This window comes from Artibeus jamaicensis, unplaced genomic scaffold, assembly GCF_021234435.1.
Source record: "Artibeus jamaicensis isolate MK-2021 breed Jamaican fruit bat unplaced genomic scaffold, CSHL_Jam_final scaffold_378, whole genome shotgun sequence".
In the NCBI taxonomy this organism is placed as follows: domain Eukaryota; kingdom Metazoa; phylum Chordata; class Mammalia; order Chiroptera; family Phyllostomidae; genus Artibeus; species Artibeus jamaicensis.
This window is the reverse complement of record NW_026522044.1, coordinates 613,182-901,539: the sequence shown is the minus strand read 5'-3', so window position 1 is coordinate 901,539 and position 288,358 is coordinate 613,182. Positions and strand designations below refer to the sequence as shown.

Sequence of the window (288,358 nt, the reverse complement as noted above, 5' to 3'; positions counted from 1 at the left end):
TGTTTTTTGTTTGTTTTTTTTTCTGCTTGTTTGTTTGTTTTGTTGTTTAGCTTCCTGTTAAAGGTGAGATCATGTGGTATTTGTCTTTCAACCCCTGGCTTATTTCACTCAGCATAATGCTTTCCAGTTCCATCCATGTTGTTGCAAAGGGTAGTAGCTCCTTCTTTCTCTCTGCTGCATAGAATTCCATTGTGTATATGTACCACAATTTTTGGATCCATTCATTTACTGATGGGCACCTAGGTTGCTTCCAACTCTTGGCTATTGTAAATTGTGCTGCTATGAACATTGTGGTGCATAGGTTCTTTGAGATTGATGTTTTAGGATTCTTAGGATATAATACATTCTTTTTTTTTATTTTAAATTTTATTTAGTTATTTTTCAAGTACAGTTTTTTGTCTATCTACATTCCTTTGATGAGGAACAGTAAATTCATCCCAGAATTCTGCTGCAAGCTACTTAGCAAGTGTTCCCACTCTCTCTCTCCAAGCCTTGTGTCCTTCCCATGTCTTCTATCTGTCACTGCTGTGCCCTCCCAGCCATCATTTCCTCCTCCAGTCCATTCTACCCATGCCGTGGTAGAAATGCTTTTTCTTCTCCCTTCCTTTAAAATCCTCAGTAACCATGTGAGTCTCCCAAAAGCTTCTTAGTGCTTAGTCTCTGTATGTATGTCCTTCTTCTATTTGTTATGCTTTTGTAAAACAGATAAGGAAAACCACACAGATGTAACAGATGTATGGCTTAATGAATTCATATAAAGCAAAACTTTTTGACCATTATCAGGTCAAGAAATAGATCTTTCTCAGTCATCCCAGAAGCCCCTTCCATGATTACTCCTCATATCACAAGCCCCTCCCTTGGCCCATATGTAATGTAACTATTGTCTAGACTTTTATAATAAATACTTCTTTGTCTTTAAAAAAGTAGTTCTATCACCTAAATGGGCATTCCTAGGCACTATATTTTAGTCTTGCCCATTTTAAAAATTAGATGTGTGTTTTAATCTTTTTTTTTCTAATTTCCCTCTATTCTTCTCTTTTCCTTATAATTTACCCATTGAAACACCCAAGCTATTTGATTAATAGACTTTCTCAGTCCAGATGTTGCTGATAGGTATGCCAATCAATTGGTACTTTAATGAACTTAACTTTGCCTTCCTCACTACACTCCCATCATGCTAGAGCAGGCTTGCAGCCACAGGAGCTCTGTGGGAGCTTTCCTCACTCCACTCTCCAGCATGACTGATTGAAAGAAGCCAGTTCTCCTGCTCCCAGCTGCTCCCAGATAGGGCACCATCTGGGTGTTTGGGAGGCTAACTGATGTGTAGAGCTCATCTACTTGCTTCCAATGTCCACCTCATTTTTCCCCTCCCTCTTCATAACAGGAGCATTTTGACTCCTCAGACCTGGAAAAATAAAAACTGAAGCATCCAGAGTATCATTTCATCTTGGGGTTCAGGGAATCTCATTCCCTCCCACTGATGGCTAATTTCTAGTGATGCATTGGAGGGATTAAGTAACATACAAAACTCCAGCTTAGTTCCTAAATATGAGCCATGATTTTTAGGATCCTGGGTGTTTGATATTCTTTAAAGGTATTTTGAATGTTTAAATATGCTTTATGAAACTTTTTAAAAGGGGTTAAGTCATAAATGTAACAATATTTTAGTCACACTCTAGGTAAAATTGGGGTTTCTTGGTCCCACTTCAAACCCTAATCAAATATAGCATTGTTTCTATGAGAAACCAATTCCAAATTCCAAATATACCACTTAGAAAATGTGGCAATGAATTCCCTTTATACATTTTAGGGTTGCTCACATAGTCAGCTATAACATTTTCACTCTGCTTTATGCAAGCTGGAACCTTAAAATTATCTCCTCGAAGACTTTTCCTTAAAAGGGTTTACATATTATTACCCCTAAGCATCTCCTAATATAACTTAAAATATAATTTCTTTGTCTACATTATCCAGATAACAGAGAATCATGATTCTTTTCCTGTTATGTAAAAAGAAGGTCAAAAGGATTATTGCTTCAGGAAGCTAATCCAAAACCTGACCATCATAGAGAAAGTCACAATACTTACCAACCCCTAAAAGCTACAGAAGACAACACTGTTATTATACAAACTAAGCATCTCTCCAGAGGAAACAACCACTCCCCCAAACCTTCTAAATTTCCAAGCAAGATATGGAATTACTTAGGACTTAAGTGTGAATCAGTGGCAGCTGGGAAATTTTTAGATTTTGAAATGTGATAGTCTCCATTTCTTTGCATCCAGTTAATAATCTCTGTTCTACTTTAAAAGCATCACATCAAAGATAGAAGGAAATGTAATAATAATTTTAAAAAGATTGATTTCATTCGGGAGCCCCATGGTAATGATTCTTTAGTTTCGTTGACTCGTTACAAATTAAATTTAGTCCAAGAACACCAACTCATTTTTTAAAGCCTTTCTTTCAAGTAAGCCAAATATGGGTATTCAGCCAAGACTCATTCATATTCAGATTTCTGAATCACTGATCAAATCAGAACACTGATTTGATAATATATGTTCCTTACAATGCAGGCGTCTACTGAGGCTTAAGCCTCAGGTAACAGAGCTGCAACTGGTATAGCCCTGGATTGAGCATGTGCCTGCAAACCAAAGGGTCACAGGTTTGATTCCCAGTCAGTGCACATGCCTGGGTTGCAGCCCAGATTCCCTTGTGGGGGCCACATGAAAGGCAAAAACACACTGATGTTTCTCTCCCTCTCTTTCTCCCTCCCTGCTCCTCTCTCTAAAAATAAATAAATAAAAATATTTTTTTTAGATTTTATTTATTTATTTTTAGAGGGGAAGGGAAGGAGAGAGGGAGAGAAACATCAATGTATGGTTGCCTTTCATGCATCCCCTGCTGGGAACTGGCCTGCAGGGAACTGGCCTGCAACCCGGGTATGTGCCCTGACTGGGAATCGAACTGCAATTGTCTGGTTCACAGGCCCGTGCTCAATCCACTGAGCTACACCAGCCAGGGCTTAATAAAAATATTTTAAAGTAGCATGAGCTTTGAGTGATATAGCAACACCATCCACTATCTTGTTTTAATAAAACACAGGAGATATTCTACAGGTTTCTATTTTACTAAATTTTCACTTCAATTTCTAGCTCTGTTTAATATTCTTGTAATGTTAGCAGGGAGCAAAAGACTTTACCAAATTTAGGAAGACTCAAAATTTACTATGGGAATACCATACAGTTCACAAGACAATATTACAATGGAAATATAAATGTATTATGTACTCTATATCTTAGTGTGTTATTATAACAGATAATAAAAAATGTAGATATTAAAAAGACTATTTGGCATATGTATTTAACACTCTCATCCACACATTAAAAGATAAATGTTTAGTAATTTAAGTGAATTACCTATTTGATGATCTATGGAAGTGATATGATATTCATATCAAAATATAAAGAAAGCTTCGAAGCTAGGATTTTAGAATATAGGGATTATACTGAAGAGTTAATAAAAATTGTATTTTTTCAAGTAAATATTTATATAATTTTTCAATGATTAAAATATACATTTACTTCAAGCAGATATAGAATATTTGTTAAAAATCAGTCCTGTAATAGGCAATAAAGAAGTCTCAGAACCCACCAAAGAATCCAAATCCTACTCACCTCATTAAAAAAATAGCAAAAATAACTTTAAAACATACATTGGAAATGAAAAACATTTCTAAATGACACATTGGCCAAAACCAAAAATCATAGTGGAAATTAGTGCACAAAACTATGAAAATACTATGCATCACAACCCAGAGGGATATAGCTAAAGCAGTAGTTATAAGTAAAATTATTCCTCAGATACTTATCTGAGAAGCAAAGATTTTTTAAATTACTGAACATGTTGTATCACTTAAGAAATCAAAAAAACAAGGAAGTAATAAAGATTACAGATGTTCATTTTTTTTTTAAAAATACACCTCAGACAAATAATAAAACCAAAAGCTTATTCTCTAGAAAGACTAATCAACTTTAGAAAGAGACTTGGCAAAAATTTTGGCTCCTCAAGCACACAACTGATTTTACCTTCAGAACATTTTATGATATCTGTCAAGCTTGTGAAATGTACTATAAAGTACACTATATAAAGATTAAAGGTTAGACCTACCCAGTAGAGGGTCACAAAAGTATCTATGAGGAATACATTCATAAAATAGAGGAAAAGATAGAGAAAACAGACGGAAACAAAATAGATGGAAAATATATCAGAAAAGATGTAAGGGAAAAAAATCATTCAAATTATATGATTGAATTATCTGCTTATAAGGAACTAATGAGAGATACCAGCAATGTTATTATATATAAGGTTAATATAAAAATCTGTTGCATTCCTATATACAAGCAGCAAGTAGAATATGTGAATTTAAAACAAGATAAAACTTTCAACATAGCAACAAAATTATAAGATATATGTATTGGTTACTTTTATGAGCCAACCTCACTGGGCTAGGGATGACCAGATAACTGGGAAAACATTATTTCTGGGTGTCCGTGTGGGTATTTCTGGTACAGATTAGCACTTGACTTAGTAGACTGAGTAAAGAGACATGACTTCACCTATGTGGGTAGGCATCATCCAATTGATTTAGGATCCAGAAGGAACAAAAAGGCAGAAGGGCAAATTCTCTCTCTTCTTAAGCTGGGATGTCCATGTTTTCCTTACCCTCATATATTGGAGTTTCTGGTTCTTGGCCTTTGGACTCTGGGACTTACACCAAGTGACCACCAAAGACCAGTTCTAAGGCTTTTGACCTTGGACTGCAATTAATACTATCAGCTGCCCAGGTTCTCAGGCCTTGGGCTTCAGACTGAATTTTATGACTGGCTTCCCTGGCTCTCCAGTTTGACATGGCAGACTGTGGGACTTCTTGGCCTCCATTATCATAAAAGCCAATTCCTATGATAAACATCCATTTACATCTATATCTATATCTGTCCTATTAATTCTATTTCTCTGGAGAATCCTGACTAATACAGTATCTAGGAATAAAGCAAACAGTATTTGCACAAGACCTTAGGGGAGGGCTTCTGGCCAAGATGGAGGCATAGGTAGACACACTGTGCCTCCTTGAACAACCAAAATAAGGACAACAACAATTCATAAACAAAGTAACAACCAAAACTGAAAGAAAATTGAACTATATGGAAGTCTGACAACCAAGAAGTTAAAATAGACACATTCATCCAGACCCGTAGATGAGGCGGAGTCAGGCTGCTGAGCAAAGAGGAGTTGCAGCACAGGAAGCGGTGACACTGGGCATGCAAGGTATCACCGGGCAGACCCTGAGCACCTAGGCAGTGACTGGCAGACCTTAGGCATGGGGTGGCAACAGGCAGACCCAGCAAGACAGCGATTGAGAAGCGAGGCACTGTGTGCAAGGCGGCTGGCTGACCAGGCAGCGGTCCCACATTTCCGTGCAGATAACTGGGGAGCAAGACAGATTGAGCAACCCAGGGTCCTAGTGCCAGAAAATAAAGCTTTGAAACACCAATTGAAAACACTTGTAGGGGTTGAGGCGCAGGGAGACACTCCAACCCTCACAAGAAAGTTCGTTGGAGAGACCCACAGGGTCCTAGCATGCACACAAGCCCACCCACATGGGAATCAGTACCAGAAAAGCCCAGTTTGCTTGGGGGAAGCAGCAGAAGGGACTGAGGTGCAACAGGGAGCAGAGCAAAGTGCTATTTTGCCGCTCTCATACCCCACCCCCACATACAGCATCACAGTCCAGCTATGTGAGTTGCCTCACCCTGGTGAACACCTAAGGCTCTGCCCCTCATATATAATAGGTGCAAACAGACCAAAACATTATGTCTCAGGCAGAAAAACAGCTCAAAGCCCCAGAGCCAATACTTCTAAGCTATCAAGAGATAGCCGACCTATCAGATGCACAGTTCAAAACACTGGTGATCAGGATCCTCACAGAACTGGTTGATTTTAGTCACAAATTAGAGGAACAAATGAAGGCTAAACAAAGTGAAATGAAGGGAAATGCACAGGGAACCAATAATGATGGGAAGGAAACTGGAATGGACCAGAAGGAACAAAGAAACATTCAACCAGAACAGAATGAAGAAACAAGAATTCAAAAAAATGAGAAGAGGCTTAGAAACCTCCAGCACATCTTTAAATGCTCCAACATCCGAAGTATAGGGGTACCAAAAGGGGAAGAGAAAGAGCAACAAGTGAAAAACTTATTTGAACAAATAATAAAGGAGAACTTCCCCAATCTGGCAAAGGAAATAGACTTCCAGGAAGTCCAAGAAGCTCAGAGAGTCCCAAAGAAGGTGGATCCAAGGAGGAACACACCAAGGCACAACATAATTACATTACCCAAGATTAAAATGAAGGAGAGAATCCTAGAAGCAGCAAGAGACAAGGGGATAGTCACCTACAAAGGAGTTCCCATCAGACTGTCAGCTGATTTCTCAAAAGAGACCTTACAGGCAAGAAGGGGCTGGAAAGAGGTATTCCAAGTCATGAAATCCAAAGACCTACAACCAAGATTACTCTATCCAGCAAAGCTTTCATTTAGAATTAAAGGACAGATAAAGTGCTTCTCAGATAAGATCATATTCAAGGAGTTCATCATCACCAAGCCCTTATTGTATGAAATGTTAAAGGGACTTATCTAAGAAAAAGAAGATAAAAAAGATGAACAGTGGAAGGACAGCAAACTCACAGTTACTAACAACACACCTAAAACAAAAGCAAACTAAGAGGACAGCTAGATCAGGAGCAGAACCATAGAAATGAAGATCACATGGAGGATTAGCAACAGGGAAGTGGGAGGAGGAGAAGGGGGGAGAAGGTACAGAGAATAAGTAGCACAAATGGTAGGTATAAAATAGACAGGTGGGAGGGCAAGAATAGTATGGCAAATATAGAATCTAAAGAACTTGTGACACATGGACATAAATTAAAGAAGGGGAATGGTGGGGGAGGGGTGTGCAGGGTAGAGAGGAATGAAGGGGGAAATGGGACAACTGTAATAACATAATCACTAAAAAATATATATATATATATATATATATATATATATATATATATATATTTTAATTACCCCAAAAGAAAAAAAAAGACCTTAGGGGAGAGAGTAATAAAACTACTGAAAAGCAAGTGAAGACGTTTAAAAAGACAGTGCTGTATCATGTCCATGAAAGGGAAAGTTCAATATCATAAAGATATCAATTCTCCCAAATTAATCCTTAAAGTCACAATTCTCCCAAATTAATCCTTAAAGTCAATGCAATTCTAACAAAAATTCCATCAAAATTTTTGTAAGATTTTATAAATTGATTCTAAAATTCATATGGAGGAGCAAAGGGCCAAGAAACGTCGAGAATTTTCATGAAGAAAAGCAAAAAAGAAGGAAGTTACTTTACGGATTATACTATAGAAATGGAGTAGTCAGGACAATTTGGTAATGGTGCAGGGACAGACAAATATGTACAACCCAGCCTAATGCAAGAGAAAACTACAAAACAAACCCATAAAAACTTGATATACAACAGAAGTAACATTACATATCACTGGAGAAAGGATGAACCATTTGCTAAATGGGGCCAGTTTTGTTTTGGAAGAAAAATCAATTCCTACATCCTGCCACCAACACAAAAATAAAGTCCACGCAGATCTAAACACCTAAATGTGAAAATTAAACCTAAAAATTTTATAAGAAAACAGATAAGACTGTCTTTATGACATCAGGTTAGAAGTTTCTTTAAAAGGACTCAAAATATACAAAAACATAGGAAAAGAACACATTTTTTTAATTTTAAAAAATTATTTTATTGTTGTTCAATTATAGTTGTCTGCATTCACCCTCCACCACTCCCCCCAACCCCAGCCAAACCCACCTCCCTCCCTTCCTTCCACCACCCCACCCCTCTTGGTTTTGTCCATGTGTGCAGAAAAGAATAAGTTTGACTCACTGAAATCTAAAATGTATGCATACTATAAAAAATAAAAATAGAAATTACAGAATGGGAGAAAATATTTGCAACTCATAACAAAGAATTTATATAAAATATTTATCAGAACTACAAATCAGTAGCAACCCAATAGGAAAATGGGCAAATAATAACAGCATATATGTATCCTATACTTTGTATCAGGCACTGTTCTAATTGCTTTACACATATAAATTCATTTAATCCTTCAAGAATACGAATAGGTAATTCAGAGAAAAGGAAACCCAAATAGTCAATAACTTTATGAAAATATACTCAACCTCACCAATAACTATTAAAATAACAAGATTAAAATAACAGAATAACTGCCTTGGCCAGGTGGCTCAGTTAGTTGGAGCATCAGTCCATGCATGAAAAGGTCATGGTTCAAGCCTTGGTCAAGGAACATACCTAGGTTGTGATTTGATCCCCAGTCAGGGCATGTGCAGGAGGCAGCCGATTGATGCTTCTCTTCCTCTCCTTTTCCCTCCCTTCCCCTTTCTCTAAAAATAAATGAATAAATAAGGTCTTTTTAAGCTGTTTTTTAAGAGTGTTCACTGCAACAATACCAAAGAAAAATCTAAATTCCCATCAACATTAGAAAAGATAAATTGTGACATAATCGTAGAACGGAGTATCATTTTACACTAGTGAAATGAATAATAGAGCTCCATGTATCTGCATGGATGAATTCAATAATTGAGTGATAATAAAAAAAGCAAGTTGTAGAATGTTAAATACAGGGAGGCACCATTAGTAAGGTTTAAAACCTGTAAAAGAATTTTGTTTACAGATACAGTCATTGGTTTTAAAAGATCTAAAAAATACATAAGAATGAAAAAGATCTCATTAGAATCCTGGACTGCTGCTGCTTGACTCCACAGAACATCATTCACCTTGCAGTCCAAAGAACTGTATTCTTGGGAGAGGCATTCACAGACTACAAGAGAGGAAGAAGTGTCCAGAGGTTTTCAATTGTATCTATAACATTTTATTTCTAAAAATAAGTGAATAAAAAGGAGCAAAGCAAAGCAAAACATTCAGATTTGATAGAACTGGATACTGGGCACATAGGTGTGCATGATGTTTTTCTCTATGCTTTTCTCCATTCTTGCAATATATCATAACAAAATATAAATGAGTATGGGGGAGGCACTCAGTAGCAGCACAATGGCTAGAAACAGAACCAAATTGTGAGAGACAGAAAGAGTAACAATGAGATGGGGAGTAGTCATCACTGACTGAATTAGTTAAAAGATAGTTTCCCTTGATTTTCTTCCAGAAACTTTTGTTAATTTCATTCTCCCTATGCATACTACACTCCTACAAATCTATCCTTACTCCCCAGAGCAACCCAGATGTTTCCAGGCTGGGTGTTCCCAAGACCTCCCTCCTTGTGGCCTGGTATTTCCTTTCAATAGTTGTGGGGGGAGTATATTTTGAGTCCTCCTTCCAAGTACTGCTGGAAGTCTCTTGGTCTTTCCCACAGCTAATATTTATCATGCACTTAATTATGTGTGTGGCATTGTTCCAAATGTCTAACCACCATTATCTTATTTAATCCTCACACAAAGCAACCATATAGGATAGTTCCATTTTTGTCCCCTACTTCCAAGAAGAGGAAATTGAGGCTTAGAAAGGTAATTGACTTCTTCAAGGCCACGCTGCTAATAAGTAGTGGTCTCCAACTAACTTAATTCCAGAACTCTGAGACTTCAAATTCTTGTTTGCACTAACCTCTTATCCCAGGAACATCTTGCCTTCTGTAGTCATTCTTTCTTTGTGCCATTTAAACCTAACCACAGAATTCAGATCTTTTTCTATTAATTTGTCTAAACACTATTGTCAAAAGAATATTACATGTGGAAGCCATTTGAAAGGAAGAGAGCACATTACTCACAATATAACAAAGAGCCAAAAACTGAATATTGTACATCCCTGTCCACTCCCATCATACCAGATTTACTACCTATTTCCTATGTCATGTTTTAGGTCTCCTCTCTCTTCTCTCCCATTCTCTTCCTCCTCTCTCATTACTGTCACCTTCCTTCCTCCTTACATCATTTCCACCCAACTCCATTTTTCAAAGTCAACCTTTAGTAAAATGAGAAATTTAATGATTTGTTTTATTCTGCCCTTTCAAGCAATGCCCAGAGCTGGGGTGAGAGATGTGGGGTTCAGCATCCAAACTTAAATATGTCATCAAGACATTTTCCCAAACAAAAAGACATCTCCTTGGACATGATAATGCCTCTGTTCTTGATGCAAAAATGTCTGTAGTTGGCTCCTGTTTTAAATAGAAAGGTTTTCTTCTCACCGCACTGATGCCTCGAAGATTTATTACTCTTTATTTCATATGATTTGCATCACTTGATTTTATGTACCTGATTTGAGAGCCTGAAGTTAAACAACAGTTTTCTCAAATAAAGCAGTCTATTAAACCACTGAACCATCTACCTAATTAGTGGTATAGTTTGAATTGTGTGCTGCCTCCCCAAATTCATGGGAAAGCCCTAACCCCTAGTACCTCAAGACATGACCTTATTTGGAGATAGGGTCTTTACAGAGGTAATCAAGTTAAAATGAGGTCATCAGGGTAGGTCCTAATTCAATCCAATATACTTCTAAAAAAGGAAATTTGGACACAGGCATAGAAGGAAGACAATGTGAAAATATAGGGAGAAAAAAATCATCTACAAGCCACAGAAAAGTCCAGTACAGATTCTTCTCTCATCATCCTAAGAAGGAAACAATCCTGCCAACCTCTTGATCTTGAACTCCTGGCCTCCAAAACTATGAAACAATAAATTTCTGTTCCTTAAGCCACCCAATTTGTGGTACTTTGTTTTGGCAGCCCTAGCAAACTAATAAAACTATATAGCATAAATTCTTCAGCTTAGAATTCAGAGAACTCCAAAATGTGGTCTCAATTGCTCTCTTCCATCTTCTCTGCCCCTATAGATCTTCAACCAGTGGAGCTCCAGGCAAACTATTCCACTTGCTCTTTCTGCACTTGGCTTCCATGTGCACTTGGCACCCTGCTACCATGTGCATGCCTTTGCTCAGGTACTTCCCTCTTGCTTAGATCTCTGCCTGTGGCCATCTACGTATCCTTTTGGGTCTACCTCAGTTGCCACCTGCTTCATAAATACTGTCCAGAGTCACCTGCCTAGAAACTCTGAGGTCAATGACACAGATCTGAGTTTGAATCTAGTCACTGCTTCCTAGCTTTGTAGCCTTAGACAAGATGCACAACTCAGAGTTATCCATGGGTATGAAAAAACTTACTTCATAAGATAAGCATTGTGAGGACTGACTGAGATGATGCATGGAAGGCACTTAGCACAGATCTTGGCAGAGAAAGCATTCTGAAAATGCAAGCTGGGGTTATTATTTTTTATTATCTGAAGCCCAATGACACTTTTTAAAAGATTTTATTTATTTATTTTTAGAGAGAAGGAAGGGAGGGAGATAAAGAGGGAGAGAAACATTGATGTGTGGTTGCCTCTCATATGTCCCCCACTGGGGACCTGGCCTGCAACCCAGCCTTGAGCTGGGAATCGAACCAGCAACCCTTTAATTCACAGCCTGTGCTCAATCCACTGAACTACACCAGCCAGGGCCCAATGACATTTTATATAAAGCTCTCTTATGCTACTTACTGCATTCTGTCTTGTCTTGGTAGTTGGATTAATCAGTTAAATCACTACAGACTTAAAACAATCATTCACTATCTCCTGCAGAATCAAAAGAGAGATATCAATCTGTCAGCCCTTGCAGTGTATGACACAAGTGAGATTTCCACCCATAAGTAAAATTCAGCCTCAGGCTCCACACCTGGTGATGCCCTTCTATCAGTTCCTCTGAATGTCAACTCTGCAACCCCACTCTCTATTCCTCCACCCCAAAGGACCCACAGGCTTTGGTTCCTTAGACTATGCCCAGCAGCTTATCATAGCAGAGTTACCTCTAACAATCTTTGTATGAAGAGTCCTTTATCAGTTTAGAACTCCAGTATCAGACAGATCTGGGCTTTATTCCCAGTGTCACTGTTGTAAGCTGTATAACTGACCTTGGGGACAAATTATTTGACCTCTGTAAGACTCACTTTCCTTATCTGTAAAATTAAAATAATAATATTATTACTCAATAGGTCCCTAGGAGGATTAAAGGAGGTCCTCTGGGGAAAGGGTGTTTGACGCTACTGGGCACTCAGTAAAAGATTTCATTATCATCACATTTCTTATAATTCTTAGTACATTATAAACTCCTTGAGGAGAGAAAATATGTTCACATAATAGACTCCATAAAAGTTTGTTGAATTAAGTTCTGGATTTTGATGTCAACAAACTTGAAATGCTTATATCCACAATATTCATCATGACCAAAAAGCATGTTTCTGTTTGTATGAAGTTAGAACAGAGAAATACAACTGTCTAGATGAGAACATGTTTCAGCTACAATACTAGGAAGCTAACACATAAAATGGGCTGAGCCCAGGCCATATGGCTCAGTTGGCTAGAACACTGTTTTGTGTAGTAAAAGGTTGCTGGTTCAATACCTGGTCCAGGCACATACCTAGGTTGCAGATTTGATCTCTGGTTGAAGCACATATGGGAGGCAACTGATCAATGTTTCTCTCTCTCTCCCTTCCTCTCTAAAAATCAGTGGAAACATGTCTTCAGGTGAGGGTTTTTAAAAAAAACTAGGTTGAAATTATTCCTGTCATCTTTGCTCTTTATGAAGAGCACCAATGGAAAGTGTTGAATAAACAATTCACTGGGTTGTTTTATATGAGCTTCATTTTCACAGTTAGGAGAAAATGGGACCACTTAAAATTTTAATAGTCTTTTCTCAGGTGATAAAGGCTAGATGTGTTAACGTGAATTAACCTCCATTTTTAAATCCCCCTTTAAATATCTGGCATTGTTAATGCACCTTTCCTATCACAGGGTTTTGAGAGCAAACATTTTTTTCTCCATTCTGCATTCTTTTAATGTGACCTAGGAAAAAGAAAAGAGTAAGGAAGTTCCACAAAACAAGCAAAAAGAAATGTTTCCCTGGTTCTCAATAATATCCTCAAAGTCAACACACACAAAAAAATTATAACTTTAACCCTAAATATTTTATTTTCTATGTTTTTTATTTTTTAATTTTTCAATTATCTTTTATACTTAATATTATTTTGTATTGGTTTCAGGTGTATAGCATAGTGGTTAGACAATCATATACTTTACAAAGTGTTTACCTGATATTCCCAGAACCCAACTGGCACCATACAAAGTTATTATAGTATTATTGATTAGATTCCCTATTCTGTACTTTACATCCCCATGACTATTTTGTAACTACCTATCTGTACTCCTCAATCCCTTCATCTTTTTCACCCAGTCCCCATTCTCCTCCCCTCCAGCAACCATCAGTCTACTCCATGTATCTGAGTCTGTTTCTGGTGTTTTTTTTTTAAGATTTTATTTATTTATCTTTAGAGGGGGAGGGAAGGAGAGAGGGAGAGAAATATCAATGTATGATTGCCTCTCGTGCACCTCCTGCTGGGGAACTGGCCTGCAACCCAGGCATGTGTCCTTACTGGGAATCAAACTGCGATGCTTTGGTTCACAGGCCCGCGCTCAGTACACTGAGCTACACTAGCCAGGGCTGCTTCTGTTTTGTTTATTCATTTATATTGTTCTTTAGATTCCACACATAAGTGAAATAATATGCTATTTGTCTTTCTGTGACTTATTTCACTCAGTGTAATACCCTCTAGATCCATCTATGCTATCACAATTCATAAGATTTCATTCTTTTCTATGGCTGGGTAATAGTCTACTATATATATGTACCAGCACTTTTTTTATCTACTCATCTATTGTTGGGCACTATATCTTGGTTATTGTAAATAATGCTGCAATAGCTTTTTAATTTGATGTAGTCCCATTTGTTTATTCTTTCCTTTATATCCTTTGTTCAAGGGGACATATTGGTAAAAATACCACTGTGTGGGATATCTGAAATTTTCCCATGTTCTCCTCTAGGACTTTTATGTTGTCATAACTTATATTTTGGTCTTTATCCATCTTGAGTTTATTTTGGTGTATGGTTTAAGTTGGTGGCATAGTTTCATGCTGTTGTATGTACTTGTCCAGATCTTCCAACACCACCTGTTGAAGAGGCTATTTTTAAACCATTTTATGTTCCTGCCACCTTTGTCAGATATTAACTGACCATATTGCCATGGGCTTATTTCTGGGCTCTCTATTCTATTCTATTGGTCTATGTGTCTGTTCTTATGCCAGTACCAGATTGTTTTTATTACAATAGCCTTGTAGATAGTTTGATATCAGGTATTGTAGTCCCTCCTACTTTGTTCTTCTTTCTCAAGATTGCTGCAGCTATTCAAGGTTGTTTTTGATTCCATGTAAATTTTTGGCACTTAAATATTTATTAAATAAAAAATTACTATACAATAGGCCTTCAACAATCACAAGTTCTCTTCCCACTTAGTTTCTATTAATATTATCTATATACTTGCCCGTTCTCCCCAAATAAATTTTTTTCAATTTAAATTTTTTGCCTTTCCTTTTTAAAGTATTTTATTGATTATGTTATTACAGTTTTCCCAATTTTCCCCTTTATCCCCCCTCCACCCTGCTCCCCCAACCCCCAGCTTAGTTCATGTCCATTGGTTGTACATATAAATTCTTTGAGTCCTCTGTTTCCTATACCATTTTTTATCTCTCCCCATGTATTTTATGCCTACTAATTATGCTTCTTCTTCCCTGTACTTTCTCCCCATTCCTCCCATACCCTCCCCACTGAACTCCCTCCTTGTGACGTCTATTTCTCTGGTTCTGTTCCTGTTCTGGTTGTTTGCTTAGTTTTTGTTTTCATTGTTTTTCTTTTAGGTTCATTTGTTGATAGTTGTGAGTTTGTTGTCATTTTATTGTTCATATGTTTTATCTTCTTTTTCTTAGATAAGTCCCTTTAATATTTCATATAATAAGGGCTTGGTGATGATGAACTTCTTTAACTTGACCTTATCTGGGAAGCACTTTATCTGACCTTCCATTCTAAATGAAAGCTTTGCTGGATAGAGTAATCTTGGATGTATTTCCTTGCCTTTCATGTCTTGGAATACTTCTATCTAGCCCCTTCTTGCTTGTAAGTTTTCTTTTGAGAAATCAGCTGATAGCCTTATGAGAACTCCTTTGTAGATAACTGTCTCCTTATCTCTTGCTGCTTTTAGGATTTTCTCTTTGTCTTTAATCTTGGGTAACTTAATGATGTGCCTTGGTGTGTCCCTCTTTGGGTCCAACTTTTCTGGGACTCTGGCCTTCCTAGAAGTCTATTACCTTCACCAGATTGGGGAAGTTTTCCTTCATTATTTGTTCAAATATTTTTTTTCAATTTCTTGCTGCTGTTCTTCTCCTTCTGGCACCCCTATAATTCAGATATTGGAATGTTTCAGATTGTCCCAGAGAATCCTCAGCCTCTCTTCATTTGGCGGGGGGCGGGGGGTGATTCTTGTTTCTTCATTCTGATCCAGTTGGATGTTTATTTCTTCCTTATGTTCCAAATTGTTGCTTTGAGTCCTGGTTTCCTTGTCACTGTTGGTTCCCTGAATATTTTGCTTTATTTCATTTTGGGTATCTTTCATTTGTTCTTTCGTTTTTCAACGAAGCTCAATCGGTTCTGTGAGCATTTTGATTACCATCACTTTAAATTCATCAGATAGGTTGTCAATCTCCTTATCACTTAGTTCTCTTTCTTAGGTTTTGCTGTGTTCTTTCATTTGGGCCATATTTCTTTGTCTTGGCACAGCTGATAGGTTGTAAGGGGGTGGGCCTTAGGTATTCACTCAGGCTGGGCAACCCTCTTTGCTGTGCTGCCTGTGTGGGAGGGGCTAGAGAGGGAACAATGCAGCTTGTGGGCTTGTTTCTAGCGTACTTTCCAACAGACCTCATGTCAGACTGGAAGTATCTCTCACTCAGGCAACCCCAGCCTTAGCCCATAGTCAGCTCTGAGTCTCAGTTTTCCCCTTAAGTCAGTCACTCTTGCCCAGGTCTGCTGAGCTCGGCAGTCAGCCCTGCCCCCCAGCTGCCTCACTAAGGTTTTACTGAGTAGGCCTGCGTGGTTTTACCGGTCTGGTTGTTCTGGTTAATTTTTTCTTTAATTCCTTGGTTGTCAGAGTTCCATGCAGTTTGATTTTCTGACAATTTTTGTTGTTTATTTATTTTAGATTGGTTGTTATCTTCCTTTTGGTTGTGTGAGGAAGTGAAGAGTTTCTACCTATGCCTCCATCTTGGCCAGAACTCTGATTCCATATAAATTTTTAAAATATTTGTTCTACTTCTTTGAAATATGCCATTGACATTTTGATCAGAACTGCATTGAATCTATAGATTTCTTTGGATAATGTGGACATTTTAATGATGTTAATTCTTTCCATCCATGAGCATGGTATATGTTCCATTTATTTGTATCTTCTTTTTTAAAAAAATATTTTATTTATTTTTAGACAGAGGGGAAAGGAGGAAGAAAAAGAGGGAGAAGAAGATCAATGTGTGGTTGCCTCTTATGTGCTCCCTACTGGGGACCTGGCCCACAACCCAGGCATGTACCCTGACTAGGAATGGAACTGGCAATCCTTTGGTTTGCAGGTCCGCACTCAATCCACTGAGCCATACCAGCCATGGCTAATTTTATCTTCTTTAATTTCTTTCTTCAGTGTCTCATGATTTTCCAAGTGCAGGTCTTTTACTACTTGGTTAAATTTATTCCTAGGTATTTTATTCTTTTTGAAGCAACTGTAAATGTGATTGTTTTCTTGTTTCCCTAATAGTTCATTATTAGTGTATAAAAATTCCACCAACTTTCTGGATATTCATTTTGTATCCTGCTACTCTACTGAATTCATTTATCAGTTGTACTAGTTTTTTTTGTGTGTGGAATCTTTAGTGTTCTCTATATACAGTATCATGTCATCTACAAACAATGACAAGTTTACTTCTTCCTTTCCCATTTGTATGCCTTTTTATTTTTTTACTTTAAACAAATTTTATTGTTGTTCAATTACTGTCATCTCTATTTCTCCCCCATTACTCTCCCCTGTCCTACCCACATCCCACATTCAATCCCTACCCTCTGTTGACTTTGTCCATGGGCCCATTATACATGTTCCTTGACCCTTACTCTTCTTTCCCTTATTATCCCCCTACTCTCTTCCCTCTGGTCACTGTCGGTTTGTCCTTTGTTTCCATATCTCTGGTTCTATTTTTCTCACCTGTTTGTTTAATTGATTAGTTCCATTTATAGGTGAGATCACATGGTATTTTTCCCTCACTGCCTGGCTTATTTTGCTTATCATAACACTCTCCAGTTCTATCCATACTGTCTCAAAGGGTAGGAGCTCCTTCTTTCTTTCTGCTGCATAGCATTCCATTGTATAAATTTACCATAGTTTTCTGATCAGCTCATTTACTGATGGGCTTTTAGGCTGTTGCCAGCACATGGCTATTGTAAATTGTGCTGCTATGGACATTGGGGTGCACAAGTTCTTCTGAATTGGTGTGTGTGTGTATAATGTATATATAATATATATAATATATACACACACATATATGCATCTTTACTAATATGGGCTCATTTGCTCTTGATAGTGTAGTTGTGGATGCTGGCTATTTTTGCAGGTGTGGGTTTGTTTCCTGGGCTGTTTGGTTTTGTTCTGGCAGCATGTGTACAACAGTACACAAGACATGGTGGGTGTAGTGACTTTTAGTCAGCCAGCTGGAGGGAAGGAACCACCAAAGAATGATGAAATAACAACCAAAAGTCAAAACAACCAGAGAGCCCACATACATAGCATAAAGAGCAGCCCAAGAGCATCAAATGCAGGAGACCAAGGAGACTGCACCAGTAGGTCTCACAGGTATCCTACCATAGAACGTCACACCAAGAAGACAGAAGGTAAAAGCAGATTAAATTAATATGCAGAAACAAACAAGAAGAGTCTCCTAAAATGGTAAGACAAGGAAACAGCTCCTAATTGAAAGGAAAGGAGGAATCCCCAGAAAGATTGCTAAACTAAATTGAGACAAGCAAACTATCTGACACTGAGTTCAAAATAATGGTCATAAAGATGTTCAAGGAGCTCAGTGAGAACTACAAAGAACTCCAGGGAAGCTACCAGGAACTTACTGTGAACTACACCAGTATGAAAAGAGACATAGAAACCATTCATAAGAGACAGGAGGAAATGAAAAATACGATACCTGAAATGAGGAACACAGTAGAAGGAATTAAAAGCAGGTTATATGAAGCTTTATCCCCTCATCTCTTCACCCATTCCCCAATACCCCCCTCCCATCTGGCAACCATGAAAACACTCTCCGTCTCCATGATTCTGTCTCTGTTATTCTTGTTTGCTTAGTTTTCTATGTTTGTTATGCTTTTTCTATCATCTTATCTGCCTGTATACCTATTTATTTATTTAAACCATTGCTTCTTCAAGAAAGGCTTTAAGTGGTTATTAAATATATACCCTCAAGACAGCTGCTTTTTTGTTTCCTTTTAATTGAGTTGACACTGACCAACAAAATTATACAGGTTTCAGGTACACAGCTCTACAACACATCATCTGTATACTGTATTATGTGTTCAGAACCCTAAGTCAAGTCTCCATCTATTACCATTTATCCCCCGACACCCTCCTCCACCTCCTCCTATTCCCTTACCCTGGCAATCACCACAATGTTGTCCATGTCCATGGGTCTTTCTCTGTTTTTTACTCAATCCCTCCACCCCCACCTAGCCACCCAACACACCCCCAAGAGCTGTCAGCTGCTCTCTGTCTATGGGTCTGTCTGTAGTTTGCTTGTTAGTTCATTTTGTTCATTAGATTCCATGTATGAGTGAAATCCTATGCCACTTTTCTTTTTCTGACTGGCTTATTTCACTTAGCACAATGCTCTACTTCATGAAAAAGAGGTTATTTCTGTCTTTACTTTCAAGCTGTGTCTCTCTGTCTGTTAAGAAACAGGAAATGGCAGCATCAATCTGGAGACTTGGTTGAACTGAAGAGCTAAAATGAATCTTCTCAGAATCTTTCCAATCTCTCACTGTAGAAACTATTGTGAAGATGGTCAAACAGCCCAAATGCCTTGTGCTGCAGCCAATTTATTCAATACATGCTGGCTGAAATGAATGGTATAGTTAATGTAAGCAGACACTGAACAACTCCCATTTCTAAAGTACATCTAAAAGGAGATAATCATCCCTAAAGTCATTCAAAGTCAGGTAGTCACAGTCATAGCTAAAGTAAGACACTGCTGACTCAAATCTTGTCAGTCTCCAGCAAAATTTTTCCTTCTGCCTAGAATGCCTTTCCACATCCCCACTGGCCACTGTTTCTTCCTCATGAAGGTAGCCTGATACATGGGACCCAGAGAGACATGAGTTCAAAGCCTAACTCTGACATTAATTAGACATTGATTAGATGTGTGGCCTTAGATGAGTTACTTAGTCTCTCTGAGCCTCAGTTTCCTCATCTGCAAAGTGAAAATAGCAACATCTGGATCACAAGTTTCACCAAGGGTTAAGTGCAAAGCTCTGGTTAATGTTAATTTACTCACTTTTATACCTCAAGAAATCCTACTTATTTTTCAAGGCCCACTAAAAATGTCACAACCTCTGTGACACCTTCCCTCACCCTATTTTGCAGATTTAATCACTCCCTCCTTGGCACATTCATAGTACTCTGATTAACCCCCTTTTAGACTACTTCCCACATTAGTTTTCAACAGAATAGAGGCTCTTTGAGGGTACAGTCCATATTGTATTCATTTTAATATGCCCTAATATCTTTTAACAATGCAAGTGCCTAGCATACAATAAATAGTTACTCAATAAATATTTGCTGAATGAGTGTTCAGCTATCAGCAAAGAAGTTATATCAGTTCAATAGTTCAAATAAGCCTGGTGTCATGACCTAATTCAGTGTCATTATTTTAGGGTTTTAGTTTGTTTTTGCACCATTCATCTACAAAGTTCTCCAAGAGGGTAAATAGACCTCTTGGCAAAAGAGGAACCAGTGTGTCTACTTCATTTAGACTTTCAAAAGGCCTTAGACAACTAGGCACAATTCCAAGGGAAACATTCCCTGCAGGCAGGGAACTGTCTCTGCAACCTCTCCAGGTCCACATACTGAAATCCTATCCTTTTCATACTTTTGGTATCAACTCCTTCAGGAAGCCTTTTCTGATTCATCCAACTTCATGGAGTTCCTCTCTCCTTTGAATGGCAGGGGCATTTTACCTGTCCTGTCATGGAACAGAACAGTTTATATATATGAAGCTCCTCGATTATGTGTCCAATCCCCCTACCAAGCAAAGAGGAAGGAACTGGATCTTACCCCTGGTACCCTGCAGTGCCTAGTACAGGGCTGTACAAATAATAGGCTTGTAATAGACAATCAACAAATTGAATATATAGAAGTTCCCTGCTGAGTAGGAGCGACTACATGTAAAAGTCCCACTCTCATAGTCTAAGGTGAATCACCAAGAACACAAATATCTAAGAAGGGGAAGAGGGAAGGAAGGAAATCAGTTTTGGATGAGTGTCTGCTCTTTAAGGAGTTTAATATGCAAAAGGAAAAAAATGATTTGTGTGTCTACTATGTGCTTAGCTCTATGTATTCTGACATGCATTGTCTCATCTGGTTCCCCCAACAACAAAGAGGAGCAGACTTATCAACCCCATTTTTTCTGTTTTATATATAGATGTGTGTATCAGTACCTTTTATTATTTGAGACCTACAGCCAAGAAAAACGCACAGAACCACAAAAAGTTCACAGGATGAAAGGGGTAGAGACCCATGGAAACAGACCATCACAATACAGAGAAATAAGAAAATATTTTTTATTAAAAGGCATTTGAGAAGGTTCTACACTTACAGATTTTTTTAAAGTCTAGTAAGTTTGTTATCGAGGCAGAATTTTAAGGTCCTGTCACTCTTACTGAAATCCATACCCTTTATTCTCAGCTGATGACCTAGTCTCTTTACCATCATGATAAGGGCCATCCTGTATGAGCAATCTAGCTACCTTAAGTCTCCTTTAAAGCCAGGTCTGAGATAACTAGAGGAGCACAAACTTAAGGCCTACACAGGCAAAGCTGGCCACATAAAAATGTGAGGAGTGGGTTTGTGGTAGAAAGCAAGCATGGCATCTAAACAGAGGAGTAGCTACTCAGCTCCTGCTGACTGACCATGAACAAATGCAGGCCCAATGTAGCCAAAGCATCTGGATTCTCAACAGAAACCATAAATTTGGATTTTTTAATATAAAGTCTCCTGGTCATAAATCATTGACACAAAATGCTTAGAATGTTCTATAGGCCAAATATAACACACATATCAATTTGTGCTCTTAATACAAGAAAAGCAAAACAGAAAATTAACTGTTCTGGACTTGACCTCAATATGATGAGCATGTGGTGAAGCTCTCTTGGACTCAGCACTGAAAAGTACTGCCATCATTTCCTGCTATCCTAACCCTTACCCCCGGCACTAGTGACTTCATTTGAGACAAGTGGAGGGCCTTTCCCCAGTCCTTCTATGTCTTGACCCCTATAGTACTTAGGCAATACTGCTCCCCTATATCCCAGTTACTACTGCCTCAACAGGACCAAGTTTGAATTTCCATCTCCTCTGCCTTACATCCAACCACCTTGCTATCGCCAGGAAAGTAACTGGATTTCTGCCATATATCCTACCTTGTCTCTCAGCATTGTGCTTGACTATTTTGAATCCTCTTGAAATACTGTATTCTCGAAAACACAAACGTGAGCATGTTGATTCCCTAATTAAACCCTTCACTCTTATGTTCTCTTCCAGCATGATGTCTAAGCCCCTTCATGACCCAGCCACTGCTGGGAATCTCTCCATCTTCATTTCCCATTAATCTACCATTAACCCCTATTCTTGAGTCAATCAAGCTCTCTATAATGATCTCTGATGCTCCAATGTATTGATATATATTGCTTCCTCTGCCTGGAAAATCTTTTTTTCTTTTTTTAAATTATATTTTTCAATTACAGTATATGTTCAATATTATTTTCTTTTAGTTTCAGGTATACAGCGTAGGGGTTAGTCAATCTGAAAAATCTTTTTACCAGCCCTCATCTCCAAGAAATCTCTACTCCTGTGACCCTCAGCTCAGAGGGCAGTCTTCCAGAACCAGCCACACCAACATGCCCAACTACTGGATGCTCTCCTGATACTCTTCATGAAACTTTCAGAGCACTTATCTCACTACAGTAATTGTCTGGCTCCTCTGATAAACTGTAAATTACTAAAAGATAGAAACTTTTTTTAATTGCTGTTCAAGTATAGTTTTGTCTTTTATCTTTTACTCCCATCCCAGTCCACCCACCCAGCCCTCCCCCCTCCCTCTCATTTCCTCCCAGCCTAGATTTTGTCCATGTGTCTTTTATGCTTGTTCCTGTAAACCCTTCCCCTTGAAATTCCCCTTTCCTTTCCCTTGAAATTCCCCAGAAATTCTCTCCCCTCTTCCCTCTGCACACTGTCAGCCTGTTCTCTATTTTAGTGTCTTTGGTTATATTTTGCTTGCTTGTTTTGTTGTTTAGATTCCTGTTAAAGGTGAGATCATATGGTATTTGTCTTTTACCACCTGGCTTATTTCACTTAGCATAAGGCTTTCCAGTTCCATCCATGCTGTTGCAAAGGGTAGGAGCTCCTTCATTCTTTCTGCTGCATAGAATTCCACTGTGTATATGTACCATAGTTTTTGGATCCATTCATTTACTGATGGGTACCTAGGTTGCTTCCAGCACTTGGCTATCGTAAATTGTGCTGCTATGAACATTGGGGTGCATAAGTTCTCTTGGATTGATGTTTCAGAGTTATTAGGGTATAATCCTAGCAGTAGAATTGCTGGGTCAAAAGGCAAATCCATTTTTAGTTTTCTAAGGAAATTCCATACTGTTTTCCATAGTGGTTGTACCAGTCTGAAACGCCACCAACAGTGCACTAGGGTTCCCTTTTCTCTACAACCTCTCCAACACTTGTTGTTTGTTGCTTTGTTTATGATGGCCATTCTGACAGGCGTAAAGTGGTATCTCATTGTGGTTTTAATTTGCATCTCTCTGATAGCTAGCAATATTGAGCATCTTTTCATGTGTCTCTGGATCCTCTGTATGTCCTCCTTGGAGATGTGTCTGTTCAAGTCCTTTGCCCATTTATTAATTGGGTTGCTTGTCTTCTTAGAGTGGAGTTGTGTAATTTCATTATATATTTTGGAGATTAAACCCTTGTCTGAGGTGAAACTTATTTTTTAAATCTCTATATCCTTACTCTCCAGCTTAGGGCATGGCATGATACAGAACCAACACTTAAAATATTTGTCAAATGACTGTGAATTTCCTATATTGATTAATGAGGGTCCTAATACCAAAAAAGTACCCTTCCCAGAGCAGCTTGGTATTAGACAAAAACAGCATGGGACACACAGAAAAGGATCTGCAGGACTTAAGCAAGGAGAAAAATATAGAAATCTGGAATGGACCAGTACAGCAACAATTTCTAAATCACACGGAACTATGTTTCCCCCCATTCCTTAGGAAAGAGGAAACTGGAAATCAACATTAGAACCCAACAATATATAATCTATAGTTTGACATTGATAATTTAATTCACATTAAATTCTCTATAACCCTTCCCTACATTGAACCATTTCAGCTAAGTCATTTTCTTGTCTTCACACACTATTAGCTGGATTACCTGGACTTTACCTGGCAAATAGAGTGAAGATTTTGGCGACCACACTGCTGGTGGGAATGTAAATTGATATAGCTACTATGGAAAACACTATGGAGGTTCCTCAAAAAATTAATAATAGAACCATCATATGAACCCAGCAATCCCTCCTGTGCATATCTACACCAGAAATTTGAAAGCACTCGCAAAGATATATGTACCCCTATGTTCACTGTAGCATTATTCATAGTGGTCAAGGCATGAAAACAACTTAAGTGTCCTTCAATGAATGATTGGATAAAGAAAATGTGGTAGATATATACAATGGAATACTGCCCGGCCATAAAAAAGATGAAACATTGTCATTTGCAACAGCATACTAAGAGAAATAAGCCAGGTGGAAAAAGAACAGTATGACTTAATTCACGTTTGGGATATTAAACAGAAAGCAAAAAACAAACAAACTCATAGGTACAGACAACAGTATTATGGTTATCAGAGGGGAAGGGGATGGGGGGAAGACTAAGAGGATAAAGGGAGTCAAATATAGCCTTTGCATTGTGTGTATACAATAATGTATACAGACATTGTATTACCAAATTTTAAATCTGAAATTTATATGTTAAGTTTATATTAACCAGTATTACTCCGATTAATTTAATTTTGTTTTAATTTTTAAAAATTTAAGTGATTTCGATGCCTACAGCAGGAAGGCCAGGAAAGGAACAGACTTTGCCAAGGGGGCTTCAACGAGGCTTATCTCCACTTGGGAGTGCTACCAGGACCACATTCACAGTCCTTGCCACATTTGTTACTCACAGCTACCCTGAACACTAAGCAAAGGAGGTATCATTATCCCTGGTTCAGAAATGAGGAAACAAAAACTGCAAGGTTACATGACTAGAATATTCTCATCTTTTTTGAGGCCCCCAAGCATAACAACAGCAGTTTCATTAATATTCCTGCACCTGTTTTAACCCAGTCCTGCCCATGGTAAACCCCAAATGTGGGAGTTAAGAGGTCTCAGAAATTATCTGGTTCAATTCTTTGTGTTTAACAGAGATCTTGTGTTTCCATAGCTTCTACCAGTCTGAGGGAGGAAAAACAAAGGGCGATGTCTAGAGACCAGCTCTTAAATCCCTTGGTTTCCCCAGTGGGGGTGCCAGGGACATCATGTGCTCTTGCTGACCACTGAGAACCTCCTTTGCAGTTGCTGGTGCACCTATGCTTCACTCATGACCTTACCTTTAAACAATACTGCTGTGGCCCCTCACCTCACTGTGTTTGGATGACAAAACCTGATGCCCAGACTAGTGATATTATTTGTCCTATGACTCCTAGAGAAGTGAGGGGCAGATCCAGGACATCACATCAGTTTTTGAACTGCTAGTGCAGAGTTGTATCTACTATACCATGCTGTGTCCAAAAAGGAGACAGACACTGGGGACACGCAGAACAGTATCTTATCACAGTAAGACCTTTTGTCACTTTCACTTTGAATATCAAATATAGCACTCTGTCAAAGCTGTAAAATGGAATCTTAACATATGGAAAAATTTTTAAATCAAAAGGACTGTATAAAAATTAAAAATAAAATCAGATACCCAAAGAGAAAAATTAAAGACAACATGCTGTTCTGGAAAGAGGGTGATAGACAAATCACAAAATTGTGTGTATCAGCAAAACCACTTCTCTTAATTCTAGCTCCAGTAACCATTTGCAAAAGAAACATTCACATGCTCCTCCCTCAGGGAACCTGTATGAGTAGTTAGCTCGCCTCATGGCAAGCTAACAGGGGAAAGGACAGGGGAAAAACTCACAAGAGGTGAACTTGAAAGAAACTGAGGACTACAGCTCTAAGCAGAAAGTGACAGAGCCCTCAGTCAATTTGGAGAAATTAACTGTGTCCACATTAATTTCTTTTTGTTGTAGTCCAATATGCATTACCAAGTGTTTTAAGATAGATGAGGACAGGGGTTTGGTTCTGGGTCCTGCAAGGATACAGAGAGAACGTACCAGAATAGTGTCTCAGGAAAAGAAGGAAGTTACAGCAAGTTCCAAAACACCCCAGAGTGTGTATGTATGTGTGCATGCACACATACATGCACACATACTGTGGGCTAGGACTTACAGAGCTATATAATGGATATTTTATAGATATAATGCCTATAGATGATTGTGTGCATGTACATGTCTGTATATATACCTATATATACATACAATATACGATATGTGTGTATATACTATATGTGTGTATAAAGTTACTTATAGGTATTTTTAACTATAAAATGTCCATTAAATAGCCCTACAGGGCCTAGTTCACAGGACATACTAAACTAAGTTGACACAATATTAATAATAGTCAATACTTATTAAGCATTCTTCATGCATTATCTCCTTTAATCTGCCCAATAAATATGTGAAGTATGCACTATCACTGTACTCTTTACTGCTGGCACAGAAAGGTGAAGTGACTTGCCCAATATCATATAGCTTGTAAGCGAATGAACTGGAGATTTACCCACTGACTACAAAACTGAGCTCTAAACCACTATGCCATAAGGCCTCTCAATCTCTGGGTTTTATTACTTACTAAATACATATCTCTCTACTTCAGAAAGAGATACAGAGTTTTTCTTTATTTTCTAATAGTATAGCTTCTATTTATTGAGCATGTTCTGTAGGCCAGGCACCATTCTAGGTACCATATTATTTCATCTAACCTGTACAACAACCCAATGAGGTATGTACTATTGCTATCCCCAAGTTACAAATGAGGATATTGAGGCCCAGAGTAGTAGAGTAATTGTTCAAAATTACAGAGAAAATGGTATAACAGCCTGAAATCAATGCGAGAGGTTGCATAATGAGTCTCTTTACCTGCAGTCATACTTGGTAGAATCAGCCAGTAAGTAGTGTGCTGATGAATGTTTAATCACTGATCTCCAGGAAAACAAAAAGAAAGGGCCCTCAACTCCAGGAACGCAAGACAAAGTAAGCACAATTTACCCTATCTCTCCTACTTAATGCAGCTATAAAACCTGGCCAGATTCATGGAACAGCTATTTGAAGATGCTTAAATATAGATAGTAGCAGGGAGATTGAGGAAGAAAACAAGAATCTAAAGTATCACCCGACTGTCTTGGGAACCGCTCTGCCTGGTTTTTCAGGAGTTGTAACTACCCCCCATGGCTAAGGCTGAGTGAGCGACCTCCATAATGCAAGCCACAAGGAGACAAAGCTCGTCTCTGGTAGCAAACACTGCTTCTGCTTCATCCCTCCTACTCCCAAAGCATGGTAAGTTAGTCCATGATGGGTAAGATTCCTCAGAGAGAGGGGCAATCTAAGCCAGACACCATCACTTGGGAGGCCATCATGGAAGGACTCAGGGGACTGTGACAAAGAGGAAGTGATGGACCTTCACCACCGCCCCCCCCCCCAGCTATTCTGACATAGCCCAAGTCCCCATGTCCTCTGGGAGAAGCACTTCCTGGCTCTAATCCACTGAAGCCTGAAAACCTATGATGGGGGAAGCAGTGCAGCCCCTTGCCTGGCTACAGTGGGATCTGGGGTAAATCTGGCATAAGAAAGAATTCGTAAAAGTCTTATGAAATCTGCTTTGCTAACAGGGCTTTCATTCATATGTTAAGAGTCTGAGCAGGAAATGAGCATCTCTCCCAAAGTTTCTGCAACCCCCTTTCCTGACAGACACCGACTCAAACTAAGCCTTCAGATTTCTTTGAAATGTTATCTACTGTTTGATCCTTACCACCTGTATTCCTGTATGTTACAACCCAATAAAAGCCCCTGGAGGAAGGGGCTCCTGGCCTTTTTCTTCTGAGAAACTGGCCACCTCTCCTACCCAAGCAGATCATATCTTGGTAGTGTTACTTTCATCCATGGCAGATGGGGGGGACTTGCAGGCAAAGTCACCCCCACACAACTGATGGTGAGTTTAACATTTTTTTGGCTGTGGCATCCCCCAGCTTATACACAACACAGCCTGAAACCCAATACTGGGCATCAATGCAAACAGAGAAAGCTCTAGGAGAAACTCTCTAGTCCTCACTCAAGGACCTGAAAGAGGAACATTTAATGGTCAAAGAGGTTTTCTTTTATCTCTGTCCATTCTCTCATGGCCCAGACCCCAAGCAACCAAATGACTGTGGTGGAAGAGGAGCTTGCATGGGCCAAAACTTCCTTTTTGATCAGTGGAGCTATGGCCCATATGGACAAATCCCCACTGTTGTCTTGTTGTTATGTTCTTCTGTCCTCCCACTGCTTGGCCCTGGAAGTGGGCAGAGGCAGAGAGAGGAAGAAGCTTAGGGAAATGATGCCATAAGATGGCTTATAGACTTCTGGACTCACCCCTGAGCTGTGTATGTGTGGATCTGATCCTGATCACCCTGAACCCAATGACCATGCCAAAAACTTTGAGAACTGAACCACAAGAGATATTACTATCCAGGTTCCTACACTGACCACCAGGTAAATACAGTTGTGACAGATCCAAATAATAGTATGAAGGATTTGAAAATACTGCAGATAGAACTGAAATTGGAACTACAGCCCAGAAATATGGGCTGAAAATTGCAACCCAAACCTAACCATATTGATTATGTGCTAATATATTAATACCTTTCATAGGACTTAAACAATACCCAGAGTCTTATAACATAATATTCAAAATATCCAGAATGCAGTCCCAAAATACTTAGTTATACAAAGAACCAGGAAAATCTCAATTCACATGAGAAGAGACAGTTGATGGATGCCAGTGTTAAAATGATACTATGTTGTTGTAATTATCTGACTGTAATATTAAAACAGCTATTATAATATGTTCCTGCAACCAATCATGAACATTCTTTAAACAACTGGAAAAATGGAAAGTCTCAAAAAAGAAATAGAAGAGCCAAATGTAGAGTTTAGAATTGAAACCTACAATAACCAAAATTAAAAATTCACTCTATGGGATCAATAGCATGTTGGACATGACAAAGGAAAAAGCCAGTAAATTAAAGATATTATCAATATAAATTACCCAGTCTGAACAAGAGAAAGAAGTTGAAAAAATAAACATCCCTGATTTGTGGTGTTTGGTGAGTTCCATAGTGAGAAAATACTACCATACTGGCCAATGTTAAGTACCAACAGGACATCACTGGATGCAGATTTGGGGAGAGATGCTCTTACCTACAAATATCTCCCAACCTCCAAGGCAAAACCAGTAATACTAGAGTCTCAGCCTTCAGACCACACATAGACTGAAGCTACTGATCTACCTGTTAGGCACTCCCAACCCAATCTAAGCTGTCCTTATTGTTCTCCTCAACCTCATTTTAAATGGATAAGCATGCGCAGAAAGCATACAGTGTGACTGCCAGAGGCCAGTCCCTCCTGCTTTACTCTTTACAGGAGGCTTCTTTGTGAGGGACAGCATTTCCTCACAAGGGAAATGAGCTGAATGAACCCAGCTAAAACCAAGAGTGTTTCTCAAACTAGCAGCCTGATGGCTAACACAGGTAAAATGTGAAAAACATAACCTAAATGAGCAATATACCCTATACAGAGTAGCAAGGCTGAGCTTAGACTTGATCCTTGGATTCCATCTGCAGTGTCATTACATTCTTGAGCTTTTCTCCAAAAACCACTGGAGAATACAAACCCAAGTTAGGATTATGCAGCACTCTTAAGAAAGGCTGGAAAGCAAGGCAGGCTGCAAGTTCCAAGGACAGGGATCCTACTCTGCATAAGAGTTGGTTATTTGGTAACTTAGAGTAAGGATAGTTCTGAGATTATTACACGGATTATGAATTCTGAGATTCTGGGTTCCACTGCATCCAGGATCAAAGACCAAAAGTTCCTGAAATGGCTTAGGAGTAATAGATTCCCCACGGCCACAAATACCCCAGAAAGGCTCTTTCTAACCTAACCACCTTAAACTGTACACATTAACATGCAAAGTTTCAAAGAGAACAAACACTTTCTCACGGTCATGTCATAACTAATGAGTTAGAACAAACAGAGAGGTCTCCAGATTCCCACTCCCGTGCTTTTTTCTTGACATCATACTTCCTTTTACACTTCCTTCCCTGAACAAGATTTATCTGACCAGTGGTTACAGGGATTTAAAAAAGTCCTTGTGTGAGTTAGAGGAGAATTAAAAGGCAAAAAAAATTAAAAACCTAGATGGGCTGGCTACACCTGACTGATAGCATCAAGGAGGAGTTCAAGCTAGTGGTATTGTTGTTTAAGTCAGAGAATGGAAACTTGTTACGAATTAGGGAATCTGGACAGACCCCAATAACAAATTAGCAGGCACAGTGCTTTGAGAAGTGCTCAGGGTGCAGCTGCAATGTTATTACAGAGCTGTTGGGAAATCTCAGTGCCCAAGGTGGTGGTGAACACATCCTCGGTGCTCCCTACCACCACCCTTCCTCTGCAGCATACACTGCCAAGTCTGGCCAATTGTTTGACAAGGCAGCTGTGTGCATGCCTGTTAATTACACTGTGGGGCATCAAAGTGCAGTGTCAGGCAGCTGCCTAGAATATCAAATGGCTGCTCATGGAACAGACTGGCTATAAGTGCTCTCTTTAGAGAGGTCATACAACAGCTGACTCCCCCTCCTCCAGCCCCCGCCAATGCAGTCCCCTTTAAAGTCCTATTATGAAGGCTGCAATGATATATTTTCACAGCATTAGATTAGAATCCATAATGGAACCAGTGTTGCTGATCTTTCTGAAGTGCCTGGATGGGATGAATGCAAATGTTATCTTACATTTCTACATCTTCTAACACTAGTATCCCCTCGAAACTCACATACCCTTTGAATTTATATATTTAGCCCATCTGATTAGAATTAGTTGGAAATATTAAGACTTCTTCCAAAATAATGAGAGCTAAAACTTACATAGGACACTTTATCATAAGTCCATTTACTCCTCCAAAGAACCCCAGGTAGATGCTATTATTATTGCCATTTTACATATAAGGAAACTGAGACTTCAAAGTTAAATAATTTCTCCAATATCACATAGCCAGTGTGCAGCAGAGCTAGTATTCCAACTTAGGCAACATGGCACCACCATGCTTTCTAACCACTCTATACTGCTTCAAACAAAAATGGTTCAGGCCCATCATTCAATATCTATCCCACATATGTAATATGCATGTATTTGTTCTTTTGTTCTCCTGCCTCTCTTTGGACAATGCAATAAGCATTTTCTCAGAATCTAAGTACAAGGAGGAAAAATTCACTTCTGAATAGATTGAACAAAGAAGGCTTCATGGAGTAGGCAAGTTTTCAGTTGGATGTTGAAAACGTCAGGAGTCGGAGGGGGTGGGGCATATTGGGCAAAAGAGTCAATGTGAGTAAATTCACACAGGTATGAAAGTTCACAGGAAATAAGTAAAGCTGTGAGGCTGGGCTTGTGTGCCAGGATCACAAAGAGATCTGGCTCTGATGTGAAGGGTGGATTAACAGACTAGTGAGGATGGGGAGGAAGTGGAGGAATAAGAGGGAAAAAAAGGTGAAGTGTATGTGTTTTCTTTGTGCATGTAAAATAAACAGAAATAAACTGATGGTCATTTATTCACAGTTTTCTTCCTCCTTCTTCCACCATGGTTTCATCTGTCCATCACATTAATAACTGCTAAGCTATGCCTGATGCTGCTGAATTCACAATTCTGTGCAAGTTAAAATTCAAATGATTAAAATTTTTATTTGTATTCCCCTAAAAACAGGATTAAATTTCTTACAGAAGTCTGATAACTAATGGAATGCTCTGGCTTACTGAAAACCCCCTGAAATGTAGCCACAGTTGAGACTCTTCCACAATTATAAAGCTTACTCTTTTCTACCCTCCAACTCTTCTTTTCCTTTTAAAAAAACTGAGATAAAATTTATATAGAGTAAAACTCACTGTCTTGTTAGTTCTATAAATGTTGACAAACCGCCAATAAAATCAAGATATAGAGCAGATCCATCACTTTTCAATTTCCCTCATGCCACCCTTTGTGGTCAAACTCTGCCCCTATCCCACAGCTCCTGGCAACTACTGATCTGTTTTTGTCCCTACAGTTCTGGCCTTTTCCAGAGTGTCACATAATGGAATCATATAGTGTAGAACAATTTGAACCTGGCTTCTTTCACTTAGCATAAAGCACTGGAGTTTTATCCAAGCTTGTATGTGAATCAGAAGCTTTTTCATTTTTATTGCTGAGTAGTATTCCATTTTATAGATATAGTACATTTTTTAACCATTCACCATTTGTAAGATATTTGGTTTTTTTCCAGCTTTCAGCAATTATGAATAAAGCAACTATTACCATCTGTGTACAGGTTTTTGTGTAAATACAAGTTTTCATTTCAGTTGGTTAAGCACTTACTGATAAAGGGCTTGTTCTCAAAATAGATCAAGAACCGTGAAATCTCAGTAATAGGAAAAAAAGTAACCCCAATTTTAAAAAGACAAAATATTTGAGCAGACACTTCACCTAAGAAGATATACAGATGTCAAATAAGCAAATGAAAAATGCTAAATATTATATATTGTTAGGGGAATGTAAATTAAAACCAAAATGATATACTACCATATCATCTATTAAAATGATTAAAAACTGACAATACCAAGTGCTGAAGAGCATGTACACCAACAGAAACTCTTGAACATTCCTGGTGGAAATGCAAAATGGTACAGCCATTTTGAAAAACAATTTAGCAGTTTCTTATAAGTTAAACATAAACCTACCATACAATCCAGCAATCCTATGCCCAGGTATTTACTCAAGTGTTTTTAAACAAATTTTTAAAATGAAATTTTTTCTGCCTCCTTAATCAGAGTATAGTGAATATAATCTAATTGTTTCTGATTACTTAAGTTTAGCATTATACACAGTAATGGATTCTACTGGGATCTTGCTTGCATGTCTGCTTTCCAAACCAAAAAAAAAAAAAAAAAATGTCTACATTATGGGCTAAGTACTAGAATACATATAGAGAGGCAAGATAGTTCCTATTTTAAAGGTGGAACTGTGCTCAAGGCTCTTGTGGCCCACATACTGTTTGCCCCTTCACTCAATGGCCACAGACGGCTCAGCTTGTCTCAGTATTTATGTCTTTTCTACTCCTCCCTTGCATTCAAACTTTTGGCTGTTATTTCTTCTGGCTCTCAGTGGACCTTGTACTAATAGTCTCTCATTTAATTTGCTGTAGTGCAGCAAGCCAGATAATGAAGTCTATCAGAATTATGTACAAAATAAGGTTACTGATTAAAGTTAGGATCTGATGGCCTGTCCTGATGCTTGTCCGGCAGTATAAAGTTCATGGTCTTTGTGATAGTTCCTTTGAAATCTCAAAGTCCTTTTTTTTCTTTCCTTCCTGGTTTCAGCCTTGTAGCAAGGCCATTTTAAATTGCTGGAAGTTTAAAGTACAGATAAAGGGATGTTACCACAGTTTACACCTCTCTGGTCTAATGTGTTGAAATACTTGCTTTATCTCATGCTAGACAGAAGGACAAATGGACCTTGTCTAAGGGACAATCTAAAGGAACTAGATTTACATAAATTTAATGAAGTTAACAACAGAGCAATAAAGAACAGAATACAATGACCAAAAAGTAAGACCTTTTAGAATAAAAAAATGAGGAAAGATAAAATATATGCCAAGTTCTGCCTCCTACACTCAGAAGCCTCTATTTCTCATTGGGACTACTATAGTTCAAAGAAAGTGCAATTTTTTTAAAGTATGCATATTCCATCTCCTGTCCCTCTTGAATTGAAAGTCACTCAATACAAGCATCAGCATCTCACTATACCATGCAACTGTTCCCTTACATTTGAATGGTTGGTAAGCACACAAAGGTGCTGAATTACCACTAAAGTTTAGCAGTAGCAACATTTGTTCTAAAGATGCTTTTCCCTCCTCTCCCCTCTTGTTAAAGAGTAAGTTTTCAGAAAATGAAGTTAAAGAAAATATTTACCTTTTAAAACAACCTCTACTCTTCCAAACCCACTTGGATATTCTATTGTCTTTTTTTTTAACTGGCAGCCTTTAGGCAAGGTCTACTAGAAAAAGGAATCTAAGACTCATCTTTGCTTTGTGCCAAACATGTTGTCTCAAATACATCAGCGATTTTCATTCCAAATAAGGGTTCAGTCACTTACTGAATAAAATAATTTTCCACAACACAGGAAATGAGGAGATTAGATATTCTATCAGATGGGCAACTGAACAAACAGGGATCCAGGTGGCTAATGTCACAGGGATGAAGGCACCCAGGGGAATAAGGAGGCTTCTGGCTTTCAATGGCCTTCTCTTCATCAACATCCAACACAATGTAATTGCATTTCCACCACGAAGGCAGCATTTTTCCTACCAACCCCCAGATAATAATCTATTCTAACATAAGGCAGTTTCTTTAGAAGGACACAATTTATTGGGATACTGAGCTATTTATTTTCTTCCTTTCCCTTAAATATCTCTCTTTAACCCTAGTCTCTTTTTAAAAATCCCTCTCTTTCTTGGGCATTTCCAGGCAGAGGTCACAAAGATAAAAAGAAATAGGCCCCTTTTACTTCTACATAAGACTTTAAAAGGTTGAAAAATTATTTTGCCAGTTTTATTTTAATAAAAATTGACTGGAGCATTTTTCTTCTGAGAAACATCATTTCCAAGCTCTGCTTCTGCTGTAACTGCATGCTTTTAAAAAAAAAATCTCTAAATGACTTTGTGTCAGTGAAGTGACTTATAGCATTCACCACCCATGAAAAATGGTTCATTTCTGTTATGTGCATTTAGGTAACTATCCTCTATGCACCATCAATTTCATTCAATTAAATAACACAATATTTTATGTTTATGGAATATGCAACCATATCCCTTCCCAGGTTGAGCACTGCGTTGGTCATGGTGTGCTGTCTTAAAAACCCTTAAATCATTTAAATGAAATATTGTTAGTTCTTTTAGGTTTGGTTATGTTTTCGTATCATGATTATGTTTTTGAAATGAATTGTTATATTTTAGAGGCACATACTGAAATATTTATGTATGAAATTATAGGATGTCTGGGATTTCCTTCAAAATAACAGGGCAGAAATAGGCATAAAGATGAAATAAGAGTGGCTATAAGATTACAACTGCAAAAAATCACAACTGCTGCAGCAGGGGATGCCTATATGAGGAGTTGTCTATATGAGGAGCAGGGGATGTCTATATAAGGAGTTGTATATGTTTAACATTCTCCACAGTAAAAAGTCAAAAACCTTTCAACACTCTGATACCTAGAGAAGTAGCAACTTCCAGCCTGCCTTTCAAACACTTCATTAAACCTTGCATTTGCAGAGTTAATTTTTAAACCTAATGTCTACCTATTCCCATTCATGCAACCTATGCACTAACCAAACTGGACAACAGAAAATTCCCTGAACATACCTGGGACATCCCCACTTCTGGATTTTAGCACAGTTCATCTCCTCTACTGGAAATATCTTGCCTTTCCCACCTCTATCTCTACCTGTCAAATTCTATCCAGTCCCACATCAAATACCACTTGTTCCATGAAGAATTGTATTACTTGACCACCAGAAATTGAATTGCTCTCCCAACATATTCACTTTGTTTTGTTTCTTTAAGTAATTATTAAATTATTACCCCATTAAGTAATATATAAACTTAATTAGTAATTTTTCATAAAAATAATGATTTGGTATGGTTTAGTGTCAAATGGTATTATGTCAAAATATTACTGAATAATTCCTGACACAGAGCACTGTGATTCATTCTTACAGCACTATGTAAAAGACAGAATTTGGTCCCAAATTGAGTATACTTGCACTTAACTTCTAATTAAGAATTTGAGCTCTGACTGGTGTGGCTCAATGGGTTCAGTGTCATCCTGCAAACCAAAAGGTCACCGGTTTGATTCCCTGATCAGGGGACATGCCTGGATGCCTGAGTTGCAGACCAGGTCCCAAGGTCAGGGGTGTGCAGGAGGCAAACCATCAAGGCTTCCTTCTCACATTGATGTTTCTCTCTCCCTCTCCTTTATTTCCCTTCTCTCTAAAAATAAATAAATACCTTCTGGCAAAGATGGAGACATAGGTAGACACACTGTGCCTCCTAACACAACCAAAAGAAGGACAACAATGAATTTAAAACAAAAAGCAACCAACCAGAACTGATAGAAAGTTGAATTGTATGGAAGTCTGACAACCAAGGAGTTAAAGAAGAAACATTCATCCAGACCAGTAGGAGGGGCAGAGATGGGCAGCCAGGTGGAGAGGACTTGCAGCAAGGCAGTGGCTGGAGGACCAGGGCAGGCAAGGTGGTGGATGGCAGACCAGACAAGATGGCAGCTGGCAGACAGGGTGGCCCCACATTCACATGCAGATCAACTGGGAGGAACAACTGAGGACTGAGATAGACCTTGCAACCCAGGGTTCCAACATAACGAAATAAAATGTCAAAGCCTCTGACTGGAAACACCTGTGGGGGTTGAGGCAGCAGCAGAAGAAATTCCCAGCCTCACAGGAGAGTTTGCTGGAAAAACCCACAGGGTCCCAGAATGTACACAAACCCACCCACCCAGGAATCAGCACCAGAAGGGCCCAATTTGATTGTGGGCAGCAGGAGAAGTCATCAAAAACCTGCAGACAGTGGAGCAAATGGCACTGTTCCCTCTTGGATTGTCCCCCACATACAGTGTCACAACGCAGCCCCTAGTGAAAACCCAAGGCTCTGCCCCTTACTATGTAACATGCCTGCTGAGACAAGAAAAAGGGAGGGCCCAAATGAAAGAATAGATCAAAGCTCCAGAAAAAATACAACTAAGTGATAAAAAGATAACCAACCAATCAGATGCACAGTTCAAAACACTGGTAATCAAGATGCTCACAGAATTGGTTGAATTTGGTTGCAAATTAGATGAAAAAATGAAGGCTACACTAATTGAAATGAAGAATAATGCACGGGGAACCAATAGTGATGGAAAGAAAACTAAGACTCAAATCAATGAACTGGACCAAAAGGAAGAAAGAAACATTCAACCACAACAGAATGAAGAAACAAGAATTCAAAAAAAAATTAGGAGAGTCTTAGGAACTGCCAGGACATCTTTAAATGTTCCAATATTCGACTCATACGTTTGCCAGAAGGAGAAGAGGAAGGGCAAGAAGCTGAAACCTTATTTGAAAAATTTATGAAGGAGAACTTCCCCAATCTGGCAAAGGAAATACACTTTCAAAAAGTCCAGGAAGCTCAGAGAGTCCCAAAGAAGGTGGACCCAAAGAGGAACACACCAAGGCACATCATAATTATATTAGCCAAGATGAAAATGAAGGAGAGAATCCTAGAAGCAGCAAGACCTAAGGGGACAGTCACCTACAAAGGAGTTCCCATCAGACTGTCAGTGGATTTCTCAAAAGAGACCTTACAGGCAAGAAGGGGCTGGAAAGACGTATTCCAAGTTATGAAATCCAAAGACCTACATCCAAGATTGCTCTATCCAGCAAAGCTTTCATTTAGAATTAAAGGACAGATAAAGTGCTTCTCAGATAAGATCAAATTCAAGGAGTTCATCATCACCAAGCCCTTATTGTATGAAATGTTAAAGGGACTTATCTAAGAAAGAGAAGATAAAAAATATGAACTATAAAATGACAACAAATTCACACCTATTAAAAACTGAACCTAAAACAAAAGCAAAAACAAAAACAAACTAAGTAAACATCTGGAACAGGAACAGAGTCACAGAAATAGAGATCACATGTAGGGTTATCAATGGGGGAGTGGGAGAAGGAGAGAGAGGGGAAAGGTACAAAGAATAAGTAGTATAAATGGTAGGTATGAAATAGACAGGGGGAGGTTAAGAATAGTATAGAAAATGTAGAAGCCAAAGAACTTATATGTACAACCCATGGGCATTAACTAAAGAGGGGGAATGCCAGTGGGAGGGGGTGTGCAGGATAGACTGGAATAAAGGCAGGATGGGACAACTGAATAGCATAATCAACACATTTTTAATATAAATAAATAAATAAATTTTTAAGAATTTTATTGATGGCAGGGAAAGCATGATATTATCAATGAATATTTACTAGATGCCCATCAAAATATAAAACTTCCCAGGAATACTCATAACCATTTGTACAGTAATAGTTTCTATCACTCCAGGACTTTCAATCTAATCCTCAAAATAGATGCAGATGAAACAAACTCAGATTGGCACAAAAACACTCATATTTTAAGAGTAAGCACATTTGGATCTCACCACCTACTCCACCCTCCAACACTTCAGTTTCCTGAGTGAGTACTGTGGCCAACAGAGAAGCTTCCATCTTGGAGCAGGACCTGTATGGTCAGAGGAGCCCAGCAGCCCAAGCAGCCACAGAGTCACCTAGCCCCCAGACTGACTGCCAGAGTGGCAAAACCACCTCAAAAATGGAAAAGCAACATCATTTTCAATAGCCAAGATATGGAAGCAATCTAGGTGTATATCAGTAGATAAATGAATAAAGAATATATGGCATCCAGTCAAGATGAAGACTTGAGTAAACACGCTTCACCATCTCACACAAGCACAGAAAGAATTACAGCTAGATCTCAAAACAAATAACACCCAGAACCACAAGAATTGTGCTGTATGGAAGTCCAACAACCAAGGATTTAAAGAAGCCACATTCATCCAAGAGGGTACCTTTGCTAAAATAGGCCACACTACTAATACAGGGAGTCAAAACAGCTCTATCTAACACACAGAAATAAACACTGGGAGGCTGTCAAATTGAGAAGACAAAGAAATATGGCCCAACTGAAAGAACAGAACCAAACCCCAGAAAAACAACTAAATGAAACAGAGATAGCCAGCCTATCAGATGCAGAGTTCAAAACACTGGTGATAAGGATGCTCAGAGAACTCATTGAGTATGGCAAATGCATAAGGAAAGAAATAAAGGCTATACTAGTGAAATAAAGAAAAATCCACAGGGAGCCAACAGTGGAGGGGATGAGCCTGGGATTCAAAACAGTGATTTGGAACATAAGGAAGAAACAAATATTCAACCAGAACACCACAAAGAAAAAAGAATTTAAAAAAAGAGGATAGTACCCTGGCTGGTGTTGACCAATGTATTGAGAGCTGGCCTGCAAACCAAAGAGTTGCCAGTTCAGTTCCCAGTCAGGGCACATGCTTGGGTTGTGGGCTGGGTCCCCAGTTAGGGGCCTGTGAGAGGCAACTGATCCATGGACCTCTCACACATCGATGTTTTTTTCCCTCCCTTTCTCCCTCCTCTCCCCTTTCTCTAAAAATAGATAAACAAAATCTTTTTTTTAAAAAAGGACAGTATAAGGAGCCTCTAGGACACCTCCAAATGTACCAACATCTGAATCATAGGGATGCCACAAGGAAAGGAACAGCAACAAACTGAAAACTTATTTGAAAAAAAAATAATGAAAGAAAGCTTCCTTAATTTGATTAAGGAAATAGACATAAAAGTCCAGGAAAACAAGTTTGACCCACAGAGGACAACATCAAGACACATAATTAAAATTCCAAAGGTTAACTATAAAGAGGGAATCTCAAAACCAACAAAAGAAAATCAGATAATTACCTACAAAGGAGTTCCTATATGACTATCACCTGATTTCTCAAAAGAAACTTTGCAGGCAAGAAGTATTCAAAGCAGTGAAAGCAAGGACCTACAACCTAGATTACTCTATCCAGAAAAGCTATCATTTAGAATGGAAGGGCAGATAAAGGGCTTCCCAAAGAAGGTAAAGCTAAAAAAGTTCATCATCATCAAGCTATTATTACATGAAATGTTAAAGAGACTTAAGAAAAAAAGATCAAAACTATGAACATTAAAATAGCAATAAATTCACAACTATCAACAACTGAATCTAAAAAAAAAAAAAAAAAAAACCAGGCAAACATCCAGAAGAGGAACAGAATCATACCTATGGAGATCACATGGAGGGTTATCAGCTGGGAGTGGGAAGGGAGAGAATGGAGGAAAAGATGTGGGGATTAAGAAGCATAATTGGTACAAAATACACAGGGGGATATCAAAAATAGTATAGGAAATGGAGAATCCAAAGAACTTATATGTACAACCTGTGGACATGAACTAAGGGGGGATTGCTGAAGGGAATGTGGCTACCAGGAAGAGGAGGGTAAAGGGGAAAAAACTGGGACAACTGTAATAGCATAATCAATAAAATACATTTTTTTAAAAGAAAAAAAAGAGTAAGCACATTTGACATGGGAAATTTTCTCATATATTAAGTTAAAAAAAGCAGGATACTGAAGTGTATATATAATATGATCCTTATTTTGAAAGAAAAAGCTATGTTTCTATATATACCTAGAAAAAAGAAAAATGAAATACAATGTTATCAGTAGTTATCTCTAGGTAATGGTATGATAAGTGATTTTTCTTCTTTTTGTTCATCTGTATCCCTAACTTTTTTACAATAAGCAGCTATTATTTACATAATTGGCAGGGATGATAGTTAAAACTATATTTGAAAAATTAAATCACTGTCATTCCTTATACCAAATGGATTAAATTTTTTAATCTCAAATGATAGAACCATAAACATACTAGAAGAAAATATGTGTAATGTTTTTAATAATTCCAGGAAAAAAAAGACCCAAGATTCCATATATCCCAAAAGCCATAAAAACAAAAATTAATTTGACTATATAATCTAAAAATACTGCATCACAAAAAAAAATCATTATCAAGAAATCAAAAGACAACCTGGAAAAAACAGCAACACAAACCAAAGACAAAGGCCTACTTTCCTTAATATATAAATGTTCCTAAATATCAATAAGACCAAGGCCCAAAACCCAATTAAAATTTGGGCAACAGATGAATGTAGATAATCCACCAAAAAAAGGTTAATATAAATTTCTCTTAAACATATTTATATGTTCAATCTCATTCATGAGGGAAATGCAAACTAAATCTAGAGTATATTGAACATAATATATGTCAGATAAAGAAAGATATAAAATTTTGATAACACATTTTTCTTTTGCAACAATGTGAGGAAACAGGCACTGCCATACATTACCGATAGAATTAACAATTCTTTTGACCTCGGTGAAGACAATTTGAAATTTCTATCAAAACTAAAAAAGCAGAACTTCCAGCCAAGATGGAGGCATAAGTGGAAATACTGTACCTCCTCGCAAAACCAAATTTAAGGACAACAAAGATTTAGGAACAAAAACACAACCATACAGACATAAAATTGAACTGTACTGAAGTCCAACAACAACAAACCATTCATCCAGACTGGTAAGAGCAGTGGAGTCCGCGGCCAGCAGAGAGAGGTCCTGGCAGGAAGAGGTGGTGGTTAGCAGACTCAGGTGCAAGGAGGAAAAGAGGAAACCCAGTAAGGTGCACTAGGCAGTTGGCTGAGTGCGAAACATTCCTGCACAGATAAACCAGACCAAAAAAAATGGGCAGTGAGACAACTGTGAAACCCAGGGCCCCAGTGATGGGAAATAAAGCCTAAAAGCACTAATTAAAAACACTTGTGGGGGTTGAGGTGCTAGGAGAGGCTCCCAGCCTCACAGGAGGTTTGTTGGAGAGTCCCACAGGGTCCTAGAACATACAAAAGCCCACTGACCCAGGAACCAGCACTAGAAGGGCCCAATGCTTGTGGGAAGCAGCAGAGGAGACCAAAATCCAAGAGAGAGTAGAACAAATGCCATCATTCCCTCTCTGACCCCACCCCCACATACAGCATCACAGTCCAGCTACGTGAGTTGCCCCACCCTGGTGAACATTTAAGGCTCCGCCCCTCATATGGCACAAACAGACCAAAACCTTATGGCTCAAACAAAAAAACAGATGAAAGCCCCAGAGTCAATACTTCTAAGCGACCAAGAGATAGCCAACCTATCAGATGCACATTCAAAACACTGGTGATCAGGATGCTCACAGAACTGGTTGATTTTAGTCACAAATTAGATGGAAAAAATGAAGGCTACACTAATTGAAATGAAGAAAAATGCACAGGGAACAAATAGTGATGGAAAGAAAACTGGGATTCAAATCAATGGAGTGGACCAAAAGGAAGAAAGAAACAACCAAACAGAAAAGAATGAAGAAACAAGAATTCAAAAAAATGAGGAGAGGCTTAGGAACCTCCAGGATATCTTTAAACTTTCCAACATCTGAATTACAGGGGTACCAGTAGGGGGAGAGGAATAGCAACAAGTGGTAAACTTATTTGAACAAATAATAAAGTAGAATTTCTCCAATCTGGCAAAGGAAATAGACTTCCAGGAAATCTAGGAAGCTCAGAGAGTCCCAAAGAAGGTGGACCCAAGAAGGAAGGTACACCAAGGTACATCATAATTACATTAGCCAAGATTAAAATGAATGAGAGAATTCTAGAAGCAGCAAGAGATAAGGAAACAGTCACCTACAAAGGAGTTCCCATCAGACTGTCAGCTGATTTCTCAGAAGAGACTTTATAGGCAAGAAGGGGCTGGAAAGAAGTATTCCAAGTCATGAAATCCAAAGACCTACAACCAAGATTGATCTATCCAGCAAAGCTTTCACTTAGAATGGAAGGGCAGATAAAGTGTTTCTCAGATAAGGTCAAGTTCCAGGAGTTCATCATCACCAAGCCCTTATTCTATGAAATGTTAAAGGGACTTATCTAAGAAAAAGAAGATAAAAAATATGAACAGTAAAAAGAGAGCAAACTCACAGTTATTAACAACCACATCTAAAACAAACACAAACTAAGCAAACAAGTAGAACAGGAACAGAACCATAGACACGGAGATCACATGGAGTGTTAGCAATAGGAGAGTGGTAGGAGAGAGGGGGCAAAGGCACAGAGAATAAGTAGCATAGATGGTAGGTAGAAAATAGACAGGGGGAGGGCAAGAATAGTGTGGGAAATGTAGAAGCTAAAGAACTTATGACACATGAACATGAACTAAAGGGGGGAAATGGGTGGGAGGGAGTGTACAGGGTGGAGGGGAATGAAGAGGGGAAATGGGATAACTGTAATGGCATAACCAATAAAATATATTAAAAATAAAAAAGAAAGAGGAGGCCTACTGGGAAACCTGCTTGGAGAAGAAAGCGGCGGAACTGATGGAGCTATGCAGGATCTGCCTAACCAAGAAGGGATTCGTGAGAGATGCCTGGAGCTGAACTGTGACTGGGAATGTTGAGCTGCACACTTCTTCTCTGAAGGATGTATGGAGAAGCCAATCTCTTGCCTCCCTGGACCCCACCATGACCTAGTGTACCATGGCACATGTTTCCCTGAACCACTACATGGAGGCACAGAACAGTGGACCCCAGATCCTGAAGGAGAGAACTGCTTCAATAGGATGGTGACTCTGAAACTCACAGGAGCACATTACAGAGGGGATGGAGACATGTTTATGCAGCCAGCTTAAGAACAGATAAGGAGATGGAGAACTTCTGAGCATGGTTTTAGCTTATAGCGTGGTGGGGAGCAGTGGAAGTTCTGGGTCTTGTGGGAGAACAGGGCTCTAAGCAGAAAAAAAATAAACATTGGAACAATGTAATAGCAAAAGACTGGAAACCATCTGGATATCCACCAATAAATTACAGTTCAACTAAATAATGAATCAGGTATTTCTAAATGTACTGGCATGAACTACTTCCAAATAATCTTAAATGAAAAAAAGTTGCAATGTAAAAGAGTATATGTTACTGTTTACATGATATAAATGCTTAGACTATCTCTGGAGAATAAACAATAAATTGCTAGTAGTTACTGTTTCAGGGGAAGAGAATTAAATGTCTAAGATTACAACAGGAAGAAAACCTCACTTTTTGAGGTTTTTAAAAAACTTGTTTATTTCTTTTTTTTTACTTTTTGGGTTTTGCACCATGTGCATGAATTGCTTGTTCAAAAATTATTTAAAAGTGAACAAAAGTTAAAAGATCACTAAGAAAAGTAGATATGGGGAGGATATAGTTCAAAACACCATGTCTTAACAAGCTTTGGATAAATGTATGAAACCTCAAGCCTGAAGATGGAGAGAAGGGTCATGGATTCCTTAGAATATAGGGAAAGAATGTTAAGCTACCACAGATGACTTACGAAAATTAAGTAAAGATATATTTGAGAACAGGTATACATCAGCAGGGAGGAAAATCCAGAAAGCTCTACAGATATAAACTAAAAAATATTCAGTAACACTTGGGAATAAAAAAAAAAAAACTTAGGAGAGGGAGCAGAGGGGAGGGCAGAGGAGAATAAGGGAGGAAAGAAGGGAAAGGGCCTAGGATAAAGAACAAGTATAAATGACCCGTGGACATGGACAACACAGTAGGGACTGTCCATGGGAGTGGAAGGGGGGCATGGGGCAGGGGAGAGCAATGGGGAAAAATTGGGACAACTATAATAGAACAACAATAAAAAAAAAAAGGAAAACTTAGAAAGTTATACTATACCATAGAACTAAAAGCATGTTATCTGAAAAGATCACATGATACTAATGATACTGAGGTATAACAACAGGAATTAAAGAGGTAAGCTTTCCACTGTATTTGGCACGGACTTAACTTTGTTAGCACTCTGCTCCAAATTTATTGATCCAGGGTGTTTCTACAGCCAATGAGCAGTTCTTTGGTGATTTGAGGTCAGGCATGCCATGCAAGAATCATGCTTCTTTCTTCCATGGGAATCAACCCAGCATACATACACACACTACACACATCAGCAAGAAGTGCTTTAGATTTTTCTGTTGCTTCTGCTTCTGCTTTCTTGACCCCAGTGCCAGGCTGATGAGTCATCTGACAACATCACTGCCTTTAACTTTTGTTATTTATGATTCTTCTTAGAAGCTAACCTTTTTGTGCTCTCCTACCAGAACCATCCAGTCTGACCCAGGAGCAAACTAAAAGAAGTAGAACCAATAGGGCAAATTGCTCAAACCACCTAAATAAGCAAATATCACTGAAGACACACTGGATTATTTCTTCTTTTTTTATTGTTCAAGTACATTTATCTCCGTTTTCCCTCCACCACTCCCCTCACCCCAGCCATCTCCACCTCCCACATTTGATCCTTCCCCCCCTTGGTTTTGTCCATGTGAAGACCCAATGAATTATTTCATGGGAACACTACAGCAGCCAGAAAATATGTATTAAGAGCCACAAAGATTATCTAACTTACACGAAATCAATAAATAAAATTCCCTTGTGATAGACTGCTCAGAAGGTTTCTAGGTGAAGTGTTGTGTGAAAGCATAAAAAGTACAGGTTAAGCCTCAGGCTACTGGGCCTGAATACTCTCTGTGGGCCACTAAAAACTGTTTAAACGAGCTGGCAATATTTCACTTGGCCTCATGAGAACACAGATTATGAATATTTGTTGTACATATTCCAAAGTAATAATTTAGAATATTTATTGTATCTTGTCTATATTTTATATCTTAATTACTATATAGTTTCTGCAATTGTTTGCTTTTCAGTTTCATCAGGAATGCTACTCAACTAGAAGAATGAAGCCATCAATAGGAGCCATGACATTGTCTCTCCTGACATCTAGTGGATGGATGCAAGATACCACAGTAACTATCAACGTAACATCTTCAAAGGATCAGTTTTGGGTAAAGTAAATCAATCTCCTCTCTCTCTCATCTAAAGTCTTCAGATCTTATTTCAAGATGGAATGCAAAACTGAGTATCTCCTACTGATAAGTCTGAGTTACTAGTTAGATTTGTACTTACCCAATGGCCATGTTTTTGTTTTTCCTTAGGATAGCCTGGTAATTCCATAAACACTCTTTTTGCAGGCATCAAAGACAAGGTCAACTAATCAAAAGCATGTATTCATTTTCTGTGCTTGCTGTAACAAATAACACAAACTTAAAAGCTTAAAACAATGCACATTTATTATCTTATAGTTCTGGATGTCAGTAGTTCTAAAATCAGGGTGTCAACAGGGCCTCAATTCCTTCTCAGGGTTGTAGGGAATGATGTATTTCCTTGCCCTTCCTAGTATCTAGAGGCTGCTCACATTCCTTGGCTCATAACTGCATCACTCCATCTTTATTTTTCAGGATACAACTCCAGCAGTTACCCAGTCTTCAATGATGTGACAGCATTTGCTTGTCTTGGACCAATGTCTAGCTTGCAGTGATCAATTAAATTGTAGTAACATTCTTGATGGGGCAGGTGATGCTTTGCAACACAATATGATCTTTAGCCCCTAAAAGCTCTGTTTTCACCCTCAAGTTTTGAGGTATTATACTGGGATTCAGGAAATCTGGTTCCTATTTCAAGATCTTCTAATTAGCAGGATACTTAGTTAAATATTCAACGATCTAATTAACATGACAAAGATACCCAGAGAATTACTGCTTACCTTCCAATCTATCTCCTAATTATTTCCTAATGCCTGAATTTGAAGGGGAAAAAAGCAGGGGACAGGAAGCCATTTATTCAACAAATGTAGATAAAACTTAATATGAAAATAATCCTGAAGCCCTAGCTGTTGTGGCTCTGTGGATTGAGTGCTGGCCTGCAAGCCAGAGGGTTGCCAGTTCAATTCCCAGTCAGGGCACATGCTTGGGTTGCGGGCCAGGTCCCCAGTGGGGGGCACGTGAGATGCAACTACACGTTGGTGTGTCTCTCCCTCTCTTTCACTCCCCCTTCCCCTCTCTAAAAAATAAATAAATAAAATCTTTAAAAATAAAAGAAACAAAAAATCTTGGAAAAGGATAATATTGTAACCTTAATGCAAATAAGAAATAAGCTGACCTACACAAGATCCTTTCCTGAAACATACTCTGATAAGCCAGAAGAAAGAGACTGTCTAAGTGCCTGAGGGCTGGGAACATGAAGTTCTGGTGGGAGAGAGTCCTGGAGTATACATGATTTAGTGTGCTTCGTGAAGGTGCACATGGCTAGCCCAAGTGTGAGGAAATGGGGGGGGGTTTAAGATCTTCAGAAATAATATGACAAAAACAAAAACCTTATTGCTCCTAAGACAGTGACTGATGGGACAAACATGTGAAGAGACATATACTTGCCTCTTTAAGGAAGTCCCTTTTAGAAAACTATAGCTACCTCACCCTCCACTTCTGTACTTTTCCAATGAAGCACCACTGGGGATAAAAAAAAATAATGCTGTTCTCTTCAAACAAAAGGGAAAGAAATGTGAACGAGGCTCATCCAAGGCCATAAGAGTAGCCACATAGAGAGAGCCTGAGTTTATGGCAAAGTTTGAAAATGACAGTCAGGAAGACCAAGATGCTGGTCCTATTGCAAGAAAAAGATAACTCTGCCCTGAGTGGTGTTGCTCAGTGGGTTGGGCATCGTCCCACAAAGCAAAAGGTCACTGGTTTGATTCCCAGCCAGGGTACATGCCTGGGTTGTGGGCTTGGTCCCTGGTCATGGAACTTATGAGAGGCAACTGATCAATGTTTCTCTCCCTCTCTTTCTCCCTCCCTTCTCCTTTCTCTAAAAAATAAAATCTTTAAAAAAAGAAAAAGTTGACTTCTGCAAGATAGGAGACTTTCACTGAATAGAGCTCTTCATAACGTTTAATCAAAGCAAAAGCTGTTATCCCCACCTAAAGTGAAGTCAACATGGAGGTGGGGAGAAGAGAGGTTTTTTGGCCTTTTCTTGGCATGCCATTTAATAAATCAGTATGACAGTGGCCTGAAAAGCAATTTCCTTCCCAAATCCTAATGACCACTCAAGCACAAAGCATCAACAGATCTGTAGCCACCCCAAGGTCACTTTATTTCATACACAATTTTAAAGGTTTTGAGACCTGATTGGGACTTCAGTTATGAGACAATTTAAATAGGAGAAACTGTGATTTCAGGGTATGCAACTCTTTTATAGGCCAACAGTCAGGCTCTTTAGTGTGAGAAATCAATCAACACTGTTATGGATTCAGACTGTGCTATTCCTCACTGTGACATTCATTATTCAACAAACTACTAACAACTGTACAATCCAGGATAAAGCTGGGCCTCTAAGAGATAAAGGTGAATAAATTTCCCTCAAGGGACATATTCCAGGACAGAAGGACAGACTTCCACAAATACGGTAGAAAGTGGTAAGTGCCATAAAAGTAGTATGAACATGCCACAAAATGTCAGACAAAGCAGAAGCTCTTTCTGCATTAGGAAGGACAGGAGGAGACACAGGGAAGCTTAACTCAGGAGATTGCTTTCGAGCTGGAACTTTGAAAGGTAGGAGTGAATAGGGTTTATTCTCTTGTGTTATTTTACCTACTTACTCCAGTGAATATAGTTCTCACCCAGCCCCACTACCTAGAGTACTCTGCTATACATACTGCCTAGAACCATCAGTTCTCCTCCCCTTAATCTATTCCCACCTGCTGACTATCATATCACTGCCAGCTTCTCTGGCTCTCAGCTTTTTAGCACCTCTCCTGTCTCTTTCTTGATATTTAAAATCACAAGTTGCAAAAGTAACTCCTTGGTACATTAAGATGATACATGATGCAAGCTGCATAGCCCAAAACTCAACACTCCTCTCTGACAAAATACTGGTCTTCTTATATCAGACAAATTTTCTTTGACTGAAAATCAGTTGATAATGGAGGAGTCCAAGTTTAAAGAAGCAAGAACAGTCTACCACCCCCACCCCAAAAAAGAAAAAAGTAGGACAGGTCTTTGTTCCATTTTGAAACCTATAAATATTGAGTAAGGATAAAAAGAACCTTTTGCAGCCCTGAATGGTATGGCTCACTGGATTGAGCACTGGCCTGTGAAACAAAATGTCCCCAGTTCAATTCCCAGTCAGGGCATATGCCTGGGTTAGGTCCTAGGTGGGCTAGGTCCCCAGTTAGGGGCAAGTGAGAGGCAACCAACTGATCTTTCTCCCACACATTGATATCTCTCTCCTTCTCCTCCCGTCTTCTGAAAATAAATAAATAAATAAATTTTTAAAAATCAGTCTTCTGCAATTTGAGATGCCCAAATTAGGTATCTGTCCAGCCAAGTGTCAAATACCTACGATAAAGATTTAAGTAAACGGGCAGAGTCAGCTACTAGAGCTGGGACACACGCAGCTCCTGTGGTGCCGCCAGAGCAACAGGCCTGGGAGCCGGGGAGTCAGGTATGGGAGCCAGACACTCCAAGCCCCTGTGACGGTCCTGGGTGACAGAGGAGTCAGGAACCGGAGCTGGGACATTCTCGGCCCCTGTGCCGATGCCATAGCTACCAGCCTGGGCAACAGAAGAGTCACTTGCAGAAGCTGGGACACCGGAGGCCCCTGTGACGCCACCATAGAGATGGGCCTGGGTGCTGGGGAGCCAGTTACGAGAGCCGGGACATTCTCAGCCCCTGTGTCGCTGCCACATCGACGGGACTGGACGCCGGGGAGTCAGGTATAGAAGCCAGGACACTCCAAACCCCTGTGACGTCCCTGGGCGGCAGAGGAGCCAGCTACAGGAGCCAGGACATTCTTAGCCCGTGTCACTGCCATAGCGACGGGACTGGATGCCAGGGAGTCAGGTACGGAAGCCAGGACACTCCAAACCCCTGTGACGATCCTGGGAGGCAGAGGAGTCAGCTACGCAGCCGAGGCATTCTCAGACCCTGTGCCACTCCCATAGCAACAGGTCTGGATGCTGGGGAGTCAGGTACCAGAGCCAGGACATTCTAAGCCTCTGTGCCACTGTCATAGAGATAGGACCGGATGCCAGGGAGTCAGGTACGGAAGCCGGGACACTCCAAAACCCTGTGACGGTCCTGGGCGGCAGCAGAGGAGTCAGCTACGGGAGCCGGGACATTCCCAGCCCCTGTGCCGCTGCCGTAGTAACAGGCCTGGGCACTTGACGAGGCAGCTACTAGAGCTAGGACATTCAGCAGTGGTAGGCGACCAATGCAGGGACCAGTGCGAGGACCAGCATGAGAGTAGGTGGAGATGGAGAACATCAAGAAACTTCAAGGAGTCTGCACCACTGAACTTCACAAGGATCATACCACAGAAGTTCACACCATAAACCCAGGGTTTCAGAACAGATCAATTTTAGAAGCAGAGACTAACAAGAAGAGTCTCAAACAATGGGAAGACAAAGAAACAATCCCCAAATGAAAGAAAAAGCAGAAACTTCAGAAAGAATGTTAAATGAAATAGAGGCTGATCAACTATCAGATAGTGAATTCAAAGCACGAAGTTCAAAAGGCTCACAGTGAAATACCAGAAACTACAGGGGAACTACAATGATCTCTCTGCAACTACATCAACATGAAAAAGGAAATGGAAACTATCAGCAAGGGACTAGAGGAAATGAAGAATACAATTTCTGAATTGAAGAACACAGTAGAAAGTTTCAAAAGTAGGATAGATGAAGCGGAGGATAGGATTAGTGAGTTGGAGGACAAGGTAGAAAGCATCTCACAGAAAGAGCAAGAAAATGAAAACAGGCTCAGAAAGAATGAAGAGGGATTAAGAGAAATGCAAGACAATATGAAACGTAATATTATCCGAATAATAGGAATACCAGAAGGAGAAGAAGAAGAACAAGGGATAGAAAACGTATTTGAACGGGTAATGAGAGAAAATTTCCCTAATTTGATGAGAGAAAAAGTCACACAAATCCAGGAATCACAGAGAGTCCCAATCAACAGGAACCCAAGGAGACCCACTTCAAGACACATCATCATCAAAATGGCAAAATTCCAAGACAAAGAGAGAATCTTAAAGGCAGCAAGGGAGAAAAAAGAAGTAACATACAAGGGAGCCCCAATAAGGTTAGCTACTGACTTCTCAATGGAAACACTCCAAGCAAGAAGAGATTGGCAAGAAATACTCCAAGTAATGAGAACCAGAGGCCTACAACCAAGGCTACTTTACCCAGCAAGGCTCTCAATCAAGATAGATGGCCAAATAAAGAGCTTCCAAGACAAAAGAAGACTAAAAGTATAAGCCTCCACCAAACCAGCTCTACAAGAAATACTAAAAGGACTGCTTTAAGGGAAGGAAGGATAAGAGGGAGACAGAGAGGAACACAGGTACAAAAATGGCAATGAATAAGTACCTATCAATAATAACCTTAAATGTAAATGGATTAAATGCTCCAATCAAAAGACACAGAAGAGCCAAGAAATGTGAAAACCTAGGGGAAATGGACACATTTCTAGAAAAATACAATCTTCCAAAACTAAGTGAAAAAGAAGCAGAAAATCTAAATACACCAATAACAGCAAAAGAAATTGAAGCAGTAATAAAAGAACTCCCATCACACAAAAGCCCTGGACCAGATGGTTTTCACAGGAGAATTCTACAAAGCATTTAGGGAAGAGCTAACCCCTATTCTCCACAGACTATTCCAAAAAATCCAGAAGGATGGAAAACTCCCAAATTCTTTTTATGAAGCCAGCATCATCTTAATTCCAAAACCAGATAGAGACACAACAAAGAAAGAAAACTTCAGGCCAATATCGCTGATGAACATAGATGCTAAAATCCTCAACAAAATCTTGGCAAATCGCATCCAACAATATATTAAAAAGATCATACACCATGACCAAGTGGGATTCATCCCAGGGATGCAAGGATGGTTCAATATTCACAAATCAGTAAATGTAATACATCACATAAATAAAAGCAAAGACAAAAATCACATGATGATATCAATAGATGCGGAAAAAGCTTTCGATAAGGTACAACATCCATTTATGATAAAAAACACTCAGCAAAATGGGAATACAGGGAGCATTTCTCAAAATAATAAAGGCCATATATGAGAGACCTACAGCCAATATCATACTCAATGGGAAAAAAATAAAAGCTTTTCCACTAAGATCAGGAACAAGACAAGGTTGTCCACTTTCACCACTTCTATTCAATATAGTATTGGACGTTTTAGCCACAGCAATCAGGCAAGAAAAGGAAATAAAAGGCATCCAAATAGGAAAGGAGGAAGCAAAACTGTCACTGATTGCAGATGACATGATAGTGTACTTGGAAAATCCTATAGACTCTACCCAAAAACTGCTCGAACTAATTAATGAATTTGGCAAAACAGCTGGTTACAAAGTCAATATCCAGAAATCAAAGGCATTTTTTGTATACCAACAGTGAATCAGCAGAAGCAGAAATCAAGAAAAAAATCCCATTCGATATAGCAAAAAGAAAAATAAAATATCTGGGAATAAACCTAACTAAGGAGGTAAAAAACCTGTATGCAGAAAACTACACAGCCCTGAAGAACAAAATCAAGGAAGACACAAACAAATGGAAACATATACCTTGTTCATGGAGTGGAAGAATTAACATCATCAAAATGTCCATACTACCCAAAGAAATATACACATTCAATGCAATGCCTATTAAAGTACCAATGGCATATTTCACAGACATAGAACAAACACTTCAGATATTTATATGGAACCATAAACGAGCCCGAATAGCAGCTGCTCTTTTGAGAAAGAAGAACAAAGTAGGGGGATCACAATACCTGATATCAAAGTGTATTACAAGGCCACTGTAATCAAAACAGCCTGGTACTGGCATAAAAACAGGCACATAGACCAATGGAACAGAACAGAGAGCCCAGAAATCAACCCAACTCTCTACAGTCAATTAATATTTGACAAAAGGGGGCAGTAACATCAAATGGAGTAAAGATAGCCTCTTCAACAAATGGTGTTGGGAGAATTGGACAGCTACGTGCAAAAAAATGAAACTTGAGCACCAACTTACACCATACACCAAAATAAATTCAAGGTGGATAAAAGACTTAAATATACGCCATGACACCATTAAAGTCCTAGAGGAAAACATTGGCAAGAAAATCTCAGATATTTCACCCAGCAACTTCTTTACTGATATGTCCCCTAGAGCAAGGAATGTAAAGGAAAGAATAAACAAATGGGATCTCATCAAAATAAAAAGCTTCTGCGTGGCTAAAGAAAACAGTATTAAATTAGCAAGACAACCAACTGTATGGGAAAACATATTTGCCAATGATACCTCAGATAAAGGTTTAATCTTCAAAATATACAAAGAACTTACACAACTCCACTCTAAGAAGACACCCAACCCAATTAAAAAATGGGAAAAGGACTTGAACAAACACTTCTCCAAGGAGGACATACAGAGGATCCAGAGACACATGAAGAGATGCTCAATATCGTTAGCTATCAGAGAGATGCAAATTAAAACCACAATGAGATACCACTTTACACCAGTCAGGATGGCTATCATAAACAAAGCAACAAACAACAAATGTTGGAGAGGTTGTGGGGAAAATGGGTCCTTAGTTCACTGTTGGTGGGATTGCAGACTGGTACAATCATTATGGAAAACAGTATGGAATTTTCCCAGAAAAATAAAAATCTACCTGCCTTTTGACTCAGCAATTCCACTGCTGGGATTATATCCTAAGAATCCTAAAACATCAATTTCAAAGAACCTATGCACCACAATGTTCATAGCAGCACAATTTACAATAGCCAAGAGTTGGAAGCAACCTAGGAGCCCATCAGTAAATGAATGGATCCAAAAATTGTGGTACATATGCACAATGGAATTCTATGCAGCAGAGAGAAAGAAGGAGCTACTACCTTTTGCAACAACATGGATGGAACTGGAAAGCATTATGCTGAGTGAAATAGGCCAGGCATTGAAGGACAAATACCATATGATCTCACCTTTAACAGGAAGCTAAATAACAAAATAAACAAGCAAATAGAATAAAAACAAAGACACTAAAATAGAGAACAAGTGGGCAGCGACCAGAGGGGAGAGGGAAGGGAATTTAAGGGGAAAAATGAGGAGGGATTTTGAAGAACAAGTATGAAAGACACAGGGATGAGGTCTGTGGGGAGGGGGGGGATGGGAGGGAGGTGGGGAGACGGAGCGGAGGGGGGTTGGGATGGGAGAAATTGACAAAAGAAAACTGTACTTGAAAAATAACTCAATAAATTTAAAAAAAATTAAAAAAAAAGAAATCCAGAAATAGACCCAATTAGAGATACAAGTTTAGTTTAAAGTAAAAGAAACATCTCAAATCTGAGAAGAAAATATGGGTTCCTCAATAAATAGCACTGAGGTAACTATGACTCAAAAACCATTAGCAAAAAGGTAGATAAATTACATAAATTAAAAAAAATTCTCTGTCAAAAACCATTAGTAAAGTGAAAAGATGTAAGATAGAAGACATTAATACCATCTCCAAAGGACTCAGAAGCCAGATTGAATAGTCCCAGTGGTAAGAGATGGGGCAATTACAGTATCAATGAAAATATTAGCTGCACTGGATTGAAGTCTATCAAACACAGGGTGGGGCAATAGTAGGTTTACTGTTGTGAGTATATAAAACAGTTTATTCTTTTTTTGGAGAGAGGGGAAGGGAGGGAGAATGAGAGGGAGAGAAATATCAGTTGGTTATCTCTCACGTGCCCCCAACCAGGTACCTGGCCCACAACCCAGGCATGTGCACTAACCAGGAATTGAACTGGTGACCTTTCATTCACAGGCTGGTTCTCAATCCACTGAGCCACACCAGCCAGGACAACAGCTTATTCTTGTATTAATTATTATTTATTAATTATTTATATTTCCCATATAAACAATTATAATCCTACTTTTGCCCAACCCTGTATACTTGAACACATGAATTCATAATTAAGCTAAAGGGTAAACACTGGCCACTATTGAAGGATGTTAGTAAACTAACTTATTACTTTGAAACACAGTAAATAGAAGAAAAACTCATATATTTTATCCTACATACACTGGAACTCACAGTAATCAAATAGTAGATATAAGGAAGTTGTACTCTCTATAAGTATTCTAAGCTAATAAAGAAGGGATGTGATAATTAGAACATCACCATTTTGCAACCCTTAATGAGTTAATTTATCTTGGTATTGATCATCAGTGCTAGGTGACTAACATTCTAAAATAGACAACCAGATTTTGTGTATTTCTCAATGGAAAATCAACAAAATACAGTAGGAAACTTCAGGATGAAGAATGCACTTTCCTCAACAAATAAATTACAATAAATTAAGAGATGGAGGCGTGGCTGCACTTCCATTTGGAGAAGGAAGTTTATCTTGCCAGAAACAATTGTCACCCATTGCAAAGAAATCCACAAACAGTCAAGAGTGATATGGAGTAGCACAGAGAGAGCTTCCCGTCATGGAAGTACCACCAGACAGAGTTGGGAGAGAGCACTTTTCCTAGGTCCATCATCAATCACTTGTATGACCTAGGCCGTGAGGGTGCCTTCCAGGGCTAAGTATCTCTGATACGAACACCTTCATTTTCAATGATTCAGAACCAATGTACACATGAAACTTTCTGTAAGCAATAAAGTGAGCAATAAAAAGAAAAAATTAAGAGATGGAGAGAGATCCTATAGATTAAAATAATTAAGACACCAAGGAAATAATCACAATATGTGGTCCTCTTTTGGATCTTGAGTTTAAAAAGGAATTTTAAAAAAAAAGCACTTTTCCTTTTTTTTTTTTCCCTTAAGTTCCCTTCCCTCTCCCCTCTGGTCAAAAAGGGGGAGGGATTTTGAGGAACAAGTATGAAAGACACAGAGATGAGGACTGGGGGGGGGGGAATGGGAGGGAGGGGGGAGACCGGGCAGGGGGGTGGGGTGGGATGGGAGAAATAGATAAAAAAAAATGTTCTTGAAAAGTAACTAAATAAAATTTATATTAAAAAAAGAAAAGAAAAAAATAAACAATGTTTCAAAAAAAAAAAAAGCACTTTTGAGACAGTTGGAAATATGGGATACTACACAGCAGAAAAAAGAAGGCACCCCTACCCTTTGCAACAGCATGGATGCAACTGGAGAGAATTATGCTAAATGAAATAAACCAAACAGTGAAAGACAAATACCATATGATCTCACCTATAAGTAGAACCTAATCAACAAAGCAAATAAGCAAGCAAAATATAACCGGAAACATTGAAATTAAGAACAAATTGACAATAACCAGAGGGGAGGTGGGAGGGGATAATGGGGGAAAGGGGGGAAGGGTTTTCAGGAACATCTATAAACAACACATGGACAAAACCAAAGGAGGGTAGGATCAAGGGTGGGAAGTAGTGATGGCTAGAGTTGAAGGGGAATGGAAACAACTATACTTGAACCACAATAAAAAATGTGGGAAAAAAAGAAATATGAATACTGACCTGATATTTGATTATATTAAGAAACTACAACATTTTTAAAGCAATAACAGCATTGTGGTTATTTTAAGTGTCCTTACTTATAGAAATACATACTGAAATAGTACTGATAAAATTTACTTCATTAAATTTTTTAAGGTTTTATTTGTTTATCTTTAGAGGGGAAGGGAAGGAGAGAGGGAGAGAAACATCAATGTATGGTTGCCTTTTGTGCATCCCCTGCTGGGAACTGGCCTGCAGGGAACCAGCCTGCAACCCAGGCATGTGCCCTGACTGGGAATCGAACCACGATTGTCTGGTTCACAGGCCTGCACTCAATCCACTGAGCTATACCAGCCAGGGCTTACTTCATTAAATTTAATTCATCTAGATATTATTTGCCGTAAAGAAAATCACCAACAAAATAAAAAGAGAGCCCACAGAATGGGAGAACATATTTGCCAATACATATGATAAGGGGTTAATATCCACAATTTACAAAGTGCCTACAAAACTCAACGCAAAAACCAAACAACCCAATTTAAAAAATGGGCAAAGGACCTGAATAAGCACTTTTCCAAAGAGGACATATGGATGGCCAATAGACATATGAAAAGATGCTCGATGTCACTAGTTATCAGAAAGATGAAAATTAAAACCACAATAAGATACCACCTCACATCTGTCAGAATGGCTATCACCAATAAAGCAACAAACAACAAGTGCTGGTGAGGATGTGGAGAAAGGGGAACCCTTTTGCACTGTTGGTAGAAATGCAGACCGGTGTAGCCACTGTACAAAGCAGTATGAGATATCACAAAAAACTAAAAATGGATCTGCCTTTTGACTCAGCGATCCCACTTCCAGCAATATATCTGAAGGAACCAAAAACACTAATTTGAAAGAACATAAGCATCCCTATACCCCTATATTCATTGCAGCATTGTTTACAATCACCAATATATGGAAGCAGCCCAAGTATCCATCAATAGATGAGTAGAGAAGACAACTATGGGACATTTACACAATGGAATACTACTCAGCAGCAAAAAAGAAAAATTTACTCGTTACGACAGGATGGATGTACCTGGAGAACACTATGCTAGGTGAAATAAGCCAGTCTGAGAAAGACAAATACCATATGATTTCACTCATATGTGGAATCTAATAAACGAACTGAACTAACAAGGAAAATGAGGACAGACCCATTGATGGGGAGCAGGATGACAGCTAGTGGGGCAGGTAAGGGGTAAAATGATTAAGCAAACAGGAAAAAGGACTCATGGACATGGAGAACAGTGTGGTAATTGCAGGAGTGAGGGGGTTTATAAGGGGAATAAATGGTAATGGAAAAATACAATAAAGATTAAATCAAAATTAATTAATTAATTAAGAAAATGAATTAACTAGGACTATAACTAAAGCTGTCTGCCCCATAGTCTCCCCCTAAAGAGTTGTATCTATAAAAAAAATTCTGCAATAGGTCAAGAAAGCATTACATCTCAGAAAAATTCTTCTGAGTACCAAGAAACAATAATAATAAACCACCCTTCTGAAATATGCCAAGATAGGGCTGAATTAAGAGACCTCTCTCCTAAATTATGCCATGAAATAGCTTTAATTCAAGACCATTCTTCCAAAATGTGTCGTCATGATATGGGTGAAGCTGAAGACCTCTCTCCTAAAATGTGCCAAGAAACATCTATAGGCAACAACCTTCCTTTTAGAACATATGATGACATAGCTTACATGGAAGGATGCTCTCTTGATGCAAACACCAAACCAGGTGTGCCTAAAGGCTACACTCTTGAAACAGACCCAAAAGAGCTGAACCTAATGAAGACACTACTGAGCAACATCAAGAAATATCTGGAACTGAAAGCTTTTTTCCTAAAATACAAGATACAGCTGTGCCTAAAGATCTTTCTACAAAAAAAAAAAAAAACAAAACATTTGAACCTGAATGCTTTTCTCATAAAGCATACAAGTTCTATCCAGAAAGTATTCAGCCATATAACATGAAAAATAGACATCTATTAAAGAAGATACAAGAAACATTGTACATAGGATAATGACACCTCAATCCCCTTCTAGATAGGCACCTTGGGACCTCACACAGTTCTCCCAATCACCATCTGCTGCCCATCGTATTTTCCTCAATTTCATTGACAGTCTGAAATCTCTTCCTTTTCAAAGGTGATTTTAGTTTTTGGGAAAAGGCAGAAAACACACAGGGCACCAAATTTGGGCTATAGGGGTGGAGCTGAGTCATGTAGGTCATTTCACATTTCACCAAAAAACTTTGTATGAGATGTGATGCATGAGTGGGTGCATTGCCATGACAAAGCTGCCAATCACCAGTTGCCCATACATGTGGCCTTCTGAATCGTCCGAATAGTTTCCACAGAGGAATGTTCAAGCTTAACACAAAATTTGATGCAGATTTGTTGTTCTACTCGCTCACTCATTTTGAATGCTATGACCACACAGTACACTTGCTCACTCAATGGTGTCTACTGCCCCCACTGACTAATACAGTAAAGTTGTCATGGTTCACACATGTGCATTCCAGTCCACACTCCTTGACTGCCAGTTACATTGATATCACCCAAACCATTCTCCTTATATTAACAATGTCTGTACTTTACGAGAAAGACCTTGTATACTAAAGTAATTGCTGCGCCTAAAGCCCTCTCTCATAAAACAATCCAATAATCATCTACTCTTAAAGAGTATCCATCTGATATATACCTATACTAGGAAACACCTGGACCTGGAGACCTCTCTACTAGGAGATATAAGAAAACAGGGGGACAGTGACCAGAGGGGAGAGGGGAGGGAATTTCAGGGGAAAAAGGGGAGGGATTTACAGGAACTAGTATAAAGGATACATGGACAACAGCTAAGGGGGGTGGAAATGGGAGGGAGGTGGGGAGCATGGGGGGGTGGGCTGGGATGGGAGTAAAAGACAGAAAACTGTACTTGAACAATTATTAAATTAAATAAAATAAAATAGGGATATAACTAAAAAATGTTTTCCAGAACCAAAACAAGAAGCAGATGGGCCCCAAGGCCAGGATCCTAAAGCATACCAGGAAGATGCTAAGGATGTTTATACTTTTCCTCAAGAATGAAAGAAAAATCCTAAGCACAAGAACCAGAGATACCAGCAATTCCACATGTTACTCAAGAGATTCACCCACAAAATGACATCTATAACTATGTTTTGTTATAAAAATGCTTGTCATCACAGTTGTGTAACAAAATATATATTTGATTACATGTGATTTTCTTAAATTATTGTAGAAACCTCTACAATATTCATTAACTTTTTACTAGTGTTTTTCCATGTACAGACTATATCTGAAAGAGAGAACTAGTATCTTTTTTCAGATCAACCCCATAGACAAGGCAGTGTGTGTGCATGTGTATATGTACATGTATATGTATATGTACATGTATATGTATATGTATATGTATATTGGGTGAGGATAGTGATGGAAGAGTCAAAAATGGAAAGGAGAGGGCTGAATAATTTCCCCCTAAGAGCAAACATTTCTTTGATTAATTCTTTTTTTTTCTTTTATTTTTTTATCATTGTTTAAGTACAGTTGTCTACATTTTTCCCCCACCACTCCCCCCACCCCAGCCATCCCCACCTCCCACCCTCGATTCTATCCCCTTTGATTTTGTCCATGCATCCTTTATACATGTTCCTGAAAACCCTCCCCCCTCATTATCCCCTCCCACCTCTCCTCTAGTTACTGTCAGTTTGTGCTTAATTTCAATGTCTATAGTTCTATTATGCTTGCTGGTTTGTTTTGTTGATGAGGTTACACTGATAAGTGAGGTCATATGGTATTTGTCTTTTACCAACTGGCTTATTTCACTTAGCATAATAGTCTCCAGTTTATCCATGCTGTCATGAAGGGTAGGAGTTCCTTCATTCTGCTGCATAGCATTTCACTGGATAAATGCACCACAGTTTTTTAATCCACTCATTTACTGATGGGCACTTAGGCTGTTCCCAGCATTTGGCATTTGTAAATAACACTGCTATAAACATTGGGGTGCATAGGTTCTTTTGAATTAGTGTTTCAGGATTCTTAGGGTATATTCCCAGCAGTGGAATTGCTGGGTCAATTGGCAATTCCATTTTTAATTTTTTGAGGAACCTCCATACTGTTTTCCACAGTGGCTGCACCAGTCTGCATTCCCACCAACAGTGCACTAGGGTTTCCTTTTCTCCACACCCTCTCCAACACTTGTGTTTGTTGATTTGTTTATGATGGCCATTGTCATCAGTGTGAAGTGGGATTAATTCTTAACAGCAGAAAAATTAATAACTGTGAACACTTAAAATTTGGGTAAATATATATTTTTCTTGTGAATTTTGTTCAACTATTAATGTAACAACGGTATCTTGAGCAAAAAGGGCAAAGAACTCATAGACATGGACAACAGTGTGGTGATTGCTGGGGAGAAGGGTGTAAGGGGAAAAACAATAGCATCAAAATTTATCCAGGCTTTTAGTTGGCTTCTTAAAAATTTATTTATTTATTTATTTTTATTTTTAAGACTTTAATTTATTTATCCTTAGAGGGGAAGGGAAGGAGAGAGGGAGAGAAACATCAATGTATGGTTGCCTTTCGTGCATCCCCTGCTGGGAACTGGCCTGCAGGGAACCGGCCTGCAACCCAGGTATGTGCCCTGACTGGGAATCGAACCGCGATTGTCTGGTTCGCAGGCCCATGCTCAATCCACTGAGCTACACCAGCCAGGGTTAAAAATTTATTTAATTGCTGTTCAAGTACAATTTTCAGTTTTTTACTCCCATCCCAGCCCATCCCCCCAGTGCTCCCCACCTCCCTCCCATTCCACCCCCCTTAGTTGTTGTCCATGTGTCCTTTATACTAGTTCCTGTAAATCCTTCCCCTTTTTCCCCTGAAATTCCCTCCCCTCTCCCCTCTGGTCACTGTCCCGCTGTTCTATATTTCAGTGTCTTTGGTTATTTTGCTTGCTTGTTTGTTTTGTTGTTTAGGTTCCTGTTAAAGGTAACATCATATGGTATTTGTCTTTCACTTCCTGGCTTATTTCACTCAGCATAATGATTTCCAGTTCCATCCATGCCGTTGCAAAGGGTAGGAGCTCCTTTGAGCACCATATGTGCTAGGCACTGAATAAAAAAAGACATCAGCCTTGCCCTGGCTGGGTAGCTAAGTTGGTTGGAGCATTGCCCCAGACACCAAAAGGTGGTGGGTTCAATCCCTGGTCAGGGCACATAAAGGAGGTAACTGTATTCTCTCTCTCTCTCTCTCTTTCTCTCTCTCCAACTCCCTCCCTCCCTCTTAAAAAAAGGCATCAGTCCCACTTGTATTAAATTCCAGCATTGTCATAACTAAGTGCCATAAAACGGATGGCTTAAAACAGTAGAAACTTATTGTCTCAAAGTTCTGGAGGCTAGAATTCTAAAATCAAGGCGTTGGCAGGTCCCTGCTCCTTCTGAAATCTGTAGAGGAATACCTTCTTGCCTCTACTTACTTTCTGATAGTTGTCTGGCAATCTGGTATTCCTTGGGCTGCAGCTGCATTAACTCTAATCTCTGTCTCCATTGTCACATGGCATTTTTCTTATGTGGCTATGTCTTCACATGGCCACATTCTTGTTGAGACACCAGTCATACTGGATTAGTATCCCACCCTACTTTGGTATGACTCCATCTCATTTATTTTTTAAATTCTTTTTTTGTTTGTTTTTGTTTTTTAATATATTTTATTGATTGTGCTATTATAGTTGTCCCATTCCCCCCCCCATTATTCCCCTCCACCCTGCACACCCTTTCCCACATACCCACATTCCCCACCTTTAGTTCACATCTATGGGTCATACATGTAAGTTCTTTGGCTTCTACATTTCCTATGCTATTCTCAACCTCCCCCTGTCTATTTTGTACCTACCATTTATGCTACTTATTCCCTGTACCTTTCCCCCCAATCTCCCCCTCCCACTCCCCTGTTGATAACCCTCCATGTGCTCTCCATTTCTCTAGTTCTGTTCCTGTCCTAGTTGTTTGTTTAGTTTGTTTCTGTTTTTGTTTTAGGTGTAGTTGTTAATGATCATGAGTTTGCTGTTATTTTACTATACATCTTTTTATCTTCTTTTTCTTAGACAAGTCCCTTTAACATTTCAGATAATAAGGGCTTGGTGATGATGAACTACTTTAACTTGACCTTATCTGAGAAGCACTTTATCTGCCCTTCCATTCTTTTTTTAAATATTTTATTTATTTATTTTTAGAGAGAGGGAAAGGGAAGGAGAAAGAGTGGGAGAGAAACCTCCATGTGTAGTTGCATCTCATGTGTCCCCTGCTGGGGACCTGGCCTGCAACCCAGGCATGTGCCCTGACTGGGAATTGAACCAGCGACCCTTTGCTTCATAGACCCATGTTCAATCCACTGGGCTACACCAGCCAGGGATGCCCTTCCATTCTAAATGAAAGCTTTGCTGGATAGAGTAATCTTGGATGGAGGTCCTTGCCTTTCATGACTTGGAATACTTTCTTCCAGCCCCTTCTTGCCTGTAAGGTCTCTTTTGAGAAATCAGTTAACAGTCTGATGGGAAATCCTTTGTAGGTAACCATCTCCAGTTCTCCTGCTATTTCTAAGATTCTCTCCTTATATTTAATCTTGGCTAATGTAATTATGATGTGCCTTGGTGTGTTCCTCCTTGAGTCTAACTCCTTTCGGACTCTCTGAGCTTCCTGGACTTCCTGGAAGTCTATTTTCTTCCAGATTGGGGAAGTTCTCCATTATTTGTTCAAATAGTTTTTAATTTGTTGTTCTTCCTCTTCTCCTTCTGGTACCCCTATATTTCAGATGTTGAAATGTTTAAAGATGTTCTGGAGGGTCCTAAGACTCTCCTCATTTTTTTTTTGAATTCTTGTTTCTTCATTCTTTTCTGGTTGACTGTTTATTTCTTCTTTCTGGTCCAAATTACTAGAGTTCCAGTTTCCTTCCCATCACTATTGGTTTCTTGTATATTTTTCTTTATTTCACTTAGCATTGCCTTCATTTTTTCATCTAATTTGCAACCAAATTCAACCACTCCTGTGAGCATCCTGATTACCAGTGTTTTGAACTGTGCATCTGATAGATTGGCTATCTCGTCATTGCTTAGTTGTATTTTTTTCTGGAGCTTTGATCTGCTCTTTCATTTGGGCCTTTTTTTTTTTTTGGTCTCAGTGTGACTGGTACATATAAGGAGCAGAGCCTTAGGTGTTCACCAGGGCAGGACAACCCATGTCCCTGCTCTGGGGCACTGTATGTGGGGAAGGGGTTGAGAGGGAACAATACCACTTGCTCTGCTCTCTGCCGGTTTTCAGTCACTTCCCTAGCTGCCCACAAGCAAATTGGTCTTCTGGGGCTCATTCCCAGGTGGGTTGGTTTGTGTACATTCTAGGATCCCACGGGTCTCTCCAACAAAACTCTCCTGTGAGGCTGGGAGTTTCTCCTGCTGCCACCTCAACTCCCACGGGTGTTTTCAATCAGTGGTTTGAGGCTTTATTTCCCCACATGGGGGCCCCAGGTTGCAAAGTTCCCAGGTGTTCCTCCCGGTTTATCCACACATGAATGTGGGACTGCCCACTCCACCAGCTGTCGTCTTGCCAGTCCACCAGCTGCTGCTTTGCTGGCCAGCTGCAGCCTTGCCCACCCTGCTCCACAATCCACTACTTTGCTGGGTCTGCCAGCTGCCACATTGCCCACCCCAGTCCTCCACCACCGCTTTGCCATGAGTGTTCTCTGCCCTCTTACCAATCTGGATGGATGTTTCTTCTTTAGTTAAAAATTCCTTGGTTGTCAGACTTCCGTACAGTTCGATTTTGACAGTTCTGGTTGTTTTTTGTTTTTAAATCGTTGTTGTCCTTTTGTTTGTCCAAGGAGGCACAGTATCTCTACCTATACCTCCATCTTGGCCAGAAGTATTTTTTTAATTCTTAATTGTGGCAAAAATATATAGCATAAAATTGATCATATTATAGTATACTGTTCACTAGTGTTAAGTATATTCACATTATACTACAGATCTCTAGAACTTTTTCATCTTAAAAACTGAAACTATAGACCCATTTTCCCTTCCCCTCGGACCCTGGCAACCATAATTCTATGTTCTATTTCTGACTCTGACTACTTTAGATATCTCATGAGTAAAATTACATATCATTGTGTTTTTTTGTTATGGGCTTATTTCACTAATCATAATGTCCTCAAGGTTCATCTGTATAGTAGTATGTGACAGGATTTCTTTCCACATTTTATCCATTCATCCATCTATGGACATTGTGTTGATTCTACCTCTTTACTATTGTAAATAATAGTGTAACAAACATGAGTGTGCAAGTATCTCTTCAAGATCCTGCTTTGAATTATTTTCTTTTGTACATATTTTAATATTCCAATAATAAAGCTTATTAAAATACATGGGGGAGGAGCCAAGATGGTGGTGGAGTAGGTTGAAGCTACACTAACCTCCTCCCAATACCAAACTAGAATTCCAACTGAATTATAGAATAATCAATGTGAATAACCAACCAAAGACTAGCTGAACAGAAGTCTTATAACCAAGGACATGTGGAAGAAACCACATAGCCACAATGAGACTGATAGGGAATGTAGAAACATGAGAGGGCAAGATGGGCTTCCATGGGTGGCAGCTGAAGTTCCAGAGATATATTTCGGCTTCTGGGGGGTTCCCTCAGGGAAGTGTAGGGTCTAAACCCCAAGGTGGTGTCCCTAGCCTAGAGCACCAGAACAGAGAAAGGAACCCAAATAACAGCTGGCTGTAAAAAACAGTGGGGTCTCTGTCTGTAAGGGAGAGACAGCTATAGACACAAGAGGACCTCCAAAAGGGCTGACACACAAAATTTCATTCCCAGAGACTTACCCTGGCTTCTGGCAGAGGGAGGGCAGAGAGGTCTAGAGATGTGTGAGGAGAGTCTTAGATTGGTGGCTCTGGGGAAAGAACTAAAGGAGCACCTGCCAGGATTCCAGTGCTGTTATTCCCCATACTGCAGAAGCCATCTTTCTCAGGCAGAGCATTCCACTCCATGTGGAATCATCCTGAGGGGAAGCAATAGGTTCACCTGCAGGAATCCCTCTCATACCACCCTGTGGAGGTTAAGTCAGGCTACTGTGAAGTACACCTGGAAGACTTTTGCTCTTTAAGCCTAACAGAAAGCCTTTAGGCAGAGGTGGATCTCTGGGAGCTCTGAGAATTTCACTGATAACTTGGGGGGGTTACAGGGCAGAGGGGAACAAAGGAGAGAAAAAATGGGACAAATGTAACAGCATAATCAATAAAATATATTTTAAATAGAAAAAGAGTGCAAACTTGATCACTAACTCTGCATGATGTTGCAGAAGTAAAGGGAACCAGGTTTGCTAAAATAATTTTGGTGATAGAAATGTATTGGCCTCAGAAGCTACTGAGGTGGTCGATTCTATCCTAAGACAGTGTTAAAAAATAAAAAATAAAGAAAAAGAAAATATTATAAACAACTATATGCCAACAAATTGGACAACCTAGACAAAATGGATAAATTCCTAGAAACATACAATCTTCCAAAACTAACTCAGGAAGAGTCAGAGAATCTGAATAGACTACATTATACTTAGTGAAACTGAAGCATTAACTTTAAAAAGTCCTAACAAACAAAAGCCCTGGGCTGAATGGCTTTGCAGGTGAACTTTACCAATCATACTGAGAACAACCAACAGCTCTCCTTCTCAAATATTACAAAAAATTCAAAAAAAGGTAATACTCCCAAGCTCATCTTAAAAGGGCAGTATGACACTAATTTCAAAACCTGATATAGATACTACCAAAACAAAAAATTATAGGCCAATATCCCTAATAAACATAGATGCTAAACTTGTCAACAAAATATCAGCAAACTGAATACAGCACTACATCAAAAAGATCATACACCATGATCAAGTGGGATTTATTCTGTGGATGCAAGGTTGGTACAACATTCACAAATCCATGAATGTGATACAACACATAAACAAAATGAAGGGAAAAAAACCTTTATGATAAAAATTCTCAGCAAAGTTGGAACAGAGGGAACATACCTAAAAATAATTAGGGTGATATATGACAAACCCACTGCCAGCATCATACTCAACAAGCCTAAACTACAACATTCCCCTTAAGATTGGTAACAAGACAGGGTTATCCACTTTCACCTCTCTTATTAAACATAGTACTGGAAGCCCTAGCCACAGCAATTACACAAGAAGGAGAAGTAAAAGGCATCCAAACTGGAAAGGAAGAAGTTAGATTGTCTTTATTTGCATATGACAAGATACTGTACATAGAGAACCCCAAATATTACAGCAAGAAGCTACTAGAACTGATAAATGAATTCAGTAAAGTAGCAGGATACAAAATCAATATCCAGAAATCTGGCACATTTTATATGCCAATAATTAACTATCAGAAAGGGAAATTAAGAAAACAAACCCATTCACAATTGCTTCAGAAAGAAAAATTACCTAGGAATAAATTTAACCAAGGATGTAAAAGGCCTGTACTCAGAAAATTATAAGACACTGAAGAAAGACACTGAAGGAGATACAAATAAGTGGAAGCACATCCTGTGTTCATGGTTAGGAAGAATTAACATCATTAAAATGTCCATACTACCCAAAGCAATCTATAGATTTAACACAATTCCTATTAAGATACCAATGATATATTTCATGAAACGAACAAATATTTCAAAATTTTATAAGGGACCACAAAAGACTATGAATAGCAACAGTGATCTTGAGAAAGAAGAACAAAGTTCAAGAAATCATGCCACCTAATATCAAACTATACTATAAGGCCAGAGTAATCAAAACAGCATAGTATAAAAACAAACACATAGATCAATGGAACAGAATATATAGCCCCAAAATAAACCCAAACCTTTATAGTCAATTAATATTCAACACAAGCAATGGGGGGAGGGTTGAATGTGGCAGATGGGGGTTGAGTAGGGCAGGAGAGAATAATGGGAGAAAATGGGGACAACTAGAATTGAACAACAATAATTTTTTAAAATATTCAACACAGAAAGCAAGCACATACAATGGGTACAGATAGTTTCAATAAATGGTGTTGGGAAAATTGGGCAGATACATGCAGAAAAATGAAAATAGACCACCTTCTCACACCACACACATGAATAAATTCAAAATGGATGAAAGACTTAAATGTTGGACCCAAAATCATAAAAATCCTTGAAAAAAACACAGGCAGTAAAATCTTGGACATTGCTCATAGCAATATTTTGTCTGATATATCTCTTCAAGCAAGGGAAACAAAAAAATAAACAAATGGGACTACATCAAACTAAAAAGTTTTGCACAGCAAAAAGAAATCATCATCAAAATGAATAACAACCCACTGAGTGGGAGAACATATTTGCTGATACACCTAGTAAGGGGTTAATATCCAAAATTTATAAAGAACTTATAAAGCTCAGCCCCCAAAAAACAAACAATCCAATTAAAAATGCACAAGGACCATGAACAGATACTTCTCCAAAGAGGACATACAGATGGCTAATAGACATATGAAAAGATGCTCAACATCACTAATACTCAGAGAAATGCAAATTAAAACCACAATGAGATATCACCTCACACATACCAGAATGGCTATCATCAACACTGAAATAGAGAATAGGGGGACAGTGACCAAAGGGGAGAGGGGAGGGAATTTCAGGGGAAAAGGGGAAGGATTCACAGGAACAAGTATAAAGGACACATGGACAACAACTAAGGGGGGTGGAAATGGGAGGGAGGTGGAGAGTACTGGGGGGGTGGGCTGGGATGGAAGTAAAAGACAGAAAACTGTACTTGACCAATAATTAAATTAAAAAATATATACAAAAAATGTTTAGCTTCATATGCAAACTAAATCATAATCAAACTTTTACATCTAAAGTTAATATAAATGTACTCTTTTTAGGTAGATTGATTTCCTTTATGTGGTCTTTCCATCAATAACATTGTTTTGTTCAATATCATTTTATTACAACATTGATGAGATGCCTTAGCTATTTAACTCTTGATTATATAAATTAGCATATGGTAAGACTGGTTTCATTATACATAGTTTCTCTTCAAGTCACAGACCCTATCAATGATTAAGTGAGGACGTACTATAATCAACTCCATATAATGAAGATTTCATTTCTTTGTTTTATGTATATTAGGAAAACAAATATATAGCAAACACAAAAGCAAAAAAAAGAATGGCTACCATCTATAAATCAACAAACAAGTGCTGCCAAGGATGTGGAGAAAGGGGAACCCTTTTGCACTGTTAGTAGGAATGCAGATTGTGGCAGCTCCTGTGTAAAGCAATTTGGAGTTACCTCAAAAAGTTCAAAATGGAACCCTCTTATGACCCAGTAAATCTACTTTTGGAAATTTATCCAAAGAAGCCCAAAACACTAATTTGAAAAAATATAAGCATTCCTATGTATACTGCTGTGTTATTTACAATAGCCAAGATTTGAAAGCAGCCCGAGTGTCCATCAATAGACCAATGGATAAAAAATCTATGGTACATTCACACAATAAGATACTACTTAGCCATAAAACAGAAGGAAATCTTACCTTTTGTGACAGCAAAAGTGGACCTGGAGAACATTATGCTAAGTGAGTAAACCAGTCAGAGAAAGACAAATACCATGTGATTTCACTCATAGGCAAAATCTAATGAACAAACTGAACTAATAAGCAAAACAGAGACAGACTCATAGATAGAGAGCAGGGTGACAGCTCAGGTGTGAGGGGACGGGTTGGGGATATAGGAATGGAGTCAAAAAGAAAAAGGACTCATGAACAGGGACAACAGTGTGGTGATTGTGGGGAGAGGGGAGGGTGGAGATGGAAGAGGGTATAAAAGAGATAAATGGTAATGGAAAATACAATAAAAAATGTAAAGAGATAGGAAAAAACTAGGTAATAAAATGAATGAGAAGCTGAACCAAAGTATGTTACAAATGGTAGTTTTTAAAGATTTTATGTATTTATTTTTAGAGAGAGGGGAAGGGAGGGAGAAAGAGAGGGAGAGAAACATCCATGTGTGGTTGCTTCTCACGCACCACCTGCTGGAGACCTGGCCCTCAACCCACACACGTGCCCTGACTGGGAATCAAACCAGTAACCCTTTGGTTCACAGGCCAGGGCTCAATCCACTGAGCCATACCAGCCAGGGCACCAATGGGATTTTTATAAATATTATTTAAATCTAATATTTAAATAGTCAGTCTTTCCAACAATTAAGCATCAATTTTATCTACCAATAAAAGCAACTAGGCCCTGACTTGTGTGGCCCAGTGGTCGGGTATTGTCCCACAAAGCAAAAGGTCACCAGTTTAATTACTGGTGAGGGAACATACCTAGGTTCTAGGTTCCATCACTGGTCCAGACAGATCTGAGTCATTAGATTGATGATTCTCTCTCACATTGATGTTTCTCTCCCTCTCTTTCTCACTTTCTAAAAATAAATAAATAAATGAATGAAGTTTTTTATTAAAAACTTTAAAAAATAGAAGCAACTAGATTTTCTATGTGAACACTACTTTTTGAAAAATAAATGTAATTGATGTACATGTATCAAATATCAATTCCTCACACATAAATCAATGAAAGTACAAATGTATTTTTCCTCTTATATTAATTACCAAGCACATGTTTGTTTTCTCTGTTATGTGTATAGGAGAAAACACTTGAATTGGACTCTTAATGTTTCTTTTGATTATAAACACTGAATTGTAACTAAGATACATACACTTAACTTCAGTATTTGTGTTGTTTCAGTATTTATGAGGATGTAAATTTAGGCACTTTTCAGTTTCAAAGTAAGTGTTAATACACACAAAGTAATCAGACTTGAAGTGGCCCTTTTAGTCTTTACACTTTGCCTAGCTTTATGTCAGTATAAATTAATATAAAATAGGTAGTGAGTAATAGGGTTGATATATGATTATTCTTTTCCTGTAATGCATTACAATGCAGGAAAATGAAACAATTATTAGTGGGTGAGTGGGAAACTGGATCAAAGAGAAATTTGTGGTCTGTGTTTCAATACTTGAGGAGCAGATCTGTGCTTAAGGATTAGGAAAATCTGTTACAACAGCGAGTCTTTTCCAAGACTGCCCTTTGTTTATATGACTTGGCTTCATGTTTGTTAATTTTCTACAAAGTGTAAGTAATAATGTGATTGTAGAAACTGTACTGGTTTATTATTCTTGGTCTTTTAGCCTTTTAACATCTATGCTGTCATTCACATGCAGGTCTAGAGAGTTCATGAAATTGGTATTAGAATTCATGCCTTCAGCCAAGTTTTCTTTTTCCTTTGATTAAAAGACATGTTTGGTTCACATTCCATTGGAAACCTATTAAGATATGGAGCTACAGAATGGCTGCAGAGATATAAAAGCTTAATAACATGCATGAGCAAATACAATTCAGCTGGAGTACCCAGTTAACAATCACGTCAATATATCCTTTGTATCAATAACATGGCCACAGGTCCGAACACAACCTAGAGCATACTGCACACATTGAGTCAGTCCCTGGGAGAACAGAACAAGCTAATAGGGAATGTATTATGCGCTCCTCCAGTCTTTGCCTACTAGCTCACCCTAATCCACTAAGGATTTCTGCCTTCCACTGCATAGGTAACAGCAGATAAAATTTAAAAGTACGGTGTACAATTCTATAATACATCCTCTATATATTGTATTTTGTGTTCACCACCCGAAGTCAAGTCTCCTTTCATCCATTCAAAAAAATGTTTACTATTAGGGCTTTCCCCTTAAGATCAGTAACAAGACAAGGGTGTCCATTCTCACCACTTCAATTCAACATAGTATTGGAAGTTCTAGAGCAGTGATAAGACAAGAAAAATAAACGAAAGGCATCCAAACTGGAAAGGAGGAAGTAAAACTGTCATTATTCACAGATAGCATGATAGTGTACATAGAAAACCCTGTAGTCTCCACCCAAAAACTATTTTACCTAATAAGTGTATTTGGCAAAACAGCAGGATACAAACTCAATATTCAGAAATGGATGGCATTTTTATACACCAACAATGAACTATCAGAAAGAGAAAGTAGGAAAAAATCCCATTTACTATAGCAATAAGAACTCTGAAGAAAGAAATTGAGGAATATAAAATAAATTGAAGGATATTCCATGTTTATGGATTGGAAGACTTAACATCATTAAAATGCCCATACTACCCAAAGCAATCTATAAATTCAATGTGATTCCTCTTAAAATACCAATGGCACATTTTACAGATCTACAACAAATACTCCAAAAAGTTTCTATAGAACAAAAAAACATCCTGAATAGCTTCAGCAATCTTCAGAAAGAAGAACAAATTAGGAGGGATTATAATACCTGATACTGAACTGTATTACAAGGTCACTGTAATCAAGACAATCTGGTACTGGCATAAGAACAGATACATAGATCAGTGGAACAGAATAGAGAGCCCAGAAATAAACCCATGGCTTTTTGATCAATTAACACTTGACAAAGGGAACATGAGCATACAATGGAGAAAAAATATTCTCTTCAAAAGGTATTGGGAGAATTGTACTGGTATATGCAAAAGAAATGAAACTGGACCACCGACTTAAACCATATCCCAGAATAAACTCAAAATGGATAAAAGACTTAAGTATAAGTCTTGGTATCATAAAAATCCTAGAGAAAGAAATAGGCAGTAAAATTTCAGATATCCCAAGTAGCAACATTTCTGCCAATATATCTCCAAGGGCAAGGGAAATAAAAGGAAAAATAAATGACACTACATCAAGTTAAAAAGCTTCTGCATGGCTAAAGAAACCTTCATCATAATGAAAAGGGAACTGACAGTATGGGAGAACATATTTGCCAATGACACATTGGACAAGGGCTTAATCTCCAAAATACATAATGAATTCACACAACCCAACCCCAGGAAGACAAACAATCAATTTTTTTTAAAGTCAAACAACCTGAATAGACACCTCTCCAAGGAGGATATACAGGGGGCCCAGAGACATATGAAAAGATGCTCAGCATCACTAGCCATAAGAGAGATGCAAATTAAAACCACAATGAGATACCACTTCACACCAGTGAAAATGGCCATCATAAGCAAAGCAACAAACAAGTGTTGAAGAGGTTGCAGAGAAAAGGGAACCCTAGTGCACTGTTGGTGGGATTGCAGGCTGGTGCAACCACTATGAAAAACAGTATGGAATTTCTCAGAAACTAAAAATAGACCTTTTAACCCAGCAATTCCACTGCTAGAATTATATCCTAAGAACCCTCAAACACCAATCCAAAAGAACCTATGCATACCAATATTCATAGCAGCACAATTTACAATAGCTAAGTGTAGGAAGCAACCTAAGTGCCCATCGGTAAATGAATGGATCCAAAACTATGGTACACTTACACAATGGAATTCTACACAGCAGAAAGAAAGAAGGAGCTCCTACCCTTTGCAACAGTATGGATGGAACTGAAAAGCATTATGCTAAGCGAAATAAGCCAGGTGGTAAAAGACAAATACCATATGATCTCACCTTTAAGTGGAACCTCATCAACAAAACAAATAAGCAAGCAAAATATAACCAAAGTCATTGAAATTAAAAACAAACTGATAGTAACCAGAAGGGATGTGGAAGGGGATAATGGGGGGAAAATGGTGAAGGGTTTTCAGGAACAACTATAAAAGATACATGGACAAAAACAAGGTGGGGTAGAAACAGGGGAGGGACATTGAGATGGCTGGGGTGGTGGGCAAGGGTGAGAAGAAAAGGCAGAAAACTGTACTTGAACAACAATAAAATTCAAAAGTGTTTAATAAAAAATTTAAATTAAATTTACTTATGACAAAAATAAAATAAAAATAGTTTTTCTAACTTCACAAAAAATACATTAAGGAAACATGTATAAAATACCCAAGACAAGAGAGAAACGTGTCACTGTAAGCAAGGGCAGACTCAACTGCAGGTAATAGGGGTGGATTAGACTTTAGAGGTCAGAGCATTTGGGGTTGGAAAGCTGTGGTCAGTCCTATGGTCCTTATTCTAAGGTGAGTGGGAAATCAACCACAAAGTTAAAGGAGAAAAGACACAGGATAAGATATTTGTTTCTAAAAGACACCTTAGGTGCAGAATAAATCAAAATAAATAGTAGGGAATATACCCATAGAAAAAGTAGACAGGTACAGATGAATTTTTTTTAAAAAGTTGGTACATTTACACAATGGAATACTATGCAGCAAAAAGGAAGAAGGAACTCCTACCTTTTGTGACAACATGGATAGAACTGAATAATATTATGCTAAGTGAAATAAGCCAGTTGGTGAAAGACAAATACCATATGATCTCACTTATAAAAAGAATCTGATGAACAAAAGAAACTAACAAGCAAAATAGAACCTGAAGCATGGAAGTAAGGCACAAACTGACAGCTACCAGAGGGGATGTGGGGAGAGGGATAATGGTGGTAAGAAGGGGAAGAGATTAGTCAAAGAACATGTATGAATGACCTGTGCAGATGGACAGCAGGGTGGGGATTGACTGTGGGAGCAAAAGGTGAGATGGACAGAGGATGGCAAAGGGAGAAAAATTGGGACAACAGTAATAGAATAACATTAAACATTTTTAAATAAATAAATAAAACTTAAAAAGTAAGGTGTGAAAAAAAGTAAGATGTGGGAGTCACTAGCTAGAAGTTAGAGAAGACAGTTGGGGCCCTTATGTATCCGGCCTAGAAGATGCCAGCATATTTAATTTTTCTGGGTGCTGTATGGTGGAAACTAACTGTAATTCTTCTCCCCGGGAACAAACTTGCACCAGTGCTCTCCTCTGATAATCTTTGATCAGGCTTACGTGGAAGTTATGTTTCAGTGATTATGATTGGGCCAAAGGCATAGCTAAGTCTATAACTACTAGCTGGTAAAATCAGAGCTCTTTCAGAATTGAGCAGCCATTTCTGTAAATTCCTTCAATATTTTTAGATTGCAAACTTGTCTTTTTATAGTTCTATGAGAACTCAGAGTTGGACAAGCAATAGTTAAGGAAAAGCAAATTTGTCAGTAAATTAACCAATGTTCAAAAATGAACAAATCTAGCCGCAGGCAGAAAAACTGAGTACTCATTGTAGAGAAAGTATACATTTGCTCCATAACCTTTCACAAGAAAGATACATCTTTAGGGGTACTTTCAATTTTGAAATACCAAAACTTCAAAATGCATTCTTCCAATTAACCACCAAAATATTAACTGAGGGATATCTATGAGAAAACCTGAGTTCAAATCCCAATTATTCCACTTATTTTCTGGCTGTATGTTAACAGAAATCATACAGCCTCTGTGGTCATTAAGATTCTCATTTTTTTAATATATTTTTTTATTTAGTTATTTTTCAAGTACAGTTTTTTTGTCTATTTCTCCCATCCCAGCCCCCCCTGCCCCGTCTCCCCACCTCCCTCCCATTTCCACCCCCCTTAGTCCTCATCCCTGTGTCTTTCATACTTGTTCCTCAAAATCCCTCCCCATTTTTCCCCTTAAATTCCCTTCCCTCTCCCCTCTGGTCACTGTCCCCTTGTTCTCTATTTCAGTGTCTTTGTTTTTATTCTGTTTGCTTGTTTGTTTTGTTGTTTAGCTTCCTGTTAAAGGTGAGATCATATGGTATTTGTCCTTCAATGCCTGGCCTATTTCATTCAGCATAATGCTTTCCAGTTCCATCCATGTTGTTGCAAAAGGTAGTAGCTCCTTCTTTCTCTCTGCTGCATAGAATTCCATTGTGCCACAATTTTTGATCCATTCATTTACTGACGGGCACCTAGGTTGCTTCCAACTCTTGGCTATTGTAAATTGTGCTGCTATGAACATTGTGGTGCATAGGTTCTTTGAAATTGATGTTTTAGGATTCTTGGGATATAATCCTAGCAGTGGAATTGCTGGTCAAAAGGCAGGTTGATTTTTATTTTTCTGAGAAAATTCCATACTCTTTTCCATAATGGTTGTACCAGTCTGCAATCCCACCAACAGTGAACTAAGGACCCCTTTTCCCCACAACCTCTCCAACATTTGTTGTTTGTTGCTTTGTTTATGATAGCCATCCTGACCGGTGTAAAGTGGTATCTCATTGTGGTTTTAATTTGCATCTCTCTGATAGCTAGATGCTCATTTTTTAAAAAATTCCCAATCACATCACAAGACTGTTATGAAAATAAGAGAAAGAACATTTTGTACCACCCTTGGTACAGTAGTGGCACTTAATTAATGCTTGGTGGTAATAATAATAATAATAATAATAATAATAATTCCTATCATTGAAGTAAATAGGTTTTCTGGTCTCTCTAGGAGAAAAGGGTGATTCCTTTGCCTATATCCACTCTCATTCCCATCCAACTGCTAATTACAATTACATGGCAGAGTTAATAAGTGAATTCTTTCATGCTGAAGTGAGTAAACCATACTCCTTGAGATTGAGAAAGGCTATTCCCAAATGGTGTGCTTTTTTTCCTCCCTCAATAATGCCCCCGAAATGGTACAGTTGATGAGGTTAAAGAAAATGCACAAACAACAAGCTAATTATTTCCAAAGGAAATGAATCCTCATATAATTTAATGCAGGTGGTGCTTAATAAACAATCCTTTCACTAAGTAAACAAAAGAGAGAAACTGTAAGTAATTTACAGGCATCTAAGTGAAATTGCTTGTGGTGCCTTATGCATGCCTGTCCTAAGACCTATATTCTGTATTACTGTTCACCTCTGAGATATGTGTCATTGGAAGAGTCTGGAAACACAAACATAAAAATATTCTTAATTAAGTGCATATGTGTAGATCCTGTACTTTGCTTAGACAGGTGGATGAAAAATAATAGGAGTCACTTGTTTATGCATTTGGGCAGCTGTGCTATTGGACCAACGCCACCCTGATTCCCCACTGGAACAAAGGAAGCAAACTCTGTTTTCAAGAAAATAATGCCTAACACTTTGGCCTAATAGTTGTCTTCAAATGTTATCCTCCTTAAAGAACACTGCAATGATTATGAATATATGATTAAATGGCATTTGAAAAGATTACCTGTGGGCATGTGAGATGTTTAACTTTTCTCATGTTAAGCCACTAGTACTCTGGTCATTTACTTGAGCCTTAAAGGGCACTGCTTGACATTTGGTCTTTGGTGGGGTTAACAGGCTGTTTGTAAGCTTAAAGGTTTTTCCTGGTTAAATTAGGTTTTACTACAGAGACTACTTGCAAGTTTATGCTCCATCTCACAGAAATGTCAGTGTTTGCCTTTGCTCTGAACTGGGCATAGCAACATAAGAATTGTCCCAGAGTGGCTCAGGAAAGAGAAAGTCCTTGGCTTTATTTAGATCCATGTTCTTAACTTCCCACAACCAACCTGTGGAAGTGTTCATTTTCACTAAGGGTACTATAGGCCTGTAGAAGGCTAAGCAATAAATAGTCTTTTGAGAAAAACTAAACTCTCATAACACTCTGCCACATTGTATACTGCCAGTGTTTCCCTTTATTCTTTTCTTGGAGAAAAAAAAAACCACCATATTTTGTTAATAAGCTTGAGAAACACATTTTCTATGGATTTTGTAAAAATAACTATCTCATTTGATATGGGAGATTGAACCTCAGCTGGGCTTGCACTAGAGCTTGGCAGGCCTCTTGTTGACTCCTTCGGGAACTTCTTAGAACTGTTGTTCTAAATCCAAACTTTCCATTGCTCTCAAGTCCCTAGTGTTTCCCCAGCTGTCCACCCTCTCATAGATGACCTCACCATGTACTTCACTGCAAAGGCTGTGGCCACATAGGCTCCCTCATTCCCCTTCTTTCTTCAAACTGCATCTGCATGGTGATTTTTCTCTACTCTTGCACAGCTCTCCCGTCCCAGGGAAAGCCACATCTCTATTTCTTTGTCAAGGCTATGTGCTCTACTTGGACACTTGATCCCATCCCCTCTCCACTTCTGAAAGAACTGTTCCATCAGCTATTTTTCATAGTCCTTCCTCATGGTCTATAAACACATGCAGGGCTCTTCTGACTTTGACCCAAGTTAACATCCTATTTCTCACCTTCCTTTAACAAGCAAAACTTCTCACAAATGCAGTCTATGCTCACTGACTCCTTTCTCAGCATTAGTTCACTCCCTAACTCCTCGCAACCCAGATTCCACACCACCACTTTATTACACTTTATTGAAAGTGCTATCTTGAAAGTCAGCAATGACTTAATAGTTGGCAGACTGGGTGGCTTTTTCTTAGAATTCATCCTGCTTAACCTAGCTGTAACATTTACCAATGTTGATCAATTCATTCTCTCTCCTTGGCTTCAGTGAAATTACCCTGATTTTTCTCCTACCCCTTTGACTACTGCTATTTTGTCTCCTTTATTGACCCCTTCTCCTCTATCTATCCCTCAAATGTAACTATTCTCCATAGGTCTTTGTTCATGGACTTCATCTTTTCTATTCTCTCTCTTTTGATGGACTTACCAATTCCACAGTTTCAATTATCTTTTCTACATGGATGATGACCTAATCCCTATCATTCATTCATGGATGCATACATAAATTACATACTGAATGCATATCACATAAGTAGAGTGACTATACAATTTATCATTCTAACTGGGGCATATTGAGTGTGAAAGGAGGCACAATTAATACTCACATCAGAGCAACAGGGACAAACCGAGATTGTCCTCGGAAAACTGAGACATATGGTAATCCTAAGCATAAAGCACCCTGTCAAGTATTGTGAAGCTACAAGAGTAAATCATAAACACATCCTGCCATCAAAGAGTATTAAGTCTAGTATACTGATGAAACATGAACATAAATAAACAGAATACCATCAGAAAGTTATAAATATTTTGAGAAAGGTCCAGATAAACTATTATGGGTTTTCAGGGTAAGAGGAGGTTTATTTTCACTTTCAAAAATCAAGAAAAAGTACTCTGGTGACGTGGCTCAGTTGCTTGGGCCATCATTCCATTCATCAAAAGGTCAACGGTTCTATTACCAGTCAGGGCACATGCCTAGGTTGCTGGTTTGGTCCCTGACTGAGAGCTGTTTCTCTCTCTTTCTCTCTCTCTCCTTCCCTCCCTTCCTCCCTCCCTCTTCCTATCTCTCTAAAAGCAAACATTTTTTAAATCAATAAAAGCTTGTAAAAATAGCATTTCAGTAGCCTTTGGACATATGAAGATGGTGATGGGTGAGAGTTTTAGGTGGAGGGAACAAAATGGTCAGGGCCCCATTCATGCTTCTTCAGTTTGTATGCTACAAAGAAGTGCCACAACTAAGAAGGCACTGTTCACATTGTCGACATCTTGATTATTTGAAAAATTTTATATTTTAATAACTGTCTTATTACCCCCAAGATAGATGACATATATTTATTATAAAATTTTTCTAGTAAATACAAAGTAAAGCATTTTGAGGAACAGACACCTTTACCTGCTTTTCACCAAGATTCCATATGCGCTAGTGATGATCCTGAGTATGTCCAAAGCAAAGACACGAAAAGAAAATTGTGAGAGTCTGAGGGGACTTCCGCCAAGATGGAGGTTTAGGTGGATGTGCCTTGCCTCCACACACAACCAAGTTTAGGGACAACTAAATATTAGCATCAGAAAACACAACCAGAACACGGAAAACTGAACTTTTCGGAAGTCCGCTAACAACAAATTCTTTGGCCCGACCGGTAAGGGGCGAAACCGGCGTCGGGTGAGGAGTTACAAAGGAGAGCTCGATCGACCCGGGCGCGGAATCCAGATGCGCGAATCCAGTCGCACGGGTTCCAAACCCAGGATTGGACCTAGTGAGCTACCGAGCGGCCCACCGGGTGAGCGACTACGGAGGAGACAGTGGGGAGGCGGTGGCAGCGAGTTGACTGTGGTTGCCCGGTTGCGCGCGGGTGAGGGAGTGAGCGGTCGGACCGGCGGCGGCGCCATTTCCCCGCTCTGACCACGCCCCCACATACAGCGTCACAACCCAGCGACCTGGGACTCCAAGGCGCCGCTTCTCTCACTTAAAGGGCCAGAACAGACCAAAAATGTCGCAGGGGGACCTCAAAGCCCCGGAGATAAATCTAAGTGATGAAGAAATAGCAAATCTCTCAGACGCACAGTTTAAAACACTGGTCATCAGCTTCCTCACAGATCTGGTGGACTATAGCCACAAATTAGAGAAACATATGAAGGCTAAATTAAGGGAAATGAATGGAATTCCACAGGAAACCCATAGAGATGAAAAAAAAAACTGGGACTCAAATCAATGGAGTGAACCAGAAGGAAGAAAAAATGATCAAACAGAAAGGAATGAAGATATAAGAATTCAGAAAAATGAGGAGAAGCTTAGGAACCTCCAGGACATCTATAAACGCTCCAATATCCGAATTATAGGGGTACCAGAAGGGGGAAAGGCACAGCCACCAGTGGAAAAACTATTTGAACAAATAATAAAAGAAAATTTCCCCAATCTGGCAAAGGAAACAGACTTCCAAGAAATCCAAGAAGCCCAGAGAGTACCAAAAAAGTTGGACTCAAGAAGAAACACACCAAGGCATATCATAATTACATTAGCCAAAATTAAAACGAAGGAGAGAATCCTGGAAGCAGCAAGAGCTAAGGGGACAATCACCTACAAAGGAGTCCCCATCAGGCTGTCAGCAGATTTCTCAAAAGAGACCTTACAGGCAAGAAGGGGCTGGAAAGAAATATTCCAAGTCATGAAATCTAAAGACCTACAACCAAGATTGCTCTACCCAGCAAAACTTTCATTTAGAACGGAAGGACAGATAAGGTGCTTCTCAGATAAGACCAAATTCAAGGAGTTCATCATCACCAAGCCCTTATTATATGAAATGTTAAAGGGACTTATCTAAGAAAAAGAAGTTAAAGAAACATGAACAGTGAAAGGACAACAAACTCACAGTTATTAACAACTACACCTAAAACGAAAGCAAACTAAAAGGACAGCTAGATCAGGAGTGGAAACATAGAAATGAAGATCTCAAGGAGGGTTAGCAACAGGGAAGTGGGAGGAGGAGACGGGGAGAGAAGGTACAGAAAACAAGTAGCATAGACAGTAGATAGAAAATAGATGGGGGGGCAAGAATAGTATGGGAAATATAGAACCTAAAGGACTTGAGACACATGGACATAAGCTAAAGGGGGGTAATGGTGGGGTTGGGGGGGCAGGGTGGAGGGGAATGAAGGGGGGAATAGAACAACTGTAACAGCATAAACAATTCAAAATAAATAAATAAATTTATTTAAAAAAAGAAAATTGTGAAGCATAAATAGAACAGAGAGAATATATCACTCTGTCTAAAGTGTAGGGTACACGTACTCTGGTTTCTCTTCAGATTGTATAAATCTTTCACCTTTTAAAGTGTAGGGTACAAGAGAAGACACAATGAAAAAAATTGGAAAAGTGGATTCAGACCAGATTGTGGAGAACCATGAGTATCAGCATAAGAAAGTCAAACTCTAGTCAATAAGTATGGATAAAAATAGCTTCAAGAAATTACCTTAAGAAAAAATATAAAATACTTGCAAAAGGCAAGGACTGGAAGTGGAGAGAACAGTTAAAAGGTTATTGGCCTTCTGGTGTAGACCAACAATAGTTCTGTGGAATTAACTCTGTGTCTTCTGGAGTTTAGTAACAACAGACAACTGACAAGCAGAAGCAGAGTTGTGTGGTTTAACTCAGACCTACCATCTCTACAAGTTCTGACTCTTTTACATTTTGCCCTGAGTAACCTACCAATACTTCATATTTATATGCCCCAAATCAAACCTATTATATTCCTGATACAGGGTGCAGCCAAGAGGGGAGCCCCAAATAGAGATTTGGAATGGGGCCCAGAACTCAGGGTATCCAGGAAATATTGGAGAGACATATAAGATGTCCTCATTCCTTCCCCCCAACAGGTGTGAGTTGGGGGAAGGAACACATGGAGCAGGAACATGCAGGGCTATTTTGTACAGCCACAGCTTTGCAGCTAATCCATGGCATGGTCGTTTAACATATTTATAACCTTTAACTGTCTGCATGAATAAGTTAAATAGCTGTGGCCATGCTCTGAGCCAGGGGGATGGAAAGGGACTTCCCCTGCAAGATGTAACTGGGGGGCAGGTCCCCTGAGTGGCAATGCCTGCATGAGAACTTGGAGATGATTCGCTCTATGACATGGGGCCATACCTGCCCACATTCAGATGGCAGCCCAGTAAACTTGAAATCATACAGAAATGCTGGCAGGTATAACTGATTGTAGAAGGAGTCAGAAATGGGGGTACAGAGAAAGATTGGCGTCGGGATTTAAACCCAGACACAGTAGCCATTGAAGGAGAGGACCACAGCCGTGGCAGTGAATAGGGGAGATCCACATGGTTTTGCCACAGTGCAGACCCCCGCAGCTTAAGAAAGAGAGAGTACCACACGGCTTTGCTAGAGTGGGGACCCCCTCGCAGCTTTGCCAGGAAAAGAGATCCACATGGTTTGGCCAGAGTGCAGACCCCTGCAGCTCTGGTAGAGAGAAGCACCATACAGTTTTGCCCAGAGTGGGGACCCCTGCAGCTGCACCATGCAGTTTTGGGGTGCTCCCTTTGGCCACATGGCCTGAGAAGCAGGAGAGACTTTGCCTGGAAGAAGTGTGAAAGAACTCTTTCCAGTAGGCCATGAGAAGGTGCCACATGGCTTTGGATTAATTAGGGATCCAGCCTAGACAGCAACACAACTGATGGTGCCAGCAACCTGAAACATAGACCTGTGCTTCTTTTCCCTGAATTACGGTACCCCGAATTAGGGCAAGGGGATAAGGAAGCACTGTGGGCGCCTGTGGGTATCCAAAAAGGACTTTGATATTTTAATGAAGACGTTAGGTCACTACTTTAAGTCTCTATAGCATTAAATAAACATTTCCTTTTCTTTTCACAAATCTCTGGCTTTGAGAGATGTCTTTACTCTGGCCGTGGACAGACGACCCTGGTAGGGGGTCCTTTGGGTAACAGTGTATCGTGACCCCCCCCCTTAGCCCTGTGTGTGTGCCTTGTGTTCTGTAACATTTCTCTTCAAAACTGTTTCCTCTGTGGGAGGAAGAAAAGAATGTGCAATTTCTCCTTTTTAAGAAGACTTCCTGGAAGTATCACAAAATACTCCCTTTTGATTTCATTAACCAGAATTTGGTCACATGAACACATGCAAGGAAAACTGATAAATTGTGTCTTTTAGCTGAGTGACCATCTGTCAAGCTAAAAATCCAGTTTTTTACAAAGAAACAGAAGGGGAAGAGGAACAGGGAGTAGGGAAATGAATATTGGGAGGTAACTGGCAGTGTCTGCCACAGAAGGTGAAATCTCAAAGATTGAATGGGAGAGTAAGGGAAAGGAGGAGGTGTCAAGGATGGCAAGATTTCCACCCTTGGTGCTAGGAAGAAGAGCTTTTCTCTTATTTGCCATTGAATCCTATCCCAATATACTCCTGAGTAGATGTATGCATTTTAAATTAGAGCTTTAAAATATTTTGCCATTTGCAGCAACTCAGAAGACATTAATATAGTCCCACTAGCAAATGTGGTTATAGCTCAACATATAAATCAGAACTAGCAAAGAGCAATTTGGAGTCCTGGCTACTATATACTGCATTTGCAGGAACCACAATCTACATCACCAGATCTTCAAACAGATGTTATAACACAATAACCCTGTTTTATTATGATTATACCTTGAAATTATATTTCCAAGGAATTAAAATACATTATTGCTTCTTATAATTTTTAATCTAATATGCATGATAGGCATATGAGCTGCATAGGAGACAAGTAATTTAATGCTCATTTTATTGACAGGGTCAAGAATAAATTGATGCTTACAGTTAAGATCCTCAGACAGTTTCAAGCACCAAGTCCTCTTCTAGTCTTTCTAGTAAGCTAGCTTGTTTCTCCCAAGCAGGTTGGTGACCCCAGCCTTCCCTTCTATTACCTTTCAAAAGGGGCCTGGGTACAAACTGTTAGCCTGAATAGGACTGATGTTAAACCTAGATCTTTCAACATACCCAGTATACATCTACATAGGCCAAATAAGATGATTTAAAACAGACTTTTTATGTTTTCCCAAATAGAACTCCCCATTTGCACAGTCCAAACACCCAAAAGTATATCCAAATATACTGCTAGGCTGTTCAAGAACCCATACCAAGAGGGTGAGACATCTTGAAAAGAGACCTTCTCTATTCCACATTTGATCATCAGATATGGGACAGGAGAACAAGGAGTTAGAAAGGAACAGGAATAGAAAAAGAGCTTATTTTTTTTGCTTTGCTTAGCTTAGCTTTGGAATTAAAAAAAAAAAGCACTGAACCTAAACAATATCTTAATGAGGTAGGTCAGTATTTACAGTTCTTCGAACCCTGCTTAACCTTTCTGTGCCTCTTCTGTTAAGCATGTTAGCCAAGATCACATACCAAATCAGTGACACAGTCATCATGAGGCCACAAGTGCCTGCTTCCCAGTTTCATATTTTAAGTAAGCCAAGTACAGATGAGAGGGAAAACTGGGTCAGAGAAACAAAGTTGGCCTGAAAAAAATTATGTTTCAAAATAAAGCCAGTTATACAAAGATATGATATTTCTCATCTAAACAGAAAAATAAGTTAGGGCTCTAACATTTTTCTTTTCCAATAAATATACAGAGGCACTTTTCAACGATGAGAAGGGCAAAATGATGGCTCTATAATCATTATCAATTCATTTATCTGCTGAAGCCCCACTTCTTATAAAACTTATGTAGAGTTAGGGAAACAAACAAGTAAAGTAATTGGCTAATAAAATACAGCTATAAAAAGATCCTCCTAAGTAAAAAGTATATGTGCTGAGCAAATCATGTCTAACACAAAGGACAGATTTTTTTAAAATATTAGTTATTCAGCCCTGATGGTGTGGCTCAGTGGATTGAATGCTGGCCTACAAATCAAAGCATCACTGGTTCGATTCCTAGTCAGGGTACGTGCCTGGGTTGTGGGCCAGGTCCTCACTAGGGGGCATGCAAGAGCCAACTACACATTGATGTTTTTCTCCCTCTCTTTCTCCCTCCCTTCCCCTCTCTCTGAAAATAAATCAATAAAATATTTTAAACATATATTAGTTCTTCATATCTACCCTTTAGATTCCTGGTCCTCTAAACTGTTTTTCACCAATTTCTCTTTTGTTTCCTTAACTTTAGATTCCTAAATTTGTACTCCAGCTTTAAGAGCTGCCACTAATCCCATAAATCATGGTACCTCATTCAAAATTTTTATTTGAACCTTGGCTTTCTGGACAAATATCAATTCTACAGCTCCTTTGATTTTTTGCTTATTCTCATTCTCTCTCTCCCCCCACCCCTCCCTCTTTCTCTAACACACACAAGCACACACACACAAAGGGGGGAATTTAGGCAGATTACACAGCCTTCTAGTGCTTTCCATTAAGCACCTAGGGACTATAGAAAAGGCCCGATTTAAAAAATTTACTTCTGAGACTAAAGCAGTGTGAGGAAAAAATGCAGTGATGGGACCAAGTAGCTTTACTCAATGCAAAACTGACTAGAGCCAAGGCAAAATTGTTGGAACAACTATGAATGTGTCTATTTGACTCTGCTTCTCTACTCCCTAATTGACATTCCTCAAATTAATGGGACTCCAGCAAACTTCCAGGTTTTCTAGTTCAGAGACAAGGACTGACAACTGGCCTAGGGTGTGGGAGCAGGGAGGACTCAGCAGATAAATATTCTCAGGTTTTCTTTAACCAGAGTGATTCGTCTCCACCAGCCAGAGAGCTCCTCTGGAATGCTCAGTAGCATTCCCTGGTGTTACATATCATGGGAATAACATCATTGCATCCAGCATGTGGAGAATGTGGGAATGTGCCCATAAAACTACTGAGTTCGCCAAAAAGTTTGTTTGCTTTTTTCCCATTAAGATGGCTCTAGTAGCGCTTAGTTGTCTTTAACTTCATTCAAAACAATTTTGTTAGGTTGTCTTGTGACAGCTTGCATTAAAAAATGTATCAAAGTTGGTGAATTTTGTGTAACCACTTTAATATTGAAGATGAAAGAAAATAAGCAACATTTTCAGCATATAATGCTTTATTACTTCAAGAAAGGTGCGGGGGAGCTTTGCCCACAGAGCCCCACCATACACCATGGATGAGAATAAGTCTACCAAGACATGATCTGCTTGGGGAGGAAAAGTTGCCAATCTCTCAAAGGAGAATGACCAAGAGCCTTTTCCTTGATGGGCTTTTATTGGGTTCAATTTGCACAGGAATACAGGTAAAGCTCATCAATCACTGTCAGGCAGTAAGGATCAAACAATAGATCATATACAAAGAACTACAAGGGCTTATTCTGAGTCAGGGCCAATTAGCTAAAGGGCTATAAAACTTTGGGAAACAAACTCATTTCCTGCTCAGACCCTTATCATTTAAATGAGAGCATTCTTAGCAAGGCAGGTTTTACAGGATTTTATGTATACTTTCTTAGGCCTGACAGCCCTGGGGACCCTGCCCTTTCCAGCATAGGGCAGCACCATCCTCTGTCATTGTTACAGGCTTAAGTCAGGCAGGGGAAGTAAGACAGCCTAGAGATCTGGTGGACAGACTGATGACTCAGGCTATGTCAAAGCCAAGGGATGAAAGTCCATCACCCCCTTTTGCTATTGCCCCCCAAGTCCTTCCCTGATGGTTCCCCATGACCATGCCTCTCTTAAGTCATCCCTCCCTTGAAGAATCTTACCCATCATTAGCTAACTAGTCATGCACTGGGGGCCAGGCAGGGTGAAGTAAAGGGGACAGAAGTGGCGCTCCTGCTGGGGAGATAAGCTTTGTCTCCTTAGTGGCTTATGGTCCCAAGGTCTCTCACTCAGCCTTAGCCATGGGGGGTTACAGCTTCTGAACAGAAGGGCAGTTCTCAACAGAAAGGTAAAAACACAACTGAACCAAAAAAAAAAAAAAAAGATTTGTGCCATATGTGGAGAAGGTGCTGTGCCTGATTGAACATGTCAGAAGTGGTTTATGAAGTTTCATACTGGAAATTTCTCATTAGTCAGGTGCTCTACAGTCAGGTAGACCAGTCAAAGTTTGTAGTGATCAAATCGAGACATTAATTGAGAATAATCAATGCTATATCATGTGGGAGATAGCCTACATACTCAAGATACACAAATCAATAAAGTTATTGGTGAAAATTTAAAATGTATCTTTTATAGAAAAAAACTAAATGGGCTTTTTGGCTAATCCAGTATAACCCTGGAGTGTCACCTGTCAGGAATGGCCCAATACTCCAGGAAAAGGAAGCAGTCTGCATCTTGCATATCAGGACCCTACCTACTACTCCCCAGACCAGACCCATCCCAACAAGACCAGACCAAGAACTTGTATACTGGCTTTCTGAACACAGCTCAGGAGTTATGAAGAGGCAGAGTCAGGGAGCTTGCCTTCCACCTCAAGCATACCACAGAACTTGCCAGGTATGCAGGTAACCCTGGGGAGTTTTAGCCTTGCTAACCTTGAGGGAGTGGTTTCCTTCCTCCCTAAGCACTTGCTCAGGATTACCTACTACCACTATCCCCATTGTTCTCCAATCAGCCATTTATGTTTGCTTTCATCACCCAGAACCTGGACCCTTGGCTCCACACCCATGTCAACAACCATATTTACTCCCTTTGGTTTTGGTGATACTTTGGACTCCCTTCCAAAACTGAGGTTTGGATCTCACCCAGTTTTTAGCTTTGCAGATTTTGTTTGTTTGTTCTTACAAAATTGAAACGGTGTTATTTAATTTTGAATTCAAAAGAACTATATGCTCATTGTATTTTTTAGAGGGACCCAATGCAGAATGGTAAAAGATAAAAATAAATGATCCATGACCCTACCACCCAGAGGATGCCCTTTTTGGCCTCAGGTAAGAATTTCCTGATCAAACACTAAGGTAACCCACCCCTCCCATCCAAGTTGTGCAGCCTCTAATACTCCCTGCAATTAGATTTGGTCCACTAGATACAGAGAGATCTGGTAGTTTGGTCATTAACTGGATGAGAATACTAAAAATACTCTCTCTATTGCATGCTGGCCACAAAGTGTATAGGTTGGTCCATCATCCTCACCAGCATTTAAGGCCTACACCCATGTTGGACACCTGGGGCAGATATATGTGATATGTAAAGGAATGACTTCAGACAACTGACTTGGATTTCCTCAAACTTCCCAAGAGCAAGCACATTTAGACATCAATTTGAGATCCTTTAACACTCTTTGAGAGATTGAGGCATATGTATTCACACACACCTACCCCCACAAACATACAAACACAATAGATATTCATTTGTAAAGTGGTTTATTGCTCAACTTATTTTAGATTGCATGATATTTTAAAGGATTTCTCATGTTTCTATTTTGAATCTAAATACATCAAATAGATGTTTTGATGTTTAGAAGCAATTATTTGTCTATCACAAAATATTTATAGTTCAAAAATTTCAAAACTTTATTCTTTTGAAAAACAATACTACTACTATTAGTGTAGCAAGACAGCAATCAACTTGAAGTTGCTTTATTTTTTAACACTTCTTCCATCTACTCAAGTCTAAAAAAGTTAAATTTCAAACTGCTTGTAATTCTAGAATAAGCAAAGAGCTCCACCTTATGGTAATGTTTTAAAGTACACCAAAGAAAATGCCCCTAACTATACTCTGAAACCAATTTTCTGTCTTCTCTCTCTCATCCCACCTACACAATTTTGAGAACTGTCCTAGAAATTCATTTAAAAAAGTGGACCAAAAATGTATACCATGCAATCGAACAGACTGTAAGTACTCTTCCATAATATGTTTAAGGTGAAAAAATGGCCAAAGCTGAGTTAAGATGAAGCAAAAGATTTCCCTTGCTTATTAGACTGGGTTTTTAGACTGCATAAGAAGCTAACCCTACATCAGTAAAACAAAAACTAGACCTTTTTTGTACTTGATCAAAACATAATAATACTTATAGCTAACAATTACTGAGTACTTATTATTCTCCAGATTATGTGTTATACATATACTAGTTTAATACTTACACATGGGATACAGCAAAGGCAATCCTGAGAAGTAAGTTCATAGTGATATACAGGCCCCCCTAAAAAAAAAGAATCATTTCAAATAAACAACCTAACTCTACATCTACAAGAACTGGAGTAACAACAATAAACAAAACCCAGAGTGAACAGAAGGAAGAAAATTCTCAAGATCACAGCAGAATTAAATGACACAGAGTCTAAAAGAATAATTCAAAGTATCAATAAGTCTAGGAGTTGGTTCTCTGAAAAGATAAACGAAATTGACAAGCCTTTAACCAGACTCATCAAGAAAAAAAGAGAGGACCTAGATAAACAAAATCACAAATGAAAGAGGAGAGATTACAACTGACACCACAGAATACAAAAAATTGTAAGAAATTACTACAAACAACTATATGCCAAGAAATTTGAAAACCAAGACGAAATGGACAAATTTCTAGAAAAATACAATCTCTCAACATTGAATGAAGAAGAAGCAGAAAGCCTGAACACACCAATAACAGCTAGTAAAATTAAAGCAGTAATCAAAAAATTCCTGTCACACAAAAGCCCTAGACCGGACAGTTTCACAGAATTTTACAAAATATTTAAAGAAGAGCTAACCCCTACCCTTCTCAAACTATTCCAAAAAATTCAAAAAGAGGGAAGACTACTAAACTCATTTTATGATGCCAGCATCATCCTAACCCCAAACCCAGAGAAAGACACAGCAAATAAAGAAAACTACAGGCCAACATCGCTAATGACCATAGACACTAAAATCCTCAACAAAATATTGGCAAACCACATCCAGCAATACAATAAGATCAAACACCATAATCAAGTAGGATTCATCCCAGGGATGCAATGATGGTATAATATCTGCAAATCAATAAATATAATACATCACAAAAAGAAAGGACAAAAATCACATGATCCTATCAATAGATGCAGAAAAAGCATTTGATAAGGTACGGCACCCATTTATGATAAAAACTCAGCAAACAGGGAGTAGAGGGAGCACACCTCAACATAATAAAGATCATATACAGGAAACCTACAGCCAACATCATACTCAATGGGCAAAAACTAAAAGCTTTCCCACTAAGATCAGGAACAAGACAAGGTTGTCCACTTTTACCACTTCTAGTCAACATAGTATTGAAAGCTCTAGCCAAAGTGATCAGAGAATAAAAAGAAATAAAAGTCATCCAGATTGCAAAGGAGGAAGTAAAACTGTCATTGTTTGCAGATGGCATGATACTATACATAGAAAACCCTACAGACTCCACCAAAAAACTACTGACCTAATAAGTGAATTTGGCAAAACAGGATACATAGTCAATACTCAGAAATCAAAGGCATTTTGTACACCAACAATGAAGTATCCGAAACAGAAGTTAGGGGGAAAATCCCATTTGCTATAGTAGCAAGAAAAATAAAGTAGCTAGGAGTAAACCTAACCAAAGATGTAAAAGACCTGTACTCAGAAAACTACACAACACTGAAGAAAGAAATTAAGGAAGATACAAATAAATGGAAGCATATACCATGTTCATGAATTGGAAGAATGAACATCATCAAAATGTCCATATATTTATAATGTAATTTATAGATTCGATGCCACTCCTATTACAATATCAATGACATATTTCACAGATATAGAACAGACACTTCAAAAATTTATATAGAACCATAAACCACCCCTAATAGCCTCAGCAATCTTCAGAAAGAAGAACAAAGAAGGAGGGATCACAATACCTGATATCAAACTATACCACAAGGCCACTGTAATCAAAACAGTCTGGTACTGGCATAAGAACAGACACATAGACTAATGGAACAGAATAGAGAGCCCAGAAATAAACCCATGTCTCTATGATCAATTAATATTCAACAAAGGGGAAAGAAGCATAAAATTAAGTAAAAATAGCCTCTTCAACAAGTGAAGTTGGGAGATCTGGACAGCTAAAGGCAAAAGAGAGAAACTCGATCACCAACTTACACCATATATAAAAATAAACTCAAGATGGATAAAAGACTAATTATTAGTTGTGACACTGTAAATGTCCTAAAGGAGAACACAGGCAGGAAAATCTCAGATATTCCACACAGCAATATTTTCACCAATATGTCCCCTAAGGCAAGGGACATAAAGGAAAGAATAAACAAATGGAATTACATCAAATTAAAAAGCTGCATGACTAAAGAAAACATCAGCAAAATGAAAAGGTAACCAACTATATGGGAAAATGTATTTGCTAATGATACCTCAGACAAGGGTTTGATCTCCAAAATATATAAAGAATTCACACAACTCCACACCAAGGAGACAAACAATCCAATTAGAAAATGGGCAAAGGACATGAGCAGACACTTCTCCAAGGAGGACATACAGAGATCCCAGAGCCATATGAAAGGATGCTCAGCATCCATTTAGAGAGATGCAAAATTAAAACCACAGTGAGATAACACTTCAAACCAGTGAGAATGGCCATCATAAACAAATCAACAAATAACAAGTGCTGGTGAGGTTGTAGAGAAAGGGAACCCTGATGCACTGTTGGTGGTAATGCAGACTGATACAGCCACATTGGAAAACAGTATGGTATTTCCTCAAAAAACTAAAAATAGAACTACCTTTTGACCCAGCAATACCACTGGTGGGATTATACCCTAAAAATTCTAAAACACCAATTCAAAAGAACCTGTGCACCCCAATGTTCATAGCAGTGTTATTTACAAATGCCAAGTGCTGGAAACAGCCTAAGTGTCCATCAGTAAATGAGTGGATCAAAAAATTGTGGTGCATTTACACGATGGAATACTATGCAGCAGAAAGAAAGAAAGAGCTCCTGCCCTTCACCAGAGCAGGGATGGAACTGGAGAGCATTATGCTAAATGAAATACACAAGTTTTTTGAAAGATACATACTATATGATCTCATCTATAAGTGGAACCTAATCAACAAAACAAACAAGCAAGCAAAATAGTACCAGAGACATGGAAATAAAGAACAAACCAGCACTGAACAGAGGTGGGGGATAACAAGAAAAGGAAGGGGAAGGGGCAAGTCAAGGAACATGTACAAAGGACCCATGGACAAGAACAATGGCGATGGAGAGTACTGAATGCAGAAAGTAGGGGGTAGGCAGGCCAGGGGAGATTAATGAGGGGAAATGGGAATAATCGTAACTGAACAACAATAAAAGAAAGAAAAAAATAATAATTTAATACTTACGCAACCCTATAAGGTAAGTAAGATTATCAATTCTGTTTTACATATGAACAAATTGAGTCCTAGAGATGTTACATAAATTTCTCAAAGTCATACAGGTAATAAGAAGTAGAGCCAGGACTTGACGTTTGTTAATCCAGACTATACCTACTGTGCCATGCTGCCTCTCTCTGTAGCTCAAATTTGATACAGTCTCTTTCAAAATAAATAATTTGAAGCCATTGTCTTGTCTACATTTTTTTAGAGAGGGGAAGGGGAGAGAGAAAGAGAGAGAAATATTGATGTGTAAGCAAAACATCGATTGGTTACCTCTCGAATGCACCCAAACCAGGGACCATACCCATTACTCAGGCATATGCCCTAACTGAAAATCGAACCGCTGACCTTTGCAGGATGATGCCCAACCCACTGAGCCACACTGGTTAGGGCTACTTTTTTTTTCTCAAAATAGGCAAAGGCAAGACAAATTTCCTCTCATTGCCATCACAGATTTGTAATTCTTTTTTTTAAATTTTTAATTGATTATGCTGTTACAGTTGTTCTATTCCCCCCCTTCATTCCCCTCCACCCTACCCCCGTCCCCACCATTACCCCCCTTTAGTTTATGTCCATGTGTCTCAAGTTCTTTAGATTCTATATACCCCATGCTATTCTTGCCCCCCCTTCTATTTTCTATCTACTATCTATGCTACTTATTTTCTGTACCTTCTCCCCCCTTCTCCTCCTCCCACTCCCCTGTTGCTAACCCTCCTTGAGATCTTCATTTCTGTTTCCACTCCTGATCTAGCTGTCCTTTTAGTTTGCTTTTGTTTTAGGTGTGGTTGTTAATAACTGTGAGTTTGCTGTCCTTTCACTGTTCATGTTTAACTTCTTTTTCTTAGATAAGTCCCTTTAACATTTCATATAATAAGGGCTTGGTGATGATGAACTCCTTGAATTTGATCTTATCTGAGAAGTACTTTTTCTGTCCTTCCATTCTAAATGGAAGTTTTGCTGGATAGAGCAATCTTGGTTGTAGGTCTTTGGATTTCATGACTTGGAATACTTCTTTCCAGCCCCTTCTTGCCTGTAAGGTCTCTTTTGAGAAATCTGCTGACAGTCTGATGGGGAATCCTTTGTAGTTGACTGTCCCCTTAGCTCTTGCTGTTTCTAGGATTCTCTCCTTCATTTTAATTTTGGCTAATGCAATTATGATGTGCCTTGGTGTGTTCCTTCTTGGGTCCAACTTCTTTGGGACTCTCTGAGCTTCCTGGATTTCCTGGAAATCTATTTTCTTTGCCAGATTGGGGAAATTCTCCTTTATTATTTGTTCAAATAAGTTTTCCACTGGTGGCTGTGCCTTTCCCCTTCTGGTACCCCTATAATTCGGATGTTGGAGCGTTTAAAGATGTCCTGGAGGTTCCTAAGACTCTCCTCATTTCTTTGAGTTCTTGCTTCTTGACTCTTTTCTGTTTGGCCATTATTTGCTTTCTTCTGGTCCACTCCATTGATTTGAGTCCCAGTTTCCTTTTCATTGCTATTGGTGTCCTGTGCAATTCCATTCATTTCAATTAGTTTTGTCTTCATATGTTTCTCTAATTTGTGGCTATAATCAACCAGTTCTGTGAGGATCCTGATCACCAGTGTTTTAAACTGTGCGTCTGAGAGTTTTGCTATTTCTTCATAGCTTAGATTTATAGGCTCTGGGGCTTTGAGATCTTCTTGAGCCGTTTTTGGTCTGTTCGCGCTCTTTAAGTATGAGGAGTGGAGCCTTGGACTCCCAGGTCGCTGGGTTGTGAAGCTATATGTGGGGGCGTGGTCAGAGCGGGGAAATGGCGGCACCCTCTGCAATTTTGTGCCGCTGGGTGAGGAGCCGAGCCTTAGGTGGTTCACCAGGGCTGGGCCACTCAGAGTCGCTGGATTATGATGCTGTATGTGGAGGTGGGGTCAGAGCAGGGAAATGGTGGCGCCCTCCCTGCTGCTTGCTGGGGGGACCAGCTGGGTCCTGGTCCAATCGCCCACTCCCTCGCTTGTCTATCCACGCACCAATGCGCGACCACAGTCAACTCGCAGCCCTGCTCCTTCGCTTTTTCCCCCCCGCAGTTGCTCGCTTGGTCGCTTGCTGGGTCGCTCACTAGGTCCAACCCTGCGCCTGGATTCCACGCATCTGAGTCCGTCTGACCAAGTTTTCCTGTGCAACCCTGCTCCACCAGCTGCTGGTTTTGCCCCTTACTGGTCAGGCTGAAGAATTTGTTGTTAACAGACTTCCAAAACGTTCAATTTTCTGTGTTCTGCCTATGTTTTCCGTTGCTAATATTTAGTTGTCTCTAAACTTGGTTGTGTGAGAAGGCACAGCTTATCCATCTATGCCTCCATCTTGGCAGAAGTCCTCACAGATTTGTAATTGTTTTGCTTACTTCCTATGTTCCTTCCCCACACTGACAATAATTCTGTTTGTGGTTCTTAGTATCAAGTACCGTGACAGAGTACTATACACTGAATATCTATGCCCCTCTAAAATTCATACATTGAATCCTAACCCTGATATGACAATATTGGGAGGTAAAATCTTCAGGGGGTCTCATAGATGGTATTCACGTCCTTATAAAAGAGGCTGAGAGAACTCCCTTGTCCCTTCTACCACGTGAAGGCCCAGCAAGAAGACAGCCTCGGTAAATGAGGAAGTGGGCCCTCAGCAGACACTGAATCTGCTAGCACCTTGATCTTAGATTTCCCTGCCTCTACAACTGAGAAATAAAGGTTTATTCTTAAAGACACTCAGTCTGTGGTATTTTTGCTATAGCAGCTCAAATGGACTATGACATTGAGAGCCTAGATTTTGTGTCCCTTCGCCATTTATCTTGTGCCTTCTCCTCACCTCCCTCTCACTTTTAAGGCCTTTCAAACATCATTTATTTAAAATCACGTTGAAAATGACACATTTCTAAAAATCTACCATTGTTAATACAACTCAAATCAGAATTTTTCCTGAAGTTTTTATTTCTAAAAAATTTGGAGTACATTTTTTAAGTTGGTACAATCTATAGGATATGTTTTTCAAGCACTAGTTCTCATGGAAAACTTGAAATAGTGTTTTTTAGGACTTCCAACATTAACATCAAAGTCATATTAAAAACATTTCGTATTCATTCATCCAACAAAAATGTATTGAGCTTTTATGACTCCTAGGCTCTGGGAACTCAGTAATGAAAATGCCAAACCTTGGTCCATGTCCTGATGGAACTTATGGTTGAGAATATTATTCAAGATAAAAAAGAAAGAAGATGACTCTGTCCCAAGGATGCTTTCCAGACATATTTTAATAATGGACTACGTTCAAACAAGAGTTATTAGCATATATATACTTCAAGTAAGTCACACCAAGTAAATTTATAATATTTGTGTTTCCACAGACAGAAAGTAAAACCCATGAATATTCCAATAGGAGGGAAATAGGATTGGACTGAATTCTAGATTCAAAAATTATCAGATGACATTTTTCTCCGAATGCCAAAACAACAAAATTAGAGAGGCCTAGGGCTGCCCTAGAAGCCACTCTTGTCATGGGCATCTTGCCTTTAGAATTTGGCAATCTGGAAGTGGCTCGACCTGACCCAAATGAGAACCTTTGTTAAATTCCTCCTTGCCTTTTTATGCCTGTGATCTTTGGGTACCACCAAATTGCTAGCTTTGGCTGGACATCAACAATGCAACAATTTTTTTGATGCCATTCCTTTTTTTCTCCTCTCTATCCAATGTCTTGTTACTCCCCTCTCTCCCAACATTTGCACTGCACAATCCAGAATTCTTAGTCCTGAACAAAGTCCACTCCTATGTCTCCTCTTCTTCCATGAATACTCACTCCACTGCCTGCTGCTAATTGAAAGCTGGCTGTGTAGCCTACACCATGTCCCATACAGCCACCTCAAGGCTGCTCTTTCTTCCCTACCCCTTCCCTATCCTGGGCTGGGGTGAGGGTTAGGGAGAGCTGTATCACCATTCTCTGTACTCCCTGGCTGTATTTTCTAAACCAGTTGTCTTTAATGCACCAGACAGTAAATACCTTAGGCTTTATGGATGCAAACTGGCTCTATTGCAACTACCTAATTCTACTGTGGTAGCTTGAAAGCGGCCATAGATAATATGTGAATGCATGGGCATGGTTATGTTCCAATAAAATTTATTTACAAAAACAGGCAGTGAGACGAGATTTGAACCATGAGTAGTTTCCTGACCTCTACTCTAAACTATTAATCTTTCATATTCATGCAAATAAAAAGGAAAAATCTCTTATTTGAAAATCACACTACCATATACCCCACCCAATTCTCCTTGCTCCTGTCATATATGAACCCCTGGGTCAGCCATGTTTATGAATGTTTCCTGCATCTGGTTCACACATATCCTCTAGTCCCACCAACATTCTGGATGATTTCCAAATCCATAAGGATGATCAGTGTATCTCCATGGCCTCACAGTGTCTTCAGTTGCTCAATTCCAATGACTCACCTCCATTCCATTTCAACAACACATTCCTTTGGGAGATATTGCACCTTTCATAACTTCAAATGCATATTACATTCTGACCACAACTTCTATACTACAGACTTTCCCGTTTTTCACTCCCCTATGAATCTGCTCTTTGACCTTAGAACCCCTCCATTTTCTCACCAGTTAGTTGGCCCCCACCTGGCATTACTTTCCTCTACTCAGTCTGAACATCATGCTCAATCACCATGCTCTCTTGCAGGCATCCTCAATGCCCTTGTACCTTTTCTTTCCATGTTTCTGTTTGACTATCAAAGCCATAACCCACTCCTGAATCAATTCTGTTACCAGACTTCTCTGATCCTGTAGCCAAATTGCTAAACACAGCTAGAGAAAAAGGCACCACCAGATGAACTGGAGCCACTGTAAACTAGTGATTTTGAATCTTACCTGGGCCTTTATTTCCTCTAGTCTATCCTTTTTAATGGTCTTTGTTTAATTCCCTATCACATTTATCTTAGGCAAGATAACACAGTGCTATAAAAAGATTGCAGGCTTGGAAACCAGAGTGATTTGGGTTTGAAATCTGGTTCTACCACAAACCAGCTATATATTGTCTAGAGCAAGTCATTTATCTTCTTTTTGCCTCCATTTCCTCCTGAGTAAAATGGGAATACTATTACCTACTTTATCTGTTAAATAAGATTTTCAGTGTAAAACAATTAAGACAGTGCCAGCAGGTACTCAATAAGTGATAGGTAGTAATAAGCGCTCATGTTAAGCAGATGTCTACACCTCCTATTTCACTAAGACCATTAAATGTTTCTTAGTCTGTGTTCCCCAGAAGGCAATCAATGTGCTATTTGGTTGAACCACATGAAAGTATTGAAATTCAACCATTTTGACATATGGAAACAATACGGTTTAGACTAATTAATTATTAGAGAGTACAATCTCCCACAGAAGCAGGAGAGAGGGAAAAGGGGAAAATGAAGGAATGAGATAGTCAATAAGAAGGTGAGTTGGTATAAAGCTTGAGCTCCAGGGACCATTTTCAGAGAGATCATAAATATATGACTTACATATCAAATCAGCTGACAGGAAGGGAAAGAGAATGTAATGGCTAACACTAGCATTTCATCGATCCAAAGGTTTGCAAAGCTGTGCTGTGTTGACTCCTCAGCATTTCCAGGCTACACAGTGCATGGGTGCCCCAGATGATCCCACTTGTCTCATCTCAGTGTCCATAGGAAAGCACCAGGGCATGCAGTGAGAAGCTGACAGGTTGTCCTGAGTAAGTCCATCAGAGTCCACTCAGAGAAAGGAATGGGACAGAAGCAATAGCCAAAGGCCCCAGAAATAATATGGCCAACAGGATGTGAACAGGTAGAATGGCTAATGGAAAGTTTGAATGCCCTGGAAAACTTTCCTGAAACTGTAATCCACTCTTTATTTTGGGTAGAGGAAGGGAAGTAGCTCCTCTTATTTAGGGCTATTGCCTACCCCTCAACCTATGCTCTCAATCTTAATCCTTCTCACCTCTGCTCAGACCTTCAATTTCTCACACTCTAATAATCCCTTCCCCTCTACCTATTTGCCTGCTAAGGTCTTTCCTTTTCTTAAAATATCCTTGCTTTACTTTGAACAGGCTTTGAGCTTTCTTTTCTTTCCTTTCCTTCTCAGCAAAACACCTTAAATGAGTAATCCTGATTTTCTCTCTCTATTTGCTCTTCTCAGAACAACATGAACTGTTCTCATCACTCTACAAAAACAACTTTGAACAGGACACCACTGACCTCCATATGTCCATGTCCATTATATATAATTCTAACCATATCTGTCTTGGTTCCCTGTAGCATTTGATCCTGTTGATTCCTTCCTACCTTACTGAAACTCTTTCTCGGTTTAGCTACCATGGCACTTCTCCTAATTGTTTTGTTGGCCCCTTTTCTCTTAGCTTTTATCCACTCTCTCTGGAGGATATTATCCATTCCTTGGATTTCAAGTATCACTATGTTCTGATTACTTACTTCCAGCCAGGCTTCTAACTCTGCACTCATCTTGCAAATGTCAAAGCAAGATATATCCAGCTGCTTAGTGAACACATCCAACAGGCAGCTCAAACTCAACATATTAAAACTTGAACTCATTATCTTCACAACCTGCTCCATAAAATCTGCCTGCAGATAATGCCTTTTCTCTCCATTGCACTTTACACCTTATTCAGCTATTATTAACCACTTACTCTATGCTGTACCATGTTCAAGATGTTTACTCTGGTCTCTCTGGTTTGCCACACCCCAGCAATTGGTATTTGTTCCTGACCCTCTTTAAATTCTCCCAAGTGAAAGGTTGGGCACTAGGAATCAGAATTGTTTATATAAAAAAAAATCTTGAGCTCCTTATAGTACAGTTAAAGTCTGCTGAGCATCTAGGCCTAAATAGGGCTACCGTGCAAAGCCCAGTACAGGGCAGGGGAATGTGCACTGGGCATGGAGATGATGTGAAGAAGTAGTGACCTGCTCAGTGTGGCTCCTTTCACAAGCTATACCTAGTACTACCAGTCACTAGTAGGCACTACATAAAATGTGTAGCCAGTAATTTTAATCTCACCCTCAGTTCAAGGACTAAGGCCTGAACTTTCCAGCCTGATGCACTTCTTCATCTCCTATCTCTCTCAAGTCTTCCATATGTAGACTTCAAATAATATCTCCATTTTACATCTTGGACCTAGATACATTAGTACTCCTTTTGTAAACTGAAAAAAAAAATCCAACACGGATTTTCACTTTCATGAAAAATGCTTTTACTCTACTAATGTAGGTCTTTCATGAAAGCAAAGTGGCATAACACAAACTTTTGGAAAGTAGGGGATACTTGTAACTTAATTACATGTCATGGTTTGGGCTCTTTCAGTTAAAACTCTACTACTGGTCCCAGCAATGTCTTGACCTAGCTGTCCTAGCCGCAATGGTTGACACTCAAGAACAAATAAGTGAAATAGGTGCCTAGGCAAGATTATAAAGGACATGGAATATCAGATTGCGAACCACAGTCTTAAAAATTTAGGAAGTGGAGTTTCTAAGCAGAAACAGCAAAGTTTCTAAGAAAAAGATGAAAACATCGGCAAAACAGTGGAATACAAAGTCAATATTGAAAGATCAAAGGCATTTTTGTACACTAATAATGAAATATCAGAACCAGAACTTAGGAAAAAAATGTCATTTGCTGTAGTAACAAGAAAAATAAAGTACCTAGAAATAAACCTAACCAAAGAAGTAAAAGACTTGTACTCAGAAAACTACATAACACTGAAGAAAGAAGTTAAGGAAGATACAAATAAATGGAAGCATATACCATACTCATGGATTGGAAGAATTAATATCATCAAAATGTCCATATATTTATAACATCATAAATGTTACTATAAATCTGTAATTTACAGATTCAATGCAACCCCTATTAAAATACCAATGGCACATTTCACAGATATAGAACAAACACTTCAAAAATTTATATGGAAACATCTCACCTTTAACAGGAACCTGAACAACAATACAAACAAGCAAGCAAAATATGACCAAAGACACTGAAATAGAGAACAGGCTGACAGGGATCAGAGGGGACAGGGGAGGGAATTTCAGGGGAAAAGGGGGAGGATTCACAGGAACAAGTATAAAGGACACATGGACAAAAACTAACAGGGGTGGAAATGGGAGGGAGGTAGGGAGCACTGGGGGGATGGGCTGGGATGGGAGCAAAAGAGAGAAAACTGTACTTGAACAATAAATAAATAAATAAATAAATAAATAAATAAATAAATAAATAAATTTATATGGAACCATAAGTGACCGCAAATAGCCTCAGCAATCTTGAGAAAGAAGAACAAAGTAGGAGGGATCACAATACCTGATATCAAACTGTATTACAAGGCCACTGTAATCAAAACAGCCTGGTACTGGCATAAGAATAGACATACAGATCAATGGAACAGAACAGAAAGCCCAGAAATAAACCCATGTCTCTATGGCCGATTAATATTCAGTGAAGGGGAAAGAAGCATAAAATTGAGTAAAAATAGCCTCTTCAACAAATGCTGTTAGAAGATCTGGACAGCCACATGCAAAAAAAATGAAACTCAACCACCAACTTGCACAATACACAAAAATAAACTCAAGACAATGAAAGATGTAAATATAAGTTGTGACACTATAAAAGTCCTAGAGGAGAATATAGGCAGGAAAATTTCAGACATTACAAGCAACAATATTTTCACTAATACATTCCCTAGGGTAAGGAACATTGAAGAAAGAATAAACAAATAGGATTATATCAAATTAAAAAAACAACAACAATTTCTGCACAGCTAAAGAAAACATCAGCAAAATGAAAAAGGAATCAGCCATATGGGAAAACACAGGTCCCCAGTGGGGGCCACATGAGAGGCAACCACACATTGATATTTCTCTCCGTTTCTTTCTCCCTTCCTTCCCTGCTCTCTAAAAATAAATAAATAAAATATTTTAAAACATGGTCAAAGGACCTGAACAGACAATTCTCCAAGGACAGAGACATATGAAAGGATGCTCATTGGAAAACAGTATGAAATTTTCTCAGAAAACTAAAAATGGACCTGCCTTTTGACCAAGCAATTCCACTGCTCAGATTATATCCTGGGAACTATGAAATACCAGTCCAAAGGAACCTGTGCACCCCAAGTTTATAGCAGCACAATTTACAATAGCTAAGAATTGGAAGCAACCTAGGTCCCCATCAGTAAATGAATGAATCCAAAAATTATGGTACATTTACACAATGGAATTCTATGCAGCAGAAAGAAAGAAGGGGCTCCTACCCTTTGCAACAGCTTGGATGGAAATGGAAAGCATTATGCTAAGCGAAATAAGCCAGGTAGTGAAAGACAAATACCATACGATCTCACTTTTAACAGGAAGCTAAACAACAAAACAAACAAGCAAGCAAAATATAACCAAAGACACTGAAATAGAGAACAGGTTGACAGTGACCAGAGGGGAGAGGGGAGGAAATTTCAGGGGAAAAGGGGAAGGATTTAGAGGAGCTAGTACAAAGGACACATGGACAACAACTAAGGGGGTTGGAAATGGGAGGGAGGTGGGGAGCACGGGGCAGGGTGGGCTGGGATGGGAGAAATAGACAGAAAACTGTACTTGAACAACAATTAAATAATTTTTTTAAAAAAGGAGAGAATCTTAAAAGCAGCAAGAGAAAAGGAAACAGTTACCTACAAAGGAGTTCCCATCAGATTGTCAGCTGATTTCTCAAAAGAGACCTCGCAGGCAAGAAGGGGTTGGAAAGAAGTATTCAAACTCATGAAAGGCAAGTACCTACATCCAAGATTGCTTTGTCCAGCAAAGCTTTCATTTAGAATGGAAGGGCAGATAATGTGCTTCCCAGATAAGGTTAAGTTAAAGGAGTTCATCATCACCAAGCCCTTATTATATGAAATATTAAAGGGACTTATCTAAGAAAAAGAAGATAAAAAATATGTAGAGTAAAATAACACCAAACTCACAATTATTAACAACCACACCTAAAACAAAAGCAAACTAAGAGGACAGCTAGATCAGGAGCAGAACCATAGAAATGAAGATCACATGGAGGGTTAGCAACAGGGGAGTGGGAAAAGGAGAAGGGGGAGAAGGTACAGAGAATAAGTAACATAGACAGTAGGTAGAAAATAGACAGGGGAAGGGTAAGAATAGTATGGGAAATGTAGAAGCCAAAGAACTTATAAGTACGACACATGGACATGAACTAAAGGGGGGTAATGTGGGTAGGAGGGGAAGTACAGGGTGGAGGGAATTGAAGTAGAGAAAATGATACAACTGTAATAGCATAATCAATAAAATATATTTTAATGAAAAGTAAAAAAAAAAAGTTCAACATCACTAGCTGAGGCAGGGAGAGTTAGGAGGGAGGAAACTCCAGAGGTGCCCCAGGGCTAAGATAAAGCACATCAATAAAGGGCAGAGACCCTGTTTTAAGACCAGTCATTCCCACTCTCTGGAAAAGTGTTGAATCGTGGTGAATCATGAATGTGCCTGCACAGAACATGCTACATGACCACTGCTTCATTATAATAGCATTATAATGAATTAACACTGAGGGACCCCCTTGTCTGGTGTCCAATCAAGGAAAATCATGGGAGACTACATGTGCAGTAGCTTTAAAGTAAAGTAACTACTTGTACACATGCAATAAAAGCCCACCAAAACTAGCCAGGAAGGATCCACCCTATAAGAATAGAATCCCTCCAGCCCCTGAGGTCAGTCTCTGTTCGGAGTTGGCCTGCTCCCATGTTCTGTGGAGTGTACTATCACTTAATAAATCTCCCTCTTTCTGCTATTAACTCTGTGTATTTGGTTCAATTCTTTGTCCGAGATCACCAAGAACATGGTTACCTGTGCCCACCTATTACATAGCCATCAGAGAAATGCAAATTAAAACCACAATGAGATATCACTTCACACCAGTCAGAATGGCCATCATAAACAAATGAACAAACAAGTGTTGGAGAGGGTGTGGAGAAAAGGGAGCCCTAGTGCACTGTTGGTGGGAATGCAGACTAGTGCAGCCACAGTGGAAAATAGTATGGAATTTCCTCAGAAAACTAAAGATGGTACTGCCTTTTGACCCAGTGATTGCACTACTGGGATTATACCCTAAGGATCCTGAAACACTAATTCAAAAGAACCAATGCACCCCAATGTTCATAGCAGCACAATTTACAATAGCCAAGTGCTAGAAGCAACCTAATCAGTAAATGAGTAGATCTAAAAACTATGGTACATTTACACAGTGGAATACTATACAGGAGAAAGAAGGAGCCCCTAACCTTCATGAGAACATGGATGGAATGCATTGTGTTAAGTGAAATAAGCCACTTGGTGAAAGACAAGTACTATATGATCTCATCTATCAGTGGAGCCTAATCAACAAAACAAACAAGCAAAATAGAACCAGAGACGTGGAAATTAAGAACAAACTAATAGTGACCAGAGAGGAGGAAGGAGGGGGATAACAAGGGAAAGAAGGGGAAGGGTTAAGCCAAGGAACATGTATAAAGGACCCATAGACAAAGACACTGGGGGTGGAGGAAAGGACTAGATGTGGAAATTGGGGGGTGTAGGGCAGGGGAGAGTAATGGGGGGAAATGGGGACAACTATAATTGAACAATAAAAAAAATTTAAAGAGGATGATCTATTATTATACTAAGTGAAAAAAGCCATTAAGTGAAAGACAAATACCATATGATCTCACCTATAAGTGGAACCTAATCGACAAAACAAACAAGCAAGCAAAATATAACCAGAAGCATTGAAATAAAGAACAAACTGTCAGTAACGAGAGGTGAGAAGGGAAAGGGGTTAATGGGGGAAAATAGGGGAAGGGTCATCAAGGAACATGTATAAAGGACACATAGACAAAGCCAAAGGGAGTAGGTTCAAGGGTGATAGGTGGGGATGGGTGGGGTGGGGGGCTACGGTGGGGTGAAAATGGAGACAACTGTATTTGAACAATAAGAAAAAATTTTTAAAGAGGATGAAAACAAAATCCATGTTTTAAAATCTAGTGGATTAGTAACAGTAGTAGTACTGAAGATTGTTAGAGGAGGAAAACTGGAAGTGAGGAAATCTATTAGAAGTCTATTTCAGAAATCCAGAAATGAGCCCATCCCTGTCAACTACACCTGCCTCATCTCTTCATGCTTAATCCCTTGTCAAACAACATCTAAATGGAAAACCCTCAGGCAGCACTGGAGGACAGATGTCCATATCTGGAACAAGACAGACGGTCATATTTGAAAGAAGTTCTGAACAGCACAATGGCCAGTAATAAAATTGGCATCACTGCCGATCACTTTGATGGTTTAAATTTTTAAAGAAAGGTCCTTTACCACTTCAACATATATGTCTAAAGTGTTCCCTTTGCTTTAAGCACTAAAATGTAGGGCTATTTACTAACATACTGCCAATAATACAAGATGATTAACTATCTTCTAGATTATCCCTGCCTTCCTTTGCTAATTGTCTTTCATTAGGTTCTCACTTTAAAATCAGATTACAAGATTAAAAATATACATTTCTACCTGGCTGGTGTAGCTCAGTGGTTGAGCACGGGCCTGCGAACCAAACAACTGAGGTTCGATTCCCAGTCAGGGCACATACCTGGGTTGCGGGCCAGTTCCCAGCAGGGGACACATGAGAGGCAACCATACATTGATATTTCTCTCCCTCTCTCCTTCTCTTCCCCTCTAAAGATAAATAAATAAAATCTTTAAAAAAACATTAAAAATTATATACATTTCTAAACGATCTCATAGCTTTCACATGTGGCCCTGAAAAGAGGGTATACAAGGTTTTATGCACCCCAATTTGAAACATGGAGAGGTGGGGTTTCCACAGCACCAAGCAATTCTCCAACACCAGCTGTGTGTCCTACACTTTAACTCAGTCCTGACACTATCTACCAAGAGACAGAATCAGATCCTATAGATTAAGGGTTCAGTCTCAAAAGGCTGTCCACCCCCCTCAAATGCTAATCAGAAATCCAAACTGTTACCTGTATTTCTAACCAACAGATTATAAATTGGAGGTTTCCAAGACCTCCTCCTTATACTTCAGTGCCAGTGGCAAGTTCAGCTTGTTACCTGTGCTTCTGACCAACTGGCTATAAATCAGGGCTTCCAACAACCTCCTCCTTGGATTTGTTTAATGTGCTAGATCAGCTCACAAAACTCAGAGAAACACTTTACTTATGAGGTTATTGGTTTATTATAAAAGAATATAACTCAGGAATAGCCAGATGGAAAAGATACTGTCATGAACTAGGGAACAACCCCAAAAGGAGTCACTCACATGTTTATGTCTTTCCACAATGCCAGGTTTATTAGGAGAGACCTCTCTAATAAGCCAGTAGAGTCACAGGCAGGTTATATACAGAGCAGGGGAGCTTACAGGATAGAGGTGAGCAGAGTGAGTGTCCCGCACAAAGTCCCCATCACTGGTTGTGTCTGCAGGTGGAGAGGCTGACATCAGTCTCAAGCCAGGCAGCTGCAGTGGTGACACACATCTGGTAGAGTGGAATTCTGGCAGGGTTCCAAGCATGAGCCAGGAAACAGCCAAGCTTGAATGTTAGGTGGCTGGAGCTCTGAGTTCTAAAGGCCCACAATGGGCAGAGGTCCCACTCATATTGGTGTCCAGAAAGAGTCTTATCCAAGTGTCCAGACTTGTGGTTTTCAGCATTCCAGGCTCCTCCTAAGGGCATCTGCATACAGCCCATTACCTGTCATCACATAGCACTTGACATAACTGCCATGGCTGACAGTGACTCCAAATTGGATTTTCAGGTATCCAAAAAGTCTGCTCTGGTCTTTCTCTATATAGATACATAGGACAAGGAATGAGAAAGAGGTGGAGATTCCATACTCTCTCCAAGCATGCCACTCGCCCCAGGATCTCCACATGTTCACCAAACCAGAAGCTTTACAATCCCTGTCCTTTTGGGTTGTATGGAAGGTACATCACAAACAATTAAGTCATTGGCCATTTGTAACTGAGTCAACCTCCAGCTCCTCTCACTTCCGCAGAGGTTGGGGTGGGACTGAAAGTTCCAACCATCTCATTACACGTTGGCTCTGGCAAAGGACCCCACCCTTCCATGCTTTTCAGAAGTCACCTCATTAACATAAAAAAGACACGTTATCACTCTCATTACTTAGGAAATTCCAAGAGTCTTTTAGGAGCTTTTTCAGAAACTGGGACTAAGACCAAATATATATTTCTTAGGATAAACAACAATATCACAGGGTGTTAAATTACTTATACCTCTAGATCTAACAAAAACTAATATGAAAACATTTGCATGGATCTTTAGTCAATCAACTCCAGCTTTATTTATTCATATAAGGAAAATATTTTTACTCTCTTGTCCTTACATGTAACTGACTTCTCACTTATTATCCTCACCCAAGGACATGCATATTGATTTTAGGGAGAGGAAAAGGGAGGGAGAGAGAGGAGAGAAACAGTGATATGAGAGAGAAACACCAACTGGTTGCCTTTCATATAATCCCTGACAGGGGACTAAACCCACAATCCAGGCACGTGCCCTGACTGGGAATTGAACCCACAACCTTTGGCTTCAAGGGATGATGCTCAAAACAACCAAGCCACACCAGCCAAGACTGACTTCTCATCTGGTCCTACTAGAGATGGTTCATAGCTACTATAATCAAAATATAAAATGTAGATGTGGGAAGAGCAGTAGATAATCCCATAGCCAAAGACCATAAGCTTTTATTTTAATAATTCATGGGAAACCAATTTGATAAACTACGATTAAAAAGATAATTAGAATTAAAAGAGAAGTACCCATAATTCATGAAAACAAAATGCCTTGTACTTGTGATACAAAATTTCATAAAGGTATTGGAACATATTTTCTGTACCTCAGTTATAATGTATATACTATACATGGTATCTAAAAGACTTAGAGATATTTTACATAATCTATAATAAATTAGATCCAATTTAATAACACCATCTGGGTATGTATATAAATAATTTCCATCTACCTGTCAGAATGGCTATTATCAATAAATCAACAAACGACAAGTACTGGCAAAGATGTGGAGAAAGAGGAATCCTCTTGCACTGTTGGTGGGAATGCAGGTTAGTGTAGCCACTGTACAAAGCAGTATGGAGATACCTCCTCAAATAACTAAAAATGGATCTGCCTTTTGACCCAGTGATTAAAAGGACTATATCCAAAGTAACCCAAAACAGTAATTCAAAAGAACATAAGCACTCCTATGTTCATTGTAGTGTTATTTACAATCACCAAGATATGGAAGCAGACCAAGTGTCCATCAGTAGATGAGTGAATAAAACATTTACACAATGGAATACTACTCAGCCCTAAAAAAGAAAATATTACCCTTAGCAACAGTATGAATGGACCTGGAGAAGATTGTGCTAAGTGATACAAGCCAGTCAGAGAAAGATAAATACCATATGACTTCACTCATATGTAGAATCTAATGAACAAACAGAACTAACAAGGAAAATGGGGACAGACTCATAGATAGAGAGCAGGATGACAGTTAGTGGAGGAGAGGGGAGGGCATGAAGGGATTGAGCGAAAAGGGAAAAGTACTCATGGACATGGTGTGGTGATTGCTGAGGGGGAGGGGATATAAGGGGACTAGATAATAATGGAAAAATATAATAAAGATTAAATTAAAAAATAATATCCATCTAAGTTTTAAAATATAAGATGAACTAGCACATTTCCCTTGATCACTACACTGCAAAATAGAGTAAACCCATGCCCTATCCAATTAGACAGAATTTTAACCAAATGCCATTTAAAATAGGATTATAAAGACAAAGTATTTTTACTATTGAATACTGTCTTGGATGTTCAGAAAATCATTTAAATCATTAAAAAATAGAATAGGAAATCAAAATGCAAATCCTGACCTATGATTTTTCCATCCATGTTAGTGCATACTATTAACTGCTTTTAACTTTATTCTCCTTATATGTAAAGAAAGACACAGCTCCGAAGATTGAGACCTAACACAGGTGTTTTCTATTAGTTTTCTGATATGTCTTTATGGTTAGCCATGAATAAATTTATCTTGCCTCTAAGAGGTCATGAAGTTTTTAGGTCAATCAACAGTTGTAACAAGTGATATGAGTGACAGATAACATCTATATCTATGTTTCACAGTAGACAACTTTTTCATGTTGCTTGTGTCCATGCTTGTAGAAAAGAAACTATAATTTCTTTTACTTTCATTTTGCAATGAATAAAATGAAGTCAAAATAATAGGTGATGGCAGCATGAACAGAGAAATAGAGATCAGAGGTTTCTTTTTTTTTAATTTAAATTTATTTATTTTTTTGAATTGATTATGCTGTTACAGTTGTTCTATTCCCCCCCTTCATTCCCCTCCACCCTGCCCCCCCAACCCCACCATTACCCCCCTTTAGTTTATGTCCATGTGTCTCAAGTCCTTTAGGTTCTATATTTCCCAAACTATTCTCGCCCCCCATCTATTTTCTATCTACTGTCTATGCTACCTGTTTTCTGTACCTTCTCCCCCCATCTCCTCCTCCCATTCCCCTGTTGCTAACCCTCCTTGAGATCTTCATTTCTATGTTTCCACTCCTGATCTAGCTGTCCTTTTAGTTTGCTTTCGTTTTAGGTGTGGTTGTTAATAACTGTGAGTTTGTTGTCCTTTCACTGTTCATGTTTCTTTATCTTCTTTTTCTTAGATAAGTCCCTTTAACATTTCATATAATAAGGGCTTGGTGATGATGAACTCCTTGAATTTGGTCTTATCTGAGAAGCACCTTATCTGTCCTTCCGTTCTAAATGAGAGTTTTGCTGGGTAGAGCAATCTTGGTTGTAGGTCTTTAGATTTCATGACTTGGAATATTTCTTTCCAGCCCCTTCTTGCCTGTAAGGTCTCTTTTGAGAAATCTGCTGACAGCCTGATGGGGACTCCTTTGTAGGTGATTGTTCCCTTAGCTCTTGCTGCTTCCAGGATTCTTTCCTTCATTTTAATTTTGGCTAATGTAATTATAATATGCCTTGGTGTGTTTCTTCTTGAGTCCAACTTTTTTGGTACTCTCTGGGCTTCTTGGATTTCTTGGAAGTCTATTTCCTTTGCCAGATTGGGGAAATTTTCTTTTATTATTTGTTCAAATAGTTTTTCCACTGGTGGTTGTGTCTTTCCCCCTTCTGGTACCCCTATAATTCGGATATTGGAGCGTTTAAAGATGTCCTGGAGGTTCCTAAGACTCTCCTCATTTCTTTGAATTCTTGCTCCTTGACTCTTTTCTGTTTGTCCATTATTTGCTTTCTTCTGGTCCACTGCATTGATTTGAGTCCCAGTTTCCTTTTCATCTCTATGGGATTCGTGTGGAATTCCATTCATTTCCCTTAATTTAGCCTCCATATGTTTCTCTAATTTGTGGCTGTAATCCACCAAATCTGTGAGGAAGGTGATGACCAGTGTTTTAAACTGTGCGTCTGAGAGTTTTGCTATTTCTTCGTCATTTAGATTTATCTCTGGGGCTTTGAGTTCTGCCTGCGACATTTTTGGTCTGTTCTGGCCCTTTAAGTGGGAGGTTTAGCTGGATGTGCCTGCCTCCTCTCACAACCAAGTTTAGGGACAACTAAATATTAGCATCACAAAACACAACCAGAACACGGAAAACTGAACTTTTCGGAAGTCCGCTAACAACAAATTCTTCAGCCTGACCGGTAAGGGGCGAAACCGGCGTCGGGTGAGGACTTACAAAGGAGGGCTCGGTCGGACCGGGCGCTCGCGAATCCAGTCCCGCGGGTCCCAAACCCAGGATTGGACCTGGTGAGCCTCCGAGCAGCCCACCGGGGGAGCGACACAGTGGGGAGGCGGTGGCAATGAGTTGACTGTGGTTGCCTGGTTACGCGCGAGTGAGGGAGTGAGCGGTTGGACCGGCCCGGCGGTTGGACCGGCCCAGCAGCGGCGGCGGCCCGGCGGTTGGACCGGCCCGGCGGCGGCAGCAGCGGCGGCTGCGGCGGCGCGCCATTTCCCGCTCTGACCACGCCCCCACATACAGCGTCACAACCCAGAGATCAGAGGTTTCTTAATAATTTTTTGATCTTTATTTTTTTATTATTGTTCAAGTACAGTTGTCTCCATTTCCACCCCAGCCCCCCAACACTCTCCCCTGCCCAAGCCATCCCCACCTCCCACCCTCAATCCTACCCCTCTTTGGCTTTGTCCATGGGTCCTTTATACATGTTCCTTGATGGCCCTCCCCCTATTACCCCTATTATCCCTCTCTCACCTCCTCTCTGGTTATTGTCACTGTGTTCTTCTTTTCAATGTTTCTGGTTCTATTTTGCTTGCTTGTATGTTTTGTTGATTAGGTTCCACTTATAAGTGATAATATATGGTATTTGTCTTTCACTGAATGGCTTATTTCACTTAGCATAATGCTCTCCAGTTCCATCCATGCTTGTAGAGCACAGGTGGCAAACACAAGGCCCACAGGCCGAATCCAGCCCTCCCCCCTTGTTTTATCTGGCCTGGCACCTTATTTCTTGGCAGCAGCACCAATCTCTCGCTTAACTGTTAAGGAGTAGTTACATTTATACAGTCCTAAAATTACATTTGGCCCTTTGAAGGCAACCACAAGGCTGATGTGGTCCCTGGTGAAAATGAGTTTGACACCCTGTCTTAAGGAAAGCTAGAGGACAGCATGAGAGCATTGCCTCATTATCATACTTTTCCTAAAAATGTAATTGGTACTGGAATCATTTTTATCTTTAGGCCCAGTAAGAATGGGCAAGATGAAAAAGACAGAGAGGAAGGAAGGAAGGAAGGAAGGAAGGAAGGAAGGAAGGAAGGAAGGAAGGAAGGAAAAAATATGAGCACTAGAAGAAAATGAGGGTGAATATATTTTATAGTAAGAAACGTCTTTCTAAACATGGTACAAAACATGAAGCTGTAACATGAAAGACTAATAAATTTGACTACTCCAAAATAAATAAATAAATAAACTTATTGGTCTTAAAGAACCACAAATTCAAAAATAAACTAGGTCTTATATTCAAAATATATGAATAAATAACTCTTGCAACTCAATAATAAAAAGACCAATAACTCAGTCTTAAAAGGGGTTGAGAGATTTCTGGTTTCCAATCTGGCATATAAGAAGCTTGGAGCCCTGGCTAGTGTGGTTCAGTGGATTGAATGCCAGCCTGCAAACCAGAGTCTCCAGTTTGAGTCCCCTTTCCAACAATCCCTTCCTTGGGTTCAATAAATTTCCTGAGAAGTTCACAGAACTCAGAAAAACATTTTACTAACTATACCATGGACTTATTGTAAAAGGATGAGCCTGATGAGAGATTCATAGGCAAGGCATGTGGGAAGGGACGCACTGGGCTTCCATGCCCTCTTCAGGTGCTATACTCTCTCTGAATCTCCACACGTTCACCAATCCAGAAGATCAATGAACTCCTGAACCCCATCTTCTTGGGTTTTTATGTAGCCTTCATCATTTGGCATGATTGATTAAATCATTGGCCACTGGGACTAATTCAAACTCCATCCCCTCTCCCCTTTCTAGAGATTAAGGGGTAAGACACAAAGTTCCAGCTCTCCAATCTCAGGGCTGGTTCTCTGGGCAACCAGCTCCCATTCTTAGGTGATTTCCAAAAGTCACCTCACTCACATACGAAGGCATATTTATCACTCTCAACACTTAGGAAATTCCAAGGGGAAATTCCAAGTTTGGGGAGCTATGAGTGAGGAATGGTGGATAAAGACTATCCAAATGACCAAATACATATTTCTATTTAAGAAATGTCTAAACCTGTTGAGGATTTTTATAAAAATTTATTTGAACCAAATTGACAACATATCCCCAGGAGCAAGATCTCAAATGCTCTGGAAAATAACAGTTTTTCTGTTTATTTTATGTATTTGAAATTAAGGAAGAAATGTAAGGAAGTTTGGGGAAAGTAACATGGGGACCAGATAACAGGATAGTTAACAAGATTCTGTACTCTCTTGAGAGTTAATACCCCATTCCAGGGATATTGCTTCTTGCATTTCAAAGGTGTATTACCGTAATGTACAAGAAAAATGGACAGGACCAACTTAAAATCTTTCACTAAAGAAGTTATAGGCTTGTGGCCTGACTATCCACCACGACCTGTTCAGTTAGGAATTTATAATAAGCCTACCCTGTGAAGTTACTTTCTATAGAGTCCCCTTTATTTTGTCCACATATATATTTCTTTTTTTTATCCTAACCCACATGACAACTTTTTCATTGCTTTTTAGAATGAGAGGGAGAGAGGAAGGGAGAAAGAGAGACATTGATGTGAGAGAAAAGCATTGATTGGTTGCCTCCTATACATTCCCTGACCAGGGATTATACATACCCATACTGGGAGTTGAACCTGGCATAACCTGGGAATCTGCCCTGACCAGGAATTGAACCTGCAACCCCTCAGTTATGGGATGATCCTCAAACCAACTGAGACAAACCTGCGAGGGCATGTCCACATAAATTTCTTATAAATCACAGTATCGCAGGTACCTAGACAATAAAAACAAAATTGGTGATAACAGTTACCTCTGGAAAGAAAGGAAAATAGGAGAAAAAAGTTATATAGGAGATTGCAACTTTGTATATTTTTATATTTAATAAATCTATTGCTTAAAATAAAACATAATGTTAAAATTTTATGAAGGTGGGTGGTGGGTGCCAAGGCATTAGCTATTTTATTTTCTATTCTTGTCTCTGCTTTGAATAATTCCTACTTTAAAAAGTGAGCTTAAAAAGAGAGAAGACCAAGGAATGAAATATTTACATATATACATTTTATATGAATAATTAAAATAATATATATGGTAGAATAAGGATGCAAAACAATTCTGAAAATTATATACCCAACTCTAAGAGTGACTATCTCTGGAGGATAAGATTGTAATCTATTCCCATTATCTGTATTATATTGAATTTTTTATTTTGTTTTGTTTACAATGAACATACATTACTATGACAGGGAGCAAAAATCTTTTTTTTTAAGTAGTAACAATGAAAAAGAAATCAAAGAAGTCTGAACGCAACTTTAGTCTTCATTAAAAAATGTCAAAACAACAACAGTTAAAACAAAGAAAAAAAACAGGGACTTCCAACCAAGGTGGAGACATAGGTAGATACACTTTGCCTCCCTGCACAACCAAAAGAAGGACAACAACACATTTAAAAACAACCAGAACTGCCAGAAAATCTAACTGTATGGAAGCCCAGCAACCAAGGAGTTAAAGAAGAAACATTCATCCAGACTGGTAGTGGGGGTGGAGGTGGGCAGCCAGCACAGAGAAGACACATAGCAACATGGAGGCTGGAGGACCAAAAAGGCAAGATGGCAGCAGGCAGCCCAGCCAGTCCCACATTTGCATGCAGATCAACTGGGAGGAATAACTGGGGAGGAAGACAGACCTTACAACCCAGAGTTCCAGCACAGGAAAAGAAAGCCTCAAAACCTCTGGCTGGAAAAACCTATGGAGGTTGTGGAGGCAGAAGAAAATCCCAGCCTCACAGGAGAGTAAACTGGAAAGACCCACAGGATCCTAGAACATACACAAACCACCCACCTGGGAATCAGCACCACAAGGGCCAAATTTGCTTGTAGGTAGCAGGAGGAGCAACTGAAAGCCTGCTGAGAGCTGAACAAGCAGCATTGCTCCCTCTCTGACCTCTCCCCCACATACAGCACCAGAGTGCACCAACTTGGGTTGCCCCACCCTGATAAAAACTAAGCCTCCACCCCTTACCATATAACAGGTACACCCAGATAAAAATATATGGCCCAAATGAAAGAACAGATCAGAAATCCAGAAAAACAACTAAGAGATAGATAGCCAACCAATCAGCAGAATGTAATCAGGATGCTCATAGAAATAAATGGTTGAGTACAATAACAAAAAAGGGGAAAAAAGAAGGCTATGCAAAGTGAAATAAAGAAAAATATACAGGGAACCAACAGTGAAGGGAAGGAAACTGGGACTCAAATCAATGATTTGTACCAGAAAAAAAGAACTAAACATTCAACAACAACAAAATGAAGAAACAAGAATTAAAAAAATGAGGAGAAGCTTAGGAACCTCCAGGACAACTTCAAACGCTCCAACATGCAACTCATAGGAGTGCCAGAAGAGAAAGAGTAAAAAATGAAAAACATTTTTTTAAAGATTTTATTTATTTATCTTTAGAGGGGAAGGGAAGGAGAGAGGGAGAGAAACATCAATGTATGGTTGCCTTTCATGCATCCCCTGATGGGAACTGGCCTGCAGGGAACCGGCCTGCAACCCGGGTATGTGCCCTGACTGGGAATCAAACCGCGATTGTCTGGTTCGCAGGCCCGAGCTCAATCCACTGAGCTACACCAGCCAGGGCTTAAAAAATGGAAAACATTTAAAAAAATAATGAAGTAGAACTTCCCCAATCTGGCAAAGGAAATACACTTCCAGGAAGTCTAGGAAGTTCAGAGTCCCAAAGAAGTTGGACCCAAGGAAGCACACACCAAGGCACATCATAATTATATTACCCAAGATTAAAGATAAAGAGAGAATTTTATTTTTTTATTTTTTTAAAATATTTTCTTTATTTATTTTTCGAGAGAGGGGAAGGGAAGGAGAAAGAGTGGGAGAGAAACATCAATGTGTGGTTGCCTCTCATGCGTCCCCTGCTGGGAACTGGCCTGCAACCCAGGCATGTGCCCTGACTGGGAATCGAACCGCGATACTCTGGTTCGCAGGCCCACGCTAAATCCACTGAGCTACGCCAGCCAGGGCAAGAGAGAATTTTAAAAGCAGCAAGAGAAAAGGAGACAGTTACCTACAAAGGAGTTCCCAGAAGTCTATCAGCTGATTTCTCAAAAGAAATGCTGTAGATAAGAAGGGGCTAGAAATAAGAATTCAAAGTCATGAAAGGCAAGGACCTACATCTAAGATTATTCTATCCAGCAAAGCTCTCATTTAGAATGGAAGGGCAGACAAAGTGCTTCCAGATGAGGTCAAGTTATAGGAATTCATCATTACCAAGCCCTTATTATACAAAATGTTAAAGGGACTTATCAAAGAAAAAGAAGAGCAAAACTGAACAAACAGCAAAATGACAACAAATTCACAACTATCAACAACTGATCCTAAAAACAAAAACAAATGAAGCAAACAACTAGAACAGGAACAGAACCACAGGAATGGAGATCACATGGAGGGTTATCAGCAGGGAGGGGAAGAGGGGAAGAGGGAAGAATTGGGGGAAAGGTACAGGGATTAAGAAGCATAAATGGTAGGTAGAAAATAAACAGGCGGAGGTTAAGAATAGTACAGAAAATGGAGAAGCCAAAGAACTTGTATGTATGATTCATGGAGATGAATTAAGGAGGCAGGGGAATGCTGGTGGGAGGAGGGATGCAGGGTAGATGGAAATGAAGGGGAGAAAATAATGGGACAACTGTAATAGTATAATCAATAAAATATACTTAAAATAAAACAACAAAAGAAAAGAAAGAAAAAATGCTGGAATTTAGTATTATAGTACATTGTGTCAAAAAGGCTTGGAGGCCCTGACCAGTATGGCTCAGTTGGGTATCATTCCACAAACCAAAAAGGTCGTGTGATTGATTCCCTGCCAAGGCAAAAGCCTGGGTTGCAGGTTCAGTCCCCAGTTGAGTGCATGCAGGAGGCAACCCCAATCAATGTTTCCCTATCACATTAATGTTTCTCTCCCTCTCTTTCTCCTTCCCCTCCCCTCTCTCTAGAATCATTTTTTAAAGGAAAAAATGCCAGAAGGAGCTTTTATCAAATCAATGCAAAATGTAGTTATTTTCTAATATTCTCACTCAGCATTTCCATTATTGCAATAAGCAAACTGAAAGAATAAGATATTATCATTTTGATTAAAGGGATGCCTATGCTATCCTATGACAACTGGTCTTGAAGATTAGGCCATTCTTGGACTATAATTGGATAATCCTGGCTTTGTTGATTTGAAGTAGAAGGATAATGTAGGCAGTTTACAGGAGAAAACTGTAAGATTGATGGCACAGTAACAGGAAAAAAGAACAAAATATACTGAGAGACTAGAACAGTCTCCTTGCCTATGTCTAACACTGGTGGCAGGTATCACTTATTGTGCATGGGGTTGAGAGTATGTTTATATCTATTTTATTTTTTAATATTTTCTTCATTCATTTTTAGAGAGGGGAAGGGAGGGAGAAAGGGCGAGAGAGAAACATCAATGTGTGGTTGACTCTCATGCACCTGCTACTAGGGACCTGGCCTGCAACCCAGGCATGTGCCCTGACTGGGAATCTAACTGGCAGCCCTTTGATTCTCAGGCTGGCACTCAATCCACTGAGCCACACCAGCCAGAGCTGTTTATACTTATTTTAATATAAATGTTATGTATTTGCAAGTATAAAAAACTTTATATAGATATTGAATGAATATAGGATAATGTGCATGTTGTGTGTGAGGGCTAATTTCAAACAGGTATCATAGTTCTGAGATGTAACCTTTGTGCTATGTCAACATACACTGAATAGAAATATATTATACTTTTTCAGTATTATGTGGCAATATCTGAGCATGTTTTATAAAATGTACCCATGAGTAGGTTCATTAACCTTAATGAAAAACAAGCATTGCCATAATCATAATTCATAATCCTATTACTAAAATGGAAATAAGTCATATGGTACCTGTCAGAAGATGAAAAAGGAAAAAGAAAAAAAGATTTGCATCAAACCATGTTGCCTCGGCCCGCGAGGCAGTCAACGGGGTCCACCGATATACCTGTAACGGATGAAGGGGGATGGGACAGGAGGCGTGAAGAATGGCAGCAAGACAAAGGATTCTGATCAAGCTGCAAATTTATTTCAAAATGGAGGGAGTTATATAGAAGAGGGCAGTGGAGGAAGTGCAGTGGATAGGTGGCTTCAAAGCGTGCTCTAGCCTGCGATTGGCCAGGGGGGTGCATGGTGGGCGCGTGATCAAGGCACTGATTGGTGTGCCACCCGCATGTCCAGGAGGGGGAGTTCTATGGCTCCTAACCGCAGCATCCTGTTATTCAGGCGCAACCTTCAGGTCTGATTGTATCAGCCTGTTTCAGGCTTATCCCAGCCCCCAACATCATGTCATGTTAAATACACGGGTTTTTTTCCCAACATGGGTAGGGCATTTCTCTCTTTTTTTTTAAGCCTAATGAGCAAAGTTTAAAAGATCATTTTAAATTAATATTTTCCAAAAGTGGACATAAAAATTCCCCCAAATGGCCTCCACAAAACATAGGACAGAATAGAGTACACCATGGACCTCTGAACAACTTCTTGATTCACCTAAAGTAAAAGTAGTCTCTGCCAACATGATCCACCTTCTCCAGGAACTGCCTCTAAGTAAAACACTACTGTGAAATTTGACAGCATTTGTTAAAATTTTAAGTGTTTATAACCTTTGAGTATAGCTTTTCAAATTCTAGGAAATTATTCTATGGAATCCCATGAGAGCACAAAGATAAAGACAATGGACATTTATTTCAGGATAGTCTGTATTGCTCTGCAGCAACTAAAAGTTGGTAGCAATTTGAATGTTCATCAATAGGGACTTCTGGTCAAGATGGTGACACAGGCAGACATGGCTCACCTCTTCACACAACCACATCAAAATCACAACTAAAATATAGAACAACCATCACTCAGGAACGTCATAAATCGAGTTGAATGGAAGTCTGACAACTACGGAATTGAAGAAACCACATCCATTCAGACTGGTAGGAGGGGCATAGATGTGGAATGGGCTGGCCTCACACACATGTGGATAAAAATTCAGCAGAGATATCTCAGGAGCCAGGAGTTCCAGATTCACACTAGGCCCCCTCCAGCCCAGGATTCCAGTGCCAGGAAGATAAGTCACCACAACTTCTGACTGCAAAAACCAGCAGGGATTGAGTTGGTGGAGGAGGATGCTGGAGCCCCAAGCAGTTCTCTTGGGGGAACCCACACATGGACTCACCTGCTAAGACTCCCTCCCTATGAGCTCCCACACTGCAGTGGCATCTTGAAGGGCACCAGTGGTATACAGGGAGAGACTGAGGTGTCTGGCATCCAGGCAGGCAGAGGCCATCGTCCCTCTGTTAAGCCCTTCCCACACAGAGCCAGTAGGCTGGTACCACATCTGAAACTCCATCAACCTAGTTAACACTGTGTGAACTGCCTTGAAGAGCCACAGAGGCTCTACCCTACCTAACTTATGGGCCCACCTAAGCTGCTTTTTCATAAGAATGGCTGGTCTTGGCTCCTAAATTCTATCAAACAAGGAACAGCTAGCTTCAGTGAACCCCAGTGAGGATAGTATGAACAGCTTCTGGGACAACTTCAAGAGGTCCAACATTCACCTCATATGGATATGTGTAGAAGAAAAACAGCCAGAAATTGGAAATCTATCTGAAAATAGTGAAAGAAAACTTCCCTAATTTGGTGAAGGAAATAGACATGCCAAGTCCAGAAAGCACAGAGAGTCCCAATTATAATGGATGCAAAGAGGCCCACTGCAAGACACATTATTATTAAAAGGCTAGCCCTGGCTGGTGTAGCTCAGTGGATTGAGTGCCAGCCTGAAAATCAAAGGGTTGCCAGTTCAATTCTCAGTCTAGGGTGCATGCCTGGGTTGTGGGCCAGGTCCCCAGTACAGGGCATGCAAGAGGCATACATTGATTTTTTTTCTCTCTCTCTTTCTCCCTCCCTTCCTCTTGCTAAAAGTAAATAAATAAAATCTTTTAAAAATAAATAAATTAAAGGGCAAACGTTAAAAATAAAGACTCTTAAAAGCAAGAGAAAACAAGTTAGTTACCAGAAGGTTGTCAGATAGGAGGGGCGAGGGGATTAAGAAGTACAAATAGGTAGTTACAGAATACCACGGGGATGTAAAGTACAGTATAGGAAACAGAATAGCCAAAGAACTTAAATGCATGACCCAGGGACATGAACAATGGTGAGGGGATTGCCTGAGGGAGTGGGGGGTGCTGAGTGGAGAGGGGAAAGGGGTAAAAATCAGGACAACTGTACTAGCATAATCAATAAAATATAATTTAAACATGCTCATCAATAGGGAGATATTTAAATAAATCATGGTATATGCACACAACAAAATGGTTAAGATATATATCTATATATATATATATTAAATAGCATAGATTCATAGGTACCACCCACATAAAGATGTGCATGACATATTAAGCAAAAAAAGAACACTATAAAATGCTATAGAATTCATTTTACATTGTTAGTATCTCTGTGTAAGAAAGAAAAATCAGAAGAGTAAGCTGTAAATACACTGCTGACCTGTTGACCATGGAGATTATGGAAGATTTTCATTCTTCAGTTCATGTATTTCTATACCATTTGAATCTTGTATAATGTACATATATTTATTTTATAATAAGAAAAATAATTTTAAATTTAGACTGATTGAGTGATGAGACTGGGATTTTGCATACACACACACACACACACATATACAAACTCCTTTAAGCATTTTGACTAACCTAGGGTAAACTGATCAAAAATATATGTACATTCTTTTGAATTGGTGTTTCAGGAATCTTAGGGTATAATACCAGGAGTGGAACTGCTGGGTCAAAACGCAGATCCATTTTTAATTTTCTGAGGAAATTCCATACTGTTTTCCACAGTGGCTGTACCAGTCTGCATTCCCACCAACAGTGCAGTAGGGTTCCCTTTTCTCTATATCCTGTCCAATACTTGTTTGTTGATTTGTCAATGACAGCCATTCTGACTGGTGTGAAGTGATATCTCATTGTGGTTTTAATTTGCATCTCCCTGATGGCTAGTGATGATGAGCATCCTTTCATATGTCTCTGGGCCCTCTGTATGTCCTCCTTGGAGAAATGTTTGTTCAAGCCTTTTGCCCATTTTCTAATTGGGTTGTTTGTCTTAATGGAGTGGAATCATGTGAGCTCTTTATATATTTTGGAGATCAAAACTTTGTTGAGATATCATTGGCAAATATATTTTCCCATACCTATGCACACCAATGTTCACAGCAGCAGAATTTACAATAGTCAAGTGTTGGAAGTAACCTAAGTGCCCATGAGTAAATGAGTGGATGAAAAAACTGTGGTACATTTACACAATGCAATACTATGCAGCAGAAAGAAAGAAGGAGTTCCTACCCTGTGCAGCAGCATGAATGGAACTGGAGAGCATTCTGCTAAGTGAAATAAGCAGGCAGTGAAAGACAAATACCATATAACCTCACCTATAAGTGGAACCTAACTAACCAAACAAACAAGCAACAAAATATAACCAGAGACATTGAAATAAAGAATAAACTCACAGTAAGCAGAGGGGAGGGGGAGAGGGGAGGAAGACAATGGAGAAAGATGGGAAAATGTTGTCAAGGAACATATATAAAGGACTCATAGACAAATCAAAGTGGGGAAGGATGGAGGGTGGGATGGTGGAAAATAGTGGTGAGAAAGTAGAGACAGCTGTATTCAAACAACAATAGAAATGATTAAAAATATATATGTGTGGGGAGAGTAGTTGGGGGAATGCAGATAACTGTAATTGAACAACAATAAAATAATTACATATATATCTACATTATATTATATATATATGTGTGTGTGTAAAAACAGACTAGGCTTTACAAGTTTGTTTTTTTTCTTTAACATGGTGTTACGAACTAAATTGTATATTTTCAAGATTCATATTTTGAAGCCCTAACCCCTAATACTTCAGAATGTGATTGTTTTTGGAGATAAGGCCTTTTAAAGAGCTAATTAAGTTAAAATGAGGCCAGCAGGGTAGACCATAATCCAATATGACTGGTGTGTTTATAAGAAGAGATTAGGACACAGACACACAGACACACAAACAGCACCAATCATATGATAGGACACAGAAAGAAGGCCGTCATCTCCAAACCAAAGAGTTGGCTTAGAGGAAACCAACCCTGCTGACATCTTGATTATGGACTTGTAGCCTTCAAATTTGCAAGAAAAAATTTTGTTGTTTAAAATGCCACCCAGTCAATACTCTGGTTTCTCTTCAGATTATATAAACCTTTCACCTTTTAAAACGCCACCCAGTCATGGCATTTTGTTATGGCAGCCCTAACTGACTAATATAAATGGTAAACCGATAAGGGAAATTATTTTAAAAAACTATACAACTACATTTCAAAACTTTGTAACAACATGGATGATGCCTGGAAACTATACCAAATGAAAGAAGTCAGTCACAGAAAACCATATATTGCATAATTCCATTTATATGAAATGTTCAAAATAGGCTGAGCTATGACAGACAGAAAGAGGTTAGTGGTTGGCTACCTGACGACCTTGGAAGAAAATTAGGAATGACTGCTAATGACTACAAGGTTTCTTCTGAGGGTGTAGAATGTGTCCTAAAAATTGATTGTGGATTAGCTGGGTGGCTCAGTTGGTTACAGCATCATCCTGATATGCCAAGGTTGTGGGTTTGATTTCCAGTCAAGGTATATACAAGAATCAACCAGTGAATGCATAAGTTGAATAATACATTGATGACCTCTCTCTCTCCCCCTCCCTTCTTGTATAGACTATACATCTCTGAATATACTAAAACCATTACAGCGTATACTTCAAGGGGGTGAACTGTCTATTTATGAATTATATCTCATAAAAGCTGTTTGTTAAAAAAACTCTTTTTATAGAAATAAAGAAACTCACAAATTTAAACAAAGGCAAGTAATCAAAGACAGATGAAATCAAAAGAATTATTCTACAATAATTTAATCAACTCTATACAACTAAATTTAAAAACCTGAATGAAATGAGTTATTTCCTAGGAAATACAAATCAGCAAAATTGACCCAAGAAGATGAAAATAAACCACCAATTCACTATTATAGAAATTGAAAATGTTGTCAAAGAGTACCCCCCACAATGTATGAGGCCCAGAAATTTCAGATAATTTCTACCAAATCTTAAAGTATTGAGTAACTCCAATGTATTTCACCTGTTTCATAGCAGAGAAAAATTCAAGCTGTCTTTTTCAAATTTCAAGCAAAGCTGTAGCTCAATCTCACTTATGAATATCAATGCAAAAATCCTACACAAATATAAATAAATAGAATTGGGAAGCCTGTTGAAAGAATAATACACCAATGACTAAACAGGTTTATTTTCTGGAAGGAAATTTTTAACATGAGAAATCCATTACAATAATTCACTATATTAACAGATCAAGAGAGCAAAATAATATAATTTTCGCAGATGCTGAAAAGGTACTTGACAAAATTCAACACCCATTGCTGATTTAAAATAGTCTTACTAAAGTAGGCATAGACATACACTTGCTTCACATTATGGTATTTAAAACAGTTTGATACATAAAGAGACAGACAGACATAGCAACGGAACAGAATGCAATCCATAAATAGAGCCAAATATAAACAGGACTTCTGTATAGGAATAAAGGTCACATTTCAAATCAGTGGAGGAAATGGTTGCATTCAACAAATGGTGTAGTGACAACTGGCTAGACATACACTAGATCCCTACCACATTCCTTGTACCAAAATAAATTCCAGATGGGATTAGATTTTAAGAAACTAAAAAATACTAGAAAAAATCAATTGGATGTTTTTGACCTTGGGATAAGAAAGGTCCATTTTAAAAAGACACAAAATAAAATAGCCATAAGGAAAAATTGTTATATTTGACTGCATTAAACTAAAAATTTTCTGCTAGGGAAAATGCTCCTTACCTCAAAATAATTCTAGATGGATCAGAGACTTAACCTTTTTTTTTCTTTTTTTTAATTGAAAAATGTACTTGAATGTACATTATTCAAGTACAGTTGTCTCCATTTTCCCTCCGCCACTCCCCGCACCCACCCATCCCCACCTCCCACCCTTGATCCCATCCTGCTTTGGCTTTGTCCATGTCCATGGGTCCTTTATACATGTTCCTTTATGACCATTCCCCCTTTTCACCCCATTATTCCCTCCCCTCCCCCCTGCTTACTATCAGTTTGTTCTTTATTGCAATGTCTCTGCAATAAAGAGACATTGCTTGTTTGTTTTATTGATAAGGTTCCACTTATAGTTGAGATCATATGGTATTTCTCTTTCACCAACTGGCCTATTTCACTTGCCATAATGCTCTCCAGTTCCATGCACACTGTCATGAAGGGTAGGAGCTCCTTATTTTTTTTTTCTGCTGCATAGCGTTCCATCCTGTAAACATACCACTGTTTTTTGATCCATTCATTTACTGCTGGGCACTTAGGCTGCTTCCAGCACTTGGCTATTGTAAATTGTGCTGCTATGAACATTGGGGTTCATTGGTTCTTTTGAATTGGTGTTTCAGTGTTCTTAGGGTATAATCCCAGCAGTGGACTTGCCAGGTCAAAAGGCAGTTCATTTTTAGTGTTCTGAGGAAATTCCATACTGTTTTCCACAATGGCTGCACTAGTCGGCATTCCCACCAACAGTACACTAGGGTTCCCTTTTCTCCAGAACCCCTCCAACACTTATTGTTTGTTGATTTGTTTATGATGGCCATTCTGACTGATGTGAAGTGGTATCTCATTGTGGTTTTAATTTGCATCTCTCTGATGGCTAGCAACACTGATAATCCTTTCATATGTCTCTGGGCCCTCTGTATTTCTTCCTTAGAGAAGTGTCTGTTCAGCTCCTTTGCTTATTTTTTAATTTGGTTGTTTGTCATGATTAAAATAAAAGCTTCTGCACAGCTAAAGAAAACATCAACAAAATGAAAAGGGAAACAGCCATGTGGGAAAATATATTTGCAAATGATACCTCAGACAAGGGTTTGACCTCCAAAATATATAAAGATTTAACCTTTTTAATTATAAAAATAACATGGGATTTTAAATATATATTCCCAATGTGAGGAAGGAATTTCTAAACAGGGCATAAAATCTGGAAGCCATAAAGAAAATACTAACAAATTTCAATGCATAAAAACTTTTCAAATCTGCATGGAAAAAAACCCCCATTGTGACCAAAGTCAAAAGACAAGTCAATAGATATATCAGTAGCTTCCTTAATGTATATAAAAAAAACCTTTTTCCCTGGCTGGGTGGCACATTTGGTCGAAGTGTTGTCCTTGTGCACCGAAAGGTTGCATGTGCAGGTTTTTCCCTGGGCAGGGGGCATATGGGAGGCAACTGATGAATGTTTCTCTCTCACATCGATGTCTCTCTCTCTCTCTCTCTCTCTCTCTCTCTCTCCACCTTCCTTTCTCTATAAAATCAATAAATATATCCTCAGGTGGGGATTCAAAAAATTAAACAAAAAACAAATTAAAAAGCTCCCACAACTCAAAAAGAAAAAAAAAATAGAAAAATAGGCAAATTATATGAACTAACAATTCATAAACAAAACAATAAAATTGCCTTTAGTATATCAAAATTACTGAAGCTCACTCCTAATGAAAGAGATGTTCAGTTACAATGAGGTACCATTTTCACCTATCAAAAATTCAAAGATCTAAAAGTCTGATCACACTGTTTTTGATGAGGATGTGGGAAAACAGGCATTCTTACATTTCTGAAAGGAATGTAAATTGGTTCTAGTATGGAGATAAATTTAGCAATATCTATCAAAATTTAAAATAACTAACCAAGCAATTATATTTCAGATAATTTATCCTACTGTTGAACTCCATGTTTACAAAATGACACATATATAGGAGTACTTATTGCAGCATTGTTTGTATTAGCACGGGTTAGAAGCAACTGAATGCCCACCAAATAGGGGACAGTTTAAATAAAATATCTATGTGATTATACAAATGGTGTCTAGAACATATATGAAAAATGATAGGCTATTTCTAAGGAAGAAAACTGAAAAACTGATTAAACTCAGTCTAATCACTGAGGATCAGTGATTAGAAAGATTTACCTTTCATTATGTCCTTTTTTTGTACTCCAGTTTTTACTACATAGTCATGCACCTATTTTTAAAATTTTATTTACTTAACAAACATGTCAAAATTACTACTGCCAAACACTATCAGCTCTCCAAATATTAACTCAGGTATTTTCCACAACAACCCTATGATGTAGGCACTATTGTTATATCCACTTCACAGATGATAAACCACAGACACACCTGTCATATTATGACTTCTCTGGGCCCTGGGTTCTTTGGTAATTGTGGGACCCTTCCACCATAAATATACATATGTATTTATGGTCCCCATAAATATATAGCCCTAGCTGGGTACCTGAACTGGTAAGAAATGTCATCCCAATATGCTGATGTTGCAGGTTCGATCCCTGTTCAGGGCACAAATAATCAACCAATGAATGCATCAATAAGTGGGGAAAAAATCAGTGTGTGTGTGTGTCTTCCCTAACTGCCCCCCTCTCTCTAAACTCAATAAATTAAATTTTTTTAGCCCTGGCTAATGTAGCTCAGTGGATTGAGTGCCGGCCTGCGAACCAAAGGATCACCAGTTTTGATTCCCATTCAGGGCACATGCCTGGGTTGCAGGCCAGGCCCCCAGGGGGGTGCATGAGAGGCAACCACACATTGATGTTTCTCTCCCTCTCTTTCTCTCCACTGTTCCTCTCTGAAATAAATAAATAAAATCTTTTTTAATATTTTAAAATATTTAAATAAAAATATTTAAAATGATATTTTACAAGTCTTCTGGCACGTAAATATAAATACAATCCAGGATGGATTCATTATCACATATTAATGAGTTTTATATTCATTTTTTGTTCTGATTAAAAAAATAAATTTAAAACATTTTAATGTATTCCTAAAAGTATAACAGGTCCTAGGCACTGTGCCTACTGTGCCTAGTATAAATCAACCTATAGGTACAAAGAAGCTGACTAATTTGCCCAAGGTCACACAGGCAGTAAATGTTACAGCTTGGATTTCAACCCAGTAGTGTGGGTTCAGAATTTGTGTTTGCAATCTGTATGGTGGATAAGTAGAGCAAATCACAGGGGGCAATTATGTAGTTATACATGTGCTAACATGGAATTACCTCCAAAATAAATTAAGTCAAAATATCAGGGTGGGGAATAGTGAACATATGTGTTTTTAAAAAAGGTTTATACACACAGTGCCTGCTGTCTCAAAGAATTCTTTTTTCTTATGTCTGGATACAGAAATTGAGGAATTGGAGAGCTGGGAGACTTACTTTTCATTGTATGTTCCCTTACATTATTGGATTTTCTTTTTTACTATGAACAGATGAGGTAACTGAGGCTCAAACAGGGTTAAGTAACTTGCCTAATGTGACACAGTAGCAAAAAAAACCAATAGCATATAAATATGAACTATTCAGCCAACTAATAATAAATCACTCTTCTGAATAGAACTTCCTATGTATTCCTGTTAAATTTTATCATTTTAACCCATAGGGCAAGTCAGCCAGGCTTTTTTTGTGTTGTGATTCCGGATCCATTGCATTCATCTTTATGATCCACTTATATCTGGCAAGCATGCTTTCCATGTTTCCATCCAGCCTATTGATGAAAATGAGCTACCAATCCAATTGATTGTACCACCTATTATTCCACTTATAGCACCCAATTTCCCCTAGCTCATAGGATATCCAAAGATCCAAATGTCACAGAATTTTGGAATGCAGTGTCCACAGCATTCCCTTGCTCACCAAGCTGCTCTGAAGACCCTTTTATAGTACATATTTAAAATTAATATACAACTGGTTTCTTTACTATGTTTTGCAGGCTTCTGAAGTTTATAACCTGGCCAATTCCACAGAACCCAAACATAAACTGTGTCAGAAAGACTATGATTTTCACTCCCCAATTTTTCACAACATGTTTTAACAGGACATTTTAAATAGCAGAGATATATAGCAGCTTTCCCCACTGGAATGAACCCACTGACACCTGAAATAACCCAGACAACTGAACACAGCAGCTGGCAAAGGATAGATGTCTCTAGCCTTAATGGGAAGGGAGCGAAATGCATGCCACAGGGAACTGTGGAAGAAGCATCAGTCTCTGTCAGGCTCTCATTCTATTTCTAGCTACAACACACACTACAGTCAAAGTGTTGGGAGAACATGTTTCCTGGTTTCCCTGTAATTACACACTATGGTGGTGAATGTTTACATAGGCAACTCTGACTGAACACAATTGCTAAGTTTCTGAAAAGTTTACTGTAAAGCAGAATTTGGTGAACAAATAATTCGCTTTTTCATTGACTTGCCCTAAAAAATTGAAGCCACATTGCCCTGCAAAGAATTTTGTCCCCTAGTTATTTTTTAAAAAGTGCATTTAGAAATGCAGCAAAATTTTCAGTTATGTAGATTAAAGGTGAAAGTGTAATTAACACTAAAATAATAACAAATAACATATTTTACTCAAAATGTAACAGAATAGAATGACTAAAAGCAAAAACATAGCAGAATGTCAGAGATTCTGGTAGTTAATAAGATTACTTAGCTCATATTGCCTCATATGTTATTCCACTATGAAAGCTCAGTTTTACATCATTTCTAATATTTTCCCATTTTAGATTTACCATTCCCTTTTCAGACCTCTTCATCAGATGACATTTGTATGGATTGTTATAGTATTTATTTTGATAGGAAAAGATAATGTAGGTGTCTAGAACCAGTCTCCCCAGGATGTGCCCTGCAGATTATTTCGAACTGAAGACAATTAAAATCTAACAAACTCAAGGAGAGGTTTCTTTTTACCTCCCCCTGACCTGCTGAAAGGAATTCAGATAAAAAACCTGCTTCTGGAAGGCAAACTTTACATATTCACTTTAGCACATATGAACTAAGTGTGGCAGACTGGAAGGATCCAAGCAATATCTGTCAAACTCTCATCAGCGTCCCATTGTTCTGGGTGGCTCAGCAAGACTTTGATTATCACATCTTTGCTCTTTCTCATCTACCTGTGAATAGCCTACTTTCCCTTTGAAGTCCCAGACCCTTGCCTCTTTCTCCTTAGTCCAGAATGGCATATAAGCCTCAATGGCCCAGTGTGTTCTCAGGTCTCATATTCTTATGAAATTCCAATACATACACATGTAAAAAATTGGGTCATTTTCCCCTGTTAATCTGTCTCGTGTTAATTTGATTATTAGTCCAAACAGAAGAAGTTGGAAAAAGGAAAATTATTTTTCCATCCACACAATAACAATGCATAAAGTAGGTCTGTTGAGATGTGCAGTTGACTGATAGCTAGTTAATATCCAAAAAATGATTAGTTAATTAAATGGTCACTATACTATTCCCAACATAATGGTTAGAACTGCTCTAATTAAGGTATGTTATATCAAAAGATACTTGTTGAGACTGACAAAATGATTATAGTTAGATATTTCACTGTTTGTTGTCATTTATCATTCCAGAATAGAGTAATAATAGCTAACTTTTACTGAATATCCACTGCAAACCCGATACTGTGGGAAGTGTTTCATGGGTATTATCACATTTAAGGCTGATAACCACCCTATAAGATAGGAATCCTTGTTATCCCCATTTTATAGAAGAAACTGAGACACAGAGGGGCTCATTTGACAAAGATTACACAGTGAATAGTGGGAGAATCTATTAATAATATGAAGCCTGACTAATTTCAGAGCCTGAACTTAACCACTACACTGGGAAAGAAATTTGGCATTTCAATTGATGATGGATAGAACAGTAGTAACTTCATTTTTTAAAATGGGTTGCTGTTTATATTTTACTAAATGGATTTCTTGGTTTTGGAGTTTCTCTGAATCAATCTATAACAAATGAGAGACACCTGCACACTTAGGCTAGACTCTGTTAGTATTCTAAGTACCTGTAAATGGCTCTTAATTAGATTAAAATTGAATTCTACTACCCCTACCCCAATATGTAGCTTTAATTATGCCTTGTGGGTTAAGTAATAAGAGGGCATTCCTATAGAGAAGGGCTAGGAAGAAAAATGGAAAAGATTGTTTTCCTGAAGCTGGACTGAGGGTTTTGGCAGGAAATGTCTGGAGGTACATTTATTAGGAGCACATTGATGCAGTGTTCTTAAGAGTCAACTCTTTTTTGTGTATAAATCATTAAAAATTTTCACACAGCTAAGAATAACAATCCTCATTCTATGTTATGATCAATAAACACAATTCTAACTAAATATGTTAACACACCTAATACTGATATTTCAGATTATTTTTTTTAGTTAAGAAGTCATATTAGCAATAGGGATTCTATAACAATGATTCTGACTCTTTTTTGAGTGATTATATATGTATAATAGCCAATTGAGCTGCATCCTATCTCTGCATTACACACAGGTTCTTCTCCCCTTGTAAAGGGTACAGAGTGAGGGTCCCCTCAAAATAGGAGAAAACCCAACAGCCCTTGATTAGGAGAAGGCAGAAGTGGATGATATGGTGTTTAAGATACTTTGCATAAAAATGGCTACTTAACAGCTGTGCCTTTCCTGAAGGGAAGGGCACTGCCCCAGGGCAAAATGTATACGTGACCTTCAGAGCATATAGTGATTCATGACATTGTCAGGGGAGGCAGATGTCCATCCTAAATGCACCTGTGTCACTAGGAACTCTTGCCCTGACTAAAGATGGCAGCCAAAAGAAGGTAAAAGGTACAGAGGAACTGGCAAAAATGGCATATCATAGGACAGGTCAAATATGAGGTCACATAGGAAGTTCTGAGCCAAGCATTTAAAATAATGGTGGGCTGGGAGAGAAGGCATGGTTGTCTGCAGTGAGAGAGGAGATACTGGAGTAAGAAGGAGAACACCATGGCAGAACTGATAGAGCTGTGCTGGGACCTGCCTAACCAAGCACAGATTCATGGGAGTTGCCTGGAGCTGAACTGAACTGTGACCAGGAATGTTGAACAGTAGAATTCTGCTTTTCTGAAGGATGAACAGAGAAACTACTCTCTCGGAATGTGTATCTCCCTGGACTCCACCAGACCTAGTGTAACATGGTACATATTTTCCTGAACCACTACATGGAGTCTGAGAACAGTGTACCCCAGATCCTGAAGGAGAGAGCTGCTGTGAGAGGATGGTGACTCTGAAACCTGCAAGAGCACCTTCCAGAGAGGATGGAGATCTGTTTGCATGACTAGCTGATGGACAGATAAGGATATGGGGAACTACTGGGCATGGTTTTGGCTTGTAGCCTTTTGGAGAGCAAGGGAAGTGATGGTTCTCATGGGAGAGGAGGGCTCTGAGTAGGAGTGTTCTCAGACACCCCACTCCAAGGTTGGAACCCTGTTAATGAAAACCTGTTTCCGGTTCCAAAGATGGTGACAGAGTAGGAGGAAGCAGATTCCATTTCCCCCGTACACATAGGAGAAAATCCTGGCTACAAAGGAACAGCGCAAACAGCCAAAAGTTCCCCAGCATATATAAAAATAAGATACCAGAAATTGTAGCAGACACTAAAAAACCAGACGGTAAAGAGACGGCTTGCAGGACAGTAGGGTCTCAGAGACTGGAGTAGAGACAGGAGCCGCAGCAGTCTTGGCCTGTACCCGGCACCTAGCGGGTCTACGGTGGACTCTTTGGGAGCCCCAGGCCTGCCGCAGGATCTTTGGGAGAGAGCTGCGTCATCAGCTCCCTCCCTCCCTGGCCAAGCAAGGTTGGGCAAAAGCACAGGGAGAGACCTCTTTACTTGAGATTACAGCGACAGTGATAAGGACAAAGGGCCATGATCAACCGTGGAGTCTGTGGTTGCCAGCTTGGGAGAATTGAGAAGCACAATGTTCGGGTCTGACTCCGACAGTCACCAGTCTGGCTGGGGAATTGGGCTGTGCTGAGCGTCAGGCTTTCTTAAGGAGAAATTTTTTGGAAAGTAAATTGAAGGATTCTCCTGCAACAGCAGCTTGGCCTGCTCCCCACCCAGCCTGACAGTGATCCTGAGGTTGGGCAGAAGGACTAGAGTCCCCCCACAGAACTGGGAAGTGTCTGCACCCGAACCCACAGGACCCGGGCAGCCTGGCTGGTGTGTGCACGTGTGCCCGCACCCCACCTCACAGCCAGGACCCCGGGATGTGAAGAGGACCTAGATCCCCTTCGTGGGACGCTGGGGTGAGGCTTTTGTGAGAGCATTCAGAGAAAGACCACACCAATCACCCCTCAGCCTGCTGCAGCCATTGAGACCAGAAAAACCAGTCTGGCCAGTTTGAAACCAACAAGAGCTGGGGGTTATTTTGTTGTTTTTTTAAGTAATCTTTTATCTTTTTAATTTTATTATTGTTTTATCTTTCAATACCTTTTTCCTCTCTTTTCTTGATTCTTGTTTTATTCCTTCTTCCTTTCTTTCTAAACTTATCGCTTCTTCCTCCTTTCTCCTGACTTTTTATTTCTTTTACCCACAAGTGACACAAACAACTTGGAACTGTGAAAAGACCAGAGGTGACCAAAAGAGGGGGAACCCCAACAGTAGAAACAGAGAGACAAATTTCTTTTTGCTATAGCAGAAAAGCCAGAAGTTGCTACATACTTGTGTATTATTTTTTCCATTATTCTCACATCTTTTCTATTTTAATAGTATCTATTTATTCCTCCCCTTTCTGTATAAGCTTCTTTGCCTTGGCTGGTTATATTGTATCATTTGACAGGTTTCCCCTGTTCTCTCTTCCACAGTGTGCATTGCTAATTCTCTACACTTCACGTCACTTGTGTTTCTTTACAATACTACTCAAAGGTCTATACCTCCTATTCATATTAACCATATCACACAGAGTCTGTCATTGGATTGTTGCTCAAATATTACTGTAAATAATAGCTGTTCTATACAATTGTAAATACTTCAAAACACACCTTCTGGATCTTAGCCCACTTCACAGTCTCCTGAACTCTATTACTGTACTGGTTAATTCTATTGTCTCACACACTACAACTATTTACTATCCTTTACTCTCACCTTACCTCAGAATCTGAATTCCCACAACCTCACTGCTTTCAAGATCCAACTCACAAGCCTCCCTCCCCAACGAGAGTCATATCTTCTGTCCATCCTTTATTAAAAGTTGCTATGAGGGTTGAAGATTAAGGTTAACACTATATGTAGCCTAAAGATCTCCTATCTCTTCTCTACCAGCTGTGACTGTAATTATCATAATATACTCTCCTGCTGTCATAAACCATTTTTCCTCCCCCTCCAGCTGATCACACATGCACAAAAAAGGAGTAGGTGAGAGAGGAGAACTCCAGGATACCCACTGGAAGAGGAAGCCCAACAACGAAGAAAACACCAACAGAAAACAACAGAAGAAGGTAAAGGAGGGAGTGGAAACCACACAAACCTCAATCCAAAACCTATCTGGAAATACAACTAAACAGTGGAGAAACCTACCCAGTACAAACAACTGAACAAAAGCAAAAGAGAATCCTCAAAACCTTGTACACATGGAAGAAATAGCTTCAACACACCCGGCCCTCACCAGTACAACAAATTAAAATAGGTGGTGGACATAGTGACCATCACTTAACCAGAGGGTGGGAAGGACCCACAAAAGAAAGACCCCCAAAAAAACCAAACCTAAAGACAAACACAGAATCAACTTAAATGACAGCCCAAGACAAGTGAGCTTGGGAGATCAAGGAGACTACACCACCAAAGCTCACAAGTATTATACCACAGAAGTTCACAACATAAACCCAAGAAGCCAGAACAAATCAATTTAAGAAGCTGAAGCTACCAAGTAGAGTCTCACAAACAATGGGAAGACAAAGAAACAATCCCCAAACAAACAAACAAACAAAAAGGAAGCCTCAGAAACAATTCTAGATGAAATAGAGGCAAGTCAGCTATCAGATACTGAATTCAAAGCACTGGTTATCACGAAGTTCAAAGAGCTCACAATGAGCTACCAGAAACTACAGAGGAGCTACAATGAACTCACTGCAAACTATCTCAACATGAAAAAGGAAATAAAAACTATCAGCAGGATCCAAGAGGAAATGAAGAATACAATTTCTGAACTGAAGAACACAGTAGAAGGAATCAAAAGCAGGATCGATGAAACAGAAGATTGAATCAGTGAGTTGTAGGACAAAATAGAAAAAACCTCCCAGAAAAAGAAAGAAAAGGAAAAGAGGCTCAGAAAGAATGAAGAGGGATTAAGAGAAATGCAAGACAATATGAAACATAATAATATCCGAATAATAGGAATAACAAAAGTAGAAGTAGAAGAGCAAGGGATAGAAAACCTTTTTGAAAAAGTAACGGAAAACTTCTGTAATTTGATGAGAGAAGAAGTCACACAAATCCAGGAATCACAGAGAGTCCCAATCAAGAGGAACCCAAACAGGACCACTTCAAGACACATCATCATTAAAATGGCAAAATTCCAAGACAAAGAGAGAATGTTAAAGGCAGCAAGGGAGAAACAGGAAGTAACATACAAGGGAATCCCAATAAGGTTGGCTGCTGACTTCCCAATGGAAACGCTCCAAGCAAGAAGAGAATGGCAAGAAATATTCCAAGTACTGAGAACCAGAGGTCTGCAACCAAGACTACTTTACGCAGCAAGGCTCTCAATCAAGATAGAAGGCCAAATAATGAGCTTCTAACACAAAAGAAGTCTAAAAGAATATGTCTCCACCAAACCAGCTCTGCAAGATATGCTAAAAGGACTGCTTTAAAGAAAGGAAGGAAACCTGGCTGGTGTAGCTCTGTGGATTGAGTGCGGGCCTGCGAACCAGACAATCGCGGTTCAATTCCCAGTCAGGGTACATACCGGGTTGCAGGCCGGTTCCCTGCAGGCCAGTTTCCAGCAGGGGATGCACGAAGGCAACCATACATTGATGTTTCTCTCCCTCTCTCCTTCCCTTCCCCTCTACAGATAAATAAATAAAATCTTTTAAAAATAAATAAAAAATAAAGAAAGGAAGGAAAGGAGAAAGACAGAGAGGAACACAGGTACAAAAATGGCAATTAATAAGTACCTATCAATAATAGCATTAAACACAAATGGATTAAATGCTCCAATCAAGACATAGAATAGCTGAATACCTCAGGACAAAAGACCTACATAGACTAAAAGTGAAGGGCTGAAAACAAATTTTCCAAACAGAATGACAGGAAAGAAAAAGCTGGGGAAGCAATACTCGATTCAGACAAAATAGACTTCAAAAAAAGGGCCATAAAGAGAGACCCAGAAGGTTACTTCATAATACTCAAGGGAAATATCCACCAAGAAGACATAAACATCATAACTGTATATGCACCCAACACAAGGTAACCAAATATATAAAGAAAATCTTACAGGACTTTAAGAAAGATATTGACAGCAACAAAACTATAGTAGGGGATTTTAACACTGCACTGTCAAAAATGGACAGATATTCCAAACAAAATATCAACAAAGATATTGTGGCATTGAAGAATGCCCTAGATGAAATGGACTTAACTGATATATACAGAGCCCTTCATCCCAAAGAAGCTAAATACACATTCTTTTTTTTTTTTCTTATTTTTTTAAATTTTATTTAGTTATTTTTCAAGTACAGTTTTTTGTCTATTTTTCCCATCCCAGCCTCCCCCCGCCCCTTGCTCCCCACCTCCCTCCCATTTCCACCCCCCTTAGTTCTCGTCCCTGTGTCCTTCCTATTTGTTCCTCCAAATCCCTCCCCCTTTTTCCCCTTAACTTCCCTACCTTCTCCCCTCCTTTTTTTTCTTTTTCAAAAATATATTTTATTGATTATGCCATTACAGTTGTCCCATTTCTCCCCTTCATTCCCCTCCATCGTGCACACCCCCTCCCTCACCATTTAGTTTATATCCATGTGTCACAAGTTCTATAAATTATATATTCCCCTACTATTCTTGCCCTCCCCCTATCTATTTTCTACCTACCATCTACACTACTTATTCTCTGTACCTTCTCCCCCATTCTCCTCCTCCTACGCCCCTGTTGCTAATCCTCCTTGTGATCTCCATTTCCATGGTTACACTCCTGATCTAGCTGCCCTTTCAGTTTTCTTTTGTTTTCGGTGTGGTTACTGTGAGTTTGCTGTCCTCTCACTGTTCATATTTATTATCTTCTTTTTCTTAGATAAGTCCCTTTAACATTTCATATAATAAGGGCTTGGGGATGATGAATTCCTTGAATTTGATCTTATCTGAGAAGCACTTTATCTGCCCTTCCATTCTAAATGGAAGCTTTGCTGGATAGAGCAATCTTGGTTGTAGGTCTTTGGATTTCATGACTTGGAATACTTCTATCCAGCCCCTTCTTGCCTGTAAAGTCTCTTTTGAGATATCAGCTGACAGTCTGATGGGGACTCCTTCGTAGGTGACTGTTCCCTTATCTCTTGCTGCTTCTAGAATTCTCTCTTTCATTTTAACCTTGGCTAATGTAATTATGATGTGCCTTGGTGTGTTCCTTCTTGGGTCCAACTTCTTTGGGACTCTCTGAGCTTCCTGGACTTCCTAGAAGTCTATTTCCTTTGCTAGATTGGGAAAGTTCTCCTTTATTATTTGATCAAATAAGTTTTCTACTTGCTGCGGTTCCTTTTCCCCTTCTGGTACCCCTATAACTCAGATGTTGGAGTGTTTAAAGATGTCCTCGAGGTTCCTAAGCCTCTACTCATTTTTTTGAATTCTTATTTCTTCATTCTTTTCTGGTTGAATGTTTCTTTCTTCCTTCTGGTCCACTCCATGGATTTGAGTCCCAGTTTCCTTTCCATCACTATTGGTTCCCTGTGCATTTTCTTTCATTTCACTTAGTGTAGCCTTCATTTTTTTTTCATCTAATTTGCGACAAAAATCAACCAGTTCTGTGAGCATCCTGATCACCAGTGTTTTGAACTGTGCATCCGGTAATTTGGCTATCTCTTGGTTGCTTAGAAGTATTGGCTCTGGGGTTTTAGCTGTTCTTGAGTCATAATGTTTTGGTCTGTTTGGGCCTGTTACGTATGAGGGGTGGAGCCTTAGGTGTTCACCAGGGTGGAACAACCCAGTTCCTGGGTTGTGCCGCTGTATGTGGGGGCGGAGCCAGAGAGGGGCAATGGCGTCTTTTTCTGCTCTCTCAAATTTCGGTCCCCTCTGCTGCTTCCTGCAAGCCAATCGGTCCCTTTTGGTGCTGGTTCCCACATGTTTGGGCTTGTGCACCCTCCAGGACCCTGTGGGACTCTCCAACGAACACTCTGTGAGACTGAGATCTTCTCCTGGCACCTCAACCCTAAAAGTTTTTCCAATGTGTGCTTTTAGGCTTTATTTCCTGGCGCTAGGGCCCTGTTTTGCACTGTCTGTCTCACTGCTCTCTCCTCTGCCTAGTTTATCAGTCTGGCTAAATGGTTTGTTGTTGTTGAACTTCCGTACAGTTCAATTTTCTGTGTTTTGGTTGTGTTTTTGTTACTAAAATTTTGTTGTCTTTAAACTTGGTTGTGTGAGGAGGCACAATGTTTCCACCAATGCCTACATCTTGGCCAGAAGTCTAAATATGAATTCTTTACAAATGCACATGGAATATTTTCAGAGATATACCACATGATAGGACACAAAACAAGCCTCAACAAATTCACGAAAATGGAAATCATGCCAAGCTTTTTCTCTGACCACAAGGGACTGAAACTGGAAACCAACCCCAAAGGAAAATAACAAAACACCCCAAATAATGGAGACTGAATAGCATGGTATTAAACAACAAATGGGCCAAGAATGAAATTAGGGACAAACCAAAAAGTTTCTGGGAACAAATGAAAAATAACTCACGACAACCCCAAATTTATGGGACACAGCAAAAACAGTCCTGAGAGGGAAGTTTATAGCAATACAGGCTTACCTAAAAAAGATGGAAACATTTCAAACAAACAGCCCTGGCTGGTGTAGCTCAGTAGATTGAGCTCAGGCCTGTGAACCACACGATCGCGGTTCTATTCCCAGTCAGGGCACATGTCTGGGTTGCAGGCCGGTTCCCTGCAGGCCAGTTCCCAGCAGAGGACACACGAAAGGCAACCATACATTGATGTTTCTTTCCCTCTCTCCTTCTCTTCCCCTCTAAAAAGATAAATAAATGAAATCTAAAAAAAATATATAGAAACACTTCAGACAAACAACCTAACCCTACACTGACAAGAACTCGAGGAACAGCAGCAAAGACAGTCCTGAGAAAGTAGAAGGAAGGAAATAACCAAGATCAGAGCAGAATTCAATGACATAGAGACTAAAACCACAATTCTAAGGATCAATGAATCCAGGAACTGGTTTTTTTTTAAAGATAACCAAAATCGACAGGTCATTAAGTAGGCTCATCAAGAAAAGAAGAGAGAGGACACAAATAAACACAATCAGAAATGAAAGAGGAGAGATTATAACTGACGCCACAGAAATAGAAGGGATTATAAGAAATTACTATGAAGAACTGTATGCCAAGAAATTTGAAAACCTAGGGGAAATGGACAAATTTCTAGAAAAATATAATCTTCCAAAACTCAATGAAGAAGAAGCAGAAAGCCTGAACAGACCAATAACAATAGCAGATGAAATTGAAGCAGTAATCAAAAAACTCCCGTCACACAAAAGCCCTGGACTAGATGGTTTTACAGGAGAATTCTACAAAGAATTTAAGGAAGAGCCAACCCCTATACGTCACAGACTATTCCCAAAAACCCAAAATGATGGAAGACTCCCAAACTCTTTTTACGAAGCAAGCATCAACCTAATCCCCAAACCAGAGAAAGACACAACAAAGAAAGAAAACTTCAGGCCAATATCGCTGATGAAAATAGACACTGAAATCCTCAACAAAATATTGGCAAACCACATCCAACAATACATTAAAAAGATCATACACCATGATCCAGTGGGATTCATTCCAGGGATGCAAGGATGGTTCAATATTCACAAATCAATAAATGTAATACACCACATAAACAAAAGCAAGGACCAAAATCACATGATCATATCAATGGATGCAAAAAACCCATTTGATAAGGTACGGGACCCATTTATCATAAAAACACTCAGCAAAGTGAGACTAGAGGGAGCTTTCCTCAACATAATAAAGGCCATATATGAGAGACCTACAATCAACATCATATTCAATGGGCAAAAACTAAAAGCTTTTCCACTAAGATCAGGAATAAGAAAAAGTTGTCCAGTTTCACCACTTCTATTCAATTTAGTATTGGAAGTTTTAGCCACAGCAATCAGACAAGAAAAGGAAATAAAAGGCATCATAATCGAAAAGGAGGAAGCAAACATTGTTTGCAGATGACAAGATCGTGTACGTGGAAAATCCTATAGGCTCTACCCAAAAACTGTTCAACCTAATAAATGAATTTGGCAAAACAGCTGGTTACAAAGTCAATATCCAGAAATCAAAAGCATTTTTGTATACTAACAATGAATCAGCAGAAGCAGAAATCAAGAAGAAAAAAAATGCCATTCTACAGAGCAAAAAGAAAAATAAAATATCTGGGAATAAACCTAACCAAGGAGGTAAAAAACCTGTATACAGAAAACTACACAACACTGAAGAAAGAAATCAAGGAAGACACAAATGGAAACATAAACCATATTCATGGACTGGAAAAATTAACATCATCAAAATGTCCATACTACCCAAAGCAATTTACAGGTTCGATGCAATACCTATTGACGTACCAATGACATATTTCACAGACATAGAAGAAACACTTCAAAGATTTATATGGAACCATAAACAACCACGAATAGCAGCTGCACTTTTGAGAAAGAAGAACAAAGTAGGAGGGATCACAATACCTGATACAAGACTGTATTACAAGGCCGCTGTAATCAAAACAGCCTGGTACTGGCATAAAAACAGGCACATAGACCAATGGAACAGAACAGAGAGCCCAGAAATAAATCCAAGTCTCTATGGGCAATTAATATTCGACAAAAGGGGCAGTAACATAAAATAGAGTAAAAATAGCCTCTTCAACAAATGGTGTTGGGAGAACTGGACAGCTACATGCAAAAAAATGAAACTTGAGCACCAACTTACACCATATACCAAAATAAATTCGAGATGGATACAAGACTTAAATAAAAGCTGTGACACCATTAAAGTCCTAGAGGAGAACATTGGCAGGAAAATCTCAGATATTTCACGCAGCAACATTTTTATTGATATGTCCCCTATAGCAAGGGGCATAAAGGAAAGAATTAACAAATGGGGTCTCATCAAAATTAAAAGCTTCTGCATGGCTAAAGAAAACAGTATTAAAATAAAAAGAGAACTAACTGTATGGGAAACCTATTTGCTGATGATACTTCAGACAAGGGTTTAATCTCCAAAATATACAAACAACTGACACAACTCCATTCTAAGAAGACAACCAACCCAATTAAAAAATGGGCAAAGGACTTGAACACATACTTCTCTGAGGAGGACATACAGAGGATCCAGAGACACATGAAAAGATGCTTAATATCGCTAGCTATCAGAGAGATGCAAATTAAAACCACAATGAGATACCACTTTACACTGGTCAGAATGGCCATCATAAACAAAGCATCAAACAACAAGTGCTGGAGAGGTTGTGGGGAAAAGGGGACCCGAGTTCATTGTTGTTGGGATTGTAGACTGGTACAACCACTATGGAAAACAGTATGGAATTTAGTAAGAAAACTAAAAATGAATCTGCCTTATGACCCAGAAATTCCACTGCTAGGATTATATCCTGGGAACCCTGAAACACCAATCCAAAAGAATCTATGCACCCCAATGTTCATAGCAGCACAATTTACAATAGCCAAGAGATCAAAGCAACCTAGGTGCCGTCAGTAAATGAATGGATCCAAAAACTATGGTACATATACACAATGGAATTCTATGCAGCAGAAAGAAAGAAGGAGCTCCTACCCTTTGCAACAGCATGGATGGAACTGGAAAGCATTATGCTGAATGAAATAAGTCAGGCAGTGAAAGACAAATACCATATGATCTCACCTTTAACAGGAACCTGAACACCAAAACAAACAAGCAAGCAAAATACAACTGAAACCCCTGAAATAGAGAACAGGCTGACAGGGACCAGAGGGGAGAAGGGAGAGAATTTCAGGGGAAAAGGGGAAGGATTCACAGGAACAAGCATAAAGGACACATGGACAAAAACTAAGGGGGGTGGAAATGGGAGGGAGGTGGGGAGCACTGGGGGGGTGGGCTAGGATGGGAGTACAAGACAGAAAATTATACTTGAACAACAATTAAATTTTTTAAATTTAAGAAAAAAACTGTTTTTCAAGAGTAATTGTTGGGTCATATGTCAAGGCACCATGTGGCCTAGCCCTGGTTTTCTGGGTTACACCCTCCCTCACTTTTTAAAAATCATCTCAGTAGGGTCTCTCAAAGTACCTCTTGAATAACAATTGACTGAATATCCCAAAATTAGTCCTACATATGTTCCCCTAATGTATATACAAATTACCTATTTTCACTCTCACTTCAAAAGAAATAAATCCCCCACACACGCATACATTGGAAATCAGTTACTGCTTTTATGCTCTTTCTCTTAAGTTAGGGATGGTAACAATTATTATTATTTGTAGTATTAGTTATGGTCTTCCAGAGAATAGCAAGGCTACAATTCATGCTTTACTGCAATTGGTAAATCAGGGAAGTGAAAAACAGCAGAAGCACAAAATTTAAATCCTTTTTGAGTTCTTAATCTAAGTCTCTGACATTTGAATTAGGATCAGTAACATTGGTTAAAATTAAACCATGAAACAACACTATATAAATTAGTGCAAAATCTAACTTGCCCAAAAACTCATAAATTAAGAAATGAGATTGAAACTCTACTTTTAAAATTTAGTATTATACCTGAATACTACTATATATACCATGCTAAATAAATGTATGTTTTGTTTTCATTTACATTACATTTCATTTACATAGAGTAAGGCCTTTTAATCTAAACTAAAAGGCAGGAATTTGCAGCTGACAAATTATTCCTCTAAAGACATAATTTTTCAATTAATGAAATTCCAGAAGGCATTTTTATGTCATTAAATCTACACTCCAGTACAGTTTTCTGTCTTTTATTTAAAAAATCTACACTCCATTTATTCTAAGTACAGTAGTAATACGAAGTGTATCCTACTTGCTCTTATTTGTGATTTAAGTGTAGACTTAAGACATGTTTTCTTTTCCATCCTCTCCTTTTCCCTTTGATGCCTGTTTTTTAATAAGCTAAAATTGCATGAGATTGAAACACTGCTTATAAACAAAAGAATTACCGGACTATTTCAGATGATGCAAAGGTAAGAGGTGTTTGATTCTATGTCTGCAAGTTACATATGAATGGCTGCCTCATTAGAGGAAAAGTCAACATTTCCCTTTTCTTTCTTTTATCACTGGGGTCCTCCTCTTCTCCTAGTTTCTCCTTGCTCATTGCTATATTGCCTACATAGTATTTCTTTCACCTAGTCTCAGTCCCATCTTCCTTCAATGATGACTGGTAAATGGAGACAGAAAAAAGAAAGGGATGCTACTTAAGAAATATGGAGGAACTGACACTCCTTGAACACTTTTTTGTGCCAGGCACTGGGCCAAGCATTTTATACATTTCATCTCACTTGATTCTATAATGGCCCTACAAAATTGAAGCTATTATACTCATTGGACAGATAATGAAACTGAAGCTAAGCACCTTTTAAAAATGTGCTGATAGGCACTTAGGTTGCTTCCAGCACTTGGCTATTGTAAACCACGCTACTATGAACATTGGGATGCATAGGTTCTTTTGAATTGGTGTTTCAGGATTCTTAGGAGATAATCCCAGAAGGGGGATTGCTGGGTCAAAATGAAGTTTCATTTTTAGTTTTCTGAGGAAATTCCATACTGTTCTCCACAGTGGCTGCACCAGTCTGCATTCCCACCAACAGTGACCTAGGGTTCCCTTTTCTCCACAACCCCTCCAACACTTGCTGTCTGTTGATTTGTTTATGATGGCCATTCTGACTAGTGTGAAGTGGTATCTCATTGTGGTTTTAATCTGCATCTCTCTGATGGCTAGTGATGCTAAGCATCCTTTCATGTGTCTCTGAGCCCTCTATATGTCATCCTTGGAAAAGTGTTCAGGTCTTTTGCCCATTTTTAATTGGGTTTTTTGTCTTCCTGGAGTGGAGTCACGTGAGTTCTTAATATATATTATAGATCAAACCCTTGGCTGAGGTATCATTGGCAAATATGTTTTCCTATATAGTTGGTTCTCTTTTAATTTTAATGCTGTTTTCTTTAGCCATGCAGTAGCTTTTTATTTTGATGAGATCCTATGTGTTTATTCTTTCCTTTATTCCCCTTGCTGTAGGGGACATATCAGTGAACACATTGCTGCATGAAATATCTGAAATTTTCCTGCCTATGTTTTCCTCTAGGACTTTTATGGTGTCACGATTTATGCAACCTAAGTGCCCATCAGTAAATGAATGGATCAAAAATTATGGTACATTTACATGATGGAATATTTACACGATGGAATGCTATGTAGCAGAAAGAAAGAAGGAGCTCCTACCCTTTGCAACAGCATGGATGGAACTGAAGAGCATCACACTAAGTGAAATAAGCCAGGTGGTAAAAGACAAATACCATGTGATCTCACTTAAGTGGAAGCTAATCAACAAAACAAACAAGCAAGCAAAATATAAGCAGAGACATGGAAATTAAGAACAAACTGACAGTAACCAGAAGAGAGGTGGAAGGGGATAATGGGGGAAAAAGGGTGAAGTGTTTTCCGGAATACTATAAAGAACACATGGACAAAACCAAGGGGAAGTGGAATCAAGGGAGGAAGGTGAGGATGGCTATGGGGGAGTGGTGGGGGGAAGGCAGACAACTGTACTGGAACAATAATAAAATTTTAAAAAGAAAAAATATTTAAAATGTGCTGAACACTTAGACAGCTAGCAAAACGCATAAAGGAAACAAGGGAAATAAAAAACTCAAAGGAAGACAAACTTTGCTCACTTTCCTCTCTACCACCCCTCTCCAACACTCAACCCAAGGGTTCATCTTCATGGAACCAGTTGCCTCCAGTCTAATATTTTCAATGAGCCTTTAATTGTAACCCTTAACGTTATCTTAAACTTAACTCTTAAATGCTACGTACAATAAAATCATGCATACAGTCTCAAAGACAAATGTAGGAATGGGAAAAATTCTGGACTTCCATTTCTAGGAATAGGGAGGACTAGATGTCCTTAAAAATTCTCCTGCTACAAAATAAATAGAAATTCTGTGGTTTTGTGTTTAATCTTTTTCATGTATAATACAACTCACCTAGCAAGAAAGGAAAGGAAATCTCCACAGGTCAAAAACAAAAAAAGCAGCCGACAGCAGAACAGTAGACAAGTGCTAATACTCCAACAGCCCTGACGGGTTTTGTACTTGTCAGTAATCAGTATTCAAAGAGATATTAGCAGAGAAATTTTTAGAATTTCTGAAACTTATAAATCATCAAATTCAGAAAGCACAAAGCATAAACAGGATAAAAAAGAGAAATTCCAAATTGAGAGAAAAAACTCAGATTTTTTTCCTTCCTATGTAGGTGGAAAAGACCCTCAGTTCAAGCTACCCCCTATGTTGGGAAGAACCATTTTTCCCTCCTGTGTTTCTCCTTTACCTTTACATAGACACCATGCTCACAGGGAACCCTTCACATCGGACACTTCTGGTCACCAAATGTGGGGATGCTTTGTCCCATGCTAAGAAAGTCTCTATGACACCAGCTAGGTGTCCTATAATTTAATTCAATTCTAACACTATCTAAATGGAGATAGTGTCAGATCTCTCAGTCCCACAAGACTGACTATCAGAAATAGTAGATCCCTAGGTTAACCACAACTTATGTATGATTTGGCTAAAAATCAGAAGTTCCCATGAAACCCTCCTCAGATGTGATTAATTTGCAAAAGTGGCTCACAAAACTTAAGGAAGCACTTATATTTGCCAGTTTTTTTAAGGATATGATAAAGAATACAGATGAACAAACAGAAATAATGGCTGACAATTTCTCAAAGTTGGCACAAGGATAAGACATAAATCTACATATCTAAGAAGTGAGGGAATCCCAAAGAAGATAAATTCAAAATTCCACACCAAGGTACATCACAGTCAAATTTCTGAAAACTAATAATAAAAACAAATCTTGAAAGCCTCAAGAGAGAAATGATACCATACCTAAAGGGGAAACCAATTTAAATGACATTGGATTTCTGATCTGAAGCCATGTAGGCCATAGGGAAGTGGCATGACATATTTCATATGCTTAAAGTAAAGAACTGTCAGCTTGAACCCTATATGCAGTGAAAATACCCTTCATGAATAAAAGGAGAATCAAGACATTCTAAGCTGAAAGCAAACTAAAATAACTTGTCACCAGGTACAATAAAAGATGGCTTTAAAAATGGGCCCTGGATTGTGGATTGAGCACGGGCCTGTGAACCAAAGGATAGCAGTTCAATTTCCAGTCAGGGCACAAGTGGTTGCAGGCCAGTTCCCAGTGGGGGACACACGAGAGGCAACCATACATTGATACTTCTCTCCCTCTCCTTCCCTTCCCCTCTAAAATATAAATAAAAATCTAAAAAAAATTAAAGAATGGAATCTTGGAACATCAGACATGAAGAAAGAATATAGTAAGCAGAAATATGGGTAAACAGAACATTTCTTAGCTTTCCAAATTTTGTTGGATAATGAAAGTAAAAATCATAACACCACCTAATGTAGTTTTAAATGTATGTAAGTATAAAAGGAGGTAAAATTTCTACACTTCACTTGAACTGGTAAAATGAAGACACCAAAAGACTGAGATAAGTTATACATATAATACCTATAACAATGATGAAAAAGAATATACAAACAGATACACTCAAAATTGGTAAACATAAATTAAAATTGAATTCTAAAAAATGTTCAAGAAACCCACAGGAAGGCAGAAAAAGAAATCAGAGAAATAGAAAATAAAAAAAAAATAAAAATGGCAGATATAATTATAAAATAGCACCCTGGCTGGTGTGGCTCAGTGGATTGAATGCTGGCCTGTGAACTGGAAGGCTGCTAGTTTGATTTCCAGTCAGGGCACATGCCTGGTTTTTGGGCAAGATCCCCAGTTAACAGTGTGTGAGAGGCAATTAATCAATGTATCACTTACACATGGATGTTTCTCTCCCTCTCTTTTCTCCCTCCCTCCCCCCTTTCTAAAAGTAAATAAATAATATTTTTGGAAAAATAAAATAGCAATGATTACATATAAATTACATGATATAAGTGTACCAGTTAAAAAACAGACTGACAGAGTGGACTAAAAACATGACCCAAGTATAGCTGTCTACGAGAAACCCACTTTATTTATTTTCTTTTTTAAACTAAATTTATTGGGGTGAGATTTGTTAATAAGATTATATAAATTTCAAGTGTATAATTATATAATATATCATCTGTATACTCCATTGTGTGCTCACCACCCAAAGTCCAGTCTCTTTCCATCACCATATATTGGACCTCTGCTACCCTCTTCATTCCTCCTCCAACCCTCTCCCACTCTAGTAACCACCATATTGTGTTTATAAGAGTTTTATGGAAGAAACTCATTGTAAATATAATATTATAGTTAGGTTGAAAGTCAAAAATGGAAAAAGTTATATGATACAAACATTAATCAAAACAAAACAAGACTGGCTATATTAACTTCAGAATAGAGAGAAGAAATACATGCTAATATACATTAGCTATATATGTATATTATATATAATAGCTAATTTTATTATTTGTTTTATATGTTAAATTAAATGTGTTAATAAAGTAATAATAGTAATATAAATCTAGACAGAGTATAGTATAAAATATATTTCAGAGCCAAAAGATTGAACTGACACAGATGACATTATATAATGATAAAAGGGCCAATCCATCAAGACATAGCAACCCTAAAAGTGTGTGCACCAAACAACATAGCTACAAAATAGTCATCTAAAAAGCAAATCTAACCTAAAAGGACAAGCAGACAAATCCACAATTATAGCTGGAGACTTCAACACACTTCTCACAGTAATTGACAGAACTAGACAGAAAATCAGCAAGGATATGGAAGAACTCAACAACATCATGAACCAATGACAGCTAATTGACATTATAGAACACTCCACCCAATAGTGAAATACACATTCTCTTCATATACAAACAGAATACATAACAAGATAGGCCCTATCCCAAGCCATAAAACAAACCTTAATAAATATAAAAGGATTGAAATCATTCAGAGATGTCCTCTAACCACAGTGGAATCAAACTGGAAATCAATAACAGAAAGATAATAAGAAAACCTCCAAACACTTAGAAACTAAGCAACTCACTTCTAAACAATTCATGGATCAAAGTGGAAGTTTCAAGAAAAATAAAAATATATATTGATGTTTAAATGAATAAAATGAAAACACAATATATCGCACTACCACAACTCAGCTGGTTCAGCATCGTCTAGCAAAGTGAAAAGTCACTGGTTTGATTCCCAGTCAGGGCACATGTCTAAATTGTAGGCTGGTCCCTGGTTGAGGAGTGTGCAAAAGGCAGCCAATTAATGTTTCTCTCACACAGCAATGTTCCTCTCCCTCTCATTTCTGCTCCCTTCCCCTCTCTCTAAAAATAAATAAATCAAATCTTTTTTTTAAATCTAAAAAAAGAGAACACAACATATCAACACTTGTGGGACAAAGCTAAAACAGTGCTAAACAGAAACTTTATAGCACTAATTGCATACAACAGAAAAAAAGAAAAGTCTGAAGTCAATCTATATCCCCACCTTAAGGACCTAGCAAAAGAAGAATAAAATACATCCAAAGCAAGTAAGAGGAAAAACATAGTAAAGATAAAAGCAGAAATCAATGAAATCGAAAACACACAAAAAATCAATGAAACGAAGCTGAGATTCTTTAGAAAGATCAAATAATTGACAAACCTCCACTAAGCCTGACAAAGAAATGAGAAGACACACATTATATTACATATCCTTCATGTATCACAAGAATAACAATGCTATGAACAACTCTACACATAAATCTGTCAATTTAGATTAAATGAACCAATTTCTGAAATAACACAAATTAGAGACTTCTGGTCAGGATGGTGGCATAGGTAAACATGTCATCTCATTTTACAACCAAATCAAAATCACAAACAAATGAGCAAAATATAACCAGAGACAATAAAATAAAGAACAAACTGACAGTAACCAGAGGGGAGGTGGGAGAGGATAATGGAGGAGAAAGGGTGAAAGTTTGTCAAGGAAAATATATAAAGGACACATGGACAAAACCAAAGAAGGGTAGGACCAAGGGTGGGAAGTGGGGATGGCTGGGGTGGAGGGAATGGTGGGGGAGAAATGGAGAAAATTGTATTTGAAAAACAAAAAATTAAATAAACAAATATAAATTATTAAAATATTTTATTTATTTATTTTTAGAGAGAGGGGAAGGGAAGGAGAGAGGGAGAGAAACATCAGTGTGTGGTTGCCTCTCATGTGTCCACTACTGGGGATCTGGCCTGCAACCCAGGCGTGTGCCCTGACTGGGAATCATGCTGGTGACCCTTTGGCTCCCAGCCCATGCTCAATCCACTGAACTACACCAGCCAGGGCTAAATAGAAATTTTTTAAATTAAAATAAAAACATAAAACAATAATCATTTAGTACTATCAAAAATGGACTTGAATGGAAGCCTGACAACTGTGGAATTAAAGAAACCACATCCAACCAGACAAGTAGGAAGGACAGAGATGTAGAATGGGCTGGCCCCACATCCAGGTGTGGTAGATAAAAATTCTGGAGGGATATCTCAGGAGTGAGGAGTCTCAACCCCACACTAGGCCCCCCAGGCCAGGGTTCCAATGCTAGGAAGATAAGCCTTCATAATTTCTTGTCACAAACCACTGGGGACTGTGTCAGTGGAAGAAAATTCTGGAGTCTCAAGCAGTTTCTCTTGAAGAATCCAAACAAAAACTTCATCAGACTCACTCCCTCTGAGCTCCATAACCAGGGAAGCAGCCGGAAAGACACCAGTGACATACAGGGAGAAAGTGAAGTGCCTGGCATCAAGATAAGAACTGGGGGACAGCATTCTCTCAACAAAAAGACAGACAATTGTCCCATTTCTGAACCCTTCCCAAACAATGCTACAGAACCCACAGTCTGGTACCATATATGAGATTCCATCAACCTAGGTAATGCAGTTTGCGCCACCAGAGAGATCCCAGAGACTTAGTTGCTTTCCCATATGAATGGGTAGTCTTGGCTCATGCTTCACAACTTCCTAAATCCCCTCAAGTGAGCAACAGCCAGCCTCAATGAGCTCCCAGCCCTCATACCTTTTGAAAAGGACCCCACACCCAGCACTAACAGCAACCAGCCTAGATTCGCAGCTTGGATTGGCCTGGGAATCTCCAAACCAAGCACAAGTGGCACCCATCTCATTTGCTTTATACCTCAGGCAGGGCAGCCCCAAGAAAAACACAGGTGGGGACAGATCTTGGCCAGCACCATCCAGGAACCCCCAGATACTGTGCACCCAGTGGACAATTACAGACCATATCAGACTACCACCATCCCACCCTTGCACAGCTGATCCCCCACAGAGGGTGAGTTGATTGGCCTGGGTGAATCCCTCCCATTGATCTGCCAATAGTAATCAAGGATCAACTACAAGAGGAGGGTGTACTCAGCCCACATGAAGGGTGTACCTCCAAGTACCCAACTTGGGTGATAAGGGAGGACTTTACAAGATACCTATTATATTAGGCCACTCTACCAAGACAGGGAGTCATAGCAGCTCTGCCTAATACATAGAAATACATAGAAACAAACACAGGGAGGCTGCCAAAATGACAAGACAAAGAAACATGGCCCAAACGAAAGAACAGATCAAAACTCGAGAAAAAGAACTAAACAAAATGGAGATAAACAATCTATCAGATGCAGAGTTCAAAACAATGGTTATAAGGATTTTCAAGGAACCTAGTGATGACATCAACCATATAAAAAAGATCCAGTCAGAAATAAAGGACACACTAATTAAAATAAAGAACAATTTCCAGGGAAACAACAGTAGAGTGGATGAAACTGAGAATTAAATCAATGATCTGGGACATAAAGATGCAAAATCAACCAATCAGAATAACAAGAACAAAAAACAAAAACAAAAAATGAGGATAGTATAAGCAACCTCTGGGTCAACTTCAAGCAGTCCAACATTTGCATCATAGGTGTACCAGAAAAGTAGAGAAAAAGCCAAAAATTGTAAATCTATTTGAAAAAATAATGAAAGAAAAATTCCCTAATTTCTTAAAGAAAATAGACATGCAAGTCCAGGAAGCATGGAGAGTTACAAATGAGATAGATGCAAAGAGTCCCGATCCAAGACACATCATAATTAAAATGCCAAAGGTTAAAAATAAAGAGAGAATCTTAAAAGCAGCAAGATAAAAGAAGTTAGTTACCTACAGGAAACTTCCCATAAGACTGTCAGCTGATTTCTCAAAAGAAATTGTTCAGGCTAGAAGAGATTGGCAGGAAACATAGTCATGAAAAGCAGGGACCTACAGCCAAGATTGGTCTACCCAGCAAAGCTGACATTTAGAATGAAATGGCAGATAAATAGCCTCTCAGATAAGAAGAAAAAAACTAAAGGAGTTCATCATCACCAAACCATTATTATATGAAATGATAAAGGAACTTATTTAAGAAAAAGATCACAACTATTTACAATAAAATGGCAACAAATATATATCTATCAACAATTGAATCTAAAAAACAAACTGAGCAAACAAGAACAGAGACAAAATTATGGATACAGAGAGTGTCTTAATGGTTCCCAGATGGGAGGGGTTGTAGGGGAAGGGGTGAAGAGGTCAGGGGATTATGAAGTACAAATAGGTATTTACAGAATAGCCTTGTGATGTATAATACAGTATAGAAAATGAAGTAGCCAAAGAACCTACACATGACCCATGGACATGAACAATGGTGGAGGGGGATTACCTGAGGCAGTGAGGGTGCTATGTTGAGGGGGGCTAAGAGGAAAAAATTGGGACAACTGTAACACAATAATCAATAAAATATAATAAAAAATAAAATAAACATAAAAAACAAATTAACACTTCATCCAATATGAAATAGATTATTTGAATAGCATAACTATAAGAAAATTTAATTGCAATTTAAAAGACTTCAATCTTAAAAACAGAATTTCCCAGCCCTCGCCCATGTAGCTCAGTTGGTTGGAATGTAGTTCCTTGCACCAAAGAGTTGCAGGTTCAAGTCCCAATCAAGGCACATGTATACATTGTGGGCTTGGTCCCTGGCCCAGGCACATACAGGAAGCAGTCTATCAGTGTTTCTCTCTCACATCAATGTTTCTCTCTCTCCTGTTCTTTATCTCTAAAAATCAATGGACAGGACAAAGGAGAACCCTTTAACACCACTGGTAGGAATACAGACTGGTGCAGCCACTATGGAAAGCAGTATGGAGATACTACCCAAAATTAAAAATGGGTCTGCCTTTTGACCCAGCAATCCCACTCCTGGGGATATATCCAAAGGAATCCAAAACACTAACTCAAAAGATCATAAGCACCCCTATGTTCATTGCAGCATTACTTATAATCACCAAGATATAAAAGCAGCCCAAGGGTCCATCAGTAGATGAGTGAATAAAACAACTATGGGACATTTATGTAATGGAATACTAGTCAGCCATTAAAAAGAATATAGTTTTATCCTTTGCAACAGTATGGATGGACTTGAAGAACATTATGCTAAGTGAAATAAGCCAGTCTGACAAACAAAAATACCATATGACTTCACTCATATTTGTAATCCAATGAACTGAAATAACAAGCAAAATAGAGATAAACCCATAGAGGGCAGTATGACATCTAAGTGAGGGAAAGGTAGGGGCTAGAAGGATTGAGCAAAAAGGAAAGATTCATGGACATGAATAATAGTGTGGTGACTGCAGGGGGGAGGGGGATATTAAATGGCTAAATGGTAATAGAAAAAAAGTATTTTAACTTTTTAAAAGTAAAAGTGTCGGGACTTCCACCAAGATGGAGGCATAGGTGGATGTGCCGTGCCTTCTCACACAACCAAGTTTAGAGACAACTAAATATTAGCAACAGAAAACACAGCCAGAACACAGAAAAATGAACTTTTCGGAAGTCTGTTAACAACAAATTCTTCAGCCTGACCAGTAAGGGGCAAAACCAGCAGCTGGTGGAGCGGGGTTGCACAGAAGGACTCGGTCAGACGGACTCAGGCGCACGGAATCCAGGCGCAGGGTTGGACCTAGTGAGAGACCCAGCGAGCGACCTCGGGGAAACAGCGAGGGAGAAGGGCCGCGGGTTGACTGTGGTCGCGCATTCATGTGAAGATAGACAAGCGAGGGAGTGGGCGATTGGACCGGGACCCAGCGGGTCCCCACGGCAGCAGCAGGGAGGGCGCTGCCATTTCCCTGCTCTGACCCCACCTCCACATACAGCGTCATAACCCAGCGACTCTGAGTGGCCCGGTGCTGGTGAACCACCTAAGCCTCTGCTCCTCACCTTGCAGATCGAAAGAGCAGAGAGGGCCACCATTTCCCCACTCTGACCACGCCCCCACATACAGCATCACAACCCAGCAACCTGAGAGTCCAAAGCACTGCTCCTCACACTTAAAGGGCACAAACAGACCAAAAATGGCTCAAGAAGATCTCAAAGCCCCAGAGCCTATAAATCTAAGCGATGAAAAAATAGCAAAACTCTCAGACGCACAGTTTAAAACACTGGTCATCAGGATCCTCACAGAACTGGTTGATTATAGCCACAAATTAGACAAATATATGAAGGCGAAACTAATTGAAATGAATGGCAATGCACAGGACACCAATAGCGATGAAAAGGAAACTGGGACTCAAATCAATGGAGTGGACCAGAAGAAAGCAAATAATGGCCAAACAGAAAAGAGTCAAGAAGCAAGAATTCAAAAAAATGAGGAGAGGCTTAGGAACCTCCAGGACATCTTTAAACGCTCCAACATCCAAATGATAGGGGTACCAGAAGGGGGAAAGGCACAGCCACCAGTGGAAAACTTATTTGAACAAATAATAAAGGAGAATTTCCCCAATCTGGCAAAGGAAATAGACTTCTAGGAAATCCAGGAAGCTCAGAGAGTACCAAAGAAGTTGGACCCAAGAAGGAACACACCAAGGCACATCATAATTACATTAGCCAAAATTAAAATGAAGGAGAGAATCCTAGAAGCAGCAAGAGATAAGGGGACAGTCACCTACAAAGGAGTCCCCATCAGACTGTCAGCAGATTTCTCAAAAGAGACCTTACAGGCAAGAAGGGGCTGGAAAGAGGTATTCCAAGTCATGAAAGCCAAAGACCTACAACCAAGATTGCTCTATCCAGCAAAACTTTCATTTAGAATGGAAGGACAGATAAAGTGCTTCTCAGATAAGACCAAATTCAAGGAGTTCATCATCACCAAGCCCTTATATGAAATGCTAAAGGGACTTATCTAAGAAAAAGAAGTTAAAGAAACATGAACAGTGAAAGGACAACAAACTCACAGTTATTAACAACCACACCTAAAACGAAAGCAAACTAAAAGGACAGCTAGATCAGGAGTGGAAACATAGAAATGAAGATCATATGGAGGGTTAGCAACAGGGGAGTGGGAGAAGGAGAAGGGGGAGAAGGTACAGAAAATAAGTAACATAGACAGTAGATAGAAAATAGATGAGGGGGCAAGAATAGCATGGGAAATATAGAATCTAAAGAACTCGAGACACATGGTCATAAACTAAAGGGTGGTAATGGTGGGGACAGGGGGTAGGGTGGAGGGGAATGAAGGGGGGGAATAGAACAACTGTAACAGCATAATCTATAAAAAAATTTTTTAAAGTGTCCGGAAAAATAAAAATAAATGGATGTATCCTCAGGTAAGGCTTAGAAAATAATAATAAATAATAATAACAATAAAAATATTTTTCAATATATTTTAATGATTACTCTATTACAATGGTCTCAGTTTTTCTTCTTTGCCTCCCTCCATCCAGCACCCCCACTCCCTCGGGCAATCCCCCCACCACTGTTCATGTCCATGGGTCATATGTATAAGTTCTTCAGCTACTGCATTTCCTATCCTGTATTGTACATCCCCATGACTATTCTATAACTCCCTGTGTGTACTTCTTAATTCTCTCACCTCTTCACCCATTCCCCTACACCCTACTCCCATCGGCCAACCATCAAAACACTCTCCATATTCACATGTCCTCAGATGAGTATTAATAATAATAATAATAATAATAATAAATAAAGATTTTTTAATAAATAAAATATTTCCAGATCCAGATGGTTTCACTGAACTATTCTACCAAACATTTAAAGAAGAATTAACACCAATTCTACAAAATTTTTTCCAGAAAAAAGAGGAAGGGACATTCCCAAATAATTTGTATTACCATACTATAAAAACTATAATACAAAAAGAGAAAACGTTAGGCATGTCTCTCGAAATTACTCTGCAGCTGGTAGGAAGAGACAAACACTGCCACTGGTTTCAAGAACATCTCTGACAGTAGTATCCAGCACCAGGCTTCCTCTCTGTGATCACTAAGCCATCTTTAAAGAAGTGCAACCTGCACAGTCACACAGATCCCCCACACAGAAGGGTCCCTGCTTGATTTACTGCTCTATTATTGCCATCTTTAAATTCTTAGTAATTTTACCTTTGAATTTATGTTTTAGAAGTGAAGTGCAATGGGACAGTGGACCAAGCCATGTGAGCAGAGAAGATATGTGATAGAAAATAAAAGCTTTAACCCTGACTGGTGTGGCTCAGTAGATTGAGTATCTGCCTGAGAACCAAAGGGTCGCTGGTTTGATTTGCAGTCAGGGCACGTGCCTGGGTTGCAGGCCAGGTCCCCAGTAGGGGGCTTGCAAGAGGCAATCACATATTGATATTTCTCTCCCTCTTTTTCTCCCTTCCCCTCTCTCTAAAAATAAATAAATACAATATTTTTTAAAACATCAGTAAAATGCAAAAGAATTTTTTAAAGCTTTATAGTTTTGTACTTTAAACAACAATTTTTTCTTGGTTTTTAATAAACCATTTTCACTTTGCACTGGACCTGGCCAATTAGACAGACAGTGCTGCATGACCACTACTTTCCCTGAAAGACATATCAGCAACTGCCTCAAATCTGCCAACCAGATAGTCTAGCTCTGCTTCAAGAAACATAGAACTCTATGCTTTTTGTGCTTTTCCCCCTTATTTTGACAAATATATTTATTAAAGGGAAATTAGAAAATATGCTTAATAAAAAATGATATTAAAATCCTTGCTAACCCCAAGACCCAGAGATAAGCACTTTCAATATTTTAGCACATTATCCTCTTTATATGCACATGTACTCATTTTTATAAAAACAAATGTTAAATCACAATTTAATAATCTGCTCTTTTATTATATTAATACGTTAAAAACATTTTCATGTTACTAAATATACACATTATTTTTATTTTAAAAAGAAAATAAATTTGATTTTTCTAATTAGAAAAAATTAACTCATTGGGGGAAAGCATCAGACAACAGAGAAACATATATAGTTTTTAAAGACTTTATTTATTTTTAGACAGAGGGGAAGGGAGGAAAAAAGAGAGGGAAAGAAACATCAATGTGTGGTTGCCTCTTGTGCATCTGCCACTGGGGGCCTGGCCTGCAACCCAGGCATTTGCCCTGACTGGGAATCGAACCAGCAACACTTTGGTTCAGAGGCTGGCACTCAATTCACTGAGCCACCCCAGCCAAGGCTAGAGAAATATATTAATAAAAAAGTGAAAATTGTACTTCACTTTCTACCAATGGAAACTATCTACCACTAATCACATCACTATCCAGCAACAATCACAGACATATAACAACAATATTAGTATAAAAATATAATACAGATACTATGAGACTTTCATTCACACACATAGACACATATAAACACACATACATAAACTATATATTACATACACATATTTAAACAAAATGAATCACACTATGTACAGTCATATAATCTTTTCTATTTTCCTACAGAACATGAATACACTTCCATGTGAATATAAATCAGTATAGATTTTTACATAAATGTGATTATCCTATACATAATATTCATCCTGATTTTCTCCTAATATTATGACTTAGATGTCTTTCCCATTCCAATACAAAGAGATTTCTCTTATTCTTTATAATGACTGAAGACTTAATTTAACTTAGAGTTAGTAACACTCATACAGATTTATTATAATGTAACCACTACTCAGATGATAACCATTTAGGCAACTTCTGGTTTTTCAAATTTTCAAGCAACTATGATGAACATTTGGTTTTATGTGTGTTTGTGTTTATGTGAGAGTGTATCTTTGGATTCTTGTCCAATTATATCTTTACAATAAATTACTAGATGTCTAATAGCTAGACTAAAGGATATAAACAGGAAATTTATACTGTCAGTAAATAGGTGTAGCTATTTTATTTTTATCTATCTAAAGTTTCTCAGAAGCCCTTATGCCTCTGAATGATATAGGAGGCATGCAGATGTAAACTTGTCAATTGAAGATATCTTTCTTTCTTTTCAATTACAATTACTTTCGATACTATTTTCTATTGGTTTCAAGTATGCAGTACAGTGATTAGACTTCTAAAAGTATTCCCCCTAATATTTCCAGTACTCACTGACACCGTGCATATTATTGACTATATTTCCCATGCTATACTTTACATACCTGTGACTATTCTGTAATTCTCAATCTGTACTTCTCCATCCCTTCATTTCTTTCACCCAGTTCAACCCCCCACCTTGCGGGCAACCACCAATCTGCTCTCTGTGTAAGATATGTTTAACTCTTTAAAAACAAAGATTGTATTTATTTATTTTTAGAAAGAGGGAAAGGGAGGGAGAAAGAGAGGGAGAGAAACATTGATCAGTTGCTTCTCGCCAACCCACTTGAGCTACACCACTCAGGGCAGATATCTTTAAATCTTCAAGTTTTTAAAAATATTTTATTCATTTATTTTAGAGAGAGGGGGAGGGAGGAGAAAGAGAGAAGCATCTGTATAGTAGAGAAATATCTACCAGTTGCCTCTCACACACACCCAACCAGGGACCTGGCCCACAACTCAGGGAAGTGCCCTGACTGGGAATCAAACTGGCAACCTTTCAGTTTGCAGGCTGACACCCAAACTACTGAGCCACACCAGCCACAGTTAACTGCTGGGGTTTTAAAAATATTTTCTATTTTAAATAATCTCCTTTGAATAAATTTTGAGATTTTCAAGGTTTCTCTTACTCCTTGTCCCCAAGATGCCCTTATGGCAATTGAGGGCAGGATCCTAGCCACTGATTTTTCCTGGGGTCTCTGTTGGTCTTTCATTCTACATTGTTTGTGGGCACCATCTGAAGCTCATGGGGGGTTGGTGCTGGTTTCTTTACCTAGTCTGGTCTTTGAGACTAATGATGTCTACCTTCTTGGCTCTATCATGTGGCACCCACACCATAGCTTATTGGAATGGGACATTCTGCACAAGCATGACTACTGTTCCTATTATTCACCTCCAGGGATTGGTTACCCATAGCCTCAGCTTGGTGTTTTCTCATCCCAGTATGATTTGGGGAGTAAGCTGGCCCATGCCCCATTAACTCTCCAGATCCTTCTCCAGGTCCTAGCTATGCCAATCTTAATGCCATGATAAACTAGGGGATTTTTCCTTCTTCCAACTCATTATGCCATCATGCCATTTTTAAACTTGTGATCTTCTCAAGGGGAGCTGACTATTTTCCCAGTTTTCACTTGGGGATGCAAAGAACTGTCTCTATTGCTCTAAGAATCTCCCAAACTTACATTTACACAATGGAATACTACTTGGTTGTGAAAAAGAAGAAAGTTTTACCCTTTGTGACAGTATGGATGGACCTGAAGGACATTATGCTAAGTAAAATCAGCCAGTCAGAGAAGACAAACACGGAATGATTCCACACATATGTATAATTTAATGAACAAACTGAACTAACAAGCAAAGTAGACACAGACTCATAGAGGGAGAGCAGGATGACAGCTAAGGGGGGAGGGTAGGCTGTGGAAGGATTGAGCAAGAAGGAAAAAGGACTCATGGACATGGACAATAGTGTGGTGATTATGGGGAGGGTAGAAGGGAACTAAATGGTAATGGAAAAAATAAAATAAAGGGGAAAAAAAAAGAATCTCCCAAACTTATCTAGAACTACCCCCTTCTGCCTCCCAGGCAGCCCTTCTAGGAACCAAAAATGGCTACATTTTATGTTTTCCTCCTATCTGGACAAGACAAAATATCCCTTCTCAAAGTAGCATCCACTCTCTTCAATCCCTCAGGACTTAATAAGGAAACACACTGAGAGGTATTTAAAAAAATATCTATATCGCATACATGTTAAGGTCTTACCGACTTACCCTACAAAATATATGTGGTCTGTCCAGAAAGTATACAGTCATGTAATATGAAAAATAGAGACATTTACTGAGGAAGATACAGGATACAAGAAACATTATACACAAGACTATAACGTCTCAAAAGTAGTAGTCCCCTTCAAAGTAGGTACCTTGGGACCTCATACAGTCCTCCCAATCACTGTCAGCTGCCCCATTGTATTTTCCTGAATCTCATCAATGGTCTGAGACTCTGTATGAGACATGATGCATGAGTAGGCACATTGTCATGATGAAGCTGCCCATCACCAGTTGTCCATACCTGCAGCCTTCTGAATCATCTGAATAGTTTCTGCAGAGGAATGTTGAAGCTTAATGCAAAATTTGATGCAGATTTGTTGCTCTACTCGCTCAGTCATATTGAGTGCAAGGTCCCACAGTACACATGCTCACTCAATGGCGTATACCACCCCCACTGATTAGTAAGATGAAGTCGTCATTGTTCACACATGTGCATTCTAGTCCACTCTCCTTGGCTGCCAAGTTAGATCAATGTTGCACAAACCATTCTCAGTACACTAACAATGGCTGAACTTTTCCAGACTGGCCTCATTATAAACAAGTATAGTACCAATTTATACTCCCAGTAGCAGTTTATGAGATGTCCTCTCCCATAGTCCTTCCACCTCCATCCTAGTAACCCTACTAGCTGAACTTAGGCAACTGGTTGTGCAAAATCTTGTCATCTTAATCTTTTAATATGCATTTCTTTGAGGTTTAATGAAGTTGTCAGTTTTTGATGTTTATTTGTTCTTTTGTAAATTTCCAGTTCATGATCTTTGTCCATTATTCTACTCATCTTTTTATATTTCTCTTCATTTATGAGAGTTTGGCATATAATAAGAATATTTACCCAAGTTGCCATTGTGTTTAATTTTATTTGTGGTATTTTTTAAAAATTCTTATGAAATCAAATCTATGTCATTTTTTCCTTTTATGTTTCATTTTTGTCTTCATGATTACAAAACCTCTCCACACACTGATTATATGAATTTGAATCTACAATTTATTCTGTACTTTATGTTTTAATTTAAGTATGTAATATATTTTAAATTTATTTTGGTGCAAGATGCAAGGTGAGGCTCTTTATTTCCCAAATGATTAACAAGTTGTAATAATGTCCTGTTGCTCTTTGAAAAAAATATAGTGGTCTTGTTTTTCCAGAACACTGTAGCTTCAGTGTAGTAACTACTGAATGTAAGTGTCTACCATAAACTTCATTTTTTTACATTACACCAACTGTGACAGACCTAGGTATAACCAAACTTCAATCTCCTAGGTACAAAATCAACTGGACTTGGGTGAGTGGTAAATAGGAACTACTCCCTGCAACTCGGTTGTTAGTGTCATTCTTGAGCCAGTCCAGAGATGTTTATTTTAGAAAGCTTAGAAGTGCCAAGGACAAGTTCCCTTCAGCTGAGATATCTTTGGAATGCTGATGAAGTATGAATTATCTTGGAGCGAAAACTCCCCTGAACTATTAAGGACATCAACCAGTTACTGGATTTCCCCCATTTTTCCACCTCTACACAACTAACCCTACTAACAGACCTTCTCAAGAAGAAGGGAGGCTTTTTTTTTTACTTAGTCCCTGGATGCAGCCACAGTATGTTAGCAACTGAAACACCTGTATACCTGTACCTTCCTCCTTGCTTACCCTAACACAACAAACTCCCAAGTTATTAATCACCTCTATTCTATAGAGAGGTCCTTTTTTAATGTTCGCCATCCCTCCCCTTTCTTCGTCTCTAATTCTGACTTCCTCACTACTCTCTGTCTTGCACATCATGCTCAGGCAATTCAGGCTTGTAGTTCTCCAACTGTACTAAGCTACTTCTCTCTCTGCCTTGCTGTCTGTTGCTCTTCCCTCTAAGAATGTCTCAGCTACCCCCACCACCTTCATTTACCTAAATCCTACATAATTCTTTAACACTTACCTCAGGTATTATCACTTCCAGAAAAATTTTCTGTAGTATCATCTTTTTGAAGGCTGGGTGTAGTACCTTTCAGACATCCTCCTATAATATAGAATGCAAAGTTCTATCAATTTTTAGCTCATTGTATTATAACTATATATTTTTGTGCTGGTAAACTCACTTGATCATAGCTCCATGTTAAATGGAGAGGCTCCATCTTAATTGGAGAGACTCCATCTTATCTCACTGTGTATCTTCAACATCTAACAATATGTGGTACACAACAGGCCTTCAATAAATGCTTGCCGATATAAATTAACAGATAAATGAACTGCATCCTATCATTTGACTGCTAAACCAATCCCCCTGCCCCAATCCAATATTGAAGAAGTGCCATGGGGCATATGAAGAAAACAAATCTGCTACAAACCCAGTCAGAAACACATTTTAAGAAATTTCTCAAATTTAACTGAGACAGATTAGCATTGTGCATATGTAACTTCTATCCACAAATATTTGGCCAAAAGGTCATCATCACTGAACTGACTGTTCTAGTAAAGAAAAACTTGTATTTTTAAATTTAACTATGACTCTTTAGCATTGGGCATATATAACTTATATACACAAATATTTGGCCAAAAGGATATAATCACTGAGTGAACTGACTGTTCTAATAAAGAATAATTTATATTCTACATAATTTCTTTTTTAATTTTTATTGATTGATTTGAGAGAGAGGAAGGGAGGAAACCATGACAGGAGAGGGGAGAGAGAGAGGGCGAGGGGCAGTGGGGAGAGAGACAGAGAGAGAAACATTAATCGGCTCTGCTGTTCTACCCATCTATGCACTCATTGGTTGATCCTTGTATGTACTCTGACCCAGGATCAAACCCACAACCTTGGCATATCAGGATGACACTCTAACCAACTGAGCTATTCAGCCAGAGCTCTACATAATTTCTTGTGATTTTCTGTTTATGTACCTGTGTCTCGTATAACACTAAGAGTTTCTCAGAGCTCCACACCCAATACAATGCTTGACACATAGTAAGCACTCAATAAATGCTTCTTAAATGAATATACAGGGCAGGGCAAAAGTTGCTTTACAGCCATTCATGTGAAAATAATACAAAGTAAACTCTATTTTGTATACTAAAAACTGTAAGCCTACTCTTGCCACACCCTGTATAAGACATACACTCATGCCGTCTCCTCTACTGGAAATGCTTCTTGTCCCTCTCCTTTTCCACCTAAAAAAATTATACTTTTCCTTCAGAATTCAGTCAACTGTCAACCCTTTCTGACTCAGCATAAAGCAGAAAGTCACTTCCTCCTCTGGGCTACAGTACTTTTTTATGCATATCATTCTTGCAGCATCTATTATTGTACAGTAAACTGTAGTTAGTTAAATTTAAACACCATCATTCACTACTTGTGAACTCCCCAAGAGCAGGAACTTTGTCTTATTTATACTTATATCTTCATGTTCTGTACCTAAAATTTGTAGGCCTTAAATAATAGCTTGTTAAATTAGATTGAAGACACCATAAATAGAAACAGATAGATATACAGGTCCAGCATAGTCCTCTTGAGTGTGGTTGGTAGGGGAATAATATGGGTGTTATAATTTATAGTTTTAATTTGAACATTTCACCTAAAATGGTATATGATGTGCTTGAGTGATGCAGATACTGGCCTGCAGTGTCCACAGCATTATGGATGAGACAAGACAAATTTCACACGGACTACCACATCTGTGGAGGAAAAGGGATGGCACGGCTACTCCCACAAGGGGAGAGCGCCTCAGAGAGGCCTGGCAACTCTCTCAAGGGGAGAGCACCCCAACCTTTGCCTGGACAGGCTTTTATTGGGTTCAAGTAGCACAGGAATACATGTAAAGTTCATTGATCATTGTCAGGCAGTAAGGATCAAACAACAGGTAGCATACAAAGAACTACAAGGGCCCATTCTGAGTCAGGGTCTGTTAGCTAAAGGGCTACAAAACTTTGGGAATCAAACTCATTTCCTGCCCAGACCCTTATTATTTAAGTGAGAGCATTCTTAGCAAGGCAGTTTTTATAGAATTTTATGTATACTTTCTCAGGCCTGATCACCCGGAGAACCTGCCCTTTAGGGCTGCATCGCCCTCTGTCATTGTTTCAGGTTTAAGTCAGGCAGGGGAAGTAAGGCAGCCAAGAGATTAGGGGACTTCTTGCAGATAGAATGAGGACTCAGGCTTTGTCAAAGTCGAGGGGCGAGGGTCCATCACTCCCTTTTGCTGTAGCCCCCTAAGTCCTTCCCTGGGGCCTCCGTGTGATCGTGCCTGTCTTAGGTTGTTCCCTCCTTGGGGAATCTTACCTGTCATGGCTAACTGATCAAGCATTGGGGGCCAGTTATAGATGAAGGAGCAGAAGCAGTTCTCCTGCTAGGGAGATAAGCTTTGTCTCCTTAGTGGCTTATCATCCGAATGTCACTCATTCAGCCTTAGCCATGTAACCCCTCATTCAGGGGTTACAGCTCCTGAAACCAGGCAGGGCGGTTCCTAACACTTGAGTGTGATATTGTTATGTTACAGGATTACATACTTATGAGTTTGCAATAAAAAGGGGCATTATTTGCACCAGACCCCTATATGTTATGACAAGGGGTAGAGATCAAATCAAAACAAATTTCTAAATAAAAGTAGTAAGAGGGAGGAAAGAAGTAGAGAAAAAAATCAAGAATGATTAAGGTTTTGAACCTGAATGACTAGAACAACTGAGTCATTTGATCTTAAATAACAGAAGTAAAGAAATGAGTACCAGACACAGATTTGGGCAGCTGTGGGCAATTAGGACTTTATGTTTGATTTTGAACGTGCTGAGTTTAAGGTTCCAGGGAACATCCAGCCAACATTTAAAACCAAATCTAAATTTAAAATACAAGAGATGCAGGCTTAGCAGTCAGTCATTTATGGTTGGAGCTATCAGGACATATAAATGACTAGGGAAAAATATCTGCTTTCACCATACTGGTCTTAGTAAAAAAATAAAACAAAATAAGAAGTCAGTGCTAAATATTGGGAAGGAAGAAACAACTTATTTTCTGATGATATGATGATCTAACTGGAAAAGTATAAAATAAAAATTGATAAAATTGTAGCAGTCAAGACGAAGGGTGAATACACAAAAGTTCACTGCTTTCAGTAGAACAATAATACTTAATTACAAAATGTAATGAAAAAAACTATTCATGATAATAGCAAAACTATAAAATACTTAGAAAAATGTTAAGCCTATATGAATAAAATCATAAAACTTCACTGCAGCACATTAAAGAACATCTTTAAAAATGGAAAATCCAGCCTGGCTGTTATGGTTCAGTGGAATGAGCACCAACCTGTGAACCAAAGGGTCGCTGGCTTGATCCCAGTCAGGGCACATGCCTGGGTTGAGGGCCAGGTTCCCGGTCAGGGGTGTGTGAGAGGCAACCACACATCGATGTTTCTCACTTTCTCTTCCTCCCTCCCTTTCTCTAAAGATGGATAAATAAAAATCTTTAAAAAAATGGAAAATCCCACCAAGTGACTGGATGAGATGATGCAGTATCCTAAATGAATAATTCTTCCTAAATTAATGTATAAATCTAAAGCAATTTTTATCAAAAACCTAAAGAAAGTTTTGGAGATGTTAAAAGTTAATTCTAAAACTCAGCTGTAAGGGCATATCCTAGAAATGTTTGAAAAATAAGAATGAGAATAAACTTTCTCTACCAGAAAGCAGAACTTACATAAAGCAATAATTAAGGCAGCCTAGAAACGTATCAACGTGTTTCTGGGGATTTAGCATTCAATAATAGTGACATTTCAAATCAGAGGGGAGGAACATGATTATTTAATAAATGAACTTAGTGTAGCTTCTTTTTGTATTTTTAACATCATTTTATTTATTGATTGATTTTAGAGAGAGTGAGGAAAGGGGAGAGAGAGACAGACAGACAGACACATCAATTTGCTGTTCTACTTATTTATGCATTCATTGGTAGATTCTTGCACATGCCATGACTGGGAATTAAACCCACAACCTTGGTATATAGGGATGATGCTCTAACCAACTGAGCTACATGGCCAGGGCTGGATTCTTATTCATTTGGGAAAAAATAGAATCTTTACTTTTAACCATATACAAAATAAATTCCAGATAGATTGAAGATCTAAACAAAATAAAAATATAGAAGTACCAAAAAAATACAAAAAACTTATGTGACAATATTGACATAGGAAAAGATTTCTAAGCAACTTAAAACCCCAGAAATAAAGTGGAAAAAAAAAACAGTAGATCTGACTGCAAAGTTAAAATTGTATAACAAATGGCAGCATAAACAAAAATCAAGTACATTTATTTTATTTTATTTTTTATTTTGTTAAAGAATTTATTTATTTATTTTCAACGAGAGGAGAAGGAAGAAAGAGAGGGAGAGACATCTCAATTTGTTGCCTCTCGCACGCCCCCTACTGGGGACTTGGCCTACATCCCAGGCAAGTGCCCTGAGAAGAAATCGAACTGGCGACATTTCGGTTCACAGGCCTGTGCTCAACCCATTGAGCCACACCAGCCAGGGCTGAAGTACTTTTTTTTTAAATGAGTAAATTTATTCTTTTCATTCCTTTTTTTGAAAATTTTTATTTATTTACTTTTAGAGAGGGGAAGAGAGGAAGGAAAAGAAATATCAATGATTGGTTGCCTGTTGTGCACCCCACACTGGGGACCTGGCCAGCAACCCAGGCATGTGCCCTGACTGGAAATCAAACCAGCAATCCTTTGGTTCACTGCCTGGCACTCAACCCACTGAGCCACACCACCCAAGGCTCAAATACTTCTATTTTAAAACTAATAAATACAACTGGAATAAAATATATCAATAAATTAAGGAGTTAATATACTTAAAGAATAAAGAGTTCCTTCAAATCAATAGGAAAAGTAAATCCAAAGAGAAAGTAGGCAAACAGGCAATTCAAAGAAAGTATATATTTTGAATAAAACAGTTTTAAATGTTCAGCCTACTAATAATCAAAACACAAAAATAAAAACAATGAAAGCCTTTCCTTTTACTATAAGGTTGATGAAAATGAAAACGATGAAGCACTTGTTAATATCCAGAGCTACTGAAGAAGATGAGGAAAAATGGACTCTCTTAAACCCTATTAGTGAGAGTGATTGTAAAATGCTTCAGACTTTTCAGAAGGCAATTCATTGACTATTAAAGCTCTACAATAAATTTCACAAAAATATTAATTATATATTAAGTTGTGGGCGCCACTAGCCCCCCATGGCAAAGCCAGGGGGTAAGGCCGGCATAGCTACTGCTCGTGGAGATGCGCCGCAAGCCCCCCTTGGCAAAGCCGGGGGGCCAGGGCCAGCTGGCAAGGCCGCTGCTGCCCGTGGCACTGTTTCTCTCCACCTTGCTTGGCTCCCTGCCTGGAACCTGCTGTTGGCTAGACAATAGGTCTCCAAAAGAAAGCCAGAGAGCCTTTTCCCTGAGAAGGGTAGGTCATGCACCGGTAGCTTGATAAAACAGAGAAGTTTTGATAGCACCCTGTGTTCCCCTGTTGTTCTGTGGAGTAGCTTTGCAGAAAGGACAAAAGAAACTGGCTTGGGTACAGCCCCCCTCCTGCTTATTCCCCAAAATTGTAATAAAAGCCTTGAATAAACGGAGTTCGGGGCTCAGCGGGATGCTGAGACCTCTCCAACCTGACTCCCTGCGTCCTTGACTCATTTCCGCCCCCTCCCCTCTCCTGACGAGGCTGGTCCGCGACATTAAGTACCTATTACAATTTTACATGTGTATACCCAATCATCTAGCAATTGATTAGTGTGCCTTACATATCTTTTTGTCACACCAGCCATCCAAGCCTTTCATTTATCACAATTTGTATCAATTCTCATACCACTCTCTTCCTCTTTTAAAATAACCAAATCTCGGGACTTCCGCCAAGATGGAGGCATAGGTGGATGTGCCGTGCCTTCTCCCACAACCAAGATTAGAGAAAACTAATATTAGCAACAGAAAACACAGCCAGAACACGGAAAATTGAACTTTTCGGAAGTTCGTTAACAACAAATTCTTCAGCCTGACCGGTAAGGGCGAAACCAGCGGCTGGCGGAGCGGGATTGCACGGGAGGACTCGGCCAGACACACTCGGGCCCGTGGAATCCAGGCGCAGGGTCAGACCTGGTGAGCGACCAGCGAGCAACCAGGCGAAGGGCGACCTCGGGGAGACAGCCGGGCCCGGGGCTGCGTGTTGACTGAGGTCGCGCATTTGTGCGAGGGTGGACAGGCGAGGGAGTGGGCGGTTGGACCGGGCCAGCAGGTCCCCATGGCAAGCGACAGTGGAGGGCGCCGCCATTTCCCTGCTCTGACCCCACCTCCACATACAGCATCATAACCCAGCGACTCTGAGTGGCCCGGCCCAGGTAAACCACCTAAGGCACTGCTCCTCCGCACCCAGCTGTGAGAAGCGGCAGAGGGGGTCGCCATTTCCCCGCTCTGGCCACGCCCCCACATACAGCGTCACAACCCAGCGACCTGGGAGTCCAAGCCGAGGCTTCTCACACTTAAAGGGCCCGAACAGACCAAGAATGGCGCAGGAGGATCTCAGAGCCCCAGAAATAAATCTAAGTGATGAAGAAATAGCAAAACTCACAAACGCACAGTTTAAAAAATTGGTGATCAGGATCCTCACAGAACTGGTTGATTATACCCACAAATTAGACAAATATATGAAGGCGAAACTAATTGAAATGAATGGAATTACACAGGACACCAATAGCAATGAAAAGGAAACTGGGACTCAAATCAATGGAGTGGACCAGAAGAAAGCAAATAATGGCCAAACAGAAAAGAGTCAAGAAGCAAGAATTCAAAGAAATGAGGAGAGTCTTAGGAACCTCAGGACATCTTTAAACGCTCCAACATCCGAATTATAGGGGCACCAAGAAGGGGAAAGGAACAGCCACCAGTGGAAAACTTATTTGAACAAATAATAAGGAGAATTTCCCCAATCTGGCAAGAAATAGACTTCCAGGAAATCCAGGAAGCTCAGAGCGTCCCAAAGAAGTTGGACCCAAGAAGGAACACACCAAGGCACATCGTAATTACATTAGCCAAAATTTAAATGAAGGAGAGAATCCTAGAAGCAGCAAGAGCTAAGGGGACAGTCACCTACAAAGGAGTCCCCATCAGACTGTCAGCAGATTTCTCAAAAGAGACCTTACAGGCAAGAAGGGGCTGGAAGGAGGTATTCCAAGTCATGAAATCTAAAGACCTACAACCAAGATTGCTCTATCCAGCAAAACTTTCATTTAGAATGGAAGGGACAGATAAGGTGCTTCTCAAGGATAAGATCAAATTCAAGGAGTTCATCATCACCAAGCCCTTATTATATGAAATGTTAAAGGGACTTATCTAAGAAAAAGAAGTTAAAGAAACACGAACAGTGAAAGGACAACAAACTCACAGTTATTAACAACCACACCTAAAACGGAAGCAAACTAAAAGGACAGCTAGATCAGGAGTGGAAACATAGAAATGAAGATCTCAAGGAGGGTTAGCAACAGGGGAGTGGGAGGAGGAGAAGGGGGAGAAGGTACAGAAAATAAGTAGCATAGACAGTAGATAGAAAATAGATGGGGGGCAAGAATAGCATGGGAAATATAAATCTAAAGGACTTGAGACACATGGTCATAAACTAAAGGGGGGGTGATGGTGGGGATGGGGGGTAGGGTGGAGGGGAAATAAAGGGGGAAATAGAACAACTGTAACAGCATAATCAATAAAAAAATAATTTTAAAAAAATAACCAAATCTCTCACTCGCCTTACCCTCCCAAATTCTTCCACTGTGTCCTCTGGAACACCATTTGTATCAGCATTTAACTTTGCTATATCCTTAGCCTCTTCCCTAAATGTTCTTTTCATCTTCTTTTTTTTTTAATTTTTAAAACATTTTATTTCTTTATTTATTTTAAAGAGGAAAAGGGAAGTGAAAGAGAGGTAGAGAAACATCAATGTGTGATTGCCTCTAGTGTGCCCCTCATGGGGGACCTGGCCCACAACCCAGGCATGTGGCCTGACTGGGAATCAAAGCAGTGACCCTTTGGTTTGCAGACCAGCACTCAATCCACTAAGCCACACCAGTCAGGGCTTCCTTTTACCTTGTTTTTCTCACCAAGACCTCATACTTCCATAACTAAACACACTGTTTTCCCTAAAGCCCTCTCAGGTGTAGGCTGTATCTCTCCCACACAAGTCACACTATTAGACTTGGAGGTAAAGTGCTCTCCTTGTTGTTCATTATCCTCACAGCCAATTTCTAATTTATTTCTCTGTAAAAGTCACCACCTGCACACCTTGCTGCTGTCATCTAGTTCTCAGTCATTTAACACTCTGCCATCAGTCTTACATCCCGCTTTCCAAAATTACTGCTGTCATTCTTGGTGACTTTGATATTGACATAGATGATCATTGAATTCCTCTAGTCAATCAGCCAAAGATTTTTGTTGTTTTTGTTTTTAAAGACTTTATTTATTTTTAGACAGAGGGGGAAGGAAGGAGAAAGAGCAGGAGAGAAACATCAATGTGTGGTAGCCTCTTCCATGCCCTCTCCCACTGGGGACCTGGCCCACAACCCAGGCATGTGCCCTGACTGGGGATTGAACTGGAAACCCTTTGGTTCACAGGCCAGCACTCAGTCCACTGAGCTACACTGGGCAGGGTAACCAAAGACTTTTTCCCACACTACTTTAGCTGCCCACTTTTACTGCCATAACTTAAACCTTGTAGTCACCATAACTGAACCACATATTAATGTCACACAGAAAATTCAAAGATAATAGAGCAATGCCTTCAAAATTTGGAAGAAAAATATTTCAAAACTAAAAGTCTATATTCAGCCAAACTATTAATCAAGTGAAAGGTTAAAGACATTTTAAACAGGCAAGATCTCAAATAACCCCTGATGCCTGGATCAGCAGAGGATTCTCATCCCCCTCTCCCTCCAACAGAAATGCACATAGTGTCATGACCTATTCCTGAGAGCTGGAGGTTGACCATGGTAAACTTAAAAAATAGAGGGCAGCCCATTCCCTCTGGTGATATTTCTGAAGAATGTTCAAAGTCTGGTCCAAACTACTACAGATATGCTAACTGCTGAGAGCCCTGTTTCTCAGGTAAGTGATTTGCTGGTTAGCTGGCTCTCCAAAATATTTTTTAATCAAAAGAAAAAGCCCTGATTGTAGAGTCTGTCAATTTTCATGATGTAAATATTCCTAATATGGCCAATTACAAGCTGCCAGGAAAATATCAATTTTCTGAAAATATAACCACTAGCCAATACAAGCCTGGTCCAGAACACTACTGTGTGACACAGCAGGACTCACAACTTTGCACATAAACTTACTCAGAAGGGACTATTAAAAACTTTTAGGGATAGACTCTGCCCCTGAGACTCTTCCTCCAAGAGACTTTAATAATGGCAATATTGCCCTTTTCTAATTATGGCAAGATTAATGCCTGCTTCTCAATTTTTGAAAATTAAATGAATACATTATACAGAAGTGGTTAATATGTAAAGAAAAAAAAAACAAGCTTCTGGTCAAGACAGAGGCGTAAGTAGACATGCTTCACCTCACTGCACAACCATAAGAAGAAAGACAACTACTTTAAAAATGAAAACCACTGAGAACTGCCAGAAAATCACCCAGAAAAATACCCAAAACTGTACAAAAGTCCAACAACCAAGGATTTACAGAAGCTATGTTCATCCAGATGGGTAGGAGTGGTGGAGCCAGGGAGGCAGGGCAAAGAGGACTTGGTGTGGCCGTGGCAAGCTGGGGCCAGAAGCAGAGAGATGGCCATGCAGCAGCCAGCAGAACCGGCAGGCCCATATTCATATATGGTAGATAAAAATCAGGGAGACACCTTGTGGGCAAGCAAGGCCAGGGCTCCAGTGCCAGGAAAAAGAAAGCCTCATAACTTCTGGCTGTAAACCCAGTGAGTGTTGGGGTAGCAGAAGAAACTGCCAGTTTCTCGGGAGAGCTCATAATGTACACAAACCCACCTACCATCAGAACCACAACCAGGACAGCACCTGGAGGGGCTCCAGTTGCATAGGGGAAGTGGGACAAGTGACTGGAAATGGGGCGAGGGCCAGGTAAGTCCCCAGAAGTCAGCCAGTAGTGGCATTGTCCCCTCTTCAACCACTCCCCCCCCACATAGAGCCACAGTTGCCCCATCCTGGTGAATATCCAAAGCTCTGCCCCATAGAATATGACAAGTGCACTAAAGTGGAATCAAAGCAGCTTTACCTAGTACACAGACACAGGGAGGCTGCCAAAATCAGGAGACAAAGAAATACCATCCAAATGAAGGAACAGATCAAAACTCCAGGAAAAGAACTAAGCAACACAAAGACAGCCAAGCTATCAGATGCAGAGTTCAAAATACTGGTAGTTAGTCAAAAGGCTCAAATATCTCACTGAGTATGGCAAAAGCATAAGGGAAGAAATGAAGGTTCTAGTAAGGGAAATAAAGGAAAATCCACAGGAAACCAAAAGTGAAGGGAAGGAAGCTGGGATTCAAATCAATGATTTGGAACATAAGGAAGAAATAAACATTTAACCAAAACAAAATAAAGAAACAAAAATTCAAAAAAATGAGGAAAATTTAAGAACACTCTGGGACATCTCCAAGGGTACCAACATCCAAATCATAGGGATGCCAGAAGGAGAAGAGGGAAAGCAAGAAATTGAAAACTTATTGAAAAAATAATAAAAGAAAACACCTCTAACTTGGCAAAGAAAATAGACCAACAATTCCAGGAAGCACAGAGAATCCCAAACAAGTTGGACTGAAGGAAGAACACACCGAGACATGTGATAATTAAAATGTCAAAGATTAATGATAGAGAGAGAATCTGAAAAGCAGCAAGAGAAAAGAAGAGAGTTACCTACAAAGGAGTTCCCAGAAGACTATCAGCTGATTTCTTAGAAGAAACTTGGCAGGCAAGAAGGGACTGGAAAGAAGTATTCAAAGTGATGAAAAGCAAGGACCTACATCCAAGATTACTCTATCCAGCAAAGCTATCATTTAGAATGAAAGGGCAGATACAGTGCTTCCCGGACAAGGTAAAGCTAAAGTAGTTCATTATCACCAAGCCCTTATTATATGAAATGCTAAAGGGACTCATCTAAGAAAAAGATGAAAACTATAAACATTAAATTGATGAGAAACTCACAACTATCAACAATTGAATATAAAAAACAAAACCAGAAACAAACTAAGCAAACAATTAGAACAGAAATACAGTTATAGACATGCAGATCATTTGGATGGTTATCAGCTGGGAGGAGGAAGGGGGAGAATGGGGGAAAAGGTGCAAAGATTAAGAAGCATAATTAGCCCTGGCTGGTGTGGATCAGTGGATTGACCGCTGGCCTGACAACCAAAGGGTGGCTGGTTAAATTTTCAGTGTAGGGCACATGCCTGGGTTGCAGACCAGATATCCAGTAGAGGCAACCACACATTGATGTTTCTCTCCCTCTCTTACTCCCTTCCTTTCCCTCTCTAAAAAATAAATAAATAAAATCTTCACACAAAAAAAGGAAGCATAATTGGGCAGTTACAAAATAGACAGGGGGATATTAAGAATGGTATAGGCAATGGAGAAACCAAAGAACTTACCTGTATAATCCATGGACATGAACTAAGGGTGGAGAATTACTAGAGGGAATGGGAAAATCTGGTGGAGGAGTACAAAGGGGGAAAAACTGAGACAACTGTAATAGCGTAATTAATAAAATATACTTTAAAAATGGAAAAAAGAAATGTTATTTTTAAAGACATGATAGTGATTACCTCTTGTAATGAGGGAAGGGGACCCAACTAAAAAGCACACAGGGGCCTTCTAAGGTATTGATAATATTCTGCTGGATAGTGGGTGGAATGGTGTTTATTTTATTATTATTATACCTATGCTATTTTTATGTTATATATTAAATGACTTAAAATGTTTACGTAATAAAATAGAAAAATGAAAAAAAACACTTGGAAGTATGTATTAAAATAAAATATAGTAGAATATTTTTATGTGATCTTCAATTGGGAGGGGTTTCCTTAGCCAAGCTCCTAGCCCCAAAATACAGAAGACTGACAGATTTGATTACATCAAAAAATTAAATTTCTGTACAATAAAGGATAACATAATGTTAAAAGACAAGAAACATACGGATGATATATTATAGAATTGTAAACTTGAAACCTATATAATTTTTAATTTAATTTTTAGAGAGAGGGGAAGGGAAGGAGAAAGAGAGGGAGAAAAACATCAATGTGTGGTTGCCCCTCACATGCCCCCAATTGGGGACCTGGCCTGCAACCCAGGCATGTGCCCTGGCTGGGAATGGCACAGTGACTCTTCAGTTCACAGGCCCATGCTCAATCCACTAAGCTACACCAGCCAGGGTGAAACCTACATAATTTGATTAACTAATGTCACCCCAATAGATTTAATTAAAAAATTTTAGAGAAGTAACAGGGTAGGAAGGTATTTTTTATGGAGGGAAGAATACTCAAAATTCATGAAAAGCACCTCCAGAATCAATGAGAAAAAGACAAATAACTTATCAGAAAAATGAGTAAAGAATATCAACAGACAATTCATATAAAAATACAAGTAACACCCTGGTGTGATTCAGTGGATTAAGAGCTGATCTGTAGACCGAAAGGTCACCAGTTCGATTCCAGGTGAGGGAACATGTCTGGGTTGCAGGACAGGTCCCCAGTTGGTGGAACATGAGAGGCAACCAATTGATGTTCTCTCAAACATCTGTGTTTCTCTCCCTATTTTTTCCCTGTTTTCCCCCTCTCTAAAAATCAATAATAAAATCATTTTAAAAAGAAAAATGCAAATAAGAAACATATAAGAAATATTTAATCCCACTAATATTTTGGGGAAAACAAATTGAAAATTAGTAAAATGCCAATTTTAACATATCTTGTTAGCAAAGATAAAAAAGACTGATGATACCCAGTGTTAGTGATAGTATACAGAAACACAGTCTCTCAGACACTATAAGAGTGCAATTGGGTACATTCTTCTTAAAAGACAATCTGGTTATATTTCTAACTAAATATTAAATGCACTTTTCTACTCTGCAATTCCTCTTCTAGAGTGGTAGCTTGTACAGACTTCCATAAGTGTTCAAGGTATAGCTATAAGAATAAAACTAAATGCTCACCAATAGGGAACTGATTAAATATAGTACAAGATACTCATACAATGGAATATATGCATCTGCTGAAAAAGAAGATACATTGACATGGAAAAATGCTTCTGATTTGTAACATTAAAATAAAAGCAACATGTAAATCAATATTCATGGTATGATTTTATTTATGAAAAACTGTGTGTGTGTGTGTGTGTGTGTGTGTGTAGAAAAAAGCATACATGAGGGGGTATACAAAGAAACAGTTATCTTCTGGAAGGCAGGTCCCTTGTAGTACTGGCTTCCTCCGCCAGATGAGTGTTCTAGGAACCCATCTGTAACAGTGTACCAGCTGGTGTTGTTGTGAGAAGCTGCATTCGGCTTCAGTGAATTTTTTTGAAGACTAAACCCACTTGCCCACTTCATGATGGGTGATTTATGAGCTCACCTGAACACACTGTGCTGAGTGTTCATCAGTTTTTTTAATCAAAAATAGTGTGAACTCAAAACACCCTCCCTATTCACCCAATTTTGCCCCAAGTGACTTGTTTGTTTCCCCAGGTGAAAAAAAGTGCTCAAAGGTTAAAATTTTGCCAATGTGGAAGAGGTGAAACAAACAATGGCAGAAGCACAAAAAGGCCTCAAAATTGATGAGTTCAAAACTGTTTGGAGCAGTGGGAAAAATGTCTCGATAGGTGTATTGGATAAAATGAAGAGTACTTTGAGAGTGACTGAAGTCTAAACATGTAAGAATAAATACACAGTTTTTTATAAATAAAGTCCTAGTTTTTTTGATCCCCCCTCATTTACACAGGTGTCCCTCACTTTCCAAAAGTTAATGTACATTTTGCAACATAAACTTTTGGAAAGTGAGGGATACAAAAGCAAAGTGGTACACTTCCCTTTTAGAAAGGACCTACATTACTACCTGTTTTCACTAACCAAAAGAAATCCAAAAAAGATTTTTGGTTTTACAAAAAAAAGTCATCACTGTACTAAGGTAGGTCTTCACTTTGTGCCATTTTGACTTAGGAAGGATTTCATAGGAACACTCTACTTTTGGCGAGCAAGGAAAACCTGTATCTATAAAAGCATTAGAAGATATTTTGAAGAAATTTCTCTGCACTGTTCGTTATGGTTATCTCTTGGGGAAAATGAGCAGCTGGGGAGCAGCTGCAGGAAGACTAACAATTATAAAATTTAACTTCTATATTATTTGAATGTTTATAAGCATGTATCTGAAGATTTCTTGTATGTATATTTCCAACATAAAAATACTAACATTTGCATATTTGGTAAGGAAAATCTTTAAATATCTATTTGAACCCTGACTGATGTGGCTCAACTGGTTGGGCATTGTCCCACAAACCAAAAGGTCACTGGTTCAATTCCCAGTCAGGGCACATGCCTGGGTTGTGGGCTAGGTCCCCGGTTGGGGGCATACAATTCTCTTACACATTAATGTTTCTCTCCCTCTCTTGTTTTCTCTAAAAATAAATAAATACAATCTTAAAAATATATATTTGGTAACATTTAATTTACTATAGCTTTGATTGGGAGTTCTTTCTTTTTTTCTTTTTCTTTTTTAGTGGACCTCTTCTAAGAGTAATCCCGATTACTTTTGTCAAAACAGCTTATGGATAATATGGGATCACAATCACAAAATGGTATAGCTCTGACTCCATCCCATCTGTTCTGCACAAGTTAGAAATAATCCTTCCTAAGTGTTTCCCAAATATTTCTGGCAATAAGTCCCCAGAGCTTTCTCACATATGCTCTATAAACGTGTCTGCTTTACTGCCATGTGGTGCCTGCCATTATTTCCCTCCAATAATGATGTCTCCCCTTCCTATTATCACCAAGAGCAGATAACACACCAACAATGCCCATGAAGGCCACATTAGCTGATGTCTGAGCTAAAGGCACCAATGCTGGTTATCAAATATATTGAAGGTACCAGTGCCAACAGAGCTACTGCCTTCAACAATGCCACTGCCAATGTTGCTGCCTCTATCACCATCATCTCAGTACCTCTCTGTCCCTCACCATCCATCCAATTTATCTATAAGTCCTATGGATTCAACCTTCAAAACATATCTCCAACATGCCAACTCCTTTCCAAGTCCATTATCACTGTGGCCCAAACTGCCAATATCTTACTTGTACCCTACAGATTGGTCTCTCTGTTTCTATTCTTCAATTCAATTCATTTTCCACAATAATAGTAAGAATCCTTTAAAATATAAATTAGGTTTTATCATTTTCCTGCTTAAAACCAATTATTTACTTAGATTATACTTATATTAAAATTCAGATGCTTTACAATGACTTACTAGATGGTACATGATCTGGCCTCTAACTATCTCCAGAACCTCATCTTGTGTCACTCTCTCCTTAATCAATGTAGTCCAGGAAAATCTGATCCAGCCATACTGGCCCCCTTTCTTTTCCTTGGCATGTTTTCCTCAAACATGCCAAGCTTACCTTTGCGTCATTATAGTTGCTGTTCCTATTGCCTAGAATGCTCTTCTTCCAGCATTTTACAAGAGTGCCTCCTTCTTGTTATTCATACCTTACTTTAAATGTCCCCCCTTCAGAGAGCAACCTTCCCTCACCTACCCATCCAAATAGACAACCACTCATTCTCTATCACATCATTCTATTTAATACACTGCACAGAAGCTTTGATGTATTCTAATTTTTGACAGGAGCTGCTCTATCACCTTGAGTCTCTAGGTGGTAATATGAACAGAGTTCTCCAGCTGACCCACATGTAATGGAACATGTAACATGAGCAAGAAATAAATCTTTGTTGTCTTAAGTCACTAAGAAAAAATACTCTGCACAGCACTTCTCACTACCTGACATTGTTTAGTTTGTCCATCTCCACCAACAAAATTGCTAGACTGCATGATCCAAAAGATAAACAACCTGTCAATACTGTTTGCCACTATATCCTTAGCAACTAGACTAGTCCCTGGCACATAATACAGGCCCTCAATAAAATTTTGCTGAATGAAGAAATCACCATCACCAGCATGGCCAATGTTGTTGACAATGTCAAAGCTGATGACTCTTTGTGCTCAACTCAGCCTTATGAAATTTCTTTGTCCTGACCATTGTGGCTCATTTGGTTGGGTGTCATTCTGCAAAGCAGATTCAATTCCTGGTCAAGGCACTTGCCTGGGTTGGGGGTTCAGTCCCTGGTTGGGACACAAATGAGAGGCAACCAATCGATGTTTCTCACTCACATGGATGTTTCTCTCCCTCTCCTTCTCACTCCCTTTCCCCTCTCTAAAAATAAATAAATAAAATATTATTTAAAAATAAAAACAAAATTTCCTTACTCAACTCAGTAGTTATCCTACTGAGTTTCAGAGGGCACTGTTATTTTAGCTTTTACTCTCTTGTAAATACTTAAGCCTAAGTTTTGGGTCTGGCAATTCAGGTATGGCCTCTCAGGTATGACTCCCTGGGGGCAAACCCCAAGGGCAATTGGATTAATAGACACACGCTGCCCCCAGAATCACTTGTCCCCTGTCCCTATATAGGCCTTGACTCAACCCTATGAATCTCTAGGCTCTCATCCTCTGTAGCAGTAGTTCTCAAATTTAGCTGCACAAATAATTACCTGAAGAAATTTCATAATTATTAAGGCCTAGCTTGGTCCCACCCTCAGAGGTCCTGATTAATCGGTCTGGGATGCATTATAGGCAGCAGGGATTTTTGTTTGTTTTTTTTTTTAATCTCTAGGTGATTCTGATGTGTAGCCCAGGTTGGCAACCACTGTTTTAGAATACAACAGGTTAACTTCAAGTCATCTTGACTATCCCTGAATATGATGAATAATAAATTTATGCTCAACTTGCTACCCTTGCTGCATAAATGTGCTGCCACATAGTAATACTTAAATATTATTAATATAATAATATTTTGACTATGCCAGGATTCTGAAGTTCCATTTCATGATCACATGAACTCAGTTGAAGCACTTTTAAGAAATGTAGTATGTGCTTGTTGTCACTAGAGGGCTGTCAGGAAAGGTGAGTAAAAGGGAAAGAAACAATTTTAAACTTCAGACATTCAATTTACTCCCATAGTTCTCATCATTTTGATGAGCACAAATCTAAACCTTCTATCGCCTGCGTAAATTACTTTTCAAATGTGCAGTTCTGTATATTCAAGTGCATCCTAGTGATTTATTCTTGATTGCCCATCACCTTACATTTAACTACACACGAAAATCAAACACATGCCTCCCAAAACTGACTTCCCTTTCTGACTTCTGTTTCTGTCAATGATTTTATCCCCCTAGTCATTCAAACAAGAAACTCCCATGTGTCCCCTCTCTCCATGCTCCAAGCTAATTTTACCTCCTGAATATTTCTCATATCCATTTTTTTCCCTTCATCTCCACTGCATGGCCTTGCTTCAGACAAAGGACTACTCATCTGGATTTGTATAATAACCTCCTAAGGGATCTCTCTGACTCAGTTTGGAGTCCTCTACTCCTTCCTTTACACTGACACCAGAATAAGCTTTTAAAACTAAAAAGCTAATCATGATCATGGCAGTCTCCTCCTCCTCCTCATGGCTTAGAACCCTTCTGTGGCTCCGTACATAATAAAGTATGAGTTCCTCTTTAGGGTCTTTAAGTTCTGGCTCTTGCTACTTCCCCAAGCACATCTTTCATAGACCCCATCTGTGCCTTTGCAAGTGCTATTCCTCTGCCTATAATGCCCTTCCTCCTCTTTTTATCCTGATGAGCTACTCATTCTTCAAAATTCAGCTGTGGAGTTTCCTTTTCTTTCCAGGCCATAGTAGTCACTTGGGCATCAGGACTTTTCAAAGCTCTTCAAGTGATTCTGACATGTATCAAATGTTGAGAATTACTGCTACGATATATCTCTAACACTAGGCTGTATTTCAAACACATTGTAGTATATCTGTCCTCATTTCTAAACTGTAAGGTCATTGAGGGAATAAAACATGTCTTATTCAGTTTTGCAATCCTAGTATCTGTGGGAAAAAAATGAATGAGTGAGTGAGTGAATAAATTCTACAAGTAATATAAAATACAAGTTTCCATTAATATTTTTGTCATACCATAACTACATATAGTTCACTTTTATAGCATGATGTAGCATTATGCTATAAAGAACAAAAGAACTGGCTTGCTAATTTAGACTAAATATTGTCACCAAGAGTATAAAAAAACATGATTGTCCTCCCAGACAATTACCTCAACCTGCTCAAAGATATAATTCCTATAGTAATTTTTATAAAACCATTATAGGTGGGTTAATAAATCTCTTAGGAGCTATATATAATTTAAGCCAGTCCTATTTCATGGGGATAAATTTACTACTGGCATGCAGCAACATTTCAGAGCCTAGTAGTAGACACTAAGTTCAATGAACCACCTAAAATTTTCTACCTTTTTTAGATAGAACTCGATCCTGGGACCAAGAACAATTTATCCCCAGGGTAGCTTCCCTAGATGCCTTCATTACACCATCACATTCTAATCAACAGCTGCTTAGCTAAAAAGTCCTAAGGACAGCTCACACAGTACAGACCAAAAAACTTGAAGATATTTCTGGGATTAGAAGAGAGATAACTGAGAGACCCTGAAAATAGAGGACATGTGTTGTTGTCATTCTACAATAAATAATGCACTTGTTAGCCTGAAACCTGGCACCTTTATCTTAGGCAGAAATGTCTAACCACAATTTGGAGGTCTCTGGCCATAGAGAAATGTAAAGGCCTAGCCTGAGTAGGGTCTGGGACATGCATTCCCCTAATCTGCACCCTGCTTTGTCAACGGTGTCCTGTTAAAGGGTCTTCTCAACTCCTTTCATCTCATTTACCTAGGTACACATAGGGTATTTATGGGCCAGGACCATTACTCCCTCCCAAAAGAACAGGGGCCTGAATATTTGATAAACCATAGACTGGCAGCAAGAAAGCACCTTGGTGCAAGTGCAATCAGATCAAGAAAGCCAGGGCTCAAAACTAGTTGTAATACAGATCAACAAACTCTTATGTAGGAACACAGCCTAAAGCTATAGACAGCCAGGAGGCTAGTTCTTATTTCAGCCCCAGACTAAGGAGGATTGTTGAAGCTAAAATAGTCCCCACTAACTAGAACTGGAAGGAGGAAGTTTTCCTAACATTTTCCCAATTTCCAGGATTTAAAAGGTAAGCACCTTATTCTTTAACTTAAAGCTCTATTGAGATTGTAGATGGGATGAAATGGACCTAGATACCATATAACTAGGCTTCTCATTTTTTCTCTACTGACCAGCTCCCCTGGCCTATTCCAGATGCAAGTAAATTTAAAACACTGAGAGGAAAATTGGGGGGAACAACTCTTTACATTTGTAGTGATGGCAAAGTCGTATTCAACCTTACACAGGTTAAACTACTCACTAGGCCTTTCCAGTATTCACTGGTAACATTCTCTGTAATAGAGGAGCAACAGCAGTCACTAGCCCTACTTCCTTCCACCTTCCAGTCCCAGATTACAATACAAGCTTGAATTTCCTTTTTGGTCTTTCAAGGGGCAGAGTCCTTTGTTATCTGGCCTTCAACAAACATGGTTTTTGGCTTCAGACTGAAAGAGCGCTAACTTCCTGACCACCTCTCATCACACATTTGGCTAGATTCCCTCTGGCTGCTCCCAGGATGTCCCCTTTCTATCTCCTTCTCCCAGCTTGTGACAGAGGCCCTGCTCCAACACTGCTCCTGGTTCTTGCCCCCAGGATTAGAGCATGTTGAACGGTCTGCAGTTTCTCTCTGGTGCCGCTTTCCAGACTCTCCCTGGCTGCTGTACTTTCCAGCTTCTATCATGTACAGCAGGCCTCAAATAACATCATCTCATTCAATGTCATTTCATTATAACATTGATGAGATGCCTTAACCACTTAACTCCTGTTTATATCAATTAGCCTGTAGTAAAACTGGTTTCATTAAAAGTTGTTTCACTTAAAAGTCACAGAAGTTACCACCGGCCTTAAGTGAGGACTTTCTGTACCCAGCTCTGTTACACTTCTTTCTATCCCTGATTCTGGTCATCGCATGTTTTTCTCTTCTCTTCTCTCTCTCTTTTTAATGTAGGGCTGCATTTCCTTACCTCCCTCTAATTTAACACACATCTTCAAAGGCACCTCACACACTAATTTCCATCAAGTATTTACAAATACTTTAAGATCCTTATATTTATATTTTAATAGTGCCACTGTTAGACCTCCTCTCCCTAATTTCATAGTCACTTTAAGGAAAGAAGGCATTTTTTTTCTATAGGTGTCTTTGAGTATTTATGGCTGGAATCCTCAGTCTGATGGCCAAATGGCAATCCTTATAGTATGAAACTAGAATGTGAAGCTTCCTCAAACCAACCTAGCTTGAAGTGTTATCTAACGATCACCTGTATCAGTTACCTGGAGGAAGCTTCTTAAAATGCTGATTTCAGGGCTTCTCCAGATCAGAATTCAACAGGATCTGTATTTCAGCAGGTTAACTAGGTGAGTGTACAGTTTGAAAAACAACTGCACTAAGACATGCTTCTTACATAGCTCTGTTTGCCGTAGGTGTTAGGATCTTGAATGTGGTCAGCAGGAAATGCACCCATAACAGTACGTGGAATACTTTAACTTGGGATTTTATGGAGACAGCAAAACTATCTATTGAGAATTACTGAGCCTGAATTCTAATAACAAGAGTTATATACCTGCTCATACACACACATACACAGTGCTTATTTACTTACTGTATATATGTAGATAAAACAAACTATAAGCCACTATAGTGAATTTTAATATCAATCCTCATATTTTCCTTTCTTTTTTATAATATTTTATTGATTATGCTGTTGTAATTGCCCTGATTTTTCCTCCTTTGCCCTGCTTTACCCAGCACACCCCACTCCCTCAGGCAATTTCCACACCACTGCTCATGTATATGGGTCATGAGTGTAAGGTTTTTGGCTACTCCATTTCCCATACTGTGCTTTACATCCCCATGGCTATTCTGTACCTACCTATTTGTACTTCTTAATCCCCTCTCCCCTTCATCCATTCTCCCTCACCCCTCTTCCCTCTGAAACCATGAAAACACTCTCCATATCCATGATTCTCAGTTCTTCTGTTTTGCTTAGTTTTTGTTATAGTCAGTTGTTAATATGTATTTATTGCCATTTTATTGTTCATAGCTTTGATCTTCTTTTTCTAAAATAAGTCCCTTTAACACATGGACAATAACAAGGGGGTGGAAACAGGGAAGGGAGGTGGGGAGGGCTGGGGTGTCAGGCTGGGGTGGGAGGAAAAGGCAGAAAACTGCTCTTGAACAATAAAAAAAGAAAAATTAAAAATAAAATAAAATAAGTCGCTTTAACATTTCACATAATAACGGTTTGGTGATGATGAACTCCTTTAGTTTTTTCTTGTCTAGGAAGCTCTTTATCTGCCCTTTGATTCTAAATGACAGCTTTTCTGGGTAGAGCAGTCTTGGCTGTAGGTCCCTGCTTTTCATGACCTTGAATATTTATTGCCAATTCCTTCTATCCTGAAAAATTTCCTTTGAGAAATCAGCTGACAGTCTTATGGGAATCCCCTGTAGGTAACTAACTTCTTTCTCTTGCTGCTTTTAAGATTCTTTCTCTTTTTAACCTTTGGCACTTTAATTATGATGTATCTTGGAGCAGGTCTCTTTGCATCCATCTTGTTTGGGACTCTCTGTGCTTCCTGGACTTGCATGTCAATATCCTTCACCAAATTAGCGAAGTTTTCTTTTATTATTTTTTCAAATAAGTTTTCAATTTCTTGCTCTTTCTCTTCTCCTTCTGGCACCCCTACGATGCAAAAGTTGGATATCTTGAAGTTGACCCAGTTACTATCCTTGTTTTCTTGGATGCTTTTTTCTTCTTATTGTTCTGTGTGGTTGGTTGTCTTTTGCTTATGTTCCAAATCATTGATTTTATTCTTGGCTTCATTCACTCCATTGCTGTTTCCCCGTAAATTGTTCTTCACTTCCATTAGTGCATGCTTCATTTCTGACTGGATCTTTTTTATGCTGCTAAAGTCCTCACTAAGTTCCTTGAGCATCCTTGTAACCAGTGCTTTGAACTCTGCATCTGATAGATTGCTTATTTCCATTTCATTTAGCTCTTTTTCTGGAGTTTTTATCTGTTCTTTCATTGGGTCACGTTTCTTCATTTCCTTGTTTTGGCAGCCTCCCTGTGTTTGTTTCTACGTACTAGGTGGAGCTGCTTTGACTCTGTGTCTTGGTAGTGTGACCTAATATAGTAGTTATCCTGTAGGGTCCAGTGGCACAGCCTCCCCTATCACCCAAGCTTGGTACTTGAGGTGCACCCTTGTTATGAGCTGAGTATACCTTCCTCTTAATAGTTGAGCCTTGGTTGCTGTTCGCAGATCAATAGGAGGGATTTACCCAGGCCAGTCAGGTGGAAGGATTGGCTGTGACCACTGACCACCAACCTCTACCATCTGTGGAGGATCACGGACAAGTGCAGGGGCAGGGTAGTGGTGTGCCAACCTGGTCTATAGCTATTCACTGGGTGTGCTGGCCCTGAGGTTTCCCATGTAGTGCAAGCCAAGGCCAGCCCTCACCAGTTTTTTTTCCCTGGGCCACCTGCCTGAGCTATAAAGCAACCTGAGATGACTTCTGCTTGTGCTGGGCTTGGAGATTCCAAGGCAAAGCCAAACTGTGAAGCTAGGGCGACTGCCGCTAGTGCAGGGCCTGAGGCTCACTGAGGCCAGCTATTGCTTGTTTGAGAGGATTTAGGAAGTTATACAGTATGATCCAAGACCAGCTATTCATATGGAAAAGTAGCTTGAGTGGGCCTGTAAGCTGAGTGGGACAGAATCTCTGGGGATCACCAAAGCGAGTCAAGCAGTGTTAGCCAGGTTCTTGGAGTCTCAAATATGGCACCGGCTTGCTGGCTTTGTGGGGAAGAGTGTTTAGAAATGGGACAATGGCCTCTGCTCGCCTTGATGCCTGACACTTCATTTTCTCCCTATATTCCACTGGTGCCTTTCAAGCTGCTACCCTGGTGCTAGAGCTCAGTGGGAACAAGTCTGAGTAGGTGATTCTTTAAGTGTGTGGATTCTTTAAGAGGAACTGCTTGGGACTCCAGAACTTTTCTCCACCAACTCTACTCCTTCTAGCAGCCAGAAGTTGTGGGGACTTCCTGGCACTGGAACCCTGGGCTGAGGGGCCTGGTGTGGGGCTGGAACTTTTTACTGTGGAGACATCCCTCCCAAATTTTTGTCCAAAACACATGGGTTTGGGAACAGCCCATTTCCCATCTTCACCCCTCCTACCAGTCTGCATGGATGTGATTTCTTTAATTCCATGGTTATCAGACTTCCATTCAACTCAATTTCTGATGGTCCTGAGTGATGGTCATTCTATAGTTTAGTTGTAATTTTGATGTGGTTGTGCGAAGAGGCGAGCCATGTCTGCCTATGGTGCCATCCTGACTAGAAGAGCCCTCATATCCTCCTTTCTAAGGAACTAGCCCTCTGCACATTTTCCTTCTTGGTTCTGGGGATCATTGTCTGTCTCCCAAGTGGTTATTATCCCATGCTGACTGACCTTGGAAATCCAATTCTTGCTTCAGAGTGCTTATTAAAAATCCGATGCACTTGCTATAAGTGTCAAGAAGTAATTGATTTCTACATTAAGTTGTATTTCCTTCCAGTATGTTCTGAAAACAGTTAACTACCTACTGTACTTGTTAATTGAAATTAGAAATATTGTCAGTAAACATCTAATCTGATGCTTCTAAAACAGCCAGTGAGGAGGAAAGTGCAGAGTTTTTTCAAGTAATATGTGCCCATGATACCTGAGATTTTAGCAAGACCAAAGTTTGTGGATGGAGTGAGGAATTCAGGATGAAAATTACTGGTCTAACCAGCATTCTGCTTCTGTGTTCTCTGAAACAGTTGGATTCTTTTATTTTTTTAAAATCTATTCTTCAAGATAAGACAATGGAGGTCCATTTCAAATATATTTTGTTGGGAAAAGACACTCATGGTTTTGAGTCTAAAAACAAATTCTCTTACTTCCCTCACTACACAGGTCCATAATAAAACTCTTCCTCTCTAACTTCATAAACATCCTCCACTACCATCACAATCCTTACCACAGGGCAAGCATCAACTCAAAGTATTACTAGTTAACCACTTTTTGCCTTCTAACCTTTGATCTACAGAATAGCTTTTGGATATATAATAGGCATCCTCAGAGATTGACAGTGTCCAGAGTCTTTCCTAGGGCTAGAATGAAATATGGCTTGACAAGCAAAATATAACCAAAGACACTGAAATTGAGAACAGGCTGACAGTGACCAGAGGGGAGAGGGGAGAAGATAACAGGGTGAAGGGTTTACAGGAACAATTGTAAAGGGCACATGGACAATAACAAGGGAGGTAAAAACAGGGGAAGGAGGTAGGGTGGGATGGGGTGGTGAACAGGGGTGGGGGGAAAGGCAGAAAACTGTACATGAACAACAATATTTTTTTAAAAAGAAATATGGTTTGAATTTCAAGTTTCCTACATATTGTATATGACTAGGGGAAATGGGTTTTGTTACTAGCCTCATTGACTTTCATTCCTCAACCAAAATGATGAATGTTGAAGAGCTGTCCACCAACTAATATATACCCAAAGAAAGAAGACTCAGGTCTCGATCAAAGAAATCAATGACTCCTTAGACAAAGGTTATGGCTCTTTAGTAAGTAGTTTGGTTTCAAACAGATTGAATCTCCATACTTCCTAGGTAGACTAGATATCCTTGTACACTTCTGGAAAGAGGAACTTCTCACCTGCCATGCAAACAGTGTTTGATCCACTTTCTGCAAGTTTCTGGAACAGAAACTATCCTTTTTAGGAGCTGCTGCTGGTAGACAGTATAAATCTGGTAACAACATACCCACTGCTACAACTGTGTAATGGTTTAATCAATATAAACCCAAAAGCAGAGCTTCCGTACAGTTAGTTATACTTTTTGACCGAAAGACTGCTTCTATGATAATTCCACCATAACTTAATCCACCTATCAAAATTTCTATCTTTCTTTAGAATAGAATTGAATTGAGGTAATATGGCTGGAGAAGTGGCTGAAGAGCCTTCAGTAGAGCACATATTAAAATGATAGACAATTTCAGTGTCTTTGTTTTTTTTTCTGCTTGCTTGTTTGTTTTGTTGTTTAGCTTCCTGTTAAAGGTGAGATCATATGGTATTTGTCTTTCAGCACCTGGCCTATTTCACTCAGAATAATGCTTTCCAGTTCCAGCCACAGTGACCAGAGGGGAGAAGGAAGGGAAGTTAAGGGGAAAAAGGGGGAGGGATTTGGAGGAACAAATAGGAAGGACACAGGGACGAGAACTAAGGGGAGTGGAAATGGGAGGGAGGTGGGGAACAAGGGGCAGGGGAGACTGGGATGGGAAAAATAGACAAAAAACTATACTTGAAAAATAACTAAATAAAATTAATTTAAAAAATTTTAAAAAAGGATAGACAAGATAGATAGCATATATCCTTTTAAATGCAAGGCTGATGATTGAGATGATTGCCAAATGTCAGCACTAATCCAGAAAAAAAGGAAGCTATGAAACTGGTATTTACCTTGGGATAGCTGTTGGTTCATAGTAACCCTAGAAAGTAGTTTTAATGGGCCAAGTACAAGGGACAAAAGAGACAAATCCTAGGGCCTAGGCAAGGTTAAAAGTTTGATCAGGTGCACACCATCCCCCTCCTTCTCTGCTGAAAGTCAGCCCCCAAAGGATGTTAACAGATAAATGGGGGTAGAGAACCACCACCCAAAGGAAGATGGATAGGGACATGGGTTTGTTGAGTTTGGCTCTCGGTGTAAAATAGAAAAAAAAAAAGGGGGAAAAAATCCCTTTTCGACATTATAATTCTAAATCTGTAGTCAGGCAGGTCTGGGGCCAGAATTCTTACCTGTATAACCAAACACATCAAACCAGAAATTTAGCTTCAAGTAGTTCTGGATTAGCAATATTCCCAGGTGACTGGTAGGAGTAAATGCAACTCTCCTTTGGAAGAATTCACTTCAAATCCAGGTCTCAAAGAATCTCCAAAGAGAAAGTTTCTAAGAATGTGTGCTCACAAATAAATCTCATAACACATATAAGGGAAAATATGAAAGACAGGCTAAGACATATGGAGGATAAAATGAGAAAGACCAATGTGCATCTAATAGGAGTTTAAGGAGGAACTATTAAAGGCAATAAGAGAGAGAGAGAGAGAGAGAGAGAGAGATTATCTAACAGGTAATGATGGAGAATTTTTCAAAATTAGTGAAATACAAAAATCATCAGATTCAGGCCACATATAATTAGCATCCTAACTCTGTCTACTAAATTTAGTAGGCTAATGCTAACCCTTCATATCCCCACATCAGAATCCTGGATTGACCACACTCAGGGTACCCAGTCATGTCATCCTCAAGAGGAGCAAAAAATGATTAAAGGAGCTGCTCAAATATGCCTCAGGGTTTCTTTTCAGAATACCAGAACTTAAATTATGTATTGTCAAATTAGACCTTTTCTTCACTCTGAAGTTGTATCTGGTAGATGAGCTCTGTTAATTCTAACTCCTCGCTTAGACATTCTGCAGCCTCCAAAAGCAAAAACAGAAATAAAAGTATGCATTTTTCTGCAGTATACTGGTAAAACCATGCATTTAAGGTCCGGGTTCACCTAAATTTCAATTCTGATCCTGCTACTGTGCTTCACCAGCTACTTATAAAATGGTGGGGGAAGGTTTGAGAATCAAATAACTGAGATAACATACGAAATGCCAGCCAGATCATCATATAGAATAAATATTTATTCCCAAGGAACATGTATAAAGGACCCATGGACAAAGACAATGGGGGGAGGATTGAATGTGGGAGGCGGGGGTGGGTAGGGCAGGGGAGAGTAATGGGGGGAAATGGGGACAACAGTAATTAAACAAAAATTTTTATAAAAGAAGTTAAAAAAATTATTCCCAAGCCCTGGCTGGTGTAGCTCAGTGGATTGAGCACGGGCCTGTGAACCAGACAATCGCGGTTCGATTCCCAGTCAGGGCACATTCCTGGGTTGCAGACCGGTTCCCTGCAGGCCAGTTCCCAGCAGGGGATGCACAAAAGGCAACCATACATTGATGTTTCTCTCCCTCTCTCCTTCCCTTTCCCTCTAAAGATAAATAAATAAAAAATATTAAAAAAAAATTATTCCCCTTTCATTTCCCCATCCCTCTTTTTAGGTCATGACTTTCAGACTTTTCCCCAAGACTGAGGCCAGATTCATGGTTAGTCTTTAAACAAGTTATCTACTCTTGACAAAATAGAAAATTTGGCCCTGGCTGGTGTGGCTCAGTGGATTGAGTGCCACTTGCGAACCAAATGGTCACCGGTTTGATTCCTGGTCAGGGCACATGCCTGAGTTGAAGGCCAGGTCCCCAACTGGGGACATGTGAGGGGCAACCACACATCGATGTTTCTCTCCCTCTTTCTCTTTCCCTTCCCCTCTCTCTAAAAAATAAATAAACAAAATCTTTTTTTTTTAAGTTGCTGGCCAGGCTGCATTCTCATATGAAGCTAAGGGTCTTTTTCCTAGTCCATTCAGGTTGTTGAGAGAATTCAGTTGCCTGTAGCCATAGGACTAAGGTATCTATTTCCTTACTATCAACAGGGGTCCATTCTCAGTTCTTAGAGGCTACATTCCACACTTCATAGTAGAAGTTAGCTTTCTTTCAGGCAAGCCAGAATGCAATTCTCTGACTTCCTCTTCCCTACCAGCCAGAGAAAACTGCTATTAAAGGGCTCATGTGACTAGGTCAGATCTGCCAGATAATCTCCCTATCTTAAAGTCAACTGAGTTGGGACATTAATTACAATGGCAAAATCTCTTCACAGCAGTACCAAGATTCATGGCTGAACTGAGTAACTAGAAGAAAGTGAGTACACTAGGGGCTAGAAAATCTTGGGGTCTATCTGGAAATTCTGCCTCCAATAACCCACAATGTTGAAATGTACCCACTTAAAGAATACCATAAAAAATGGCCCTGGCCAAGTGGCGCAGTTGGTTGGAGTGTCACCCTGTTTACCAAAAGGCTATGGGTTCCATTTCCTGTCAGGGCACATACCTAGGTTGTGGGTTCAATCCTCAGTCAGGGCAAGTACAGGAGGCAACCGATGTTTCTCTCTCACATTAATGTTTCACTTTCTTCCTTCCTCTCTTTCTAAAATAAACAAACAGATCCTTGGATGAAAAATTCTTTTAATCAAAAGATAACATAAAAATTTTTAAATAGTGAATTGCTTTAGTTTTTTTGTTGTTGTAATATTTAGACACTTCACTCATTAACACAGTTCAATTGGACAAGCTACTAAAACTAGTTTTCTCTAGGGAGATAACAAAAAAATAAAATAAAATTGCCCTGGCTGGTGTGGCTCAGTGGCTTGAGTGCCGGCTTGTGAAGCAAAGGGTCATCGGTTCAATTCCCAGTCAGGGTACATGCCTGCGTTGTAGGCCAGGTCCCCAGTAGGGGGCACAGGAGAGGCAACCATACATTGATGTTTCCCTCTCTCTACCCCTCTCTTCCTCTATCTCTAAAAATAAATAAAAATATATTTTTTAAAAATATTTTCTTTATTTATTTTTTGAGAGAGGGGAAGGAAAGGAGAAAGAGTGGGAGAGAAACATCAATGTGTGGTTGCCTCTCATGCGTCCCCTGCTGGGAACTGGCCTGCAACCCAGGCATGTGCCCTGACTGGGAATCGAACTGCGATACTCTGGTTCACAGGCCCGCGCTCAATCCACTGAGCTACGCCAGCCAGGGCTAAATAAAAATATTTTTAAAAATAAAATAAAAGTGTGACCTCGGGCTTGAAGGTAACCGAAGTTTTACCACCTTGAAGCTGCCTTTTGGAATACTGATTTTAAGCCTGTTACTGAGAAACAAAAGACTCAGAAAGAACTTTGCCCCCACCCCACCCCATTCCTGCCCAAGAGGTTCAGAGGGAAAATTCTGCTTCAGGAAGGAGATCCTAGGATGCTGTCTTTGCCTCATTTGAATTAATTATGTTATACGGGAAGGCTTCAGGCAGGGGCCTATTAGCTAGTTACCCACTATGTCCCCTTGTTTCTGACTTGCCAAGCAAGGATTTGCCTGCCATGTTTGTTCAGTTCTTCCTCAACTACCTGTAAATTGCCCAATCTCACTGTTGAAATCTAAGACCCTATTATGCCCCCTTTTCTTCTTTGTCCAAAATGTCATATACCTAATGTTGCTTTCACTGCCTTTGGAATTTTCATGCATATGTGAATTCCCCATGTGCATGTATTATAACAAAATTTTATTTTCTTTTGTTAATCTGTCTCTGTTAGTTTGATTTCTAGCCCAACTAGAACTTAGAAGGTGGGAGGAAAAAGTATTCCTTTTTTTTAGCCCCCACAGGCTCAAACACTGACCACTAAATGCCAGCTGTGAAACTCTAGGCAAGTAACTGAACTCTTCTAAACCTTAGTTCCCCTACTTATAATGGGGAATAATTGTATTATTTTCCTCATATAGTATGAGTAGTAAGTGAAATAATATATGCAAAGTACTTAATACAATGTCTAGCACTAATTCAATGATAGCAATTATGTTACCATTTGATGATGTAAAAGATGTAAAACTATCTCAGAAAGTATAAAGAGCTCTTTTAATGTAACATGTCACCAGGAGCACATAGAGAACATATCACTAGACAGGTACCCTATGCACAGGTGGACAGGTTTAGGGTATACATGTTTATCACATATATATTTATTGTACCATCTTAATTGTGCACTTGAAATTCCCATTTATCTTTCTCTCTAAACACATTCAGTATAAACATATCAGTATATGTTCATGTTCCCAAAATAACTGATAACCAGCTTTAAACAGATTAAAGGTTTTATATGGACTTAGTAGCCAGAATTATAACTAGTGGATAGAACTTACAGAAATGCAGATTTAGGCTAAATACAATGAAGAACTCCGTTAGTACGTATTTATGAAAAAAATGACTCGGTAAGTAGTAAGCTCCATACATCTGAGTGACCACTTAGGGAGTTTGTAAAAGAAATTCATGCATATGATATGCATCCCAGATATGAGGCTGGGACTACTAAGTTTTTTCTTTTTTTGACTACAAAATATCTTTTATTTTTAACTTAACTTGTCAAATGGGCAGATACAAAGTATGGCAAATTTGATTAACAGAACAAAATAATGTTATTCAAATTGAATAATTTATTGCTGATCTGAGGCTTGCCTTGTTTTACACTTAAGTAGGATTTACAGTTTCCTCAAACAGCACATATAAATATTTAAAAGAATTAATAGTGAGTTATTCAATAAGTCAATCATCTTTTTAAATTTTTGTATTTATTTTTATCCTCTCATCTCTTTCCCTAGGCAGCCATTCCGTTAAGTATACATTTGTTTTTATTCATATGTGCTCCACATTCTGTGTATTATGCATATATTTTTAAGTACGTTTTATTGATTATGTTATTACAGTTGTCCCAATTTTTTTCTCCCCTTTGTCGCACCTCTGCCCTGGACCCCCCAACCCTCCAGCATTCCCCCCACCTTAGTTCATGTCCATGAGTCATACCTACAAGTTCTTTGGCTTCTGTTTCCTATATGATTCTTAACCTCCCCCTGTCTATTTTCTACCTACCACCTATGCTACTTATTCCTTGTATCTTTTTCTCCATCCTTCCCCTCCCCTTCCCCACTGATAACCCTCAATGTGATCTCCATTTCTCTGATTCTGCTCCTGTTCTGCTTGTTTGCTTAGTTTTTGCTTTTGTTTTTTAGGCTCAGTTGTTGATAGTTATGAGTTTGTGGTCATTTTACTATTCATAGTTTTTTATCTTCTTCTATTCCTTAGGTAAGTCCCTTTAACATTTCATATAAAAAGGGCTTGGTGATAATGAACTCCTTGAACTTGACCTTATCTGGAAAGCACTTCATCTTCCCTTTCATTCTAAATGAAAGCTGTGCTGGATAGAGTACCCCAGTTGATTAGAGCATAGTCCCAGTATGGCGAGGTTGTTGGTTCAATCCCCAGTCAGGGAACATACAAGAATCAACTAGTGAATGCATGGATAGATGGAACAACAAATTGCTCTCTCTCTCTCTCTCTCATCAATAACTTTTTTAAAACAGAAGCAAACCACTAATAGTATACTTTGTTTTCAGATATTCCACATTAGTCCATCATTTCACAGTTGCTTTGGAAAACATCATTACCATTCTCTGTGTTAGGCCTACAGTACAGAAAATGACTTTTTACTTGGTAGATTAATATGAACACTGCAAGATTCACTTGGTGGGTATATTTTCCAAGTTCAGCTTCTTAGTGGCACTTATTAAACTGTTGCAGAAGCTAAAGTGTGTTCCAGAAGCTAAGAAGCTAAGCTAAGTCCCAGAAGTTAAGCAATAAACCCAGGACTCATAGTCATGCACTATATTGGGAGCCAATCTCAGATCTTAAATGCATATAAGTCTACCTTGTATATGATTGGTTATATATTTCCTTTTACTATTTTCCCATTCTTTACAAAGAAATACATATTCACTGTATTCAATCATTATATAAAGGAACAAATAAGGCACAAATCTCTTTCTATTATTTTTTAAAAGATTTTACTCATTTATTTTTAGAGAGAAGGAGAGGAAGGGAGAGAGAGAGAGAAAGAGAGAGAAACATCAGTTGGTTGCCTCTTGCATGCCCCCAACTGGGGACCTCGTCTGCAACCAAGACATGTGCCCTGGCCTGGAATCAAACTGGTGACCTTGCAGTTCACAGGCCACCACCCAATCCACTGAGCCACACCAGCCAGGGCCTCTTGCTATTATTTTAATCAGCAACCAAAGACAATCACCATCAATGATTTGTAAACATTCTTCCAGAATTTTCTATGCTTATATACACATATAGATATGTAGGTAAATAATTTTACATAAAGTGGAATTATTCGACATGCAGTATTTTATAACTGTTTTCATTTAACATGTCATGAGCTCTTGTCATGTCAATGAATACAGAAGCTGAACTCTTAATAACTTGTGGTTAGCAAATTATTCCTGCCTGCTAGTAACTCTTTCTTTTAAAAACATCCATTACAAAACTTCATTTGGTTCTAGTAAGGAAGACAATCACAGTAGTATCTCCCCACATGGTTTGTGGCAGGAAATCAGCTGATCCAGGCCTGACAAATGGGAGTTCTCTATGCTCTTAGCTGGAGGGATTTCCAAAGACTAATTAACATCATCCCTGAGATGCAATATATAAACACTGAAAGTCTCATGTCCTTTGGACTGAGATTTGTTAAGATATTATAAACTGAAGTTGCTTATAGTTTTTGCTGCGTACAAGAAGGAAGCAGCAAAGTACAAAAAGAAACAGAGATAAGCAAAGAGGAGAGGTGAACAAGAACTGAGAGTATTAACATATCTTGGACCCTGGATTAAGCACTGAACTGTATAGTCGGTGCTGCTATATGGCAACATATGCTTTCTTAAAAATCACTGCACTATGCAAAGTTGCTCAATAAAACCCACTGGGTTTATGGGGAAAATGGGGATAAGAGTACAACATTTTAAAACTTTGTAAGTGACAGATACACAAAAACACACAAATCTAATAAAAGTGGTAGCAGAGTTTTACACATGTTAAATGGTTAAGAAATACATAAATACTATAATAGATATAGCACTTCATTTTCAAAAAGACCTGAAATTTGCTTGTGGAAACAGGCACCAAAAGGATTGCTGCTTGTGAGTTGTTGCAAAGTGATGGAAGGTGGGTTATCTGAAATCTGGGGGAAAGTTGTAACACTAGATGTGGATGGGTGTGAGTCAAAACACACCCAATGAACTGAGGTAGATAGGAGATGTTTGCGGTGTGTATGTGTGCATATTTTGTGTATTCCTAAATGACTTAATTCAGCTGGACATAGTTTTCTACTTTCACCTAGTGTATCTAGCTCACAAAATTGCACATAAGCAAATGCAAAATTCACCTTATGCTCATACTGCTCTCTAACATACTATGGTAATCACAAAGGGATAAGCAAGAGTGATAGCAGTTTGTACTTGGTTATGTGAGTGAATAAATTATCTTTTCTTGTTTAAGATAATTTCAGTTACCTTTCTTCCAGAGTCCTGAACAGTAATGCATGGTTACTTAATATTCCATCATACAACAGTAACATTTAATATTGCAGGGTGGCTTTTCTGTGTCTCTTAATACATTTGTAAACTATCATTCTCTAACTCTCAGTTCTTGTGTGCTCAGAAATTGAAATTTAATATTAACATAAACCCTCATTAACAAGGTGAGGTATATTTGAAAAATACATAAAGATTCCAAAGCCAAATAGAAAAGATTTTTTAATTTTTATTTTTGCCATTATTATCTGTAACACAACTGACCTTTCAGATAATTGATGGCTGATGATTTTTTTATAGAATTTTATCTTGGCCCTGACAGTTTGGCCAGTTTCAAAATGTTTCTTGTGTACTTCAAAATCTATAAAAACTCTTAACAGATTTCAATATTAAATCTTTTCATGTCAGTACTGTATCTCAAATCACCTAACCCTATACATAAAAAGCCTACATGCATTACAGTGTTGTCACTAATGTTGAGTGATTACCCTTGGATTGGAGCAAAAGGGCCCCAAGGATACTGCCAGTTTATATTCTTGTCAATAGGAGAAAGCAAGTACCCCATAAAGTTGTTCAATACTCTAGTTTTTGGAACTCCTAAGTAGAGTTTATACTATGCAGATAAGGAAGTATAACAAGTTTCCTTAAATCCACCTCAGTCTTGGACCTTTGTAGTTTTTAAAGTCATTGTGAACAAGCCCTGATTATGTGGTTCAGTTGGTTGGGCATAGCCCAAAAAAGCAAAAGGTCACCGGTTCCATTCCCAGTTAGGGCACATCCCTGGTTGCAGGAGGCAAGTGATCAGGCAATATTTTTCTCCCTCTCTTTCTCTCTCTTTTCCTCTCTAAAAATAAGTAAATAAACTATTTTTTTCAAAAAAAAAAACCAAAAACCAAAAACAGCCCTGGCTGGTGTGGCTCAGTGGATTGAGTACCAGCCTGCAAACCAAAAAAAAAAAAAGGGTGGCCCCAGCTGGTATGGCTCAGTGGATTGAGTGAATTAACTGCCTGTGAACTAAACTGTCACTGGTTTGACCCCCAGTCTAGGGCACATGCCTGGGTTGCAGGCCAGGTCCCCAGTCGGGGAGTGATAGAGGAAAATACACATGGATGTTTCTCTCCCCCTCTTTCTCCCTCCCTTCCCCTCTCTCTAAAAATAAATAAATAAAATCTTTTTAAAAAGTCACTGTGAACGAGCCAGGTGGGAAGAGCCTTTATCTTCATCTTTATCTGTAAATATGATTCTGTGTTAAAACTGATTAAAATAATCAGTACTTTCAGGTCTGGGGTACCCTAGAAAATAATGTCCTATGGATCAAGGGTTGACAAATTTTTCTGTAAAGAGCTTGAGTGTAATTATTTTAGGTTTCGTGGGACATACATAAACAAATAGGCCTGGCTGTGTCCGAATAAAACTTTATTTAGCAAAAAAGACAGCAAGACAGATTTGTCCAGTGTACAATAATTTGCCAACTCCTGCTTTGGACCAATAGTTTTCATCTTCTACTTTTTATGGTTGTTCTAATACAGTTGTCCCAATATTTCCTCCTTTGCCCTCCTCTGCCTAGCTCACCCCTCTGCTCCCACAGTCAATCCCCACACCATTGTTGTCCACATCCTCCTACCTTTTGCAACAGCATGGATAAAAGTGGAGAGTATTATGCTAAGTGAAATAAGCCACTCAATGAAAGACAAAGACCATATGATCTCACTTACAAGAGGAATCCAATGAACAAAATAAACTAACAATGCCCTGGCTAGTGTAGCTCAGTGGATTGAGCACGGGCCTGCAGACCAAAGGATCGAAGTTCGATTCCCAGTCAGAGCACATGCCTGGGTTGCAGGCCAGTTCCCAGCAGGGAATGCATGAGAGGCAACCATACATTGATATTTCTCTCCCTCTCTCCTTCCTTTCCCCTCTAAAAGTAAATAAATAAAATCTTTTTAAAAAAACTAATAAAAAAAAGTAACAAATGAAACAGAACCAGAGACATGGAATCATTTTCTATTTTTTTTAATAAAACCGTGGGGACAGTCTCTGGAGGCTTAGATGGCCAAACAGGCAGGGAACTGAACGATCCCTGCTTCAACTAGAGAAGTTTTTATTTTTATGATATATGGACTGTGCATGAAATAGGTTTGATTAAAGGGTTCCATACCTAATGAGAAGAAAAGCTTCCAAACCACTGCCTTGTACTAAACCTAAAACCTGCTGCTTTAAAACTCAAGCACAGACATTTCAGGCAAAACAAATACATCTTTTCATATCTTTTCACATCTTTAAAAAGGATGATAGTTATATAATGTTCTTAACCAATGCTACCCCAATAAATTTAATTTTTTAAAAAAGTTGTTAAGTGATACACATGTTTTAATGTTCCCAGAAAAATTTGCTTTCTTGTACCATTGATCAAAGCATTTAAATAGACAACTTTAATAACTCTAAAAATGTTATCATTTTATCATTCCTATTCTGTTTTGACTTTTTCTAAGTATAATGTTTAAGGTACCTTAAATGGTCCAAGAGAGGTGGTATGGTATAGTGAAAAAAGCACCAAATTAGGAATCTGTGTTTGTCTTCATTGCTAGATTGAGAGCTCCTGAAGACAGGAACTAAGTTTTCTTCTTCATGGTTGAATTGTCCTCAGCACCTAGAATAGTACACGATAACAAAGTCTAAATTTTAAGGCAAACAAATTTACTATTAAATAACTAGCAACAAAATAAATTCAGGTAGTTTATTTACTTATATTTTTCCATAATTCTTAAGGAAAAAATCATCTTTCTTGGTGAGCAACAAAATAAAAAGTCAATACTTTGAAATATTTTTGTCCCTAAGAAATTAACATGTTTAAAACACATAAAAACTAACAATTACTGGATCGTGACAAAAGTCATATACTAACAATATTCTATAAACCCCTTGTCAGCAATTCTGAAATCCAAAAAGCTCTGGAAACCAAAAATTTTTATTTTGTATTTTTAGTAACTTATTTGATAGTCAACTTGATCTAACCTAAATTTATTTGCCAGTAGTATCTGACGTAAATTGAACGAGGCTGTTTACTGGTATTTATTTACCTTGTATGAATAATCACATGGTTTGCTGCAAGAAATATTACCATATTTAAATATGCAGTGTTTTCCCTTAACTGGCTGGAGTGTTACAGTATACAGACAGCACGTGGCATTTGGTTTCACACAAGTCTGCTAGACAACACTAGGTATTTTCCTGCTTGCGTTACAAGGAAGAATCTAGAGTCCTATTCCAATCTTTCTGAGGCCATGCTCCTGGTCCCAATCCAATCTTTTCTGCTGCCATCTTGAGCAATTGTTGAGGCTGTGCAAACTGTTCAGAGAGCCTTTCTGTCATGTCAATGGGAAAAATAAACATACTTCACAATGATATGGAAAGTTCATGTTATCACTTTGTCAGTGATCCATTGTTTAAGAAAGAGCATCTTAGTCTTTTATTAAGTACCTGTTTTCATCACTGGACATTCGGTACCGAAGGATCGTAATTTCGCTAATTGGTTTTAGCCTTGCAAGGGTATCTATCTGCTCAGCATATAGTATTTACCATTTGAATGACGCACATCTTGGCCAGGATGTAAGAATTTCTCTTACATTAAGTGTGGGCAGCAACAGATACTTGTAGAGAAAAAAAATACCCGGAGGCCTTAATAGGCTCAGCTCCAGCAATAAATCCCGTATTACTCCATGGAACTGGCACACTCTCCACGCATCTTTCATGGACCCCACCCTGTGGCCTGCAGAGCCATATCTAGGGATCTCAATTAAAGATCTTCTGGTAAATAGGGCGCGCTATTCCTGTAACACTAGAGGTAGTGGACCTGCCTATGCCCTAGTGTGGTCTATTCCGGGCTTGGATAAATTAGGCAAGAAGATGTGAATGCAAACCACGATGCCAATGTTTCCCGAGAGCATTTCTTAAGAAAAAAAAAAGCAGACTCGAAAATGCCTCTCAGGAACAGCACAGGTAGTGGGTAAGACGCTCTACCAGACCCCCACCTACGTCCGGCACGATCCCCGGGCCGGGCACCGGGCAGCTCCAACGCAGGTTCTAAACTCCTCCCTTCTGGGGCTCATCCCGACCCTTACCGGCTACTTCCGGCCCTCGTGAACGCCCTCAACGCGCTTGCGCTGTTTTGATTGGCTTCTCAGGCCGAAGAAATCCGAGCTTTACCTCTCTGGGACCGCCCCCGCCTGCCCTTCGCCCCGCCCGCTCTTTAGCGCCCCCGCCCGAAATCTCGCGAGGGTAGGTGCGCGTCAGTATTTTACGAGCAACTCCTCTTGCAGCTGCTGTAATTGCTGCTGCGGGAGAAAGTGGACTGTCTCTAGTCCGCGAGCCCGCCCTGCCCAGCTGAGGAGAGCCACCGCCTCTTTTCTTGTTCCTCACTTACACCTATTGCCGGGAGCGGCGACGGCTACAGTCCCTGGGCTCAGCGCTGTCTCATCTCCTCAGACGGCTGCTTTGCCGGTCATTCCCGCAGCCGGGCAGCTGACGGCTCCCCTCTGGTCCTAACCGGCTCCTCTCTGCACAGCGTCCGTTCCCTCCTCATCCTCGCGCGGGACCACCTCCCCACAGTCTCGCCAGGGTGGAGGACGAGGAGCAGGAGACGAGAGTCACCCTCTCAGGCGACGTCGGCCCCCTCGTCCGCGGGTGTGTCCTATAAATGGCGTCGGAAAGCGACACGGAGGAATTCTTTGATGCCCCCGAAGATGTGCACCTAGGAAGCGGCTACCCTGCAGGGTAAGTAGCTATGGCCCAGAAGCCGGGCGCCCTGACTCCCCGGCTTCCCCCGTGCCTTCCTCTTCCACCCCTCGCAGGTCCCGCTGTGTCCGCCGCCGCTGCTCCTCAGCCTCGGGGACTTCAGAGTGAGTCGCGGAATCGGGGATCGCCCACCTCGGGTAAACCTCTTCTTTTCCTGGCGAAAGGCCCTTGGGGATCTCTCGGGGCTCTCTCGGAATCCCTTTCTCATCTTGCCCAGCTTTCTGCGAGGTGGGACAGCTGACGTGCCTTCGATTCGGCGGTTTGTTTGTGGGGTTCAGCGCTTACCTTTGAAACATCCGTTTTGGCCTTGGGGACCATAGATTAAAGGAGCAGTAACAGGAGAAATTGCATTTCCCAGTTTTTCTTTCTTTTGCCGCTAACTTACCTCTTCATTTTAGAGGTAGCTGTAACTCTCCCGATTTTCCGTCGTTTTCCTTGCACAGAAATAAAAGGAGCGGCGGAAAGGGTTAGGTGTTTACTTAGGAAAGTCCTCTGTCTGATGTACTTTAGATCCAACAGTGTTTCATTAAATTACCATCTTACCGTGAGGCAAAGGAAATCGAAGGTCCTTTACCAATAGGGAGAATGCCGTTTTTGAAGGTATCCGCACATAAATGTACACAACCGACTACAGAGATAGAAACAAGTGCTGAGTAATCTGGTGGTTGGAAGGAGAGCCACAGCTTTGTGCTCTTTATCTAATTCTGCAAGATGTTTTAGTAGTGATTAATATGGGAGATTCTGAGTAGGAAGTACAGTAGTTGGACTGCTTCCCTTGCCTGAGACTTCTATTTACCCACTCCTCCACTATTCAAAGTTGGAATCATGTTTATAGCAATTTTGCCGAACTCTTCTACAGACTTATGTGGGGCTAGAGGCAGTAAAATGTATTTTTATGTTTTGAGAACTTGAGAATTGTTAAAATTTGTATGTTAGTGTAAGGCACTAATATGGTTTCAGTAGCCAATTACCATTAATTTTCAGACGTACCACTTGGAAGAAAGACCTTGTTTGATGCAAATAAAGTTACCTGTACATTCTAGAAGTCGTTCTAAAACCTAGTATATATTACCAAAAAATTACAGCAACAAAGTCAAAGAAATGTACATTATATTACAAAAATTAACAGCAACAAAATCAAAGAAATTTATGTAGATAAATCACTGATGTGTGTGTTTCCACCAACCTTTTTCATATTACTATTAGGGGATTTTAGGGTGGCAGTGGCCAATCAGGAGATTGCACCAAATCTCCCTTGAACTCAGTACCTGAAACAAGTTCATAGATAGGTGGTATGGGATAGAAAATCCATTTGGATTTCCAAATACATTGAATCTCTTTGAAATTAAAATTTATTTTGGTTGTTTCCCCTCAAAGTAATGAACCGTCAGTTCAGCTTGAGAGACCTGATAAAGTAATAAAGGATTAGCAAAGGTAATCCTTTATTACTTTTGTGTGTGTGTGTATGTGGAGGGGGTAGGGAAATCAAAATTGATGTATGGGATTGTAATCAATTTAGATCTATGTGAATAGCTTTCTTTTTAAAAAATGTTTTATTTATTCATTTTTAGAGAGAGGGAAAGGGAGAGAGAAAGAGAGGAAGAGAAACGTCAATGTGTGATTGCCTCCCACTTGCCCCACCCTGGGGACCTGGCCCACAACCCAGGCATGTGCCCCGACTGGAAATCAAATAGGTGACCCTTTGCTTTGAAGTCCTGTGCTCAATCCACTGAGCCACACCAGCCAGGGTGAATAGTGTTCTTTTTTTAACGAATAAAACAAATTTAATTTTGAAGGACAGTCATATCAGGACCTGTGTAAACTGTCAAGCCCAGCACCAAGCATGGAGAAAGAACTCAAATATTCATTCCCTTCTCCTTCCTTTCTTGGAATTAGCAAAATTAACTTCATACAGTGCTTACTTTGGGAGGAAGTGTGCAGAACTCAAAGCTATTTAACTTATCTACACCAAGTGAGTCATTTTGATATAATTGATAGAGTCATTTCTTCCCTCATGGCATAATATAGCTTCTCAAGCTCTTTGATCCCTTGATGCTACTAGGGAAAAGTAAAAAAATAAATTTTCCTCAGACCTAGTATTCTCATTTTAACTCTAACCTGCCCAAATGTTTAGCTTGTTTAGCCCCGTGGATAAAACTACTGTGTCAATCTAAATTGCGAGGCTTCATCCTATAATAGTCAGGGGATTTGGAAGTGAATTAGCCTCACCTGGAGAACTGAATCTGAAAAGAACTAGCTGTACTGGGAAGACAGCAAAAGGTTGGCGTAATTAACATATCCTCTATCTTTTGTGACAAGTTTTGTCGTTTGCATAAGGTACTGTGAGGAGACTTGGCTGGGTAACTAACAACCTAGAAATGCAGTGAGAAGTCTTGATTTGTGGAAACAGATGGTGTCACTAGATATCTGGCCATCAGAAATATCTTCTGTCCTTTAATGTGAACTAGAGTAGCAAACCATTCAAACTCGTAAGAGATTATCAGACTGAGTTTGGGTACTTTAAAAAATGTTTCTTGCTAATGTATGTTCTAGAATACACAGATCACTTCACCAAATTTGTAGTAAACTAAGTAGGCAGTTAAGATTACCTCATTTTTGTTCATCAGCAGAATCCAAATGCACAATCCATTTCCTAATATTGATTTCTTCTATTTCCCCTCCAATGATGTCTTCAGTTTTATTCTACTCTTTGAAAGCAAATTTAATAAGTTAAAACTCATCCCATTTTTTATAGGAAGACTTTTGACTCCAATGCAGGCTACTTTTCCACAGTGGCAGATCATGTCCACTTGACCAGCTTTGCAATGTGTACCACATTTATAACACTTTATTTTGATAATATTTTATATCAGGTTTCCTTATTCTTATCTGTCTTTATGTATTAGGACCCTTAGGATCGAAGGGATTAAGTGATAGCTGGGATTTGAAACCAATTCTTTAGACTCCTACTTTAAGAGTTTTTGCAGTGCATCATAGCAAACCTATGCTCTGTATGTAGAAGGTATCCTCTTCCAAGAGATCTGGAGTAAAATGCTTTAGGACCAACTTCCTGAATTGAACTGATGCATCTATTTAAAACCAGCAGCCCAAACTTTTCAGTTTTCTTGGCTAGAAGTTCTCACTTTCTCTTTCAGGAATGTGTGTTTTGTTTCAGTCAGATAGGAATTTTATAAGATCATAGCGTGCTACAGTTAGAAGGGACTTCTAGTTAAACTCCTTCACATAAAATGTGAAAACCAAAGTCTAGAGAGGGGGAAAGTGACTTGTCCAAGGTACCACAGGAAATCAGTAGCAGAGTTAGGACTAGAATCCCAGATCAGTATCGCAGTGTAGCGTTTATTTCTGCTACCATGCTGTCTTTTGATGAAGCAGGAAGGGGAGGAGGAAGTGTGCTATAGTAGAAAAAGGCCCTGGACTAGATGAGTCATTTCATTTCCTCATCTTTAAATTGAGGAGATTCTGAGAACCCTTCCAACTCTAAAAGTCTCATTGTATGGAGGTTTAATAGTATGCTTTTATTGATAAGCTTTTGTTCTTGGGAAATTTTTCCATGATTTTTTTTTTTTTAGTTGAACAGACTTGATGGTATTGGTACATGATTCAAGACCCATAGATTTCAAATTAAATATTTACTGGGTAAATTATATATGAGATGAATGTTCCTGCTAGTTTGTGGATTATACATATGCATGTTAAAGGCTGGCACTGAGAATATGTTACAAAATAAATGAGAAATTTTTAGCATTCTTTATTTTTAAAAAAGTTTCATGGCAACCAAAATATTGTTGAGGTGTTGGAAGGAAGAATAGAGTGCTAACTTTTTAAAGTAGGAAGGAGCCAGAGATCACTTAGCTCAGCCCTCCCATTTAACTGAAAGCAATCTAGGCTCAGAGAAGGGAAGTAACACATTGCTGATTAGTGGCAGACTGGGAACTAGAGCCCCAGTCTCCTGATCACTCATTTATTCCATGCAGCTTTGTCTGTGGAAGGAGGGAAAGTATTGCTGGGTATCCCTGCCCCTGGCACTTACCCTCTTAGCAGGCCTCTTAAGGTGGTCTACTCTCATGGACAGTGATTGTTTTTTCATGCCTTGCTGTCAGAGGACACTGACTGTTTAAAGATTATAAATTTTCTCCAGGTCAGGATGAGCAAAGATTGCAGGAGAGTTGATCTAAGAACAGTCGTGGTTATTTATTTTATTTTTAGCAGTGTAGTTAGTGTCAACTGCAGTCTATCTTTGTAGATTGCAATAATGGCAAAATCTTGATTTTTAAGCCATGAGTTCCGAGGTCAAACTGTCCTGAAGAATTCATCCTAAAAAAAAAAAAATTAAAAAAAGAAAGAAAGAAAAGCTGCCTTTGTTGAAAACTTAACTTCTCACTTAGGCATCAGAAACATTTCTGCCTGAATTGAAAATTGATGCAGGTTTCAATGAAAATATTTGTGTGATAAGGGTTATTTGTGGAAAGATTCCTTAAAAAATGGCTGTTCATGGCTTGGCATTTAATCATAGATTATATTTGATTTCTGTTTGCTTTGTGGGTTGATAGGAATATATTTGTAAATGCTGTTTTATCACACCCATGTAACATCATATTTATTGAAGTAGGGGGGAACCTACGTATTAATTAGTAAATTTAAGTTATAAATTCAGTGGCCTCGAAATGTCAATTGGTGACTTACAGAGGTAGGTCAGTGGCAGTAGTATGGCAATTTGGGAGCTCACTTTGTATCTGTACAAACTCATAAACTGAAAAAATTATTCTGTTCTTGTGATAATCTATTGCATAAACTGGGGTAACAAACTTTGATTTAAACATTAAAAACCTAGGTAGCTATAGGATGTTAATAGTTCAGTGGTGGTCCTGCAGAAGAAAAAATAATTTCCAGTTGTTGGTATTTGACACTTAGTTTGTAAAGTGTACATTACACAGCAATCCATGTGTTCTTTTCAATTCACTGTTTAACTTTGACAAAGTCAGGTGGATTTGCCAAGGAAGCCCGTTGATGAGGCTGTTTGTTTCCTCATACTCTGCCTGCAAGTCTATTAATTACTTCCTGGGTTAGTATGGGTGAAGGAAGGGGGTGATGATGAGGGTGGTAGTGATGGATGGAGGTGGAGGTGGTGAAGGTAGCCCTACAGACTGTATTGAGAATGGGTTATAAGGCTGCTCCCTGGGACATAGATAACTGAGATAGAACAAATCGCACCACTTGGTATTATTTTAAATATGTACCTACATAGTGTGAATTAAATCTGTTATTTTACATTTTACTTTCATTCTTCAACACTGTGCTACAGAAAGTATTTTTAAAGTATTTTCTTTTGCTATGTGAAGAATCTCCTTCTCATTTTCTAAATAATAAAGGCTGGTTTTTCAAAAATAAATAAACCAATAGCCCTTTCTGTAAGAGATGAATAATGGCCCAAAGAAATACTTCAAAGAAAATTTAAAGTAATAAAAAATTGTTGGTGCTTTATAATGGTCTTCTGATATTTAACTTGAATTGATCATTAACATTCCTGTTTTCTACTCAGAACTAAGCTATTTACTACCAACTTTCCTAAGGTCCGTTCCTCTCTCTAACTGTTGGATGTTATTCTGCTGACCAGCTAAACCTTTAATTGGGTGCTTTCCTTACTTTTCAGAGCAGAGCCCTATTTATTCTCTTATTTCAGACTGAGCAGTCTTTGTGTTAGTCTGTCATCTCATGATTCAAAATTGAGGAGAAAGCACATAAGACATAATGTGGGTCTCAGGCTTGATGGCAACCCCAGTGTTTTTCCCCAGTCAGTATACAAATTTATCTTGGTTACTATAGCAACCAGCCTATCAGTTATTCTTCTAGCTCTTTAGCCTTCTCTCAGATATTAGGATTACCATATAATCAGGTTCTGCTAAAGCTCTTCAGGTCTTAGAATTTTATTACCAGCTGCAGCTGTTTGGCAGTTTACTGTTTGGCATTCCATCAGGGTCCATTGGTTTCTGGTCCTCGAAATCTTCCTGTCTCCAAACATTTTAAAACATACAGACTAACAAGGACACATTTAGGCAACACCTTTCTTATACTAATTTTCTCAGTTCCACTGTTACTCATTGTCTTGAAGATTGAATGCATTGCATCACTGGCTTTCAATGTCTGACCCTCTGTAATATCTAGAATAAATTTAAAGATTAAGAGTAACCATTTAAGAAATGTCTTTGCAGATGTGATTTAGATTCTGCATCATCACCTGACGTGACTTAAAAGCACCTCGATTCATCAGCAACCACCAAATAAATAATCGGGCTTCTAACAAAAATGATTTCTGTAGGTTGTAGAAAAAATGTTTGTCCTTATAGATTAATTCATTCTCATTTGGGAAAACTGGTTAGAAATTTAATAAGAAAGTTTTGCAGCCTTTAAATAAACAGGAAAAGAAAATAGACTGAATAGTTATATAGATCTTTATTGTGTCTTTCTGTTTCCTTAACAAATACATCTTTTTATCTCTTAAAAACTTGAGAACTCATATAATTAAAAGTTTTAAATTATAAATGTTTAGTTGTCTTGCTAAAAAAGGCTGTTGAAGAAATAGAGTATATTAGTTTATATATTAGTGTTTGTGTTAGTGTTTCTTTTAAGTGCTCATGCTTATTGATTTTCTGTGGTGTAGTAATACTTGTAAATATGCACAGTTAATCTTTTCAGTTAACTAAATTGGAGGTGGTTAATCTGTTAGTGATTGAGCCGATATTGGTATCTATTTTTGTACATAACACTAAGTAATATATTTTTTTAAATCAGTAAATTTCACTCTTAAGACATCATGTATGCTTTTCCAAAAATGCTCATCTTTCCAAATTAGAAGATTATGTAGTAAATTGTAACTTTGTAAAATGATTAAATTAAATCTTCCTGGCTTGAATTTGTATTGAAATTGTGATTTGATTGATTTCATTGTAACACTAGTATATCCTATTCACACTTAATTGTGGTTAAATTCTGATAATGCCCCAAGGAGAACTTTATTTTAATTGTACAAATAGACTTATAAGCAGAAAAAGATTTACTTTTTCCACAGGGCCCTAATTCTTAAAATTTTAAAAAGGAAGGGGGAGCAGAAGAAGGGTAAAATGTTTCTAAAAAAGAAAAGGCCAAGGGTGAAGCATAAAAGTTTTAGAAATTTCTCACAGAAAACTTTAACAGTATTTCCAGTAGGCAGTTTGTAACAGAGCGAACCATACCTGTGTAATATCTACTTGACCACTAGTAATTGTAATAGACTATTCCAGTACCAACTCATTGAACCAGGGACATTCTTATGAACCAAAGTTCAAGCTTTCTAGAGAACCAATAAATAGAATCTAGAGCTTTATTCAAACTCACTTTCTCAGAAGCAGGCATCCTGGTTATTAAGTAGGCTAAAGAGAAGATGTGGGAGTGTTCTCTCTGGCATTGCTCGTGAACTGGAAAGACTAGCCATGGATGACTTAATATCCATAGTCCTCTTTTAAATTTGTTCTTGAAAGTTTTTATTTAAATTTGAAGACTGAGGGAATCATTTTTCTGGTTATTAGCACTAGTATTAACAATTAGTATGTTTTTTTAAAAGCTGTGTTTTGAAATACACTTCTCTAAAAATAACTAAATAAAATTACTTAAAATAATAAAATAAAATAAAATACTCTTCTCTACTCCTGTCAAATTGATAATAGCAGGTGGTTTGAACATTTTCCCCAGCCCCATTTCTACCCCACTCACCTGCAGCTTTCTCCTTCCTTGTTTATACAGTATCATTAGTACAGAGATTTTCCATCATAACTTGTCCCTTCCAACTAAGAAGGGACATTGAAATATAATGGATGAAATAAAATGGGTGTGTCTTTGAGAAAGAGTAAGGGAAAGACCCATTAAATTGAATATGGGGGATGCATTGGTAAGTGGGATTGGTTAGTGTCACAGGTGGGGGGTAGGTTATTGGGTTAGTGAAAGGTGAGCAGAATGAATAGATAGCTTGATAAAACTAGTACCTTTGTTGAGTGAAAGTGTAGTTTTGTCAATATTTTGGGATTGGTATTTTATCTTTATTGGATTGACTTTAGAGATTAAGGCTAATGACTGAGATCAGCCCTTTTTTCCTTTAAGTGAAATTTACTATCCCTGTTTTGTCCCAGACCATAGCTCTTGCCTGGTGACTTTCATTAACTTTTGCCTTATTTCCCAGCATAAAGACATACACAGTTGATGTGTAACAGTGACAAAGAAGGTTTAAGTGGCAAGTAAGCAGACATGCTCCAGTGTTCCCTACTCCTCACAATTCTACTTTGAACTTCTGGTTCTTTCATATCTCTGCCCCACCCCCCTTCCTATAAGAGTGAAGAGGGAGGAAACGGGAAGGAGCTGAGGCAAGGACAGTGGTTTGGATTCATATTTATGGGACCTTTGTAACTTGGGGACATTCTGTCCACAGTAAATATTAAATGTTAACAGTGAAGTCTTGGGAAGTGTTGCCAGTTATCCTGAAGTCATACCAGTTCCTTGTTACCAGCGTTTTTCCCAGGGATTAATCTGTTCACAGTAAGAAACTATTATAATCTTACATGTTGTTACATGGTAAGGAATTATAATGCCATACTGTCAACTAATGTTAGCCTTTAGTTTTCTAAGAACTTTTATTCACATGACCTCTTCTGATTATTCTGTAGTTCTGTGAGATAGAAGGACAATTTTTTGTGAAATAGGTAGGACAACTATTATCCTAATTTTACAAATAAGAAAAGTTAGGGTGGATAAGGGACAGTGAGCAAAAGTGGAACTTCACTAATTTGTGGTGATTAGATCATGGTTTTGAATGGAGGAGATGTAAAATTTTAGGTTCTTCCCTACTTTCCTTTTGTAAACTATAAACATTTCTGATGCTACATCTTAAATATGAATTATTAGAATGATGAGGCTAACTCTTCTGCCATTTAGAAGTGTATAACTTGCTGCTGAAAATAATAAAAGCAATATTTTTATGCTCTTTTTAAGCTTTGACAAAATTGATTATATTATGGTAGTTAGGTCAGAAAATGACCTTGCTACTTAAAGTGCTGGAATCCCAGACACTGTGAAGCATTTCAAAGATATGTTCTTTGTTCCTAGGGGAAAACCCCAAAGGTGTGAGCCACTGCTGATTTGGGCTTCTGTGCTTCATCAAAAAGGCTTGATCCCAGATTTTTGTTTTCTGTTACTGTTTTGTAGATAGTTGTCACTTGTTTATGTAGGCCACAGAGTTTGGTTTTTCAGTTTGGTGGGGGTTGGTATTACTCTGATTCATGTTTTGGCTACAAGCCACTAATTGGAAACACAATGTTTCTCCCCCTGCCCAGAGGTGTCTTCTAGCAGTAAAAGTGCATATGATAGTTATTAATATTTTCCACCTAATCAGTCCTCTGTAAACCGTCAAATAGGAAAAATGCATTTGTACTAGCTAGGTAATTAGAAAAATTACATTATCAGTAATTACTATTTAAGACTTAAATAAGATTGAATAATCTTTTGTTAAAGATTTTATTTATTTATTTTTAGAAAGGGGAAGGGAGGGAGAAAGAGAAACATCAATATGTTGTTGCCTCTTGTGCATCTCCCACTGGGGACCTGACCCGCAACCCAGGCATGTGCCCTAGGCTGGGAATTGAACCTGCGACCCTTCGGTTCACATGCTGGCACTCAATCCACTGAGCCACACCAGCCAGGACTGAATAATCTTTTTTATAATAAATAAAAAAATTGGTGTACCAAATGTTTATGTAGGTAAGCATTCTAGGTGATTTGAGATTTTTCTAAAATATTTATCAAATTTTCAATACTTTATTAAAAAATACAAAACTAGAAATTCAAATACATAAAGCATATAAATAGAATTTATAAAATAAAGTGTTTAATATTAAATCTTACTAAAATATGTTCAGTTTTCTATTATTGATGATCTTGAGGGAAAACATAAATAATTAAAAGCAACCAGCTATACCAAAACCTCAATTCAGTCATTAGTTCACAACTACCTTTTCCATCAAAACTTTTATCAGATAACAGTGAGAGAAACTTACAATTTAAATTAATAAATGGTTTGGTTTGATTTTTTTTCCATCTCTGCCCATTTTTAGGCTGTGCAGTGAACTCAGGAGAAAATTAAAGAATCTCAAAATCTAAATAATCAGATTATTGATAATAGAATTGATTTATTTTAAATGTTTTAAGAAGGGAGGTTTTGACAAGTTCTTTAGAGCTCTAATTTTTAGATAAGGTGACCTATATAAAGTTATTGTCATTTACTTTCTTAAAACGATTTTATTTATTCATTTTCAGAGAGAAGGGAATGGAGGGAGAAAGAGAGGGAGAGAAACATCATGTGAGAGAGAGAGACATCTATTGATTGGCTGCATCTGGCCCACACCCCAATCAGAGACCTAACTCACAACCCAGGCATGTGCCCAGACCAGCAATCTACCTGCAACCTTTCACTTTGTGAAATGCTGCCCGGCCAACTGAGCCTTACCACTCAGGGCTTGGCATTTACTTTTTTTTTTTTTTTAAGATTTTATTCGTTTATCTTTAGAAGGGAAGAGGGAGGGAAACATCAATGTATAGTTGCCTCTCGTGCGTCACCCCACCAGGAACCGGCCTGCAACCCAGGCATGTGCCCTGACTGGGAATCGAACCGAGATCCTCTGGTTCACAGGCCTGCACTCAATTCACTGAGCTACACCAGTCAGGGCTGGCATTTACTTTTTAAGATTAGTACACCATTGGATGTTTTAGATAACTTACAAAATTGTATTAGCACATTAACTTTTATAATATCAGCTTTAGCCTGACATCTTGTTTGTTAACTTTTCATGAAGTTACAAAATAATTTAGCGTGATAGCATTAGCATTGACTTCCAGAGACAGTCATAAATTTAGTTATCTGTTGCTGTTGCGATTTTATTATCAATCACTTTGAATCAGCCCTGACTGGTGTGGCTCTGTGGTTTGGGTGTCATCCCACAGACTGCAAGGTCTGGGTTCAATTCCCAGTCAAGGTTGTGGGCCAGGTCCCTGGTTGGGGGAGGATGAGAGGCAACCGATTGATGTTTCTCTCTCACGTCGGTATTTCTCTTTTTATCTCCCTCCCTTACCCTCTCTCTAAAAATAAATAAATAAAAGTTTAAAAAAAGAAATTACTTTAAATCATTAATAGATATGACTCTTCTCTACCCCATGTTGACAAATTGGAACATTGTGATACAGGCATCCTACCCTGGAGTTCTGTTTTAATGCAGGTATTTTTCTAATGGTCATAGATGTAAAAGGTAGAATGTTTTTAGTTTAGAATTTTTGTAGGCCCAGGGACCTGATATATTTTGTTATTTTTATAATAAGTAGGCTATCAAGCTGGGTTGTTCTTTTTCCTCCCCAGGAATATGGCATAAAACTAAATGAATTATGTAAATCAGTTTTGAAAACTCAGGTTGTCATTTTAGACAAGATAGTTGTGTAAAGGTCCACCTTGAGTTTGTAATTACTTTATATGAGGCTATATTTATATTTTATTATAAAATTTCCTGTGACTTCAATATAGATCATTTATTTTAAAATATTTCCACAAAACCTACTTTAAAAAAATAGCACCATTGTGCAAAATTTCTTCACCATCTATTTCTACTAATATCATTTATAAAATTGTTATTAGGTATCTTAGGTATATTCTACTTCTGGGTTTTCATAGCATTTAAAACTTAAAATCATCTTCCAGCCCTGGCTGGTGTGGCTCAGTAGATTAAGCACCAGCCTGCGAATCAAAGGGTCCCCAGTTCAATCGCCAGTCAGGGCACGTGTCTGGGTTGCAGGCCAGGTCCTTAATAGGGGTGTGTGGGAGAGGCAACCACACATTGATGTTTCTCTCCCTCTCCTCCCTCCCTTCCCCTCTCTAAAATAAATAAATAAAATCTTTTGAGAAATAAATTGTCTTTGAAACAATAATAAAAATAGTAATTCACATCTTGACTTAATTCCCTATTAGGATAACTGTCATGCCCTGATCCATATGGCTCAGTTGGTTGGGCATCACCCCAAAAAGTGAAAGGTCGCAGGTTTATTCCTCATTAGGGCACGTGCCTAGATTGCTGGTTCGATCCCAGTTGGAGCGCAAACAAAAAAGAACTGATCAATATTTCTCTGTCATGTTGATGTTTCTCTGCATCTCTTTCTCCCTCCCTTCCCCTCTCTGTAAAAATAAGTAAAATCTTTTAAAAAGACAACTGCCATCACTATATTCTTGGCTTTTTGTTAATTTTGTTAATAAACCAGTATTGCCATATATCTAGGGAAATTTGAGCAATTCCTACTTTTTGAGTGCCCAGTTAAAACATGAAATTTTGAAAAAGGCTTTATTTATTTATTTTTAAAGAGAAAGGAAGGGAGGAAGAAAGAGAGGCAAACATCAGTGTGTGGTTGCCTCTCATGTGCCCCCTATTGGGGACTTCACCCACAACCCAGGCATGTGCCCTGACTGGGAATCGAACTGGCAACGCTTTGGTTTGCAGGCTGGCACTCAATCCACTGAGCCACATCAGTCAGGGCTATATTGTTTTTTTTAAAAAAGATTTTATTTTTTTAGAGAGAGAAAGGGAAGGGAGAGAAAGAGAGAGAGAGAGAGAGAATGAGAGAGAGAGAGAGAGAGAGAAACATCCATCAGTTACCTCTGCACTCCTCCCAGGGACTTAGCCTGTGACCCAGGCGTTTGCCCTGACCAGAACTTAACCAGCAGCCTTTCAGTTCACTGGCTGGTGCTTAACTTTCTCAGCCACACCAACCAGGGCTAAAACATGACATTTTAGGTTGTACTAGGAAGGTAAGACTCGCTTATGATTGCTTAGCACTTTTTTTTTTCCTGCTCTTCCAAGATTGTTCAGGTTTAGCTGGGATCGTGACTTTGGTAGTAGCCAACATAAATAGTGCTGTGAAAATGGGTGTCATGCTGTCATCAATGATTTGAGTTTGAAAGGCCAGCAGATGATTTTCTCTTACATCTCATTTCTTTGAGCACTTGTTACTAGATTGAAGGTGCTGCTTGACTCACAATCTTCTATGTGGGTGTTCTTTGCTTAGCATATAATCTAGAAAATTTGTGATTGTAATTTGAGATTCTAATGAATTAATAAAATCAGTATATGCATTTCAGTTCCATCAAATATTATAAGATACCAAAATTTTAAGTCTATGCACTTAGAGCAAGATTTAAAAAATAAAACAGTATCTTGTTCTCCAAATTTGAACTTCTTAAAATTTTTGTTCTACCTTGGACTTGGTTTTGTTTTTGCTGTTTACCGCCCTTGCCTAAGTGGTAGGAAACATCCTCATATCAGTGTTTTTTGAGCACCAGAACCCTTCCAATTGCTAATTCAGACTTAGCACTTTTAAATTGGTATTAGTTTGCCATCAGATCTTCCTATTTCAGCTAGCTGGGCTTTAGAAAGCAAAACCCTTTAATTACCTGCTTACTTTAATGACTGGCCTTATCTGCTCATATCCTGTTTACCTCAAGGACCTTAGAATCACAGCACCTTCATTGTACAGGCTAGGTGTTTTTTACTCTGCTTGGTTCAGTTCCTTGAGGTGCTGCTTAAGCTCATGTTACTTTTATATTTTCCTGATGGCGAAGGCAAAAAGAAGAGGAGGTTAAAAACAAAATCAGGCCATAGGGTAATTCTCTGTTAAGCCCTTTTATAGTCACCTTCCTATAAGAAAAATGTTTCCCAAGCCACCAGATTTAGTCTAGTCAACTCATTCTATATTCCCTCCTTACGTATTCCCTTATTTTTACAAAACTCTTTTGGAGTCCATCAGCAATTTTGCAACCTGACAACAAGATTCTTCAGAGGCAACCATCTTTTTTCCTCAGAGCCTTAAAAAAATGAGTGTTCTTACTAACAGAAAAATAAAGAAGACCTTCATAGTTCATTTTTCTGTGTGACCAATTTTTTCAGTGTATTCTTCTCACACTGTATAATGAGAGGTCTAGAGATGGGAATGTTAAGTGTGAGATCACTCATGTTTTATTAGTGTATTTTAGGAGGTAGGACTTTGAGTTCTAGTCGTTTACTATGAAACAGGTGTTAAGTGTTAGGTTTAGTCCGTACACTCCTTCCTCCCTGTTCTCAGAAGGCTTACAGAGTTGGTTGGTTTGTATTTTAAATAACCCTCAGGTTAGAGGTAAAGAAACACCAAGCCCAAAGGGCAGAGTATCTGGCTAATGCTAAAGGGTGAGAAACTAGACATAAGATCTGGCTCTTTGAAACCAGAGAAATTCAGTATTCTTTTTTTAAAGATTATTTTTAGAGAGAGGGGAAGAGAGGGAGAAAGAGAGGGAATGTGTGGTTGCCTCTCACATGCCCCCAACTGGGGACATGGCCGGCAACCCAGGCATGTGTTCTGACTAGGAATCAAACCTGTGACCTTTTGGTTCGCAGGCCAGTGCTCAATCCACTGAGCCACATCAGCCAGGGCTCAGTATGCTTTATGAAATTAGACTTAAGCACTTGCACCATAATTTTAAGTCCTAATTACCCTCAAGCTATAGTGCCTGAGTGATTAAGATTTGAGTTTAAAATTAAAACAGGTGATCTAATGATTGCCTGGAGAGAAACCACTCACTGAAGCTCTGAAAAAGTTAGACTGTTACTGCAATGTCAATGCCTGATTTCGAATCATTGGTTTTGCAGTAAGCCAGCCAGGCAATGCAATTAATTAGCTTCTATTTGGAGAGACTAATCTATATGGGTTCTTAGTACACACTCATATTGATTGACATTCTAATCTAGGAGCTATTAGTGCTTCTGCTTGTGGGAGGATGTTGAGATTATGTCTTGAAAGAATTGAGAAGCAAATTCTATTTCATATTGCAGAAGGCTTATCAGTTTTTTGATTGATAAAGAAATGATACACCTGAAATGTTTCTAATACCCTTTTTATAAAGTGTCCTAAAATGACTTTGTATATATAGTAACTGAATCCCTTTTTAATGACAACATGATTTTTCTTAAAGATTTTATTTATTTATTTTTAGAGAGTAAGAGACGGAGAGAAACATCAATGTGTGGTTGCCTCTCAAATGGCACCCCCTGGGGACCTGGCCCGTAACCCAGGCATGTGCCCTGACTGGAAATCAAACCGGCTACTTTTTCGTTACCATCCCACACTCAACCCACTGAGCTACAGCAACCAGGGCTGATTTTAAATTTTTTTTCAGTTTATTGATGACAGAGAGTTTGGTTGTTCCACTTATTTATGCATTCATTGGTTGATTCTTATAAGTACCTTGACTGGGGTTTGAACCAGCAACCTTGGAGTATTGGGATGACACTTAAACCAACTGAGCTACTCAGCCAGGATGATGATAACATAATTTTAATTGATACTTATCTAGAAAATTGGCTTTTGATGTTCATTCGTCCTATGTATAAGGCTAATCTCATTTTGAATATGTTAACTGAGGACAGTTTTTGAATGATGTAAAAGTGATTATAAGCCAGTTTATGTATCTGGAAATTTTGTCAGTTTGTTACAGTAGCCATCTTACTGGGGCGGGGAGTTGTTGGAAGACAAGCTAAGCTAAAATAATGAAGCTGTTAGTACATCTTTCTACTCTTCACTGAGTGTTTTATACATAATAGCATACATACAGTATTCGCATTCAGGCATATGTACTTAATGTACTGTCTGGAAAAGCTTTGACTAAATTCACACCTTTACAATTTTTTCCCAGTCAGTGAATGCCGTTGAATACTTAGATGAATATTTATACAATGATATTGGCCATGCAGTTCCTCCCACGTTGTCCCTTGATCACACACTAACAAATCATAGGATGAATTGTCCACCTAATTAACTTGGGGATGGGGTAGAGTTGCCAGATACAGGACTCCCAGTTCAATTCCAATGGCATATAAACATACCGAAAATGTATTTGTTGTCTATCTGATACTGGAATTTAACTGGGCAGCCTATATTTATAGTTATTAGATCTGGCAACCCTAAGTTGGGGAGAAGCAGAAGACTAGCGGATATGGGTATAATCATGAGACTTCGATACAACTAGAATGCAATGACAAGGGTAGCCTTTACTAAGACAAAAATACCAAAAGTGCAATGTTGATTTTAGAGTCCAACACCTTTTTCTTTGAAAGTACATTAGTGAAAACAGAGCTCACAAATAGCAAAACTTAACAATATATTATTTAGGGATATATTAACATTTTAAAAATGAAAAGGTAAGGGAACAATACATTAAATCTGAGCTAATGATTCCTTCTAAAAGAAAACCAGCAGATGGAATAAGAAGAGCACACAGTAGCTGCACCACTCTTGATTCTGTTCTCATTCTCAGGTGACATGATGAGTCACAGTTAATTTTGTTTATGCTTTAGAATTATATTTGTACTCTATTGTGCATATCAAATATAGAATAACAGTTTAAAAGTTAAATTAAAACAGGCTTTGCCCTGGCTGGTGTGACTCAGTGCTTTGAGCGCTGGCCTGTGAACCAAAGGGTTGCCAGTTTGATTCCCAGTCAGGACACATGCCTGGGTTGCAGGCCAGGTCCCTGGTTGAGGGTGTGTGAGAGGCAACCATTCACTGATGTTTCTTTTCCTCTCTTTCTCCCTACCTTCTTCTCTCTAAAAATAAATAAATAAAATCTTTATAAGAAAACGTAGGCTTCAATAAGAGACTTAGCCAGTAAGAATAGTTTCATGGCTTGTACTTTCCAAAATAAACCCAGGTTTAAAAAGTTAGGGCATTTATTTCTTCCTTTTCTTCTCCAGGTCAGCTTTTTTAGTTCTTTATATTACCTTCTCTGTTTCTAGAATATTCATAAAATTGGTTTCTCTCTTTTGCATGTGTTCTATTTTGTCAGTGTTTCTTTTTAAATATGGTGTACCAGTGGTACACAGTATTCTTTTTTCTTTTTTGGTACACAGTATTCTTAAGTGTGCTCTTGTCAGCAAGGAGTAGAATAGAATTTACCACTCCCCTTTCCCTGGACATAATAGTTCTGTTAATTCAGCATAAGATCACACTAGTTCTCTTGGCAGCCATTTCACAGGCTTTTACTCTGAGCAGTCAACGAAGATACCTAAATGTTTTCACATGATTTGTTGCTAAGTCATTATCTCACCAATCATGCATTTTACACTTATCCTACTATATTTCATTCTGTTAAGATTTGGCCCATTGTTCTAACCTTATGAAATATTTTTGGATCCTGTCAGCCAGTATACTCCCTATCCCTATTTCAACCTTTGTGTCATCTGCAAATTTAATGCTTATTCCATAGGTGTCCTCATCCAAGGCATTAGTAAGAACATCAAGTAGGGTAGAGCACAAGAGAAATTATTTGATGTTTCCTTATGTTCTTCCCTTGAGCCATTAATCAACACAACTTGGACAGTGTTCTCACACCAGTTACAAACACACCTAAGTGTATTGTAGTCTACATCTCTTTGTTGTCTAAGAGGATATCGTGAGAGAATTCTAAAATTTAGTACTTAAAGTTAGATTTTTTTTGCATGTGTACAACCCAGGGTGGGGCAAAAGTAGGTTTACAGTTCATATGGAAAAAATACAATAATTAAGTGTACTTTTGCCACACCCTGTATATTCTAGGTCAGTAATCCTATCAAGAAAGGAAATTAGGTTAATCTTGTATGATTGGCATCCTGTGAATGCTTACTGACTCTTAGTGAGTTTCTTCTTCCCAGGACTAGGGTCCTGAAACTATTTAACCATGTACTGAAGAATTTTGCTTGGGCTTAACATCAAGGGAATCTATTTATATTTTGTACCATCTACCTGCTTTACAGCATTGATTTTTAGAGTGTTTACTTATCATCTTCTTCCATCCTCCATGATTCCTCAGAGGTGTTACATAGGGATTGAGCTCTGTAAACTCTTAGAGTATGCTGGGGTATAATTTGCCTGGGACCAGAGAACTGAACTCATTTAGATTAGCGAGGTACTTTTATCTCCTTGAATGCTTTGGGATTCGGATTTCTCATTCTTATATTTTGTTTTTCCCTGCCTGGTGTGACTATCAGTAATTTTAATTGGAAAAGAAAGAATTGAAGCAGACTTTTAAATTATACTATTTATCCACATATAAGCAGTTCTACACTTTTTTCTTGTTTTTGTTCTGTTTAATTATACATTAAAATAAAGAAAAGCTTTGTCTCTAGTAATTTTTTAAAAAATCTTAGCACATTCTGAGAGCTATCTTCCTGATTACTGTTCTGATAGGTTTTTGCAGTTTTCTTTGGATATGTACACTTTCCATCCCTCTAATAGTTTCTGTGTGTTTTCATTTAATTTTTTTCTGCCCTGACTGGTGTGGCTCAATGGATTGAGTGCTGGACTCTGAAGCAAAGGGTCACTGGTTCAATTCCCAGTCAGGGCACATGCCTGGGTTGCAGACAGGTCCCCAGTGCGGGGTGTATGAGATGCAGCCAGGCATTGATATCTCTCTCCCTCTCTCCTTCCCCCTCTCTCTAAAAATAAATAAATCTTTTTAAATAAATATTTTTTTTCCTTACAATATGTCACCATGGAGATGCAATGAACAAAATTCAGACCATAAGAAATTCTACAGGATGAACAACTTTGTTTGTTTGTTTGTTTGTTTGTTTGTTTGTTTAAGACTACTTTTTGGCCCTGGCCAGTGTGATTCAGTAGATTGAGCAGCAGTCTGACCACTAAAGGGTTGCTGGTTCGATTCCCAGTCAGGGCACATGCCTGTGTTGCAGGCCAGGTCCCCAATAGGGAGTGCTCAAGAGGCAATCACACATTGATGTTTCTCTCCCTCTCTTTCTGCCTCCCTTCCCCTCTCTCTAAAACTAAATAAAATCTTTTTTTAAATACTATTTTTGGAAAAGTTTTAGGTTCACAGCAAAACTGAAAGAAAGATACAGAGATTTCCTACATACCCCCTGTCCCCACACATTCCCAGCCTCCCCCATTATCAATATCCCCCACCAAAGTGGTACACTTGTTACACTGGATGAACCTGCATTGACACATCAGAGTCGCTCAAAGCCCATAGTTTACCTAAGGGCTCACTCTCGGTATTTGTACATTCATGGGTTTGAACAAATATATAATGACATGTATCCATCATTATAGTATCATATAAAATAGCTTCACTACCCTAAAAATCTTCTTCAGGATAAACAACCTTGTTTCTCAATGCATGAACTGCAAGAAATAAGAGATCAAGGGGAAACTACTGATTGAAGGAGGCATATTAACTGATATGGACCTTATTTGGATATTGATTGAAATGAACCAACTATAAAAAATTGAGATAATCCATGAAATACTGACTATATAATAAGGAATGACTAAATTTGATAATACTGTGGTTATGTCTTAAAGAGAAATAATTTTTAGATACTTAATCGAATGTTAATGATTTCTGAGATTTGCTTCAAAATAATCTGGCGGGGGAGTTAAGGGAGGGGTATTGGTATTGACCATTATTGAACATGATCAATATGTTGTACATGTGGGTTCATAATATTCTCCTAATTTTGTATATGTTTGAAATAGCCAGAATTAAAAGTTGGGCCCAAGATATTTTTTATGGGCATATCCATTGTTACTGGCAGATTCAAGACTAAAACTCAAATCTCCTGATTCCAGCTCATGTTCTTTTACTATGTAGCTAAATTTACAGACCTTCTACTTCCAGATGTATGTCAAGTTGCCCTTTCAGTCTCTGGGTCCCCCAGGCCTTCCCTGGGAAATTTGTGGTGGTACTTCTAGATAATCAAGACTTTGGTAAATGGTCAGTTTCACTTGACTGGCTACCTACCCATGTGAAACCATGAGGTGGATAATAGAATTATTAGAGTAAATCAACAGGCTGCATAGGTTGTTAGAATCAGCAAAGAGACTTGGGTCCTAGTCCTAACTTGGCCTTTGATTTAGCATAAGCTGTAGGAGGTCAGGGATCATGTCTGTTTGGTTCACTGCTTTACAGCTGTGCCAGCATAGCACTGTGCTGTTACATGGTAAGCACAGTAGGTAAATGTTAAGTGAATGGGTTAATGTAACCTTTCTTGGCCTCATTTCTTCTCATGTGAAATGAGATGGTTGATCTAAATGATATTCAACTTTCCTTCAAACACTAAAAAAATATTCTAACCTAATTTTTAGAAAACACTTTTAGGATTTTGAAAAGAATTACGAATATCTTTAACATCAATAGGTGGTATGCTCATTTCTAACACCTGTGACAGAAAACCCACAGTTATGTAGCATCCAAAGCTCTTAAAAATAACCTACTAGTATGCATTTTCTGTTGCATTGATTTTGTTTCCATAAAGTAAGTGAATACTTTTCACAACATTACTAAATTAGAGAGTCAGGTTTAAAAAGTTTCAAAGTCAAACTCCATAAGAGGGTTAATAAAATGTTGGGTCGCTTACATATTCGTACTTTTTACTAAAATCGTATTGATCGCAGTATTATCTTAGTTTATAAAGTTTTTGACATTCTCTTTCCTGCTGAAACTTGGTGGGCAATTTTTGGGTAAGTTGCAGTTATTGTTACCACATCCAAATCTCAGTGACTAAGCACCTGCCTTTGGGACTAATGACCTTATTACTCTGATGAAATTTTGCCTCAGGTATCTGAAGGTCATCACTGGATATGGTCAGAGTTTATGCAAGAAAAATAATTCCTATACTGTCCTGTAAAATCGTGAAAGTAATGCTGTGAAGTAATGTAAAAATTTTCATATAATGAATATTGTACAGATATGAAAATGCCTTGGTAGTGAACACAAATACCCTAGCTGCAAAAGGAAAACTCCTATAATTTTAAATGCTAAATAGATAGGGACTAGAGAAAGCATCTGTCACACATTATTTTATATTCAAACATGAGCTTTGTTAGTATAAACTCAACACAGTGAGTGCAAAAATAATTTTTATAGAAAAGAAGATACAGTGAATTAAAATATTCTATCTATTACACATTTCTTAAGTACAAGTCTGAAAATTGCTTTTATATTTAAGACCTATGTGGAAGCCACACTAAATATAATTTTAGTATTTGATCTACAAGCCATGTGAATTTTTTAAAAAGCAATACTTGTTTAAAGCAGATTTTACTTTGAAGCTGTTTCAGTTATTGCTTGTTTTTTATTGTTAAATTTAATAATACCATTGATAGACATGTCTTCAATTTCCATTACCATGCTAGAAAATCAAAGATTTACTCTGTTTTTAACAAGTATTAATATGTTCAAAAAGCTTTTATGCTATTAGGTAATCAAGGTAATATTAAACCTTGTAAGAAGTACATTTATTGTTTAAATTAAACTTTTTGGTTACCAGATATTTAGATGTGTCAAAAATATGTTTTTAAAATACTCTATGATAAAATCTTTTGATATGAAAAATAAACTTTCAAAGTTCTCATTTGGGTTTGTTAGGTTTTGTCTAAAGGAAGGAATACCACCAATACTGAAAGATTTCTCACTTGTGTGTGGTGTACTAAATCTTATTTTAAATAGACATTTAGACTTTTTCATGGAAAAAGTACCTTAACCTGTAAAAAGGAAGAAGCTAATTTGCTCAATTTCATATTAACAGAAGATTCTGAAGTGATATTTTTCTAGTTAATTAGAAGTATCAAAACATTACTGGACATTACTGGATATGTGTGTGTGTGTTGGATTATGCCCATATTTGGGGGGGAAATAGTAGGGTATAAAATTTAGATCATTAGTCATGGTATAAATTACATCTTCATTCCCAAAGTAATAAAAGGTCTTAAAATTTTCTAAAATTATAAGAACTCTACATTTCTTAAAAGAACTTACTTATTTTTTAGAGAATGGGAACGAGAGGGAGAGAAACAACCCAGGCAGTGCCCTGGCTGGGAATCGAACTTATGACCTTTTGGTTTGCAGGCTGGTGTGCTCAACCCACTGAACCATACCAGCCTGGGTTAAAATGACAGGAACTCTAAAAACCCTTGCTTATAGGTCTTGCACCTACCTTGTTGGGAAAGCCGAGTAGAACTTAATTTTCTTGACTTCTGGTCTAATTTCTTCTGTTCCCAAACTGGAATATAAATATGATCACACACTACACCATCAGGGATATGTTTTGAGAAATGTATGGTCAAGTAAAAGCATCATTGTGGGGACATCATAGAGTGTACTTACACAAACCTAAATTGTATAGCCTACTACACACCTAGCCTATCTAGCCTATATGGTATAATGTATTGCTGCTAGGCAAAACCTATACAGCATGTCATTGTACAAAATAATATGAGATTAAATCAAACATAACAGAAAATGATGCAATCAAGAGATGCAGTAAACATGACATGTAAGATGTTGATGCCAGCATAGTAAGGCGTAAATGTTTTTTATAAATAGAAAGAGTACACTCTAAAACAACATTAAAAAGTATAGTATACTAAATAACATAAGCCAGTAACATAGTTGTTTATTATCGTTATCAGGAATTATCTACTGTACGTAATTCTATGTGCTATACTTTATTCAATTTTTTAACATTTTATTTATTTATTTTTAGAGAGAGGGGATGGGGAGGAGAAAGAGTGGGAGAGAAACATCAATGTGTGGTTGCCTCTCATGTGTCCCCTACTGGGGAACTGGCCTGCAACCTAGGCATGTGCCCAGACTGGGAATCAAACCAACATCCTTTGGTTCGCAAGCCCACACTCAATCCACTGAGCTACACCAGGCAGGGCTTCAATATTTTTAAAAATATTTATTTTTAGAGAGGTGAGAAGGGAGGGAGACAGAGGGAGAGAAACATCAACATGCAAGAGATACATCCCACGGTCACCTCTTTCACGCCCTCTACTGGGGACCTAGTCCGCAAGCCAGGCATTTTCCCTGACTGGGAATTGAACTGGAGACCTTTTGGTTCCCAGGCCGGTGATCAGTCCACTGAGCCACACCAGGCAGGGTTGTACTATACTTTAAAGAACTAGCAGCACAGCAGGTTTGTCTACACCAGCATCACAAACATGTGAATAATGCACTGTGCTGGATAGGAAGTTACAATGGGAAATTTTCAGCTCCATTATAATTTTAAGAGACCACCATCCTGTATTCAGATCCTCATTGATGGAAATGCTGTTATGCAATGCATGACTGTAGTTGTTTTCTTTAGTCAGATAATCACTTTGAAATAATATATCATTATTATTATTATCTCTACTTTGAAGTTAGAAACTGAATTACAGAGAGGAGTTGAGTGCATCTCTGGGAATACCAAAGATTAGTGCTAGCTCACTTATTTGGCAGATACTTCTTTGATAATATTCTCTCACATAACTGGAAATAAGAAATAATCACTTAAAATATCCTGTGAAAAATAAAACAAAGTGCCATAAATTCATGTACAAAATTTCTCACGGGAAAATCTCTCAAAATCTCTAGATTCTTTGCCACACAACTCCATTTTTTTTGTTTTTGTTGGGTTTTTAAGTATACTTTATTGATTATGCTATTATAGTTGTCTCATTCTTTTTTTCTTCCCTTTCTTCCCCTCCAGACAGTACCCCCATTTGCACCAGCATTCCCCCTTTTACTTCATGTCCATGGGTCATACATGTAAGTTCTTTGGCTTCTCAATTTCCTATACTGTTCTTAACCTCCTCCCTGTCCATTTTATACCTACCATTTATGCTCCTTATTCTTGTTCCTTTTCCCATATTCTCTCCCTCCCCCTCCCCACTGATAATCCTCCATGTGATCTCCATTTCTGTGATTCTGTTCCTTTTCTAGTTTTCCTTAGTTTTTGGTTTTGGTTTTGACTTTTAGGTTCACTTGTTGATAGTTGTGAGTTTGTTATCATTTTTCTGTTCATATTTTTTATCTTTTTTTAGATAAGTCCCTTTAATGTGTCATATAATAAGGGTTTAGTGATGATGAACTCCTTTAACTTGACCTTATCTGAGAAGCACTTTATTATCCCTTCTATTCTAAATGATAGCTTTGTTGGATAGAGTAATCTTGGATGTAAGAAAGGCAAGTAACCTTGCCTTTCTTCTTTCCAGCCCCTTCTTGCCTGCAAGGTTTCTTTTGAGAAATCAGCTGATAGTCTTACAGGGACTCCTTGTAGGTGACTGTCTCCTCTTCTCTTGCTGCTTCTAGGATTCTCTCCTTATCTTTCATCTTGCATAATGTAATTATGTTGTGCCTTGGTGTGTGCTTCATTGGGTCCAACTTCTTTGGAATTCTCTGAGCTTCCTGGAAGTCTATTTCCTTTGCCAAATTATGGAAGTTCTGCTTCATTATGTTTTCAAATAAGTTTTCAATCTTTTGCTCTTTTTCTTCTCCTTCTGGCATCCCTATGATTCAGATGTTGGAACATTTAAAGATGTCCTGGAGGTTCCTAAGCCTCTCCTCATTTTTTGAATTCTTGTTTCTTCATTGTGCTTAGGTTGAATGTTTATTTCTTCCTTCTGGTCCAAATTGTTGATTTGAGTCTTGGTTTCCTTTCCTTCAAGCTTGGTTCCCTGTATATTTTTGTTCATTTCACTCTGCATAGCCTTCACTTTTTCCTCTATTTTGCTACTATACTCAACCATTTCTGTGAGCATCCTGATTACTAGTGTTTTGAACTCTGCATCTGATAGTTTGGCTGTGTCTTCATCATTTAGTTGTATTTTTTTTAGCTTTGATCTGTTCTTTCTTTTGGGCTGTATTTCTTTGTCTCAGTGCACCTGTTACATTGTAAGTGGTGGAGCCTTAGGTATTTGCCAGGGCTGGGCAACAACCCACATTGCTATGTTGTGGCGCTATATGTAGGGGAGGGGTCAGAGAGGGAACAGTGCTGCTTAGTCAGCTCTTGGCAGTCTTTTAGTTGTTTCCCGTACAACCCATAAGCAAATTAGGCCCTTCTGGTGTTGATTTCTGTGTGGGTGGTTTTGTGTACATTTAGGACCCTGTGGGTCTCCCCAACAAACTCTCCTGTGAGAGGCTGGGAGTTTTTCTTGCTGCCCCAACCTCCACAGATTTTTACAGACAGGGGTTTTGGGGCTTTATTTTCCTGCACTGGAACCTTCAGTTGCATGGTCTGTCTCGTTCCCCAGTTGTTCCTCCCAGATTATCAGAACGCAAATGTGGGGCCGCCAGCTCCACCAGTTGCCACCTTGCCTACCTAGGCCCCCAAGCCATCACCTTGCCACACATCATCTACACCCCGGCTCCATCCCTCCTACTGGTCTGGATGAATGTTTCTTCTTTAACTCCTTGGTTGTCAGACGTTGATACAGTTTAATTTTTCTGGCAGTTCTGGTTTTTGTGTTTAAATTTGTTGTCCTTCTTTTGTTTGTGCGAGGAGGCAAAGTATTATTGAATCTGTTGGATCATGTTGGTTAATTAAATATGTTTCAAGTTTACAATTCTATAATACATCATCTGTATATTGTATTGTATATTTACCACCCATAGTGTAGTCTCCTTTGCAACTTTTTATTCAATTTGAAAGAGAATAGAAGGGAATGAGAAAGAGAGGGAGAGAACCATTGATATGTGAGAGAAACATCAATTGGTTGCCTCCTGCATGTCCCCGACCCAGGACCTGGCCCACATCCCAGGCATGTGCCCTGATTGGGAATTGAACCGGCAACCTTTTACTTTGTGGGACAATACCCAACCCACTGAGCCATGCTGATCAGGGCTTCAACTCCATTTTTAAAAACCTGGTTTCCAAAATCAATACAGATTAAAAGCAATCATTAGACATGGGAGGGATAGGGGAGCAAAGCCAGTTGTAAGAAGTGACCATAAATAGAGGAAGAAGGTACAAAACTGCAAAACACAGACATTCCAAGCATAGTAGTGTAGAGTCCTTTAGCGTGAAGGCAAATAAATTCCTGCACTCTAGGGTCCTTGAAGGTCATTAAAGTATTAAAATACATTTAGTGCCCTGGCTGGTGTGGCTCAGTGGATTGAGCGTGGGCTGCGAACCAAAGGGTCACTGGTTCAATTCCCAGTCAGGGCACATGCCTAGGTTGCAGGCCAGGTTCCCAGTGGGGGCCACATGAGAGGCAACCACACACTGATGTTTCTCTAACTCTCTCCTTTCCTTCCCGTCTCTCTAAAAATAAATAATTAAAATATTTTAAAAAATACTTTCAGAAATTTGGCACTTAAAGAGAAGTTTCATCTCTGGAAATTTTATTTATGGAACATTTTATTATTCTATTTCCTAGTGATGCCAAATCAATTAGGCATAAATTGTAGTTGTTAAAGACAGATCCGGAGTCAGTGCCTTTGACTTTTAATCAGTTTAGTCCAACCCAAGGAGCAGCACTAATTGCCTTTAGTTTGGTGCTCATTCATAGCAGCACTTAACAGTATTTTCATAACCATCATCTTTTAAGAGCTTACCCAAAAAGGAAGCAATATTACAAAGTACTTGAGAGAGGGAGCCCTAGAATCAGACTGCCTGAAGTCAAATTTTGATCCTACTGTTTACTAGCAATACAATTTAAATTACCTAATCTGACCCATGCCTCAGTTTTTCATTGTGTAAAATAGGGAAGGTAATAAAACTATCTCATAGAAAAGTTTCAAGGACTAAAGCTAAAGCAAGTCAAGTTTTAACACAGTTTTTGAACCCTGCTTAATAAATGATGGCCATTGCTTTATTACAAGACCCCTATTAGGAGTGCTTCCTGTGGAAATACTAAGTAACAATTTACTGTTTATTTCTATGAAATGAATTATTCTTTTCTCATCTTTGCACATAATGCAAATCATTTTAGCCAATTTTGCCTAGTATAAACATGCTTTTACTTTTTACTAGTTGCTGATGTTCTGTAAATTGATCAAAAATGTATCACAAAAGAATTCTGGTTTCACAGGTTACCCTGTTAGAGACAATTTTAGACTTATTTAGACTGGAAGAAGCTATAGTAGTCTGAAATGATTTACTACCTACCAAGTGCTTAAGAGTATCTTATGTGCACTTCCGCCAAGATGGAGGCATAGGTGGGAACACTTTTCATCCTCGCACAACCAAATCTAAAAACAACAAAGTTTTAACAATAATAAACATAACCAAACCACACAGAAAATTGAATACGGAGTCCAGAAACAACGGACCATTCAGCTAAACCGGTGAGAGGGGCAAAAACGAGCAGTGGAGCCAGTCGGGCAAAAAAGACCCAGGTGGTGCACAGGCAGCCGGGGGCACGGATCCCAGGTGTGGGCTAGCTACGGGCCGAATCCACAGCTGGCTGTCTGCAGTTGGTCACGCATTTGCACGCAGATAAACCAGTGAAAAGGCGAGCGTTGAGCAGATCTCGCGGGCCCCAGCGACTGGCGCAGGGTGGCAGACTCGCACATTTGCGCTCGAATAAGCAGGCGGGGGCGAGCTGTGAGGCAGACTGGGCAAGTGGAGAGGACCATCATTGCTCCCTCTCTGACCCCGCCCCCACATACAGCATCACAAACCCGAGACCTGGGTGGCCCTGCCCCGGTAAACACCAAGGCGCCTCTCCTCGTCCATACAAGGCACGAACAGAACAAAACATGGCTCAAGAACAACTCAGAGCCCCAGAGCCGATAAATCTAAGCAATGAAGAAATAGCCAAACTTTCAGATGCACAGTTCAAAACACTGGTGACCAGGATGCTCACAGAACTGGTTGATTATAGTCACAAATTAGAGCAACATATGAAGGCTAAACTAATTGAAATGAATGGAAATGCACAGGAAACCAATAGTAATGGAAAGAAAACTGGGACTCAAATCAAAGGAGTAGACCAGAAGGAGGAAAAAAATGACCAAACAGAAAAGGATGAAGAAACAAGAATTCAAAAAAATGAGGAGAGGCTTAGGAACCTCCAGGACATCTTTAAATGTTCCAACATCTGAATTATAGGAGTACCAGAAGGGGAAGAGGAACATCCACGAGTGGAAAACTTATTTGAACAAATAGTAAAGGAGAATTTCCCCAATCTAGCAAAGGAAATAGACTTCCAGGAAATCCAGGAAGTTCAGAGAGTCCCAAAGAAGTTGGACCCAAGAAGGAACACACCAAGGCACATCATAATTACATTAGCCAAGATTAAAATGAAAGAGAGAATTCTATAAGCAGCAAGAGCTAAGGGGACAGTCACCTACAAAGGAGTTCCCATCAGACTGTCAGTGGATTTCTCAAAAGAGACTTTACAGGCAAGAAAGGGCTGGAAAGAAGTATTCCAAGTCATGAAAACCAAAGACCTACATCCAAAATTGCTCTATCAAGCAAAGTTTTCACTTAGAATGGAAGGACAGATAAAGTGCTTCTCAGATAAGATCAAATTCAAGGAGTTCATCATCACCAAGCCCTTACTATATGAAATGTTAAAGGGACTTACCTAAGAAAAAGAAGATAAAAGAGATGAACAGTGAAAGGACAGCAAACTCACAGTTATTAACAACCACACCTAAAACAAAAGCAAATTAAGAGGACAACTAGATCAGGAGTGAACCATAGAAATGAAGATCATATGGAGGGTTAGCAACAGGGGAGTGGGAGAAGGAGAAGGGGGAGAAGGTACAGAAAATAAGTAGTATAGAGAGTAGATAGAAAATAGATAGGGAGGAGGGTAAGAATAGTATGGGAAATATAGAATCTAAAGAACTTGAGACACCTGTTCGTGAACTAAAGGGTGAAGAATGGTGGGGGAGGGGTGTTCAGGGTGGAGGGGAATGGAGGAGGGGAAATAGAACAAATGTAATGGCATAATCAATAAAATAGAATTTTTTAAGTGTCTTATGCGTGTAACATTCAAAATGTGTTTCGACATGAGTGTCTTTTGTAATTAGTTTTTTGTTTAATGACATCATCAAATGCACGCAGGAGCCCATGTTACCACCAGCTCAATATAATCTGGCTTTTTTTTCCATTTTCCCTGTTGTTAAGTAGGCTGGAGCTTGTCAGGCTTTAGTGTATAATTCCTGTTCCAGAAATTGATCTCACTCTTCCCACTCCTGACAGACTGCCAGAGTGCCTTGGACAAACTTAGTGAAGTTCATCATTTGAGTTTCAATGGAGCAATTCAAAGCCGCTAAAGAAACTACCACCTATTATGTGTGCCTCATGTTCTCTCTCACTTAATCCTTGTAGTGGTCCTGTGAAGTAGGTGGTTTTACTCCCTTTCACAGAGGAGGAGACTGAGGCCTGCAAAAATTAATTTGGTCAAGATCACACATAGGGGAAATGGTGGAAACACTATTCAAGCAAAGTTCATGTGCTTGAAAATCCATGCTCTTTTCACTATGCCCCCTTGTCTCTCAGGAGGACATAATAAATTACTCTTTGTAGTTTGTACACAGCTATATGTGAAGCCCCACCAGAACCAATCTGAAATATTTCTGTGTGTGTCAACAATTGGTCAATAACTTAGATCCTATGAGTCAACAGCCAGAAAGGACTCATTATGGAACCATACAAAAGATAGATGTGACTCCCTGTTCTGTTTTTTATTTTGTCTTATTTGTTTAGACAGCCATCTAAAAACCTGGTCAGATTTCTCAAAATGAAGGATGTGGGGAAAGCAGAATATTTTTTTCTTCCCTTCTCTACTTCATATGGAGCTTAAGTTTTTTTGTTTTTTGTTTTTAATCCTATTTTCTCTTACTGCTACACTTCAGTGGCAGGTGATTTTTCCCCCCTTATTGGCACTTAAGATTATGTGCCCTCTGGAAATATGATCTCCTTCAAGGTTTTTGTTTTTCTTATTTTTGTTCTCATTGCACTTGTATTTTGCAGATATACTTTGTATTGATTTTTGTGAAACACCTGAATACCCTTAGTTCTAATCATCTGGATAAACATGATTTTGTGACATAGCAGTATAGGTTTGCCAGAGAAACCAAATAATTGGGGGTATAAAAATGTTCATTTCTGGAAATTGTACTTTGTTAATATGAAAATGTATTGTCTAGGCATTGCAATTAAGTGAGCAGGCACCATTTTCTACAGCTACCTTTTTTAAACAATCCTTAAAACCCCCTAAACTAGAATTGTGTTTTATTCACCTTCCTATCTCTAGTCCCTGGTACATAGTAGGCATTCCATAAATATTTTTTAATAAAGGGATTCATTTTCTGTTAAAAGGCAAAAGTGATTTTTATCACACTATGTTTCGATTAAAGGTCAAGCATTCCTCTACTAAATACAGATTACTATTTACTAGGACTCAGTGCTTTTCTTGGTTCTGCTCCTAAATATGTGACTTTGGGGAAAGTCAATCTCTCAGCACCTCAGTTTTTTTCTGTCAACAGAAGCTGTGTGATTAGATTATCTTGAAGGTGCCTTTCAACACAAAGTTGTATCATCTGTGATCATTGCATTTTACAAAACAAAATTAGGAATGGCATACTAATATTAATCATTTGAAAGTGGTTTTTACTGCAGAACCGTAAAATACATTAAGCAGCTCTAAGGGTATGTCTCTTCTTTATGCTTTGTAGTAGATATCAAACTGTTCTTACTTGAGGAAAAATGTGATGAGGGTATGTGATAATAATTGGTGAAACATACTTTAAAAATTATTATGTCTACAATAGTCTGTGTTTAATCATAGAGTTTTGCTCCAGTAGAAAAATGAGCCACAAACAAAACTGGGTTACTGTCTTGAAAATTACTGGAAATGTCTAATGCATATAAAACTTTTAATCCACATTATATATCAAATTAAGAAAACAATGAGATATACTTTCTATCAAAATGTAAAATTTTAAAAATAACACTCCTTTTTGGCAGATGTTAAATAAATATGGACTCAAAACAGTAAGAATAAACTAGCACAAATGTTCTGGAGGGCAAGTTAAAAGTTTTTCAAAATGCTCAGCTGTTGGACTGCAGTTCTACTTCCAGAGACATTTAAAGAAATTTATCATGGAAGAACACAAAATTTTCTTTAGGAAAATGCTTATTATATTATGTCATATACAGGGAGGGATAAAGGTAGGTTTATAGTTATAAGTTCATGAAACACAGTTTATTCTTATGTTTATTAATCATTATATTAGTTTCCATATGAACAACTGTAAACCTACTTTTGACCAACCCTGTTATATATCTGGGAACACAAAAAATACTCAAATTTCTACATGGTAATATTATGGGTCACTTCAATTTTCTTCTCTACATTTTTTATGTTTTCTACATTTTCTATATGCACATAGACTTTTTAATCACAAAGTTTATATGTTCTTTTTTGAACGTGAACTTGTTTTTAATAAGTATATAGTATTTCCCTTCTCACCTGCACTATTCAATAACATTTTGCTTTTGTTCCGAACAGATCTTCAGAAAAGGTTGGAATTTCAACATTAGAGGTAAGTTGTGCTTTCTGAAAATTATATTTTTCCAAAGTATACACTTTTCATTCATTTTTCTCTTTTATGTAATTCTTCAGTTTTTTGTTTTGCTTTCTGTTCCTTGTTTTTTGCTAAATAATATTGTCTTTGTATTTTACTAGGTGTGATTAAGTCCTCTAGAAATATCTAATCATATATTGTACTGTAAGGAAGGGACTATAAATATTTTTTAGATTTTACCTAATTTTTAGTTGGATTATAATTTTTAGAATAGGAGGACACTGTAAAATACTTGTGTTTGTGTGTGTGTTTTAATTGAAAAAGTAATATTTGCATGACAAAATGTGGAGTAACCAAAAACTTGTATACTTTTTAAAAATTTATTGAAGATTTTATTTATTTATGTTTAGACAGAGGGGAAGTGAGGAAGAGAGGGAGAAAAATATCAGTGTGTGGTTGCTTCTCACATGCCCCCTGTTGGGAACGTGGCCTGCAACCCAGGCATGTGCTCTGACTGGGAATAGGATCTGTGTCTTTTTGGTCCACAGGCGGGCATGCAATCCACTGAGCCACACTAGCCAGGGCCACTTGTATACTTTTATGGGCACATACATTGATATCATCACATATATGAAAACCATTTCCAGCATTATATCTAAAGAAAAGAATTTGGTATGAAGACATTATATCACTGAAAGCCATTTTAAGTAGAGGAATATCACCAAATAGATATTCTTTGATGTTTGATGTTTTACATCAAATAAAATATATACTACGTGTGTTTGTATATGTTTCTTTGTGTTGTGTATGTCTCTGCATATGTATCTATAATCTCACACATGCTTTATTTTTTCCACTTCCAGTGTCCCTACCTTCTTATACACATTGGATAGTGATGTGTTTTATAAATTGTGGTATATTTATATGGAATATTCTACAGTAGTGGATATCAATGAGTTAGCTATATACAATAATAACATGGATAGCACCATAATGTTTAGTCGGGGGGAAATTCACAGAAAAATATATGCAATAATATTCCATTTATATTCAGTTCAAAAACATGCAAAATTAAAGAATATATTGTTTAGAGTTACAAGCATATTGAAACTAAAAAGAGTAGCAGAGGAATGATAAACACAAACTTTAGCATATCAGTCACCTCTAAGAGGGAAAGAATGTAAGGACATTGGGCAAGGATATATAAGAGACTTGAAAGCCAATGGTAACAATGTTCTTTTTCTTAAATTGAATGATTAAGAAAGGTTATATCATAATTCTTTCTTATATTTTATAAAAATCCTTTTATATTCTATTTAATAAAAACAATTTTTAAAGTAAGATACAGATATGGATCAAATTTGCTTAGTGTAAAAGTAGATGATTGAGTACGCAACTACCCTGCCATCCCTCATCTTCCCGATCCCCATTTCCAAAGACTATTCCTATTTATTATGTTTATAGGTTTTAAAAGCCACTTAGCTCTAAGATGTTTTTATGTTATAAAAATTGGTTTGGGGACTTCACTTTATGTTGGTAATTATAGATTGTCCTTAACTTGAATAAAATTAGATAAACAATGTACATATTTAGTAAATATGAAGTTGGATATTGTTCTTTTTTTATTTTGAAATTATTATAGAGCTGAAGGGAGGTACTAAGACAGTACAGACAAGTCCTGGTATCCTTCACCCAATTATTTCACTAGGGGTTATATTTTATTTATAGTACAATATCAAAGCCAGGAATTTGACATTGGTGCAGTATGAATGTATAGTTCTATGTCATATTATATGTGTATATTTGTGTAACCACCACCATACTTAAGATGCAGATGTTTCATCACCACAAAGATCTTCCTTGTGCTTGCTACCTGTGTATAAAGTCACACCTGCCACTTCCCCCATCATTCATTACCTTAAGGAACCACTAATCTGTTTTCTGACACCATAATTTTGTCATGTGAGAATGTCCTATACATGGAATCATATAGTGTGTGACCTTTTGAGATTAGCTGAAAGAATTGAGATCCATCCAAGGTGTTGCATGTGTCAGTGGTTTGTTCCTTCTCACTCTAAAGTATATTCAATGTCATGGATTTCCTCAGACCATTGAATACATATCGTGTATAACAGCATATTGATTGATATCTTAAGCAATCCAAAGAAAAATTTCATGTAGTCTCAATATTTGATGATTTAATAACCTCACAGAACAGACATGTATACAAAGGGATGACCTATGAGGTACTGATGTTCAAAGGTAGAATAGACCGTAAGTGCTACCAGGAGTTTGGAGGAGGAAGGGAGAGACTAGGTGACCATGAGAGCACTGTTACCTGGAATAGCAGAGCAAAGTTTCAGGGAGGAGGTAGAACTTGTGCTGGGCTTTGAAAACCGGGAGAGATTTGTATAGGTAGATAGAGAAAAATTGGGAAAGCATGGTATACTCGGCAATAGTATGAACTAATTAATATGCAAAGAATTTGCTGGGAGCATTGAAAGACTCATGCAAACATTTCAGTTATAGACTGTGGGAAAAGTAAATTGGGGCCATACCTAATGAGCCTTGGATGTCAGGTTAAAAACTCTGGGCTTTAACATTTTGAAGAAAGACATTTAAACGTCACTTTTTGTATGTGTTACAGTTGTGTTCTCCAAGGTTTTTGCTGGGGAATTAACAAAAGAAAAGTGGTAGAAGGGCAGAAGAATGTTTGGAGGAAAGAGACTAAGTGCAGAGAGAGAGAGTTGTTAGGAGGCAATTAGAGTGTCAAAACATAAATAAGACTCTGAGAAAGGGATAGTGTTGATACAAATGGATGGATGAATATGATAACTAAGAGTCGTTTCTTGTTTTTTTTCTTCTTCTTTGAGTGTATATCACATTGGTACAAATGATTTGTGAAACTGAGTTAGTCTTTTGTTATATGTGCTTGCTAAAAGTTAAAAGCTCAAATCTTATAACAATACTGTAAGGAAGAGTCCAAGCAGCTCTCTGAAATCCAACACAAATGGAGGTGGTATGAATTGCTAGCAATTGAATGATCTACCACACTTTCTTAAAAAAGTGTGTTTCTGAGGCTATGATAGATAGGAGTTAGAAAAATGGCCTGATAGTGGGAGGCTGAGATTTCATAGGTACTGGGCTTTAGTAATGGGACATCCCAAATCCAGAAGGCATAATAAATGGAGACTGTCTCAAGTCTAGCTAAATTGGTGTTAGTTTTCCTCAGGCACATGCTTGGCTTCTATTGCTTTCTCCCCAAAGCCTGATTGAGGTGCTAGGGGAAGATCTGGACCTTATAGACAGTACTGGGAGAGAATTGTATATGACCTATATATAGATACAGATGTATGTCTGTAGAGAGATATATAGATGTATGTCTCTATACATATCTATATAGGTATATCTATGCTAAATATAGATAGATAGATAGATAGATAGATAGATAGATAGATAGGTATACTAAGTGAGATTTTACTAAGAAATGTTTCAATTTAACTGCTCTAGAGATCAGATCCTCTGGTAGGTACCGTATCATTCCTGTGAAATTATGACATAATAACAGTTTAACTTACAAGAGTTGATTGCTTTTAAAAGTTCAAAGTCTAAGACAGTTTTGTTAAAGCCAAATAAAATAGAAGTCTAATCACTGCTTACAGTTTTGGTCAGTATAAGAATGCTCCCGGCTGGTATAGCTCAGTGGATTGAGCATGGGCCTGCGAACCAAACAACCATGGTTTGATTCCCAGTCAGGGCACATGCCTGAGTTGCAGGCCAGTTCCCAGCAGGGGGATGCACGAGAGGCAACCATACATTGATATTTCTCTTTCCCTCCTTCCCTTCCCCTCTAAAGATAAATAAATAAAATCTTTTTTTTTTTAAGAATGCTAAGTGAGCCCTGGCTGGTGTGGCTCAGTGGATTGAGTGCCAGCCAATCAAAGGGTTGCAGGCCAGGTCCCCAGTGGGGGGGTGTGTAAGAGGCAACCACACACTGACGTTTTTCTACCTCTCTTTCTCCCTCCTTTCCCCTCTCTCTAAAAATAAATACATAAAATCTTTTAAAAAGAAAGAATGCTAAGTGAATAAGCCAGGTGGTGAAAGACAATACCATATGATCTCACCTATAAGTGGAACCTAATCAACAAAACAAACAAATAAGCAAAATAGAATTGGAGAGTTTGAAATAAAGAAGAAACTGACAGTGACCAGAGGGGAGGGTGGAGGAGGATAATGGGAAAAGAAAAGGAAGGAGCTAGCAGAGGAACAGGAATAGAGGACTCATGGACATGGGCAATGGAAGGAATTGACTCTGGAAGTGGGGCTCAGGGCAGGGGACAGCAAGGGGGGGAGGTGAGAAAACTGTAACGGAACAACAATAAATTAAAGAAAAGAAAAAATGTAAATAAAAAGAATGTTCATCTGTGATCTTTGCAGTTAATTCAAACAAATTAAATTGAGGTACAGGAACTATCTGTGTGTAATTTTGCTTAGGTTAATTTAGGGAAAATATTCACAGAATTCATTTGTTCAGTGCTTCTGATATTCCTGCTAATGAACAGTTATTGAAGGATAATTGAATACTTATACTTAATTTGTAGGACAGTCGACGGTATTTCTCTGATATGCATTAATTATTTTTCCCTTTTTTCACTTTTATTGAGATATAATTGACATACATCACTGTATAAGTTTAAAGCACACAGCATGATGGTTTGATTTATATGTTTTGTGAAATGATTACCGCAATAGATTCCACTAACTTCTGTCTTCTCATGTAGATACAATAAAAAGAAAAGAAAGAAAATAATAGGAAAAAAATACTTTCCTTGTGAAGAGAACTTTTTACTCTCTTAACAACTCTCCTGTATGTCAAGTGGCAGTGTTAGCTATAGTCATTGTGTTGTTTGTTACATCCCTAGTACCTATTTATCTTCTAACCGGAAGTTTGTACCCTTTGACCACCTTAAGATATGTGTACTAATTGAAGAAAAGTCAGGATATGCATTATTCAACATTCATTCAAGTAAATGATTGCTTTTGCCAGGCACAGTTTTAAGTACTAGGTAAGTAGTGGTAGATAGAACAGACAAGGTCCCTGCTCTCGTGGTGTTAACATTCTAGTGAGCTAGGGAGGAGACAAAAGATAAGTAAACGAGGTCATTTAAGATGGTGCTAAGTGCAAAGAAGAAAAAGAAAATCAGATAATGTGATAGAAATTTAAGGGCGCGAGGCTGTTTTAGGGTGATCTGGGAACCTGTTCTGATATAATAACCCTTGAGCTATGACCCTAAGGCTGGTAAGGAACCATCCAGTTAGCCAAAGTGCAATTGTGGAGTTTTAGTGGGATAGGGAGGTGAGAACTGTAGATGAGGTCAAAGATGTAGGCAGGCACAACATCATGGTAGGCCCTCATGGGCCAACGTAATAGAGTTTCAATTTTATCTCACATTTAAAATTCCATGAAACAGTTTTTTCTAGTAGAAACTATATAAGGTTGGAGGTATTCCCCAAATGCGGGGAGGAATTCAGTGAAACAGCTTGTCAGCCTGAAGATACTGGAAGTCCTACAGAAATTTCTCTAGCACATTGTATCTTCAGCATTATAATAATCTCTTGGTATCCTGATACTTACATACATTCTTATGTGCTTTTTGCCATATCTGACAAAAAGCTGAGTATACTAGCCTTCTTTAACAAGCTCTGTGGTGTGCTCCAAGAATTATGAGTAGTTTTTTTTCTCAGTATCAGGAGTCCTATTCAAATTGCTGTACTTCTATAAATGTAAAGACAAGGTGGAGAAGAAATGTGTTACAGTAGACTTATTTTACCCAGATTTTTTCCAGCAAAAATGCAGTATCCATTTCTACCTTCTCTAACCTCCCAAATATATATATATATGTACGTATGTATATATGAATGTATACGTAGATATATATGTATTTTTGGTGGGTTTAATTTCATTCATCTGTTACTGTTTGGGGGGACTTCATTTAATTTCTGGTTAAGTCTCTGTTCCTTTTATCTAAAGCATATAAAGTTTTTAAGAAAACAAGTGTCTGAATGTGGTTTTCTGCATTATGTACTTTTGTATTTATGCATATTTATAGAGCAATACTTTGGGGAAAATAACAATTCTGTTACTGTTGCTTAAATCCTTAATCTTTTTATGCTGCAAAAGTACTTAGTAGTTCTTACCTTCCTGTACAGTTTTTAAGATTAAAAAGTTGGGCACTTATAAGGGAAACATTCAATTGCAGTAGAAAATTTAAAAAATGATGATTAATAACCTTCTTTGCAAGTCATATTGTCCCAGTTGGCATAAAATTTCTGGGCATGTATCAGTATACAGACATTTAAGCCCTTTATGGGCTTTTGATTTTTCAATGCTACATTTTCTAATTTGTACTCATTTTAAACAGTTTTAAAAAACATATCATTTGGTCTCTGTTTCTTTTGTTTTAAAATAGGAAACAGAGAACACTCCACACAAAGTTGGAAATGAGTCACCTGTACAAGAATTGAAACAAGATGTGTCTAAAAAGGTTGGTAAGGTAGAATGTCAATATTAGTTTAGCAGTTTTTGTTTACATGGCATTTATTTTTTCATTTTATTTATTTTCACATGGTATATTTAAAGTGGGAAATTTCTGTATTCTTTTACTATGATGCTTTCTGTGTGCTGGATGTTCAGTATATGTTCCTTGAATCTGTTGAATTTGTGATTGAAGATGGCATCAGGCTTTTTAGAAGTTACTTAGTAATTGGTAGTTTATCCTTGAAACGGTATTTTTATTATTACATTTATTAGGGTGACACTGGTTAATAAGGTTATAAGTTTCAAGTGTACAACTCTGTAATTCATCATCTGTATATTGCACCGTGTGCTCACCACACAAAGTTTAGTCTCCTTCCATCACCATGTATTTGACTCCCTTTATCCTCTTCAACCTTCTCCCAGCCTCTTTCCCCTCTGGTTTGAAACACTACTTAGAAAAATATTTTGTAATGGGTCTTTATTTTTTAGGCCTGCAGTCTTATTTAAAATAAGTTATAACTACCCAAGGTTACTACCAAAAGTTAATGGTATTGAAAAGCTCCATGTAACAAATTCTGTAGATGTTGGACATTATAAGAATTCATTACTCTCATAGCACCTTTGATACCTTTTAAAAAATTTTACAGCTGAGTAATATTTCATTATATAAATTTTCCATAGTTGTTGTATCCACTTTTCTAGTGATGGATACTTGGGCTGGTTCCAAATCTTGGCTATTATAAATAGTGCTGCAATGAACATAAGGATGCATATGTTCTTTTGAATTATTGTTTTGGGTTTCTTCGTGTATATACCCAGAAGTAGAATCAGTTCTATTTTAATTTCTTGAGGTCTCTTCATATTGCTCTCCATAGTGACTGTACCAATCTGCATTCCCACCAAGAGTGCAAAAGGGTTCCTCTTTCTCCACTACTTTTAGAAATCTGTGTACGAAGCAGACTAATGAATCAAACTGTAATAATGTCATAACATTGTATTCAAAAAGTTTGTTCAAAAAGTAATTGCAGTATTACCATCATACATTTCCAAGAGTTCAACTGGACTTTATTTCTGTGTGGAGTGTCTTTCATCATTTGCAATTTTCATTTTGTTGTATTTGAATGTTTAGGGGAAAATTCTCAAGTCTTTCAACATTTCTAGTTTTCACCTTTTAAAACTAATGCATGATGTTTCACATGATTCATTTTACAGTGAATCTTAATAATTATATGAATACCAAATGGAAAGTAGATGCCCAATAGCTATTTTACTAAAGAAAAGCTGTTAAGAATTGAAGGAATTGAAAGAATACCTTAATATTCCATTACTCAGACAGCAATAAAAATAAACTAACTTGTATTTTAAAACTAAAAAAAAAGAATTGGTGCTATGAAGCTTCAGAGTTTGGCTTACTAGAAGAGACTGAGCGCAAGATAAACATTTGAACGATGGAGTAGTTTGAAGTGTCCAGATAAAACCATAACAGAAAGGATGGTGTGTTTTCATTCATTTATGTTGAATGTTTTCTGCACCTCGAGCAGTGTTCTAGTCAATACGTTTCCAGAAACCAACAAGATGATACATTTTCTACTCTAGAGTTTTTCAGCAGGGACACTGTTGACATTTGGGGCTGGCTAATTCTTTTCTTTTCTTTTCTTTTCCTTTTTTTAATCCTCTCCTGAGGATATGTTTACTGATTTGAGAGAGAGAGAGAGAGAGAGAGAGAGAGAGAGAGAGAGAGGAGGAAAGAGAGAGAGGGAGAGAGAGAAACATCAGTGTGAAAGATAAACATCAATCGGTGGCCTCCCGTATACACACTGACCGGGGATCAAACCAGAAACCTAGGTATGTGCCCTGACTGGGAATGGAACCCCCAGCTTTTTGGTGCATGGGACAGTGCTCCAACCAACTGAGCCACGTGGCCAGGGCAAGGGCAGGATTATTCTTTGTTGTAGAAGGAAGGGGAGACTCTTCTGTGCATTGTAGGATGTTTAACAGCATCCCTGACTTCTACCCACTAGATGCCAATAGGTTCCCTCCACCCCATCATGACAACCAAAAATATCTCCATATATCACCAAGTGTCTAGGGAAGGGTCCCATGCAAAATCACCCCCAATGGAGATCCTACTTTATGGAATTTAAAATTTTAATGGACTACATATTTTAATATTGATCATGCTTTTTTCTTTTGGGGAGAAATGATGGCGTTGTATATTAGCATAAATAATAAGAGTGGTACGTTTTTTAAAAATCATAAATTGCCTACAGTATGCACTGCAACAAACAGCTATCTTGATTTCTCAGCATTCCTTCCCTTTTTTCTCTAATAGTAGTGGAAATAGGATTTTGTATTCTACCTTTTTCTCTTACCATTTTTAGATTTTCATCATATTTCTACATCATTTCAATACTCAGTGTTCATTTGATATCAGATTCCATCAAGTATTATATTTGATATATAATACAGATTCCACATGTATTTACACATGTGTCTAGCCATTTTTATTGGCAAAAACTTGAAATGTTTCTGTTTTTTCCACTAGAACTTTTCTTTCCCTTCTTAAGAATTTTTTCCTTAGCGGGGGAGGCTGGGATGGGAAAAATAGACAAAAAACTGCACTTGAAAAATAACTAAATAAAATTAATTATTAAAAAAAAGAATTTTTTCCTTAGGATAAATGGGTAACTATCTGTAGTTAGTAGAAGAAAAACAGTTTTTAAGGAGAGTTTAGAAGCGGCGAAACTAGTGAGTAAACACCGTGGGACAGAGAATGTGCCTTAAGACTCCAGGTATCACTTTGCAAGTGCTAGCCTTTTCAGGTGCATTAAGTATCATGTTAATGATAAAGGCTGCGGAGATGTACCCTGCACCAGGACAGGTCCCTGCCCCCAGTAGCTTACATTTTAATAGAGGAGGAAAACTATTGTGTTGGCCAAAATGTTCGTTTGGTTTTTTTTTTCGTAAGATGGCTCTAGTAGCACTTAGTTGTCTTTAACTTCATTCAAAACAATTTTGTTACAATGTATTGTGACAGCTGTCTTATCAGGTTATATTTAAAATTTATCAAAATTGGTGATTTTGTTTAGCCATTTTAATATTGAAGCAGAAGAAAATAACATTTTCAGTATATTGTGCTTTATTATTTCAGGAAAGGTAAAAACACACCTGAAAGGAAAAAAAATTTGTGTGGTTTATGGAAAAGGAACAGTGACTGATCAAATATGTCAAAAATAATTTACGAAGTTTTGTGCTAGAGATTTCTCACTGGACAATGCTCCACAGTCAGGTAGACCAGTTGAAGTTGATAGCAGTCCAATCAAGACATTAATTGAGAACAGTCAACGTTATACCATGCAGGATATAACTGACATACTTTAAATATCAAAATCAAGTTATTGGTGAAAATGAAAAACATGTCTTTTATCTTATGGAAAAAAAACTAAATGGACTTTTGGGCCAATCCAGTAGATAAATACAGAGCTGAATGTAATGTAGAAAGCTTAGAAACTATTATAAGAACACAAAAGGGGACTCTGCTTCCTTTTGGGGGTTAGGAATAAGGAAAACTTCATGGAGGAAGTAGCATCTGAGCTGGTTTTGATGAATATGTAAGATTTGGACAGGCAGAGATGGGAGAGAAAAGGCATACCCAAAGAAAGGCATAGAGATGACAAGCGTGCAAAATATTTAAGGATGAGTCTAGAGACCAAAGTTAAGGCCAGATTATGGGAATGCGTTATGTCATATTAAGACGTCTGGTTTTTATTTTATAATTACTGGAAAAGCAGTGAATTTTTTGAAGCAGAGAGGTGACGTGAAGGAAACAGCTGCTTTAGCATGATCATCTCCATGTTGGTTTTGATTCTCATTGTTCTCTTGCTCTTTCCTTCTTTGCTAACCTCCTAAAACCCAGAGGAAAAATACAGGGGTAAACATGGTAAATAAATGTTATGGGGGCATATCAAGAGTTAGAAAATATGGGCCTTGTTTCCCAGGAACTAATCATCCTCTGTGGAGAAAATATTTATACAGAGCTAGCCCATATACTACTATGTATTTATATTATAGTTCATACTGTAGTGAACAGTAAGAATGATAGGAGTTCAGAGAAGGGAGAGATCATTCTCAGATAAAGGATTAGGGATGAGTTATGAGTTTCTTTTTTTAAAGATTTTATTGTGTTAACAAGATTTTATTCATTTATTTTTAAAGGGTGGGGGCGAGAGAGAGAGAGAGAAACATCAATGTGCCTCTCACACACTCCCAATCAGAGACCACAACCCAGGCTTGTAACCTGGCTGAAAATCAAACTGGTAGCTTTTCGGTTCGTGGTATGACACCCATCCCACTGAGCCACACCAATCAGGGCCTTACTTAAGACTCTTTACCTCATTTTGACCCCTCTAATGTCATGGGCCTTTCCATTATGCATAGTGATTATTTCAAACCTTTACATTTACCACATGCTCACTGTGCCCACTTGTATCCCACTCATTTTCAGCAGATGACCTTGTTTCCTACTACATATAGGCTTCAAAGGCTAAGAAACCTGAATTCACTCATTTTCATCATCTCATATTTCCCTTACCTTCCAACCTGCTTCCATCTTGAATCTCTTTTTCATGTAATTGTTAAGAATTTAGTTTTATTTTCCTGCCCAAAGTACTGTGGTATAATATAAAGAACTGTGGATTTGCCTGGCTGATATGGCTCAGTGGATTGGGTGCCAGCCTGCCAACCAAAGAGTCCCTGATTTGATTCCCGGTCAGGGCACATGCCTGGGTTGCAGGCCAGGTCCCTAGTAGGAGGAGTGCAAGAGGCAAGCGATTGTTTTTCTCCGACATCAGTGTTTCTTTCCCTCTCTTTCTCCCCTTTCTAAAAAATAAATAAATAAAATCTTTTAAACATAAAGAACTGTAGGTTTTTGGGTTTGTTTTTTTTTTTTTTTTAGAAAAACCTGAATTTCAGTTTTGAGTTTATAATTTACTAGCTCTGGAACCTTGGGCAAAATTCTTAATGCCTTTACCTCAGATATGTGCTTTTGAAGAAAGGAGGTAATTCAACCACCTCACAGGGTTTGTATGATGATTAATTAAAGAATGTGTGCCCTGAATCTAGTGCGTAATAGACCGTGTCCTTTCTTCTCCAGAACTTTGTTACCTTCCTTTCCTTTGGCCCATTCCCCTCAATTTATAAAAATGCTGGGTCACTTTCTTACATCCTCTTCCATTTATTGCCAAGGTTTTGAAAACCATGGACCGTGCTAGCTGCCTATTTTTTCACTTCTCATTCATTCTTAAACCTACTGTAATCTGGCTTCTGCTATCACTAAGGCACTCAATGCTACACCTGATTATCAAATTAGGTGGACTCTAGTTAATATTGCTCTGGTAAAAGTGATGTGCTTCTAGGATTAAATATTTGAAGGTTGAGCAAAAGTAATATATGGGATGTGCTGGGCAATCAGGAATGAATATTATTCAACAGCAATAACATCCAGTTTGAGTTAGCATGTGATGCATTCTGTTATCTTTCTGGAGCCAGAGTATTGAGAAAGCAGAAGTCATCCATGGTCAGACACGGTGGAGAGATAAGTGGATTGCAAGATATATTGTGTTAACAAGGACAAGACTGGATAGAAAATATATTTTCTTCAAAATGTTGGTAGAATACATAGAAAGCCTGTGTTTTTTAGCTATAGATAAGAAGTAAAGGGAGGAAAAGGCAGGGTGAGTTAGGTGTTTGAATGCTTCATGGTCCTGCCATCCCTCTTCGTAGTGGGATATTAGGTGTATTCTGTTTAAGAACGTTAACTTCTTAGACAACTGTACTTGAACAACAACAAAAATAATAATAATTAAAATAAAAAGATAATGTTAACCTTCTTGTATCTGCTGGCTTTTTCTGTCATTGGCTTGAGATAAACAACTTGAAGTCTTGTACTAGGTGGTTTTGATTCTTGTGATTTTGTTAACTAGGCTCAGATCAGCAGGCTGCTACTACAACTAACTTGGCATAAATATGTATATGAACTATGACATGAAGAGTCTGAATGTAAATTTAGGTTTGAACTTTATTTTCCTAAGATTTTGTTTATTTTTAGAGAGATGGGAAGGGAGAAAGAGAAACATCAGTTGGTTGCCTCTCACACACCCCCAGTTGGGGACCCGGCCTGCACTCCAAGCATGCACCTTGGCTGGGAATCAAACTGGTGAACTTTCAGTTCGTAGGCTGTCTCTCAGTCCACTGAGCCACACTGACCAGGGCAGGTTTGAACTTTATTATTCAAGGTTAGCTGAGCTTTTGTGATTACATATACTGACACAGATTCCCTATTATAATAGTTAAGACTACAGAACCAGTCTCCCTAGGTTTATGCCAACTTCATCGCTTACAAACTTTGCAACCTCAGAAAAATCATCAGGTCCCCCTATGCCTTAGCGCCTTCCTTTGTATAGTGGTGATAGTAAGAGTGCTACCTCTTAAGGTTGTTGTATAGATTAAAATATGTAAAGTGTTAAGAACATTGTCTGGCATATAGTAAGTACTATATAAATAATTAGCTATTATTATGTTCTTGTAAATGGTTTCATTTTTTTTAAACTGCTTTTTAACCTTTCATCAGATTATTGAAAGTATTATTGAGGAGAGTCAGAAAGTACTACAGCTTGAAGATGACTCTTTGGACTCCAAAGGAAAAGGACACTCTGATCAGGCTACTGGCGGTCCTCTCGTGGCTGGGACAGATCTTAGCAATATACCTGGATTGTTAGCCATAGATCAAGCACTACAGGAAGATTCCAAAAGGGAAGAGAGTCAGAATGCATCTGAAGAAACTGAATTAGAATCAAAAAAAGATTTTCCTTCTGAGGACGCCTGTGAGAAGCCAGTAGATGAAACCACTAAGTTAAATGAAATAAGTTCAACTGAGCAGCTTAATGTGCCTGAAACTGAAACGGAAGTATTGAACAAGGAAGCGGTAGAAATCAAAGGAAGTGACATTCTAGAATCTGCATCCTCAAACTCCTCGTCTGCTAAAGATTGTGCTACTGTGGAAGATTTGGCTCCTGCCAAACCCCCAAGACAACTTACTCCAGAACCTGATATAGTGGCTAGTACAAAGAAGCCTATTCCAGCACGTCCACCCCCTCCAACTCATTTCCCTCCTCCTAGACCACCACCTCCATCTCGACCTGCTCCACCACCAAGAAAAAAGAAAAGTGAATTGGAGTTGGAGGCTCTTAAAACACCTGATCTGGATGGCAAGTATTAATTGAGAAATAAGTATTTTTGTGGGGAGGTTTTTGAGTTGAGCTTGTTTACTTACATTTTTTATTTTGTTTCAATTTATATTATGTAAACTACATTGGTGGCTGACTTATAAAAATGATTTTAGTAATAAAAGTGAAAACATTTACAGTGATGATTAGTTACATTACTATAATTGAACATTTCAGTTGACTTCGAACTTTCAAATCTGTTACCATTGGAGAGGCAGTGTGGCATGGTGTACAAAATATAGGATTTGAGAGTTAAGATTTGAATTCAAGTCCTAGATCTCTTTTTAATTTCTAAATTTATTGGGCACTAGACCTCTCAATGTTTCAGTTTTACAGCCTTGAAGAGTTTGAATACCTTGTTTGAATCCTGATTTCCCCATATGTAAAACAAGGGTAATAAAAACCACTTTCATCACAAGTTGTTATAAGAATCAGACAAATAAAGATTAAAACACATTTGAAGCTATGTATAATGTCCTCTATGAACATTTGTTATTGTCATTATTATTAATTGCAGTTCCCAAAGAGAATATTACATCTGATCCTCTAACTACAAACATGGCTTCAGAGGGTACCGTCAAGGATTCTCAGCCTTCTCTTGATTTGGCAAGTGCTACCAGTGGAGATAAAATAGTTACTGCCCAGGTATGTTGGTGAATTCATGTTACCTTTGATGTAGGCTTTTATCAGTTTTCTGAAACTGGCTTGTTTGTTGATTATTAAATCTTCTTTCTTCTCCAGGCCAAATATTTCATTATCCCCCAAACCTGGCCTCCTTACAGCCCTTGTCAGCTCTGTTAATGAGTAGCTGGGTGACTCTGGGAAGCTATTTAACATCTGAATCTCAGATACCCCACTGATAAAATGGAAGGAAAGTCTTCCTTGAAGGTCTCTTGCAAGGATGAAAGTGTACCAAGTCTCTAGCCATGTAGTATGCATTTAGAAAATGACAAATGCTGCTGTTTGTAATATTGATATTAAGTACCACCTATGATCTTCATTAACCTGAACTCTAGTGGACAAAATTGGGGACTTTTATTTTTTATAATTTCCTTTTCTTAATCAAGGAAAAAACAACTTCATACACTATGACACACGCACGCACACACACACACACACACACGAGGCCATGGGAAGGACTTGATAATGGAAACTTTTTCCATAGCCAAATTCTTAGACTCAAGGGTTACTTATATGGTAACTGTGATCGGGACAGGTTAGCAAACTGGGAGATAAGACACTATAATAGTCTTATCATAGCCTTGGAGTAGAGGTTGGCAGTGGCCTTTTTTGGTAGGGTCCCCAAGTTAAGAATGGTCTTTGCATTTTCAAGGGTATTTTTTTAAAGAATACTTGACAAACACTATTTATTAAGCAAAAAGCCTAAAATATTTCCTACCTGGCTCTTCACAGAAAAAGTTTGCGGACAGCTGCCTTTGAAATATCCACACATATAGCCCTGATTAATGGCATCTTTTTGCCAGCATTCTACCAGTAGAGAACTGTTTTTGGGTCAGGTTCAAAGAGCGCATTTATTTGCTTTCAAGACTACAAACACATTATTGCATGGGCTGCAGTAGCTTTGGTACCTAATGTTTTTCAGAATGCTGGGAGTGATAAAGGGCTGAAATGGAGTGTTCCATTTAAATTTTCATAGGTTCCATTATCTGAATAATGGAAGTTTTAGAACCATGTGTGGTAATGAATAATTGAATATTTATAGAAATTGATTCCATCTACTTTGTTTTTTAAATTATAATTTCAGGACAATGGAAAAGCACCTGATGGGCAGACAGTAGCAGGTGAAGTGGTGGGCCCTCAGAGACCTAGATCCAACTCTGGGAGAGAGCTTACCGATGAGGTATAATTATATATATTTTTGTTCTTAAAAACAAAATATAAAAACAATAATGGGAAGGTGGAAAAACTCTGAAGGTAGGTGGTGGCGATGGTTGCGCAGCAATGTGAATGTACTTAAGAATGCCACTGAATTATACAATTCAAAATTGTTAAAATGGTAAATTTTATATTGTGTATAATTTAAAATAATTTTATTGTTAGGCAAAAAATCATAATATAGAATAAAAATGAAAGTGAAGATTGTCTTAGGTTTTGTTTTTTTAATATTTTGGAGTTTGCAACTTCGACTTAAACTTGCCCTTTTACATAATTATGTGGTGGAATAAATGTATTGAAAGCAAGGCCTATGTTTTATAGAAAGTGGGCTTAAAAAGAACTTCATGTTATAGATATGTATATGTTTCTATACTTGTGAGATGATGTAGTACATACAGAATTAATACTTCTTACCACTAAGATTTAGTATATATCTATTGGTCAATTTATTCAGAATGAGCAAAATCGTAGTTTCTGTTTCTTGTAGACAACACATTTTTTTAATTACTATACTTTGGAAAATAATCTGGCAGTTTTTCAAAATATTAAGCATTGAGCTACCATGACACAGAAATTCTCCTCCTGTGTATGTACCAAAAAGAAATTAAAACATGCCCTGGCTGGTATGTCTCAGTGGATCGAGTGTGAGCCTGCCAACCAAAGTGTTGCTGGTTCAATGCCTAGTCAGGGTACATGCCTGGGTTGCAGGCCAGGTCCCCAGAAGGGAGTGCAACCACACATTGATGTTTCTCTCCCTCTTTTTCTCCTTCCCTTCTCCTCTCTCTAAAAATAAATTTGAAAATATTTTTAAAAAAAGAGAGATGAAAACATGTCTCCATAAAAAAATATACACAGTTGTTCGTAATACCCAAAGTATGGAAACAACACCAGTGTCCATCACTGATGAATGGGTAAATAAAATGTAGTATATCCATGCACATGGACTATTTTTTGGCAATAAAAGGAATTAAGTTCTGATACGTGTACAGAATAAATGAACCTTGAAAACATTGTGCTGAGTGAAAGAAGCCGATCAAAAAGACCACACTCTATATGATTTAATTTATTTGAAATGTCCAGAATAAGCGAATCCATAGAGACAAAAAAGTAGATCAGTGGTTGCCAAGAACTGGAAGGAAGGGGAATAAGGTATGACAGCCAGTGGGTTTGGGATTTCTTTTTGGGGTAATAGAAATGTTCTGAACTTAGATAATGGTGATGGTTGCACAACTCTGTGACTATACTCAATCATTGAACTATTTACATTTTAAATGAGTGTGTTTAGCAGTGTGTGAATTGCATGTCACTAAAAATGTTAAAAATTATTGTACACAGCACTGAATGTATCAAGAAAGTCCTTAACTTGAAGTTTTGAGGATTTTGTAGACTGAAAAATATACTTAAATTGTAAGTTCTCTTGGTGTTATGTTTTTACCTCAGGAAATTTTAGCCAGTGTAATGATTAAGAACCTGGACACTGGAGAAGAAATACCTTTGAGTCTTGCGGAAGAGAAACTACCAACAGGTATTAATCCTCTCACTCTACACATCATGAGAAGGACTAAAGAATATGTAAGGTATGACCTAACATGACTATTTATCATTTGAAGTATTTCATTCAGAAGGGTGAAGATGTCTCTGTTAATGAACTGTGACAGTCCCTAATTTGGTTTTATTCAACTTTTAAAAAAAAATTTGCCATTAAAATACTTAAAATATGTACTCTTAAATTTTGTTCTCTCGTAAGACTGTACAATTACTAGGGGGAAAATAGTATATATCTTCAATCCCATAATATTTAGTTTCTCTTCTTTTCATATTATTTACATTATACTAGAGAGTATCAAAACCTATTGAGGCTAAAAGGCCATGTTCAGGATGAACATCTAGTCTTCTGAAACCTTGCTTAAGGATCAGAAATTTTACATATAATTTGGAGGGTCAGAAAATGGCTTTAGAGGAAGGCAATTGACTTTACTGTGGGATATATGTAGATCTAAGGAAAAATTTCTGTGAAAGCAAAGCTTTTAATGTATAAGACATTGATGTGCCTGGTGAGCGAGGAGGAAGATATTTACAAGTTAATTTGTCATTTCTGTGTAAGCATGTTTTAACCATCAGAAAGCCTTGTTTATTGTAGGTTTTTCTTAAGTTCCTAAATTGCATCCACTTCCATTTTGTACATTGCACCTTGATTAAAGATTGTGTTCTTCAATTTTTCAAGTCTTTATAAATTCTCAGTCATCATTTAACTTAAACATACATAAAGCATTTTAACAGACTTTTTTTACTCTGATTAGCTAATTCTATAGTAAGTATATAGAGAGATTTTTCAAAAGTGTTAAGGAAGTGGCTTCTTTTAAAATTACTTCTTCCCCTTGTAGTAATGACGCAGCACAGTCAGATGATGAAGAGAAGTTACAGTCTCACGCAACAGATACTGATGGTGGAAGGTTAAAACAGAAAACGTGAGTTACAGTACATCCATTTTCTTCATTTCAGGCCTTTATTTTAAAAAAAAATATGAGAACTACTATACTGTTTTAAATCTGTACTCCATCCGATTTATGAGTCCATCTACCACCGTCACTCCCTGCCATCAGCCCACGGATTATGAGGTCTTTGAGGCTATGTTGGTCATATAGCATTTGATATATAGTATATGATCAATAAATTTTGCAGCATGCCTGTATTTTCTTCTCACAGTAGGTACCAGAAGTGTTAGTAGAAGAACTTGATGGTCCTTGACATTGCCTTTTCTCTTTCTCTTCATCTGTGCAAATGCTCTTTGTCTTTCTAAACCCAACTACATGAGATTCTTCCTCCCTTCAGTTCACAGTACATTTCTTCCCTTTCTCAATTTCAGTGACACCTATATTCTCTATGTAACTTACATTGGCCCTTTATTTTATGTTACCTTAAACTTTTCTGTTCTAAAAACAAAAACAAGGTAAATAGATATTAAACAATTAATATCACATGGGTGTTACAAAAGGATTGTGATCATGCCATTCTTCTGTGTCCCCTACAAAAACCCAGCACAATGGTGAGCATAGAGATTTTGCTTGATTATATGCAAGTCACATAATTGGCAATAATTTAGTCTAAAATGTAAAATAAATATAAATACAAAATAAAATAGTTCAGACCCAAAGTGAATTCTTCACTCAAATCTGATCTTTTCCTAATGTGGAAAGGGTAGCAAAGAAACCTTGGGTAGTTTTTAGAAAAGGTGTGTATTCACAATGCAGGTCTATGATAGCACCTTCATATACCTGGGCCTTGGCTGTCTAGCAATGACAGCTCTTAGGAACCAGAGAATTACGAATTATTCAGGAGACATATAAATATCCAGGAAAGATGTTTTACATGCTATACATTAAAGCTTATCATTTTTCTAAAAGAAAAAAGGGCCTCAGGATTACTCAAAGCCATTATACTTATTTATTACAATTTTTTAAAAATCTGTTTATCCGGTATCTGAATTCACAACAAAATAGAAGCACCAAACTATGAAACCTGTAAGTTGGCATGTAAGAATGTCAGATAATATTCCGATTACAAGAGAGGAATCAGAAAAATAATAAAAGGACTCTTACATACCACATCCATTTTGTATTCCAGTGGTTTCAACTTTTCCTCAAGTAATGACACACGTAGAACAGGGCAGTACTGCACCGAATGCTAGAGTGAACTAATGGTCAGGAGGGATTGGTCCACAGTCAGGCTTCCCTGTGCCCCTCCCTGTTGTCTTAAAGGCTTAGAGCCAACATTATGGCCCACTTGCAAACCATTTGAAAGGTCCTGAACGTGTTAAAGAAGAGTAATGATGGTAATTGACCCCATTTATTAAAGAAAGAAATGTATTGAACATTAAATGCCCTTGAAGAAGCCACAAAAGTATATATTTTAGAGATGTACTCATCCAAAATTATTAAAATACCTGTTTTCTTGCTTAAAGTAGTAGTAAACCTATAGTTATCCAGAAAAATATAACTTCAGAATTATAGGAGCAAAGACCTCGTAGTGATTTTTATTTATTTTTTAAAGATTATATTTATTTATTTTTTGAGGGAGGGGAATGGAGGGAGAAAGGGAGAGAAACATCAATCGGTTGCCTGTTACACATACACCCACTGGGGACTGAACCCACAACCCAGGCATGCGTCCTAACCAGGAATCAAACTGGTAACCTTTTGCTTTGTGGAATGACACTCATCCCACTAACCCACACCAGTCTAGGGCTATACGGATTTTTAAAATGGTTTATCATCTGTGTTTTCTGATTATCAAAAGTTGTACAAAAATCTCTACTGCTTGGTGTGGCTCATTGGATTGAGCAAAGGCCTGCGAACCAAAGGGTCTCAGATTCAATTCCTAGTCAGGGCACATGCCTGGGTTGCAGGCAAGGTCCCCAGTATGGGGCACGAGAGAGGCAACCACACATTGATGTTTCTCTCCCTTTCTTTCTCCTTCCCTCCTGCTCTCTAAAAATAAATAACTAAAATCTTTATAAAAATTTTAAGTAATGCAAAAATCTGTAAAATAAGAATGTTATATACCCAACCCCAGATATTCTCAGTATTAATAATTAAATGTAACTTAAGTGCCCATCAGTAAATGAATGGATCAAAAAGCAATGGTACATTTACACCATGGAATACTATGCAGCAGAAAGAAAGAAGGAGCTCCTACCCTTTGCAACAGCATGGGTGGAACTGGAGAGCATTATGCTAAGTGAAATAAGCCATGCAGTGAAAGACAAATACCATATGATTTCACCTTTATGTGGAAATTAATCAACTAAACAAGCAAGCAAGCAAAATATAACCAGAGACATTGAAATTAAGAACTGACAGTGACCAGAGGGGAGGTGGGAGGGGATAATAGGGGGAAAGGGGGAGAAGGGGGAGAAGGGATTTCAGGAACAAATATAAAGGACACATGGACAAGCAGATAAAACCAAGGGGTGGTGGACTCAAGGGAGGGAGGTGGGTATGGCTGGGGTAAGGGGGAGTAGTAGGGGGAAAATGCAGACAACTGTACTTGAATAATGATAAAATTAAAATAAGTATTCTCCATAGAATTATTTTTTTTCACAGAAGTGGAATTATACTGTGCCTATAATTTGTTAACTTATTTTAAAAAAATCTAGTGTATAATGGACATGTTTTCATATCAACACCAATGGTAGATATATTATAATCTTTCTATCAGCCAGATGTGGGAGTTTAGTGCTGCAGATACAATAGTTAAGTAGCCAAGAGCTAGAAGCAACCCAATTGCCCATCAGTAAATGAATGGATCCAAAAACTCTGGTACATTTACACAGTGAAATTCTATGCAGCAGAAAGAAAGAAGGAGCTCCTACCCTTTGTAACAGCATGGATGCAAGTGGAGAGCATTATGCTAAGTGAAATAAGCCAGGTGGTGAAAGACAAATACTATGTGATCTCACCATTAACAGGAACCTAATCAACAAAATGAACAAACAAGCAAAGTATAGCCAAAGACATCAAAATTGAGAACAGGCTGACAGTGATGTATTCCGCTCAGGAGGGGATAATGGGGGAAAGGATGAAAGGTTTACAGGACCAATTACAAAGGACATACGGGCAACAACAAGGAGGGGGATGGAAACAGACATGGGGGAACAAAAAGAAGAGAGCCATAGTCTCATCCTTCCTAGAGCTTCCATTTCAATAGGAGAAACAGGCATTAAACATGTAATTACACAGCTAAATCTAACTACATTTGTAGTAATTGCTATAAAAGAACTCTGTGGGGTACTGTGGGACTATGCAACATGAAAACCTGTTCTGAAGGGTCAAGGGCTTTTTTGAGAGAGCTGTTTGTTCAAAGACGTAAAGAGAGGTAGAAATTAGCTAGAGGAGGAATATTAGAAGGAGTGGAACCACACATGCAAAGGCCCTGAGGTGACTAAGAGCTTGCTACCTTTAAAGAACTGAGGTTTGCCTTGTTTATTTTATTGCATTCCATTGAAAAGGTATACAATCACTTATTTGTTCATTCCTCTGTTGATGAAAATTTAGTTTATCTCTACTTTTTACCTATTCTAAATAATACTGCAGTGAACCTCTTCATATATATAACTTACCAACTTTTTCAAATTCTGTCCTTAATATCATGAGCTCCCATTAGTTGGTAAAAATTTGCCCCTGCTTTGTACATTTTGTTTTGGCTGTAAATATCATGTGCTTTGTATTGTTTTTTAATCATTTTACTATATGAAATTTGAGATGTAGATAATTGAAAAAGCAGTAAGTCCTATTTATGGAAACTTGAAATGCATACTTACATTACACCGGCCGTACCTACTGCAAAGTTCTGCCTAACTGTATTGCATGCAAATACCCAAACTGAAAGAGAAAGGACAAGAGGCCATCTTAGGCTACCACAGTGTTCTATTTTGGGTTCTTTTTCTTTTTTTACTCTTGTTCAAAGTGTTCTACTTTGTAAGCAAATACATCTTTAGTGTTTTGTTGTTCTTGTTAAAGTGTGTTTTTAAGGATGACTCTCTAGCAGGGGTGTCAAACTCATTTTCACCAGGGGCCACAGGCAGTTGCCTTCAAAGAGCTGAATGTAATTTCAGCTTCTTAACAGTTAAGGAGTAGTTGCATTTATACAGCCCTAAAATTATTTCGGCTGATGTAGCCTCCAGTGAAAATGAATTTGACACTCCTGCTCTAAAGGAATCTTCTCAAAGTGATTCTCACTGCAGGTTTATAGCTTCATCCCAAACCCCCTAATTCAGATGATCTGGGGATGGGGTCTAGATATCTGTACTTTAAACACTCCCCTCCCACCTGCTCCTTGCCAACTGATCATCATTCACCATTGAAAACCAATGCTCTAGAGTATACAATATTATATATTGGAAGAAGTGCCTATATTACCTTTGTAGCCATATTGATTTGAATATACACTGTGTGCGGGAAATAGGTTTACACTTGTCAGTACACAAAACACAGTTTATTATTGTATTATTTATTATTGTATTATTTTCCATATGAACAACTATAAATCTACTTTTTCCCCACTCTGTATTCTATACAATAAGGGATTTAGGAACTCAAAAGACCTACTACTTACATTAAAAAGGGTTAATTCAAAATAATATGCTTTTCCTGGCTGGTATAGCTCAGTGGATTGAGCACAGGCTGCAAACCAAAGGATCACCAGTTTGATTCCCAGTCAGGGCACATACCTGGGTTGTGAGCCAAGTCTTCAGGGTGGGGTGGGTGAGAGGCAACCACACATTGATGTTTCTCTCACTCTCTTTCTTCTTCCCTTCCCCTCTCTCTAAAAATGAATAAATAAAATCTTTAAAAAATAATATGCTTTCCAGTCAGGGCACATGCCAGGGTTGCAGGCAGGTTCCCTGCAGGCCAGTTCCCAGCAGGGGACGCACGAAAGTCATACATTGATGTTTCTCTCCCTCTCTCCTTCCCTTCCCCTCTAAAGGTAAATAAATAAAATCTTTAAAAAAATAATATGCTTTACCAGTCATAATGAGATTATCAGTGAATTGTTGAACTTATATGCTTAGTTGAATTAATAAGAAATAATTTTGTTTGGTTTTTTTGTGTGTGTATTTTTTGTAAGGACTCAACTAAAGAAGTTCCTAGGAAAATCAGTGAAGAGAGCAAAGCACCTTGCTGAGGAATATGGTGAACGTGCTGTAAATAAAGTTAAAAGTGTTAGAGATGAAGGTAAGTGAAAAAGAACATTTCAGTCGAATATTTGGTTGGTCATCATCGAAATTTAGCCTGTAGTTTATAAGAAGCATTCATTCTATTTTATCAAAAGTAATAAACCTTTATACATATCTTAGCATTTCAGTAAATTATGTTACTCTCACTAACACATAATTTTATAAGTGGGAAGAAAATGAATTTACATATCTTAAACATGAATTTGTACATACTTTGTGACTGTGGCAACCTAGAAGAGTTGACTGTTCAATACAATAATCAGTTGTAAATTAGTTATATATGGCTATTTGGTTCTTATAAATGTTTTCAAAATTAGGTAAGTTTTCCAACTTTGCAAAGATCTTAACTTTCTATGCTCTTGTTATAATTGTACTCATTGGTTTTATTTAATAGACACTTACATAATATTCTATGCCAGACACTGTTCTGAGCACTTTCACTTGTGTTAACTCATTTATGAGGTAAGCACCCTATTATCCCCATTTTATAGATGAGAATTACCAAAGCACAGAAAGGTCAGGTACCTTGCCTGTGGTCACAAGGATAATAAATGAGACAAAGCTGAACTTGGACTCAGACCTGGCACTTGGCTCCATGCTCTTAGTTAATATGCTATTTAGTAATAGATTTTGCTTCTCCATGTAATGAATTTTCTTGGTAAGGAGTGGATATAAAAATATCATAGTAAATATATATACATTAGCTAGTAATGATCTCTTGCATTTCTATTTAGTGTTTCATACTGATCAAGATGATCCTTCATCAAGTGATGATGAAGGAATGCCATACACAAGACCAGTTAAATTCAAAGCAGCACATGGTTTCAAAGGACCTTATGATTTTGATCAGATAAAAGTGGTGCAAGATCTTAGTGGCGAACATATGGTAAGCAACTGTTTTATTTTCCAGTATTGATTCTGGTATTTTGTAAATATTTTATTTATTTATTTTTAGAATGAGGGGAAGAGAAGGTGAAAGAGAGGGAGAGAAACATCAATGTGAGAAACATCAATCCATTGCCTCTCATTCACATCCCAACCTGACCAAACCCGCAGCCTAGGCCAGGCATATGCCCTGACCAGGAATTGAACGAGTGACCTTTCGCTTTCGAGACAGTACCCATCCAACGAGCCACACTAGTCAGGCCATTATCGATTCTGTTTTTATTGAGAGATATACTTTGGCTTCTATAAAGAAGATCTGTATGTAGGTAATTTTGCTAGCTTTACTAAAGAAGAATAAATTGATCTTAATACAATTTAATGAATAGATAATACAGAGACTCTCTCTGAATTGTTCAGGAAGTGAATTACTGAACTAAGTAAACACTAGTCCTATCTCATTAAGAAAGTTATGTAAAAGTACCAAATTTTAAAACAGTTAATTAGAGAGTGATCTATCACTTTGAAAAATGTTTCAAGTGTCCTGACTACTGTGGCTCACTGGGTTGGGCATCATCCCACAAACCAAAAGGTCATCAGTCCAATTCCCAATCAGGGCACATGCCTGGGTTGTGGGCTAGGTCCCCGATTGGGGGGCAGGGGAGAGGCAAACACACATTGATGTTTCTTTTCCCCTCTCTCTCCTTCCCCTCAATCTAGAAATAAATAAATAAAATCTTTTTTAAAAGACAATGTAGAAGATAAAATATCTAACAACATATTTAATAAGAAAAATGCAAGATCTGGATGAAAAAATTAAATACTTCTGGACACCATAAGAATGTTTAAAGTGTTTCCCATTATATTTTAAATAATTTACACTACTGTTTCAAAAGCTCAATATATATTTTGTAAAATGACAGCTAAAACAAGGATAAGAGGTAGTGGTACAAGTTCCCTGTCAGAGTTAAAATGTACCCAAGTAGATATAATACCACAAATTATATTACCCCTGGAAATGCTAGGAATATAGGGGAAGAAGTAATAAACTCAAGACTGGATAAATGACACTGGGCAAGCATTTATCTATTTAGATTTTAAATCTAAAAGTTGGCCTGACTAGAAGGAAGCAACCACAAACATATCAGATGGCAGCCAGGTTGGAATTTAAACTTTGATGTTTATAATGTAGATATAAAATGTTTGACTTGATTATAGTAACTCCCTTAAGGCACCTGATGAATTTCTTTGTACTGTATGGATTCTCTTTCATTATTTGCATTTTTAAGTAAAATCGCCTTATATTAGTCTCTAAATGACAAATTTCTTAATACTCTTGAATTTTGTGGAAATGAATGTTATTCCATTAAATGAGCTGTTGCCTCTAACTTGGATAATCTTTGTCATCTGCATATATGTGTGGTTTAATAGTAGTTGTGACAATATTTGTTATAGTAGGATTTGGCCTTTCCAATTTAAGGGTTTGCTTTCTTTTTTTTAATATATTTTATTGATGATGCCATTACAGTTGTCCCATTTCCCCCCTTCGTTCACCTCCACCCTGTACACCACCCCACCCACATTCCCCCACTTAAGTTCATGTCCATATGTCGTAAGATCTTTAGCTTTTTTACATTTCCCACACTACTCTTGCCCTCCCCCTGTCTATTTTCTCCCCACGGTCTATGCTACTTATTCTCTGTACCTTCTCCCCCCTTCTCCTCCTCCCACTCCCCTGTTGCTAACCCTTCATGTGATCTCTCCATTTCTGTGGCTCCTCTCCTGATCTAACTGTCCTCTTAGTTTGCTTTTGTTTCAGGTGTGCTTCTTAATAACTGTGAGTTTGCTGTCTTTTCACTGCTCATATTTTTATCTTCTTTTTCTTAGATAAGTTCCTTTAACATTTCATGTAATAAGGGCTTAGTGATGATGAATTCCTTGAACTTGAACTTGACCTTATCTGAGAAGCACTTTATCTGCCCTTCCATTCTAAGTGAAAGCTTTGCTGGATAGAGCAATCTTGGATGTAGGTCCTTGCCTTTCATGACTTGGAATACTTCTTTCCAGCCCCTTCTTGCCTGTAAGGTCTCTTTTGAGAAATCAGCTGACAGTCTGATGGGAACTCCTTTGTAGGTGACTGTTCCCTTATCTCTTGCTGCTTCTAGGATTCTCTCCTTCATTTTAATCTTGGCTAATGTAATTATGATGTGCCTTGGTGTTTTCCTGCTTGGGTCCAACTTCTTTGGTACTCTCTGAGCTTCCTGGACTTCCTGGAAATCTATTTCCTTTGCCAGATTGGGGAAGTTCTACTTTATTATTTGTTCAAATAAGTTTTCCACTCGTGGCTCTTCTTCTTCCCCTTCTGGTACCCCTATAATTTGGATGTTGGAACATTTAAAGATGTTCTGGAGGTTCCTAAGCCTCTCCTCATTTTTTTGAATTCTTGTTTCTTCATTCTTTTCTGTTTGGTTGTTTCTTCCTTCTGGTCCACTCCATTTATTTGAGTCCCAGTTTCCTTCCCATCACCATTGGTTCCCTGTGCATTTTGCTTCATTTCACTTAGTGTAGCCTTCTTTTTTCATCTAATTTGTGACCAAAATCAACCAGTTCTGTGAGCATCCTGATCACCAGTGTTTTGAACGGTGCATCCAGTAGGTTGGCTATCTCCTGGTCGCTTAGAAGTATTGTCTCTGGGGCTTTGATCTGTTCTTCTGTTTGAGCCTCTTTTTTAAAAATTTTTTTTTGGTCTGGTTGTACCTGTTACATAGTGAGGGGTGGAGCCTTAGATGTTCACCAGGGTGGGGTGACCCAGTTGCTGGGTTGTGATGCTGTATATGGGAGCGGGGTCAGAAAGGGACCAATGTCGCTCGCTCTGCTCTCTCTCGGATTTCAGCCCCTTCTGCCACTTCCCACAAGCAAATTGGGCCCTTCTGGTTCTGTTTCCCAGATGGGTGGGCTTGTGTACATTCTAGAACCCTGTGGGTTTCTCCTACGAACTCTCCTGTGAAGCTGGGAGTCTCTCCCAGCACCTTTTCAGTCGGTGCTTTTAGGCTTTATTTCCGGTCGCTGGGGCCCTGGGTTGCGCAGTCTGTCTCACTGCTCATTTTTGCCTAGTTTATCTGCACCCGAATATGTGGCTGCAGTCAGCCAACCACTTTTCCCGCTCTGCTTGTTTCCTCCCCACACCTGGGGTCTGCTAGCCCCATACCGCCTGCACACCCTGGTCTAGCAGCCACCACCTTTTCTTGCTCAGACCCCTCCCCGGACCCCTCTCCATGGGCCACTGACTCTGCCCCTCCCCTCTTACCGTCCAGTTGAATGGTTGTTGGACTTCCATACAGTTCAAATTTCTGCCTGCTCTGGTTGTGTTTTTCTTTCTAAATCTTTGTTGTCCTTTGTGGTTGTATGAGGAGGCACAGTGTTTCCACCTATGCCTCTGTCTTGGCCAGAAGTCCCACATTCTTTTTTTTTTTTTGAGATGTTATTTAGAGAGCAGGAAAAAGAGGAAGGAAAAGAGGGAGGGAAACATCACTGTGAGAGAGAAACATTGATCATTTGCCTCTCATACATGCCCCACCTGGGGTCCCCAGGCCAGGCATGTGCCCTGACCGGGAATCAAACCAGCGACATTTCACTTTGCAGGGCAATGTGTAACCAACTGAGCCACACCAGTCAGGACAAGGGTTCACATTCTTTAACCCTTCCCCAACATGCACATATACACACAGACAAACTTCCCCACTGTTTTCAGTGTCTGTGTGGGAATTCTAGTCATATACTGGGAAACCTTGTTTCTTGGGAGAAAAACAGGAGACCACAGTATTCCAACACTTCTTCAAATGCCCAATACTAAGAGGATAACTGCTAAGGTGGGGCATATTCTTCCCTCAGCCCTGGTCAGGAGTTGTTGGTGCTATGCTAAAGGCTCTGCCTCTTCCTATCCTGCTCCCAAGTTCAGCTGATAAACTGAGATCCCCAACTAGGATTTGTGCTTTACCTTGAGGGTTTCCAGCCACCTCAGAAACACTATTTTCATTAACATATGGACAAGATTTGAGATCTTGAAACTCTTACTTTAAATTATGGCAAACTGCAAGTATGTTGTCTCGCCTTTTTTTAAAAAATATTTTATTATTTATTTATCTTTAGAGGGGAAGGGGGGGAAGGAGAGAGGGAGAGAAACATCAATGTATGGTTGCCTTTTGTGCCTCCCCTGCTGGGAACTGGCCTGTAGGGAACTGGCCTGCAACCCAGGCATGTGCCCTGACTGGGAATCGAACCGCGATCATGTGGTTCGCAGGCCTGCGCTCAATCCACTGAGCTACACCAGCCAGGGCTGTCTCACCTTTTTTTGAAGAGACCCTTTTTATGGTGTTGTTCCTCCATCAAACTGTTGGCTTTAAATGGTGTTAGTAATGTAAGCATTATTATCTTAGTATGTATAATTTGACATGTTTTTTTTTTAATTTTTGACGTAATGTCTCAGTGTTTAAAATAATAACTTTGGACCTTCCTTTATTTTCATAGGGAGCTGTTTGGACCATGAAATTTTCTCATTGTGGCAGATTACTTGCCTCAGCTGGACAAGACAATGTAGTGAGAATATGGGCTTTAAAAAATGCTTTTGACTACTTCAACAATATGCGAATGAAATACAATACTGAAGGTAGTTCTCATTTATTTGTGGTCTTTAAAAATCCAAAGACACCTGGCATTTTGACATTTTAGGCATGGTAATGCCTCTTAACTGGCAATCATTTGCAGCAACCACTACTTTCTATAGCCACAGACCTAGAAGTAAAACAGAAGTCAACAGCAAAAAGCATCTAAACTCAGTGAAAAAAGCTACCACAGAGCTTTTAACTTTCAGATGTAGTACAGAGTTAATTTCATCAACTATTGAGAACTAAGTTATTTGGTTTCCTTTGGCAATCTTCAGTTCCATTCTGGGATAAAGTGAAATTCTGATTGATCTAGAGCAGGGGCGTCAAACCTATTTTCACTGGGGGGGCCACACTGGCCTCATGGTTGCCTTCAAACAGCCGAATATGATTTTAGGACTGAATAAAGGTACCTACTCCTTAACAGTTAAGCGACAGCTCGATGTGGCTGCTGGGTAGAAACAAGGTGCCTGGCTGGATAAAACAAGGCCGAGGGCTGGATTTGGCCCATGGGCCTTGTATTTGCTACCTGTGATCTAGAGAAAGAATTAGGATAATGTATACATCCAATAAATAAAGAATGATTAAGGAAACATAGCATGGAAAGCAAATGTGATCTGTCAGTTCATCAAAGGATATGTGGGAAAAGGTTAAATGGAAAAGAAACCTGAGAACATGGCCTACGTATACAATTACTTACAATTGTGTAAAATAATTATGTATCATGGTAACTTATCAAGAAAAGTATGTCATAGAATTTATGTAAATAGGAGTTTAAGTTTTGGAGATTCTTTTCTCACAGTTATTTAATTGCAATAAATTTTCTCCACAAACCCCTCCCTCCCTGTCCCAACACATCCAAAGCTGGAAGACAAGAAGCTAAGGGATGGGAGAAAGTAGAATAGAGCTGGCCATGGGCAGGAGTATAGAGTATAGTCAAAGCAGCAATTTGAGGAACATAGAAATCTAGGAAGGTCCACTGAACTAGAACTAGCAAGCAAGGCCCTATATACTTTAAGAGCCCTGTGTGTATTGCTAGCATTATGTTGTGCCATTTTGTTGTAATACGTAATCGAAGGTGATAATGAGTTGACAATATAGTAAACAAAGTTTACATTTCTTTTATGCCCTAAATGGAGCAAAAAGACTATTTTCAGTGGCCCTTGAGACTTACCACAGCCTAGACTCTTCCTGATCCTTAATTGTTCATCTTGCTACTTGTTAGGATTGACAAGAATGTATTCACTATGAATAATGAAAGTGTAACAGTATTGGGTTGGCCAAAAAGTTTGTTTGTTTTTTTCCATAAGATGGCTCTAGTAGCACTTCACTTAGTTGTCTTTAATTTCATTCTAAAACAGTTTTGTTAAGATTGCATTGTGTGACAACTGTCATATCAGTGTGCATCTAAAAACAACTTATCAAAATTGATGAATTTTTGTTTAGCCATTTTAATATTGAAGATGGAAGAAAATAAGCAACATTTTCAGCATATTATGCTTTATTATTTCAAGAAAGATAAAAACACAACTGAAAAAGAGATTTGTGTGGTATATGGAAAAGGAACCATGACTGATCAAACATGTCAGAAGTGGTTTGTGAAGTTTCCTGCTGGAGATTTCTTGCTGGACAATGCTCCACGGTCAGGTAGTCCAGTTGAAGTTGATAGTGATCCAATCAAGACATTAATTGAGAGCAATCAATGTTATACTATGCAGGAGATAGCTGATATATTCAAAATATCCAAATCAATAAAGTTATTGGTGAAAATGAAAAATGTATCTTATTTTATGGAAGAAACTAAACAGACTTTTTGTCCAACCCAGTACTTTATTAAAAGTGGGAAAATGGCTAAGTCATTTTATAAAAGATTTTGTATAAAAATGATTAAAACAAATATTTTGATGCCTAAAGAGTTAATGCTTTGCATGTATTTTTCTAGAAGGTTACATCCTATGACTATTAATTAGGTGTTCCTGTGTCATTGTTTCTGATTGGGTGTGTGTATGTGTATGTGTACATGCCTTTTTACAGTTATGTTGTTTTGCAGGACGTGTGTCCCCATCACCTTCTCAGGAAAGCCTAAATTCATCAAAATCTGATACAGATACTGGGGTATGTGTGTTATTTTATAGTCACTGTTGTTAAATACTATGATTTGTTTACTAAAAGCACCTTATTGTTTTCTTTCTTTTGGAGTTTTTTTTAAGTACCTTATTGTTTATGAGACATTACAGTTGCATGAAAACACTTAATTAAAATTAAGATGTGTTAGGAGAGTTTCTTTTAGGAATTGGTAAATTAAAAAAACAGTGTGATGCTTAAAAGTCAGACAGTGAATATTACTCAAAGTCCCTAACTACTCATGTAAACTTAAATGAAACAAAATCCCCTCTCCTCAAATCCATGTTAAATACTTTTAAGAAATAATAATGGATACCTGAATAAGAGGTAATTAAGGATACTGAAATATTTTAATTTTTCCATCGTGGCTTGACAAATGCTCTATCACAGTTTTAGGTAGTTTAAAATATCTAAATGATTTTCATATAGTCTCAGAGCTGGAGGATTAGATATAACCAATTTTAAACCTAAAAAGTAGAATATATAATATCCTAAGTTCTCCCCTCTGCTTATGTATTGACCTAGACAAGTGTGATATGAACAAAGAGAACCCATGTCCACCTGCTCAACAGTCTTTTCCTAGGATTTCATTGGCTCTAGTGTATTTGACATGAATTTTTCCATACTCTAAACATACTCCTCTCAGCTTCCCATGGTTCTGGGTTCTGTTTTTTCTTGTTCTCTTTCTAGATCCCTACTACCTCTTCCACCCCCTTAAATGTTGCTATTTCTCAGGGTCCTGTTCTTGGCCATTCTCAGTTGACTTACTCACTTAGCTTTAGCCCTGAACTGGCTTTAGCTCCATAATTCTCATTTCCTTTCAGTAGCATTATATTTTTCGAACAAGAATGAGATCTTTTTGTGCATGTTACCCTTTCACATAAAACTGTGTGTGATCTCTCCACCTATACTGATCTCTCCACCTTCTTCAAGCACATCAATTAATAGGTCTCAAGCAACTCATGTTTTCTGAGTGCCTGGTCCATATGCCAGACACTACTAGATTCTACAAAGTTAAAAGAAACATATTCTATGGCCTCGGGGACTGTGCTGACCACTAAAATAGACTTATCCTCAGTTACTCAGTTACAATAATGGATGGTAATATGCCACAGAGGGTACTTCACAAGTAGCCTTGTGAATCAGAGTGTCAGTACAAGCTCCCTGGAGGCTTTACTTTACTGTTTGAACTAGGTATTAATTGTAATATATGACAGAAGGAAGGGAGGAAGGGGCATTTCAGAGAAGATAGCAAGTGCAAAGGCGTGGAGGCTGGAAGAGTATGGCTTGTTAAAAGCACTACAAGCAATTCCACATGGCAGAAGCAAAGTGTACATGGTGAGAGTTGTAGGAGAGGTAGGCAGAATTGGGGTTTTAAATGGTCTTTTGCATTAAGCCATGACATTTGAACTGTATTCTGCAAGCTACTGGGGGAGAAGGCACTTTGAGGGCTTTTGATCAGGATCTTAATTAAAATGTGCAGACTTTTGTTTTAGAAAGAGCATTCTTGTAGCACTGTAAAGAATAGATTGGATGACCCTGGCAGGAGTGGCTTGGTTAGTTGGAGCATCATTTCATGATCAAAAGGTTGAGGGTTCAGTTCCCAGTCAGGGCACATACTTAGGCTGAGGGTTCAGTCTCTGCTCAAGGCACGTACAGTCCACAGTCTGGGTGTGTGGGAGGTAGCCAATTGATGTTTTTTCTCCCTTTCTCTCTAGGAGCAAAAAAAAAAAAACGTTTTCAGGTGAGGACTTAAATTTTAAAAAAAAAGAATAAATTGGTTGGGGGCTGCAGTGTAGAGACAGGGAGACCACGTAAGAGGCTATTAACTCAGCAGAGAAATGAGTACTTTATGATACATTATGATAGCAGTGGGTCTAGAATCCATAAAGATGAGCTGCATTCAAGAGAAGTGAAAAAAATGGAATCTCTAGGACTTGGAGACTGACTGACTAGCTAGTAAATGAATAGGCTAGAAAGATTCCCAGGCTTGTGTAACTGGAGAGATGTTAATAATCTTTGATCGATACATTTTTTTTTTATCTATACACAACCCTGTTTCTCTCTTTTGAACCATCTTTAATAGCATTGGCATCCATAAGGTACCTTTTTAACTCAGTCAAAAACGCTATTAATTTTCCTTCCTTACTCACATATCACATTAGTTACAAATTCCCATCCACTCTACTTCAACCTACAAATGCCCACGGAATCTGTCCCCTCACCTCCCATTGTCATTCATATCATCTCGGCCTTTGACACTCCTGACACTCCTCTGACACTCATTAAATGTTTGCTGTAGCCTCCTAATCAGTTTTTCTTTCTCGGGTCTCTACCCAATTCATTTTCTACACTGCCACTGGCAATTTTTTTTAATACAGTAATGACTGCTGTTTTTTTGTGGCTTAAAATCTTCAGATGGTTCCTTGAAACCTACAGAATAATATCCTTCCTGATACTGCTTCATCTTACCTTTTTAACTCAGTTCTAATTCCCTAGTGCCTGCGCATCCTGTTTGCTTTACTGGATGTAGGTGTGTATCCTAAACACTCACATTCGTGTCTATGTCTGTGTTTGATTCGTGGGAAATGCCCTTCCTGTCCCCTTTGCTCATAGGGCAAAGCCCTAGTCATCCCTCAAGATTTAGCTCAAATATGTTATCTCTCTTTTTATTTTTCCTGAATCAAGCAGGCAGAATTGATCCTCATTTGTGTTCTAACAGTACATCATATGTACTTTGACGTTGCTATCACCATGTCTTTCTTGGCAGCGTGTCTCACTGGCTGTGCTCTAGGCTAATTTAAGGCAGAGAACTGTACTTCATAGTTCTTAGTATACTCGGAACCTAACCCCATGTCTAAATGTGATAGTCTTGAGTCAGTGTTGAATTCTTGCTTCTCGGCCCTTACTCCTATTCCCCTTATCTGGATTCCTGCAGTCTCCTTTCTATTCCAAGCTTGCCCAGTTTTCAAGGCCTACTGCCTCCAGAAAATCTTCACTGACTAATGTAGTAGATGGAGACATTTTTAACTGCTTTGCTTTAGGGGAAAGCGTTTGCTCTTATTAGTTTAATTCACCAGAAAGTTTCTAGGCATTGGTTACTATTAAAAACAGGGACTATTTGTACTATCTTGTTTTATGCTTATTTCAACAATCCTACTTACCAACTTTTAATTACTTCAACCCATGCACCCCCAAACCCTACGTAATTCCCCATTTGTTTGAGTACAAAGCCTTTTAAATGAGGAGCATAGTAGTTTTTTGACACAAAATGTAGTGACCCCCCTGGAGTACTATTGTTTTGTTTTGTTTTGTTTTGTTTTCTGGAGTAGTTGAGTACCATTTTCTATCTGTTGTTTTCAGGAAAAGATTGCCTGGGGTTTCTTTTACTTATGTAATTCTATTGGGAGAGTTAAAAGAGGCCTCTATTCTATTTCATATGCCTTTGGAGTTCAGTATCCGTTGTTATCTTTGAACCTAGTGCTAGCTGTAGTGAAGCACAGTAAGCACAATGAAGTTTATTTTCCTGATGATGTTCTTTTTTCTCGTGATAGTGATATGTTATATCTCTTTGGAACTACATTTTCACTCTTGTCTTCTTAGCATCCATGTAAAACTGTTATATAGTAAGGCCTACAGCGTGATGCACACCAGATTCACCACCTACTCATTGGTCACACCAAGCCTAGGATTCTGGCTGTTACACTCTCTGTTTTTGTTGATCTTCAAAAGTAGCTCAGTAAACATAAGGTAGAAAAGACAAGTGACACACATAGTTTGCTCCATTATGCTAGAGACTTGTAAAATTTCTTCTTGACACTAGAGGTTGTAAGTATGCAATTTACCTAAAATAAATGCTTTTATTGAGTAAATCTATGTTTGGTGGGCTTGATTAGTGGAATATCAATATGGGTATTATAGCATTTAACTGGTGCTTAGAACATTTGAGAATAGATTGTAGAGGAGGAAAAAAAATCTCTGTACCCTCTTAGTTTCTGCAGCTGGGATCTACAAAATAACCTAACAAAGGACAGATTATGAGGAGAAATGGACCCTGGCCGGGTTGCTCAGTTAGAGCACTGTCCCAATATGCCAAGGTTGCCTTTTCGACCCCCGGTCAAGGCACATAGAGGAATCAACCAATGAATACATAAATAAGCGAAACAACAAATCAATTTCTCTCTCTCTCAAATCAATAAATAAAAATTCAATTTTTTAAAGAGGCAAAATGATATGTATGTTGAGGTCTTTACAGAAAAATACAGCACCCTGGCTGGTGTGGCTCAGTAGATTGGACACTGGCCTGCAAACCAAAGGGTTGCCAGTTCGATTCCCAGTCAGGGCACATGCCCGAGTTGCAGGCCAGGTCCCCAGTAGGGAGTGCATGAGAGGCAACCACACACTGATGTTTCTCTCCTTTCTCCCTCCCTTCCCCTCTCTAAAAATAAATAAGTAAAATCTTTTTAATAAAAAAAACATAGGGATAGTTCCAAAGAAATGGCTAAACCCAGAGGGTTAATATCATTTTAACAAAGAGCAATAAGTCTGTGTTGATGGAAAAGACAAGAAGAGGATTTAGGCTTTTAGGGGTGGTAAGTTGTAGGAAGGTAAATGTATTAGATGAAATTAATGTAAGATAAGGGTTATTTAGTAAAGTACTGTGAGTTATCTCCAGAGATAAGATTCATTCTCCCCTTCCTGGTAAAGGAGAGGTGAGAGGAAGATACCTTCACAAAGGGAATTTTTTGTTCTGCTTTCAGGTAGAAAGGGGGAGGGTAGAGACTTTCTTGTGTCTATTTCTTCTAAGTTGCCTTCAGCTCAAAATAATTCTTATGCAAAGGGAAACATACTTGGATGTGACATAGTCTGATCCCCTTCAAGATCAGTAGAATCAACCCTGGCTGGTGTATCTCAAAGGATTGCCGGTTTGTTTCCCAGTCAGGGCACATGCCTGGGTTGCAGGCCAGGTCCCCAGTAGGGGACCCATGAGAGGCAACCACACATTGATGTTTCTCTCCCACTCTTTCTCCTTCCATTCCCCTCTGTCTAAAAATAAATGAAATCTTAAAAAATGAGATCAGTAGAATCAAAAGCTTGGAGAAGGGGGTTAACTGTAAAGGAATGAGAAGTACTTTTTGTGAAATTCTACATATGCAACATTTTACTTAAAATATGCATTGGTTTATACTTGGTTTAGTCAACAGTGTGTTAGGCACTGAAAATATAAAGATGCAGTGGACAATCCATGCCAAGGACCTATATGCACGGGGGAAGACAGGTATCAACAATGTTAATATATCTCCAAAACAGAATTCAGCACAATACATATAATTTTCCCAAGAAAGCCACTCCTTTGACAGTGTACTCGATGTCAGTTCACTGTTTAATAATACCTCCTGAGGTAGGAACTGTGATCACGTTTTACTCTCTTCCCTCCCTTCAGTGTTTGCTCATTTACCACATCTTGCCCAAATGTCTTTGGAATCTGGCCATTCCTTTCATTTCCACTGCTATAATCCTGGCTTTATCTCTTACCTGGACCATGAGAGCTCTTTCCCAGATTCCAGTCTTTCATCCACAATGCCAGCAGAATTACTTTCCTGTAAAACAAATCTGATCATGTTACTCCTATTTAATCACTCCTTTTGGCACTCTTTTTTCCTCTAGAATCAAGGCCAAATTCCTTAGCTTGACTCAGCCTTTATAGAGATCAGTCCGACCTCAGTTCATTTTATTTCCCACCCTTCCCTCTCACAGACCTTATCTTCTGAGCCACTTGGTTATTCATCGTTGCCCTTTTGTGGATTCCGTGTATTTACATTTGCTATTCTCCTTTACCTCATAAATTTATTTCAGAGTCAGGTCTACTCCCGGAAGCATTACTTGCTTCACTTAATGCATAATTATTCATATGGGTACTTCGCCCATATTTCTGTTAAATGCACTTATTCTACTGTATCAATGTATATAGCAACAGCTAATATTTTGTTTGTGCCCTTACTGTGTGCCAGGTACTTTGCTAATAAAGTACACTTGATGTCTCATCTCATAGACCTGATACTGTTGTGAAATACTCTAAGAACTCTGTTCTATAGATGAAGAATAGAAGGCTTAGGAGATAATAAGTAACTCACCAATTCATGCAGTTGATAGATACAGTGTCGGAATTAGAACCCAGCTCTGATCTGTTTCTAGACCTCATGCTCTTACCCATTATGCTCCACTAGTTGGCATCTTAAGGCCTGGCACTGTCTTCATTTAATCTACAGGTATTTATTGAGTGCCTATTATGTATTAATCACTGCTCTAGGAATTAGGGATATAGTAAACAAAAAAGACACAAATATCTATTGTGAGGAAATTCAAATTTCTAGTAGTGGGAGACAGAGAAATAAGTGAATTTTGTAGTATATTAGAAGGTGATAAATTTTATGAGTAAAAGAAAGCAGATAAAATGGAGTGACCAGGAGTAAATAAGGTGGGCAAGCAAAGCTTCACCAAGAGTTTGTCATTTGAGCAAAATCTGAAGGAGGTGAGGAAGGGATCATATGGCTATATTTGTAGAAGAAAATTCCGGGTAGAGTGAGCAGCAACCAAAACTGCTACAATGCAGGAGTTCTGTTATGTTACAGAAACAGCATCCAGGCTTGGGTAGCTGGAGCCAGTGAGTGATGGGGAGAATAATAGAAAATAAAGTCACAAAGATGTAGATGGGGCAGTCATAGCGTATGGGCCATTGCAAGGACATTGGCTATTGTTTTGAGAAAGATAGAAGCTAATAGAGGGTTTTTGAACAGAGAGTGACATAAATCTGACATGTTAAAAAGCTTATGTCATTTATTTGGTATGCCAAGTAACTAATACAGTATCTGGTAAGTGCTACTAAATATCAAAAAGGCTTACAAGTTTTCATAGCAGTCCCAGTTTAAAATTATATTTTTAGATAATCAGGGTATTTGAATATGGGTTAGATATTAGATCGGGGCTGTCAAACTTGTTTTCACCAGGGGCCACATCATCCTCGCAGTTGCCTTCAAAGGGCGGAATGTAATTTCAACTCCTGAACAGTTAAAGAGAAGTTACATTTATACCGTCCTAAAATTATTTTGGACCTTTGGAGGCAACCGTGAGGCTGACGTGTCCCCCGGTGAAAATGAGTTTGACACCCCTGTTATTATATGATACAAATTGTGTTTTTTAGGTGTGGTGATGGCTTTGTAGTTATGTTTAAAAGAGGGCTTGTTAGTTAGAGATGCACATAGAGTATTTACTGATATGCTCCAGCAAAAGTAAGCAAATACATAAAAGTGGGAGGATTGATAAAACAAGATGAGTGAAAATCATGACTGTTAAAGCAGGCAATGGATGCATGGGGTTCATTATACTATTTACTATATTCTATTTCCATATATGTTTGAAATGTTCATAATAAAGTTTTACATATTATATCTATATATGAAAATATTTATGTAGACATAAATATCTCTAGATACAGAGATCTATTTAAAGAGATATATAAATTAAAGTATATTTTATTTACTTAATATACTTTAAGTAAATTCTATTAATATACTTAGTAATTCTATTTTTAATAATTCTACCTTTAAAAAAATTATAAAGAAGTAATCAGATATGCCCAAAAATGTAGGTAGTAGGATTTTCATCTCAATGTTCTCACAAGAGCAAAAATTTGAACAAGCTAAATTTTTAACTGTTGGAAAATAAAAACTATGTAATAGTCCATACAGTAGAATATTATTCCATTCTTAAATTTTTCTCAAAGACTACTTAATGACATTAAAAATACTCAAAATAAAATGTAATGTGAAAAAAGCAGAATGAAAATCGGATACAATATTATCCCAATTTTGACTAAAATGTCTAAATACTTATAGATAAAAAACATAAAGGGTTCACTCTAAATTATTACTAGTAGTTATCTGTAAGAGGTAGGATTTTGTCATTTTTTGACTATACATCTATATTTCTTGAAAAATTTTAAATAAACTTACCTGCTTTTATTAAAACAAATAACAGATGATACTATAAAAGTCTCAAGTTTAAACCTTTTGACCTGGTAATAGCCCTTATATTAGAATTTTTTTAAAGATTTTATTTATTTATTTTTAGAGGGGAAGGGAAGGAGAGAGGGAGATAAATATCAATGTATGGTTGCCTCTCGTGTGTCCCCTGCTGGGAACTGGCCTGCAACCCAGGCATATGCTCTGACTGGGAATCAAACTGGTGACCCTTTGGTTCACAGTCCCGCGCTCAATCCACTGAGCTACATCAGCCAGGAGAATTTTTTTTTTAATAAAATAGGGCTGAAGATTCAGGTTCCAGATTGTTCGTTGAATTGCCATTTATATTAGAAAAAATGGAAATGCCTGAATGAGCAAGATATTGGAGAATGACTAAATTATGCAGCATTCATATGCAGCTCATAAATGTTTTCAAAGAGTGGAGTACAGAAAACAGTCATGACGTGATGAAAAGGAAGGTACTGAGTCATGTATATAATATGATTTCAGTTATGTTTTTTTAAAAGGAAGATTGAAGATCAAAATGTTAGCAGATTATGGGTAGTATTGATTTTAATCATCCTACTTTCTGGGGGAGTTTGAATTATCTACACTGAACATGTATTACTTTATAATCAGAAAAACATTAAAGCCCTGGCTGGTGAGCTCAGTGGATTGAGCACAGGCCTGCAAACCAGAGAATCGCGGTTCGATTCCCAGTCAGGGCACATGCCTGTGTTGCAGGCCAGTTCCCAGCAGGGGACACATAAGAGGCAACCATACATTGATATTTCTCTCCCTCTCTCCTTCCCTTCCCCTCTAAAGATAAATAAAAATCTTTAAAAATACTTTAAAAAACATTAAGTATTTTTTAAAGGGGAGAGTATGAGGAGAAGAAAATGGATATTTAAGGAGGAAGAGATCTGGAGTCACTGCTAGAGGAAATATGTTAAGGAGTTAATTAAATGTAAACAATTATTTAAGACAAGGTGGAATTGGATGTAATGGGAAAAGCCTGCCTAGTTTATATGTTTCAGCAGTGCCCCTGGGGTTGGCAGCAAAATTAGGGGAGGTAGCTATAGTCATCTAGGATTAGTAGTACTTGGCAAAAGGTCAGGGCATTTGTGCGCCTGGTCTATCTCCACAGAAGCTGTGAAGATATTTTTATTAGCTGTAAAATTCTAGACCAATAAAATTGGTAGCTTTTAATCTAGCCCCATGCCCACTGTTCTAGTTTAAACCCTCATTATTCTTACTTAAACTTATGGCTCTTCCTGCTTCCATTCTCTCTCTCTAGATGGTCTTTTACAGTATTGCCCAGCGTTCTCTTCCTAAAGCACCAGTCAGATCATGTAATTTTTTATTTTCAGAAACTCGTCTTGACTCTCCATTGCATTGGAGAATGTTTCAACTTTTAAGCCACAAATTCAAGACTCTTTATGATCAGGTCTCAAAGTACCCTTTTACTTTAATCCCCATATACTATTTTCTCCATCCTCATCATCCTACCTACCCTTAAGGCTTAGCTAACACTCTATATTTTTGCTTATGCTAGTATCCTCTATAACATTTCAGGAACAGTCTCTGAACTTGAAGTCGAATGGCTTGTATTTCTGCTTTGGTTCTGCTGTTTGCAGGTGGCTATGTGACGTTGATCTGTTATTTTAACCTCTTGGAGACCTAATTTTTTTCTTCATCTCTGTATCTTCATAATGCTAATACCTACCTCTCAGACCTGTTAGGATTCATTGAGATAATGACTACAGAAGCATGTTGTAAACTAAATGCACAGCACACAAGAATGGCATTATTTTTCACCTACCTCTGTCAGGATGCTTTCGACTTCCATTAACAGAAATCCAACTGAAAATGCCTTAAACAATGAGGAAGCAAGTCTGGAGGTAAGGCCGTTCCAGGGGTGGCTAATTGAGCAGCTCAGTAGTATCAGCAGGGACACAGGGTCCTACCATCTTCCTGCTTTGCTATTCTTGATCTGTTGTTCTCTTGGGATGGTTTCCCTCATGGTCCCTCTGATGTTCCCTACCACCCATAGGTGTCACCTGCAGATAACAATGTTGGGAAGCAGGAAAGCGGAAAGACTCTTCTAGTATGCCCTTTTAAGAACAAGGAAATCGTTTTAGAGCCTCCCCCTACTGCCTCCTACAATAAACCTTCCCTCATGTCTAATAGATCAAAATTGTACCATGTGCCCATTTCTAAACCAGTTATCACTGAAAAAGGGAATGAGCTCATTTTGATTAGCCTATCACCCTGTGGTGCTGGCTCTGTTAGGGAGGGAGAAGATTGTGTTAGCACAATGTCTTCAGTTCATTATCTTGGTTTGTTATTTATTAGGTCAAGGAGGTGAAGAGGTGATAATAGCAATTTCAGTATAAAGGGGAGTTGGCTTTTGGTGGATCAAGGTTTCAATCAAGCACCATGCAAAATGATGGGAGAACAGATAGGGTGGGAAGTGCATAAAGTCTTTGTTTCACTAGTTTTCAGATTTGTCTTTGTCTACATAGGTATGCAGTGGAGCTGATGAAGACCCCGATGATAAAAATGCACCATTTCGACAACGGCCATTTTGCAAATATAAAGGACATACTGCTGATCTCCTTGATCTTTCATGGTCTAAAGTAGGAAATTTTTATTTGTGTATTAATTCTGTGTTACTATACTTTAGGATAAAAACATTTTTGATTTGTATAACTGTCATGCTGTCAAGTGTTTGAATGTTCATATATACACTGTGTGCAGTTTGTACAAATTAATCAAAATTTTAAAAAGATATCACATTAGGCTCATAAGAAAATGTTTATATTACTTAACAGCTTCTATCTGTATCTATTTATGTACTAGACCTTTTGCCTCTTTTATAATTTTGCAAAGTATCCTAAGCAAAATGGATCTGACTTCATCTACAAAGGTGAAGTCTGATCTTACCTAATCAAGACTGCTTTGGGGCTAATCTGCTACATTAGTGAGATTATAAATTTAGGTTTAACGTTCATATTCTGTGAATCAATGATAAACCTTAATTTTGTGATTTTTCCCCTTAGAAAAAAATTATTTCAGAAGTAGAAGGTCTGTTTGACCACTGATCAAATATTTGCACAATTTTGTGAAATTTTAAAGAGATTTTGAATTTGTCTGAAGGTCTTTAAAGCAGGAAGCACTTTTTGAATTTTTGCATGACATCATACACTTTCTTTATATTGAAATTTGTCAATAATCAGAATCTAAAATATATAAAGAATTTGATGGGGGGGAGTAGTATTTAAAAACCTGAAGTTGAGAAAAGTCAACTGAGTTAACAAAATACTATGAGGGATACTGGCGATGCCCATTATATAATAACCATGTCAGGAGAACCTCATGTGCCACAAAGGTACCATTTGTATAAATTGGCAAGTCCAGATTTCCCTGAGCTTCAGCTTCGAACCACTCAATTTATGAATTGCTGTTCCCGTCATGCTTATTTAGATGTCTAGGTGCTTTTCATAGCACATCAGTCATGACTTTCTCTAACCTGAAAGAAACTTGGATCTTACTTTGTACTCTGGTTTTCAACTGAGCCCTAATTGTATCTTTGTACTCCTCCACTTGGCATGAAATCTGACTGAGTTGTCAGAAGATAGAAATGTAATCCTTAATCTGATCATTTTATTCATCTGGAGCAGTTAGTGCAAAGCACACATTTGGGAGCCTTGCACTAATTTTATTTTACTTTATTTGTTATTGTTGTTCAAGTACAGTTTTCTGCCTTTTCTTCTCATCCCTCCCCACCATCCCTGCCCTCCCTACCTCCCTTCCCCATTTCCACCCCTTGTTGTTGTCCATACGTCCTTTATTTATTTTTTTTAAGATTTTATTTTATTTTATTGTTTTTATACAGAACGGAAGGGAAGGAGAAAGAGAGAGAAAGAAACATCAATGTGTGGTTGCCTTTCATATGGCCCTCACTGGGGACCTGGCCTGCACCCAGGCATGTGCCCTGATTGGGAATTGAACTACCAACCCTTTGGTTCGCAGCCCACACTCAGTCAACTGCACTGTACCAGCCAGGGCCCATATGTCCTTTATAATTGTTCATGTAAACCCTTCACCTTTTTCCCCCATTATCCCCTCCCCTCTCCCTTCTGATCACTGTCATCCTGTTCTCAATTTCAGTGTCTTTGGCTATATTTTGCTTGCCTCTTCGTTTTGTTGATTAGGTTCCTTTTTATGGTGAAATCATATGGTATTTGTCTTTTACCATCTGGCTTATTTCACTCAGCATAATGCTCTCCAGTTCCATCCATGCTGTTGCAAAGGGTAGGAGCTCCTTCTTTCTTTCTGCTGCATAGAATTCTATTGTGTAGATGTACTATAGTTTCTTGATCCATTCATTTACTGATGGGCACTTGGGTTTCTTCCAGCACTTGGCTATTGTAAATTGTGCTGCTATGAACATTGGGGTGCATAGGCTCTTTCGAATTGGTGTTTCAGGTTCTTAGGATATAATTTCAGCAGTGGAATTGCCGGGTCAAAAGGCAGTTCCATTTTTAGTTTTCTGAGGAAGTTCCATACTGTTTTCCACAGTGGCTGTACCAGTCTGCATTCCCACCAACACTGCACTAGGGTTCCCTTTTCTCCACATCCTCACCAACACTTGTTGTTTGTTGCTTTGTTTGTGATGGCCATTCTCACTGATGTGAAGTGGTATCTCATTGTGGTTTTAATTTGTATCTCTCTGATGGCTAGCGATACTGAGCATCTTTTGATATGTCTCTGGACCCTCTGTATGTCCTCCTTGGGGAAGTGTCCATTCAAGTCCTTTGCCCATTTTTTAATTGAGTTGCTTGTCTTCTTAAAGTGGAATCATGTGAGTTCTTTATATATTGTGGAGATCAAGCACTTGTCCGAGGTGTCATTGACAAATATGTTTTCCCATACAGTAGGTTCTTTTTTCATTTTAATGCTGTTTTCTTTAGCCAAGCAGTAGCTTTTTATTTTGATGAGATCTTATTTGTTTATTCTTTCCTTTATGCCCCTTGCTCTAGGGGACATATCAGTGAAAATATTGCTGCATGGAATATCTGAGATTTTCCTGCCTGTGTTCTCCTCTAGGATTTTAATGGTGTCACAACTTATATTTAAATCTTTTATCCACCTTGAATTTACTTTTGTGTATGGTATAAGTTGGTGCTCGAGTTTCACTTTTTTGCATGTAGCGGTCCAGCTCCCCCAACATCATTTGTTGAAGAGGCTATCTTTGCTCCATTTTGTGCTACTGCCCCCTTTGTCAAATATTAATTGACCATACAGACTCAAGTTTATTTCTGGGCTCTCTATTCTGTTCCATTGGTCTGTGTGTCTGTTCTTATGCCAGTACCAGGCTGTTTAGATTACAGTGGCCTTGTATTACAGTTTGATATCAGGTACTGTGATTCCTCCTACTTTGCTCTTCTTTCTCAAAATTGCAGCAGCTATTCAGGGTCGTTTATGGTTCCATATGAATGTTGAAGTGTTTGTCCTATGTCTGTGAAGTATGTCATTGGTACTTTAATAGGTATTGCATTGAATCTTTATATTGCTTTGGGTAGTATGGACATTTTGATGATGTTAATTCTTCCAATCCATGAACATGGTATATGTTTCCATTTGTTTGTGTCTTCCTTGATTTCTTTCTTCAGTGTTGTATAGTTTTCTGTACACAGGTCTTTTACCTCCTTGGTTAGGTTTATTCCTAGGTATTTTATTTTTCTTGTTCTACTAATCTTATTTTGTTAAAGCAAACTAGTATTTTTTCTGAAATGTCACACTAAGTGGAAGACACTACTTTTCCACTGACCACTGTATCAGTCATAGTTCTCCAGAGTAACAGAACCAAGAGGCTATGCATACATAAGGATTAAACTTTCATTTTTTACTTAACTACTAAAATTATTTATTTATTTATTTTTAGACAGAAGGGAAGGGGGGGAGAGAAACATCCATGTGTGGTTGCCTCTCATGCACCCCCTACAGGGGAACCTGACCTGCAACCCAGGCATGTGCCCTGACTCAGAATCGAACCAATGATCCTTGGGTTCGCAGGCCTGTGCTCAATCCACTGAACCACACCAGCTGGGACTCTTAAGTCTTGTTTGCAGCAAGATTCCAAGCCCCTTGACAATAGGGACCAGATCTTATTTTACTATTTTTTCTTTTCAGTATCTAGCACAATAGGTGTTTACAGTGGGTCTTCTTTTTGTTGAAGACTTATTTTGTACCAGGTAACAAGAATTACCTCATTAATTCTTACAATATGGTTACAATAATAACCATATGAGGTAAATAATATTTTATCTTTTAGATTAGAAGACAGGGCCTCTGGCCCATCCAAGATCACAAAACTAGTTATGGTCAGAACTTAGATTTGAATCTAATTACTTTGACTCCCAAAATTATGCTTACTTTAATAAAATAATTTAATTTTACCAATTCACTAAGTATTTATTGAATAGAAATCTCTTGGCATATTAGAATAAATCTTAACGTGTCTTCAGCATCTTCATTTCTAGGCATGTCTTCCTATTTTTTCATATACTTCAAGCAATGGACTACTGCATGAATTGAATAAAGTTAGTTTTAATGAACAACAGACCATAGATTTAGTTTTTATATGGTTGTTTTTAAGAGGAAATATAAAGTAAACTGCACTTGTCTGGAACTAAGTAGATCTTGAAAATAAAAATGATTGTTATTAGGTGTTTTAAAGTTATTTTAAATCTTTCAAAATTCTGATTTTGTTTTCTATTTTTGTTTTTCAAGTTTATTTTATTTTTCAAAATTCTGTTTTTTCATCACAAATACACCATCTATTTAAAACCAGGTAAACCATGTAAAATTGGTACCTTATATACTAGCCCAAAGAGCATATGTGTATCAGTACAGTTACATATCCAAATCAATATTTATGCTTAGTCTTTCTACTTTTTTAGATATAAGATTTTATTGCTTCTCAGCGATCAAGTGTAATGGTGTCTTTCATTGCTTTAAGGAAATGACAAAGCATCTGGTTGTTTTCCACAGTGTCTTCTACTCAAGCACTCTGTGAAACAGGATAGTGATTAGAGCCCATACCTAGAGCCACACTGCCCACTCTGCCACTGACAGGCTGTGTGGTCTCAGACGAATTATTTAACCTCTTTGCCTCAGTGTTCTCTTTTGTAAAAGGGGCTAATATACCTACCTCGAGGTGTGCTAAGAACAATGTTCAGAGCATTGTAAGTACTCATTAAATGTTGTCAGTACTTCAGTTTCTTGAGCACTTTTATGCATATCAAAGAATGCTAGGGTCTCATTTGGGTTTCCACATTCGATATAACTCATAGTTCTCCCCTTAAATACATTGTGTTTAGAAATAAAGAGCTTCTGCCAGCTGGAAGCTCTGTTTTTTTATACTCAGCTGAGGACATTTTTTCATTGCCTTTTTTTGTGGCGGGGGAGATCAATCAGTTGCCTCTCAGAAGTTCCCTGACCAGGGATCACACCCACAGCCTTTCCACGCATGGGACAATGCTCCAACCAACTTCCAGGGCAGCTGGAAGCATTTGACAGATAGACGTTTGGTTCCTGAGTGATCCCCCATCACAATGCCTAAATCAGTAATACTACCCTTTTCTAGCTTTGAAAATTCTATGGTCTATTCTGAGAGGTTTGACGGTTTCTTTTTCTTTTTTCTTTTCTGTTTTTTTACTTTTTCTTAATTGAATAATTTATTGTTCTGTTGCAATTGTTCCGATTTTTCCCTCATTGCTCTCTGCTGCCTCACCCACTTCCCGCTCCCACAGTCAGTCCCCACCCTGTTTTCCATGTCCATGGGTCATTCATACATGTCCCTTGACTAGTCCCTTCCTCTTCTTTCCACCATTATCCCCCTCCCCGTCTGGTCACTGTCAGTCTGTTCCTTGTTTCCATGCCTCTGGTTCTATTTCACTTGTGGATTTGACAATTTCTATTCTCTAATTTTCTTGTCTACAGTGTGACAGGTGCACAATAACTTTTCATTTCCATGCTGTATTATAGAGTAATATTTTTGAAGGCATTTTACGTGACAGAGAATCCATGTGAGTTTAAATTTGCTTGTGTTGTCAATGTAAAAATAACTGAAATGACAATCAGATGAATACCTGCCTTAGATTCAGAGCTGAATTCCAGTATAATTCCAGAATAGGTAATGAGAAAAAGTCTTAGAATCTAAGAAATAATGGTATTTAATTGTTTTTGAAAAACCTGGGATCTTCCAAGTGAATTGGGTATAATCTTTTGTACTTTCTTTTTTTTAATTTCTTTTTAAAATTTTATTTAGTTATTTTTCAAGTACATTTTTTGTCTATTTCTCATCTTTTGTACTTTCTTATGCTGTGTAGCTTTTTTCCCACATAGTAGTAAAATAATCAATGGTAATTTTCTTGTAGAACTACTTTCTGCTTTCTTCTTCAATGGACAAAACAGTCAGATTATGGCATATTTCCAGAAGAGAATGCCTTTGCTGTTTTCAGCATATAGATTTTGTCACTGCTATAGCTTTTCATCCAAGAGTAAGTAATCATTTATACATTTTTTGTTATACTATAAGAAAGGTGAGGGAACCAGGTTTCTCTGGAGGGTAGTTGGATTACAGGAAAAAAATTAACAGCCTCATAGTTTAGAACAACTTAATTTAGTCTTTCATTTTGCTTTAAAAAATTAGAAAGGAAATAAATATTTTGCTAATCTCTATTAGAACTGAAAATGTTATGTTCTGAATATAACAATGAAAAGTCATTCTAAATCTTTAGTAAGAAATGCAGGATATAAATAAAGGATCCTGTTAAAGATGGGAGATTGGAAATGGTGAAAGAAGAGAAGTGAGCAAATGGATAAATGAGAAGGGGAAGCATAATAGGCAGGAATAGTTGTGGGAAGGCTGGGAAGGGAAGAGACAAACACCAAAAGGTTGAAAGAAGCAAAGTCCATAATTTGTTATAAGATAATGCTGAATTCCTATTTAATGTCTAGAAGCATTGTTATTCTTCATATCACTTCTTTTTTATTTTCTTTTTTTTAGAGAGAATTGTATACTTTAGCTTATCAGATACATCATAATTTTCCAGAACAGGTGCACTGATGTGCACTTCCATGAATAGTGTATAGGTCAATCTGCTTGACTGATCAATCAGGTAGTGTATGAGCCAGTCTTATAGGGGTTGTAGTTGTAGTTTAATTGGCATTATTTTCAATGTAGAAAATCCTTTAGTATCTTTCCTCTGGGAAGAAAGTATTTTATATGATTTCAACTAAAAGAAAAAGTCTACTGTCATGGAATTGCAGACCTGTCTTCTGCCCATATAGGATAGAGCCATCAAATGCATCAGGCTAAATTAATTTTCATTGTTTACGACTATATACGCAAAGGGAGTCACATGTTGTTTCTGCTTCACTAGCTAGGTTACAGTAAAGTGGGGAGCTTAAGCTGACTCATGTTGATGTATGATTACTTTCCCTCTCCTGCATTGATGTATGATTACATTTCCAATCACATCCTCATCTCTATATGATTAACACCCATTACCCTTTTAATGCAGTGTTTCCGTTATATTCACATTTCTTTCCCTTTTTTGCCCAGATGAAGAGAGAAGAGTGACTTCTGTTTTCCTCAATGTAATTTCCTTCCCTGGGCAAGCTTATAACATAGGCAGTAATAATTCTGAACCCTTAAAAAATTTGGTTAAGAACCTCTCAAAATTAAAAATGTTTAATGTATGTGAATACCTACCATTTTTAACCATCAGGACTTTCTGAGTAGCACCCCCACCCGTCAACCAATATTGCAATAAAAGGATGGATTTACCCCTTTCTGCAGCTGTGAACAAAATCCTTTCCTGTACCTCTGTTTTAACTATGACGTGTTAGTAGAAAGAGAGAAGTATTAGGTATATCTATATAGTACATTATTATTAATGTTTCTGTTTAGTCAGTAATTTTTCTATATTTTTTGGTTTTATTTTGGAAACCGAAAAGCCCTATTTCTAAAAATTCTACTGACCTAGTGGTTTTTTTAAGAGGCCCTAGGGGAGAATGGAGTGATGTTGACAATTTCTTATGAAATATGACTCCATTAAATGTTATCTCAAAGGAAGATAGATAGGGTTGTAAAAGAAGTAGCAAAATGGAGATACACACATATACACAGATATATTTATATATACATGCATGTAAATAAAACTGCAATTAGTAAAGCCAAGGTGAATTATTTTTACTTGTTCAGCTTTTCTGCTGGTAGACATTGAGTCAAGCCTACTATACTATAGCCATAAAAATACCCAAGCTGTATAAATTATTTTTGACAGGCGTCAAGATGGGTAAGAAGAATAATCTTGAGCAGAGAAGAGAATCTGTTTCTAGTTTGACATTCCAATTATTTTATCTTTAATTCTTATGTTACCAAAAATTAGGCCAGCTTACTGGTATGCCTAGTTTTATTTTAGAACAAGGGTTTTCAACCTTGGCACTGCTGACATTTCGGGCTGGATAATTCTTTGTTTTACAGGGAGGGAAGGCTGTCTTGTACACTGTAGGATGTTTAGCAGCATTCCTGGCCTCCACCCACTTAGATGTCAGTAGCACCCCACCCCCAGTTGTGACCATTAAAAATATCTTTAGACATTGCTACATGTTCCCTACGGGGCCAAGTTGCCCCTGGATGCAAATACCTGGTATGAAATTGAGAATGTGGTTGAAACTTTGATTAGTGAAGCAATTCTCTGCTGACATGGTGTCAGAGCACCAAAAATTGACTGATTCCGTAAGCTAACTGGCATTACTTTTTTGCCCTAGCTGTTAACATGTGTCCCAGAAAAGGCTATAGGCAAATGTATCATTATAGGTTGGTCTTTGCCAAAGCATTTTCCTCAAAGGTACTAGCCCTGTTAAATGTTCCTACCCTGACCTTTTACCAACTCTCCACCAAAAAAGCCCATAGTTAAATAAGCTGGAAAATGCCACCTACTTTACCTGTCTTCTGAGACTGAGAATCTTGATTCATTTTCTGTAACTCGGAATTTTTCAGACTTATTGTATTTGATCATAGAACCCTTCTCCTACATAATTAACATTTCAGCATATTATCCATTCACATCCATACTTAGGGATATGATAAAATGATCACGATGTCCTTTCTACAAAAGTAATATTATGTTTTCTAATTCTTGTTGTTTTTAGTGAATAAAGTAATGCTTACTTGAAGAATAGTAATTTTTAAATGAGATCTACATATTTTAAACTTTTCTGATAGAGTTAATGTATTGATTTGCTATAATGAGTTTTTTTTTTTGATGTGGTAAACTGAAAGCTTTCTAAACTTTCATCACACCTTTAGGATGACAGGTATTTTCTAAGCGGGTCATTGGATGGAAAGCTCCGCCTTTGGAACATACCTGACAAAAAAGTGGCTTTGTGGAATGAAGTAGATGGTCAAACAAAGTTGATCACAGCTGCAAATTTCTGTCAAAATGGCAAATATGCAGTGATTGGGACATATGATGGCAGGTGCATTTTCTATGATACAGAGGTAAATGAATATCTTGTGTAAATTACACAATTGAATACTAAGTAAAACGCTTTTGTGGTCTTGAATTAAACTGATTTATCCTCTCTGTGCCTTAACCGCCTTATCTGTAAATTGGAGCAAATAATATTATGTCTGTGAGCTGGATCAAATGCTCATTGATATTCCTTCTAATGCTGATCTGTTAAATTTGTGATTGCATTTTAGCATTTGAAATATCACACGCAAATACATGTCCGCTCTACCAGAGGACGCAACAAGGTTGGAAGAAAAATTACTGGCATTGAGCCTTTACCAGGAGAAAATAAGGTACTAAGTATTCAAAACCATCTCTCTCAGTACTGTGTGTAGACTTCTGAAAGTTAGTTCTTAATATCTTGGCTAAGAATATAGTCCCTTTTCTATGGAATACTACTTTTTCTAGTTTTGAGGTGCATTCTGTATGTGTATACACCCTTTTTTGAATATAGCTTAACTTGGATTAAAAGATTATATATTTAATTTTTCTCTGTTTTTATTTTTAGATACTGGTAACCTCGAATGACTCCAGAATCAGACTGTATGATCTTAGAGATTTGTCACTTTCCATGAAGTATAAGGGTTATGTCAACAGCAGCAGCCAGATCAAAGCAAGTTTCAGGTAACTGGCAATGAGAAATTCCCAAAAGAGATCACATTTCTCCCCTGCTCCCATTTTCCGTTGATCTGCTAGGCCTTGTGTCTATATGATGTTTTTAATTTCTTTGAAGTTTTACAACTGGCATCTCAGGTTATCATCATGCAGTACTTATCCACCTGTATGACAGATACAATTGCCCCTATTCTGCAGGTGGAGAAAGCAAGGCCCAGAAAATTAAGTAATTTGCCCAAAGTCACATTGGTCAGTGCAGAGCCAGGATTAGAAGACACACAGCTTCAGAATTTGTGCTTTTGTACTTTTATGTAGGGTTTTTTAGAGGCAGTTTGCCATTCAGCCCACTCAACACTCTTGATCCTCTGAGAAGAAAAAGCTAATGAACTATTTTAACACTGGGAAGTAGAGTGTCCTACATTTACACCTTTACATTTATACTTGAACACTAGGGGTCTAGAGGCTCTCCTGAATTACGAATTACCTGCCTCTTCTCCTTTATAACCTCTTTCTTTTAGTCTTTTTCTTACCAGTTCTCCTGTTTTTTGTAATTACCTACTACAGTAACCCCCTTTAGCCATAGTTTTGCTTTCCTCAGTTTCAGTTACATATGGTGAACCATAGTCCAAATATTAAATGGAAAATTTTAGAAATAAACAGTTCATACATTTTAAATTGCATTCCATTAAGGGTAGCATGATAAAATATTGTGCTGTTCCACCCAGGACATGAATCATATCTTTCTTCAGCACATCTATACTTTATGTACACTACAAAAAGATTTTTTAATTATATTTTACTGATTATGCTATTACAGTTGTCCCAATTTTGCCCCCTTTGTCCCCCTCCATCCAGCACCCCTACTCCCTCAGGCAATCCCCCCACCATTTTTCATGTCAGTGGGTCATGCATGTAAATCCCTTGGCTACTGCATTTCCTATGCTGTACTTTACATCCCCATGGCTATTCTGTAACTATCTATTTGTACTTCTTAATCCCCTCAGCTCTTCACCCATTCATCACCACATCCCTCTCCCATTGGGCAACCATCAAAAACACTCTCCATATCCATGATTCTGTCTCTGTTCTTCTTTGCTTAGTTTGTGTTTTAGATTCAATTGTTGATAAATATGTATTGGCATTATATTGTTCATAGTTTTGATCTTTCTCTTAAATAAGTCCCTTTTAACATTTCAAGTAATAATGGTTTGGTGATGATGAACTCCTTTAGTTTTTTCTTGTCTGGGAAGCTCTTTATCTGCCCTTCCATTCTAAATGATAGCTTTGCTGGGTAGAACAACCTTGACTGTAGGTCCCTGCTTTTTATTACTTTGAATATTTCTTGCCAGTCCCTCTAGCCTGCAAAGTTTCTTCTGAGAAATCAGCTGACAGTCTTATGGGAACACCCTGTATGTAATTCTCTGCTTTTCTCTTGCTGATTTTAAGATTCTCTATCTTTAACCTTTGGCATTTTAATCCTGATGCGTCTCAGAGTGGGCCTCTTTGGGTCCATCTTGTTTGGGACTCTCTGTGCTTCCTGGACTTGCATGTCTGTTCCCTTCTCCAAATTAGGGAAGTTTTCTTTCATTATTTTTTCAAATAGATTTCTAATTTCTTGCTCTTTCTCTTCTCTTTCTGGCACCCATGTGATGCAAATGTTGGAAAGCTTGGAGTTGTCCCAGAAGCTACTCACAACATCCTTGTGTTTTTGGATTCTTTTTTTTTTCTTGTTGTTCTAATTGGTTGTTTTTTGCTTCCTTATGTTCCAAATCACTGATTTGATCCTCAGCTTCATCCATTCTACTGTTGTTTCCTTATAAATTATTCTTTAATTTAATTAGTGTGTCCTTAGTATCTGACTGGATCTTTTTAATGCAGTAGATGTACTCACTGAGTTTCTTGAGCATCCTTATAACCAGTGTTTTGAACTCCATATCTGATAGATTGCTTATCTCCATTTCATTTCGCTCTTTTTCTAGAATTTTCATCTGTTCTTTTATTTGGACCACTATCTCTCTGTGTAGGCTGAGTACACAGTCCTCTTGTAGTTGAGCCTTTTATAAGTAGAAAGACTACACTCTAAAGTATAGTAAATGATAGCTCAGTGACATAGTTGTTTATCATCAGTATCAAGTTTTAGGTTCTGTACATAATTGTGTGTGCCATACTTTTATAGAGAGTGCAGTACGTTTGTTTATGCCAACATCACAAACACCAGTAATGCATTGCCCTAAGACATTATAATAGCTACAGTGTCACTGGGCAGTAGGAAATTTTCCACTCCATTATAGTCTTGTAAGACTCCCGTAGTATATGCATTCAGTACTATCTGTGATTCTTGGGATCTTCAAACATATTCCCTGTGGAAAAGGGGGGTGGGCTACTGTAATTACCCAGTAATTTAATTGGTAAAATATTCTGCTTCTGGCCCTGGCTGGTATAGCTCAGTGGATTGAGCATGGGCCTGTGAACCAAAGGATCACGGGTTGATTCCCAGTCAGGGCACATGCCTGGGTTGCAGGCAAGTTCCCAGCAGGGAACACACGAGAGGCAACCATACATTGATATTTCTCTCCCTCTCTCCTTCCCTTCCCCTCTAAAGATAAAGAAATAAAATCTTAAAAGAAAAAGGAAGCTCTGATAAAAGGAAACCTTAAAAAAACTTTTTTTTTCCTTTTTCTTATCCAAATTTAGCCATGATTTTAGTTACCTCGTTAGTGGCTCAGAAGATAAGTATGTTTATATTTGGAGTACTTACCATGACCTAAGCAAGTTTACTTCAGTCAGGAGAGATCGTAATGACTTTTGGGAAGGGATTAAAGGTAAGCAAATGCCTACTTTTGTGTGTTTTTTATAGGCGAATAAAGTTAAAGTGAATAAATTTCAAGTGCAGATGTACTAGAAGCAAACTTGTATGGACATTATTTCAGAGAGGCAGTTATAATTGCTTTTGCTCTTTATTTGACTTTGTCGGATTTTTCTGTGCCAAGGAAGAGGTTATACTTGTGTAAAATTTGAGAAGTCATGGGATCTCAGGACTTGTATTTGGTTTTGTTTTTTTTTAGAAAATATTTTTGGGTTTTAAATAGTTCTAGTCACTTATGTTAGCTTTAAAAGATATTTTGCAGTTAACATACACTATTGTATTTTTTGAATATTTTACTGTCTTGATGTTTAGAATCAAATTTATTTGTTATCCTGAAGTAATTTTTTTCCCCAGCACATAATGCAGTTGTTACTTCAGCCATCTTTGCTCCAAACCCAAGTTTGATGTTGTCTTTAGATGTGCAATCTGAAAAACCAGAAAGTGAAGATGCTGAAGTTTTAGATACCATGTCTTCTGGTAGGTACCCATATTTTATTTGTCCTACTTTTTTTTTTCTAGTCGACACTTAGTAGCCTATTTGACCTAGCATTGAGTATTACATGGTTTTCATAAGTATGAAGAATTATATTTGTTTATAACATAATGATTGTCAGATATTGATTTCTGAACACTTCAGTAACATAGTTCTTGCAAGTTTTACTTTTATAACAAACTATAGAAATGATTCCTGAAACTATATTCTTAAGTTTTACTTTTATAAAATTCACCCAGGAATTAAAACTGAAAAATTTGAAGGTTCTTAATTTTTTTAATGGGCAGCTGTTCTCCTTGGAGAAAGGTAAACAAAGACATACAGATATTACAAAATTTATTATGTGCTCCTTGTACTAGACTGTGATTTCTGTGAAAACAGAGACTTTATATGTCTTATTGGTTGTAGTGCCATTGCCTAGCACAGTACTTGCCTGTGTATAGTAGCTGCTTAATAAACATTTGGCAAAAAAATGAGTTAAACCAAAATGAAAGCAGTTTTTTCTCTACTTGCTACATATGTATAGCTTCTCTTAGGTAGCTATTTACAAGCTATACTTCCTTGTCATTTGCAATATATGCTTTGAGAATGAACACTAATTCCACTTCTATAAAATGTTCAGATTAGGAAGTAAAAAGAAACCATCATACAATATTGAGTGTCAGTTATTAAGAGGCAGTCCTTGAGCGTATAGTAAAATCATGTAAATCTAGACTGCTTGTTAATAAAAACAAGTTTGTATTATTGAAATCACTTGCAGAATAGTTCATTACATGTGTTTTCTTACTTTAGAGACTACAACCTGGCCTTTTAAAGAGTTGTAAAGCCACAAAAATAGATACAGCATATAAAAAAATGTTTCTCAAGATATTTGAATGCTTAAAAATTCTCAAGTATTTGTATTTTATTTAATCTGCAATAATTTCCCTGTGGTATTATCCATGCTATACACTATTCTAAATATAATATTTCTTCTGTCAAGAAAATTTTGATAGCAAAGCAGAACTTCAGTGTAGCATAAATTACAGGATCTAAAAACAAACCCACTCAGAATTATTAAACCTTTACTAAATGCCTGTTTGGAATTCTTTCTTTTCATTTTCTTTTTTCCCTCAGAATCAAATCCAGCTTCTCTCTTCTAACTTAAGTCATTTGGGTTTTTTTTCCTTTTCTTTTTTTCCCAGTGATATCTTTTAACAGTCTACACATTTCACAGAAAATTGTAGTTTTTAAAAACAATTTGAGGAAAAAAGAAAAGTTGTATTCTTTAAACTTCATTTAAAAGAGCCACCACAACTTTTAATGGGTCATACTCAAATTTGTGTTTGCTGTTTTGTGCCTATCCAGGTATAATCTAAGAATAAAATTTTAAGCCCAGGGTATGATATCATAAAGTATATCTGATCACCCTCTCTTTATTCCTGCTTTGATACTGTAAGCTCCAATTTTCCTCCTGTGTTAAATGGTGACAATACTCAGTTTACAAAGTTGTAATAAGAATGGAAGATAACATACAGCAAGCACCTCGCAAAAAATCCTGCCATATGGTTGACATTATCATTATCATATCATCTTCATTATTATTTTAAGGTGAATTAATTTTTCTCTAGCCTTTCTCTCATAACCCTAAGAGCTTTGCTGCTGCTTCTCCTGCATAGCACTTCTTTGAGATATGCCTAAAGGGTAGGAAGGAATCTTCTAAGGATTAGGATATGTTCTTAGCAAATCTAAGTGAAACAGTTTTGTCTAACTCATCCTTTACACAACTTTCCTGTTAAAGTTTACATTATTTCCCTCCTTACTATTTATTCAGTCCTCAAATCCACAGATTTTGCCTATGCATAACACTGAGTTTACATTGGATTTTGTTAAATGCTTTTACTGGTAAATATGAGGTAAGATTTTTTTCCATTCATCGTGGCTAGTTACACAGCTCTTGAATATGGACCGTAGAGAGAAAAGGTGCTGTCAGTGCTCACTGATCAATCATGTGTGCTTCATTTCATGGCAGTTTCTGTATGTCACTGTATGATAAATATTGCCGTCAACCTCATTAGAGAACCCCGTTAGCAATAGACTTGCCCAGCTGCTCCAGTCCTGCCAGCACTTTCAGTCCCGGGGCTGAGTAACACACTAGCCTCTTGCCATAAAATGAAGCATTAGATGCCTCAGAGGCCTAGGCTGCCTGGGAATAAATCCAGGCCTCCAGGCACCAAGGGACTGTAATCTACCCAAGCCAGGGAAAGACCAGCTAAGACAAGGTAAGTGGAAATGAGCCCCAGAGAGGAGGATGAAAGATGACAGGATCGCGCCAGGAAAGAGACCGAAGAGGCAGAGAGAGGATCTTCCACCCCAAAGGTCATGGGCATGTGACAACTGTGACAGCAGGCTTCATAATCCTTTTAGATCAACTAAATTTTTTTTTTTATATTTTAAGGTATTATGAAGACAGATAACACAGAAGTTCTTCTCTCTGCTGACTTCACTGGAGCAATCAAAGTGTTTATTAACAAAAGGAAAAATGTATCTTAATTTGAAATGCCATTTAAAATAAACATATCAGTAAGTTTCTCTATATATCAGAACTGAAAAAAATTATAGTGTTTCAGGCTAACATCTTTTTTTTTTAATTTTTGTTGGAAGATGTTCAAATATAATATATTTTTTGAGAGGCAGTGTTAATGATCTAGTAAACCCTGAACTGATAGACTAGAAGGGAATGTGGCTAGAGTAACATTGCCAGACATATGGCTTTACATTTTGTTATATTTGTGTTTTTGTTATATAATTGTGAACTTGCACAGGTTTCTGCATGAAAATATATTAATATATTAATCCCATGTGTGTGCCTTTTGGTTACATGCACTAAATCTTAACAAAGTTAAATTATTTCAATGGCTCATTTGGCCTCTTAATGGGGAAGGAGTCTTGTTTCTAGCTTAAACAATTTCTTTTGCACAAAATTTCATTTTTTTTAAAAAGTGGTATCTTTCGACTGAGTTATTGTTTTAAAAATGTTATATAGGTTTTCAATAGGTCAACAACCATGTGTAAATGGTTTTTATAAATTTCTCAATTTGGGGACAAGATTTTTCTTGTGGTCTAACTTGTGGACTTAAGATTCTTTTCTTTGTATGTGTATATATATATTTTTTTTTGCCACACTGGAGCACAATGTTTCTATGTAAAGAATTTTTTTCATTCTTTATCCATGAGCACCAGGCTTTGCTCACTTAAAAAATTAAGCCACATTAAGGAGTGAGTCTTCTTTTTTACAATAATGTAAAAATGAACTGTTTACATTTTTTTAAAGCATTGTAGTTTTAAAAACTAAGCCGTTTTGTTTTGTGTTGTTGAATTTGAAAGTCTTTGCAAATATTGATATAATGTACCAATGAAATAACATCTGGGGCAATGGCACCCTGATAATGTTGTTGATGGTTAGCATATGTTTCTGAAAATTAAATAGTTTATTAAAAGTTGGTTGCCAACACTTGTTAAACATGTGACTTCATTTTCAGATGACTTTGGTAATTTGAGAAATGCAAGAAAAACAAAGCCTTGTTTTATAATTTGATCTTCAGCAAGCAGAAGACCAGACTTTAAATTCCACAATCCATTAGCTAGATACCTTTACAAAAAAAGAAATTTTAATTCTGGTTCTGAAGTGACCATTACTGAGAGTTTATCTCTCTGCTTATATGTTCTTTACTATTGTACATTTGCTTTCAGTATGTAAGAAAGAAGCTGGGGAGCCATGATCATGTCCTTGTTAATCAGCATGGTCTCAGAGTGATTTGGATTTTCTAGTTAATTATGTATTATTTGCCTTGGTTAAGCTTATGCCACTTGTTTCCTTCCACCAGTGCAATACTCCTCAGCCCTCTGCTCACTCCCCTGTCCCCATCTCTGTCTTCTCACTCTTCTGTACTCTGCCGGACAGATGGAGTTGTTACACCATTGGCTTTCTAACCAGTCAGTTTCTTAGTCTCAAGGTCTGGATTGGTATAGTGTTTCAAAGAACCGTGATGCCCATAGATCTTGCAGGCAGCTTAGTTTTCACTGACTTCTGCCTGAGGAGGACTTGTAGTCAGTTGTGGTGCTGGTCCTTTCAACTACAGATAATTGGGGTATTGCCATGTGACTATATCCTGATAGGTTTTATGTTGTTTGTTGAACAAAAAGGCAAAAAGATAGTTGGGATGCCAGCTTAAGAGAATAATACTGACACTTCTAAGTTTAGTTTTTAGATGCTTGCTGTCCACTCTATAAATACATTGCAAAGTAACAAGTCAGAAAATGAATTTGAAAAGGTAGCAACCTGATGTATGCAAAGAAAAACTTAGCAGTATTCTTCACAAAAATAAGTGTTAGAAACTCACTGTAGTAAGTAGTGTGGTATTCTAGGAAAGAACACAGATTCTAGAATTAGATAAACTTGGATTTGGTTCCATCTATTAGCACATTCTTTAGCCAAGCTATCCTATGTTAATTTCCATTTTCTTAACTGTAATATGAGAATGCCTACCTGAAATTATAAAGATTTACTGAGAAATTGTGTATGTGTGAAGCTTGATGCCTAGGCAATAGCTATATTCAAGAAATCTACATTTCTAACAGCCTCTCTGGAATCTCTTGTGTACCCTCCTAGACAGAAAAAAAAAGTATGGAAGCAATTTCTAGACATTGAGATTTCATGAACAAATAGCATTTTAGAGATTTACATAGGGCCCTGACTTTTGCCAACTTGACACTTTTTAAACTGCCAATATCTACTTTCACCTCTTCAAAAAAGAGAGAACATTTTAGTACTAAAAAGAAAGTCAAGCACAATCTTATCACCTTAAAGGAACAAACACTATTAAAGTGAAGAAACCTAGCTTTTGAAAAAATCATATTACCTTAATTTCTCTTTTGGTGGAAATTTCACCAAGGACTTGCTGTGGAAGGCTGAGAACCACTGTGCTAGATGGAAATGTTTAAAACCAGCCCTGCCTGGATGCTGTGACTCGATGGATTGAGCACCGGACTGCAAAGCAAAGGGTTGCTGGTTTAGTTCCCAGTCAGGGCACATGTCTAGGTTGCAGGTCAGGTCCCCAGTA

The 288,358-nt window shown here is 38.4% G+C and overlaps 2 protein-coding genes, 1 long non-coding RNA gene and 1 other non-coding gene across 4 annotated transcripts; 3 read left to right on the top strand and 1 right to left on the bottom strand.

Annotated features, from left to right (window-relative positions):
• Window positions 1-57,147: 57,147 nt before the first annotated feature.
• Window positions 57,148-59,058, top strand: LOC119049851 (hemogen-like). Its single transcript, XM_053657437.1, is given in 4 exon segments — window positions 57,148-57,166; window positions 57,408-57,746; window positions 57,749-57,925; window positions 58,967-59,058. Coding segments are annotated over 4 exon segments (627 nt in total).
• Window positions 59,059-65,303: 6,245 nt separating this feature from the next.
• LOC119049866 (small nucleolar RNA SNORA66) lies at window positions 65,304-65,436 on the top strand. Its single transcript, XR_005082629.1, has one exon. It is a non-coding gene; the product is annotated as a small nucleolar RNA SNORA66 (small nucleolar RNA).
• Window positions 65,437-158,886: 93,450 nt separating this feature from the next.
• Window positions 158,887-194,989, bottom strand: LOC128626201 (uncharacterized). The gene is made up of 3 exons (XR_008390134.1): window positions 194,862-194,989; window positions 187,283-187,378; window positions 158,887-158,965 (listed from the first exon to the last, which is right to left on the bottom strand). It is a non-coding gene; the product is annotated as an uncharacterized LOC128626201 (long non-coding RNA).
• A 1,665-nt stretch (window positions 194,990-196,654) lies between these two features.
• On the top strand, window positions 196,655-287,808 carry WDR44 (WD repeat domain 44). Its single transcript, XM_037146002.2, has 20 exons — window positions 196,655-197,125; window positions 228,533-228,566; window positions 235,019-235,093; window positions 241,715-242,351; window positions 242,887-243,014; window positions 244,135-244,230; window positions 245,706-245,842; window positions 246,650-246,733; window positions 251,892-251,998; window positions 252,735-252,886; window positions 257,410-257,548; window positions 259,594-259,658; window positions 270,214-270,327; window positions 276,136-276,258; window positions 279,078-279,269; window positions 279,474-279,575; window positions 279,791-279,906; window positions 282,592-282,719; window positions 283,118-283,240; window positions 285,694-287,808. The coding sequence occupies exons 1-20, from the start codon at window positions 197,049-197,051 to the stop codon at window positions 285,786-285,788; spliced, it is 2,724 nt and encodes a 907-aa protein (XP_037001897.2). The 5' UTR covers window positions 196,655-197,048; the 3' UTR covers window positions 285,789-287,808.
• Window positions 287,809-288,358: the final 550 nt, after the last annotated feature.

Excerpts from the sequence above, each read along its gene's own strand:
- WDR44 (XM_037146002.2), top strand. The coding sequence starts at position 197,049 with ATGGCGTCGGAAAGCGACACGGAGGAATTCTTTGATGCCCCCGAAGAT. Across the intron at positions 228,567-235,018 it reads TTGGAATTTCAACATTAGAG|GAAACAGAGAACACTCCACA; the intron begins GTAAGTTGTGCT and ends GTTTTAAAATAG. Across the intron at positions 252,887-257,409 it reads ATCTTAGTGGCGAACATATG|GGAGCTGTTTGGACCATGAA; the intron begins GTAAGCAACTGT and ends TTATTTTCATAG.